The sequence below is a fragment of the Scardinius erythrophthalmus genome, assembly GCF_964197995.2.
Source record: "Scardinius erythrophthalmus genome assembly, chromosome: 17".
NCBI classification, from domain to species: Eukaryota; Metazoa; Chordata; class Actinopteri; order Cypriniformes; family Leuciscidae; genus Scardinius; species Scardinius erythrophthalmus.
This window is the reverse complement of record NC_138237.1, coordinates 5,390,877-5,655,926: the sequence shown is the minus strand read 5'-3', so window position 1 is coordinate 5,655,926 and position 265,050 is coordinate 5,390,877. Positions and strand designations below refer to the sequence as shown.

At 39.1% G+C, this 265,050-nt stretch overlaps 8 protein-coding genes and 1 long non-coding RNA gene across 25 annotated transcripts in view; 2 read left to right on the top strand and 7 right to left on the bottom strand.

The window, feature by feature from the left end:
- Positions 1-4,958: 4,958 nt before the first annotated feature.
- Positions 4,959-16,206, bottom strand: LOC308705203 (uncharacterized protein). Of its 2 annotated transcripts, XM_081390098.1 has the most exons (5): positions 16,073-16,206; positions 15,520-15,636; positions 12,191-12,307; positions 8,117-8,236; positions 5,679-7,071 (listed from the first exon to the last, which is right to left on the bottom strand). In XM_081390098.1, the coding sequence occupies exons 2-5, from the start codon at positions 15,575-15,577 to the stop codon at positions 6,350-6,352; spliced, it is 1,017 nt and encodes a 338-aa protein (XP_081246224.1). In that variant the 5' UTR covers positions 15,578-15,636; positions 16,073-16,206; the 3' UTR covers positions 5,679-6,349. The 2 variants fall into 2 exon arrangements, 1 of the variants encoding a protein (XP_081246224.1); XR_014031889.1 differs by lacking the exons at positions 15,520-15,636; positions 16,073-16,206 and adding an exon at positions 12,700-12,829 and having other exon boundaries at positions 4,959-7,071.
- Positions 16,207-23,104: 6,898 nt separating this feature from the next.
- On the bottom strand, positions 23,105-32,197 carry LOC308705762 (uncharacterized protein). Its single transcript, XM_081390948.1, has 3 exons — positions 31,960-32,197; positions 28,018-28,131; positions 23,105-24,686 (listed from the first exon to the last, which is right to left on the bottom strand). The coding sequence occupies exons 2-3, from the start codon at positions 28,073-28,075 to the stop codon at positions 23,839-23,841; spliced, it is 906 nt and encodes a 301-aa protein (XP_081247074.1). The 5' UTR covers positions 28,076-28,131; positions 31,960-32,197; the 3' UTR covers positions 23,105-23,838.
- A 2,332-nt stretch (positions 32,198-34,529) lies between these two features.
- On the bottom strand, positions 34,530-114,989 carry LOC308705758 (uncharacterized protein). 13 transcript variants are annotated; one of them, XM_081390933.1, is made up of 7 exons: positions 97,104-97,229; positions 94,151-94,264; positions 73,946-74,065; positions 63,434-63,550; positions 48,854-48,964; positions 36,090-36,209; positions 34,532-35,591 (listed from the first exon to the last, which is right to left on the bottom strand). In XM_081390933.1, exons 2-5 carry the CDS (start codon positions 94,206-94,208, stop codon positions 48,927-48,929), a joined length of 333 nt encoding a protein of 110 aa, XP_081247059.1. In that variant the 5' UTR covers positions 94,209-94,264; positions 97,104-97,229; the 3' UTR covers positions 34,532-35,591; positions 36,090-36,209; positions 48,854-48,926. The 13 variants fall into 13 exon arrangements, 12 of the variants coding, with proteins under 12 accessions (XP_081247059.1, XP_081247068.1, XP_081247061.1 ...); XM_081390943.1 differs by lacking the exons at positions 34,532-35,591; positions 36,090-36,209; positions 48,854-48,964; positions 97,104-97,229 and adding exons at positions 54,034-54,466; positions 96,623-96,717; positions 113,977-114,096; positions 114,869-114,975; XM_081390942.1 differs by lacking the exons at positions 34,532-35,591; positions 36,090-36,209; positions 48,854-48,964 and adding exons at positions 53,570-54,466; positions 96,623-96,717 and having other exon boundaries at positions 97,104-97,210.
- A 5,302-nt stretch (positions 114,990-120,291) lies between these two features.
- LOC308705761 (uncharacterized protein) lies at positions 120,292-122,278 on the bottom strand. Its single transcript, XM_081390947.1, has 2 exons — positions 122,152-122,278; positions 120,292-121,247 (listed from the first exon to the last, which is right to left on the bottom strand). Exons 1-2 carry the CDS (start codon positions 122,207-122,209, stop codon positions 120,298-120,300), a joined length of 1,008 nt encoding a protein of 335 aa, XP_081247073.1. The 5' UTR covers positions 122,210-122,278; the 3' UTR covers positions 120,292-120,297.
- A 1,597-nt stretch (positions 122,279-123,875) lies between these two features.
- On the bottom strand, positions 123,876-128,376 carry LOC308705763. The gene is made up of 4 exons (XR_014031956.1): positions 127,068-128,376; positions 126,751-126,919; positions 124,970-125,089; positions 123,876-124,788 (listed from the first exon to the last, which is right to left on the bottom strand). It is a non-coding gene; the product is annotated as an uncharacterized lncRNA (long non-coding RNA).
- A 3,374-nt stretch (positions 128,377-131,750) lies between these two features.
- Positions 131,751-158,734, top strand: LOC308705760 (uncharacterized protein). Of its 2 annotated transcripts, none has more exons than XM_081390945.1 (4): positions 131,751-131,928; positions 132,872-132,991; positions 154,994-155,113; positions 155,275-156,901. In XM_081390945.1, the coding sequence occupies exons 2-4, from the start codon at positions 132,934-132,936 to the stop codon at positions 156,144-156,146; spliced, it is 1,050 nt and encodes a 349-aa protein (XP_081247071.1). In that variant the 5' UTR covers positions 131,751-131,928; positions 132,872-132,933; the 3' UTR covers positions 156,147-156,901. The 2 variants fall into 2 exon arrangements, with proteins under 2 accessions (XP_081247071.1, XP_081247072.1); XM_081390946.1 differs by lacking the exon at positions 155,275-156,901 and adding an exon at positions 157,368-158,734 and having other exon boundaries at positions 131,844-131,928.
- A 36,159-nt stretch (positions 158,735-194,893) lies between these two features.
- Positions 194,894-212,316, top strand: LOC308705541 (uncharacterized protein). 2 transcript variants are annotated; one of them, XR_014031933.1, is made up of 5 exons: positions 194,898-194,993; positions 196,419-196,535; positions 202,242-202,935; positions 209,939-210,055; positions 211,150-212,316. XR_014031933.1 is itself a non-coding variant. In XM_081390586.1 (4 exons), the coding sequence occupies exons 2-4, from the start codon at positions 196,478-196,480 to the stop codon at positions 211,887-211,889; spliced, it is 915 nt and encodes a 304-aa protein (XP_081246712.1). In that variant the 5' UTR covers positions 194,894-194,993; positions 196,419-196,477; the 3' UTR covers positions 211,890-212,316. The 2 variants fall into 2 exon arrangements, 1 of the variants encoding a protein (XP_081246712.1); XM_081390586.1 differs by lacking the exon at positions 202,242-202,935 and having other exon boundaries at positions 194,894-194,993.
- Positions 212,317-249,958: 37,642 nt separating this feature from the next.
- On the bottom strand, positions 249,959-255,476 carry LOC308705544 (uncharacterized protein). Its single transcript, XM_081390589.1, has 4 exons — positions 255,358-255,476; positions 254,119-254,238; positions 251,712-251,831; positions 249,959-251,508 (listed from the first exon to the last, which is right to left on the bottom strand). The coding sequence occupies exons 2-4, from the start codon at positions 254,174-254,176 to the stop codon at positions 250,772-250,774; spliced, it is 915 nt and encodes a 304-aa protein (XP_081246715.1). The 5' UTR covers positions 254,177-254,238; positions 255,358-255,476; the 3' UTR covers positions 249,959-250,771.
- A 7,953-nt stretch (positions 255,477-263,429) lies between these two features.
- Positions 263,430-265,050, bottom strand: part of LOC308705220 (uncharacterized protein) — a 7,139-nt gene continuing 5,518 nt past the window's right edge. Inside the window, exons 2-3 of one of the 2 annotated variants that reach the window (XR_014031893.1) lie at positions 264,712-264,828; positions 263,430-264,504 (exon numbers count right to left, since the gene is read on the bottom strand). Coding sequence is in view for 1 of the 2 variants with exons in the window: in XM_081390114.1 (XP_081246240.1) it covers positions 263,648-264,504; positions 264,712-264,769 (915 nt within the window). In the remaining variant the exon portion in view is untranslated. Of the gene's footprint in view, positions 264,505-264,711; positions 264,829-265,050 lie in introns of those variants that run through there. The other variant, XM_081390114.1, reaches the window with a different exon arrangement.

Genomic DNA, 265,050 nt, shown 5'->3' with positions numbered 1-265,050 from the left:
TATATATATATATATATATATACACACACACAGGTTCATAGCAAACCATCCAAAATCAGAAACCAAATCATAGTCAATCAGGCATGGGTCAAGTTAACAAGAATTATCAAAAATCCCAAACACTCTCAATCTCAAATAGTCACTCACAATCTCTCTGGTACGACAAACTTAGACTAGACAAAACTACGACAATATGAAGCAATAGCAAAGAGGTTCACAATCTCACACGATGGCACAATAATGGCAAAGGTTGAGTGTTTGGGACGGCCCTTATATCTGGACCAGGTGTGGAGGTGAACAAATCACAGCCTCCAGCAAATCACAAGAAAACGCCTAAATAACTAAAAAGTTCAAAAGACAAAAAAAAAAAAAAAAAATCACTCAAAAAAGTGTCTGGTTCTCGGGAGGATATAACAATGCATCTAAAACGAAATATTAGTAGATTTGTGCTAAATTAAGAATGAAGTTTGTTTTTTATGTTTGTTTCTCCTGATTTTTGGGAATTTAATGTTGATTTTAGACTCGATGGAAGTGAATGACGACAAACAGCATCATTTCACAAATGAAGATGGAGAACTGATGTATAAAAATGAAGATAAACAACATCTGTTTCAAGAATCTCATCATTTAAAAAGTGAAGATGGAAATGCAGTCGTTTCAAAGACTGAAGAGAATTTCACACAAAAACAAGCTGAAAAATCTGGAGACAAAGAATTTTTCACCTGCACTGAGTGTGGACTGTTTTACGTGCACAAATCAGACCTTAATAAACACATGAGAATTCACACTGGGGAAAACCCATTCACATGCACTCAATGTGGAAAGAGTTTCACTCAGAAAAGGGCTCTCTATGATCATCTGCGCCGTCACTCTGGAGTGAGATCATTCAGCTGTGATCAGTGTGATAAAACATTTGTTGTGGAATCATATTTAAAATCACACCTTAAAGTTCACACTGCTGTGAAGCCTTACTTTTGTCCTTTCTGTGGAAAGAGTTTTGCACTCCTGAAGTATTTAAAGCAGCATGAGCGTATTCATACTGGTGTGAGACCTTATATGTGCTCCTACTGTGGGCAGAGCTATACTACAAACACAGAGTTAAAAAGACACCAGAGAGTTCATACTGGAGAGAAACCGTACAAGTGTTCACACTGTGGGAAGAGTTTCTCTCAGTCAGGAAGCCTGAAAGATCATGAGAGAGTTCATACTGGAGAGAAACCGTATCATTGCTCTTCATGTGGGAAGAGATTCACACAATTATCTACTCTACGGACTCATGAGAAAAATCATTGCCCAAAGTTGCTCATTGCCCAAAGCTAAGTATTTTCGGTTACACTTTATTTTAAGGTGTCATTGTTACAGTGTAATTATATATTTAAGTACTGAGTAATATTAATTAACTACATGTACTTACTATAGGGTTAGGGTAGGATTAGGGTTTGGTTGAGGGTTAGTTGCATGTAATTATGCATAATTTACTGTTATTACTACGGTAAGTACATGTAACATATGTAACAAGGACACTGTAAAATAAAGTGTTACCGTATTTTCCATTTGCTTTTCTGTTTTGTCTCAGGATGCCCATCCTGAAGTTACTAGAGTACGTCAGCTCCAGTTTGGATCCAGCCTCTATGAAGACTTCAGATGAAGAAAACTGAATCAACATGCACCAATGCTGCTGGATTTCACAGCAGCTTTTGATATTATAGACCATGACATTTTACTGTCTAAGCTTAAGTGCTATGGGTTTTCACATCAGTCTGTGTCCTTGATATGCAGCTATCTCTCTGGTAGAAGTCAGCAGGTATTTTTTAATGGGAGCTTTTCTGATTGTAAACAGTTGTCATGTGGTATTCCTCAGGGCAGCTGTTTGGGTCCATTGCTGTTTTCTGTGTTTGTTAATGATCTGTCACATGCTGTTTCAAGAGCAGATGTTGTACTTTATGCAGATGATGCTACAATGTTTTATGCATCACCTACAATAACTGACATAAGTTGCACCTTGCAGAATGAACTTAATGCCATTACAAATTGGGTGAAACTTAATAAATTAGCTCTCAATATATCTAAAACTAAATGTATAGTCTTTGGTACTAAACGTATGCTTGGCAAGCCTTGCAACTTAAATCTAATTATTGATACATCTGTGGTAGAGCAGGTGAGTCAGACTAAACTCTTGGGTGTGAAGCTGGATAGTCAGCTCTCTTGGGCTGATCAGATTGACCACATTGTGTCTAAAATGGCCAAAGGCATTGCTTTTTCCCGGAGATGTTCAGTATATTGTCCACCCTTAGTTATGAAAACAGTTGTCCAGTCTTTAGTTCTGTCACATCTGGGGTACTGCCCAGTAATTTGGTCCAGTGCTGCAAAGGGACATCTGAAAAAACTACAAATCGTTCAGAACAGAGCCGCAAGAGTAGCCCTTGGTTGCTCTTTTCGATCCAGTGTGGATAAAATGCATACCTGTTTGGGCTGGCTAAAGGTGGAGGATAAACTTAATATAAGTCTTCTCTGTTATATGCACAATGCTCTATTTAAAAACAATCCAAAATCTTTTGTAGACAAATTGGTTTTTAGTGGGTATTGTCACGGACATGTTACGCGTCAGGTGAGCTCAGGTGTGTTAGTGGTTCCATTTGCAAGGTCCAATTGTATGACAAGAACAGTTTTAGTTAGATCGTCATCTGCTTGGAATAAATTGGACTTAAGAACAAGGCATATATCCAACATATGTAATTTTAAGAAGACTCTAAAACAGATGACAATTAATAGTATTACACCAGTTAATTTGTGACTGTTATAGGTATTGACATTTTTGAATGCTGTATGTGCATGAATGTGTATATGTGGATAAATGTATATGTGTGATTATGTTATATGTATGTTATATTTGTGTATTTTAACTGTACACACGTTTCAGCACTTTTCTGGGCCCCAGGAAGACTAGCAACCACATTGTGGAAGCTAATGGGGATCCAAATAAATAAATAAATAAATAAATAAATGCTACAATTTTCTATATATCCGAATCATTTGTTTACAATATGTTCACATTACGTCAACGATCTCATTGTTTCTGCTTTAAATAAATACATTGTTAGCTAACTATGTGGTTTATACATGTACATTTCTGAAATGCATAATTTCAAATTAGTAGTGAAGTTTGAATCTGAAAACAGTTTGATCAAGCATCGCCCTTCTCTTTTCTCAACCGCTGTAACATGATTTATAATGATATGATTCAACTTTACTGAACTTCAAACACTTGTTTTGCATTAAAGTAAATCAGACATCGATTAAAAGTTAAAGCTGATAAAGTACAGATAAAGCGTTATCGGGATAATTTCGGTTTCGCGTATCTACCCCGAAGTGATAAAATTCTGAATCAAAATGTTAAGGCCAGACAAGTAAAAATATCTTTATTCAAGAACCGCTATAAAGCCAAAACAATCTGTGTTACCTTAAATTATCCATTTGTTACTGTAAAGCCGCTTTGAAACAATCTACATTGTTAAAAGTGCTATATAAATGAAGATGACTTGTCTTGACTAAAAGTGTGAATGACAATGAAAACAATGGAATAGTTTGCAAATCAGAGATATGAAGGTTTCCCTAAAACTCACATTCTTTTCAAGCAATCAGATCTCAAATCAGATATTTTCAGGCGTACTCTCTGCACTATTAATTGCAAGTAATCAGATAAGATTTGTGTGTCCAGAGTCCAGGCATGGCAGGAATGCAGTAACAGAGTTTACTCATTTAGCCCGGCTTCCAGAGAATATGTACTTTTTTTGTAATTAATTAATTTTTTCATACTCAAGTGCATTAACCAACTTTATTCTGCTGTTCTCTTGATAACTGTATGAAGGTCAATAATGCATTGCATGTATCCACTAACTAAACAACATCCTTTTTATAGCTTTTATTAGAGCACTGAAGTGATGAAGAATTTTTTACAGGAACAACTTCTCTCATATTGTAAATGCCTGATTAAATATTAATGGAAAAATGTGGTGCAGTTTTACTTTTAAAGGATGATTTATAGCACACATTTAAATGTAATTTTAATTTTAATGTAAATTATTACACATTTAAATCAATTTAATTCACATTAGTTTTGTTCCTTTTTATTTCTCACGTCTGCCCCCGAACCCCCCTAGCGAGATTTTTGGGACCTCTGTATTTATAAAACCCTGCGTACGGCCCTACACCCAAGACAGTGATGAAGAATAGTTGTCCAATTTTCATGTGTGGATGGACTAAGGAATAGTCACTCAAAATTCATAATTATTTTGTATTAATAAATGATTAAAAGCCAGAATTAATTGCAAAAACTGCACCTTTTCTCTGGCTAATTCCCACATTAATTTCATAATGATCCTTTCTCCGTGAAGTCAAGCAGCAAAAGTTAAGTGATAATGTGCAAATACTACTGGCCCATTTTGGGATGAACTAATATGCAAGACTAGTCTTACATGTCACTGTTTATAACACAGAGCGTGCATCCTGTGCAGGGACGCTTAAAAAAATATTGGGGACAAAAATTAAGAGTATACCCACTTCTCCAGGCACCACTACATCACTGCGTCTGAAAATATACAGTTCTTCAAATAGCAGAGTCAGACCTGCCAACGTGCATTTTGACATCAAAGTTGTCTCTACGCAAAAACCTGGTGACGCCTCTGTGCACGCGCAGTCCTCAAATCAAGCAACCGCAAAAGACATCGTCCATATCCTGGCTCACTTCCAACTCGCACGGATCTCTCGCGAATCGTCCTCACGGATTAGATCGCGGTTGGGTGGTTCGTGCACTGGCTCCTGCCACTTCTCTCTCTTCCAGCACGGGTGTGTTTCCTCCACGAGACTGCTCAGATTGTGCAGGACGCGTTGCTATTCACGCTCCGACATCCCACTTCTGCCGCCAATGTAACTCTAAAAAACGACAGACGAGCAAGGCTCCGTTTCTGAACTTTTAATCGGAACGCAAAAATAAATGCACCAGCCAAACGCACTCGCTCGTTTCTCTCTCTCCCACATTAACCCTATAACTGCCGGTGCAAATTAAAACAGCAATTTCACAACAATTATAAAGAGTCTGTGCGCTACAATATCATATAGCCTAATACACAAATGGGTAGATTTATGTGTGGGGTTGGGTTACATGTTCAAATGAGTAAAATAAATAAATAAATAAATATGTAAATGTAAAATTATGTAAATAAAATGATGCTGTGCTGATAAAATTGAGAACCACACTCCAACATATCATAAAGGCATAATTATAACCCAATATATAATTTCATCATGACAATAATATTCCCTTGTCCAGGTATATGATTTTATCATCTCATTCATCTATTTTGTAACTATTTCAACCAGATATTGTCATCAAACCCTTCCAATTACAAATGATGTTCTAACTAGTTTTAATTCACTACCTATTGCAATACAATATAGTCACACTAGCAACACTCTCTCGCATATTTTGCTATTATGTCTGAGCTTTTTCTACATTGTTGATATAAGTAGCAGTTGGTGGTAATACACAAGAAATGCCCAGTTTTACATCATCATGCTGGTAACGTTTCTTTAGACGTTCAGCAATCCTGCAGCGTGAACCACCGTAAGAAATCCACCCTTATAAAAAGATGGAGAATCAATAAAATGACAAGTGTTTACTTAATCATTGACCAATGATAAAAGTCAATATATTTACCACTAGATGCTGCTTTGCCACAAACACAGTGCATGTGCATTTCATTTTCATAACCAATTTCCATTGTTAAAGTCTGCTTATGAATTGAAATACAGATATGGTGCAGTTTTAGGTTTATTAGCCTTCTTGTAGCTCAAACAGTTGAATATGACACTATAGCAAAGCCAATGTCATGGGTTTGAATCCCAGCGAATGCATTAACTGATATCATGGTAACCTTTAATGCAATGCAAGTCTCTTTGGATAAAAGCACATGTTGAATACATAACTGCAAATATAAAGTATGATTTATTAATACACACTTGGTAAATGTTGCACGATGTTTAACCCCTTGATTGTGAGTACATTTACTCATTAAGTCACACAAGTTCTGTTCCTTTTTATTTCTCTTTGTCTCAATGTACAGAACATTTCTTAAAATGTAAGAAAGTCTTTTCGATATGTTCTCAATGCATCATTTCTATTTGCGCTCAAACCCAATTAATGAAAATAATTGAACACTCTGCATAAATCACAGTATTTTAAAGCAACACTAGATTCATGAACTATTACTGACCCTGCAAAAATTCATTACTGATTTTAGAAAATTACCCTCTTTGATTAATGAAACTAATTCTGAACATGTACTTTTGCTCATTTAGGCAACGTCAGGCAATGCTTTTTCTTATGATTCTGTAGATTAGATAATTGGGTGAAACTCTTCCCACATGAAGAGCACTGGTGCGGCTTCTCTCCAGTATGAATTCTCTCATGATCTTTCAGGTTTCCTGACAGCGTGAAACTCTTTCCACAGTGTGAGCACTTGTATGGTTTCTCTCCAGTATGAATTCTCTGGTGTGTTTTTAAGTGGCTGGATGTAGTGAAGCTCTTCCCACAGTCGAAGCACATATAAGGTTTCACACCAGTATGAAAACGTTCATGCTCTTTTAAATTTTCCAGTCGTGAAAAACTCTTTCCACAAAAAGAACAAAAGTGAGGCTTCACAGCAGCATGAACTTTAAGATGTCTTCTTAAGTTTTGTTCAAAAACAAATGTTTTATCACACTGATCACAGCCGAATGATCTCACTCCAGAGTGACAGCGCTGATGATCTTCAAGAGTACTTTTGCACCCGAAACTCTTTCCACACTGAGAGCATGTGAACGGTTTTTCTCCAGTGTGAATTCTCATGTGTTTCTTAAGGTTTGATGTATTTGTGAAACTCTTTCCACACTCAGAGCAGGTTAAAGATCCTTTGACTCCACTTTTTCCAGCACTTTTCTGCGTTAAATTCTTTTCAGTCTGTAAAATGACTGCGTTTCCATCTTCATTTGTGAAATGAGGTCTTCGAAACTCATGTTTCACATCCATAGGATCTAAAATGAATTCCCATAATTCAAATAAAGAAGGACAAATTAGAAACAAGAAATAAGTTAGAAAATAAAATATGATACCAAAATTTTAGGAGTCAGTACCGAAACCAGTAAATAAATTAAATTAGTTAATTATTTTCAAAGTCACCATTTTGGTGTTCGCATCAAATTAAATTGACAAAAGTAATTTTATATAAAAATGTTAAATGCAAGTAAAGTTATAATTAACCCATTTATATTTTGAATAAAATTAAAATGATAAATGGGTTAATTATAAAAACTAAAACTAAAGACACTCCCTTTTATAAACAGTGAAGTTGAAACTTCAGCTTAGCCGCAGCACAATCTCTCTGACTGAGTGAAAACAGCCATTATAGTCAGAACATCTGTCTATATCACACAATGAATCTCTTAATTTCATAGTGTTTATACTTTGTTGGTTATAACGAAAGGATTTTGCATGCAGAGCTCACGCTGCACAAACTCTGGCATATTGACCTCATTCACAGCAGCGCCATCTTTGATTTAATTATAACGGGAATGAAAGCGAGGTTGTGAGGGATAGACATTCATCTCTTCAGTGTGTTGTACTCTTATTTCATGTGTTTTTCGATTGTTCTGCTGACAAAACACTGCAAAAATATCTTTGACAATATGAGTTGTAGAAGAAATTGTAAGAAATTGCTTTATTCAGCTTCTTACAGCAGATGCCTTTGAAAACGTGGCAAGTCTTTCCTTAGCAGCCTTGCTTTCATACCCGTCACTGCACTGCTGTGAATGAGGACTACTGAGCGGATTCCTAATTTCTGACTAACTTAAACGCCTCTGATTGACCATTGCATTCACATGCTCAGCAAACTTGTCTGTGATTGGCTACAACACTCAACGCTGCAAAACAATTGTAAATAGAAACATTTTACGCTCTTCACAGACACTCACAGAAATACACACGGGTGTTACGTTTTTTAAATGTAAGTAAAATATATATGTCAGTTTTCATCTTAATGTTCCTCATCAGTCATTAAAGAGAATGAAGGAAAACACCAACCTATTTGTTCCTCTTTATCTTCATCTTTTATTCTGCAGGATTCTTCCTCAAACTCTATCTTTACAATAGTAAGTCCGAAGTTTCTCCTGGAGTAATTCCTCCTGCTTGCTTCTTCTTCTCCTGTGGGAAGATGGGAATATTTCTCAGCATTTAGCAGATGATCATCACACTTACAATCACTAAATTATATTCTCTGAATAATATTCATATATTCAAACAACTGTTTAGAAACAATTAGACTTCTCTAGTTGATTTTTATGTTGCCCTTGCATCAGATATGATTCACAAGTATTAAAAACTGTTTACCATGATTAATTTGTTCGTTAAATAAAATGAAAACACAAATCATAATCTTCACAAATTATAATGTGAAAAAAGTCAGTAACAAGTTTACATTACACAAGCGTAATAAACATCAGTCGGTTCATCTCGATTCATTTCTGAGTGATTCACTAAATGAACAGACTCGTTTATTCGTTTGGATTTATATTTCACCTTATAAATAATAAAATTAATATATCGGGGCCAAGCGCAAAGACGACAACAAACCATGCCAACATGTCTAGGCCAACTGCATCAATGAGCAATTACAGACATTTTAAGATGATTTTAGGAAAAATGGGTGAAAAAAAATCATATATACAGTCACTAATAATATGACTTAATGGTTTGTCACTTATGACCAATAGGTGGCGCAGTTACAAAATTGATGTGGTGTGGTCAGAGTGAGGCGACAATGAAACATACAATGTCAAGGCACTGCAGAGATAAAGCCTGAATAGTAGGGCTGCATGATATGAGGAAAAGCTGCGATGTGCGATAACATTGTATAATATTGCGATGACGATATGACTTGCGATAAATATTCAAATATGAATGTTAGCTACACTGTTCTCATGTCTGTAATCCATCAGTTATAAAGGCAGAAATGTCAACACGACCATGGAAAACTCAAAAGTCTAAAATCACAATGAACACTTAACAATTATCTCTTAACATTAAGGTGCAAAATTAAAGAATACGTAATAAATGCTTTATAAAGGGGTGGGCGATATGGCAAAAATATAATATTACGACTTCTTTCTATAAATTCTTTAAATCTATTTCTTTCTATTTTCTATAAATTATACATTGATACTTATTAAAGCTATTAATAAAGTTATTAGTCAAGAGCAGTGAGTGATTTTCTCTTTACATTTTGTTGTTTTATTAACATTAAAGGGATAGTTCTCCTAAAAATTCTAATTTTCATAATTTACTCTCTCACGTTGTTTTAAACTCGAATAAGTTTCTTTCTTCTGTTGAAAATAAAAGTTATTTGGAAGAATGACCAACAGTTGATGTACCCCAGTGACTTCCATAGTATATTTTTCTCCTATGGAAGTCAATGGGGACCAGCTACTGTTTGGATACCCACATTCTTCAAAATATTAATATTAGAAAATATTAGAAGGCAATTAATACAGGTTTGGAACAACATTAGAGTGCGTAAATAATGAGATAATTTTTATTTTTTGGGTGAACTATCCCTTTAGGGACAAGCAGCAGCGTGTTTACTATTACTACTGTCTCTTTAAGAGCTGCGCGCGACGCGTCTATTATACACGCATTTGTCAAGCAGATTTTCTCTCAATTTTCTCAAGTTTGCTTTCACTTTAGACATATCCGACTAGTTTATGTAAACCTTGTGTGTATATAACAGTATGAGCAAAATAAGACTCGAAAGATTACTTAGTATTCAGGCGCTGGTAGACAGGCTTTTAGTGCATGTGAGCTTCACATGTACGCGCTGAGAAACACGCTAGAACAGCGCATCAGCACGCGAATAACAGACAAACTGACGACGGTCTTGCATAATCTGCAGATGACATTGGTCTGACTACGGTCAGACTTCAAGTCAGGCGAGCTGACTTTTCCTGTTTTATCTAGTTACTAGAGAGTGAGTGCCTTTGTTCATGCAATCAAACCTGCTTGCTGGTTTCTTCCGACGAAAAAAAAAAAAAATTATCGAACGTTTTATCGAACGCATTTTTTATTGATATTGATTACGTGTCTATCGCGATACATATCGTTATCGTTTTATCGCCCAGCCCTAAGTCAAAATCATGTAATCTGACACCGTGACTATCATAACAGACACAAAAATCTTGTAATCTGAACCAGGCATTATTCATCGTGTCAGGCTGTCTGTTGCGATGTGTTCATCGTGCGAGTTCATATCGCGATGACGATGAAAATTCGATGTATCGTTCAGCCCTACTGGATATTTATTTTGGGATCATGCCTCAACTTTGCTGCTGCGGTAGCCTATACGAAAATGGTTTCATCTATCGACACAAAATCCATAACTTTTTGTCAGCATGGTCTGGAGATGATACGATTCGATTATGGTGAAAATCGAACAAAAGGTCTAGAAGTTCGAAAAAGTAGGTTTTAAAAGAAAATAAAGATGGCGGACAGGAAGTTTGGCTGACTTTGGCAATATTGGTATCTATGTTTTCAGCATAACCCAAGGAATCTATTAAGACCAGTGTCAAATTTATTCAAAAGTTATTAGCATTTTGGGAAATTTTGTTACAACTTTTTTACCACAAGGTGGCGCTTCCCCGAAACTATTTGAGTACCTTCAAGGCATGGTGCTGATGACTCATACAGAGTTTCGTAATGATACACTAATGCGTTCATAAAGTATAGCATCTTATATCACAATACTGTATTGAAGTCAATGGCAATTTCATATTTTGTTCTATTATAGTGCCAACAAGAGGCACAATCCCACTATTTTTTTGTGTCCTCAGAGTGAGCCTGTCAATCAATGTGTGTGTAAATTTGGTCATTTGGTGAAAATAACTAATTTTGTTTTGGAGTTATAGACATTTATATGTATAAAAAAAAATGACCCACACCTGACTTTGTTTGAATTTTCTTGCCACTTACTATTAATACTTTGACATTTGGGCATTAGCATATAGCCAACGACCTATGTTTCCAAACTTTCTACAGTAGTTTCGTCGCGATCAGTCTAACGGTTTCGACGATATTGATAAATGTTTATTAAGCGCTAAATCACAACCCTACACAAACCGTAAGGCGAAACCTAGCATGTTTGGTATTGTTGGACTTGGCAAGGATTCAGGAACCTAATAAGATGACTCCCATGAAAATAAGTCAACCACAACCAGTTAAGCATTTGAAAAAAATAAATTTACCACTAGGTGGCGCTGGTTCGAAACTTCTCAGGCTCCTTCAGAGCATCATACTGATGACCCATACCAAGTTTTGTAGCGATACGTTCATAAAATACAGCATTTTGGTACAAAATTAAAAATGGCCGACGCCTAAAATGGTCGATATGGAAAAATTGGATGTGAGTCGACTCGGCATGATTCCTTGAATCTATCTTTATATCCATTAGTTCGCTTTCGTGCATTTGTTATGCAGCAATGTTACATTTTTAAAGCTAGTGATGTGAGAAAGCAAACTGTATTGTTATGCAGCTGACAGAAACATATAAGCAAATCAGAAACGCATTTGATTTCAGTTCTTTTATTGTCACTGTAACATATTTTGTTATTTTGATCAAGTTACATTCATCAAGTGTTCTAAAATAGACATCCTTGCGATTGAGGTTCGGGTTGAATGACTAGTTCTTCCAATGTTTCATCATCAGACTTGCGCTCGGATTGATACGGTAAAATCAATGCCATTGTTACTGTCTTTACAGTGTGTACAATCACTGAGATTTAGGAAGCCTCCGGAGCTGAAGTTCAGTTATGGTAATGTGCGTTTCTTTTCCGATACGCGCTCTAAGAGGTAGACCAATCACAACAGACTGGGCCATCTGACCAATCAGAGCAGAGTAGATTGCGGAAAGGAGGGATTTAGAAAGACTTAATCATCGGACGAGTCGTTTGGGAATAATCGAAAAATGTGGTGATGATGTGCAATGCATATTATGTGAAAATAAAAGAGTTTTTTTTACCTTTGATGCATGTAAACATGTAAGAGACTCAATAAGCAGCCTTTAAAATAGCATAATAGGGGCACTTTAAAAGAATGAAGGAAAACACCAACCTATTTGTTCCTCTGTATCTTCATCTTTTATTCTGCAGGATTCTTCCTTAATCTCCATCTTTACAATAGTATGTCTGTAGTTTCTACTGGAGTAATTCCTCCTGCTTGCTTCTTCTCCTGTGGGAAGATGGGAATATTTCCCAGCATTTAGCAGATGATCATCACACTTACAATCACTAAATTAAATTCACTTAATAATATTCAGCTTAAAGTGTTTTGAATTTGATCAAACAACTGTTTAGAAACAATTCGACTTTTTTAGTTTATTTTTACGTTGCTCTTTTATCTAAAACTCCGTTTACCATGATTAATTTGTCCATTAAATAAAATGAAAACACAAATCATGATCTTTACAAATTGTAATGTGAAAAAAAAAAAAACAGTCAGTAACGAGTTTACGTTTCACGAGCGTAATGAACAACATCAGTCGCTTCATTTCTGAGTGATTCTCTAAATGAACTCGTTTGGATTATATTTCACCTTATAAATGGTAATATGAATGTACTCACAGTCTGAAAAACAGCAGATTTAGAGCAGAATGAACGGCTGTGTTCCACTTCTCATGTTTATATTCCCTTCCCTCGCTCACTTCTCTTCTTCTCCTAGACTCGGATGTGTGTCATTGCTTCGGTTGCTCAAGCGCCTCTAATGGCGGAAACCATATTAAAAAATCTAACATTCATAGATTAAGATATTTATCTTGGCTGATATTATACAAACACTTTATCTCACCACATGTTTGATTTTGAATAATACATGTAATAATACAACTTTAAAATATGATTTTTTGAAATATGATTTATTTGATACACAGCTGATATTATCATAATAGAGCATTTTTGGAAAGGCCTATTATTTAAACTTAAAATAGCCGCTAAGGAAATGTTTTTGATGCTGATGATTTGAAAACAAGCTTAAGTTTAGATGCTTCCCTATTATTGATATGCCTGGAGTTAAGAAATACAGGAAGAACTTTCAAATTCACTCATTGTTTACTTAATCTATTTAAACACTACTTCAATGATATTCAGTTATGTTGCATATTGGATTGTACATTTAAAAACAAAACAAAACAAAAAAACAGGAAAATAAAGGAAACCGTAGGAAAATAAATGTTCTTGTAATGCAATGAATTTAATGCAAATACTTTGAAAAGAGGTTTTATTTGCTAATAAAAATGAGTGTCATCATCAGTGGACGACTTATACATGGTATTAAATGTCTTTATTCTTGCTGTGGACAAACTCTGCAATGAAATCAACTGGATCATCAGTTATTGTAAACTTTAGTAAAGTGACAATTGAGTATTACCCCACAAGAAGAAATGGTGTCTGATGTTATAACTAAACCAGTGGCAAAACTAGAGAAATTCCAGAGTTTCATGTTTGGCATGTAAATGCAACACAAAAGAAACTAAGTCTGTGTTCATGCGTTCTGTTATTATAATGATATACTGTACCGTAAGAGAGCAAGAGACCAGTTAATGTCTGTAATAGGTGTGCGCTCAAACTGCTTACATGTGACCCGCTTTCCATAGATGGAAATATGCTAAATAAAAATGTTCCGGTCCAACAGAATAGAGTGATGTGTGTGTTTTTCCCTCCATAAAGTTTATTTAAATTGACCAGTTATCCTTCAAGAACAACACTATGGGATCGAACCATATAGGGCCTTTAAAATGAAGAAAAGAAAAGTTTATTAAGAATGAGTATATAGATACTTTTAGAGTTACAGGCACACAAACTTTAGAAAAATTGTATTTATGGCAGTCAGACATGAAAGTTAAAAACTAGATGTATTTCTAGTTTCATCATTATTTGTTCTTCAGAAAATGTGCGTCCATTGAACATGTGTACCAGTCACATTGAGATCACTATATCTCTGGAAAGTAATCCTATTGGGCCTTAAAAATTAAGAACCCGAAAGAAAAGTTAATCTATAATGATATTAAGATGTTTTTTAATATGAGTTACAGGCCATTTTGACACGAATGACCCAAATGTGTTTATGTCTGAGAACCTTTTCTAGATCTTTTGTACACATAGTTAACTGTAGACACTGAAATAACATATGCTGTGTGATACAGTACACATATTTTTAGAGTCCCTTTTTATCCTTTCCAGAAGTTGGCAAACGTAGATTAAGAGCCGATTCTTCATCCATGAAACCTTGAAAATGACTGAGAACAAAATCAAATGCCGCCATCTAGAGTCAAATCTGTGGAATTGTAAATGTTCACTTTATACAGAAACACTGATTTATCCTGATGATGAGACACAGAATCTGCTTCAAACGAAGAGGGAGAATAAAAGCAATAGAATAATTCACTTGTTGAAAATGTTCATTTAGAGACCTTCAGCTTAATGCTTTTTCTCATGAGTCTTTAGATTAGATAACTGGGTGAAACTTTTTCCACATGAAGAGCACTTGTACGGTTTCTCTCCAGTGTGAATTCTCTCATGAGCTTTCAGGGTTTCTGACAGAGCAAAACTCTTTCCACAGTGTGAACACTCATAAGGTTTCTCTCCAGTATGAATTCTCTCATGTGTTTTCAGGTTTCCTGACAAAGCAAAACCCTTTCCACATGAAGAGCACTTGTACGGTTTCTCTCCGGTGTGAATTCTCTGGTGTTTTTTCAAGTCACTCGATGTAGTGCAGGTCTGTCCACATTCAGAGCACACATAAGGTCTCACACCAGTATGAACACGCTCATGATCTTTTAAACTTTGCAGTAGTGAAAAACTCTTTTCACAAAAAGAACAAAAGTGAGGCTTCACAGCAGCATGAGTTTTAATGTGTGTTCTTAAGCCTGATCCAAAAACAAATGTTTTATCACACTGATCACAGCTGAATGATCTCACTCCAGAGTGAGAGCGCAGATGATCTTTCAGAACTCTTTTTGTACTGAAACTCTTTCCACACTGAGTGCATGTGAACGGTCTTTCTCCAGTGTGAACTCTCATGTGCTGATTTAGGTTTCCTTTGCGTATGAAACTCTTTCCACACTCAGAGCAAGTGAAAGATCCTTCAACTCCAGTTTTTCCAGCTGGTTTCTGTGTGGAATTCTTTTCAGTCTGTGAAATTATGTTTCCATCTTTATTTCTGAAATGCGGTTTGTCTTCATTCACTTCCATCAGGTCTAAAATCAACATTACATTTGAATTGCTCAATTGAAGACGGACAAATTAGAAACAAAATCAGGAAGGCCCACATGAGCAAAATCTAGTTTACAACTGAGTCTACTAGTATCTAGTTTTAGATGTTATTGTTATATGTCAATTTTTATCTTAATGTTCCCCATTAGCCATTAAAGAGAATGAAACACCAACCTATTTGTTCCTCTGTATCTTCATCTTTTATTCTGCACGATTCTTCATCTAAGTCCATCTTTACAATAGTATGTCAGTAGTTTCTCCTGGAGTAATTCCTCCTGCTTGCTTCTTCTCCTGTGGGAAGATGGGAATATTCCCAGCATTTAAACTCTCATGAACGGCTGTGGGAGCTTCACTGACTGAAGGAGTGAATTGTGGTCGTTGTTGCTCATTTAGCAGATGATCATCACACTTACAATCACTCTCAGTTATCCAGCTTTAAGTGTTTTGATCAAACAACTGTTTAGAAACAATTCCACTCCTCTGGCTGATTTTTATCATTACATTAAATATTTTTAATGCATGTAAAAAATTGTACATGCATTTTTTTTCACTAAATAAAATTAAAACACGAATAATAATCTTCACAAATTGCAATGTGAAAAAACAGTGACAGTTTCACCAGCATAATGAACAACATCAGTCGGTTCATTTCTGAGTGATTCACTAAATTAACTGATTCGTTTGTATTTAGATTTCTCTGAATAAATGATAAAATGAATGTACTCACAGTCTGAAAAACAAAAAGAGCAGTCAATGATGCTGTTTATGTCCCCTTCCCTCGTTCACTTCTCTCCTAGACTCAGATGTGCGTCATTGCTTCGGTTGCTCGAGCGTCTCTTCTTCTTCTTAGGCGGTTGGCACACAGCTCTTAGGTGCATTACTGCCTCCTTCTGAATAGGAGTGTGTGTCTGAATTCCACATCGCTAAATTCTATGGAATAATCCTGTTCCTTTCAAGTACTAAAAAATACATCTAAAACATTGTTCCCCAGAATTTCTTTGCAATATATCGGTAACATTCAATTTGATCTTTACTTTCGCTAACTGTTCTATAAGTGTTTGTTGTTCCTGATTGTATTTAGGACAATGTTCTATAGTTTCTTGATTACCACATTCACAGTTACCATCAGCATGTTTTCTCATTACTAATGTGCTGTTCAGTCCTGTATAACCATTTCTCATTCTTGAGACAATATCCTCCTCCTGCTTGCTTCTACTGTTCCTGCTCCATCCAACATTCTTTTGAATTTTATATAGATGTCTTCCTGTGCTTTAATTGTCCCATAAATACTTCCATATACCCCTAATTTTGGCTTTAATCATGCTTTTAATTTCTGCTTTGCTATGTTGTACTTGAATATTAATGTTGTCTCGCTTTGTTGCCTGTTTAGCATATTTATCTGCAACTTCATTCCCCATTACTCCTACATGGACTGGGACCCAACCCAAGACAATGTTGATTCCTGACTTTATAAATCTATTCACTAAATGCACTATATCATAAACAATATCTTGCCTGGATTCAGAGTGCAGATTCTTTATACTTAGTAAAGCTGAACTTGAATCAGACTGTATCACTACACCTTTCGATCCATACTCCTCCACCCTAATAAAGCCAACCATATAGCAATTAAAGGTGCTCTAAGCGATGTTGGGTGACGTCACTTCTTGTTGACGTTCGAAGTATTGTCAAACAAAACGGAGGCTAGCTCGACCCTCCCCCCTCCTCATCCGCGCACTAACCCCCCACATCATTCTTGTCCGTGATTGGCTGGAACACTGTTTGTTATGTTTCGTGGTCCAGGCTGGGCCAGTTTGTTTTTGTTGCCGTTTGTGGAGCCTGGGCTGTCTACAGAGACCGCGTCTTTTTACAGTGTGTTCAGGGGACAGGCAGCTAGCGGATAGTGAGGAGATGTTTGCTGTATGTGACAAAAAAAAATTGGCCTAAAAAACGCGTGACATCGCTTAGAGCACCTTTAAGTCAGCTGTATACACAGCAAGATCATCACTAATTCTATTAGCCTTAATCAGTTTTAATTCAGGGATTGCATATGCAACCCCACTCTTTTATTTATTTTTGATGCATCTGTACATACCTGAATATTATTTCCATATTTTCCTCCCACATACATTTCAAATGTACAGTTGCTCGAGAGCCTCTACTGGCAGAAACCATATTAAACGATCTAACCCTATAGATTAAGATATTTATCTGTTCTCTTGGCTGATATTAAACAAACACTATTCATCTCGCCACATGTGTTCGATTTGGGATAATATATGTAACAATAAAACATTAAAATATTATTCTAGAAATAACATTTATTGGTGACAGATGATTTACCATAAGAGCATTTTTGGTTATCACTATTTAAACTTAAAATGACCGCCAAGGAGAAAGGAAATGTTTCTGATACTGATGATTTGAAATCAAGCTTATAGGACTGTTGAGAACTAAACTGACCTGAGCCTGAAGTTTAGATGCTTCCCTATTATTGATATGCCTGGAGATAAGGAATACTAGAAGAAATTTCAAATTCACTCATTGTTTACTTGATCTATTTAAACACCAGTTCAATTAATTAACAGTATTCAGTTGTGCTGCATATTGGATTGCATATAAAAAAAACATTTATTTAAATCAATTTTGACCTCACTAATGCTGCTGAGTAGTTTCAGCGTGTGTAAAGGTTGTTTTATGTTCATTTTTCTACAGTTGTATTTTGTTGTATGGTTGGATTTCAGCTCTCAAAAGATCTGGTCCTGAATCAGCATGAAAAGAGATCTGGATTCATGATATCTGCCGCCATCTAGAGTCAAATCTGTGGAATTGTAAATGTTCACTTTATACAGAAACACTGATTTATCCTGATGATGAGACACAGAATCTGCTTCAAAAGAAGAGGGAGAATAAAAGCAATACAATAATTCACCTTTATTTGTGCTTGTTGAAAATGTTCATTTAGAGATCTTCAGCTTAATGCTTTTTCTCATGAGTCTTTAGATTAGATACTTAGTTGAAACTCTTTCCACATGAAGAGCACTTGTACGGTTTCTCTCCAGTGTGAACTCTCTGGTGTTTTTTCAAGTCACTCGATGTAGTGAAGGTCTTCCCACAGTGAGAGCAAACATAAGGTCTCACACCAGTATGAAGACGCTCATGATCTTTTAAACTTTGCAATAGTGGAAAAACTCTTTCTACAAAAAGAACAAACATGAGGCTTTACACCAGCATGAACTTTAAGGTGTCTGGTTAAGTGTGATGCCACAACATGTTTTATCACACTGATCACAGCTGAATGATCTCACTCCAGAGTGAGTGTGCAGATGTTCTCTGAGAATTTGTTTGGATGTGAAACTCTTTCCACACTGAGTGCATGTGAACGGTCTTTCTCCAGTGTGAATTCTCATGTGTCTATTAAGGCTTTTTTTCTGTCTGTAACTCTTTCCACACTCAGAGCAGGTGAAAGATGCTTCGACTCCAGTTTTTCCAGCTTGTTTCTGTGTGAAATTCTTTTCAGTCTGTGAAATTATGTTTCCATCTTCATTTGTGAAATGCTGTTTGTCTTCATTCACTTCATTCATCGGGTCTAAAATCAACATTAAAATGCCACGGTTCAATTGAAGTCGGGCAAATTAGAAACAAAATCAGGAAGCCCAAAATGAGCAAAATCCAGTTTACTACCGAGTCTACAAGTATCTAGTTTAGGATGTTATTGTTATATGTCGATTTTTTTATCTTAATGTTCCTCATCAGTCATTAAAGAGAATGAAGGAAAACACCAACCTATTTGTTCCTCTGTATCTTCATCTTTTATTCTGCAGGGTTCTTCCTTAATCTCCATCTTTACAATAGTATGTTCGTAGTTTCTCCTGGAGTAATTCCTCCTGCTTGCTTCTTCTTCTCCTGTGGGAAGATGGGAATATTCCCAGCATTTAAACTCTCATGAACGGCTGTGGGAGCTTCACTGACTGAAGGAGTGAATTGTGGTCGTTGTTGCTCATTTAGCAGATGATCATCACACTTACAATCACTCTCAGTTATTCAGCTTTAAGTGTTTTCCTCAAACAACTGTTTAGAAACAATTCAACTCCTCTGACTGATTTTTATGTTGCTCTTTTTGCATTTGTTAAATAAAATGAAAACACAATTCATAATCTTCACAATGATCAATCCTTCAATTCAGTTCAGAAAGAAGCTGAAAGAATATTTATGAGGGTTTATTGCTTTAATCAGACATCGATTAAACGTGTGAATGTGTGCAAATTAGAGACAACGGAATCGTTTGCAATTTAGAGATACAGACATATAACTTAAACTCCAGTTCTGTGTGTCAGATTGTTGCATAATTTACAGGAAAGCAGAATGTAAGGTCAAAACTGAATTTTGAATTCGAACATTTCTTTGTTGTTTTGTCTAAAATTAAAGTATAGAGTGGTGCAGGTATGGCGTCAAAGCCCCGCCCCCTGGTTGTCTCGAGATTTTTCACCAAGAACGCATGTCAATCTTCTATGTGCTTAGCTTAAGCAAGGGCAAGAAGCAAAGCAGTTTTGAAAGAGAGCTCCTTAACAGCGATAGATGCCAAGGGAGTCTGGCTTTCCTGTAGCTCAAACAGTAGAGCGTTGGCACTTGCGACGCCAAGCTCATGGGTTAGATTAGCAGGGAAAACAAGCACTAATAAGAATGTAATTGTGTACCTTGAAATGCAATGTAAGTCGCTTTGGATAAAAGCATCTGCCAAAATGCATAAAATATAGATCCACCTCTGCCCTCCCAATCCGATCTCACAGCAATTCATACGAATTCTCAAGGTGGCTAATTCGTACAAATTCATACAACCTCACTCGAATGAATTCGTAAGTTTTCTGCTAAATTGTACATATTTTACGAGTTGCCCAACTCGTATGAATTTGTACGAATTACCTACACCGGGTTACCTGGACCCAGGTGGCAAACTGATAAGGCCGACGCCATTAGTCCCAGAAGCCTCTGAAATTCCCTCAAGGGAACAGACCAGCCCAGTCTGAAGAGATGGGATGGTCTCTAAACACTCATCGCAACCCAGTCAAAACACACACCCAGATAGAACACTGATTCTCAAAGTGTGGTACGCAGAGGAATCACTGAATTAAATATAATTTAATGTCACTGGTGGATGATGAAATAATGAACAGTTCAACGAAACTGCTATTGTGGCTTCAATCTGGCAAGAGAAGTGCGTATCAGGGGTGTGTGTTTCCCGTTCAACGACGTAACTCAGCGCTTAACTACCATAGTACGATGCATCTTTGAAGAAATCAACTGGCTAGTCACGACTGTTTCCCAAAACATTATTGCCGCAAATTGGTCGTTCAACCACGTTGGTTAATGTAATGCACATGGCGGAGTAATAACTACTTTAATTCAATCTGATTGAGATTGAATTAATGCTGGATGTTTTGCTATAAATTACACACATGGCATCTGAGGACTATTTCTAATCTTTCTCAGTTATTTTGCTTTATTTCCCAACCCGTTCTTACCTAGTAAGCACATTCGCATTCTTCAAAAAAATTAATCTCTTGACAAACTAAAAGACGTAAATGACATTTGTATGTATTCCAAATAAAAGACACAGATTGTACTGAATGTCAGCTTGCTTATTTGTCTCAAGATAAGGTTTTATTGAGTCCACACGTCACGCAAACAAGAAACTCTGCTTCTAACCACAGGTCGAGAGCATAAATTTTCGTTATAACTATGGTTTTGGGAAACATCGACTCGTTGAACTTTGCTGATAACGACAGAATTTGAGACCATATTTGGCTACTAACGAGGCTTTGGGAAAGGCACAATGAACATTCGCAAACAGCAACATTTTGAGCTGAATAGTTAGGCCTACTACTCTACTGTATTTTAATATTGCCCATTATGGTGGTACTTGGGGAACCAAATATTTTCTGAGGTGGTACTTGGTGTAAAAAGTTTGAGAACCACTGTTATAGACAGACTCGGGGGAACATGTTTTTCTGCATACCCCAGTGTATTGGCTAATTTTAGCCCATCGTTCAGACAATTAAGGATGCGCATACCGTTTGCTCTGAGAGGAGAAAGCACCACATCTACACACTTTGAGAATGAGCGCTGGTCTTAAGGCCAGCCCGAACGGGGGCACTGAATACTGGTATGTTGTGCTCTTGAAAGCGAATCTCAGGAAGCGCCTGCACTCTCAGACAAAAATGGTACAAAAGCTGTTACTGGGATGGTATCCTTAAAAAAGGGTTCTAATATGTACCATTTAGGTACTAATATGTGCACTTTTGGCACCAATATGTACATTTTGAAAGGGTACAGCCCAAGTGACAACTTTTGAGAGTGAGCGGCGGGTCGCTAAATGAATATGGAAGTATGCAGCTTTCAGATCCACGGATGCAAACCAGTCCCCAGGACGGACTTGTGCCAGGATCTGCTTCAGGGTCGTCATCCTGAACACACTCTTGTGAAGCGCTCGGTTGATGGGTCTAGGATTGGACAGGGTGGCCCATCATTTTTGGGTACCACAAAATAGTGGCTGTAAAACCCGCTCTCCAGTTCGCTCAGAGGGACTCACTCGATCACTGCTTTCGCAAGCAGGCTGTGAACCCCGTCTCTAATATTCAGTGTAGTATTTGTACTCTGACACTGATGCAATCAAATTCCTAAAAAAAAAAAAAAAATAACACTTTGTTTTTTCAACATTTAAAACCAGCTTCAAAGCACAAAACCTTTTTTTAATTGTCAAATGCAGATTGAATTAAAATTGAATAAAGTAAATAATAATGGCCCCAGCACAGATCCTTGGGGGACTTCCTTAACAACCTTGATTAAATCTGACTGAACAATTTCCATCTGAACACATTCTTCCCTTTAAATAAGCAGTAAACCACAGAACTACATTATCAGATATTATTTAGTTTGATCGGTGGTCTCTATAAAGGCTGATCAGAAAAGCCGATCTGATGACGCAAAACTCGTGAGGCAATTTTTCTATGCGCAGCTAAAATTACTTTACTACATTTACTGGTCTGGCAGTTCTACAAGGTCCCCGAAAAGGACAATACATTTGCAATAAATCTTTGCAGAGACATCAACCCAACAGCAAGAAACTAGGGCTGTGATATTTTAGTGCATTTATTTCATCATGCATTTCTTTCATCAAACTTAACGTCCAAATCATGCAGATCAGTGATTGTCGAAAAGTACAGTCTATTGTTGATAAACTGCAGGACGTTCTCGATAAAGGCAGTACCTTTAAAATAACTCTTAAAAATAACTTTAAGAGTTATTAAAACTGCATTAAGCCGCGAAAGTGATAGTTAGCTTGGTGAGTAATCCCTTAAACACTCATGTCTTAAGTGAACATAAACGGTGAAATAAGTTGCATGTGTAAAAGTATATTGGAACACATCCCCTCAGCCCCTGAGTGGTAAAAGAGCTGCTACATGACTGAATTTAATAGGGGAAACTGAGAAAACACAAGCGACTATCAGTTTAAACTAAAAGTTGGACTCAGTAGTGTTCTTTACAACTTACCAAAGATCCAGTGATCCATGGATATTGACATGCAGCCAGGAATCGTGTTTCCTAACATTTATGTGTGGCTGATTTTGACGCCAGGGAAATACATAAAGATAATTTGCTTGTGAATGCTTTATATAATACAATAAAGGTAGGTCTAAATCCGGGTAATCACTTATATCAATGTTAAATATCGTCCAACCCTAAAACTTGTATAGTTTTTGCCTGTGTTTATTTAAAAACATACAATTATGCAGAATATAAGAGGGTAAATATTTAATTGATGAGTTTTCAATACAATATCGGGTATGATTTTATCCCAAAATTGAACAGACAATAACTGCAAATTCACTTGAACAAATCAAAATTCTCTACTAATTTTAGCAAATTATCCAGCTTTTGACATTTACATTTAATTATTTAGCAGACGCTTTTATCCAAATGAGGAAAACAATAGAAACAGTTAAACTAACAATAGAACAAAAATATGTAAATGATATGACCCTTACCACTTTAGTCTTTTGCTGTGTAAAAAAAATAAAATAAAAACTTTGATATAGAAGAGGAAAGAAAGTGTTAGTATTAATGAATCAAGTGTTGCCGAAAAAGATGTGGAAGGAGTTTCACCCAATTATCTAATCTACAGACCCAAAAGAAAAAACATTTTGATGAATCTGAATGTCAAATTATTTACTTGTAAGTGTATTATTTGTAAATGATGGATCTTAACATGAACTTTGATCATAAGACAACTTCGGGCAATGTTTTTTCTTATGAGTACGGCTTCTCTCCAGTATGAATTCTCTGGTGTGATTTCTGGTGTGACACTGGATGTAATAAACGTCTTCTCACAGTCAGAGCACACATAAGGTCTCACACCAGTATGAATACTCTCATGCACTTTTAAATGCTCCAGTTGTGAAAAACACTTTCCACAAAAAGAACGAACGTGAGGCTTTACGCAACAGTATGACTTTTAAGGTGTGCTTTTAAGCTTGATGCCAAAACAAAGGATTTCTCACACCGATCGCAGCTGAAAGATCTCACTCCAGAGTGAAAGTGCATGAGATCTTTGTGAGCACTTTTTCCACACTGAGTGCATGTGTACAGTTTTTCTTCAGCGTGAGATCTCACGTGCGCATTAAAGCCTACCTTCTGAGTGAAACTCTTTCCACACTCAGTGCATGTAAAAGGCTTCTCTCCAGTGTGAGATAACATGTGTCTCATCAGGTTTGGTTTGTGCCCGCAACTCTTTCCACAATGAGAGCATGTGAACGGTTTTTCTCCAGTGTGAATTCTAACGTGCGCATTTAACTCCTCTTTGCGAGTGAAACTCTTTCCACACTCAGTGCATGAATAAGGCTTTTCTCCAGTGTGAATTCTCAAGTGCACCTTCAGGTGTCCTTTCTGAGTGTAACTCTTTCCACACTGAATGCATACATAAGGCCTCTCTCCAGAGTGACATATCATGTGTGTCTTAAGGTGTGCTTCATGTATGAATCTCTTTCCACACTCAGTGCAGGGGAACGGTTTTTCTCCAGTGTGAATTATCATGTGGGTGGTAAGTTGTGATTTATATGTGAAAGTCTTTCCACAATCAGAGCAGGTTAAAGATCCTTTGACTCCAGATTTTTCAGCTTGATTTTCTGTGATATTCTCTTCAGTCTCTGTAACGACTGCATTTCCATCTTCATTTTTGAAATGATGAGGTGTTTGAAACTGAGGTTTGTCTTCATTTTTATCTGTCAGATCTCCATCTTCAGTTGTGAAATGATGGTGTTTGACTTCATTCACTTCCATCTGGTCTATAATTAACATTAAATTCACATTTAAAAAGGACAAACGAGAAACAAAGAAATAAAGTTCATTCTTAAGCCCTGTGCACACCGGGACAATTATTTTCGTGGACATTTAGCGCCTCGTGATTAAATAAAAGGTGCCAATGTGAGCATGCACACCGACGCGCAAAACGGCAGGCGTTAAAAGCGTAATAATTTTTTTTTTAAACGCCTCAGGTTGGTTATTTTGGTTTGACGTGGCGCGTAAAAAAACAACTGTCCGACCAATGAGATTAGCGCTTTTGTTCACGTGCCTAGAGCTACTGAAGTTAAAGTACTATAATAAATATTATGTCTATGGTACTTGCTCAAGCAAAAAAAAAAAAAAACGGACTTGCCGAGTCGATCACACATTGATAGAAGACAATGACAAAGAGGAAGTAAGTAGACGAAAAATAAGATGCAACGAGGCAGGATGAATGTAGAGCTGCTGGTTTCTTTGGTGTCTAAAAACAAAGAACTTTATGACAAATGTCAAAGCGACTACAAACATCTCGATAAGTGGGAGATGTTATGGAGAGGAATTACAGATCAAATAGGATTCTGGGAGTGAATTTGCACGTTCACTTGGCGCATCGCCAGAGCCGGCCCTCCGTATACGAGAACTAAGCGGCTGCTTAGGGCCCCGCCGCCACTAGGGGGCCTCCAAACTATGGTCCGACCATGACCGTGACCTGTAACTCGACGTACATTTGCATCACGCGTTAACGCAGCGGTAGAATTACACTCACGGGACACCGTACTTATTTGCAAGTTTACTATTTGCAAATTTAAGACTTCATATGCAAAAGCCTCTAAATGCCATCTGAAATTTTCTTCTAGAATGATCATTTTTATCAAGCTCGTATGTTTATGTTCAGTTATTTCACTTCAATGGCAATGAAAATGACCTATTAATTGTCATTAAAGTGAAATTACTGAACCTAAATATACAAGCTTGATAAAAATGATCATTTTAGAAGAAAATTTCAGATGGAACTTAGAGGCTTTTGCATCTGAAGTCTTCATTTGCTTTAAAGGGGTCATATAATGGTACATGCACTTTTACAAGTTGATTGCACTGAAATGTCTGTTGGCAGTGCCTGTACACAACCATCCTATCATGATAAAAATCCATCCAGTGGTTTTGTTTTAATCTCCTTATATGTTTGACCCTCTCTGAAATCAAGCCGTTCGATATTGTGACGTCATAATATCCAACGCCCCTCCCACGGTGCTGAGTGACAGCCGTGTTTCAACACAAGACCCGCCCTGAGCGAGCTGTGACAGCTGTCGTCATAGTAGTCCGCCATTGTTGATATGCTGGAGTAGAATGGCGTCTAAGCGATTGTGGTGTTCTGTTCTTAGATGTAATAAGGAACACAGCAGTCATTTGGATGTTCCTAAATCCGAGCCGTTGAAGATGCAGTGGCTGAGTTTTGTTTTTGAAGCGATATGCCCAAAGGATTGACGCGGGGATTCCCTCACGGGGATTCCCCACGATCGTCCATGCTTTCATGTTTGCGCGAATCATTTCACACCAGACAGCTTTACAAACGAGAAAAAACGGATCGGTACCAACGTGTTCCTGCTGAACCTCCAGAAGATGTGAGTGTAATGTTTTATTAACCTTTATATTAGTATTTATATTAATCTTTGCGAAATTTGCAAACCTTGCTGCATGCTTCACGATGAATGCATCTAAGGTTTACACTCAGGGTACATTATGGCATGTTTTCTATGTACGACGTTCTCAATATAATTCATAATCCCACGTTTATAATGAACAACACGTGGTTATTGTGAATAACAATATTAGAAACGGTGTATGCACAGAACAGAGGGGCGGGGTGAGCAAAGCTCATTATCATTTAAAGACACATGCACTGAAATGGCGTGCTGAAAACAGAGCTGTTTTTGACCAGGTAAAATTAGTGTTTTCTTACAACACTAATGAGAATTTTTAATTAAGGTATATTACAAACTTTTAATTTAGACCCTAAAGAATCATATTAGATTGTACAAAAATGGCATTATATGACCCCTTTAAAGCCTTGCCGGTTAAACATTTCATTTTTCATGCGTTTTTTTTCTGAGCCCGTACATCCGGAGCAGGCGCACACTGAAAACATGTCAAACAGCTCCCGATTACTGAACTTTAAATTACGTCTGATTGTGCTAATCCTGTCAAATACACATAAGGCTTACATAAACACAGTTGGTTATGTCTAAAGTGCAAGTAATCAGTTGCATCTGTCACTGTGTGTTAGACACGTGCAAGTCTTAAAGGGACAGCAGCCTATAGTAAACATGGACAGTTAAAGGGATAGTTCACCCAAAAATGAAAATTCAAAACATGGAGACTGAGTAAATAATGACAGAATTTTCATGGGTGAACTACCCCTTTAATGTTAATACATTTATTATTGCTATCTTGTTACAGGTTCATCTGATATGTCAATTTGATGTCTTATTTAAGTATTTAATTTAATATTGTCCGTTTTGTACAATTAAATGCATTTATTTTATATAAGAAGATACTGTTTATCTAATTAGGTTATTTAGTTGATTGTACTGCACATTTGCATGTTCATTTTTGTTTAACCAAACTAGTTTACAGTCAATGCATTGTTAAAAACCACATTAAAGGCATCGAGTCACATCTAGGACAACTCGAGGTATCGCACACCGGACGCGCACTTTCTCAGTTTATGGCCGGCAATATACGGCCGGACAGACGGCGCCGGTGTGTGTACACTCATAGAGAATAATGTGTTCGAATTTTAAAGACGTGACGCTGCGCTTTTCGTCCGGTGTGTGACCCACTTAGTATCCCACTTGATACTGTAAGACTTTGAATATTAAAGTGCAAATTTACACCAGGCCACTCTTGTGGGTTGGCTACTGTTACTATTTAAAACTGTAGAAAGGTAAAAACATGCCAGGCAGATATTGATGCAAGCAACACAGCTACAACTAATAACATTGATAATCGGTGTGTTTTGTAGTCTGTGAATAATCAAGCATTGACAATAGTCAATCATATTGGCGGCACCATGGACCTCACATAAAATTCTGCTTAAGGCCCCATGTAAAGGCTTGGGCCGGCCCTGCGCATCGCAAGGGAAAATCGCTTGGTATGAGCACAGAGACGCACCGAAAAATGTCTCCAAAAACGCTGGCGATAAGCGCGCGATAATTGTCCCGGTGTGCATGAGGCTTTAATGTAGCACAAATCTAGTTTACTACTGAGTCTACTAGCATCTAGTTTTAGATGTATAATCAGTAGTCTTCAAAAAGAATGAAGGAAAACACCAACCTATTTGTTCCTCTGTATCTTCATCTTTTATTCTGCAGGGTTCTTCCTTAATCTCCATCTTTACAATAGTATGTCAGTAGTTTCTCCTGGAGTAATTCCTCCTGCTTGCTTCTCCTGTGGGAAGATGGGAATATTCCCCAGCATTTAAACCTGCTGACCACAGCTCTGCAACCAGCACAAAATCCTGCCTGATCTACAAAAAGATTGACCTGCCTAACACAACCTTTTTTTATAAACATATGACCCATTAATACTAAAACGTACTAATCATATATTAGGATGCACCTAATCCAGGATTCGGATTCGGTCGAATATTGGGCTTTTTGACGGGATTCGGTTTCTGCCGAACCTTAGGATTTTTTTCCACCGAACCGAACCCTAGGCTTGCGCTACGCTGGACGATGTCACGCCGCCGTTGATTATGGGAAGGGGTTTACGTAGGTGGACCGTTTGAATGCAGGAGGCAGTGAGACAGTGAAAATGGAACTGGTGAGCAGAAAAAGTGTTGTTTGGCAGAACTTTCAGTCAAAAGAAGGCGATTCAAGTCGAGCCACTGTTAAAACATTTGCGTATGAAACATCCGAAAGAATGCGAGTTGTGAATGAAGGAATCTACAGACAGCAGCCAAAATGCAGCAACTTCAGGTACGACACAGGAAGGACAGTCACAGCAAAAAACTTGTGTTAACCAGACAACCCATTACCAGCTTTGCTACAATGGTATTTGTAAAAATATTTTTTCCCACTTGTCATCCTGGCATAATGTTGCCTATTCTTTCTTTTTTTACAGTTAAAATAAAATTAAATGAAAAATACACTCTGCTGTGGACGTTGTTTACCTCATTAATGTGTTAATGGACTGAGGATAGGAGTACTCACAACACTCAGTCAGAGCCATAGAGAGAAAGAGTTGCGACACTCCCATAGACCTCCGTTGTAAATAATGGCGGCGCTTTTAACCGCCCACTTCCGGGATTTGAAGAGCGGAATAGTTCCAAACACTGTCATTTGGGCGTTGGACACCATTCACTTACATTGCTGCGCGTCGAGTTTTTCCAGAGTTAAGTTGTTGAAATATTGACCTCTTTTGAATTGTCAACTGTCTGTTGTATCAGAGGCCCTTTGCGATGCTTATACTGGTCTTCATTTGTAAATGCACAGCTTAATTATTTATACTTTATGTTGGTTGTTTCAACCAATTTTCAAGCACTGCCTGCTAGTGCGACTTCATCAGCTGTGACAGTAAGAGTTCGGTAATGAATCGCTACCACCTTTATAGCAACTTATTTTATTTTAATTTTTTGGGATATACTAACTTTTCATTATGTTTTATTGTCTTGAGTGAAGCGGCTTGTGAGAACAATGCTGGACCTCTAGGATTGTTATGGCCATCACCAGTCCTGTCTGTTTCATGGATCACCTGCCCCTGGTTTTTGTTTTTCTTGTTCACACACACCCACACAAGCACACATTTTTGTTGTCTGTCATTGTTTAATAAAAAATATTTACGCGAACTCTGAACGGACCGCAACGGCAGACCTCTTTGCGTGATCACGAAGGTAGGCTAATGGCTGAATCAAAATTTATAAGCAAAATCACAGGAATCAATAGCCTAATACAGCCCAGTCGTGCTAAAATAAATATCATGAGACGTCCATCATCAGATGAATGATATGGAAAAGTTAAGTCAGAGCCGCTAAAGCCAGTGCTACTGCCCATGCGAACATGAACACTAAGCTTTTCCCTCCAAAAATATAGCCTAAAACTTATCTCCAAATGCAAAACTGATATTAATAAAAATGCAATAATGCAATAACAGCTGAAAAAGTACTTGGGTGTGTGTTTTATTTTATATTTACCGTTCAATAATGCAATCGCTGCTGTCTGTCCCATAGAAGAACATGACAGCCAGCGTATGTTTTAGGACTATTGGGGCTTACATGAACCACGTGACAGCCATAGCGGAGACATCAAAGAGTGTCGCAACTCTTTCTCTCTATGGCTCTCTGACAACACTTAAATATTGTTGTCACCCTAATGTTGGTTTGCTTGCTTCTATTGTTCTCCTCATTTGTAAGTCGCTTTAGATAAAAGCATCTGCTAAATGATTCAATGTAAATGTATGACTGAGCACCAGACTCTCACTCTCTCTCACTCAAACACACACACACACTCCAAACTACCTAAATTATGATTTAAGCGGGCACTTAAGTTTATAGTCTAATCATTAAATGAGTTCCAAATGACAATTATTTTCTAGCCCCACACTTTTCAGGGCTTCAAACCTCTAACAGTGGATGGGAAAGACGAAAAGAATAGGGTGATAATTTCTTTCCTCCTTATCATTTTCTTTTTGGTGTCTGGCATAAATTATTTTGCGTATTTACGTTTGAGGGTAACAGGAAGTTGAGGTAAACTGAAGAGCGCGGTCTTCCAGCGTGTGCTGATTGACAATGGCGTCCTCCTCAGAACGCATAAGTTATGAACGGCTTTTCATAAAGCCGTTTCATCGCAGGTGCAATTTTAATGCCATGCCTGCATATGGCATTAAAATGGCACCTGCGATGAACTGGTCAGTGGAAGAGTGCAGTTTGGAGGTCGGAAATGTTGCCGGTAAGACAGCGTAATGTCAGCTTCTCGTATGAATAGCGCTGTGTGGTGAATTTTTAGGCTAACATTGAAAAAGTGAACAGCGTGGTGCAAAACAGAGTTGCCATATAGGAGACTTTTACTCCAGAAAATGCCCTTAGTTCAACCGAAAAATTAAATGTTAAGCGTGAGCAAGTTTAAAGTGTGAGTGTTATAGCAGAGGTTGTAACAAGTGATGCAAGGATGGGAAGATCAGGAATGGCAGAAGGGGAAACATCGCATGACTTTAGAGGCTTTCACACCGGAGGAACCTTTTCATAGTTCCTAGAACTATTGGCGTAAGTTCCCGGTTGTTGGCGTGTTCGCACCGCAGGAACGATTTTAGTTCTAGGAACTAATTTACTTCACAGTAGGGTCTAAACCAGCTCTATAGGAACTATCCATGACATTAGTGATCGCTGACTGGCTGAATGCACTCGAGACACCAGATGATATAAACATAAATGATGGGAATTTGTAGACGGAAAAGCATCCCAAAAGCTGTATCGTTGAGCACAACCGTGTGCTGTGGGGTTCAAATGAGTTTCGTTACGCTTTTGGCACTTAAACATTATTGAACATTTATCAAACTCTTGATATCGTTTTATCGAGAAAAAATTATATTGCGATAATTATCGTTATATCGCCCATCCCTATATGGTATTTTTTATGGTATTTCTAATAGCCTACACATCATTTTTATCATAATTTATATATATATATATATATATATATATATATAATGCTTTCATTATAACATCTTTATTTTGAAAGTATTTAAAATACAGGCCAATAGTTAAACCTTTTATTTAAATTTACAACCATCTGCGGGCATTATCACCTCAAAGCAAGACAATTACTGAATTTAAAAACTTTAACGGTTCGTTATTAGTTTTAATGTTATGTAAGGGGAATGACCTTAAACACTAATCAAAGAAATATCATAACGTCTGTCCTCTTCTTTTAAAAGAACGTCAAAAGATGCGCTTGAACTGTTTCAATATTGAGTTCTGATTGGTCAATTCCTGTTACTTATTGGTCGTTAATTAGCCTACCATATGTATATAATTGTAATATTCCATTTGAATGACAGTTTTACATAATAGCTGGTTAATCTAATGGGGGACGATAAAAACGCAAATTATAATCTTCACAAATTGTATTGTGAAAAACCAGTCAGTAGCAGGTTCACGTTTCACGAGCGTAATGAACAACATCAGTCGGTTCATTTCTGAGTGATTCACTTAATGAACTGACTCGTTTAGTCGTTTGTATTTAGATTTCTCCTAATAAATGATAAAATGAATATACTCACAGTCTGAAAAACAGCAAGAGCAGTCAATTGCTGCGTTCCAGTCCACTTTTAGACACGCACTTGCGAACTTCACTAAACACTTCCCCTCGGGGGAATCCCCGCCGCCATTTTGAAGTGCGTTCCACTTCGGGAAGTGGACGAGGGAAGTTTATATCGACATACCCTCGTTCCCTCGATTTTGACCGAGGGAGCGAGTCTACTTCATATGTACACTTCAGGCATCTATATGTCCCACAATGCAGTTCGATTGTGACGTCACCACAAATCTCGTCTAATCACCACCACAACAAACAACTCTATGATATATTAATTATAGATTTTTTTCATTTAAAACAACCCACACACGCCTATATACATTTGGATGCTACATTAAACAAATTCTTAGAGGGAAAAAATGTAAATAATAAATCAACTCTTTAGCTGATTCCAAGTGATCAAGGGCTTAGGGCAGGGGTCGGCAAGTAACTTTGGCCGAGGGCCAATATTTTTTTTTGCCAGTAGGTGGCGGGCCAGCTACACAGAGTAGGCCTATGGATACAAATTAAATACTCTTATATAGGCCTATAATCGCAGAATATGATGGGTCCGTCACTGTCCGTGGATCATTCGTTCAATCGTTTTTTCAAATTAAAACCAAAAATAAAAAGATGAAAAACTACTTGTTTTTCCATTATTTATTTCCTGAACTAAAATGAAAAAACAAATAACGACGGGTTTTCTGATTGTACTCAGATCAAAAATAGAAAAAATTTATTACTGGATTAGACTAATTTTAATTTTTATTTTTTATTTTGAATTTAACACCTTAAGCATATATCAAGGAAATAATTTAAAACAGATCAAGTACTATTGTGGTAACAGATTACAGCCATTTTAATAAAGGTGTGAATCATGCCTCATTCGCTTACAGTCCGACTTTGGAACTTTATTCCTTTTTTATTATTATTATTTATTCGGGACACACACATACACACCTAAGGTTTAAGGAGGTCTGTCAATATAAATATTACGCTATTTTAACATTGTAGGCCTACTGTCAGCAGAGAAAAAAATGCCAAAGAAAAAAATTATGAAATATAAATAACATAAATTAAATAGGACAAAAGCAGCCTATCACTCAAATTTCTAAGCAACCTAAACGAAAATCATATTGCCCTACTGACAAATGAAGTAGGCTATTTTCTGCCGAACTATTTCAAACATCCTTGCAAAAAAAGAATGTTGTTGGCTGACAATGGTTTCAGTACCAAACAGCTCCTCAGAGCTAGGTGTAGCCTACAGGTGGTCCGAATTAAGTGCGGATACGCTGTCAAAAGGTGTTGGAATGGGCTATTGTCAGTCAGACCGCCCGCTCCGTCCAAAGTACACCAGAGTTCTGACCGCTACAGTCTTTTGACGCGCGAATGGACACAAAGTGGTCAAGCGTAACTAGACGTGGCAGGCGCGAATTTGACGCGCTATTCGCGTCCAGTTTGAACGTACAGTTATACTTTAAAATGTAATCCCGCGCCGCATGATTCCCTATGTGTGTTTCACACAGTATGCGGCGGTGAAATCGCCGCGCGACTACGGCTTTTCTCAAGTATTGGAAGAGTTTTGTGCAGCATTTAGGACTTCCATAATAATCCGGCGGGCCAGAAAATATTGCTGGCGGGCCAGTTTTGGCCCGCGGGCCGCCAGTTGCCGTTCCCTGGCTTAGGGCGTTCCAGTTCAGCCCATTGCAGTTTCCGCCAGTAGTGGGCACTCGTGCATCGTAAGCAATGACGTACATCCGAGTGAACGAGATGGAGGGAAGTTAGCAAGTGAAGGGCATGACAATTTTGGACTGGAACGCAGCAAATGATGCTGTTTATGTCCCCTTCCCTCGCCCACTTCTCTTCTTCTAGACTCGGATGTGTGTCATTGCTTCGGTTGCTCGAGTGCCTCTACTGGCGGAAACTAATCAATATTAAATGATCAAACCTATCTGTTATCTTGGCTTATATTAATCAAACACTGTTTATCCCGCCACATGTGTTTGATTTGGGATAATATATATAATAATAACAACACATAAAAATATTATTTTAGAAACATCATTTAAGAACAGTTGATTTACCATAAGAGCATTTTTGGTTATGACTATATTTAAACTTAAAATGACCGCCAATGAGTAAGAAAATTCTGATGCTGATGATTTTAAAACAAGCTTATAGGGCTGTGGAGAACCAGAACTAAACTGACCTGAGCCTGAAGTTTAGATGCTTCCCTATTGATATGCATATTGCGCATCTTATGATCTTACTCATGCTTTTCACTTTTCATATAATCAACATAGATGAAATTTAAAATATATATATATTTTATTTAAACCTCAATATGAAACTAAATTGTTTTCTTTAATGACTATTTAGGTTACAACACATAGGCCTATAGCCTACAGAGAAATTTAATGTCGGAGCGGGATTTGAGCGAACGCCGTCTTACGATTTCGAACAATCATCGAATATTATTTTCTCGATATGCCAGTCCTTAATATTTTAATACTGGCCCTTAAAATTTAAGAAATAATTTTTTTTGTATTTTTTTTTAAGGATATTGAAATGTTTTTAATATGATCTACAATTTTGACACAAATGATCCAAATGTGTTTGTCTGAGAACCTTTTATAGATATTTTAAACACATACTTAACTGACATATATGTTGTGTGTGTATGACTACAAATATTTTGAATGTCATGTTGAGTTGACAAACCGTTTCTTCGTCCATAGTCTTGAAATGACTGAGAATGACAAACAATGCTGCCAGCTAGAGTCAAATGTAAATGTTCACTTTATACAGAAACACTGATTTATCCTGATGATGAGACACAGAATCTGCTTCAAACGAAGAGGGAGAATAAAAGCAATACAATAATTCACCTTTATTTGTGCTTGTTGATAATGTTTATTTAGAGACCTTCAGCTTAATGCTTTTTCTCATGTCTCTGTAGACTAGATAATTGGGTGAAACTCTTTCCACATGAAGAGCACTTGTACGGTTTCTCTCCAGTGTGAACTCTCTGGTGTGTTTTTAAGTTGCCCGATGTAGTGAAGGTCTTCCCACAGTCAGAGCACACATAAGGTCTCACACCAGTATGAACACGCTCGTGATCTATTAAATTCTTCAGTCGTGAAAAACTCTTTTCACAAAAAGAACAAAAGTGAGGCTTCACAGCAGCATGAACTTTAAGGTGTTGTCGTAAGCCTGATTCAAAAGCAAATGTTTTCTCACACTGATCACAGCTGAATGGCTTCACTCCAGAGTGACGGAGCAGATGATCTCTAAGAGAATGTTTCTGACTGAAACTGTTTCCACACTGAGAGCATGTGAACGGTTTTTCTCCAGTGTGAATTCTCATGTGCACATTTAGTTGTCCTTTCTGAACGTAAGTCTTTCCACACTGAGTGCATGTATAAGGCCTTTCTCCAGTGTGAGATCTCATGTGTCTCTTAAGTTTTGCTTCATATTTGAAACTCTTTCCACACTCAGAGCAGGTGAAAGTTCCTTTTACTCCAGTTTTTCCAGCTCGTTTCTGTGTGAAATTCTCTTCAGTCTGTGAAACGACTGTGTTTCCATCTTCATTTTTGAAATGCTGTTTGTCTTCATTCACTTCCATCGGGTCCAAAATCAGCATTAAATTCCCACGGATCAATTAGAAACAAAATCAGGAAGCCAAAAATGAACAAAATCCAGTTTACTATCAAGTCTATCTAGTTTTAGATGTATTGTTATTCACATTTAGATATCAGTTTTCATCTTAAAGTGATAGTTCACCCAAAAATGAAAATTAGCCCATGATTTACTCACCCTGAGGTCATCCTAGGTGTATATGACTTTCTTCAGTTTCAGACGAATACAGTCAGTGTTCAAAACAGACTAAAAATATGGACTACAGAACAGAAACAATCATTCACTGCCATAATAAAGCTAGGAAAAGCCAGGACATTTTATAATATAACTCTGATTGTATTCGTCTGAAAGAAGAATGTCATATACACCTAGGATGGCTTCAGGGTGAGTAAATCATGGGCTAATTTTCATTTTTGGGCGAACTATCCCTTTAATGTTCCTCATCAGTCATTAAAGAGAATGAAGGAAAACACCAACCTATTTGTTCCTCTGTATCTTCATCTTTTATTCTGCAGGGTTCTTCCTTAATCTCCATCTTTACAATAGTATGTCCGTAGTTTCTCCTGGAGTAATTCCTCCTGCTTGCTTCTTCTTCTCCTGTGGGAAGATGGGAATATTCCCCAGCATTTAAACTCTCATGAACGGCTGTGGGAGCTTCACTGACTGAAGGAGTGAATTGTGGTCGTTGTTGCTCATTTAGCAGATGATCATCACACTTACAATCACTCGCAATTTTTTTTTTTTTTTTTTTTTTTTGCTCGAACAGTCTTTAGAAACAATTCCATGAATTGATTTTTTTGAGAAAGCAGAAGACAATATATGAAACAAACTAAATCACGTCTTTTAGTTTAAATGATTTTAATGATATAAAATATATAAAAATAAAACCAATTAAAAACTAATAATAACATAAATGTACACATATTTAAAGCCACCGGCATACATGCATATCAATGACAGAAATAAGCTCAATAGAACATCAGTCTTGACATTTAAGTGATTTGCACATTGTTTATAATATAACATATTTTAGTTTAATACAAAGTTTAATATAATAATATTAACTAAAGTTGATATGGTTACAAATTGGATGTATGTTATAATGATGATGTTAGGTTAAATGTTCCCAAAATATTATACCTGAGAGACAGAGATTTATGTTCAAACACTTTCTAGCAACATACTCTAAATGTTAAACAAATAGTGAATTAAAAGTGGTGTTATTATCAGAAATTAGCTCTATAGTCCCAGCACTGTTACACTATAAATAGGCCTACTTCAATTCAGTTCAGAGAAAAGCTGAAAGAATATTGATGAGGGTTTATTGCTGTAATCAACAAGACATCGATTGAACGTGAGATAATAAAAAAATATGTAATAAACACGCTTAGATATGGTGCCGTTTAATAACTGTTTCTTTGTGGCCACTGCAGCACTTCCGGGTTCTTCGTCAGAACACCGGCTCATTATTGGCCGACGCTAGTCACGTGAGCACCGCGACACATGCGTGTGCTGCGGCAAATACATAGCCGGCATTCAGACGTAAAACCTGGAAGCGCTGCAGTGCGTTTACTACGTCATCAGCGTAAAGGAGATGAAAAAGATATTCTCGTCACTTCGTAACATTAAGGTTGAACCACTGGAGTCGCATGGACTAGTTTAACGATGTCTTTACTACCTTTCTGGGCCTTGAAAGTGGTCGTTGTGTTGCTGTCTATAGAGCAGGGGTCGGCAAATAACTATGGCCGCGGGCCAATATTTTTTTTAGCCAGTAGGTGGCGGGCCAGCTACACGTAGCTACACAAATTAAACCGCTTAAAATACACTCTGTATTCACCTGCTTTATATTCCGACCTCACGGTCCGCAAAATTTAGATCTCACTTCCAGAATCTCACATTAAAATGTCTCTAACGGACAGAGAGAGAGATTAAGTAGCCTATAACAATTAGAAATGCTATACAAATATTGTGTTCGTGTCAATATAAATATTAGGGTATTTTAACATTGTAGCTTACTGTCAGCAGAGAAAAAATGTCACAGAAAAAAATAATGAAATTTAAATAACAAATAAATCACTCAAGCAACATAAATAAAAACCATATTGCCCAACTGACAAATGAAGAAGGCCATTTATATACTGACACAGCTCATTTTCATTTTATGAATGAATGGCTTGCTCTAACTGTTGCTGGTCTTCGTCAACAACAAGCGCTTTTGCACCTCCTGCTGGTGAGGTTGACTAACAGCAGATGGAGAGTATCTCGGTAATCTATTGCTTTTCCTGCAGTTCCGTTGAATTTACTGTCGAATTTGAACCACTGAATTTGTGGAAGCGAATTTTGCAAAGCGAAATAAAATGGACCGAAAATTGCCTGTTGAATATTATAGGTTGTATTTTTAAACAGTTTGAATATTTTGGAAGTGAACTATGAAAGGTGAATATGGATTATTGAATTTTTAATAATGAAAATGTGTTTGAAATGTTTTTAATTGAAATATTCACAGCTTAAATATTCAACCATGTTGAATTTCAGCCCATAAAAATGCAAGCCCTAAAAATACAATGCATTAAAATGCAAGCATGGTTAAATGCAATGCCAAGTAGTGCAATTCAACAGGCTTTTTGTTTCAAAAACATTTGACATTATTTTACTTCCATAGCAGTTCTATCGAACAGTATTTTTCAAATTTAACACTGTTAAGTACAATGTGTGGTGTGCAGCGGCGCGTGTTTGAACCCAAAATATAATATTCAGAAGTAAACAGTGTAGCTGACTGAGTGTTTTATGTCAGAATGTTTATTTTTAAACCACAACCAAGAAAACAATATTGTCAGATTTAGGCGCGCGGCCACGGCTTTTCTCAAGTAGCCTGTAAGGATGGACTTCTACTAAGACTGAATTCAAGAATTCTAACCTGCTATAAAACAATAAAACTCACTAATCTGAAGAAGGAGATCTATGGGACAGAGAGCACAACAAAACTTCTCCAATCTCGTCTCTTCCCCCCATGCTGAGTTCCTGACTCCTCACACTATCTGATCCCCTCCAGGTCTCATTCAGTCATGCAAAACACACACCTACTGTCTCCAGTTGTTTTATGAGAGGTCAAAGTAAATACTTTTGGTGCGAATGGTAAAGAAGGTTCATTCCCGCAGCAGCAGAACAGTCAGAAAAAGAAAACAATGCCTGTTCTTCTGTTGTGGGAGATGCCCCAATAAAGATCGTTGATAACATTTGTATTTATCCCCCAAACTCAGGCGTGACCACTTGGGCACGAGAAAGGGTCCAGCAAAAGCTGAATAAATATTTGGGTGCTAGATGTTTATTGTTCTTTTGTTCCACTGGGGTATTTAAAGGGGATTGGCAAACCACTCAAGGAAGCATCTGTAAACAGAACTTCCCACACTGTTGCTGTGTGTCTCTATTGCCAGGTATGCTGACTCTTTTAAACTATTTTTGATATTGCATTTTGAATTATGTTTGTACTTTATGCTGATCAGTTATGTATTGTGTATTCTGTTTAATCCTTTTTAATTGATGCTTAATCCTGCCTGGCAAAATAAATGTTACATCTTGATTTATTCTGAAGTATTCTGAAATCATTATTTTAATGTATTAAGGAGGCTGGTGCTACCGCAAATCTTAGTTAAGGTAGGTCAAACTAAAGGCGCATGTATACGGAGCAGTAGGCACGTAAACTGAAGACCTTTTGATTTCTGTCTATCACTGATTTAGCAAGTTGTATGGAAATGGCTAAAATAAACTACACTTTTTTGTACAAGTGAGCAGTAGGCAACTGACTTAAGAGGTATTAGCTAACCCTACATCCACTGACTAAAATCAGAATTAGCAAGTTTGTGTCCGTGAGAAACACGATCCGGCCGACGTGATCTCTATGCGGCATTGGGTCCATAATTAATTAATAACTGAAAGTATGGAAGGTCAAGAATAATAAAAGATCTAAATTAAATCACAATTCATATTTTGATCAGCTGTTAAGAGAGAAAATCAATAAATACGAAGAGTCACTTAAATTTGGAGTCAGATTAAATTATTCATGGAGTCAAAATTAAAATTGGAAATCAACTGTTTAATAAATTAAAGTAAATTTTCAGAAGCGCCCGAAAAGACATACACGCTGCATTGCCTTCGACCAAGACATCGGACACCGTCATTGGGCCGGTGATTGGAGCTTACAAGCCTATTGGAAGAGTTTTGTGCAGCAGCATAGTGTAAATATTTTTTATCAGGTAATATACATTATTTATCAGTGTGATATACCCGAATAATTGGTCTGTTTAAAATGATTGGTAGCCTATATCTGCTAGGTGTTAAATTAAAATTCAACATTAAAATTCATCTAAACCTGTTATTTATTTTTTCTATTTTTGATCTGAACGCACAATCAGAACATCGGAAAACGAGTCGTTATTCGTTTTTTCATTTTAGTTCAGGAAATAAATAATGAAAAAAAAAAAAAAAAAACGATTAAACGACTGATATGCGGGGCCTATTTGTAAACTGTTATTGTAAAATAAAAATAGGCTGATTTAAAAAAAAAAAAAAAAAAAAAAAAAAACAGACTTCCAAAATTATCCGGCGGGCCAAAAAATATTGCTGGCGGGCCAGTTTTGGCCCGCGGGCCGCCTATTGCCGACCCCTGCTATAGAGGGTCAGAAAGCTTATGATATCAAAATATCTTAATTTGTGTTACGAAGATGAACAAAGGTCTTACAGGTTTAGAACGGCATGAGGGTGAAGAAATTATGAACAACCTTGAGTTTGGTGAGTTTTCACTTAAACACTGTTGGTCATCTCTTAAGTGAACATAAACAGTTGGGAAATAAGTCGCATTTGTAACAGTATCTTGATTCCGTGCTTTCGGTCTTAGTGACATCAGCCTAATATTCCTACTGCCGTCTGTGTCATTAAAGGGATAGTTTACCCAAAAATTAAAATTCTGACATCATTTACTCACCCTAAAGTCGTTTCAAGCCTGTATGAATTGCTTTCTTCTGCTAAACACAGAAGATATTTTGAAGAATGTGGGTAACCAAACGGTTGATGGATCCCATTGAATTCTATGTATGGAAGAAAAGCTATTGAAATCAATGCACATCAACTGTTTGGTTATTGACATTCTTCAAAACATCTTTTGTGTTAAACAGAACAAACAAATTAAAGACTATGGGCCCTATTTTAACGATCTGAAACGCAAGTATCAAGCGCAAAACGCAAGTAACTTTGTGGGCGGGTCTTGGGCGCTGTTGCTATTATACCGGCGAGATAAATGACTCTTGCACCCGACGCAAATCTAAAATGGGTTGGTCTGAAGCAGCTTCATTATTCATAGGTGTGGTTTGGGCGTAACGTGAAATAAACCAATCAGAGAGTCATCTCACAATCCCTTTAAGAGCAGGCGCGCTTGTTCTAAAGCGGATTCCTATTATAACAGCGGATTTGCCAGGCGCGCGCCAGGAGCGGTTCACAGCCGAGGAGAGCAACGTTCTCATAAGGGACGTTGGGGATGGAGAAACACACCCAAATTAACTTCGGTTAAACAGGCGTATGATAATTTGGGAAAATGTGAAAGCTAGATGTATGCTTTTATAATAAACTGTCTATCTATCTATCTATCTATCTATCTATCTATCTATCGCAATAATGTATGATTTGCAAAAATGATAACTGCTGCGTCTGTGTGTAGATGAGAGAATCAAAGTGTATGCGCGTTGTGCACACGCTACATTGATTATGGCCAAGCATGCGCCCTTAAAATAATATAACATGCGCAACGCGCCACTGACTTTAAACTTTTTTTTCGGTTAGTGGCGCAATTGTTTTCTAAACCTGTAAAATAGCACCAGGGAACGTTTGCGCCGGAACACGCCTCCTCTTTGTGCTGAACCGCCCCGGGGAGCGCAAGTGTATTTCTTAGTTAACCGACGTGCGTCTGTGGAGGGAAAAGTCCGCTTTGCGCGGGTGCAAAATAGGAATGATACATGCGTCGGTGTACAAAGTCAATTGCGCTGGGTGCAAGATAGGGCCCAATAAATGATGACAGAATTTTCATTTTTGGGTTGAAGAAGGAGAGATTAAACATGTCAATGGAGGTGAAATAAAATCAGCTGCAGAGAAGCAATATGGTCTGGACCCAGCGATTTATTCACATCTAGATCTTTTTGTCACAAAATACTCAAACTGGTTGAGGATCCAAACGCAGTCGTTTATTACAGAAATTCTAAAACATAATCCATAAAACAGGCAACCGGTCAAAACACAGGACAGATAATACAAAGAGACAACAGCGCAGAAAAACAGTCAAACGAGGAAATCCGAGAAACCAGGCAGAAAAAGAAAACCAAAACACGCATAACCAGAGGGAGAGCTCTCAGAAATGCAGTGTGACACTAACAAGACTTTGCAAAGAGTCAGTGAAAACACAGGGCTTTACATAGAGGGTATGCCCAGGACTGAGTGGTAAAAGAGCTGCTAAGCTCTTAAAGCTGTGAAGCATTTGCTGTTTGTCTGCAATTTTATTACAATCATTTTCAATGCAAAAAAGTCTTTAATATCTTAACGCATCATGTCTATACATATAAAACAAGTTATTTGAAATATAGATTAAGATTTAATAGACTATTATTGCCACTTTTTACCCAAATCCCTCATATTCTAACTATTACTTTGACCATCCCCAAAGGTTTCCCTTGTCAAACAATCAAACTTCACTACTAATTTTAGCAAATTATCCAGCTTTTGATTAATCTAAATGTCAAATTATTTACTTGTAAGTGATGAATCTGAACATGAACATTTGCTAATTAAAAAATGTCGGGCAACGGTTTTTCTCATGTTTCTGTAGAGTAGATAATTGGGTGAAACTCTTCCCACATGAAGAGCACTGGTGCGGCTTCTCTCCAGTATGAATTCTCTGGTGTGTTTTTAAATTGTCAGATGTAGTGAAGGTCTTCCCACAGTCAGAGCAACAATGAGGTCTCACACCAGTATGAACACTCTCATGCCGTTTTAAATTCTGCAATCGTGAAAAACCCTTTCCACAAAAAGAACAAAAGTGAGTCTTCACAGCAGCATGAGTTTTAAGGTGTGTTTTTAAGCTTGATGCCAAAACAAATGTTTTATCACACTGATCACAGCTGAATGATCTCACTCCAGAGTGACGGCGCAGATGAGTGGTGAGAACGCTTTGGCATTTGAAACTATTTCCACACTGAGAGCATGTATAAGGCCTCTCTCCTGTGTGAATTCTCATGTGCACATTAAGGCTTCCTTTATGAGTGAAACTTTTTCGACACTGAGAGCATTTGAACAGTTTTTCTCCAGTGTGAGTCCTCATGTGCACATTAAGGCCTCCTTTATGACTGAAACTCTTTCCACACTGAGAGCAGGTGAATGGTTTTTCTCCAGTGTGTTCTCTCGTGTGTCTGTTAAGGGTTGATTTACGTGTGTAACTCTTTCCACACTGAGAGCAAATGAACAGATTTTCTCCAGTGTGAGATTTCATGTGTTCATTAAGGTCTGATTTGTTCACGTAAAACAGTCCACACTCAGAACAGGTGAAAAATTCTTTATCTCCAAAATTTTCAGCTTGTGTTTGTGTGAAATTCTCTTCATTCTGTGAAACGACTGCATTTCCATCTTCACTTTTGAAATGATGAAGTTTTTCAAACAGATGTTTTTCTTCATTTGTATACGTCAGTTCTCCATCTTCATTAGTGAAATGATGCCATTTGTCTTTATTCACTTCCATCGGGTCTAAAATCAACATATTAAATAATAAATTCCCCAAATTCAATCAAAGAAGGAAAATGAGAAACGAAGAAATCAAAAATAAATTTTTAATATAAGAGATACCTTTGTGAATTTAGTTTATGTCAGTTTATTTTACTTCATGCAATATGTGTAGAATTGCCATAAATGTGTAGTCCCATTCTATACAACATTTAATTTTAATATGAATGTTCTTATGGCAACATGTAATGAAAAAAAAGGGAGAAATAACTTAACAGTTTCATAAGAATATCTCATATTTCATAGGAATACTGATTTAAAATTTCTTTCCCTTTTCACTTGTTGTGTCTCCCCAAACTGCCTGATAAACATGCTGTATGTCCTGGTGTCTCTACAGAGGACATGTATGAAATCAGTGCCCTGTTTCATAATATTATGAATATATTCAGAATATTTCGTTCATATTCTGATTGGAAACCCCATAACATTGAGATGTTTATTTATGACAAACAATTGGAAAATGACTCAGGTATATATAAACGTACTTTGTTACTTACGTAACCTCGGTTCCCTTAGAGATAAGGGAACGATTACTGCGTTGCAAACGCTATGGGAAACTCCTTTCTCGAGAATTATTGAAGTCTTTATTTTAAAACACATTGCAACTGCACGAACCTAAGGCGAGTCGGCAGAGGCGAGCGGTCCAATCGGAGCGCCTGGCACCTTGCCAGCCTCGAGCGCGGCAAAATAGCCGTGGCTGAAGAGTATAAATTCAGAGAAAACTCGCCATATGACGGGTTTAATCAACTGAAGCGAAGCACCTGATATAAGTGAAATAGCACGGCAGGCAAGGCAGTACAGGTTACCAAGTACGTTCCCTCACGAGAACGTACACCTGCGAAGCCACAGAAGCGAAGCACCTGATATAAGTGAAATAGCACGGCAGGCAAGGCAGTACAGGTTACCAAGTACGTTCCCTCTCTCGAACTGCGTTGCAAACGCTATGCGAACCATTTTAATACGCCGTGCTATTTGCCAGTGACTACTCTGAAAGTGTCCGGGGAGACCCGAGACTAATAACAGAGTAGTCTAAATCATAATGGACCAGAATGTCGGGCCCTTAGAATGATATTCACCACATAAAAGTTTATGAAGGCCACCGCAGGAGGGGACCTGGTTCATACATAGGTCAGGGTTAGACTAGCCAGAGACTTAAATAGAGAGAACTTGTGCCTGCAAGGTGGGAACCTCTAGATTATAGAATCTTGCAAATGTGGACGGAGCGGACCAGCAGGCCGCTGCACAAATGTCTTTGATCGGGACTCCATTGGACCAAGCCCAGGAGGAAGCCATGCCTCTTGTGGAGTGAGCTCTAACACCTATGGAGCACGAGAGACCCAGAGAGGTGTAGGCTAGGAAGATGGCATCCACTATCCATCCTGACAGTGTTAATTTCGTGACCGGTAGCCCTTTGGTGCACCCCCTGAGACAGATAAAGAGCTGTTCAGACTGTCTGAAAGAGGCAGAACCCTCCAGATAGATTATCAGGGCTCTGACAGGGCAGAGCATGAGAGTATCGCTATCTTCTCCCGATATGGGAAGAGCTGATAGGGAAATAACCTGGACTCTGACGGAGTTGAGAGCACCTTTGGTACATATCCGTGTCTTGGTTTAGGGACAACTTTGGAGTCATTGGGCCCGAACTCAAGACAGGAAGCGCTCGTGGAGTGCGCTTACAAGTCCCCAACTCTTTTTACTGACGCTAGTGCTAACAGCAGAGCGGTTTTAAAAGAGAGGGATCATAGATCACCCGACTGAAGTGGCTCGAAGGGAGGTCCCTTAAGAGCTCGTAGAACCAGGGAAAGGTCCTAGGCCAGCACCGAAGGTGATCGAGGCGGGTTAAGTCTCCTGGCCCCTTTAAGGAAGTAAACGATGAGGTCACTTTTACCCAAGGAAGAGCCAGCCAACGGCAAGTGAAAAGCTGCAATAGCTGCCACATACACTGAGCGTGTATTGGGAGCGCCCCGCCTCCAACAGCTCTTGGAGAAATGTAAGCACCATTGGTACTTCACAACTATGTGGGTCGAGGTTCAGAGCTAGATACCAGCTGGAGAACACTGACCATTTGTGATGGTAGAGGCGCCTACTGGACGGAGCTCTAGCCTCCAATATGGTATTCAGGACACCTACTGGGAGGTCCTGGGGTACCACCGCCATGTTGCCCGTACGGACCAAGACGTGGTGTCTCGCCAGATATGGGAGAAAGGATTTCAGGGCTAGAAAAACTGCTCTCATTTCAAGGCAGTTGATGTGTAGGTGTTTCTCCGAGCTCGACCAGAGGCAGGCCTGCCCTCGTACAGGACTCCCCAACGGAGGTTGGAATCGTCTGTTGAGATAACACTGCTCTCTGAAACCAGACCCATGTTCACACCCTGCTGACACCAGCTGGTGTCCTTCCAGGGGGCCAGAGCTCTGGTACAGCGCTGGTTTACCCTGATATTTACGAGGCCCGGACGCCATGCATGGGCTGGAATTTGAGGCATTAGCCACAGCTGAAGGGGGAGCATATGCAGTAGGCCTAGCTAGAGTACAGACGATGCTGAAGCCATGAAACCCTTTGAAACGTTCTGAAGGGTAAACGGGAGCCCACTTTGAACGACGTGGCGAGCCGCTGAATTGACAAAGTCCAGCCCGGCGTGGACCATGCTTTCATGTGAACGGAGTCGAGAACTGTTCCCAGGAATGTGATACGTTGGCTGGGGAACAGCACACTCTTGGCAAAGTTTACCCTGAGCCAGAGGCTTGGCCAAGAGATGGCCAAGGAGCCAGGCTCTGTGAGTATGGGACTCCGCCTCGAGTCAGTATGAACCAGTCATTGAGGTAGTTCAGAATACGCATTGCCCACTGTCTCAGGGGGGAGAGAGCCGCATCCATGCACTTCGTTAATGTACGAGGCACTAGAGCCAGTCCAAATGGTAGGACTGTATATTGATATGTCTGCCCCTCGAAGGCGAATCTCAAGAATGGCCTGTAATGGGGGTTCACTTGGATGTGAAAGTAAGCATCTTTTAGATATACTGAGAAGAACCAGTCTCCTGGCCGGATCTGCGCCAGGATGTGTCTGGTCGTAAGCATCCTGAATGGCCGTACCATGAGGGCATGAGAAAGTAACTGCTGTAGAAGCCCAACTCCCTTTGTGATCTCAATAGCCCCTTTTGCCAGCAGATTCGATACTTCGGAACGGAGGACTTGAGCCATAGTGCTCCCTACCGAAGTGTAAGTTATAGCACGAAAGCACGGAGGTCTGCGGGCGAATTGAAGCGATTAACCATTCATTATATTCATCACCCAATCTGACACTTCGGGAATGGCCTGCCAAGCCAGAGCCCGATAAGCCAGTGGCTGGATCATATCTGAAGGCGAAGCGCCTCAGGGGCTCGACCTGACAGAGGTTTATGTGAGGAAATTTGCTCGATTTTGTGCTTTGTGTGGGTTGCTGTTAAAACAGCGTTTGGGTGCAGAGGTTCCTGACAAATGATGGGCCCATGTTCTGCATTTAACACTACTCCAACCACCTGAACTGAAGAGGGGGCTGTGAGAGACACTCGAGCGATCTTCGGGGGTGGTCTGGCCGCAGCGGGACATGAACCCCTCTTTCCCCCGGCTAGGACGGCTTCTTAGGCTCGTGGTCCAGTGTGAGCTTTGGACGAGGACCTTGGCGCTTGGGGAGCGGGTAACGCTTTGCTGGCTTGTAGCGTAGGCCGGTCTCAGCCGCTGGGCGGGGCTGGTAAACCTGCGGCGCTGGTTTCTCTGGCTGCGGCATACTCTTGGGGCGAACTAGAACACTTCGGTAGGAAGTGCTTCATTGCAGTGGAAGCTTTCTGAGTCTCGGTAAAGCGCTCTGCAAAGCCGCTGACGGAAGGGCCGAAGAGACCTGTCGTGGAGACCGGTGAGTCGCGGAAGGCGGTCCTGTCCGCATCCCTGATCTCAGTTAAATTCAGCCAATAGTGGCACTCCAGAACAACAAGGCTGGCCATGTTGCGGCCGATAGCCTGGTCAGTGGTCTTTCTGGCCCGCAGTGCAAGGTCAGTAGCGCTGCAAAGGTCCTTGAAGGCGTCTGGATCGGGTCCTGACTCGTCCATAGCGTGGAGGAGTTTGGCTTGGAACACCTGGAGGATCGCCATGGTGTGTACTGCAGAGGCGGCTTGACCAGCGGCGGCATAGGCGCGACCGGCCATAGTGGAAGTAGTTCTGCACGGCTTAGACAGTCGCTTTTGTTCTCCAACTGTCTGCAGTGGGAGGGCACAAATGAGCGGTGACCGCTTTCTCAAGTGGCGGGAGCTTCACATAGCCCTTCTCTTCAACGCCGTCAACAGATGAGAGCGTGGTAGAAGCATAAGACCGCATAAAATAAGAAGCATAAAATTTGATCATTCAGTCAATATCAGTCATTTTTAAAAAAACAAGGAGTTGAAGTTGTAATGGTAAAACCTCCAAACATTTGGTATTTCTGAAAAGCCCTGATTAGACTGTGACATGAATGATCTCAGAGAAATTCGCTAAAATATAATGTCCTCTACTAGTGTTGTCAAAAGACCCGGTACTTTGGTACCAAGTCAATATAAAAAAAATTTAAACGTCACGGTACCAAGTTTTCTCAAGTACCGGTGGTACCGAGGACCCATTCAAACCCGGTTCCTTGATGCGCATGCATGCACGCATGCAGTTGCGCGTCCTCTTTATTAAAGCGCTGAGACATGGCGACAGGTGTTGTGCCGATAAGAAAGGAGGAAAGAAACACATATGGAAATATTTTGAATTAGGCTAATGTCACGTTGCCATAAGTGGCCGTTCACACAGCGCGTTTTTTTGCGCGTGCAGATTAGTTATTCCTAATGCAAGCGCGCTCATAATAGAAGCGACGCGGCGCGCTCGTTTTTCCAGGCGCGCCTATGTTCATGGTTGCATAGCAAAGACAGACGCCACGGGAGAGCAAGCGCTTGTGAAAAGGAGAAACTTGTCGATCTCTGAATGCAACATTACATGAGGAGAGGAAAGATGGAAAGCTTTTAAAGATTAGTTCCATATAAATTAATAATAAATAATTTGTTGTTTTGTCGTTAGTGAAAATCAATATTGACCTTGTATTTGAAAAAGGATCCTCATATAAAAACAATACTAAAATTCAGAGTAAGTTCATTCGCATTCGGAGATCGACTATTTTTTAAACGGTGTGAACTGCACTCTCCATGATGACGAGGAAGTATCAGCAAAGAATTTATTGATTTCTACCCCTTTGGTACCGAAATTGGTACAGAGAACCGTGGATTTTCACTGGTATTGTTACCGAATACTGAAAATTTGGTACCGTGACAACACTATCCTCTACAGAGGATAAAGTCTATGCCTGGGTCTCAGGAGGAAATGTGAGCTTTCATCTTAATGTTCCTCATCAGTCATTAAAAAGAATGAAGGAAAACACCAACCTGTTTGTTCCTCTGTGTCTTCATCTTTTATTCTGCAGGGTTCTTCCTCAAACTCCATCTTTACAATAGTATGTCAGTAGTTTCTCCTGGAGTTCCTTCTGCTTGCTTCTCCTGTGGGAAGATGGGAATATTTCCCAGCATTTAAACTCTCATTGTTTAGAAACTGTTTGATTTTTGATTTTTTTTTTTACAACACACCGCAAAACAGCTATGCAGCATAATTCAAAACATAATAATAAATAATAAAATCTGAACATTGGCTCTCAGTCTTTATTCGGCTTTGTTCTCTTGGTTTCTAAATAGAATTCATAAAAATATTGAATACAGTATCATAGCTCTAATAGGGGCACACTGTAACACAGTGTTATAACATTTTCCAGCTGCACAACTGCGACTTAAACCCGGCGAGATCAGCATTAAAGAACCATCTAATTTATTAAATAACAGATTGGAGATTAAAATAATATCAGATTTGTCTAATTTTAAATAAACACAAAAGACAGAGATGAAAAATTAACTTGGAAGAAATGTACTTTTGATATGGTTAAATAAATGTTCAGTGATATGTTACAAAGATTTTTAGATTTGGGCGCATTTTCTTCTCTAAACAGTGGCAGTGTTGATATGGCAACTAAAAAACACAAAGTTTATTTGCTAGCATGTGTTTTACCCCGCGATAGTTCCCTCTATCCCCACCCCTACATTAAAAACTGTTTACCAGGTTTAACTTGTTCATTACATAAAATGAAAACACAACTCATAATCTTCACAAATTTTAATGTGAAATACAGTCAGTAACGAGTTTACGTTTCACGAGCGTATGAACAACATCAGTCGGTTCATTTCGATTAATTTCTGAGTGATTCACTAAATGAGCACTTGTTCAGTCGTTTAAATTTCGATTTCTCCTATTAAATAATAAAATGAATGTACTCACAGTCTGAAAAACAGCAGATTTAGAGCAGAATGAACGGCTGTGTTCCACTTCTCGTGTTTATGTTCCCTTCCCTCGCCCACTTCTCTTCTTCTCCTAGACTCAGATGTGTGTCATTGCTTCGGTTGCTCAAGCGCCTCTACTGGCGGAAACCATTTTAAACTATATAACCTTCATAGATCTGCTGAATTTCAAACAATGCTATAACTTCTTGCTTTCCCTGTATTCTGCTTCAGCTCTCCTTCCCTTGGTAAACTGTATGCATGTATGTATGTGTATGTATGTTAGAGTACTTAAGTGTTTAGTCTAGTTAATAAAGTCTTGTTCCTGTCACACGTAAAGCTGTCTGTGTCTCAAGCTCATACTGGAGTCTCTAATCATGCAGGTTTTTGGCTACAGGCTCTGAATGGTACTATACAGTAAGAAAGACATTTCCCACACTCCGGAAATGTACATTTTTGAATAAACAATTAACACTGTGTTCACGGCACAAACAGGTTAATTTATTGTAATATTAATTTTACTTTATTAAGATAATTCTACTAACTGATCCAAATATTCATAATCAATTAATCAATTATAACAAGTTATTATTGATTATTAATATTTCATAGAGCTAATTTGCTACACTAACATGAACAAACAACAAAGTTGAATTTTTTATTAACTAACCTTAACAAAGATTAATAAATAGTCCTTCAGCAATAAATGTATTGCTCATGGTTAGTTCAGGTTAATACATCAATTAATGTTAACAAATGAAACCTTACTGTAAAGTTTTACCATTATTTTATATATTGTATTTATGCTATTTTAAATAACCTACACATAATTCATCATAATTTTAATATATATATATATATATATATATATATATATATATATATATATATATATATATATATATATATATATATATATATATATATATATATATATACACACATTTATATATAACATCTTTATTTCAAAAGTATTAAAAATACAGGCCCAGGCCCTATGGTTACTTTTTATGTAAATTTACAACAATATGTGTGCATTATCACCTTTGTGATTGCATTCACTTTCAAAAACTCAAAGCAAGACAACGACCCCTTACTGAATCAACACACTTTAGCGGTTCGTTATTGGTTTTAATGTTATGTAAGAGGAATGTCCTTAAACACTAATCAAAGAAATATCACAACATCTGTCCTCTTCTTTTAAAAGAACGTCAAGTGATGCGCTTGAACCATTACAATATTGAGTTCTATTTATAGTTTGTTAATTATCATATGCATAGAATTTAAATTTTCCAATTGCATGATTAGTTTTACATAATAGCTGGTTAATCTAATGGGGGACGGTGGGGGGTTGTGGTTTAACAGAGGGAAACTTATTTGTCATTAGAACCCTGCTTATATTAGATATGATTTGCATGCATTAAAAATGTGTTTAACGTTTCATTTTCTCATCAAATAAAATGAAAACACAAATCACAATCTTCACAAGTTGTAAAGTGAAAAACCAGTCAGTAGTAAGTTCACGTTTCACAAGCGTAATGAACAACATCAGTCGATTAATTTCTGAGTGATTCACTTAATGAACTGACTTGTTTAGTCATTTGTATTTAGATTTCTCCTAATAAATGATAAAATGAATATACTCACAGTCTGAAAAACAGCAAGAGCAGTCAATGATGTTGTTTGTGTTCCCTTCCCTCGCGTAATTATTTATTTTTTTCCCAGGATGGTAGGGGAAGCCTTTTCCTCCTCTGATTGGCTAGAAGGGCTCTCCTCCGATTGGTTATTTGATTTGAATATGAAACCAACCCATCACACACACACAAACACACACTAACCCAACCCCTAAACCTACTATCACACACACACTAACCCGACCCCTAAACCTACCCATCACACACACACTCATTAACCCGACCCCTAAACCTACCCATCACACACACGCACACACACACACACACACACACACACACACACACACACACACTAACCCGACCCCTAAACCTACCCATCACACACACGCACACACACACACTAACCCGACCCCTAAACCTACCCATCACAGACACACACACACTAACCCGACCCCTAAACCTACCCATCACACACACACACACACACACACACACACACACACACACACACACACACACACACACACACACACACCAGAATAGACTAGCCGACAGCCTGCCATGAACGTGAGATGACGTTTCACGGCCAAATCAAATAACCAATCGGAGGAGAGCCCTTCTAGCCAATCAGAGGCGAAAAAGGCGGTACCATCCCCCACCATCCAGGGGAAAACAATATCGCTTCACTCACTCACTTCTCTTCTTCTCCTAGACTCGTATGTGTGTCATTCCTTCGGTTGCTCGAGCGCCTCTACTGGCGGAAACCATATTAAACCTTCATAGATTAAGTAAGATATATAGTTTAAGTTTAACGCTCACACTCCCTTGTTGTCTCAGGGGTGAGAGCTGCACCCATGCACTTCGTAAACGTACAGGGTGCTAGAGATAGGCCGAATGATAGGACCGTGTACTGATAAGCCTGCCCCTCGAAAGCGAATCTCAAGAATGGCCTGTGATGGGGCATTATCTGAATATGAAAATAAGCATCTTTCAGATCCACTGAGAAAAAACAATTCCCTGGGCGAATCTGCGCGAGGATTTGTTTGGTTGTCGGCATCCTGAACCGGTGCGTCATAAGCGCTTTGTTCAGGTGTCTGAGATCTAGGATGGGCCTAAAGGGGGGTAGCACACCGGACACACAGCGCAGCGCCGCACTGCACCCCGTCTTTAAAATTCAAACACATTATTCTCTATGAGAATGTGTGAGAAAGTGGCGCGTCAAGGTTTGGATGGATGTGTCGCTTTGGCTTTCCATCCCATAGCGATGGGCGGGCAAAGGTGTGCGGCCACCGCTTCTTCGAGGGGAGGAATCGCCTCTTATCCTTTCTCCACAGCACCGTTGGCAGTCGAGAGCGTTTAGGAGATGGAAGGCTTTAGACGAGTTGAATGTGGACTGCTTATAGGACTGTTGAGAACCAGAACTAAACTGACCTGAGCCTGAAGTTTAGATGCTTCCCTATTATTGGTATGCCTGCAGTTAAATTGTTGGGAATATCTTTTCATTCTTCAAAGTAGAGACCAGGAGATGTTGGGATATTGTTCAAGCATAAGTTATTCTTTATTGAGCGTTGCAGCAGTTCGTCCAACAATCTAATATAAAGTAACTTTACATGGTATCTTATAGGCATTTTAGGAGGAGGGACTTCTGGAGGTGGAGACAAACTCAAACAAAGCATACAAAAGGTAGGGAGGAGTTAATTCTATCAAGCGAAAACCGGTTTGGCAGGTTATCTGGCTGCTCAACAATTCGGCCCAATCAAGAGAAACAGGCCCAGCGTAACACTATCATTCAAAATGCATAGACGCTAATCCCATCAGTCTGAGTGAAACTGGGACTCCAAGAGCCATTAAAGACAATAAAGAGAAAACAGGAATTGCAAGTTGGCTGAGCAGAATCATTCGTGTGATATCATCATCTTAACCTTAAAAGCTAAATACAATATTATTCACCGTGATGTTATGTAAGGAAGCATATCTGAAATAGATATCTTATATCTTAAATTTGTCATTCCACAAGGAATACGAGAAGAATTTTCATTTTTGGGTTGAAGGAGAGATTAAACAGAGAAGAGAAGCAATATGGTCTGGACCCAGCGATTTATTCACATCTAGATCTTTTTGGTCACAAAATACTCTGAAACTGGTTGAGGATCCAACTGCAGTTGTTTATTACAGAAATTCTGAATCATAATCCATAAAACAGGCAACAGGTAAAAAAGACAGGACAGATAATACAAAGAGACAACAGAGCAGAAAAACAGTCAAACGAGGAAATCCAAAAAACCAGGCAGAAAATGAAAACCAAAACACGGATAACCAGAGGGAGAGCTCTCAGAAATGCAGTGTGACACTAACAAGACTTTGCAAAGAGTCAGTGAAAACACAGGGCTTACATAGAGGGTATGCCCAGGCCTGAGTGTCTAAGCTCTTAAAGCTGTTATTACATTTACATTTATTCATTTAGCAGACGCTTTTATCCAAAGCGACTTACAAATGAGAACAATAGAAGCAGTTAAACTAGCAGTAGGACAACAAAATGCAAGTGCTATGACCCTTCTCAGTTTAATTCAACGCAATTTTTTTTTTTTTTTTTTGTTATAGAACAGAATAGAGTAGTAGAGAGAAAGTGTTAGTATTACTGGATCAAGTGCTGTCGAAAAAGAAGTGTCTTCAGCCGTTTCTTAAAAGTGGCTATGGACTCAGCCGCTCTGGTTGAGTTCGGCAGGTCATTCCACCAGCAGGGAACAGTCATGGTAAAGGTCTGAGAAAGAGATTTTGTGCCTCTTTGAGATGGCACCACAAGACGCCGTTCACTTGCAGAGCGCAAGTTCCTGGAAGGCACATAAGTCTGAAGTAAAGAGTTAAAGTAAAAGGGAGCAGAACCAGTGGTTCTTCTGTAGGCAAACGTCAGTGACTTGAATTTGATGCAAGTGGCAACTGGCAACCAGTGCAATTTTGTGAGGAGAGGAGTGACGTGTGCTCTTTTCGGCTCGTTAAAGACCACTCTAGCTGCGGCGTTCTGGATCAGTTGCAGAGATTAAAGCTGTAATGCAAAAAAGTCTTTAATATCTTAACGCATCATGTCTATACATATAAAACAAGTTATTTGAAAAATAGATTATGATTTTATGGACTACTGTTGCCAGTTTTACCCAAATCCCTCATATATTCTAACTATTACTTTGACCTTCCCCAAAAGGTTCCACTTGTCAAACAATCAAACTTCACTACAAATTATCAAGCTTTTGATTAATCTAAATGTCAAATTATTTACTTGTAAGTAATGAATCTGAACATGAACATTTGCTAATTAGAAAATGTCGGGCAACGGTTTTTCTCATGTTTCTGTAGAGTGGATAATTGGGTGAAACTCTTCCCACATGAAGAGCACTGGTGCGGCTTCTCTCCAGTATGAATTCTCTGGTGTGTTTTTAAGCTGCCCGATGTAGTGAAGGTCTTCCCACAGTCAGAGCACACATGAGGTCTCACACCAGTATGAACACTCTTGTGCCATTTTAAATTCTGTAATCGTGAAAAACCCTTTCCACAAAAAGAACAAAAGTGAGTCTTCACACCAGCTTTAAGGTGTGTTTTAAGGTGTGTTTTTAAGCTTGATGCCAAAACAAATGTTTTATCACACTGATCACAGCTGAATGATCTCACTCCAGAGTGACGGCGCAGATGATTGGTGAGAACGCTTTGGGATGTGAAACTATTTCCACACTGAGAGCATGTATAAGGCCTCTCTCCAGTGTGTTCTCTCGTGTGTCCGTTAAGGGTTGATTTACGGGTGAAAGTCTTTCCACAATGAGAGCAGGTGAATGGTTTTTCTCCAGTGTGTTTTCCCATGTGTCTGTTAAGGTTTGATTTGCGACTGAAACTCTTTCCACACTGAGAGCAGGTGAATGGTTTTTCTCCAGTGTGTTTTCCCATGTGTCTGTTAAGGGTTGATTTACGTGTGAAACTCTTTCCACACTGAGAGCATTTGAACAGTTTTTCTCCAGTGTGAATCCTCAAGTGCACTTTAACGTCCCCTTTGCGGCTGAAACTCTTTCCACACTGAGAGCAGGTGAATGGTTTTTCTCCAGTGTGTTCTCTCGTGTGTCTGTTAAGGGTTGATTTACGTGTGTAACTCTTTCCACACTGAGAGCAAATGAACATATTTTCTCCAGTGTGAGATTTCATGTGTTTATTAAGGTCTGCTTTGTGAACGTAAAACAGTCCACACTCGGAACAGGTGGAAAATTCTCTGTCTCCAAAATGTTCAGCTTGTTTTTGTGTGAAATTCTCTTCCGTCTGTGAAACGACTGCATTTCCATCTTCACTTTTGAAATGATGAGGTATTTCAAACAGATGTTTGTCTTCATTTGTATACATCAGTTCTCCATCTTCATAAGTGAAATTATGCCATTTGTCTTTATTCACTTCCATCGGGTCTAAAATCAACATATTAAATAATAAATTCCCCAAATTCAATCAAAGAAGCAAAATGAGATACAAAGAAATCAAAAATTAATTTTTAATGTAGCACAAATCTAGTTTACTAGTATCTAGTTCTAGACGTATTGTTATATACTCCCTGAGACTCCTTTGTGAATTTAGTTTATGTAAGTTTATTTTACTTTATGCAATGTGTGTAGAATTGCCATAAATGTGTGGTCCCATTCTATACAACTTATTTAATTTGAACATGAATGTGTTCTTGTGGCAACATGTAATGAAAACTAGAAAAAAATTGGGAGTAATAACTTAAAAACAGTTTCATAAGAATATCTCATATTTCATAGAAATACTGATTTAAAAATTCTTTCCCTTTTCACTTGTTGTGTCTCCCCAAACTGCCTGATAAACATGCTGTATGTCCTGGTGTCTCTACAGAGGACATGTATGAAATCAGTGCCCTGTTTCATAATATTCTGAATATATTCAGAATATTTTGTTCACAGTCTGATTGGAAATCCCATAACGTTGAGATGTTTATTTATGAAAAATTGGAAAATTGCTTGGATATAAATAAACATACTTGGTTACTTGCGTAACCTCGGTTCCCTTAGAGATAAGGGAACGAGTACTGCGTTGCAAACGCTATGGGAAACTCCTTTCTTGAGAATTATTGAAGCCTTTATTTTAAAACGCATTGCAGCTGCACAGCTAGAGCATCATAGCTCGAGTGCCTCGAGCTGATTGGCTGTGCTGCAGCAATTGCATGAACCTATGGTGAGTCGGCAGAGGAGAGCGGTCCAATCGGAGCGCCTGGCACCTTGCCAGCCTAGAGCGCGGCAAAATAGAGCTGGCTGAAGAGTATAAATTCAGAGAAAACTCGCCACAGATTTAAATCGACTGAAGCGAAACACCTGATATAAGCGAAATAGTTCCCGGTTCCCTTATCTCTAAGGGAACCGAGGTTATGCAAGTAACCAAGTACGTTCCCTCACGAGAACAGTTCTCTCGAACTGCATTACAAACGCTATGGGAACCCATTTTAAAACGCCGTTCTATTCGCCAGTGACTACTCGGAAAGTGTCCGGGGAGACCCGAGACTAATAACAGAGTAGTCTAAATCATAATGGACCAGAATGCCAAGCTCTTAGAATGATATTTACCACATAAAAGGGTATGAAGGCCACCGCGGGAGGGGACCTGGTTCATACATAGGTCAGGGTTAGACTAGCCAGAGACTTAAATAGAGAGCACTTGTGCCTGCAAGGTGGGAACCTCTAGATTATAGAATCTTTCAAATGTGGATGGAGCGGACAAGCCGGCCGCCACACAAATGTCTTCGATCGAGACTCCATTGGACCAAGCCCAAAAGGAAGCCATGCCTCTTGTGGAGTGAGCTCTAACACCTATGGAGCACGAGAGACCCAGAGAGGTGTAGGCTAGGAAGATGGCATCCACTATCCATCTTCAAATCAAATCAAATCAAGTATATTTGTAAAGCGCTTTTCACAATACAGATTGTATTAAAGCAGCTTCACAGTATTAAAGGGGTCATATAATGCCATTTTTGTACAAGCTAATATGATTCTTTAGGGTCTAAATTAAAAGTTTGTAATATACTTTAATTAAAAATTCTCATTAGTATTGTAAGAAAACACTAATTTTACCTGGTCAAAAACAGCTCTGTTTTCAGCACGCCGTTTCAGTGCATGTGTCTTTAAATGATAATGAGCTTTGCTCACCCCGCCCCTCTGTTCTGTGCGTACACCGTTTCTAACACAATAACCACGCGTTGTTCATTATAAACGTGGGATTATGAATTATATTGAGAAGGTCGTACATAGAAAACATGCCGTAATGTACCCTGAGTGTAAACCTTAGATGCATGCATTGTGAAGCCTGCAGCAAGGTTTGCAAATTTCGCATAGATTATTATAAATACTAATATAAAGGTTAATAAAACATTACACTCACATTTTCTGGAGGTTCAGCAGGAACACGTTGGTACCGATCCGTTTTTTTCTCGTTTGTAAAGCTGTCTGGTGTGAAATGATTCGCGCAAACATGAAAGCATGGACGATCGTGGGGAATCCCCGTGAGGGAATCCCCGCGTCAATCCTTTGGGCATATCTTCAAAAACAAAACTCTTCAACGGCTCGGATTTAGGAACATCCAAATTACTGCTGTGTTCCTTATTTCATCTAAGAACAGAACACCACAATCGCTTAGACGCCATTCTGCTCCAGCATATCCACAATGGCGGACTACTATGACGGCTGTCACAGCTCACTCAGGGCGGGTCTTGTGTTGCAACACAGCTGTCAATCACAATAGCGGGAGGGGCGTACGATCTTATGACGTCACAATATCGAACGGCTTGATTTCAGAGAGGGTCAAACATATAAGGAGATTAAAACAAAACCACTGGATGGATTTTTATCATGATAGGATGGTTGTGTACAGGCACTGCCAACAGACATTTCAGTGCAATCAACTTGTAAAAGTGCATGTACCATTATATGACCCCTTTAAATCAAAATAACACAACATGGTTTGTTTCTAGTGGAAAAAAACGTCCACGTTAGGTAAGCCTGATCAATAGTATTATTGATTGATTAAATTAAATATCTCCAACTGAGCAAGCCAAAGGCAACAGTGGCAAGGAACCGAAAAACTCCATCAAGTGACCTAATGGTGTCCTAAAACTCCATCAGGTGACCTAATGGAGAAAAAAAAAAAAACTTGGGAGAACCCAGACTAAGTCGGGGGCCAGTTCTCCTCTGGCGTTTATGAACTAGAGTAATGAATAAATCGCCTTGTTTTTCGGAGATTCTAGCACGCAGTAGGGGGCGTGTCATTGTCGGTGTGTATTTCCATACTGAATTGCCGGCGTGGCTACTTATTATGCAGCGGCTCTATCTGATTTCAAAATTCAATGAAGATGGACGTCAATAACATTACGATGTCCAGCAATCGATTTAAATAGTAGCTTACATGGGGTTAAAATGGGGTTTAATTTGTCGTTTAATGAGATAGCCTAATACATGTTGTCAGTGACTGTGAACACATATCCGCCAATGTAGTCAACTTGCATATGAATGGTACAGTGGTAGAGCTTTCGCCAGCTGTGTCAGAGGTTGAGAGTTCGAATCCGCCCTTGAATAAGTTTTTTTTTTTCTCGTATAGTTTTTTTTCTCTCTTCAAAACGATTATGTTCATCAGTGGTTGTATATCAAGCAGGGACATGCAAACGTTTGAATTATTTTGTTATTTCAACAGAACAAATAGAGAGTATCCGCAACGGATTGAAGCGCGCGTCGAGTGAATACAATGCAGTGTGCTCGCGAGACACACGAGTAAACACTGTATCTGCGCCACTGATCGCAGCAGCAACGAGCACTTTGATCACTTGATAAAAAAAAAAACACATTTCAGCGCTAGTATCTTATTTAAAAAACGAACTAAATCAATGCTCTGCCAGTTAACTGGAGATGTTTTATTTAGAGAATTTGTAGAATTGGTACATTCAGGGGGGAGGGGGAGACGGGGGAGCTTTACAGGGGGTATGACTTATCTAAATGAGATGTAAATGAGCCCTATTGTCATTCCCAGAAGCGTGAGAACTTGCCAATCTTTAGAAGCAGATTTCTACCATTTCAGTTTTTTTGACTGCCTACCTTCAAATGGCCATAACTTCTCCAAATATTATCAGATTTCCATGTGTTATACATTGTTGGAAAGCTTGAATACTACACTTTCAGAATATGTGAATAACTCAAAACGCCCCAGAACCGACTTGTGTCCCTACTTTCCGTGACTGGTCACATTTTCTTGATCTAGTAAGAACTCTAGCGGCTGCATTTTGGACCAACTGTAGCTTGTTTATTGAGGATGCCAGCTAATAAAGCATTACAGTAATATAGTCTCGAGGTCATGAATGCATGAACTAGCTTTTCTGCATCAGAAACTGATAGCATGTTACGTAGCTTAGCAATGTTTCTAAGGTGGAAAAAGGCTGTTCTTGTAACATATGAAATATGATTTTCAAAAGACAGGTTACAGTCTAGTATAACACCCAGGTCTTTTACTGTAGAGGATAAAGTAACAGGACATCCTACTATGTTAAAGTTGTATTGTGAGAGGTTTTGTGGGCAGCTTTTTTAACCGATAAGCAGTACCTCTGTCTTGTCTGGATTTAATAAAAGAAAATTACGTGTCATCCAATCTTTTATATCTTTAACACACTCTGTCAATTTGGATAATTTAGCGTATTAAAACTAGTATTGAGATACAGCCTTGGTCAGAAGCTAAAAGTAAATTTGTGATTTTAACGAGCGCAGTTTCAGTGCTATGTTGCGGCCTGAATCCAGACTGAAACTTTTCATAGATGTCATTTTCTTGCAAGAAAGAGCCCAGTTGGGCGGACACAACTTTTTCTAATATATTAGACATAAATGGAAGATTTGAAATGGGTCTATAATTTGCTAGATTATGTGGGTCAAATTGTGGTTTCTTAATGAGTGGTTTTATAACTGCCAGTTTAAATGTTCTTGGAACATGACCTAAAGATAAAGATGAGTTAATAATATTGAGGAGAGGCTCTTCCACTATAGGTAACACTTCTTTCAGTAGTTTAGTTGAGTTGGTCCGGTGACGTTTTGCTTGACCCCAAAGGAGTAAATCTGTAAACGCAGCCCCTAACGCATCATTTGAATTATCTACGTGTATGTTAAAAACTCCAACAATTAATGCTTTATCGACGTTGACCAATAGATCTGAGAGAAAATCTGCAAACTCTTTTAGAAAATCAGCGTAAGGCCCAGGGGGTCTATATACGGTAGCCAAGGCTAGAGATAATAGGGATTTTTTTCTTACATCTGAGAGCGTAACATTTAGTACAAGTACTTCAAACAAATTAAACTTGTCACCTGTTTTCTGAGTAACATTAAGAATATCTCTGTAGATTGTTGCAACACCGCCGCCACGACCAATCAGACGGGGCTCGTGCTTATAACATTATCCTGGTGGAGTAGACTCATTTAGACCAAAATAATCATTTGGTTTAAGCCAGGTTTCAGTAAGGCAAAGTACATCGATGCTATTATCTGTGACTATTTCATTTACAATAACTGCCTTAGGTGTGAGTGATCTAATGTTTAGAAGACCTAGCTTTAGAATTTTTTTGGTTCACTAATAGCGAGATTTTCTGTTTTAATAACAATTCGATTTTTCCTAGATCCTGCAGTAGATTTATTATTTGATCTCACTAAACGAGGAATAGACAGTTTCTATGCAATGTTCTACACTAGTATTTATATCAATTAAATTGGTGCAGCAGAGACTGTGATTTGGACTTTTGGTTACTAGTCAAACGGTATTTAACATCTTGGAGATGTAATCCGACAGAAGATCCGCTCCGATTCTACTTGGGTGTAAGCCATCAGCGCGGAAGAGCCTAGGACGCTCCCAAAACAGATTCCAATTATTTACAAAGAGCAGTTTCTGCTCATTGCACCATGACATTAACCATTCATTTAGCGTGAATAATCAACTAAACTTTTCATGCCCTTATCGGTACGTGGGAACTAGCGGTCCAGACACAATAATCGTTGCTTCAGCGATGTGCTGCGTACCGTCTCGATCAGGCTCCTGAAGTCTTTCTTCAGAACCTCCGTCTGCCACAGCCTGATGTTGTTCACTCCCGCGTGCAGCACGACAGCTCTGACGTGCTCGTCACCATTCAAGATCTCGGGTACCCGCGCAGCGATATCAAAAACACGAGCACCAGGAAAGCAGTGACTGTGCACCTTACTTTTACCTAACGTAGCGTGGACGTGCTGGATCGCAAAGAGGGGAGAAGCGGTTCTGGGTGGGAATCTCAAAAACCGGGAGGGGCGGAAAGATTCTTGCTCTGCTCCTGGCTCGCGTCTTCCGCTGCGGAACCACCTAGGCTTCGAGGTGGTGTGTTGGAGCCGGAGTGAATGAAACCATGGCTGATCGTGACCTGGGCGCTCGGGACCAATGTTGAGAAACGCACGGAGTAGACGAGGTCGGGGTCAGCGGGTTACTAACGTTAATCACTGATTTGTGTGCATCGGCGTGTGATGTTTCAAGAGCTAAACGCCGGTCTATAAGCTGCCACATACACTTTCAGCATGGAGGGGAAGCGCCCCGCTTCCAACAGCTCTTGGAGAAATATAAGCACCATTGGTACTTCACAACTATGCGGGTCAAGGTTCCGAGCTTGACACCAGCTGGAGAACACTGACCATTTGTGGTGGTAGAGGCGCCTAGTAGTGGATGGAGCTCTAGCCTCCAATATGGTGTTCAGGACACCTTCTGGTACGTCCTGGGGTACCAGTTAAGGGGCCATGCATGAAGGGCCCACAAGTTCTCTTTGCCAGCGTGAGGAGGTCGCTCCTCAGCAGGATCGGCCACGGAGCTGTCGTGGCCAGCTGCACCAACTCAGGGAACCAAATCTGGGTTTGCCAGAAGGGGGGCTACAAGAAGGACTGCGCACTCTGTGTTCCTGATCCGTTCGATGATCTGAGGGAGCATCGAGACCGGAGGGAACACATAAAGGGGGAGGCTGGGCCACTCGTGGGCCAGCGCATCCCTTTTTTTTCGAAAAGAAGGTTGGGCAATGAGAGTTGTCTTCTGAGGCACATGACACACATGCATTATATAATTGCATTGCATATAATGTGTGCTGGTCAACTAGTCTAAAATTAAGAAACACCTAGAACACAGTTAAAAAAAATATATAAAGAAAAAAGCTAAAAACATAGGAACATTGTGTACAATTAAGATAGGCTAATTAATTTATTTTCCAATATTCAAATATGATACTAAATACCACAGGGAAAAGGGCTTCTATTGTGACTATATTATTGACTATTGTGACTATTGTGCTGTCTTTGTTGTTGTCTTTAAAACAGCGTTTGGGTACAAATGACAGGCCCATGTTCTGCATTTAACACTACTTTAACCGCCTGAACTTAAGAGGGGGCTGTGAGAGACACTCGAGCGATCGTCGGGAGAGGTCTGGCCGCAGCTGGGCATTAACCCCTCTTTCCCCCGGCTAGGACAGCTTCTTAGGCTCGTGGTCCAGTGTGAGCTTTGGACGAGGACCTTGGCGCTTGGGGAGCGGGTAGTGCAGCTGCAATGCGTTTTAAAATAAAGGATTCAATATTTCTCGAGAAAGGATTTTCCCATAGCATTTGCAACGTAGTACGAGAGAACCGTTCTCATAAGGGAACTCAGACACACAGAATATTATCACATTTCCATAAGAGTGCTAAATTTGATCATTCAGTCAATGTTAGTCATTTTTAAAGACCAAGGAGTTGAAGTTGTAATGGTAAAACCTCCAAACATTTGGTATCTCTGAAAAGCCCTGAATAGGCTATGCTCTTTACAGGACTGTGACATGAATGATTTCAGAGAAATTCGCTAAAATATAATGTCCTCTACAGAGGATAAAGTCTATGCCTGGGTCTCAGGAAGATTTGTGAGCTTTCATCTTAATGTTCTTCATCAGGCATTAAAGAGAATGAAGGAAAACACCAACCTATTTGTTCCTCTGTATCTTCATCTTTTATTCTGCAGGGTTCTTCCTTAATCTCCATCTTTACAATAGTATGTCCGTAGTTTCTCCTGGAGTAATTCCTCCTGCTTGCTTCTTCTCCTGTGGGAAGATGGGAATATTCCCCAGCATTTAAACTCTCATTGTTTAGAAACATTTTTTTTTATTTTACAACAAACACACCGCAAAACACAGATGCAGCATAGTTCAAACCATAATAATAAATAATAAAATCTGAACAATGGCTCTCAGTCTTTATTCGGCTTTGTTCTCTTGGTTTCTAAATCTAATGAATAAAAATATCCTTCTAATAGGGGCACACTGTAACACAGTGTTATAACATTTTCCAGCTGCACAACTGAGACTTAAACCCAGCGAGATCAGCATTAAACTAGATGTTGCGCATGGCGGTACAAAATATGACTGCCGCTCAGGCCTGCACTGGCTTTCCACATCTATCACCCAATCTTCACTCAACACCACCATATACAGGCCGATGGATGCACAATCATTAACCCTTTCACATGCACACCATGATAAAGTGATGAAATTTTTTTTTTTTTTGTGTGTTATCTTGCTCTAGTAGGCCGTGGCCTACTGGCTAGCACTTCAAATTTGTAACCAAAGGGTTGCCGGTTTGAACCCCGACCAGTAAAAAGCAACTGAAGTGCCCTTGAGCAAGGCACCTAACCCCTCACTGCCCCCCGAGCGCCGCTGTTGTTGCAGGCAGCTCACTGCGCCAAGATTAGTGTGTGCTTCACCTCACTGTGTGTTCACTGATTCACGGATTGGGATAAATGCAGAGACCAAATTTCCCTCACAGGATCAAAATAGTATATATACTTATACATACTAAGTATGAAAAATCTGTGATTTTTTTTTTCAAAGGACCCTCCCATTCAATTTCAACAAACCTCTACCAAATGGTTGAGGTGCCTGCTGATGGTAAAAGTCAGTTATCTGACTTTGGCATGGGTTTGTTGTGTTTTACTGAAATAAAAAACATTTTTTCCCCAAAAAAGTGGTTTTACCTGGTAGCCCTGGTCCCAGAGTTTTAAAAAAAACAATGTTAACAAAATTAAACTCATTCCCACTGTACCTAGTAGAACACTTAAGTAAATGTCCCATTAAAATTAATGGGATTTTATGGATTTAGGTGAAGAAAGTGTACACATAATACATTTTTGGTCTGTACCATGAAGAGAAAACGGATTCAACTATATATTTTCTGAAAGCGTAGACTCTCAGGATGTGATCTAACATGGCATGAAACAGGTCCCACCCACCTCATTAGTATACTGCCCAAGCATAACACATTGGGTATTGGTAAATCGGGTATATGGCTGATACCTAAAAAAAGTAGTAGTATGTGCATGTCTGTCTGTGTGTGTGTGTTTGTGTATGTGTGTGTCTGTGTGTGTGTGTGTCTGTGCGTGTATGTATGCGTGCGTAAATGTGTGTGTGCGTGTGTGTGTGCATGCTTGTGTTTGTTTGTATTCCTGCATGTGTGTGTGTGACAGTATCATCCTAAACCAGCAACCCTTCGCTCAACAGCACCATCTACAGGCCGATGAGTGTACAGTCACTATATGTGCACATAAATGAATTTATTTTATACCCCCCCATGGATGAAATTCTACAAAACTTAGCATACCCCCAGAGGATTTCAAGTTAATCATACACATGAAATATGGTGCAGTTCTGAACATCTCCACTGAAGATAGGGGCGATTAAAGCAGAATAATATTGCATTTTCATTTTTTATGGGAGGGGCGCAAATCACAAATGAGTGATTATGGGTTGATGTGAGCCCTTAAGACCAATATACCATAAAAATGTCTTCATCCTCGGTGCCACGGTTCAGGTAGTTTTTTAGGAAAAAATGCATTTTTCAATCCCTATATGACCGCTTTTGCTAGCTATGCTAGCGGCGGTCATAATAACTATCTAATTTGTTAAATAACAAATTCATTGGAGATTAAAATAATATCAGATTAATTAACATGCTATAAGTAACTAATTTTAAATAAACACAAAAGACAGATGAAAAATTTACTTGGAAAAAATGTACTTTTGCTATGGTTAAATAAATGTTCAGTGATAGATTTTTACATTTTGGCGCATTTTCTTCTCTAAACAGTGACAGTGTTGATATGGCAACTAGTTAATACACAAAGTTTATTTGCTAGCATGTGTTTACAACCCCGCGATAGTTCCCTACACCCCCACATTAAAAACTGTTTTACAAGGTTTAATTTGTTCATTACATAAAATGAAAACACAACTTATAATCTTCACAAATTATGTTCAAAACAGTCAGTAACGAGTTTACATTTCACGAGCGTATGAACAACATCAGTCGGTTCATTTCGATTAATTTCTGAGTGATTCACTAAATGAACAGACTAGTTTAGTCGTTTAAATTTCGATTTCTCCTATTAAATGAAAAAATGAATATACTCACAGTCTAAAAAACAGCAGATTTAGAGCAGAATGAACGGCTGTGTTCCACTTTAAATGTCTATGTTCCCTTCCCTCGCTCACTTCTCTTCTTCTCCTAGACTCGGATGTGTGTCATTGCTTCAGTTGCTCGAGCGCCTCTACTGGCGGAAACCATTTTAAACTATCTAACATTCATAGATTCGATACAAAACAACCCAGGGATTATACAAACACTATTTATCTCCTCAAATATGTTTGATTGGAATAAAGATTCAAACTTCAAATATCTGCCTAATTTGCTACACTAACATGAATGAACAAACAACAAACAGTTGTATTTTTTATTAACTAACCATAACAAAGACTGATAAATAGTCCTTCAGTAATAAATGTATTGCTCATGGTTAGTTCAGGTTAGGTAATACATAAATTAATGTTAATAAATGAAACCTTATTGTAAAGTTTTACCATTATTTTATATATTGTATTTATGCTATTTTAAATAACCTACACATAATTTTATCATAATTGTAAAAAAAAAAATTATATATATATATATATATATATATATATATATATATATATATATATATATATATATATATATATATATGATTTTATTATAACATCTTTATTTCGAAAGTATTTAAAATACAGGCCTAGGCCCTATGGTTACTTTTTATTTAAATTTACAACCATATGTGTGCATTATCACCTTTGTGATTGCATTCACTTTCAAAAACTCAAAGCAAGACAACGACTCCTTACTGAATCAACACACTTTAGCGGTTTGTTATTGGTTTAAATGTTATGTAAGGGGAATGTCCTTAAATACTAATCAAAGAAATATCATAACGTCTGTCCTCTTCTTTTAAAATACCGTCAAGTGATGCGCTTGAACCATTACAATATTGAGTTCTGATTGGTCAATTATAGTTCGTTAATTATCATATGTATATATTTGTAAATTTCCATTTGCATGATAGTTTTACATAATAGCTGGTTAATCTAATGGGGGGCGGTGGGGGGTTGTGGTTTAACAGAGGGGAGTTTATTTGTCATTAGAACCCTGCTTATATAAGATATGATTTGCATGCATTAAAAATGTGTAACGTTTCATTTTCTCATCAAATAAAATAAAAACACAAATCATAATCTTCACAAATTGTAATGTGAAAAAACAGTCAGTAGCGAGTTCACGTTTCACGAGCGTAATGAACAACATCAGTCGATTCATTTCTATAAAGAGTGATTCACTTAAAGGGATACTTCACCTCTGGAAAGATGAATGTGTATTTAAAGGGATACTTCACAGTTTTTTCGTATTAAACTGTTATTCCCTTAACTAAGACGAGTTGATACATTCCTCTCTCGTCTCAGTGCGTGCACTCAATCGCTCTGGTGCGCGGCAACACTTTTATAGCACTTAGCTTAGCCCAGTTCATTCATTAGGGACCAGACAGAGATGAAGTTAGAAGCGACCAAACACCTCCACGTTTTCCCTATTTAAATACAGTTACATGAGTAGTTACACGACCAAGTATGGTGACACAAAATAAAACGTGGCGCTTTTCTAAGCAGGTAAAAAGGATAACTATAATGTATGGCAGTTGGTACTAATGACAGAAGTGAGAGGGAGAGGATTTTTCTTTGACTTTTTACTGTGCAGAAAACAGTAAAAGGATTTTTTTTTTTTTCAGAGAAAAAATACATAAATCTCTCGTCTCAGGGGAATATGAGGGTGGAAAGCATCTCATTTATTCCACTTGACAATGCCTATGACGAGGCCATGCCTCTCGTGGAATGAGCCCTGACGCCTATGGGACAATAAAGGCCCTAAAGGTGCGTTCACACCAAACGCGAATAGAGCATCTGGTGCAAGTGATTTCAATGTTAAGTCAATGCAAATACGCGTTTACGGAGGTCCTGCGGTGCGAATGAGGAGTTTAGTGCGGCGGACGCATGCATTTTGTGCATTCGCGTCGTTTGATGCGAATTCGCGTCTGAGGCCCGAATTGAAAAATCTGAACTTTGGCATCAGTTCACGCCGCTGTCAAGTGGTGAAGTAAAAACAAAGTAAATCTTTTATCACATAAAAACTTGATTTCAATATATGAGACATTCATTTTGTATTGAATGCTATTTAATCCATATCAAAATCCAGATTATATGAATCATTATTATTCTAATGTAAGACAACCAATTTATTTTATTGAATAATAATATAGGTTCATGTCTTGACAGTGTTGTGTGAGAAAAAAAATCACAGGACAGGTTAATTACTTTTGGAGGCTGGCTCCATTTATCATCAATACAAAAATAAATTACGGATTATGTGGGTGAGGGCGAGGGTGATCCTCGCTCCATTGCGGGACAACAGGTCCTCAAATTGGGCGCGGGACAGGCGGAAGCAGCGCTGATAGCAGCCGTCATACAGGTGCAGCTCCTGGAGCAAATGGTGAAACTCGCCAAACTGGGTATATGCCTCCGGAGGGTCTCGGTGGACCCCAAGTACGGCGACAATGACCCCTATGCCGCTGTTCTCAGCATCGGCCATTTACAACACAAACAGACAACCGCCTAGCACTTGCCCTGCCCACAAGAAGCAAATTTCGCCTCAGACGTGCGTCAATTTCGCTTCAAACTTTTGACTTTTGCGCGCGTCAATTTTGCTCTGGACACACGAATGGATTCAAAATGTTCAAGCGTCCAACTAGATGCGGTAGATAAGAATTTGACGCGCTATTCGCCTTTGGTGTGAACGCGCAGTTAGACTCATAAACCAGCACAATAGTGTCCACTTGTCCAGTGTGATAATCTTTGCTTTGTGCCCTTTGGTGCGGCCGCCAAAACATACGAAGAGCTGTTCTGACTGCCTGAACGGGGCAGAACGCTCCAAATAGACTCTGAGAGCCCTGACAGGGCAGAGTAGATTCGCGTCTCTTTCGTCCTCTGGCGAGTGAAGGGCTGATAGCGAAATGACCTTGTTGTATCTCTCTATTAGTGTTCCTCGATCTTAGTGCTGCATTTAATACTATCGACCACAACATTCTTTTAAATAGACTAGAAAACTATGTTGGCATTAGTGGACTTGCATTAGCAAGGTTTAAATCATACTTATCTGACCATTATCAGTTTGTAGCAGTAAATGAAGAGATGTCTCATCAATCACAAGTTCAGTATGGTGTACCACAAGGCTCAGTACTAGGACTGTTACTGTTCACTCTGTACATGCTACCCTTAGGAGATATCATTAGGAAACATGGAATTAGCTTTTACTGTTATGCCGACGATACTCAGCTGTATATTTCTTCAAAACCTAACGAAACTTACCAATTCACAAAACTAACGGAATGCATAGCTGATATATAAAAAAAAAAAACAGAGATTCTAATTATTGGACAAAAAACGTCCTCACGTAATAATCTAGAATACTGTCTGACACTTGATGGCTGCTCTGTCGAGTCTTCGTCGTCGGTTATGAACCTGGGTGTGCTCTTTGATACCAACCTTTCATTTGAAAGTCACGTGTCTAGTATCTGTAAAACCGCATTTTTCCATCTTAAAAATATAGCTAAATTACGCCATATGCTCTCATTGACAAATGCGGAACAATTAGCTCATGCGTTCATGACCTCAAGGCTAGATTATTGTAATGCTCTACTGGGTGGTTGCCCTGCACGCTTAATAAACAAACTACAGCTGGTCCAAAACGCAGCAGCTCGAGTTCTTACCAGAACCAGGAAGTATGACCATATTAGCCCGGTTCTGTCCACACTGCACTGGCTCCCTATTAAACATCGTATACATTTTAAAATATTGCTGATTACTTACAAAGCACTAAATGGTTTAGCTCCGTAGTACTTGAGCGAGCTCTTAACGCATTATAGTCCGTCACGTCTATTGCGATCTCAAAATTCCGGCCAGTTGATAATACCTAGAATATAAAAAATCGACTGCTGGCGGTAGATCCTTCTCCTATTTAGCACCAAAACTCTGGAACAGTCTTCCTAACATTGTCCGGGAAGCAGACACACTCTGTCAGTTCAAAGCTAGACTAAAAACACATCTCTTTGACCTAGCTTTCACATAATACATTATAGACTTCTATAATTCAATGTTAGGCTGCATAGATTAGGTCAGCCGGAACCGGGAACACTTCCCATAAATCCTGATGTACTCGTTACATCATGAGAAGAGTGGCATCTACGCTAATTTTAGTGTCTGTGTTTATCCCGAGGTTTTCCCGCAGCCTGTTGGATCCAGGCCGTATCCAGATCTGATGAAGGACCTTCACCTGGACCGATGACAACGCAGTGCTGAAGTGCCAACTAGTCTCTCCCTATGGAGGATCCCTTTACCACTCCAGATAAAGCGTTGTCGGGAAATTCGTTTCGCGTACCTACCCTGAAGTGACAAAATAAAATTAAATTCTGTATCAAAATTTATAAGGAAAGACCAGTGCTTTGTTTATGCTTAGTTTGTAGGGAATTCTAAACCTGCGCAAATATATTCAAATGCACATAACTATAGAACCAATTCTTAAATGCGCACGTGAACGGCATCAGCGTTTATCACAGGTTTGCGTTTAAAGTCTGTGTTGAGAGAATGGTGTCGTCTTAAGCCGAATTCAGACTGCATTATTTTAGCCCTGATTTTGGCTCGCCGACAGGTTTCGAGAAATCGCAGACAAATGCCCGAAATCACAAGCAAATCGGTGCTCGTTCACGCGAGTGACAATCTCGCAGTGTGAATAAGCAAAGACGCGATCTGAGAGAATCACCGACGCCCGTGAGATATTTGGCATGCTAAATATCTGGACCTATCGGCGATTCAAAATCCTGCTGTGTGAAAGTGTTCTGACTGAAAACTACATCGGCGATGACCGACAGCCAATGAGAGAGCAAGATACAGAGCAGCGGGGAGTTCGGGGAGGAGTTATAGGCCACAATATCAGTATTTTAATAGATATATTTACAATTATATCAAACAGAAACAAAGCACAAACATTTGCTTGACCAGCAGCAACAGCAGCACATTGCAAAATTATTTATTTACCCACAACTCTCTTTGCAGAACACACAGTCCTTGCTCCCCTCGTCTTCCTAACCATTTCCTCCTGCATAAACTGTTTATTTTTCTCCTTTTTGCTGCAAATCAGTGCACAGACAATTTGGATTGCAATCTACTTGCAGGCTATCATTTTTAATAACAATTTCAGTCTTGTGAGAGCTCCGGTCTCACGCACGCGTGATCTTGCGTTATTTCCTTATCACTTCTCACGTGTGTTTGGTTGTGAAACGTAGTTTGCGGATCAGACAAAAGTTGTCTGCGATTCTTTCTTTTGTAAAGTCATGCAGTGTGAACCTCCTGCCGCTGATCCATCATGCAGTGTGAACACACCAGCAACTGAATGTTACCCTGGATAGTTATGCAGTGTGAAAAGAACAGTGACCCGACTACTTTGAAAATCGTGCAGTTTGAACTTGGCATTAGCGGCCCCTAATTTAATAACAAATGATCATTGCGACGGAAGCGAATCAATCAAAACTAACTTTAGCTGGAAAATAACTTTATTAAAGAACCGCTATAAAGCCAAAACAATCTCTGTTACCCTAAATTATACGTTAATCTCTGTAAAGCGGCTTTGAAACAAACTAGATTGTTAAAAGCGCTATATAAATGAAGATGACTTGACAGGCAATGTGTTATGGGACATATAGTTCATGATATGATCAAGGAAACAGGAGTACCCTTTGATGGCTATCGGCACTCCAGCTAACAGGAGTGACACTTTTAGAGACATCAGAACAGGACATGTTCAAAAGCGAACTCTCCAGTCCATAGACGGCGTTCTGCATCAAGAAATTACGAATTTAAGTTAGTAAATTATTTATTTTGAATGTAGACCCTAATGAAATAATATGACTGTTAAAGCTGTTAAGCATTTGCTGTTTGTCTGCAATTTCATTCAAATCTTTTTAAATGCAAAAAAAGTCTTTAATATCTTAACACATGTCTATACATATAAAACAAGTTATTTGAAATACAGATTATGATTTTATGGACTATTGATGCCAGTTTTACCCAAATCCCTCATATATTCTATTATTCTGACCTTCCCCAAAGGTTCCCGTTGTCAAATAATCAAACTTCACTACAAAATTTAGCAAATTATCCAGCTTTTGATTAATCTAAATGTCAAATTATTTACTTGTAAGTGATGGATCTGAACATGAACATTTGCTAATTAGAAAATGTTGGGCAATGTTTTTTCTTATGTTTCTGTAGACCAGATAATTGGGTGAAACTCTTCCCACATGAAGAGCACTGGTGCGGCTTCTCTCCAGTATGAATTCTCTGGTGTGTTTTTAAATTGTAGGTTGTAGTGAAGGTCTTCCCACAGTCAGAGCAACAATGAGGTCTCACACCAGTATGAACACTCTCATGCTGTTTTAAATTCTGCAATTGTGAAAAACCCTTTCAACAAAAAGTACAAAAGTGAGTCTTCACACCGGCATGAGTTTTAAGGTGTGTTTTTAAGCTTGATGCCAAAACAAATGTTTTATCACACTGATCACAGCTGAATGATCTCACTCCAGAGTGACGGCGCAGATGAGTGGTGAGAACGCTTAGGTATTTGAAACTATTTCCACACTGAGAGCATGTATAAGGCCTCTCTCCTGTGTGAGTCCTCATGTGCACTTTAAGGCTTCCTTTCTCACTGAAACTCTTTCCACACTGAGAGCAGGTGAATGGTTTTTCTCCAGTGTGTTCTCTCGTGTGTCTGTTAAGGTTTGATTTACGTGTGTAACTCTTTCCACACTGACAGCACATGAACAGATTTTCTCCAGTGTGAGATGTCATGTGTTTATTAAGGTCTGATTTGTGCACGTAAAACAGTCCACACTCAGAACAGGTGAAAAATTCTTTGTCTCCAGATTTTTCAACTTGTTTTTGTGTGAAATTCTCTTCCGTCTGTGAAACGACTGCATTTCCATCTTCATTTTTGAAATGATGAGGTTTTTCAAACAGATGTTTTTCTTCATTTGTATACGTCAGTTCTCCATCTTCATTAGTGAAATGATGCCATTTGTCTTTATTCACTTCCATCGGGTCTAAAATCAACATATTAAATAATAAATTCCCCAAATTCAATCAAAGAAGGAAAATAAGAAACAAAGAAATCAAAAATAGATTTTTAATGTAGCACAAATCTAGTTTACTACTGAATCTACTAGTATCTAGTTCTAGATGTATTGTTATATACTCCCGAGAACCAGAAATATAAGAGATTCCTTGGGAATTTAGTTTATGTAAGTTTATTTTACTTTATGCAATATGTGTAAAATTGCCATAAATGTGTAGTCCCATTCTATACAATAGAATATTTATTTTTTGAACTGTATATTTATATTTATTTGAACATGAATGTGTTCTTGTGGCAACAAGTAATGAAAAAAAAGATGGGAGTAATAACTTAAATACAGTTTCATAAGAATATCTCATACTTCATAGGAATACTGATTTAAAATTTCTTTCCCTTTTCACTTGTTGTGTCTCCCCAAACTGCCTGATAAACATGCTGTAAGTCCTGGTGTCTCTACAGAGGACATGTATGAAATCAGTGCCCTGTTTCATAATATTCTGAATATATTCTGAATATTTCGTTCATATTCTGATTGGACACCCCATATTGTTGATATTTTTATTTATGACAAACAATTGGAAAATTACTCGGGTATAAATAAACTCAGACACAAAAAATGATCATTTTCCATAAGAGTGCTAAATTTGATCATTCAGTCAATGTTAGTCATATTTAAAAAACAATAAGTTGAAGTTGTAATGGTAAAACCTCCAAACATTTGGTATCTCTGAAAAGCCCTGAATATGCTCTTTACAGGACTGTGACATGAATGATCTCAGAGAAATTCGCTAAATATAATGTCCTCTACAGAGGATAAAGTCTATGCCTGGGTCTCAGGAGGAAATGTGAGCTTTCATCTTAATGTTCCTCATCAGTCATTAAAGAGAATGAAGGAAAACACCAACCTGTTTGTTCCTCTGTATCTTCATCTTTTATTCTGCAGGGTTCTTCCTCAATCTCCATCTTTACAATAGTATGTCCGTAGTTTCTCCTGGAGTAATTCCTCCTGCTTGCTTTTTCTTCTCCTGTGGGAAGATGGGAATATTTTATGAAGGTATTTTTGGTGCAAATCAACTGAACGCCTGTTCAGAAAAGTTTTGCTCATCCGTAAATCAGTATGTGAATTTATCCAATGAGAGTTGCGCACTTGTAGAATATTTTCTCACAAAGGTCTTGTATATTTTTCTAGCACAAACACAAGTATATAACTACAACTGCTTGAATCTGCTGCGACAAATCTCAAATACTGTTTTTTTGCTTTCAAGTGACAAGTTTCGCGCACTCTCCCTTTTGCACCATTGATCTATGTGAAATGTGGTGCAAAAGTGAGTTGTGCATCTGTAGAGGCAGTAGGCGGAGCCTATATGAATATTCATGAGTTTCCCGGGCATGCACCCGGATATGATCATTTTAGTTCAAGCTCTTTGTTTCTCAGCAGGTTTAATGGATTATTTCAAAAAACATATATTGAAGAAACTGTATTATAATGGGAATTGTTCAGGTGAAGTGAGGGTTTTGTCCAACAGAGCTTTGGCGGTGGCTGATGTATCAAAGCTCTGCAGACAATTGTCAACATAGAAAGCTCTTAGCACTGAGTTCAACACTTCATGGTCACTCTCAGGGTGCTCCTTCACGTGACGTTGCAGGGCGTAAATGGCGCAGCAAGGACTGCAAGCTGTGCCAAAAGGTAACACATGCCACTCATAGGTTTTTGGGGGAGTTGTCTTATCCATAGCTCGCCAGAGAAACCTGAGTAATGGCCGGTCAGCAGGGAGTAGATGCACTTGGTGGAACATAGATTTTATATCACCACTGATGGCCACACTATGCTCACGGAAACAGAGGAGCACACCAAGAAGAGAGGGACCGAGAGTTGGACCAGGAAAAATACTACAATTCAGGCTGAGACTATGAAGCTGGAAAGAGCAGTTGAACACCAGTCGGTGTTTCCCACTGGCTCGTTTGATAACATGATGTGGGACTAGCCAAGATTCTGACCCTGGCTGGTCATCTTTGGGATCCACCTCCTTCACATACTCCATATCAACGAGCTTCTGAATCTCCTGGTGGTAAATCTCAATTAGATCTGGGTCCTTATTCAATCTGCACTCGGTTCCCCGGAGACATGGCAACAAAGTATGGGCTGAGGAGGATAACCTAGGACTGTTGGGTGCTCTGAGCAGTGGGGTAGCATACCGCAAGACCTCACCTACTTCTATGACGGCAGTCTTAGTCTCAAGCAGTTCCAGGCAATAATGGTCTTGTTTAGATCGGGTTACATCCTTCTCCTTATGGTGTGGGAAGGAATCCAGTCTCCACAGTCTCTCCACATTCTCCATCAACTCCGCAGTAGCCGGGCAGGATACACGATCACAAATAGTAAACAAAGCTTGTGCATCTGAAGGAGGAGATCGAGGTAAGGTATTGGATGGGCCTTGAACAGCCCATCCCAGGGCAGTATGAATGGCAATAGGTCCCCCATAAAGTCCAATGCGGACTGGCTCTTTGGGCACCAACAAGTGTAAATGATCTGAGCCTATTAGGATTTATGGCCGAGCATGGACAAAGTCCGGTAAGGGTAAGCCTCGCAAGTGGGAATATTCCCTCTGCAAGTCAGAGGCACAACAAGAATGCTCAGCCAAATTGAGGACTTGGGCAGTAAAGGCATTGGCTATATGAAACCTAATCTTAGATATAACAGGAGATATAACAGGAGATGGTCTCACCACTCATGGGAATTACTTTATGTCGCACAGTTCTGAGATTAAGGGTCTCTTTTGGCCCTGTAAGTTGTAGCTGGGACGCTGCTGAGGTCAGAATGATTGTTTTTTCTGAGCCATCATCAAGTATGGCATACATCGGCAGCCTCCTCCGGCCATTGATTAGTAAGACCGAACTACCTTCAACATCAGCCGAGGAGATCGGTTTTGCTGATCGATGTACAGTGTGTCGTCAATGCAGGGTGCACGGACGAGCACATTGAGAATGTCTGCCGTAGCCAATTTCTCTGGGCTTTGTGGGTGTGTAGCCAGTTGACGTGCAATGCTATGCAGAATGGTGAGATGCAGTTCGTTGCAAATGTTGCAAGGTTTTTTTAGGGTGCATTTATCCAGCTTATGGCAGCGGGCACATCTGTAACAACAATCATTCTTCTCTATCCAAGTTCTCAGTTCTGATGGGCTGAACTCCTTCACCTTTGGACAGGTTCCCAAGAAGTGGTTGTTTTTTTTACAGTATGGACAGAAAGGTTGGAACTTGGGTTTACCAAAGATGGTCATCCCTTTTCCACGGCCTCCTTGGACACTAGGCTGTCTTTCCACAGTGGCTGTGTTGCTTAGGTACATAGTGGTAGGAATCACCTTTCTCACTTGGCTCTTTTGAACTGGTTCTCTTCTCTCAATTGAGGCAGGGACAAAGACTTGTTGGACAAGACTCTTGGCCCTGGCTTTCACCTGGAGACAGTCAGAGAAGTCTTCCAAGGTATATGTTTGTTCTGCACCATCTCTAAGGATGCCACGATTCAAACAGTGCTCAATGAAACTGTCCCGATAATTAACGGGGAGCTTGCTTATCGACATGAGAACCACACCGCAATTCACTTTCACCTGCACCATCCACCGATCGCAGCATGCCAATCAATGACTGTACAGAAAGAGCAAATTCCTGGAATGCATTGCTATCTCCGAATCTGACAGGTGGTGAATGAAGGATGCTGGCTAGTTCACTTTGGGCCAACTGCCGTGGCTGGCCATACTTTGCCTTAAGGTGTAGGGAATTGAGGCATGCATATAAGACTTGGCTACTTTGTACGCAGTAGGCAGCTTCAAGTGGTCCATTAGAACCTGGAACTTATATTGTTCAGAGAGGTGAGCATGGATATCTAACAGGTTTTCCAACGCCATCTTAAGCAAAACAAAGTCACTTTCTCTTCCACTCTCAAAATAAGGCAGTCTTGGCTTGGGGATGCCAAAAGCAGTGGCTACTAACAGCTCCATGATACTGGCTCCCTCTGATGTCCTTTCACTAGACTTGTGTAATGAAAGCGGCACGGACGTATCAGGAACTGGATCTGAGGGTCTTTCACTGGAATGGGATCAGAGACAGATGTTGGATGACCAACACAAGCTTGTTGCTCTGAGTACAGATCGACAGGTTCACCTGAATCCAAAATTCTGGAGCTCATTGAAAAAGGAGCCAGCTCTTGAGGTGGCGGAGCAGGTGAATGTTCTGTGGTCACTTCTCCAGTGAATGAGGTTATTAGCCGAGCCTCTTCTAATTCTCTTTGAACTCTCGCAGTCGTCGCTGTAGAGTCAGAGATCGGGACATCCTCTTTCGCTCTGTTAAAGCTGCTTGTGCTTGCCTGTCCAGTTCTCGAGCCCAGCTATCCAGGGCTTGTTCCTCTTGGATTTGATTTTGGATCTCTTGCAGTTCTCCAAGTTTCCTCCTCTCCTCAATCATGGCGGCTTGTCGAGAGGTGAGCTCCACACCATGGCTCTTGCGCGAGCTCCGGGAACTTCCACTGCAAGAAAAGTAAAGTATACGAGGTGGCCTTCGACCTGGGTGATGACTCCTGATGACTCATGGTTGTGGAGCTAGTTGTGGAAGTGAATGTTCCTCAGCCGATTCAGGCTGGACATAATCGTGGGTGATTTCTTCATCCTCCACTTCTCCATTTCCAGCTTCGATTGGGTTAGGAGTAGGGATGCAACAATTATAGATTTTGTTGGTACGATTATAGTCTGAGGAATAATCACGGTTTCACGGTTATCACGATTATTTTGCATTCATTAATTTCACAACACTATTAGTTTATAAAATCACACGAAAACTCCTTATATTTTAAAGTGTTATTTATTGCTGCTCAGCAACCAAATAATACACCACAAAATAATAATACAAACAAACAAGTCCATTTCTCTCTTTGGAATTAAAGAAAAGTGAAAAAAAAAAAAGATTTTTGACTTAGGCTACTTTAACACTGAAAATAAATAACAATAAAAATAAAAATAGCCTTTTGAACTAGTTCATAGTTCTTTTTTTTCCATGCTTTTTTTTTTTTTATTTTTCAAAATGATTGCCACAGCCCATATTGAACCACAGACAATTATTTTATCAGTTTTAACACTGAAGCTATGCGTCAGATGTTTGTTTCCCATCCTCACCGACCTTGTCATAAAACTGGTTTAAATACGACGACTCCTTGCTGCTTTTTGTTTTGATTTAACGTAAGTGATGAGTCGTTCATGAACGATCCATTCATTGCGCCTGTCACGTGACAAATGAACGAAAGACTCTGAAGGTAAAGTAATTATTGATGTTTCCTGTAAACGATTTTTGACGGCATTATAATGATTTCTTAATTCAGAATATGATAAAGATTGCAGAGGTGGATATGTTCTGGGAATTTTGCAGTTAATAGTATAACATTTAAAGCCCCTTAAATGAACGAAATGACTCGAAAAAAGATTTGTTCATTTTGATGAACGAGATCGAACAAGAGAATCAGTAGTGGCTGGTGTTGCCAGATTGGGTGTTTTTTCCCGCTACATATTAAGGCCGGTTTATGGTGTGTTTTAGCTGTGTTTTCGCCTGGAAGGCTCTTTAGAAATCTGGCACTCTATTGAAGGAAGTTAAACTGAGAGCGCGGCGTTCACAGACCAGAATGGATGAGTTCACAGTAACGTTCATCAGGCAGTAATACAGTACGTTCAGTTCACGTTCGCCCAAAATATGAACTAGTTCCGTGCTCCGTGTCTCATAAGCTCTTATAATGTTTTCATTTTGCGCAAGATGCAACATTTCCGTTCCGTGAAACACAAACGCGGTGTTGTGGAGCCTTTACGATTAATTAACCGTGACGAATTAAAGCGCGGTTAATAGTGAAATCGGTTAATCGTTGCATCCCTAGTTAGGAGATGGTTTGGCTGCTCGACTGAGATAAGGTAGGCTCTCTGGCTTACTAGAGGCTTTCCTAGCAGGAACCGGGAAGCCATAGCGGTCAGGTTGATGCCTCTCTCGCCTGGATAAGATGCTACTGGGAGAGCCCTCTCCAACTCCAACTCTTCCTCATCTTTTCCATCCATACCAATGCCTGCCATGATATCCCTCACTCAGTCTCCGGCTCGAAGGACCACTGAAGAAACTGTTTTATAATGGGAATGGTTCAGGTGAAGTGAGGGTTTGGTGAGCAAACAGAGTCTCAGTCAGAAGACGTCAGATGATATGGAGTGATGATGGAAGCAAGGAGAAGGCAAGGTTTATTGCAACACCAGTAGTAGTTTATTTATTGTTACGGTTGTCTTTGGTTGAGATGCATGGTTTGTGTGCTGCAGAATTAAATATAAAAAGAGATAACAATCAATAACAATTAATTGACAGTTGTCAATCCACATCAATTAAACAATACAAATAAACAAAAGGGATATGAATTTACTAATCACAACTAAACAGGATGTTAAAACATGAATCAAACAAACAATCGTCCCACATTGTTCATGGCACATGTCTGGCAAACAAAGAAATCAACCAACAGTGCACATGTTAATAGTTGACAGTAAATCATAAAAGACATGTGCCATGTAAACAAATTAACTCACGTTATCTGACGAAGACGCACACAGTATACATCAGAGTGCCAGGAGAAAGTGCAAAGAGTGAGCCAAGAGGTGCAGAAGCAATTTATAGACAACAGGTGAGGCGGACGTGGTCATGTGGCAAGTGGGAAAGTATCTTGGAAAGAGTGAAATGGAGTAAAAAGGGAATGGAATGGCCGGAGTCTTTTCATATATAGTTTTAGCACAAACTTTAAATACAATTGTGTATTATTTCATAAAGGTTATAATGTTTTTAATAGTTTGCACGTTTTGTGCATTCATCAATGACTAAATGATTGCTGGCATTTACTTTGTGTAGGCCTATATAAAGCACAGCAAACTGCAACTCGTTCATTTCGTTGTGCTTTCCCTTTGTACATTGCAATGCTTTAAAACGGTCTTTTGTTATCATTTGTTGGATGTCACTGCAATAAAAAATATTATCATTTTTTATAAACAAAATATAAATTTACAAAAAAATATCACAAGGTTAAGGTTCCACTTTTACAGTAAAACCAAAAATTCCAGAACACCTAAATGATTACAGCTACACTTATTTCCAACAGAAGAGCAGATATTGAATATTCCTAATACATGAATCATTACCATATAATTTATTTATTGCTAAGCTCTTCTGATACCTTACCTTATATTAAGTTTTAAAACTGTGTCATCTCCGGCAATAATCTCTGAGAAATAACTCCACAACCATATTAGTGTCCGAGTAAACATTTTGGACCCTACACTGATGTTTCTCTTTGTCATGTTTTTTCTTTGACCTTATGTGTTGCACTGTGTGCCTGGATGATACACAATGATCATTAATACAAATACATGATCTATTTTGTTGCACAACAAACACTCATTCCACATTTTTTAAAAGTCATAAAGTTATAAACATATACTGTATGTTATTAAATGGGCTTCAATTAGAGGCTGATTTAGAATTCTGAATTTAACTCTTGAAAAATTAAACTAAATTAGATTTGCATGACAAAAGTTTGGAGTCACTATGATTTAAGAAATTATATACATTTATAGCAGGCAAGCAAGGATGCCTTAAATTAATCACAAATGACAGCAAAGACATTTATAATGTTACAAAAAAATATATATAATTTTAATTTCTATTGATATACAATCCTGAAAACATACATGCTCCATAATGATTTCCACACTTCATTAAGCAGCACAACCATTTTCAAATGTGATCATAATCAGAAATGTTTCTTGAGCAGCAAATCAGGATTAGAATTTCTGAAGGGTCATGTGACACTGAAATCTAGAGTAATGAGCTTTGGCATCACAATATTTTTATTTAAAAACAGTTGATAAAAATATTTCGCAATATTACTGTTTTTCAGATAAATATATCTTGGTACCTTACTTAGAGGTACCTTACCTTAGAACCTTACTAATATCAAACTTTTGAACATTAGTGTATATATTAGGCTATATCAAAACCAGCACAAGCACATCTAGCAATCAAAACATAAAAAATATATATATATTGTTACATTATTTTTCCAGTATGTACATTTGTAAATATATATATATTTTTAGAATAGCAAATTGGTTGCTTATTATATTCTGTAAAAGAATGTTGTGTTTTTTCTTCTCATTTACAGTAACCTAATTTATCCACTTTTGTCCATACAATTTTTGTTTAATCCAAATTTTACTCATGTATTAAAGCAACACATTCACAGCCCACAGATACATTTATGAGGTTTTATTTAATTTATTGCAATCAGCATATAATTAATAAAATACACTGTTTTAAAGCAATAAGCAATTTATACGACGAGTTGCAGTTTGCTGTGTTTTATATAGGCCTACAAGAAGTGAATGCCTGCAATCATTCAGTCATTGATGAATGCACAAAACGTGCAAATTAATAAACACATTATAAACTTTAAGAAATGATACACAATTGTAGTTTAAGTTCGCACTGAAACTATATTTACCTTTTTTTAAATAATCCATTAAACCTGCTGAGAAACGAAAAGCTTGATCATATCCGGGTGCATGCCCGGGAAACTCATGAATATTCATATAGGCTCCGCCTACTGCCTCTACAGATGCACAACTCACTTTTGCACCACATTTCACATAGATCAATGGTGCAAAAGGGAGAGTGCGCGAAACTTGTCACTTGAAAGCAAAACAACAGTATTTGAGATTTGTTGCAGCAGATTCAAGCAGTTGTAGTTATATACTTGTGTTTGTGCTAGAAAAATATACAAGACCTTTGTGAGAAAATATTCTACAAGTGCGCAACTCTTATTGGATAAATTCACATACTGATTTGCGGATGAGCAAAACTTCTCCGTGACTTCACATTTTTTGATGCGGGTGTGTACCCGTATACCCGTTGAGGGGCCATACATGGAGGGCCCACAAGTCAGGACGGGGGTGCCAGATCGTCCCGTTCGCCTGTGTGAGGAGATCTCTCAATCGGCCATGGGGCTGTTTCCAGGTAAGTCAACTCGGAGAACCATAGCTGGTTCTTCCAGAGAGGAGCTACCAAAAGCACTGTGACTGCACAGTGTTGAATTTGCATGATTTTCCAGCGTAGTATTTCCTTCATATTTAACTGAAATTTTTAACTGTAAAAAAAAAAAAAATCTTGCATCACAATAAGTGTATTGTGATTGTCAAAATATTTTAGGAACTAAACTAAATTGTATTAGGTTTAGTGACAACATGTTACTATGTTTATATGGTACAATTTCTGGTAAGCTACGTTTTTTTATTATAGCTTGAAACAAATTTCAGGATTTCAATTCAGTTCAATTCTTGTGATTTGATTTAATTGACTAATTTGAATACATATTAAGTACACAAGATAGGCATTAATTTTTCTCAAGAAAAAAATCTCACCTAATGCTGTAAACATACAGAGAGCCCTATCAGCTGAGTTGAGTTAAAAATAACTCAAATTAGGCATATAATGAGTTTTTTTAGGCATATAACTTTATTTAATGATAAGTAAAAATATTATATGTAATATAGTAGCCTACACATGTTTAGCAAAATACTCTCTATAGCTCTTTTTTTTCTAGCCAACTAAGTGCTATAGCCTATATTATGGTCATCAAATGGCTTTTCTGAGGTAAATGTTATGTGACAATTGTTCTCCAGCTGTTTTATTGACCCTTTCCGCGGTTGAAAAACACTGATTTATCGATATTATGTATGATGAATATACATTTCGGTAAGTTGTACTGTTTCTTTTAACATTGTTCATTCGTGTTTATTTACTATTAGCTAGAGATGATCGGTTCACGTGCCGCTAGGGATCTTTCACGTCACATTTACAAACGCCAAAACGGTGTTTATTGTTTGAATTTCGTAATAAAATTGACAGAATCTGAGAGCTGAGATTTTTTCTTTTTTTTATAAGTAACCTGCTCTGTCTAGTTTGTCAGCCTCCATGTCCTCTTTGCTTTGCGATTTTTCTGTGCGTGAGAAAATGGATGTGTGGCGTGAGAGCATGTGAAAAGTGTAAATTGCGTGTGGCAGCTCTGCAGTAACAGTAGAAGGAAACGATTTAATTTGAAACCAGGAAATTCTACTTTAGAAGTCCATTTTCACAAAAAAAAAACGGGACAATTCATGTCCCGGGAAAGAATATAAATTTTCCGGGACTGTCGCTCAAAAAAGAGAACAATCCCTGGAAAACCAGGACGGGTGGCAACGCTACGCGAAGCGGCCTGATTGGTTTGTGCGTCTGAGCCACCTCGCCATAGGTTCATGCAGTTGCCGCAGCAAAGCCAATGACCGCGCTAAGACGCTCTGCTATGTGTCTGCTGTGGAGCTGCACTGCGTTTTAAAAATTGGGCTTCAATATTCTCGAGAAAAGGAGTTTTCCCATAGCGTAAGCTGCTTACGAAATACAAGAGACCTCTTGAAAGGGAACAAACACTATTTACCTCGCCACATGCGTTTGATTTGGGATAATATATATTATAATAAAACATTAAAATATTATTTTAGAAATAACATTTATTGAGGACAGTTGATTTACCATAAGATAATTTTTGGTTATGACTATATTTAAAGCCGAACTCGGCAACTCTAGCGAACTCTAGTCACTTCTTCGCTGATTTTCCCTTTTGCTGTCGCATGTTTTCCCCACGAGCTCCCCCTACAGCTGTGGTGGGGCGTATTTATCACAACACAGTCGTAAAAAACTCACTTGCGGCGGCCTCCTCCCCCTCTCTACCGCTGCTCATGTGCGTTTGTTTTGATCGGAGCAAGCCAGCTGTATCGTGTAGAGCTCTGTCTACCGAGGTGGGTAATCTGGTAATACATCATACATGCGTGTGTGTTTATGTCGAATTGCCGTAAAGCAATTTGTGTTTCGCGCTCGTTCTCGCTTTCGCTTCTCACGAGACTTCCAATTTCTATCTTGCCGGGACGGTAGTGAACAAGTTGCAAGGTTGGTTTTCCGCCTGGGAACGCTGGGGGGAGCGGGGAAAGTCACCAATATCACCAGAACAGGTTGTTTAACCATCCAAATGATTTCTAGACAGTTTTATTAAGTTAAAAAAGCTACCAAGTTCTCCTTTAAAGGTGCTTTAAGTGATGCGACGCGTTTTTTAGGCCAAAACATTTTTTGTCACATACAGCAAACATCTCACTATCCGCTAGCTGCCTGTCCCCTGAACACACTGTAAAAAAACGCGGTCTCTCTAGACACCACAGGCTCCACAAACAGAAACAAAAACAAACTGGGCTCACCTGCACCACGAAACATAATAAACAGAGTTCCAGCCAATAACCGACAAGAAGTATTGGAGGGTGGGGTTTGGGGGGTTAGTGCGCTTACACATGAAGGGGGGTGTGGAGGAGAGAGAACAGAGAACAGAGAAGCATGAAGAGGGAAGTTTGAATTATGGCCGACACACGACCAAAGAGACGACGTTCCGATGAACAAATTGCAAAGAAGAGGGACGAGGATAAGGAACGCACAAAGTCCCGAATTTACATCGGAAAAACCTTTAAAAGGTGGCGAGAACTCTGCCGGCAGAAGGGCTTCCAATCCGACATTCAGTTGCTCTGTTTTTGCAGAACAGGTAAATCCATTTTTCTTTCTAAACTGACGTTCATGTTCGCCAAACCAACACAAGGATGCAATTAGCTAGAACTATGCCGTCAGCGTTAACTTTGGTGAATACAACATGTATGTTTCTAGCAGTGATCAATCTCTATTGTAAATGATCAAGCAAATTCACAATAGGGCGACAATTTGTGTGAATGATTGTTTTCATCCACTGTTTGTTATGAATTTGAATGTTCATTTATAGGCTATTGACAACTTTGACTAAATTTGTTTACGCCGCGGCCGTTGTTTATGCTCACTGGGAAACGCGAACGTTATCATGCTATTATTGCGTCCTTGTATGGGAGCTATAGTTATAACCTCCGGCGAGACGATTTTAAGATAATGTTTCTCTTTTTCTGCATTCTGTTCTGCAATATATAAAAGCATTTATCTAACTTGGTGACATTACACATTGAATGAAGTATCAGTAAAACTTAACTTTGTTTGTAGTGACTACTTTGACTTTTATTTATGCCAGAAGAGGAGGGAGGAGACGGGATGAGGAGGAGGGAGGGTCTAGCTAGCCTCCGTTTTGTTTGACGACAATTCCAATGTCAACAAGAAGTACGAAAATTCTGATGCTGATAATTTTAAAACAAGCTTAAAGGGCTGTTGAGAACCAGAAAAAACTGACCTGAGCCTGAAGTTTAGATGCTTCCCTATTATTGATATGCCTGGAGTTAAGGAATATGAGAAGAATTTTAGATCTTTTTGTCACAAAATACTCTGAAACTTGTTGAGGATCCAACTGCAGTCGTTTATTACAGAAATTCGGAATAATAATCCATAAAACAGGCAACAGGTAAAAAATACAGGACAGATAATACAAAGAGACAACAGAGCAGAAAAACAGTCAAACAAGGAAATCCGAGAAACCAGGCAGAAAATGAAAACCAAAACACGGATAACATGACTGAATTTAATAGAGGAAAACGCGAAAACACAAACGATTATCAGTTTTCAGTGATCTTTACAACTCATCAAAGATCCAGTGATCCATGGATATTGACACGCAGCCAGGAATTGTGTTTCCTAATCACTTATGTCAATGTTACGAGTTCACGCGCATAGGTTTAGTTACCAATGATCACGCGCGTGAACTCGGCAATCGACTACTTTGGACTTCAACCGAAAACAGGATGTAAACAGGTATTTGCGCTGGCTTAAATAACATCATTTTTATACATATCTTTCACATCTACTGCAGTCAGATTCACTCGTGTTCACTCAGAAGGAATCACTCACATTTTCTGTGCACTTGTAATGACACATCAAGGATGTTAAGAGGCTAAAAGCAGGTTTAGTACTTGCCCCATTGAAGTCAACAGGGTGCAAATTTTAAAAATAGAATAACTCGGTGTAGGCAACACCGATCTTTGTCGTTGTTCTCTGTATTGACGGCACTCCAAATGTACAAAAAAATTAGCTCAATGTTAAAATTGACCGGAGTTCTCCTTTAAGCATTTGCTGTTTGTCTGCAATTTCATTCAAATCTTTTTCAATGCAAAAAAGTCTTTAACGCATCATGTCTATACATATAAAACAAGTTATTTGAAACATATATTATGATTTAATGGACTATTGTTGCCAGTTTTCCCAAACCCCTCATATATTCTAACTATTTTGACCTTCCCCAAAGGTTCCCCTTGTCAAACAATCACAATCACTTGTCAACTTCACTACAAATTTTAACATGAACATGAACATTTGCTAATTAGAAAGTGTTAGGCAACGTTTTTTCTCATGTTTCTGTAGAGTAGATAATTGGGTGAAACTCTTCCCACATGAAGAGCACTGGTGCGGCTTCTCTCCAGTATGAATTCTCTGGTGTGTTTTTAAATTGTCGGTTGCAGTGAAGGTCTTCCCACAGTCAGAGCACACATGAGGTCTCACACCAGTATGAACACTCTCATGCTTTTTTAATTTCTGCAGTCGTGAAAAACCCTTTCCACAAAAAGAACAAAAGTGAGTCTTCACACCGGCATGAGTTTTAAGGTGCGTTTTTAAGCTTGATGCCCAAACAAATGTTTTATCACACTGATCACAGCTGAATGATCTCACTCCAGAGTGACGGCGCAGATGAGTGGTGAGAACGCTTTGGGATGTGAAACTATTTCCACACTGAGAGCATGTATAAGGCCTCTCTCCTGTGTGAATTCTCATGTGCACATTAAGGCTTCTTTTATGAGTGAAACTCTTTCCACACTGAGAGCAGGTGAATGGTTTTTCTCCAGTGTGTTCTCTCGTGTGTCTGTTAAGGGTTGATTTACGTGTGAAACTCTTTCCACACTGAGAGCATTTGAACAGTTTTTCTCCAGTGTGAATCCTCATGTGCACATTAACGTCCCCTTTGCGACTGAAACTCTTTCCACACTGAGAGCAGGTGAATGGTTTTTCTCCAGTGTGTTCTCTCGTGTGTCTGTTAAGGGTTGATTTACGTGTGTAACTCTTTCCACACTGAGAGCATTTGAACAGTTTTTCTCCAGTGTGAATCCTCATGTGCACATTAACGTCCCCTTTGCGACTGAAACTCTTTCCACACTGATAGCACATGAACAGATTTTCTCCAGTGTGAGATTTCATGTGTTTATTAAGGTCTGATTTGTGCACGTAAAACAGTCCACACTCAGAACAGGTGAAAAATTCTTTGTCTCCAGATTTTTCAGCTTGTTTTTGTGTGAAATTCTCTTCAGTCTGTGAAACGACTGCATTTCCATCTTCATTTTTGAAATGAGGTATTTCAAACAGATGTTTGACTTCATTTTTATATGTCAGTTCTCCATCTTCATTAGTGAAATGATGCCATTTGTCTTTATTCACTTCCATCGGGTCTAAAATCAATATATTAAATAATAAATTCCCCAAATTCAATCAAAGGAAAATGAGAAACAAAGAAATCAAAAATTAAGTTTTAATGTAGCACAAATCTAGTTCACTACTGAGTCTACTAGTATCTAGTTCTAGATGTATTTTTATGTACTCCAGAGAACCAGAAATATAAGAGATTCCTTTGTGAATTTAGTTTATGTGAGTTTATCTGATTTTATGCAATGTGTAGAATTGCCCTAAATGTGTAGTCCCATTCTATACAATTTGAATGTTCTTGTGGCAACATGTAATGAAAAAAAATGGGAGTAAAAACTTAAAAACAGTTTAATAAGAATCTCTCATACTTCATAGGAATACTGATTTAAAATTTCTTTTCACTTGTTGTGTCTCCCCAAAATGCCTGATAAACATGCTGTAAGTCCTGGTGTCTCTACAGAGGACATGTATGAAATCAGTGCCCTGTTTCATAATATTCTGAATATTTCGTTCATATTCTGATTGGAAACCCCATAAAGTTGAGATGTTTATTTATGACAAACAATTAGAAAATTACTCAGGTATAAATAAATGTACTTGGTTACTTGCGTAACCTCAGTTCCCTTAGAGATAAGGGAACGAGTACTGCGTTGCAAACGCTATGGGAAACTCCTTTCTCGAGAATTATTGAAGCCTTTATTTTAAAATGCGTTGCAGCTGCACAGCTAGAGCATCCTAGCTCGAATGCTAGCGAGCTGATTGGCTGTGCTGTAGCAACTGCACAAACCTATGGCGAGTCAGTAGAGGCAAGCGGACCAATCGGAGCGCCTGGCACCTTGCCAGCCTCGAGCGCAGCAAAATAGGCATGAAAATAAGCGTGGCTGAGGAGTATAAATTCAGAGAAAACTCGTCATATGACAGGTTTAAATCGACTGAAGCGAAGCACAGTACGCAGTACTCGTTCCCTTATAGGGAACCGAGGTTACGCAAGTAACCAATAGCGCTTTTCCACTTCATGGTACGGCTCGGCTCGGTACGGTTCGACTCAGTACGGCATGGTTCGGTTCGCTTTAGCTCGGTTGCTTTTCCACTGCAGTTAGTACCGCTTCAAAGTGGGTGGGACTGATCGTTATAGTTGCCGTCTCTACTGCCGTGGCATCATTGTAAACACAAATTTTTTGTTCCGTGTTGCCCTATCCAGCTTTCGCTGGATCGGATCCGGTCCTCGACAACCAATGAGAGGTCTCTTTTTTACTTATTTTTTCAATGGACAATAAAAACAGGTGCTACAGCGTTGGCTGTTGTCCACTGGCTATTTAAATATAGCGGGTTTTTCGTGTAGCAAATACAATGACGCTGGTAGTGACGATTCTGTCTGACCAATCAGTGATCTGCAGTGTTTTCACATCACATTTTAGTATCGGTACGGTACGCTTGGAACCTCAACAGAGGCGGTACCATTTAAAGCGAGCCGAAGCGAGCCGTACCGTACCGTACCATGCAGTGGAAATGCGGCATAAGTGACCCGTACCGAACCGAGCCGTACTGTACCGTGCAGTGGAAAAGCGACAAAGCGTGCCGTACCGAACCGAGCCGTACCATGCAGTGGAAAAGCGCCACAAGTATGTTCCCTCACGAGAACGATTCTCTCGTACTGCGTTGCAAACGCTATGCGAACCCATTTTAAAACGCAGTGCTATTTGACAGTGACTACTCTGAAGGTGTCCGGGGAGACCCGAGACTAATAACAGAGTAGTCTAAATCATAATGGACCAGAATGTCGGGCCCTTAGAATGATATTCACCACATAAAAGGGTATGAAGGCCACCGCGGGAGGGGACCTGGTTCATACATAGGTCTGGGTTAGACTACCCAGAGACTTAAATAGAGAGAACTCGTGTCTTCAAGGCGGGAACCTCTAGATTATAGAATCTTGCAAATGAGGGCGGAGCGAAATAGCCGGCAGCCACACAAATGTCTTCGATCAGGACTCCATTGGACCAAGCCCAGGAGGAAGCCATGCCTCTTGTGGAGTGAGCTCTAACACCTATGGAGCACGAGAGACCCAGAGAGATGTAGGCTAGGGAGATGGCATCCACTATCCATCTTGGCAGAGTTAGTTTCGTGACCGGTAGCCCTTTGGTGCACCCCCTGAGACAGATAAAGAGCTGTTCAGACTGTCTGAAAGAGGCAGAATGCTCCAGATAGATTCTCAGGGCTCTGACAGTGCAGAGAGTGAGAGCATTGCTATCTTCACCTGATATGGGAAGAGCTGATAGGGAAATAACCTGGGCTCTGAACGGAGTTGAGAGCACCTTTGGTGCATATCCGTGTCTTGGTTAAAGGACGACTTGAGTCATTGGGCACAAACTCAAGAAAGGAAGTGCTCGTGGAGAGTGCTTACAAGTCCCCAACTCTTTTAACTGACGCTAGTGCTAACAGCAGAGCGGTTTTAAGAGAGAGGGATCTTAGATCAGCCAACTGAAGTGGCTCGAAGGGAGGTCCCTTAAGAGCTCGTAGAACCAGGGAAAGGTCCCAGGCCGGCACCGAAGGTGGTCGAGGCAGGTTAAGTCTCCTGGCCCCTTTAAGGAAGCGAACGATGAGGTCACTTTTACCCAAGGAAGAGCCAGCGACCGACAAGTGAAAAGCTGCAATAGCTGCCACATACACTGAGCGTGGATTGGGAGCGCCCCGCACCCAACAGCTCTTGGAGAAATGCAAGCACCATTGGTACTTCACAACTATGCGGGTCGAAGTTCCGAGCTAGACACCAGCTGGAGAACACTGACCATTTGTGGTGGTAGAGGCGCCTAGTGGACGGAGCTCAAGCCTCCAATATGGTATTCAGGACACCTACTGAGAGGTCCTAGGGTACCCGTTGAGGGGCCTTGCATGAAGGGCCCACAAGTCGGGATGGGGGTGCCAGATCGTCCTGTTTACCTGCGTGAGGAGGTCGCTCCTCAGCGGGATCGGCCACAGAGCTGTCGTGGACAGCTGCATCAACTCTGGGAACCAAATCTGTGTTCACCAGAGGGGGTCTACAAAAAGGACTGCGCACTCTGTGTTCCTGATCTGTTCGATGACCTGAGGGAGCATCGAGACCTTAGGGAACGCATAAAGGGGAGGCTGGGCCACTCGTGAAAAGAAGGTAGGGCAATGAGAGTTGTCTTCTGAGGTGAAGAGGTCTACCTCTGCCTTGCCGAAGTCTTTCCATAACAAAAGAACCGTCTGGGGGTGGAGAGACCATTCCTCTGGGGGGGAGGTTGCCCCGAGATAATTTGTCTGCCCTCATGTTCATCGTGCCCGGCACGTGAGCTGCCCTGAGTGACTGCAAGTTGGTGTGAGCCCATAGCAGAAGCTGTTTGGCTATTGTGAACAGGTTGCGAGAACTGAGACCGTCCTGGCGATTTATGTAGGTTACCACCGCCATGATGTCCTTACGGACCAAGACGTGGTGTCCCGCCAGATATGGGAGAAAGGATTTCTGGGCTAGAAAAACTGCTCTCATTTCGAGGCAGTTGATGTGTAGGTGTTTCTCCAAGCTCGACCAGAGGCCAGAGGCAGGCCTGCCCTCGTACAGGGCTCCCCAACCGAGGTTGGAAGTGTCTGTTGAGATAACCCTGCTCTCTGAAACCAGACCCATGTTCACACTCTGCTGGTATCCTTCCAGGGGGCCAGAGCTCTGGTACAGCGCTGGTTTACCCTGATATTTACCCTTTGAAACGTTCTGAGGTGTACACGGGAGCCCACTTTGAACGACGCGGCAAGCCGCTGAATTGACAAGAGTCCGGCCCGGCGTGGGCCATGCTCTCTTGTGAACAGAGTCGAGAACTGTTCCCAGGAATGTGATCTGTTGGCTGGGGGACAGCACACTCTCGGCAAAGTTCACCCTGAGCCCAAAGCTTTTGAGATGGCCAAGGAGCCAGGCTCTTTGAGAATGGGACTCCGCCTCTGTCAGTATGAGGCAGTCGTCGAGGTAGTTCAGAACACGCTTTGCCTGCTGTTTTCAGGGGGGAGAGAGCCGCATTCACGCACTTTGTGAATTTACGAGGCACTAGAGCCAGGCCAAATGGTAGGACTGTATATTGATATGTCTGCCCCTCAAAGGCTAATCTCAAGAATGGCCTGTGATGGGGGTTCACTTGGATGTGAAAGTAAGCATCTTTTAGATCTACTGAGAAAAACCAGTCTCTTGGCCGGATCTGCACCAGGATGTGTCTGGTCGTAAGCATCCTGAATGGCCGTACCATTAGGGCACGAGAAAGTAACGCCTGTAGAAGCCCGACTTGCTTTGTGATGCGGGAACTCTCTCAATAGCCCCTTTTGCCAGCAGATTCCCAAACTTAGGAGCGGAGGACATGAGCCATAGTGCTCCCTACCGAAGTGTAAGTTATAGCGCGAAAGCGCGGAGGTCTGCGGGGGAATTGAAGCGAGTAACCGTTCATTATGATATTCATCACCCAATCTGACACTTCAGGACTGGCCTGCCAAGTCAGGGCCCGATAAGCCAGTGGCTGGATCATATCTAAAGGCGAAGTGCCCAGACTAGGGGGCTCGACCTGACAGTGGTTTGTGTGAGAAAATTTGCTCGATTTGTGTTTTGTGTGGGTTGCTGTTAAAACAGCGTTTGGGTGCAGGGGTGCCTGACATATGATGGGCCCATGTTCTGCATTTAACACTACTCCAACCACCTGAACTTAAAGGGGGCTGTGAGAGACACTGGAGCGATCTTCGGAGGGTGGTCCGGCCGCAGCGTGACATGAACCCCTCTTTCCCCCGGCTAGGACGGCTTCTTAGGCTCATGGTCCAGTGTGAGCTTTGGAAGAGGACCTTGACGCTTGGGGAGCGGGTAGTGCTTTGCTGGCTTGTAGCATGGGCCAGTTTCAGCCGCTGGCTGCGGCGTACTCTTGGGGGCGCCGTGAAGCCGAACTGGAGCGCTTTGGTAGGAAGTGCTTCATTGCACTAGAAGCCTTCTGAGCCTCGGTGAAGTGCTCTGCAAAGCCGCTGACGGAAGGGCCGAAGAGACCTGTCGTGGAGACCGGTGAGTCAAGGAAGGCGGTCCTGTCCACATCCCTGATTTCAGTTAAATTCAGCCATAAGTGGCGCTCCAGAACAACAAGGCTGGCCATGTTGCGGCCAATTTCCTGGTCAGTGGTTTTTGTGGCCTGCAGTGCAAGGTCAGTAGCGCTGCAAAGGTCCTTGAAGGCGTCTGGATCGGGAACCCACTCGTCCATAGCGTGGAGGAGTTTGGCTTGGAACACCTGGAGGATCGCCATGGTGTACTGCAGAGGCAGCTTGACCAGCAGCGGCATGGGCACGACCGGCCATAGTGGAAGTAGTTCTGCACGGCTTAAACAGGTGCGTCACTTTTGTTCTCCAACTGCCTGCAGTGGGAGGGCACAAATGAGCGGCGACCGCTTCCTTGTGTGGCGGGAGCTTCACATAGCCCTTCTCTTCAGCGCCGTCAACAGATGAGAGCATGGTAGAAGCATAAGAGCAGGCGCGGCATGCGGGGAGGGACCCAGTGTGCAGGCGCTCAAATCACCATGTGCGTGGATCCTCTGCTCGCGCCGCTTCTTCCTACGGGGCTCGATGGGCGCCAGCGACGGAAGATGGGCAGGTCCGCTCTCTGAAGTAGCGAGAGCGCGCCTGGAACAAAGCGCAGAGACGGGCATGCTGTCGCATGAAAGGCAGCCGCCTTTAGTGAGCACTGCCTTGACGTGCTCAGGACCGAGGCAGACAGCACACTGGGTGTGTCGGTCTGCCACATGAAGGGGAATCCTGCAGGATTCGCAGACCGGGAGCGGCATTTGAAACAAGGCGCTCTGCTCTTTTAGATAGAAAGCTTGTACAGGATATCTCGTCGGATGCCACAGGCAAACGATCAGCTTGGGCGAGGAAAGCCGGGCGCTGAAGCTGTTCCGCTGAAGGGCTGCTCGACGGCAAAAAGGCTCCTTATCCGGAGAGATCAGCGAAATGAGGTGAGAAACAGAGCTCGAGCTGAAGGAGATTAAATCTGTCATATGGCGAATTTTCTCTGAATTTATGCTCTTCAGCCACGCCTATTTTGGCACGCTCGAGGCTGGCAAGGTGCCAGGCGCTCCGATTGGACTGCTCACCTCTGGCGACTCCCCATAGGTTCGTGCAGTTGCTGCAGCACAGCCAATCAGCTCGATAGCACTCGAGCTATGATGCAATCTTGCTGTGCAGCTACAAAGCGTTTTAAAATAAAGGCTTCAATAATTCTTGAGAAAGGAGTTTCCCATAGTGTTTGCAACGTAGTACAAGAGAACCATTCTTGTAAGGGAACTCAGACACACAAAATATTATCTTATTTCCATAAGAGTGCTAAATTTGATCATTCAGTTAATATTAGTCATTTTTAAAAAACAAGGAGTTGAAGTTGTAATGGTAAAACCTCCAAACATTTGGTATCTCTGAAAAGCCCTGAATATGCTCTTTACAGGACTGTGACATGAATGATCTCAGAGAAATTCGCCTCTACAGAGGATAAAGTCTATGCCTGGGTCTCAGGAGGAAATGTGAGTTTTCATCTTAATGTTCCTCATCAGTCATTAAAGAGAATGAAGGAAAACACCAACCTATTTGTTCCTCTGTATCTTCATCTTTTATTCTGCAGGGTTCTTCCTTAATCTCCATCTTTACAATAGTATGTCAGTAGTTTCTCCTGGAGTAATTCCTCCTGCTTGCTTCTCCTGTGGGAAGATGGGAATATTTCCCAGCATTTAAACTCTAATTGGTTATAAACTGTTTGATTTATGTTTTTTTTTTTTTTTTACAACACACCACAAAACAGCTATGCAGCATAATTCAAAACATAACAATAAATAATAAAATCTGAACATTGGCTCTCAAGTCTTTATTCGGCTTTGTTCTCATGGTTTCTAAGTAGAATTCATAAAAATATTGAATACAGGCCGTGCAGAATTATTAGGCACGTTGATTTTCTGATAATATTTTATTCCCAGGAACTTTTTGCCAATTCCAAACCATATTAATCTTAATAACTACTATTCATTTTGTATTTAATCATTTATAAGTGATATATAATTGTTCATGAAGGCTGGAAATGAAAAAATGTCTTATTTTCAGGTGTGCAGAATTATTAGGCAAGTTTTCTATTATAGATAAAATAAGCCAAAAAAGAGATTTAACAAAGTTAAATCCCCATGAGAAGAATGCAATACTAATTCAATACTAGAGATTGCAGTTAAAGCATTACCATTGGACAGTGAAATGCTCATTGGGTCAGCAGGGTCAGACAAAAACAGGTGGAGAAGAAAAAACACATGTTACCTGCAAAAGAATGAAGAATTAAGTTGAAGAATTAAGTGTGAAACCATCGGGAACCCTTTAGTCTTCAGCGCCACCATTTTCCAGAACTGCAACCTACCTGGAGTCTCCAGAAGAGCAAGGTGTCAGGGTCTCAGAGACTTGGGTTAGACAAAGAATCCTAAAAAATGACTCCCTCTTAATAAGAGTCACAAGCTGAAGAGTAGTAAAATACATGAAGACTCTTTTTTTATAGGCTTTATAGACAGACAGATTGAGAGTGACTCTTGAAGGACCAGCACCACATCCTCTTCTACCACTGTTTGAAGAATTCATCTTCCAGAATACGTTTTATGAGTTTATTTTTAGTCCATCTCCTACCCTGAAGTCCATTTTGCAGAGATGGACTAAAAATTAACTCCCAAAACATATTAAAACGTATTCTGGAAGACGAATTCTTAAAACAGTGGTAGAAGAGGATGTGGTGCTGGTCCTTCAAGAGTCACTCTCAATCTGTCTGTCTATAAAGCCTATAAAAAAGTGTATTTTACTACTCTTCAGCTTGTGACTCTTATTAAGAGGGAGTCATTTTTTAGGATTCTTTGCCTAACCCAAGTCTCTGAGACCCTGACACCTTGCTCTTCTGGAGACTCCAGGTAGGTTGCAGTTCTGGAAAATGGTGGCGCTGAAGACTAATATAAAGGGTTCCTGATGGTTTCACACTTAATTCTTTTGCAGTTAACATGTGTTTTTTCTTCTCCACCTGTTTTTGTCTGACCCTGCTGACCCAATGAGCATTTCACTGTCCAATGGTCATGCCTTAACTGCAATCTCTAGTATTGCATTAGTATTGCATTCTTCTCATGGGGATTTAATAATTTTTGACTTTTCAGTCTTTGTCAAATCTCTTTTTTGGCTTATTTTATCTGTTAAAGAAAACTTGCCTAATAATTCTGCACACCTGAAAATAAGACATTTTTCATTTCCAGCCTTCATGAACAATTATATATCACTTATACATGATTAAATACAAAATTAATAGTAATTATTAAGATGAATATGGTTTGGAATTGGCAAAATGTTCCTGGAAATAAAATATGATCAGAAAATCAACGTGCCTAATAATTCTGCACACACTGTAGAGTATCATAACTCTAATAGGAGCACACTGTAACGTTAACGCAGTGTTATAACATTTTCCAGCTGCACAACTGAAACTTAAGTTAAACCCGGCGAGATCCGCATTCAAGAAATCTAATTTGTTAAATAACAGATTAGAGATTAAAATATTAACAGATTTGTCTAATTTTAAATAAACACAAAAGACAGAGATGAAAAATTAACTTGGAAGAAATTTACTTTTGCTATGGTTAAATAAATGTTCAGTGATATCTATGTAACAAAGATTTTTACATTTTGGCGCATTTTCTTCTCTACACAGTGACAGTGTTGATATGGCAACTAAAAAACAGTTTATTTGCTAGCATGTGTTTTACCCCGCGATAGTTCCCTACATCCCCACCCCTACATTAAAAACTGTTTAAAAATTTGTGTAAAAATTTTTTCACTACATAAAATGAAAACAACTCATAATCTTCACAAATTGTAATGTTAAAAACAGTCAGTAAGTTAACGAGTTTACGTTTCACGAGCGTATGAACAACATGTTGATGTTGAACATCAGTCGGTTCATTTCGATTCATTTCTGAGTGATTCACTAAATGAACATACTCGTTTAAATTTAGATTTCTCCATTTAAATGATCAAATGAATGTACTCACAGTCTGAAAAATAGCAGATTTGGAGCAGAATGACCCGCTGTGCCACTTCTCTTGTTTATGTTCCCTTCCCTCGCTCACTCATAGACAGTATATAACTAATTTTAAATAAACACAAAAGACAGAGATGAACAATTAACTTGGAAGAATTTTTTTCTCAGTGTTGACATGGCAGCTAGTAAATTATACACAAAGTTTCTTCATGCTAGCATGTGTTTTTACAACTAACGTTAGCCCTGCGATAGTTCCTTACATCCCCACCCCTACATTAAAAACTGTTTACCAGGTTTAATTTGTTCACTACATAAAATGAAAACACAACTCATAATCTTCACAAATTGTAATGTAAAAAACAGTCAGTAACGAATTTACGTTTCACGAGCGAATGAACAACATCAGTCGGTTCATTTCTGAGTGATTCACTAAATGAATAGACGTTTGGATTTAGATTTCTCCTAATAAATGATCAAATGAATGTACTCACAGTCTGATAAACAACAGATTTAGAGCAGAATGAACCGCTGTGTTTCACTTCTCATGTTTATGTTCCCTTCCCTCGCTCACTTCTCTTCTTCTCCTAGACTCGGATGTGTCATTGCTTCGGTTGCTCGAGTGCCTCTACTGGCGGAGACCATTTTAAACTATATATCCTTCATAGATTCGTTACATTACAAGACAACCATTATAAGATATTTTACCTTGTTTGCGATCATGTAAACACTATTTATCCCCAAATATGTTTGATTTGCGATAAAGATTCAAACTTCAAATATCTGCAAAGGAGTTTGCAATTACCTTTTGGACATTTAATGGCATATCCAAGATATACAATCTTACTACCTCGACGTGACAGACAGTCTCATATATTTTCATTCATCCATTCCTGACCAGTGGCGTAGGCAGAAATTGTATTTTGGACGGACCAGTGAAAAAGTGAGTGGGCCTATAGTTTTTCCTAGAAAAAAAATGACTTTAATAATTAAACCAGAGAGTAGAACAAAGAATAGACAAACTGCAAAAACAGTTACACCTTTATTTTGCAATATTCGGCAAAGGCAATAACAAAACACTGTCTAATCATCATGTTCAACCAACAGAGCTCAATAAAGGCTGGACAAACCAGCATAGACAATAACCTGTGCAAAGAAAGTTCACCCGAAAATAAAGTAGGCAAAAAGTAAAAGAATTTCAAGTAATGAAAACTATCAGCAGAGCACGGTTTGAAATAAATAACAACACTCCCTAATTTCTGTTAAATCAACCATTTACAATGCAATGAGCCTGGTGGAAATTAAGCTTTTGTGCCAAAAAAAAGCGACTAATTTAAACTAAACAATGTAGGCTAGCCTAAGGCATATAGAGCTATACACAACACACCATTAACTTAAGGCGAGACACTACAGGTGAAAGATAGGGTATTAAAATAATAGATATTACCAGAAAACTTCCTCAGTTGATTACTTACACAAGTATATATAAAAAATGTATTATAAGTTTTTGAAATTTTTATGTTTAATTATGCAAATTAAGCATTATCTCATTAAACATGCACGATTGTGCATAGGCCTGTATTTTAGATAGATAGATCTGAACATATGATAAAGCCAGGTGCAAAATTCTTTTTTCATTTTGTTTACACACAAGATGGAAAAAAAATTCAGGGGGATTTCAGGATATATGCTTTTAATACCTAGGAAAACAAAATATACTGTCTATAGCCTTAAAAAAATTGATTTTCGCCATATTGTTTTGATTAAAATGTCACATAAATCAGGTCAGGAATGATTTATTAACAAATCCCTCTGAAAATATCTTCAGAATACTGCTAAGTGTATAACTGGAAAGTTTGATGTACACAGGTGCTACATAGGCTGAGATGTTTCTACTGGAGAATGACAAAAAAAAAATCATTTTGAGAAAACGGCATTTAAAGATTTGTAATGTAAAAAAATCATACTTTTTTAGTAGAAACAACTATTTACAGACACAATATCTTATCAAATCATCAGCAATACAATAATACAAACCACCTAAAACACATAAAAACTTATAACACAGCATTTATGGCCTTCAACTGAACAGAACCCCAGTCCAAAACACACATCAAATGTCAGAGCACGTCACGTGATGAATCTGAACGAATCACGTTGTCAGAAATTGACATCAGCCAATGAGATTTCGCTTTTAGAGTTAAATGCCCCATTGTACTTACACGATTGGTTGCTGATTAAAGGAAATTACCATATTTGGATCCGACAGCATTGTACAGGAGAGAGCGAGCTTTCCAGCGGTAGCCTATATGTGATGACAGCGATCGTGGAGCAGCGTATTGATTTAGAACGCCAACTTTTGTTGAATTTAGGAGAAATCTACAGACACAAATAGACAAAATGTAGTAAAATAAAGACCTAAATGTGTATTTTGGACTTTTTTTTTTTCACCAAAAGTCTGAAATAAGGCATTGAAGACAAATAGCCCAAAATCTCAAAATAGGGCTTGGGCGTCGTGACGTCATACTTGGCGTGTCGGCCATGTTGATGGCCTCGCGAATGTAAACATACAGCAAGTCGAACGAGGAGAAGCAGAGTTGGGAGAAAGAAAAAAGATGTTAAAATCCCGTAAAGGATGTGGAGTTTACCGGGATACGTTAAATAGGGAAACCAGGGACCAGTATGTGGACAAATTTTCCTGTAAAATATCCCGTATTTTAATACGTTACTCTCATAACATTAATGTTAGCCCTTCCATCGGACCTGTCAGTCTCTGTACTCAGGGTTTTTCCTGCATAGACAATTATGAGGCGGCCGCCTCCGTCAAATTTCGTGCCGCCTCCGCCTCTCGACAAAACTCGGACAGACAGTCACGTGCTCATACACTTTTTCCACTGTGACGGTTCTGTTGCGGTTCCCGCTTGTGTCCATAGTGCTGCACGGATCATAATCCGCGGGCCAAGTAATAACAACATTCCATTCAATCAAAGGTGGAAGACAGATAAATCATTATAATGTGTTGAGTGTAATAAAGACACGGAACTCCCATCATGGTAACTTACCTAATGTACGGACGGTAACAGCGCTGTTGAGGTTCGCGCTGTTATTTATAACATATTAATTATAATATATTAGTTATATAGGCTACACACGACCAGAGTTCCGTTTTCCTGAATGCCATCACGATTGAAACCGAGATATTGATTTCATAACAGTTAAACAAATAGTTCAAATTAAAGAGCAACTTGCAGGTTAAATTTATAACTGAATTAATACTTGATATTGTCTGAAGAGGTTTTTTAAAAACACATATGTAGAAATTACTAATGAAATCTAATTGGTTGTAGAGATTTTGATGAAAATGTGCTAGGCTCTGGAATACGCCTTTCCCCCTATATCAACACGTCATATGACGTATGCCGAGGTAAATATGAGCTCGCGTTCAGCCAGCGCTCTCATTGTGGGTGTAGTAGTTAGAGCAGTAGTGAGCGACAGAGAAAGTTTTAGATCGAGTTTTAGAGAAGCCATAATGGTAAATGATTGTGTTTGTGCTGGTTGCACAAAATCCAGCCTGTCAGGACATCGTGTCCATCATTTTCCTTCTAGGAAAAACAAGGCTTTTCGTTCTTGGGTGCGTTTTGTTCAGGTGAAGAGAGCTGACTTCACTGCCGCGTCTGTCACCGCACACTCGGTCGTTTGTGGCGCACATTTCACTCCGGAGAATTATGCACACATCTTCGGGTTCTCCCGCCGGATGTAGGCGCGAGCACAACATCAACTGGCAAACGCAATGTAAGCGGAACGAAACTGAGCTACTCGTTATTGTGTTTGTGTGGACTGTTTATCAGTTTGGACCAGTGCAGCGCGAGCCTGATCAAGCAACACTGTAGCCTAACTGCGAGATCCAGTAAATAAAGCATTTGAATTCGCCACTGAAGTAATAACATCGCTGCGAGATCTAGTGAGAAATATTCACATTTCTCCGTTATTAACGGATCGAACAGCGCTGACGTGGAAATCAGGAATAAACATTGTGCAATGAATGAACGAACTATCCAGTGTCCACAGATCAGCAACATTCACCATGGCTTTACTGTAGTAACACTAACTGCAACCATGGAAGTTTGGCATTTTCCACTAAGGCCCAGTATGCATCCCTGCAACACTGACTTTCCTCAGCTGTAAACATTGCCTCGCATTTCCCACACAAGCACCTATGGAACAAAAAATGTTAGCAGGAATAAATATCTCTCTGTCTCTCGATGAGAAACCGCTAAGTTATATCACGTAACGTTAGTCTGGGCGGATATTAATGAGCATGACAAACGCCTGATCAAAGCTTAGTTTCTGTTATTGTAAGTTCCAATATGTTCTGTCTAACATTAATCCTGGCCTGTCCCTGCTCTCTTGGCAGCCTAGCAGGCTCATAATTGTATGGCTGTGGTCCGTCAACAATTTCCTCAGCGTCCGAAATGTCATTGCAATCCATTTTTCTCTGTTGTTTGAATCGACCGCTCTCCCTCGTGCTACGTCACGACTCCAAATAAAATTTTCTCACAAAAACGACTCCAGAAGCCACTGTAGCGTATTTATAAAATTTTTTTTAAGAAAATCTAGTTCCTACATTATTTTTCTATACATTGACTTGTTGGGTCTTCTAACCTGCAAGTTGCTCTTTAAGTTACTTACATTTTTAGACGCAATGACTGTTTTTGTTCTGTTTCAGCAGCGAAAATAGTTCCAAACAATAGAAACATAGAGCATCTCACAGCAACACGCATCTATGATTCATTACTGAATGATTCAGCGTTTTGAACTAATCACTCGAGTCAAAGATTCAATTACCCATTATTAAACCCAAGCGGGAAGGAAGTCGACCGGAAGTTGAAGTCGACCGGGTGCCGCCATCTTGTAGCAGAACTTCACTTGCGTTAGCAATCCCATTGACTTCCATTCATTTTGGCGTCACTTTGACAGTGAATAACTTTACATCTGAGGCGTTTGAAGACTCCATTTGTCCATTTTTTATTTCTAAAGAAACACGACAATGTATAAAATGCTCCATTACCTTGTAGCTTATGTTATGGCCCCGTAGAAGCAGTTTTTGTAAAAGTAGGCTAACGATTGCGTCATAACCACGCGACTCTCTGTCGCACACTAGAGAGATTACCGTATGGACGGGAGGAGAAGCTCGCGGGCAATCGGGGAGACGTGGAGGCAAAATGACAATATAATTAATCAGAATACTTAGCAAAAGTTTCTCCTGCTCCAAGCTCATGGACAGCTCCTAATCACACTCTCCGTCTCTGCAAGATTCGGAAGGGAATGATTCAGATTTCTCTTGGCACAGCTACTAGAAGACAGACGGGTTGCTCACGTGGTCCGTGTAACGCTTTGCTCGGTTTGAGTCTGCGCGTCAGGAAAGGAAGTGCTAAGAAATCGCTGAAAACGGGCTTCACTTGTCTCAATTGAGTTCCAATGGGGTCGCTGTGTCCATTTCTTTTACTGTCTATGATTAAACCGCCTCATTCTGAATAAATCAGCCGTTTGAACGAATCGTTTAAATGAATGACTCAATGACTCGCTCATTAAGACGGCCGCCTGCCGCCTCCTACTGGCGGTTTAGTTTCATAAAGTAGCATTCTTTTCAACATTCCTTAAAAAATATTTAAAACAATCTCATAATCTCATTTAATACAGTTATAATTTTTCAATGTAAATTATTTAATTTGATTGGTAACAGCCTAGTGTCTTATTATTTTAATTGAATGTATTGATAAAATGTAAGCATTTGAAATGAAATTTAGAGCATACATTAAATAAAATTAGGGGAAAATGCTCTTTATAAAAGGTACAAAAATTATTCCGATAAGAGTGTTTTCAAAAATGAAACATTGACAATTTAAGTTTAAAGGGAGTAAAGCCTCTGTTTAGGCTATAAAGGAAATGTAATTTTGCCAAAAGAACTTTTAATTTAAATAAATGTTAATTTTAAATCAGCCTACTTCAGTGTGATATGTTACCATATTATCATGCTTAATTGAATAATTGTAATGTGATGATCAGATGCAGATATCTAAATCAAAGAATATGGGTGGTTGGCAGGTGGATTATTATTCATTTTTAACAACAGATTCGAGTGACTCAAAGTGCACCAGATTAAGGAATTTATCTTTAAAATGTACAAAATTTTCTCCCGGGGGGGCATGCCCCCGGACCCCCCTAGTGTTACGATTTTACCGCCTCATTTTGAGCCAGGAAAAACCCTCGTACTGTTGTTACCCCCTTGCCCTTCCAGAAAAACAGATGTTTTCAAAGCATCGTTTTGCTTACTTGAAGGCAACCTTAGCGTGATATTGGCCTTTTTTTAGATAACAGCGTGGTTGTTGTGAGAGCACGATTTCACGCCAATCTGCAAGCAAAGTCACGTTAGACCTAGCTTCACAACTCGCATAGTTAATGCTGCAGTTTTGCAGAGTGATAGCAACAGAAAGATGAATGTTGAAATTGTAATTTTTCAGGATATTTTATAGGTAAATACTAAAACGGGAAGACAGCGGGAAAAGAGCTCAAATACGTGATAAACCCGGAAAAAACGGGAGGGTTGACAGCTACTAACTACACTTTTTTTTGCCGATTTTGTCCACATACTGGTCCCTTGCTTCCCTATATCCCCGTAAATTCCACATCCTTTTCGGGATTTTAACATCTTTTTTCTTTCTCCCAACTCTGCTTCTCCCCGTTGACTTGCTGTATGTTTACATTTGCGAGGCCATCAACATGGCCACCACGCCAAGTATGACGTCACGACGCCCAAGCCCTATTGACCAGTGAAAAAAAAAAAAACGATGTTTTTGCCTGCCGTGTCTCGCCTTAAATCACTTAACGGGCAAAAAATTGGGAAATTAGTTAAACAACAGGCCTACCTTTTGTTGTTTTCATTCTACAAAACAAGACGCAAGTGTCTGGGTTTAGTGTTGAAAACAGAAATGATCTCATCATAGTCCAAAGAGTCACAGAGGTCTTTTTCAAAGAACTTTTTGGCTAAAAAGCAGATAGCAAAGTTAAGCCTGGTTCACACGACAGGATAATTAGGCCGATTTTAGCCCCGATTCACCCCTTCCGACAATCTTAAGGATGCTCCGATTATCGTAAAATAATCTGATCAGATATTCCTGCATTGTGTGGTGTGTTAAGACTGCTCTCGTCTGCTCGGAAGGACTTCGGGACCGCTCCGATCTCAAATCGGGGATATCCAACATGTTGGATTGTTTTGGCCCGATTTCTCCTCGTGTGTGGTGTCCCCCGCGACAAACGAGCACGCAGCCTGTGGACTGTGGCCTGTAGAATTTTTCTTTCATCCATTGGCTGCTCTATACTATAGTATTTTATCACGCTATCATTCATTCAAGTGCTAAGAAACAATTCAAGCGTAATAAAACGCAAAAAATAACTTAAATCTGTACTGGCGGCGCGCTGACTGTAAATCTCCTCTCTGTGTGATACACACACACACACACAGAACTCATGCGCACAGAATGCCGCTTCAGACAGCGTGCTGCCGCATTGAGTTCTCTTTCACGCTTGAACGGACAAAAACAAACAAAAGTATGCCAAAATGTTCACTTTGTCGAGTATCCTCGTAAGCACAGTATTAAATTACGTTTGATCTCAAGGGATTTTGCGAGATTTACCGTCTGACCTGTGAATGCTCGGGAGTCAAATCGGTTTGTGTGTGATGTGTTGAATTTTGCAGTGTGGCTGCGCACCACACACTGTACGACCAAAACTGTTAGACCCGTGATTTTTTTTAATCGCCATGTGTGGGGTCTCTCAGGTTTGGAAAATCGGCCGACAATTTTAAAATCGTCCCGTGTGAACCAGGCTTTAGCTAGCTAAAGGCCACCAGAGCCCGCCGCCCAGAGAGTCTTCCTGTCGGAACCCCTAGCAACCAATTACGTTCCGGAGGGAGGCTTTCTACAACTTGCTTCAACAGTTCCATTTTATTCGGAAAACAAATTAAACACACACACCAGTCAACAATAAATCAGGTTTATATTAATATATTTTCTTAAATACATTTGAATAATAAAAATAAACTAAAAATGTATTTTGATCAAACTTGCCTGGGTGGGCCAGTGAGTATTGTGGGCGGGCCAGTGCCGCCCTGGTCCATATTACCATAGACAGTATAAGAAATGGACACAGCGACCCCATAGATTTTAACGGAGAAAAGAAGCAAATTAGAAGCACTCACTTCCTGATGGCTGAGCGTACTGCGCAGACTCAAACTGAGCTTGACGACGTAGATGTGACGTGAGCAACCTGTCTGTCAGTTGTAAGTCTTCTAGGAGCTGTGAAATCTGAATCATTCTCATGTGAAATTTCTCTTCACAGCTCCTAGAAGACTTACAATGGTCAGACTTACTAGGTATTAAAATGGTTGCTCACGTCACATCTACGTCTTCAAGCTCAGTTAGAGTCTGCGCAGTACGCTCAGCCATCAGGAAGTGAGTGCTTCTAATTTGAACAATCATTCAACAACAATCATTTGAAAAACAATCATTCAAGAGAAATCTGAATCATTCCCTTCCGAATCTTGCAGAGACGGAGAGCGTGAGTAGGAGCTGTCCATGAGCTTGGAGCAGGAGAAACTTTATGACTCTCTATGGCTTCTCCCTTGACTTTAAGCCTCCACGTCCCCCCGATTGACTACAAGCTTCTCCTCCTGTCTATACGGTAATTTCCAGAGAGTTGCGTGGTTATGACGTAATCATTAGCCTATTTTTACAAAAACTGCTTTTAGGGGCCATAACGTAAGACCACAAGGTAATGAAGCCTTTTATACATTGTCGTGTTTCTTTAGAAAAAAAAAAAGACAAATAGAGTCTTCAAACGCCTCAGATGTAAAGTTATTCGCTGTCAAAGTGACGCCAAAATGAATGGGAGTCAATGGAATGCTAACAGCAGGTGACGGCTTGTTAGCCAATGGCGGCCCCCGGGGATGGTACGCTTTTCGGATGCTGGATTGCCCCCCTGCCCATTACTGGCTACGTGCCTGTTCCTGACGCATCATGTTGTTGCTGCTGCATCATAAACATATATCACAACAAAGTGCATCTACACACGCCTTAATTAATTTAAGAGCAGATTACATGGCTGGTTCAAAAACATAGCCTACTGAAGACATTTAAAACATTTAAATGCATGACATTGAAATTCACACAAAGGTATTAGAGCGATAGCAGAGAGAAATAGGCCAGGGCACTCTTGAAAATGACGCGCCAGGGTAGGAAGTGGCCTGATTGGTTTGCACGTCTGAGCCACCTCGCCATAAGATAATGCAGTTGCCGCAGCACAGCCAATGACCGCGCTAGACGCTCTGCTATGTGTCTGCTGTGGAGCTGCACTGCGTTTTAAAAATTTGGCTTCAATTTTCTCGAGAAAAGGAGTTTTCCCATAGCGTAAGCTGCTTACGAAATACAAGAGACCTCTTGAAAGGGAACAAACACTATTTATCTCGCCACATGCGTTTGATTTGGGATAATATATATTATAATAAAACATTAAAATATTATTTTAGAAATAACATTTATTGAGGACAGTTGATTTACCATAAGATAATTTTTGGTTATGACTATATTTAAACTTAAAATAACTACCAATGAGTAAGAAAATTCTGATGCTGATCATTTTAAAACAAGCTTATAGGGCTGTTGAGAACCAGAACAAAACTGACCTGAGCCTGAAGTTTAGATGCTTCCCTATTATTGATATGCCTGGAGTTAAGGAATGCGAGAAGAATTTTCATTTTTGGGTTGAAGGAGAGATTAAACAGAAGAGAAGCAATATGGTCTGGACCCAGCGATTTATTCACATCTAGATCTTTTTGTCACAAAATACTCTGAAACTGGTTGAGGATCCAAACGCAGTCGTTTATTACAGAAATTCGGAATCATAATTCATAAAACAGGCAACAGGTAAAAAAGACAGGACAGATAATACAAAGAGACAACAGAGCAGAAAAACAGTCAAACGTGGAAATCCGAGAAACCAGGCAGGAAAAAGAAAACCAAAACACGCATAACCAGAGGGAGAGCTCTCAGAAATGCAGTGTGACACTAACAAGACTTTGCAAAGAGTCAGTGAAAACAAAGGGCTTACATAGAGGTTATGCACAGGACTGAGTGGCAAAAGAGCTGCTACATGACTGAATTTAATAGAGGAAAACGCAAAAACACAAGCGATTATCAGTTTAAACTAAAAGTTGGACTCGATAGTGTTCTTTACAACTCATCAGAGATCCAGTGAATGATCCATGGATATTGACATGCAGCCAGGAATCGCGTTTCCTAATCACTTATGTCAATGTTAAATATATTGTCCAGCCCTAAAACTTGTATAGTTTTTGCTAGTGTTTATTTAAAAACATACAATTATGCAGAATATAAGATGGTAAATATTTAATTGATGAGTTTTCAATACAATATATGTAAGGTATGATTTTAAATTGAAGACTTGTACAATTTATAACAATACAATATATAGGATATGATTTTATCACTCAGTGGGCTTAACAGCAGTCACTCCCGTCGACGGTGACGTCATGTGCATATCCTCTATCGGCAGAGCTTTACAGGATAACGATGCACAGTTGGAAGTAATCAAGCATAATGAGTGCTGGCAATGTGTTATGGGAAATGTAGTTCATGATTTGATCAAGGAAACAGGAGTGCCCTGTGATGGCTATCGGCACTCCAGCTAACAGGAGTGACACTTTTAGAGACATCAGAACAGGACATGATCAAAAGCGAACTCTCCAGTCCATAGACGGCGTTCTGCATCAAGAAATTACGAATTTAAATTAGTAAAATTATTTATTTTGAATGTAGACCCTAATGAAATAATATGACTATTAAAGCTGTTAAGCATTTGCTGTTTGTCTGCAATTCTATTCAAATTTCAAAGCAAAAAAGTCTTTAATATCTTAACACATCATGTCTATACATATAAAACAAGTTATTTGAAATATATATTATGATTTAATGGACTATTGTTGCCAGTTTTACCCAAACCCCTCATATATTCTAACTATTATTTTGACCTTCCCCAAAGGTTCCCCTTGTCAAACAATCAAACTTCACTACAAATTGTAGCAAATTATCCAGCTTTTGATTAATCTAAATGTCAAATTATTTACTTGTAAGTAGGGTTGCAAAGGGGTGGAAAATTTTCGGTAAATTTCTGGAAAGTTTCCGGTAAATTTCCATGGGAAGTTAAGCTGGGGAATTTTGGAAATATTCATTACCACGGCAACCGCTTGCGCGTCCACTCTGAAAGTAACTGTACACATAAGAGACGGATAAATACATTATTTAAGGTTATTTCTATTCGTTAGAATATTGATATATGAACTTGTTGTCAAGTAAGCCCCGTTGCGAGCATGTGCGTCTCTCTAAACTTTCAGTGTGCTGCACTGCTCTAGTTGACTTCTGCGCCTTCCCCCCCGAAAATATCACGTTAATTTTGAAAACGTAATTCCTTTTGTTGGATCCTCTTGGTCATTCTTCATGTTTCTTTGAGAAATATCATTGTCTCAGTCTCATGCACGCTGCACGTGAGTTAACCACACCTACTTATTTACATGTCGCGGTATATACGGAATAAAGAAATCTGTTACGGTTGACATTTTGTTCCGCGGTAATGATATATACCGTCATACCGCCCAGCCCTACTTATGTGGTAAATAAAGTTATGCTAGCTTATTTAGAATCTAACTTATCAGCTTGCTATCTACTAGATGAATACATTTTGTATGTGATATTTGCAATTTAAACATTTAATAAATATATCTCCCCATAATATCATCAAAACTTACTTCACTTTGTTTAGTCCACAGGCTCAAATGTGTGCCTTTAATAGTCTTGTGCTTTGAGCTTCTGTACATGTGATGGAGGCATGCACAGTGCCAGTAGGGGGTGTGGTCTCAATAGCCATGCAGTAAGCAGTGTGCTATGTGCATGTGATTGAGGAATGGCATGGATATTCAAGTGTATTTGAATGGCATCGGTTTGTTTTAGTCAAGATTATGCTAAAATATACTTTCCTCAACTATATCTAAGTTCCCTATGAAGAGCCAACCTTCAAATTTGAAAATTCCCAGTTTATTCCCGTTTATTCCCATAAATTCCTGTTAATTCCCTTAAATTCCCATTAATTCCCATGGAAAGTTTCCATCTTTGAAAATTCCCAGAATTGTGCAACCCTACTTGTAAGTGATGAGTCTGAACATGAACATTTGCTAATTAGAAAATGTCGGGCAACGGTTTTTCTCATGTTTCTGTAGAGTAGATAATTGGGTGAAACTCTTCCCACATGAAGAGCACTGGTGCGGCTTCTCTCCAGTATGAATTCTCTGGTGTGTTTTTAAATTGTTGGATGTAGTGAAGGTCTTCCCACAGTCAGAGCAACAATGAGGTCTCACACCAGTATGAACACTCTCATGCTGTTTTAAATTCTGCAATCGTGAAAAACCCTTTCCACAAAAAGAACAAAAGTGAGTCTTCACACCGGCATGAGTTTTAAGGTGTGTTTTTAAGCTTGATGCCAAAACAAATGTTTTATCACACTGATCACAGCTGAATGATCTCACTCCAGAGTGACGGCGCAGATGAGTGGTGAGAACGCTTTGGGATGTGAAACTATTTCCACACTGAGAGCATGTATAAGGCCTCTCTCCTGTGTGAATTCTCATGTGCACATTTAAGCCTCCTTTATGAGAGAAACTCTTTCCACACTGAGAGCATTTGAACAGTTTTTCTCCAGTGTGAATCCTCATGTGCACATTAACATCCTCTTTGCGACTGAAACTCTTTCCACACTGCGAGCAGGTGAATGGTTTTTCTCCAGTGTGTTCTCTCGTGTGTCTGTTAAGGGTTGATTTACGTGTGAAACTCTTTCCACACTGACAGCATATGAACAGATTTTCTCCAGTGTGAGATTTCATGTGTTTATTAAGATCTGATTTGTGCACGTAAAACAGTCCACACTCAGAACAGGTGAAAAATTCTTTGTCTCCAGATTTTTCAGCTTGTTTTTGTGTGAAATTCTCTTCAGTCTGTGAAACGACATCTTCATTTTTGAAATGATGAGGTTTTTCAAACAGATGTTTGTCTTCATTTTTATATGTCAGTTCTCCATCTTCATTGATGAAATGATGCCATTTGTCTTTATTCACTTCCATCGGGTCTAAAATCAACATATTAAATAATAAATTCCCCAAATTCAATCAGAGAATGAGAAACAAAGAAATCAAGAATTATTTTTTAATGTAGCACAAATCTAGTTTACTACTGAGTCTACAAGTATCTAGTTCTAGATGTATTGTTATATACTCCCGAGAACCAGAAATATAAGAGATTTCTTTGTCAATTTAGTTTGTCATTACATTGTTTGTGGCATGAGAAATCATTGGAGAATTTTTTTATTTTATTCATGTTTTATGCTATGTCTGTAGAGGACATGTTATTAAGAAAAAAAAAATGTCATGATAAGACATGTATAGGCGAAAACAATGTTTTATTTTTTTCATTTACCAATAAATGTTTAGTAGGGCTGAACTAGGGGTGTGACGGTTAATATATAACTGTGAGACCGACGGTTATAGTTGAACACCGTTATTAGATCTCTATAACCGCCAAAACCGTTATTAAAACCGTTATTAAAAAGAACTTATTAAAATATTTTTTACAAACATTTATCATAAAGAATGTTTAAACACTAATTAAAAACAATTGTTAACAGTCTGTATCATTAATGGTCTACGTCTTTTCCAACTTTATTTGATTCTTTGCCAAGTACCAACGCAAGTTTTGTTTTGTAAATCGTCAGACATGATTTTTACCACTTCATTAAGTTTTTCTTTGTAGAAAGCCTTCTTTAAAGCGAATTTCGTTTTGTACAAATTGTATATTAATTTTAATAAATATTTCATCAACCAATTGCATGTATTTAATAAATAAAAAGCAAACAATATAGTAGTAGACAATATAATAACCGTGACATTGAGGCGCCAGCGCTAGGGATAGGAACCGAGAACCGGTTCTTCTTCAGAACCGGTCCCCAGTGAATCGATTCCTTGGAACCGTTAGCATGCCTGCTTAACGATTCCGCTTATCGGTTCCGCTCGTTCAAATGTGACACGACGTCACACACGTGCTGCGTTGTTTTGGTTCAGAACATAGCAAACACTATGAGCAAACATGGCATCGAGGCAGAAGCGCTCTGACCGCGTCCTAACTACATGCGACGCGACACGCGATAAAAAGTATCATTTTCCATGTTAATCAAAGTTTAACCAGCCGCGACACGCGACGATTCTATTTGAAACGGATCCTATTTTAGGCTACTGCGACGTCGCGCTGGAACAACAATCTCAAAGTGTGGCAATGATAATATCAGGTACTATTTTTGTGCTTTATTTAATGTTAAAAGCGTGTATAATGTGACTGAATATCATTTAGTGCTCCCAGCTTTGTAGCTGTAAAAACAACAATGAATAAGTCACATCAGATCTTGAAATTAAACAAATGGAAACAAAAACGTTCAAAATGTGAAGAAAACCCGTGTATTATTTGACAAAGATTGTTTTAGTAACTCAACCTAATTCAAATGAGCACTGTTAATATTCCAAAAGGCACAAGCTCTTCGTTAACTGTTTTCAGTCTGTGTTTTTAGTTTTTATGGCACATAAATGGCAGTTTTATTTATTTTTTTGTCCGGATATGAAAATGATCAATTTCCTAATCCTAAGGCACTCTTCTTGATAATCTTTCAAGGCACACACTAGCGTGCCATGGCATACTGGTTGAGAAACACTGCCCTATGGCTATAGGTCCCTGGACTTTACTTTGAGAAGTAGCTCACCTACTTTTAGGTTTGTTCTGAGGTTGCTACACATAATTTGTGTATACTCTGTGCTGTGTCTTCTGATCAGATATTAAAGCGAGTTAATACAAACAAATTTGTACTTATTCCTTCACCCAATAAGAATCGATAAGAGAATCGATAAGTAATCGGATCGATAAGCAATATCGATAATGGAATCGGGATCGTTAAATTCTTATCAATTCCCATCCCTAGCCATCCCTAGCCAGCGCGCGTTCACTTGCATTGCATTGTTAAAAGCCTTTCTTTAAAGCGAATTTTGTTTTGTACAAATTGTATCTTAATTTTAATAAATGTTTAATCAACCAATTGCATGTATTTAATAAATAAAAAGCAAATGACAATATAATAACTGTGACATGAAGGCGCCGGTGCGCCGCGTTCACTTGCATTGCATTGTAAACTAGAGCGCATCTCATCGTAAATGAATGAAACTCAGCGTAGGCCTATGCCTCATACATTAGCATTAAATATCTTTGCTGCATCCTTTCTAGAACAGACAAGGGCTTTCTTGCGGCTCGCATCAGCAGAGCATTGCATCGTCCATAGACCGCAAAACAATCAGTGGATGGCGGGCGGGTGCGGCTTTGAAATTTGGTCAAAAAACGATGAGTTTTGTGATGCGGTTGCGGACGAAATAATACCCCATCCGCGTATCTTTATCGATAACAACATTGAACACTACACAAATATAATTTAATTTTATTTTTATTTAGGTGATCAAATAGCTAATCAGTGTCTGCTGGTTTATTAAAACTAAGTTGTCCTATAACAGACGAACGTCGCAATATGATCGCTATATGATGAAAAGCGATTTTTTTTCCTGCAAAAGCTGCGATCACAGTCTGGTCACGTGACACACGAGAGAAAACCAGTCTGCACTGCAGATGAAGCATTAACTTTGCACGCTACGCATATAGGCCTGGCATAGGCTACAGGAAATAACAGTTTATGTTTATTTTATGTGATATTGTGTTATAGATTCTCTCCAACGATTCTGTATCGATTAAGATAATTTCAGATTTATGTCTGAGCTTTTAAACACAGATAGCCTACGTGATGACGCTACGTGTGCTTTATAAACAACCATATTCTGCTTGCTTCTATTCCCTTTGTCTCACACACACGACACCACTCGAACCTCCTAAGAAATAATCTTTTATAAAGTTCGGAAAAGTTGAAGCGAATTACAATAACATTCACGGGCTTCATTGCACAAGATATTTATTAGATACGTGCGGTTTGCTTGATGTTACTTTTGTAGAGCGCCTGCCCATAAACTTACAAATGTTCTACGAAGGCATCATATGTCTTTTGGAATGCAGTTGGCAAATATATTAAAAATATGAAAATCACCGACAGAAGCTGCTTTCAATTTCAAATACTCACGCGCACATTGCGAAGAGCACACGAGCATGCGGCTGTGAGCGACTCCGTCTACGTGGTTAAATGTACTTGCATCTCAAAATGCTTTTATGACGCGAAATAAATGTAACAGTCAGTTATATCATAATCTTATAATTTCAAGAGATGAAAACGTTCAGACAGCCTACTCTTAATTACTGAAAGCACTCTTTGTTTATTGCTTGTAATGTTTTTTTCCCCCGCTTTGTTAATTGTTTTGAAGCTATATTAGTTAAAATTATTAGGCTAACATGTAATTGTATTAATTTAGTTTTTTAATGTGTAATTATTTTTAAAAGTAGGCCTACTTATAATTACATATGTAATTAAATATTTTAAATTTTATTAATAAGATTAATTAATTAAGAAAAAAAATAGATCGGCTCATGAGGTGCCTAAAGATTCCCATCCCTATGATTTATTGCTTGTTTTTGTTGAATAATAGAAAAGATAAAGAGCTTACAAAATAATCGTGTATTAAATCACAATATTGGTAAAACGAAAAAGCAATTAGATTATTTTCAAAAATCGTTCAGCCCTAATGTTTAGGTTTTAGGCCATTTTAACCAAACTTTGTATAAAGATTATTACTCCCCAAAATGCCTGATAAACATGCTGTAAGTCCTGGTGTCTCTACAGAGGACATGTATGAAATCAGTGCCCTGTTTCATAATATTCTGAGTATAATCAGAATATTTCGTTCATATTCTGATTGGAAACCCCATAACGTTGAGATGTTTATGACAAACAATTACTCATAAATAAACTCAGGCATGGAACATAATCATATTTCAATAAGAGTGCTAAATTTGATCATTCAGTCAATGTCAGTCATATTTAAAGTCCAAGTAAAGGGAGTTTTAATGGTGAATCCTACAAAACATTTGGTATAGCTGAAAAGCCCTGAATGTGGTCTTTACAGGACTGTGACATGAATTATGGGTCTAAGGAGGATTTGTCAGTTTTCATCTTAATGTTCCTCATCAGTCATTAAAGAGAATGAAGGAAAACACCAACCTATTTGTTCCTCTGTATCTTCATCTTTTATTCTGCAGGGTTCTTCCTCAAACTCCATCTTTACAATAGTATGTCAGTAGTTTCTCCTGGAGTAATTCCTCCTACTGGCTTCTTCTTCTCCTGTGGGAAGATGGGAATATTCCCCAGCATTTAAACTCTAATTGTTTAGAATTGTTTTTTTTTTTTTTTTTGTTGTTTTTTTTACAAACACACCACAAAACACAGCTATGCAGCATAATTCAAAACATAATAATTAATCTATTCTGAACATTGGCTCTCAGTCTTTATTCAACTTATTTCTCATGTTTTTTTTTTTTTATAGAATTCATAAAAATATTGATTAGAATATCATAGCTCTAATAGGGGCACATTGTAACGCAGTGTTATAACATTTCCCAGCCGCACAACTGAGATTTAAACCCGGCGAGTGTGTTCTGCTAGTTAGCGAAGCATTAAAGAACAATATAATCTGTTAAGATTGGAGATTAAAATAAAATTAGATTTATCTAATTTTAAATAAACACAAAAGACAGAGATGAAAAATTAACTTGGAAGAATTTTTTTCTCAGTGTTGACATGGCAGCTAGTAAATTATACACAAAGTTTCTTCATGCTAGCATGTGTTTTTACAACTAACGTTAGCCCTGCGATAGTTCCTTACATCCCCACCCCTACATTAAAAACTGTTTACCAGGTTTAATTTGTTCACTACATAAAATGAAAACACAACTCATAATCTTCACAAATTGTAATGTAAAAAACAGTCAGTAACGAATTTACGTTTCACGAGCGAATGAACAACATCAGTCGGTTCATTTCTGAGTGATTCACTAAATGAATAGACGTTTGGATTTAGATTTCTCCTAATAAATGATCAAATGAATGTACTCACAGTCTGATAAACAGCAGATTTAGAGCAGAATGAACCGCTGTGTTTCACTTCTCATGTTTATGTCCCCTTCCCTCGCTCACTTCTCTTCTTCTCCTAGACTCGGATGTGACTTCGGTTGCTCGAGTGCCTCTACTGGCGGAAACCATTTTAAACTATATAACCTTCATAGATTCGTTACATTACAAGACAACCAATATAAGATCTGTTATCTTGTTTGACATTATACAAACACTATTTATCTCCCCTGATATGTTTGATTTGGGAATGGGGCAAAGATTCAAACTTCAAATATCTGCTAAGGGGTTTGTAATTGCCTTTTAGACATTTAATGGCATATCCAAGATATCCAATCTTACTACCACGACGTGACAGACAGTCTCAATTATTTTCATTCATCCATTCCCAATCCTACGCATCATGTTGCTGCTGCAGCATAAACAAATATTAATTAATTCATTTAATTCATTTGGTTCAGAAACAGGCCCACTAAAGCCATTTCAAAAATTGAAATGCATAACATTGAAATTCACACAAAGGTATTAGAGCGATAGCAGAGTAAATACAACCATAATTCCAACATCAGCACCAGCCTTATAATAGGACAACTGCATGTGCGGCACATCCAACGATGAATAGCTTTGTTCACATCATAACCCAGCAAATTAGACAGACACCTAGACAGCTCTAATATGAACGAGAAAAAAATATATATCATTGATGCTTAGTAGAAGTAGCCATACCTACTTCTACTTCTTGAAGTTGTTCAGACAATACATAAGTTAAACTCTTTACACATTTTTTTGCATTACATTATTTTTAGTCTGTGAAATTCCACCTTCATTTGCGAAATGATGAGGTTTTTGAAACAGATGCTGCTTGTCTTCATTCACTTCCATTGAGTCTCAAATCATCAAATTCCCAGTTTAATTAAATGGCAAATTAGAAAACAAAATGAAAGAGCTTACCGTACAGTACTGTTATTTCTTTGGTATTTTAGTCTTTATCTTCTCAAAAGTTGTGTTTTTATCAGAAATGAGCTTTATATATCCAGCACTGTTAAACAGTTCAGAGAGAAGCTCAAAGAATATTGATGAGGTTGTAATTTCATTTCACATTTTCATTCGATTAACATGGATCTTATAACTTTCATTACAAAGGCTTATTTCTACTATAGTAGGCTTATTTAGTAAATGTAATCATTTAATTTGAATTTTAGACAAGCACAAACTGTGTGCGTAATGCAAATATAATTGCTCACATTCACAAAAGCAGGCGATTATGTTCGCCCATTTATGCAAATGTATCTATGTATTTATAAAGATGAAGATTGACATTTCGTTAATTAAAAAAATAAGCACACAATGTTGTAAAAAAATAAACAACTTATGTTCTGTTAGATGTTCTGTTTTGACTACTTTTTGAATTTTGTATAATAAGATCTCTATAGGTAATGAAGATATATTGACAAAAAAACTTATATAATATATATATATATATAAAAAAGGGCTTTGTTGATTCATTTTGCCTGGGGCCCAGGCCCACACTCAAGTGTTGGTCGCCTCTGGCTAGGCTACACCACGCCTATAGCCTACTGTTGGCGGTGGAAACGCAAGCTGGATCAGGGTTTATCGTACTGTACTGTACCGTAGGCAACCGTACCGCTCGGTGGAAACGATCCATAAATGAGCATAAACCTTATTTCATAAATAGATAGCAGCTGTAAAACAAGTAGGCTATGTCAATTTTATCTTCTCTCAGTGATGTGTTTGTCTGAGTCCATATTATGAGAGGAATCGCCTCTTTAAATATAATTAAAAAACAATTGGTGCCATTTTTTTCAAAGGAATAAGTCGTTACTACTACTGGTTCATTAGCAATGCTGAATACAATGTTAAACCCCTTGATTTATTGTAAATAAATCACAAGTTTTATTTCTCAAATTTTCACATACAGAGAGTGATTCAATCCAATAAAGTCTTCAATATGTTCTCAATGCATCACCTCTAAACAGCGAGATTAAAAACAAGTTGTTTGTGATATGTATGATAGGCTATTTGATAACTATTGTTTCCATTGTTTCACAAATACCTCATATGTTCAATGAAAATAATTCAACCACAAAGAAACAAAACATATCCCTTCATAAATTATAGTGTTTTATGGCAACAAACTAGTTTTCTGAACTATTATTCTTGTTACATCTGTAGTGTTGTGTGTAACGCGTTACAAAGCAGAACAATCAATTCTGTGAAGTACACTGCGCAAACCAAAAGTAATACCCACCGGATGAAGAAGGGTTGGCTCTCCACAGAACATAAAATATTCATTTAATTTCATTTTTCCCGTTCGCATTTACGAGGAAAAAACAATGTTACGGACGTGACAGTTCTCCGTTAGGGAAGTGACCGCTCTGAAAGCGGCACTAAAAGACTGCTTTAAAACTTTAACAGAGACCTCAAACAGGCATTTACATCAAACATCAAATATTAAGGATTGGCATATCAAGCAAAATAATATTCGATGATTGTTCGAAAGTTGTTCCTCTCCCCCTGTAAAATGGTGTTCGCTCAAATCCCGCTCCAACATTAAATTTCTCTGTACTGTAGGCTAATAGTTGTAGCCATTAATGAAAACAATTTAGTTTCATATAATGTTTAAATAATTTATTTTTTAATTTCATCTATGATGATTATATGAAAAGTGAAAAGCATTAATAAGATCATAAGATGCGCAATATATCGGGAGACAAATGGAGTGGGCAGACATGATTTTCACCACTTTATTAAATTTGTTTTTGTAGAAAGCCTTTTTTTAAGTAAATTTCGTTTTGTATTAATTGTATCTTAATTTTAATTAATGTTTCATAAACCAATTGCCTGGATTTAATAAATAAGAAGTAAATATACAGTGCTATGCATAAGTGAATACACCCATGCTAAAGTTGACTAAAAAGAGGAATAAAAAATCATATTTTGGAAATTGAACTTAATGCCTTAATTAAAAAAAAAATAGGAAAAATCCAACCTTTAAGGACACCAATTTTATTTGTGAATGAATAATGTATCGTAAATAAATAAATGTTCTTCCTTAAAATACATGGTGCATAAGTGAGTACACCCCTATGTTAAATTCCCATAGAGGCAGGCAGATTTTTATTTTTAAGTATTTAAAAAAAAAAAAATTAGGATACCATGCATCCTGATAAAGTTCCCTTGGCCTTTGGAATTAAAATAGCCCCACATCATCACATAGCCTTCACCATACCTAGAGATTGGCATGGTTTTATTTCAGTTAGCCTAAAAGCTAGTTTGATTTGCATTGAGAGATGATCTTATGGAAAGTACCCCATGCCAATCTCTAGGTATGGTGAAGGCTATGTGATGATGTGGGGCTATTTTAATTCCAAAGGCCAAGGGAACTTTATCAGGATGCATAGTATCCTAAAAAAAAAAATGTAAAAAAATACTTAAAAATAAAAATCTGCCTGCCTCTATGGGAATTTAACATAGGGGTGTACTCACTTATGCACCTTGTATTTTAAGGAAGAACATTTATTTATTTACGATACATTATTCATTCACAAAGAAAATTGGTGTCCTTAAAGGTTGGATTTTTCCTAATTTTTTAAATTAAGGCATTAAGTTCAATTTCCAAAATATGATTTTTTATTCCTCTTTTTAGTCAACTTTAGCATGGGTGTATTCACTTATGCATTGCACTGTATATAGCAGGCAATATAATCAGGAGGACTAATCAGCTGTGCGCTTGCAATAGTCACAAGCTTCACACGGTAGTCTACGTGACAGAGGCTGGTAGCAGAGCAATCAATTCTGTGAATTACTTTGCGCAAACCAAAAGTAATATTACCCACCGAATGAAGAAGGGTTGGCTCTCCACAGAACATAAAATATCATTTTTATTTTCTATTTTTCGTGTGCGCATAAAAGAGCAAAAAACAATGTTACGGATGTGACCGCTCTGAAAAAATACTGCTTTAAAACTTTCACAGAGACTGAATTTCATAGAAACAGGCATTTAAAACACCAAATATAAAGGATTGGCATATTACCTGGATTTAATAAATAAGAAGTAAATATAGCAGGCAATATAATCAGGACTTCTCAGGAGGCTCCGCGCCGGCGAGTGAATAGGAGCTCGTCTCATTTAAATGAACCGAAACTCAGCGCATAAACTGTAAAGCTTGAAATGTGTACTTTTAAACAAAACAATTCAAAACGAAAGAAAACAGACTACTCTTATGTAATCCGTATGAAATGTGCATTTCTCTCTGGCACTACTGTACTGAAGATCGCGAGTCAGCATCGTCAACTTCATCTTTGCAGCCAACACTGACACAGAAAACACTTGTTTATTAATAAACAATTGAAATGTCTCCTTGCTATATTTGACATATTCATAATCATTACTTTAGCCGTTTCTTTGTGACATTTTTCATGAACGCATTACGCCTGGTGGACTCATGGTACGGCAGCAAAGTTTCTTGATTATTACGCAGGAATGAGAGTATAGTTCCTAGCCATATCAGCCTAGAAAATCGCAACTTTTCATTTTCCGTGGGTCTTAATACACGATGTAACTACAGAAGAGTCAAGTTTTAAATAGGAAAAATATCGAAACTCTTTGGTAATTTTTTTGAGAGAGATGCTAATGGTCCTGTCCGATTCAATGATCTATGCTAAGCTAAGCTAAAAGTGGTACCGCCAGACCCGGAGTTCGGCTGAATGGATTTGAAAATGGTAAAACTCAACTTTTCAGTGATCACACACTGGTAACTTCTATAACAAAGTAAAATCTCCAGAGAAGTCATTCAACTCATTTGATATTTAGAAGGAAAAATATTTATTAATATCTTGATTATAATCACTCATTACATGCAGCAGTGGATTCCAATCCACCCCTTCACTGCACATTTGCAACACAACAGAGGATCAATACGGGTGTCGGAAGAACAAAACATGCAACACTTAGAACGCAATTCACAACCATTTTAACCGGTTCCCCTCATTAAAGGGATAGTTGACCCAAAAATGAAAATTCTGTCATCATTTACTCACCCTCAAGTTGTTTCAAACCTGTAAGAATTTCTTTTTTCTGCTGAACACAAAAGAAGATATTTTGAAAAATGTCTGTAACCAAACAGTTGATGGACCCCACTGACTTCCATAGTATTTTTTTTTTCCTTCTATGGAAGTGAGTGGGGTCCATCAACTGTTTGGTTACAGACATTTTTCAAAATATCTTCTTTTGTGTTCAGCAGAAAAAAGAAATTCTTACAGGTTTGAAACAACTTGAGGGTGAGTAAATGATGACAGAATTTTCATTTTTGGGTCAACTATCCCTTTAAACAATCAAACTTCAATACTAATTTTAGATTAAATTACTGTTTTAAAGGTTATTCCATCTTTTGCTTACACCTTCGGGCAATGCGTTTTCTTATGTTTCAGTAGAGTAGATAAATGACTGAAACTCTTCCCACATGAAGAGCACTGGTGCGGCTTCTCTCCAGTATGAACTCTCTGGTGTGTTTTTAAATTGTTGGTTGTAGTGAAGGTCTTCCCACAGTCAGAGCACACATGAGGTCTCACACCAGTATGAACACTCTCATGCTCTTTTAAATTTTGCAGTCGTGAAAAACCCTTTCCACAAAAAGAACAAAAGTGAGGCTTCACTCCAGCATGAGTTTTAAGGTGCATTTTTAAGCCTGATGCCAAAACAAATGTTTTATCACACTGATCACAGCTGAATGATCTCACTCCAGAGTGACGGTGCAGATGAGTGGTGAGAACGCTTTGGGATGTGAAACTATTTCCACACTGAGAGCATGTATAAGGCCTCTCTCCTGTGTGAATTCTCATGTGCACATTAAAGCCTCCTTTATGAATGAAACTCTTTCCACACTGAGAGCATTTGAACAGTTTTTCTCCAGTGTGAATCCTCTTGTGCACATTAACATCCTCTTTCCGACTGAAACTCTTTCCACACTGAGAGCAGGTGAATGGTTTTTCTCCAGTGTGTTCTCTCGTGTGTCTGTTAAGGTTTGATTTACATGTGAAACTCTTTCCACACTGAGAGCAAATGAACAGATTTTCTCCAGTGTGAGATTTCATGTGTTTATTCAGGTCTGATTTGTGCACGTAAAACAGTCCACACTCAGAACAGGTGAAAAATTCTTTGTCTCCAGATTTTTCAGCTTGTGTTTGTGTGAAATTCTCTTCCGTCTGTGAAACGACTGCATTTCCATCTTCATTTTTGAAATGATGAGGTTTTTCAAACAGATGTTTGTCTTCATTTGTGTACGTCAGTTCTCCATCTTCATTGGTGAAATTATGCCATTTGTCTTTATTCACTTCCATCGGGTCTAAAATCAACATATTAAATAATAAATTCCCCAAATTCAATCAAAGAAGGAAAATGAGTATACGAAGAAATCAAGAATTCATTTTTAATGTAGCACAAATCTACTACTGAGTGTACTAGTATCTAGTTCTAGATGTATTGTTATATACTCCCGAGAACCAGAAATATAAGAGATTTCTTTGTGAATTTAATTCGTCATTACATTGTTTGTGGCATGAGAAATCATTGGAGATTTTTTTTTTTATTGTTTTAATAAAAAAATAAATAAATAAATAAATAAATAAAAAATGGGAGTAATAACTTGAAAACAGTTTCATAATAATATCGCATGTCAAATGAATACTGGATGAATACTGAAAAAAATAAATATATTTCCCTTTTCACTTGTTGTGTCTCCTCAAAATGCCTGATAAACATGCTGTAAGTCCTGGTGTCTCTACAGAGGACATGTATGAAATCAGTGCCCTGTTTCATAATATTCTGAGTATAATCAGAATATTTCGTTCATATTCTGATTGGAAACCCCATAACATTGAGATGTTTATGACAAACAATTACTGATTATAAATAAAGGCATAGAACATAATCATATTTCAGTAAGAGTGGTAAATTTGATCATTCAGTCAATGTCAGTCATATTTAAAGTCCAAGTAGAGGGAGTTTTAATGGTGAATCCTACAAAACATGAAAAAATGGTAAAACCTCCAAACATTTGGTATCTCTGAAAAGCCCTGAATAGGCTATGCTCTTTACAGGACTGTGACATGAATGATCTCAGAGAAATTCGCTAAAATATAATGTCCTCTACAGAGGATAAAGTCTATGCCTGGGTCTCAGAAGGATATGTGAGTTTTCATCTTAATGTTCCTCATCAGTCATTAAAGAGAATGAAGGAAAACACCAACCTATTTGTTCCTCTGTATCTTCATCTTTTATTCTGCAGGGTTCTTCCTCAAACTCCATCTTTACAATAGTATGTCAGTAGTTTCTCCTGGAGTAATTCCTCCTACTGGCTTCTTCTTCTCCTGTGGGAAGATGGGAATATTCCCCAGCATTTAAACTCTCATTGTTTAGAAACATTTTTCTCATTGATTTATTTTTATTTTATTTTTTTACAACAAACACACTGCAAAACACAGCTATGCAGCATAGTTCAAAACATAATTAATCTATTCTGAACATTGGCTCTCAGTCTTTATTCACCTTTTTTTCTCATGTTTTTTTAAATAGAATTCATAAAAATATTGAATAGAGTATCATAGCTCTAATAGGGGCACATTGTAACGCAGTGTTATAACATTTCCCAGCCGCACAACTGAGACTTAGGCTAACGTTAAACCCGGCGAGTGTGTTCTGCTAGTTAGTGAAGCATTAAAGAATTATATAATATGTTAAATAACAGATTGGAGATTAAAATAATATCAAATTTGTCTAATTTTAAATAAACACAAAAGACAGAGATGAAAAATTAACTTGGAAGAAATTGTACATTTTAACGCATTTTTTCTCAGTGTTGACATGGCAACTAGTAAATTATACACAAACTTTCGTCCTGCTAGCATGTGTTTTACAACTAGCCCTGCGATAGTTCCTTACATCCCCACCCCTACACTAAAAACTCTTTACCAGGTTTCATTTGTTCATTACATAAAATTAAAACACAACTCAATCTTCACAAATTGTAATGTTAAAAACAGTCAGTAACGAGTTTACGTTTCACGAGCGTATGAACAACATCAGTCGGTTCATTTCGATTCATTTCTGAGTGATTCACTAAATGAACAGACTCGTTTGGTCGTTTGGATTTGGATGTCTCCTAATAAATGAATGTACTCAAAGTCTGAAAACAGCAGATTTAGAGCAGAATGAACGGCTGTGTTCCACTTCTCATGTTTATGTTCCCTTCCCTCGCTCACTTCTCTTCTTCTCCTAGACTCGGATGTGTGTCATTGCTTCGGTTGCTCAAGCGCCTCTACTGGCGGATGTAGTGAACAAACGGGTATAGAATGGACTTAAGAAGGTAAAAATGTTATATGGAAGAGTTATTAAAGGTATAGTGGAGGATCTTTCCGAATTTTAGATAAGACCCGCCCTCTCCACTTTTTGAAAAGTTTGATTGATTCACCAGAATGATTGACAATTAGGAGGACCAATAGTATAGGTGATCCACCCGGAAGTAAAAATACTCCGCTATACCTTTAAACTCTCAAAGGGGGATTACAAATGTAAGAATCTGTTTAAGATCTGCCGATTCTACATAAAATCACATTCAAATTTGAGATGAAGCACAATGTAATTAGTTAAACGATTTTCCGTGTAACAAGGAGTCAACAAATGAAGTTCACCGCAGTCGATCAGAAACATTCTCTTCTTCCATCACAGGCTAGATAAAAGGGTTTCATCATTTAATTCATTCATTAAGTATGTTCATTTTTTTGTATTATTTATTTTCTTTTTGATATTTGTTAATCAGCTAGGCTACATAAACACCAGTGATATCTACGTTTTTTTAATTTCCTATTTATTCAATTTAAATTTAATTTAAAGTAAATGGAAATATACACATTGAATTTGTAACACACACACATATCTCTCTCATATATATATATATATATATATATATATACATAGGCCTATATATAAACACACACACACACACACACACACACACACACATAAAAGATCCATTCAAGCACAGACCACAGAAATAAAATAATAAAAAAAACTCTGCTTGTATTACAAATTTATTTTGGGGGGAATTTTCAATTTCAGAAAACAGAATAGGGAAACAATTTTTTTTATGTATGCTTGTCTTGACTTGAAGATCACTAAAATAAAATGACATACTTGCCCAAATTGTGTAGAAACCCTGAGAAAATGAAACTATTTATCTGAAAGTTATGGATTAAAACATTTTCTTTGCTCACTTAGACACCCTCGGGAAACTCTTCCCACATGAAGAGCACTTTTACGGCTTCTCTCCAGTGTGAATTCTCTCATGATCTTTCAGGCTTCCTGACCAAGAAAAACTCTTCCCACATGTAGAGCACTTGTAAGGTTTCTCTCCAGTGTGAATTCTCTGGTGTGTTTTTAAGACAGTCGATGTAGTGAAGCTCTTTCCACAGTCAGAACACTGGTGCGGTTTCTAGTATGAACTCTCTCGTGAGCTTTCAGGTTTCCTAACTGAGAGAAACTCTTTCCACATGTAGAGCACTTGTGATCACACTGATCAACGCTGAATGATCTCAATCCAGAGTGACGGAGCAGATGATCATTGAGAGAGCTTTTCTGATTGAAACTCTTTCCACACAGAGTGCATGTGAACGGTTTTTCTCCAGTGTGAATTCTCATGTGTCTCTTAAGGCTTGATTTACTTGTGAAACTCTTTCCACACTCAGAGTAGGTTAAAGATCCTTCGACTCCAGCTCCTTTTTGTGTGAAACACTTTTCAGTCTGTTAAACGGCTGCATTTCCATCTTCAGTTGAGAAATGATGGTGTTTTTGAAACTGATGCTGTTTGTCTTCATTCCCCTCCTTTGGGTCTAAAATAAACAGATAAAGTTCTTAAAATTTAAATGAGGTAGGATAAATGAGAACATCAAGAAATATACCAGGCGAGTCACAATTATGCAAAAAAAAAAATTGTTTCTCTTTTTTTTTTTTTTCATTTTTCATCTTAATGTTCCTCATCAGTAATTAAAGAGAATGAAGGAAAACACCAACCTATTTGTTCCACTTTATCTTCATCTTTTATTCTGCAGGGTTCTTCCTTAATCTCCATCTTTACAATAGTATGTCCGTAGTTTCTCCTGGAGTAATTCCTCCTGCTTGCTTCTTCTTCTCCTGTGGGAAGATGGGAATATTCCCAGCATTTAAACTCTCATTGTTTTTTACAACAAACAAAAGAAGCAAAACACAGCTATGCAGCATAATTCAAAACATAATAATTAATTTATTCTGAACATTGGCTCTCAGTCTTTATTCAGCTTTGTTCTCATAGTTTCTTAATAGAATTCATAAAAAGATTGATTAGAATATCATAGCTCTAATAGGGGCACAATGTAACGCACAGTGTTCTAACATTTCCCAGCCGCACAACTGAGATTTAAACCCGGCGAGTGTGTTCTGCTAGTTAGCGAATCATTAAAGGAGTCATATAATGGTACATGCACTTTTACAAGTTGATTGTACTGAAATGTGTGTTGGCAGTGCCTGTACACAACCATCATAAAATGATAAAAATCCATCCAGTGTTTTTTTTAATCATATGTTTTCCCCTGTCTCAAATCAAGTCGTTTGATTTTGTGACGTCACAAAATCGACGCCCCTCCCACGATTGTTGATTGGTGTTTCAACACAGACCCGTCCTCGCTCGTGAGCGAGCTGTCAATCATAGTCCGCGCGTCATTGTTGATACGCTGGAGCAGAATGGCGTCTAAGCGAGTGTGGTGTTCTGTTCTTGGGTGTAATAAGGAACACAGCATCATTTTGATGTTCCTAAATCTGAACCGCTGAAGACGCAGTGGCTGAGTTTTGTTTTCGAAGGGAATATTCCCCACGATCAACGTCAATGCTTTCATGTTTGCGCGAATCATTTCACACACCAGACTGCTTTACAAACGAGGGTCAGTATAAAGCTGGATTTGCTAAGAAGCTGCTTCTGAAAAAAGGTTCGGTACCAACTATTCGTGTTCCTGCTGCACCTCCAGAAGAACTGAAGTGAGTGTCACATTTTATTAACCTTTATATTAATATTTATATTAATCTTTGCAAATCACTAGCACGCTTCACGATGAATGCGTCTAAGGTTTACACTCAGGGTACATTACGGCATGTTTTCTATGTATGACATTCTCAATATAATTCATAATCCCACTTTATAATGAACAACGCGTTATGGTTATTGTGTTACAAACAGTGTACGAGAGTTTTCTTACAATACTAATGAGAATTTTTAAGTATATGACAAACTTTTAATTTAGACCCTAAAAAATCATATTAGCTTATACAAAAATGGCATTATATGACCCCTTTAAAGAACTATCTAATCTGTTAAATAACAGATTGGAGATTAAAATAATATCAGATTTGTCTAATTTTAAATAAACACAAAAGACAAAGATGAAAAATTAACTTGGAAGAAATTTTACATTTTGGCGCATTTTTTCTCAGTGTTGACATGGCAACTAGTAAAGTATACACAAACTTTCGTCATGCTAGCATGTGTTTTACAACAAGCCCTGCGATAGTTCCTTACATCCCCACCCCTACATTAAAAACTATTTATCAGGTTTAATTTGTTCACTACATAAAATGAAAACACAACTCATAATCTTCACAAATTGTAATGTTAAAAACAGTCAGTAACGAATTTACGTTTCACGAGCGAATGAACAACATCAGTAGGTTTCGATTCATTTCTGAGTGATTCACTAAATGAACAGACTCGTTTAGTCGTTTGGATTTAGATTTCTCCTAATAAATGATAAAATGAATGTACTCACAGTTTGATAAACAACAGATTTAGAGCAGAATGAACGGCTATGTTCCACTTCTCGTGTTTATGATCCCTTCCCTCGCTCACTTCTCTTCTTCTCCTAGACTCAGATGCGTGTCATTGCTTCGGTTGCTCGAGTGCCTCTACTGGCGGAACTCCCTATTAAACTATATAACCTTAATAAATTCGATACAAGACAACAAATATAAGATCTGTTATCTTGTTTGACATTATACAAACACTATTTATCTCCCCTGATATGTTTGATTTGGGAATGGGATAAAGATTCAAACTTCAAATATCTGCTAAGGGGTTTGTAATTACCTTTTGGACATTTAATGGCATATCCAAGATATCCAATCTTACTACCACGAAGTGACGGACAGTCTCATATATTTTCATTCATCCATTCCTAATCCTACGCATCATGTTGCTGCTGCAGAATAAACAAATATTAATTAATTAATTTAATTAATTTGGTTCAGAAACAGGCCCACTAAAGCCATTTCAAAAATTGAAATGCATAACATTGAAATTCACACAAAGGTATTAGAGCGATAGCAGAGTAAATACAACCATAATTCCAACATCAGCACCAGCCTTATAATAGGACAACTGCATGTGCGGCACATCCAATGATGAATAGCTTTGTTCACATCATAACCCAGCAAATTAGACAGTTAGACACCTAGACAGCTCTAATATGAACGAGAAAAAAATATATATCATTGCAGCTTAGTAGAAGTAGTTGTTCAGACAATACATAATTTTGAAAATGTCATTTTCTTTATGAAACTCTTTACACATTTTTTTTTGTATTACATTATTTTCAGTCTGTGAAATTCCACCTTCATTTGTGAAATGATGAGGTTTTTGAAACGGATGCTGCTTGTCTTCATTCACTTCAATTGGGTCTCAAATCATTAAATTCCCAGTTTAATTAAATGGCAAATTAGAAAACAAAATGAAAGAGCCGACTGTACAGTACTACTGTTATTTCTTTGGTATTTTAGTCTTTATCTTCTCAAAAGTTGTTTTTATCAGAAAAAAAGCTTTATATTTCCAGCACTGTTAAACTATCAATCCTTCATTCAGTTCAGAGAGAGTATTGATGAGGTTGTAATTTCATTTCACATTTTCATTCGATTAAAATTTGTATTTTTAACATGGATCTTATAACTCTCATTACAAAGGCTTATTTCTATATCTGTCGTAGGCTTATTTTGTAAATGTAATCATTTAATTTAAATTTTAGACAAGCACAAACTGTGTGCGGAATGCAAATATAATTGGTCACATTCAGTAAATCAGGCGATTATGTTCGCCCATTTATGTAAATGTATCTTTATAGTGACAAAATAATGTATGTCCGTCACTATCAACCGGGCTGTCGACCACAGCGTGTTAGCCCGCCTAGCTCGGTCGGCTAGCACCACCACCAGCTGTGACAACACCACACTCAACTTTGCTCTGCTCAACATCCGCTCACTGACCGACAAGGGACTCATCCAGGACCTCATCTCTGATAGTATGCTAGACTTTCTTTGTTTAACTGAGACATGGCAACAGCCCAACAACTTTTCTCAGCTGAATGAATCCACTCCTAGTGGGTTTGTTTACATCTGTCAACCCCGTGGCTCCGGCCAGCCGGGGAGGAGGTCTTGCGATAATTTATCGCGAGAAGTGGAAAGTCTCGCTGGTGTCTGTGCCTGTTTTTAGCTCGTTCGAATCTGCTGTCTGCAAGTTGTCTGGTCCCACTCCAACCATTGCTACTGTCTACCCCCATCCCCCCATTAATATCCACATGGACAATATCAATCTGCCTCTTACTAAAGACTTCTCCTCCTGCTTAGAGAGCTTTGGATGCCTGCAATATATCACTTTTCCCACACACTCAAAAGGACATACCCTGGACTTTATTTGCTGCTCTGGTGTCACTCCTTCTGATTTTACAGCTGTTGAACTTCCCATAACTGACCATTTTCTCATCTCATTTACTGTGAAACTCACTCTCTCCATCTCTAAAGTACCACGTCTTATCTCATTCCGGAATATAAAGAATATCAATCCTGCCACTCTCACGTATCAAGTATCCACTCATTCTGTCAACCCCAGGACTTTCTCCCCCCTCACTTGTATACAACCGACTTTTGCAACTCCATTATGTCATTTTTCAATTAAAAAATCAAAAATATTCACCAGAACCTTGGATTTATCCCTCACCTCAGCAACTCCGCTGACTTTCACCCATCCACACATTCATTCTCTTCCTTCCACCTCCCAACTATCTCTGAAATCACAGAACTAATAAGGAAATCCAAGGCTTCCACTTGACCCATTTCCCACACAATTTGTTAAAGCCTGTCTTCCCTCCCTGGTTCCCCACATTTCTGCTATCATCCACTCCTCTCTCACTACTGGAACTGTCCCTACATCAGCCAAAACTGCTGCCATTACTCCATTTTTAAAAAAAACCTGGTGCCAACCCCTCCGACTTTAACAACTTCCGTCCTATATCAAATTTACCATTCATTTCCAAAATCCTTGAAAAAAACGTTGCCTCTCAACTCCATTTCCATCTATCCCATAATAACCTGAATGAGCAGTTCCAGTCCGGTTTCCGCCCACTTCACAGCCCGAAACAGCACTAATTAAAATCACCAATGATCTCCTTAGGCAGCTGATTCTGGACTCCTTACCATTCTCATCCTCCTCGACCTCAGTTCAGCTTTTGATACCATTTGTCACACCATCCTCCTCAACAGGTTATTTTCCATCGGCATCACCCACACTACGCTAGACTGGTTCACATCCTATCTCTCTGGCCGCACTCAGTTCGTTCAATTAAAGTCTTTTAAATCCAGTCCCTCCACCGTCACTTCAGGTGTTCCCCAGGGCTCTGTCCTGGGGCCCTTACTTTTCATCATTTATATCCTTCCCCTGGGCAATATTTTCCGCAAATTTAACATACAATTCCACTGTTATGCTGATGACACCCAGCTCTACCTTTCGACCAAACCCTCATCCACTCTCCCACCAACCTCTATTACTGACTGTATTTCTGAAATAAAAACCTGGTTTACACAAAACTTCCTCAAATTAAATAGTAATAAAACTGAGGTTCTCCTCATTGGCACTAAATCCACTTTATAGAAAAAAACAACAGTTTTTCTCACACTATTGATAGTTCCTCCGTTTCACCCTCCCCCCAGGTTAAGAGTCTGGGTGTCATCCTTGACAACACATTATCTTTTCAATCTCACATCAATAACATTACCCGGTCTGCCTACTTCCATCTACGAAACATGAATCGCCTCCGCCCCTCCCTTACCCCCCACACCGCAGCTGTCCTTGTCCACAGTCTCGTCACTTCCCGTTTGGACTACTGCAACTCTCTCCTTTTCGGCCTTCCTCACAAATCCCTTCATAAAGTTCAACTGGTCCAGAATGCAGCTTCCCGCATAATAACCTGAAGCCCCTCCATTCACCACATCACTCCTGTTCTCCAACAGCTTCACTGGCTCCCGGTCCAATTCCGTATTCAATTCAAAATCCCTCTGTTAACATCCAAAGCCATCCACAACCTATCACCCCCATATTTGTCTGATCTCCTCCAGGTTCCAACCCCCACCCGCTCTCTTAGATCCTCTTCCTCCATACACCTGTTCGTCCCCCTGCCCGTCTCACCACTAACTTTGGAACTCACTTCCACCGCAACTCAGAAACATCGATTCATTCTCTCACTTCAAATTGCAACTCAAAACACATCTGTTTAAAACTGCCTATCATATTTAATGTCACATGCTCTGCCTTTTTCAGTTGTTCTTCTATTCTTTACTTATTTATACTTTTACTGTTTTTAAATGTATTATGTATCTTTGTACGGTGTCCTTGAGTGCCGAGAAAGGCGCCTTTAAATAAAATGTATTATTATTCTTATTATTATTATCAGTTTAATGTAGTGCTTGTGTTTGTTAAGGTACATCACAAATAAAAATATTTAGCTTTTGGTTTTATTTTTCATCAAACAACATAAAAAAGACAGTAAACTATGGTTTATCAATTGTGAATGATAAGGAAGTCAGGTAGGCATGCATGCATCCTCACAGAAACTGATGTATGATCATAGGCGTCATTTGCGGGCGGGACATGTCCCCACCACTTTTTCTCAGGGTCGACATTGTCTTCACGCTTTTTCTCAGGGTCGATATTGTCCCCACACCACTTTTTGAAACAGTTCGAGGCACGGATGTAGCCTATAATACTAATAAATAAAACATCTGCAGTTAACTATCTAGTGCTAAAATGTGTTGTTTTTGAAATCAGAATGAAGTCTATAATGAATAAAGCGGGGCACAACCTAATGCTTTTTTACTTTCTCAGTTTGTGCAGACACTTGGGGTTCAGAGTATTTATTTTTTCCTGCATTCATTTCACCCGTCTAGTACAACTATGTGCTTTTGTTTCATTATACTCTTTTTCTTGATTTACCCCGAAAGAATGGAAGTGAAATGTGACATGTGAAACATGCCCCATAGGGGTACAATGTATGACAGCTTAAAATTGTATCTGATCTAATAAAAAAAATATACAAGACAAACTAAAATATTTCCTTAAAAAAAAAAGTTTTTCATATAAAACAATAAACAAATTTTTGAGTTTGACAAAATGAAAGCAAGGAAAATTAAAACAGTTATAAAAGAGATTAAAAGAGATACATATGATACAGGTAAATCTTTTGATCTCTTAATAACTCACATTTTTATTAATAAAACTTGTATCATCTATCTTTAAAATGAAATTAAGATTTATATTAAAATCCATAACAATATAGCCTAACAATCAACAAGTTGAAAGAGTCCAGAAGGTAAATACATTTGCAAACTTCTTAGCAGATATTTGAATCTCAATATAGATACTATTTTAATATAGTTTGAATCTTTATTCCAATCAAACATATTTGAGGAGATAAATAGTGTTTGTATAATCCCTGGGTTGTTTTGTATCGAATCTATGAAGGTTAGATAGTTTAAAATGGTCTCCGCCAGTAGAGGCGCTTGAGCAACCGAAGCAATGACACATCCGAGTCTAGGAGAAGAAGAGAAGTGAGCGAGGGAAGGGAACATAAACACGAGAAGTGGAACACATCCGATCATTCTGCTCTAAATCTGCTGTTTTTCAGACTGTGAGTACATTCATTTGATCATTTATTAGGAGAAATCTAAATCCAAACAACTAAACGAGTCTGTTCATTTAGTGAATCACTCAGAAATGAATCGACTGATGTTGTTAATTACGTTCGAGAAACGTAAACTCGTTACTGACTGTTTTTTCACATTACAATTTGTAAAGATTATGAATTGTTTTCATTTTATGTAATGAAACCTGGTAAACAGTTTTAGTGCATGTTAATCATTTCTAATGTAAGAGCAACATAAGAGTCATTCTAGAATTGGTGAACATTTCGAGTCTCTTAGATAACCCTTCTTTTATTAACATTTTTTCTTTTTGAATAATAACACAAATTATATTACAATATCACTAAAAATAATGCTTTATGTAAATTTAGGAAGAAAAATGAATGGAAAATATTATTGACTGTCTATGCCTCCTGATTCATACAATTATCATGAAACAGTTAAGTCTAATTTTCAAAAACAATTGTGTTTAATCTATTAAGTTATAATTGCATAGAATATATATTTTCTGTATTATTTATAATTTAATTAATAAAAAAATAGATTTTGTGTCTGTCCCTATACGTTCTGGTCAACTCTGTTACTCTGTTATAAAACAACAACATCTTACAAGTTTAAGATCAGAAAATATTGAATTTAAAGAGCAATCTATGAAAATAATCAAGTTAAACAGAAAAAAAAAATCCTATTTTTTTTGTTTTCTTTCTCTACTTGAAATGTACCCTCAATTCTGGAATAGAGGAGTTAAATTGTTTCTGAACAGCTATTTGATCAAAACACTTAAACCGTGAATAATTGCGAGTGATTGTAAGTGTGATGATCATCTTCTAAATGAGCAACAACGACCACAATTCACTCCTTAAGTCAGTGAAGCTCCCACAGCCGTTCATGAGAGTTTAAATGCTGGGGAATATTCCCATCTTCCCACAGGAGAAGAAGAAGCAAGCAGGAGGAATTACTCCAGGAGAAACTACTGACATACTATTGTAAAGATGGAGATTGAGGAAGAACCCTGCAGAATAAAAGATGAAGATACAGAGGAACAAATAGGTTGGTGTTTTCCTTCATTCTCTTTAATGACTGATGAGGAACATTAAGATGAAAACTCACTTTTCCTCCTGAGACCCAGGCATAGACTTTATCCTCTGTAGAGGACATTATATTTTAGCGAATTTCTCTGAGATCATTCATGTCACAGTCCTGTAAAGAGCATATTCAGGGCTTTTCAGAGATACCAAATGTTTGAAGGTTTCACAACTGAAACTCCCGCTATTTGTTGACAATGACTGAATGATAATTTTTTTGCACTTTTATGGAAATATGATAATATTTTGTATTTATCATTTAAACAGTATTTCTAATTGTTTGTCGTAAATAAACATATCAGAAAAAAACTTTATGGGGTTTCAAAACAGAAAATGACTTTCTTTTACAAAACAGGGCATCAATTTCATACATGTCCTCTGTAGAAGACATCAAAATTATCCTATGAATTATGAGATATTCTTATGAAAATGTTGTATTACACTTCTTTTTTCAACACATTAATATGCAAACAATTACATTGTATAGAATGGGACTACACATTTATGGCAATTTTAGAAACATTGCTTAAAGTAAAATAGTGTATCAAATCATTGTTGTCTTTCATAACATAGTTGAGAAACATCTTAATACAAAGTTTGGTTAAAAATAGCCTGAAACCTAAAAAATGTATTGGTAAATGAATAAAAAAAAAAAGAAACAATATTTTTGCATATACATGTATTATCACGCCATTTTATTTTTCTTAATATTATTAAGAAAAATAAATATTATTTTATCTTAATATTATATTGTTTTTCTTAATCTGAGTCCAGGGGTCCGTTCTTTGTACCTGTTAGCCAGCGTCTCCGCTTAAAAAAAAAAGAAAATCCCCAGAAATGGCATACCCAAACTAAAGCAGATACAGTTCATGAAGCCTTTGCACTAAAAGCATTATTACGGTCTCATCTGAAAGCAGACACTTGGCAGTTTATTATAAATGCATTTTTTGTTATTAAAATAAAATGTTATACATAGCTTCAAAGTTTTGTAAAGTTATTAGAAATTTATTTTTTATTAAATATCTTTGTGAAAATAAAATTGAAGTTGGCATCTAGAAATGCACTGCAGCTAAAGCCACATGCCTGACCATGTTATATTTCAAATCTGAAGATAAGTCTAAAACTCTGAGTTTTATGAAATGTTTTAAACACCATGTCATGTGATTATATTTTGAGAAGACTCTAAAATGCTAAATGGTGTTTATTGCCGTTTTCTAAGCATCCATTCAGTGTATTGTCTCTATTGTTTTGTGGTGCAAACGAGTCCCATTCAATTTCAGTCTTCACTGCACACATTCACAGCTCTCCCGGCTGGTTATGGCTCTAATTATTCTTTTCTTTTGTCTTCATTATAATTACTGATGACTTTCTAGTCACACTTTTTAATTCCCTAATTTCTTTGATCAAACTTCTCACTTCACCTTCTTTAAAACTATATCAAATCCCCTTCTTGAAAAAATAAACATTTCAGTGAGTTTAACTATTCAAAATTATTCATAAAAAAGGGACGGGTGCATTTTAGGGCTAGCTAGCATGTTATCTTAGCACACCATCAGTACACAACAATTTATGAGATTAAAACCCTGTTTTTGCTCGTAACTAACACATGTCGAGTGTTTTAAATAACCTTCTGTGATCTGATTTGGCTTCGGATAAATAAAAAAACAGACAAAATATATATTTTTTATAGTATTCTGCATAATGATGCTAAAGGCTATGTCAGTAAGCATTGCATTATTAATATAATCTATTACGAAAATACCCGACATGGCATGAAGAACACAGATAAACGATAAATTATCGCAATCGTTTATTGTCTTCAAAAGTCTCTATCTCCATGTTATAGTGATCCCTGGAAGCCTTTTTTATGTAAAGGAGTTCCTGCAATGTCACATGATATCAGTGTTAATTTTGACAGCACATTTTGATTTAGTTTTAGTCATAGTCTTTTGACTAAAATGCCATTTAGTTTTAGTCATATTTTAGTCATCTGAATTGTTTTAGTTTTAGTCTAGTTTTAGTCGACGAAATACAATAAGATTTTAGTCGACTAAATCTACAGTAGACTTAGTCGACTAAAATATAATGGGTTTCAATTTAAATGCATTTATTTAGAATTTCTCTAAAATTTCCAAACCCATATACTCCCGGAGAAAACATATATTAACCTGCTAATATGAATGATTTTAAAGTTTGAACGTGCAATACAAATACAGATTTAACTACTGTAACTTAAAAAAATATCTTAAATTGAAATAAAACCACTTTTCCTAAAGTAGAACAGTCTTTTTTTCAATGAATGATATATGAATTCTTTATAACTACTTGCATACATCCTTCTCTATTCTTTCAAGCAGACATATTTATTTGTATGAATTAAATATAATTAATCCTTATTAAAGCTATTAGCTTGATCAATATCAAGGACACAGACCGCATTAGGTTTATTACCCACTGTCACTTTAAGACATCGGTTCATGTCCAATGACATGCACATAGATACACTCACAACTGTTTAAGACATAACCAATATAATTTACGTGAATACTCTCCAAAACGGACATTTAGACATAATATTTGTGTATTTGTCCATTCAGACAGGAAAGAGAGCTCAATTCTGTACTCGCGCGCTGTATAGGTGTCTATGTGAATGGCTGCACGCTTCGGGTCGGGTGTGTGCGCACAGAAAACCGTACCGAATATAGCTCTTTTTTTGCGTCGTCACTCTTATTTAGATCTTCATGTCTGCTCTACTCATTCTTCCAAACGTTTACATGTTTTAACGTTTTATGAGACATGCAGCGCATGCCAACTCATGTGCCGCTGGGTAGATCACGTCACAGTACAATTGTGCGCATCTACCACAAATGCAGGACATCAGACTGGATCGCTTCCCAAATCGTCACTATCTAACATTTTCGTCTAGTTTTTATACGTTGACGAAAATGTCAATAGATTTTCGTCATAGTTTTTGTCATTCAAAACTAGTTTTTATTTAGTTATCGTCTCGTTTTCGTCTGTGAAAAAATGTCGTTGACAAAAATAATGCCGATATGCCTCTTTATCACGTGTGCCATTAGTGGCCTAAATGTGCATAGAGCGCCCTCAGGCTTCCCGTATGCATTGAAAACACAGTACATTAGAGTATACTATCCAGTGCTCATAATGATTACATAAGCGCATTTTGGGTAAAACTTTTATAAATATTTCTTGTGTAAATGTGAAATAAACATTATGAGAATCTATCAATATTTCTCCAAATGTGCATGCTTTTGAACTAAAAGCCCTGAGGGACGTTGTTTTGTCAAGCATTTTCATGATGACCGTACAGAGATTTTTATTCTGAATGGGAGCGACTGATGCTCATGTTTTAAACAGAAGGTATCGACTCCGTTTTTCGTATTTGTAACTCCTGACACATATTAAAGGGACACTTCACCCATTTGCATTAAGCTTTGCATTGTTAGAAACCCAGTCATACTATTAAATGGTCATGCAACATTTTTTCATTTTCCCCCGAGACGAGAGAAATCTGTATTTACCTCTTTACACTTCCTCCTACAATGACGCAAAAATCGTCATTTTGCGTCATTGTAGGAGGAAGTGTAAGAGGGGGGGATTTCTGTTAAGACTACAAGCACTAGATCCACCCTTTCAAACCCGCCCATAGGGGGTTGGACCTAATGCGCTAACAGACCTATCACAGATCAGTGCGAGTGCGTTTGATTTCAACGGCAGAAACCTGCAGAAAACAGGGACGAAGAAAGCTGAGTAGTAGGGGTTACCATACTCTATTTCCCGGACATGTCCGGCCGTCGAGATCGACAAAAATGTCCGGGATTCAGCTTTTGCTTTCTGCGGTCGCCATCCATTGTTTACATGCTCACCTTTTGTTTCAATCTAACTGAATTCACCCCGATTGGTGAATCTGAGTAATGTTTACATGAATGCTAAACAAGTGATCAGTTGATTTGCGTTTTAACATTGCTAAGAAAATACCCGCACCTCCGTGAGAGATAGCCCATGAGACCGGTGCATCTCACAGGCGCGCTCATCAGTAATCACAGTAATACAGGGAGCAGGACGAGGCTAGCGCCGCGGGAGAAAGACGCGAGGCCGGTGGCGTGATCGGTTGAAAGACGCGAGGCCGGTGGCGTGATCGGTTGATGTGTGTTTTACCATTGCTAAGAAAATACCTGCTCCTCCGTGTGAGATACGAGAACAGTGCCTCACAGGTGTCGGTCGTCAGTAATCACGCCACCGGCCTCGCGCCGTTCTCCCGCGCCCCTCAGCCTCGTCCTGCTCGCCACAGTAAACATGATGAATGGCGACTGTAGAACGCAAAAGCTGTATCCCGGACATTTTGGGCAAACTCGTCACGGAGACTCACTCGTAGCCTAGCCTTGCCTTGATGTTTTTGTTTTCAACTGCGCTGTATTACCGGTAGGCGTGGCTTGGGAGTGGCCTTGTAGGGCAGCGAAGCAAGTGCATTCTGGGAGTTGTTGTCTTTCATCCACATAAGCCAAAAATACATTTTCTGGCTTTTCTCAGTCTAGAAAGCTCCAAATTCAAAAATAATTTCACATTTCTTCTACATAAATGACCCACTTTCAATACACATTCATGTCTCCACGGGTGAAATGACCCTTTAACAAATTACGGTCACTATAAGATTTTCAGAGCAAGACAGGTGTCAAAATTTGAAGCTTGAATCTTAGATCTTTATAATGATGTATAGTTTATCAAGATAGTTACATTACATCTAACTGTAACTTTGAGCTCATTTAAACAAGAACGCTTCAGTGTGCCGGCGTCCCCGTGAAGGTTAACAGGTTAATACATCTGAGATGATTTGACAGACGCCAGATCTTCTAATAGTGATAACTGATCTGGCTAATTTGGTTCTTTAAACGAATTTGCGGATTTGATTAAAATATCTGGATTAAGTTGTCTGAGATTACTGCGTGTTCTTGTGTTCATTGGAAAGGCCAGATATAACAACGATAATCGAAACCGTGAACAGCAATCCAGTGATTGGCTGGCGGCAAGACAGCAACTTATTGACATATTAAAAAAGAACATCACGACATGATGAAAAACTTTAATTTCTGGACTAGGGGTGTGACGATAACCGCATCACCGCAATATCGCGTTGATGAGATGCCTACCGCGGTGTGAGGTCATCACCGCACGTTTTTTTTTTTTTTTTTTTTTTTTTGCTGAAAGTTACAGGAGTGCATATGGTGTGTGATATGAACTATAAACACATTAATATTTTGCTTATAATTTACTGTATTCTGCGAGTCCCATGTTCAAGGGTTTCTGGAGAAAAAAAAACGCTTCCTGTGCAAGGGAGGGAGTCGAGGGACTGTCCGTTAAACATAGCCTAAGGGGGATTTTTTTTGTGTGTGTCTGATTATTATTAATTAACTGCTAGGTTTTGTGATGTTTACAGATAATGTTCAATTAAATACAAACAAACACAGGAATAAAAGACAAGCATAACGTAAACAGTTGGAGTTAGATTTTAATTGCAAGTAGCGATCTCTCTTATCTGGTATAGGAAATAACAGTTGACGGCGCTAGCCGAATGATTCAAAAAATAGCCACGAATCTAGTGTCTAAGCCAAATACTGTGTCGCCTTTGAGGCAGGTGACAATTAAGGGGAAGCCGGTGAATTTGGACAAGGCGCACAAAAGTATCCGTCTCGTGAGGAAATACCACTAACCAATAACTAGACCACATCTTAGAAAAATGAACCGTCCTGTGGCGTTTGCAGGACTTAAGTGCAGCACACCTACCTTAGGTCGGCGACACACTGGCTGCGTGGCGTGTCCGTTTTTATTTCGGCTCCCATGTTAACAGGTTAGAGCTTGAGAGCGTGAGACGCGCTTCTCAGTTGCGGCTCGAGCCGCGCTGAAAACGCGTGCATGCCAGAAATAGAACCAACGCCTATTTTTCATGCGACACGCAAGCCTGTTGGAAGCGTTTCCTGGCAAAATATAATAGGAAAAGATGTTTGTATGTCATTTTTACATGAATAAATATTAATAAATTACATTTAGATGTTTGAAAGTTAAGGTTTTGACATATAATTTAAAAAAAATTATCGATTTTCAAATATTGCACCTGTCAATACAGAACGAAATATTCTGTAGCCTATTTTGCCGTCAATAGCCTACTGCCGAGTGCCGACGCTGTCTTTGCTGCTATATAATTATGTTTAACATTAAGTAGCCTAGGCCTTCCACAACTCTCTCCCCATATGTCGAATATATCACCAATGAGGCGTATGTCACCTAGCAGCAGCAGCGCTGTTTCTGGTGTGCAAAGACAGAGAAAAAGAGACGCAACTGACACGCAACAGAAACGCCACAATCACACCACACAGCCAGTGTGTCGCCGGCCTTAAGACTACCTAATTAATAGTTAATTATTAGGGCCCAAGCCCTGAAAGGGCGAAGGCCCTATTGTTTCCGTAAGGATTATTTTTTTTTTTTTTTTTTTTTTCTTCATTATTTTTTTTTTTGCCTTTTTGCCACTTTTGGGGCCCTTAACATGCTCAAAAACTCTTGAAATTTTGCACACACGTCAGAACCTGCGGCCATCAGGGCCGGGCTGAAGCTGGTACTGGGGCGTGGCAGGGGGGCTCGACAGCGCCCCCTGGAATGGGGTCCGAAAACTTGGTCCATAAATCAAACACGCTTGCATGTAATAATATGAAACTCAGTACACATATAGATCTCATCGGGCCGAACAACTTTCGTGCTCTAAGTTTTACAAAAGCCCAACAGGAAGTCGGTTATTATACGTTGTTTGGAAAACGCATACAATGGAATGTGAAATACTCCTCCTAGGGATTTCATCCGATCGCCACCAAACTCGGTGAGAATAAAGTCAAGACATTGAGGATGAATTCTTGCGAACGGATTTTTGATATCTCGAACGGTTTGGCCGTGGCGAGGAAACGAATTTATGGCGAATAATGGGACACAGGAAGTGTGTTATAACTTCTGCATACATTAACTGATCTTGATGAAACTTCAGCAGTGTGTTCGTTGTAAGAGGCCGATCACATGGATGTGACTATTGTGAGTCAAAGTTATAGCGCCACCAACTGGCAGCAGGAAGTGTGTCACTTTCAAAATGCTTTGAAGTCACCCTCTTAATTTTACCCGATTTGCTTCAAACTTTATGTGTATAATGTAAACACAGGGCAGATGTAGACCTGTGAAAGGATTATTGATATCTTAGATACTGTTGCCGTGGCAACGCATCAAGTTTTAATATTCTTTTCGGATGCGTTTGAGACTCTTAACATGCTTGAAATTGGATGAAACTCGACAGACACATAACACGTATTAGCCAGTAGACATGTGAAAAGTTTCAGAAACGGGCGTGGCAGGGGGGCTCAAGAGCGCCCTCTTGAACAGGGTCTGAAAACTTGGTCCATATATCAAACACGCTTGCATGAAGTAATATGAAACTCGGTACACATATAGATTTCGTCGGGCCGAACAACTTTCCTTCTGACAAGTTTCACGCCAGCCCAACAGGAAGTCAGCTATTATGGGTTGTTTGGAAAACGCTTGCTGTGGAATGTGATGTACTCCTCCTAGAGAATTCATTCAATCACCTCCAAACTCAGTCAGCATGAAGTAAAGACATTGAGGATGCTAAATTGCGGACGGATTTTTGATATCTTGAACGGTTTGGCCGTGGTGAGGAAACGAATTTATGGCGAGAAAAGAGAGACACGAAGTGTTATAACTTCTGCATACATCAACTGATCTTGATGAAACTTCAGCAGTGTGTTCGTGGTAAGAGGCCGATCAGATGGATGTGACTATTGTGAGTCAAAGTTATAGCGCCACCAACTGGCAGCAGGAAGTGTGTCACTTTCAACATGCTTTTGACAAAAGTGGGGGGGTTAGTTTTAAATACAGTAAAAAAAAAAAAAATTTATATTGTTCTCATCAAGCCGGACAACTTTCTAATTTACATTCATTAGCTCAGAGCAAAAGGAAGTCAGATATTTTGGTCTGAATGTGGATTTTTTTGCAAAATCAGCCTATGAATTTTTAGCCACTCCTCTTAAACTATTTATTTTATTCCCACCAAACTTTTTCAACATGATGAAAATACATTAAATATGCTAAATTGTGAACGGATTATAAATATCTCAAACGGTTTTGCTATGGCGAGGGATTAAAGTAATGTCCAAAAAGGAAAAACTAAAAGCCTCAAATTTTCTAAAAATGTAATTATATACCATTTATTTCTATATAAAAGTATACAAACATCACAACTAAACATTTTATTCTTTTTTTTTTCAATTTAAGAATGAATTTTAAGTTTAAAAACTGCCAGAATGGTTGTTTAGTCTAAACAATACATAAATAAAGTCAAACATAGTGCTATACTGCCCTCTTGTGTTCAAAATCAGGTAGGCCTATTATATCTATATATAAATATACTAGGTATGTGACGGTGAGAATATTTTACCACCGGTTAACTGACGTGTGACACCGCTGGGGGCTTTTTAATCGCTAACTTAAAAACTAAAGTAAAATATGTTCTTCCGCACTGACATTTATATTGGTTGAGCGAGCGTTTCAAATGAATTCCTATGGAAGTAGGAATTAACTGAAAAACGTTCACTCTGTTCTGCTCGTTCCTCGCCGTGGACGTGCACCGTTATGAATGCCCGTGCAGCCATGAGCATTTTAGTTTCATTTTAAAATTAGCGCCTTTCGGGGGGTGGATTGCTTGAAATTATTTTACAAAAGCACAATTTTGTGTTTTATTGCAACTGTACACAAATATAAGTTAACACTTTGCAGTTTGAATGTCGTCCTGTATAATGATGGAGTATGTTTTTATGTGTCTACTGTTCAATCGCGCCCACGCCACACACACACACACACACACACACGGTTTACTATCTTTGTGGGTACTCTCCATGGACTTAATGGTTTTTATACTGTACAAACTGTATATTCTATCTCCTCACACTAACCCTACCCCTAAACCTACCTATCCCATAAAACTTTCTGCATTTTTACATTTCCAAAAAAACTCATTCTGTATGATTTATAATCTTGTTTACCCATGGGGACCTCTATTTAGGTCCCCACTGTGACACGAGTCCCCATGAGTCTGTGTGCATTCAGGTTAAAGTCCCCACCGGGATAGAAAAACATGAACACACACACACACACACACACACACACACACACACACACACACACACACACACACACACACACACACTCCAGCATTACAATCTTGACATCGCAGCCTGTTCATTATAGCCTTAATAAAATATAATAATAAAATAGTCAACCTAACATATAAAAATTGTTCTGCTCGTTCCTCGCCGTGGACGTGCACCGTTATGAATGCCCGTGCAGCCATGAGCATTTTAGTTTCATTTTAAAATTAGCGCCTTTCGGGGGGTGGATTGCTTGAAATTATTTTACAAAAGCACAATTTTGTGTTTTATTGCAACTGTACACAAATATAAGTTAACACTTTGCAGTCTGAATGTCGTCCTGTATAATGATGGAGTATGTTTTTATGTGTCTACTGTTCAATCGCGCCCACGCCACACACACACACACACACACACACGGTTTACTATCTTTGTGGGTACTCTCCATGGACTTAATGGTTTTTATACTGTACAAACTGTATATTCTATCTCCTCACACTAACCCTACCCCTAAACCTACCTATCCCATAAAACTTTCTGCATTTTTACATTTCCAAAAAAACTCATTCTGTATGATTTATAATCTTGTTTACCCATGGGGACCTCTATTTAGGTCCCCACTGTGACACGAGTCCCCATGAGTCTGTGTGCATTCAGGTTAAAGTCCCCACCGGGATAGAAAAACATGAACACACACACACACACACACACACACACACACACACACACACACACACACACACACACACACACACACACACACACTCCAGCATTACAATCTTGACATCGCAGCCTGTTCATTATAGCCTTAATAAAATATAATAATAAAATAGTCAACCTAACATATAAAAATTACACTGCTCTAAATAGTCAGTAGTACAATTCGTACATTCACAGTAAGCACCCCTCGCTCCACTGTGATGTTTCCAAGCAAATTTTTGCGCATGTGAAGAGGATGATTTTTTCCATCAATATTGGAACACGAGTGAAGAACAAAGCCTATAATAAAGAATAGTTTAGCATCCAAATACATCGCAAATGTTGAAACATTTTGATTCTGATGAGAGGGTTACGTGAGCCCAACACTGCTTACTTTCATTTTTACTTTTACATTAAATTTAAAGGATTTGTTGTGGAATATTTTGAGTGTATCATAAAATCTGAATTAAAAAAATAATAATAATAATAAAAAAATAAAAAAATGAATGAATGAATGAATAAATAAATAAATATATATATGTATGTGTATATATATATATATATATATATATATATATATATATATATATATATATATATATAGCTGCGAGCAGCGATAAAGGGCCAAAGCCGGCGGCACCGCCACCCTAAAGGCACCGGGGTTGCGGTGCCACCGGCTTGGGCCCGTAATCGCTGCTCGCAGCTATATTTAATATTTACAATTTAATATAAATGTTAATTTGTTTATTTTTTTAATAAAGAATACTGCTTTATGACTATTCATTTCCATTGTCATTTACAAGCTACATCGGTTAACCGCCAAACCGCGATATTTGTTGCTTCTTCACCGCGGTAAGAAAAAATCCCATACCGTCACAGCCCTATTCTGGACCTTAATAAGAAAACAGCCAAGCCACATACTGACATAAAAGTTGTAACATATACATGAAATGCTTACAGGCTTTACATTATTATTTAAATGTTGCAATTAGCAATTAATTACATTGTTCCTGTGAAGCAGATGTGTTACATGACAGCAGTAATGAGTTTTTTAAGGGTGGTGTTTAAAAGATATTGTTGGTCATTCAGTGTTTCTGTAAAAAGAACAAAAAGATAATAGTAATAATTGTTAAAAGACAATAATGCTACTGCTAATTCTACTACTAATATTAACAATATGCAATGCACTAAGAATTGATGAGCTTCTGAATTCATGAATATTAATCATGTTGTCAGTGTTCGCTCGAACTGATTTGCTGATATTAAAACAGTGATGAGCGCCAGCCAATGGGATTGCCGTTTGCGCATTATAGTTATTATATTATTATAATTATTAGTTGCAACCAATACCGGAGAAACCGGCATATCTTCTGTTTGATCTTAAAAGCTGAATAACTCCAAATGAACTCCGTTATTTTGCCGTTTCACAACCAAACACGCGCAAAAAAGTGATAAGGAAATAACGCAAGATTATTGATTAATTGTTGTTAAAATGATAGCCCACCAGAAACTTGCGATCCAAATTGTTGTGCGTTAAAAAGGAGAAAAAGAAAAAAGATTATGGAGGATGAAATGATTGGGGAGACGTGGAGAGCAAGGATTGTGTGTTCTTCAAAGAGAGTTGGGGATAAATAAATAATTTTGCAATGTTCTGCTGCTGCGGCTGGTTAAGCAAATGTTTGTGGTTTGTTTCTGTTTGGTATAATTGTAAATATGTCTATTAAAATAATAATAATAATAATAATACATTTTATTTATTTGGCGCCTTTGTGGACACTCAAGGTCGCCTAAAATACTGATATTCTGGTCTATAACTCCTCCCCAGACTTCCCGCCTCCCTGTATCTTGCTCTCTCATTGGCTGCAGGTCATCACCGATGTAATTTACAGTCAGAACACATTTCACATATTAGGATTTTGAATTTAAGACGGGTCCAGATATTTAGCATGCCAAATATCTCACAGGGTTCTGCGACTCATCTGCGATTCTCTCAGATCGCATCTTTGATAATTCACACTGTGTGATTGTCACTCTTGTGAAAGTACCGATTTGGCTCTGATTTGGACCATTTGTCTGCGATTTTGCAAAACCTGTCGGTGAGTGAAGATGGGGGCTAAAATTGTGCAGTGTGAACTCGCATAACTCACTCTCTTGTTGCGTGTGTGTGAGAAACGGCGATCTCAGCAAAGCAACATTGAGCCGTGTGCCTTTACACTACAGTTTATGGTATGTCAAATACTGTTACTATGCGCATACGTTGAATTGAATTGAAATATGACGGATCGCTTGACGGGGAGTGAAACTCTCAAGCGCTCAGACAGTGTTCAGCAAGTGAATATATATATATATATATATATATGCTAAACTTATACTTAGCTCCAAACACACACACACACACACACCCACACACACCGGCGAGTATCTAAGAATTTATTAGACAGTGGCTGGTGATAGTCTAGATTTAGTCGCCCAGAGTGAAGATTTAGTTGCATATGCAAGTGATTTGCTCGCATTGTGGGTTTATCATGGGGAGGGTCACCAATGAAATCCAGCTAATTGAGTAATCCACGTACAAAGAATGGGCCCCTGGTGTCCACTACAGAGGACATAGCATAAAATATGAATAAAAATATTTTTTCTCAAAAAAAACTAAATTCTCACACAAAGTTCTGGTCCTCAGGAAGATATGACAATACATCAAAAAGTAGATACTAGAAGACTCAGTAGTAAACTAGATTTGTGCTAAATTAAGAATGAAATTTATTTATGTTTCTCTTCTGACCTTTTTTAATTTAATTTTGGGAATTTAATGTTGATTTTAGACCCAATAGAAGTGAATGAAGACAAACAGCATCGGTTTCAAAAATCTCATCATTTCAAAAGTGAAGATGGAAATGCGGTCGTTTCAAAGACTGAAGAGAATTTCGCACAAAAACAAGCTGGAAAATCTGGAGTCAAAGGATCTTTCACCTGCTCTGAGTGTGGAAAGAGTTACATGCATAAACCAGACCTTAAGAGGCACATGAGAATTCACACTGGAGAAAATCGGTTTGCATGCACTCAGTGTGGAAAAAGTTTTATACATAAAAGAAACTTAAATGACCACATGAGAATTCACACCGGAGAAAAACCTTTCACCTGCAATCAGTGTGGAAAGAGTTTCACTTACAAAAGAAATCTCAAAGATCATCTGCACACTCACTCCGGAGTGAGATCATTCAGCTGTGATCAGTGTGATAAAACATTTGTTGTGGCATCAGGCTTAAAAACACACCTTAAAGTTCATGCTGGTGCGAAGCCTCATGTTTGCTCTTTTTGTGGAAATAGTTTTTCGCTACTGAAAAATTTACAAGTTCACCAGCGTATTCATACTGGTGTGAGACCTCATGTCTGCTTTGACTGTGGGAAGAGCTATAGTACATCAAGCAACTTAAAAACACACCAGAGAATTCATACTGGAGAGAAACCGTACAAGTGCTCACACTGTGGAAAGAGTTTCTCTCAGTCGGGAGTCATGAAAGCTCATGAGAGAGTTCATACTGGAGAGAAGCCGCACCAGTGCTCTACATGTGGGAAGAGTTTCACCTTCTCTTCTAATCTGCTGAAACATAAGAAAAAGCTTTGTTGTCTAAGTGAGCGAAAACACTTGTGAAACAATGGCGGCATCAGTCCATTAAAACTCTGAATGTTCCATGAGCTGTTAAATCATTGCTGTGTTTACACTTGGCATTAACATGCGATCACTGTGTGCCAATTAGTGTGCATTCCCGCAAAAAAAAAGGGTGCATTATACAAATCTCACAAAATGAGGAGGATCAAGAAACTATAAGTACTAATAATGTGGATAGATTCCATAATGGAAACGGTACAGAGAAACGTATCCGAGAACGTTGCCAGCAGTGGTGGGATAAATGCGTGTTCTTTACAGAAAATTAATGGTTCTGCAACTTTAGGGTGCGAAAGCAAACATTTCAGTTTATTTGTGATGTACTTCGCACTCGACTGTATCGCAAAACCACACAGCTACGTGCAGCAATTCCTGGAGAGAGGAGGGGGAATAATAGCCGCTTTCCTACCAAGAAGTTACAGGAACTTAGTTCTAGGAACTGTCCACTTCTAAACAGTTCTATGAACTACTCTCCCCCAAACTCGGTTTTGCTGTTTGCGTTTGCACTGGCCAAGTGGCCATAGGAACTGGTAGGAGGGGTAAGGGAGTGACGCAAGCACAGCGACTTTAATTTTGACGGCGCAACGGACCTTTATTTTGACGGCGCTGAGAACGTCAGAGCAAACAATGCTCGCATTCTCTGTGTTCATTAGTTAGCGATCTGTCTAACAGTACTGTTTAATATGTTATTAGATAGAACTGTTATAGAAAGTAGACAGTATATGAAAAAAAGGTTATTAGCCTATGCCGTGTGGTTGATGTCCAGTGTTGCTAGCTGGGCAGATACACATAATCATGTTTGGCTTGGTCCCCTCAAAGTTGCGTTGGATTTTCTCTTCAGCATAAATGTTTAGAGACCATCTATTACTGTTTTCCATGTTTGTATAGTTTATGGAGTAAATATATAGGCTATAATCTATGTGTTTACATATAGGTGTTTTAAAAATGGCGGGTGTTGGCGTTCTGCGTGCATTCGGTCAATCAGCGTACACTAACGTCACGGGTAGTTCCTATAGTGCTGGTTTAGACCCTACTCTGGAGTAGGACCTAAATTAGTTCCTCCAAATGGAGTTCCTAGAACTAAAATCGTTCCTAGTTCCTGCGTTGCGAACACGCCGACATCCGGGTACTTTAGCCAATAGTTCTAGGAACTGTGAAAAGGTTCCTCCGGTCGGAAAGCGGCTATTGACAGTGGGCGGGGTTTTGTGTGACGTCCACCTGTGAATGCAGACACGATGGCTGGAGACATTACACTGAGATCCGATCACAATGCATCCTCGACTACCTCCGTGGACACGCTGATCAGAAGCGCGTTTACGCTTATCTTTTCAATGTGTATGTAGACAACATCCGGATACAGGTCGCATGTTAATGCCAAGTGTAGCAGATGTTAAGAAACTCACTCTTGAAGTGTGGATGGAAAATATATTGAAATCAGTGAAGTTTGGTCATGGGTAGTTTATGGTCGAATGGGGTTTATATTGCCAGTAATGTTGTATGTAATGTACTTATTTCTATGAGAAATAAAAAGGAACAAAACTAATGTGACTTAATGAATAAATTAACTTTTGTTTATATGTAACCAAAAGGGTTTTGACATTGTATACTACACTGTTAAATAACTCTGTTGCAGACTTTTGGTCAATGTTGATTAGGTTAAAAATAAATTCTTGCAAAAGAAAAAATTCCTTATTAATAACAAAACAGGCAAGTTTAGGGATTTGTAAAAACCAAATCAGTACCCTCATAAACAGACAGTCTAGACAGGCCTATTCCAACAAGCTCTCTCACCCTGAACACAAATTTGCTTTCTTTCGTAATATGGGCTCATATGCTTTTCTGTACATAGTATGCTTTAATAGTAAGGTGTTTACTGAGTTTGGTCTTTTAATATCACTGTCTTAGTACTTAAGCCACATGCCACGTTAAGCATTAACAGTTTTCTATGGGAGTAAAAATGCTTAACATGTAATCTTAAACGCTGGACTAATTATATTCTGGACTAATCTGCTTTTCTGTTCATAGTATGCTTTATTAGTATGGTGTTTACTGAGTTAGCCTAGGTATTTAATATCACAGATTGGAGTAAAAACATAATTCACGCAAATGAGAACTCAAGACACGCACATACATTTGAACATCTGACCTCTCTTATTATATTTCTTAATATGCCATATTTGGTAGGGGTTGATCTTTGAGTGCTATGATAAGATGGACTGGACATTGTGGATAATTCTGCTTTATCGTTTGTATAAATATGACCTTTCTTCCCCAATAAACTTGAAAATGTTTTGGTACTACACTATCTCTGCGTCTGCTTGATCATTCTCCTGAGATCTCGCATTGCTGCTGCCACACATCACATGTGTCTATTTCCAACTGATGACTGATAGCTTTGAGGCTGCAGATAGTCTACCTAAAATTAATCTAACAGATCTGGGGGCTCGTCCGGGATATTCCCAAAAAACATGGGACTGAAAATCATCCTCCATCACATGTAAGTTGCTTTTAAAGTTTTCCTGTGATGATAGGATTGATTGTATTAGGTAGACGACTATGTAAGCCTTTGGGGGTTTGGATATCCCGTCCAACTGATGATTTGGAGTCAGCTTTCGCAATCCGTAGGGCTACAGTGACCGAAAGTAATGCATTCTTTTTTTTAAACCAGATAAGTTGGCGTCCAGAGAGGAAAGATGATACCTGGTTGAAAACAACTCGTTCAAGTGTTTTTGTTATGAATGGTGGGTTATAACTGTCTACAAGTGACTTGTTTAATGTGGGTTTTTAAGAAGTGGGGATACCTGAGCCTGTTTGAATGCGGTAGGGAAAACGCCAGAGCTGAGGGATGAGGTGATGATAGTGCTGGTATAAGTGTAGGAGAGATGGCTTGTAGAAAGTGTGAGGGGATGGGATCTAGAGGGCAGGTGGTAGGATGACTGGAGAGAAGTTTAGACACTCTTGCCTCAGTGAGAGTAGAGAAGAGGGAAAGAGGATGTCATGCTGTGGATGTGGTTGATTGAGTTCCTGAGTGTGTGGAGCTGAGAACTGACTACTGATGGTTGTAGTTTTGTCAGTGAAGAAATTGGCAAAATCATCAGAAGTTTAAGAGGTGGTAGTGGAGGGGGACACAGGAGCAAGTTGAATGTTTTGAAAAGTGTTCATGTGTTGTGGAAATGTGGAAGTATGATGATTCAACAGTTAAAGGGGACATATCATGCTAAATCCACTTTTTTAGCCCTTAAATGCATTTTGTTGTATATTTGGAGTGTTTAGAAGTACAGAAAATATGAAATTATTCTCTTCAGGTGCTTCGTTGATATCTTTATATTCTGTTTTGGTCATATTTTTCAACCTGTTCTGATTTTTCTGTTATCTATGACGTTTTGTGAACTAATACGTCACAGTATTTGCAGCGGAACTGCCAAATAAGGACATTGACTCCCGGCCCAACACTTCGAGCAATCCGCCATTTCTATTTCTCACTGCAATTTTGTAGTCCAAGCTAAAGGATGCAGAAGTTACGAGAGGGTAAGTTAAAATGTTTGGTTGTTGGATGTAGTAACCCACACACTTCATTACACCGTCTAATGTAGATGAACTGCCGCGCTTGTGTCAGGACGCATGTTTAACTGAAAGAACGAGCAGAGAGAGAGACCTGGTCGCGCGCGCGCTCACTCTCTCTCTCTTCAGAGCCAGGCGAAAATGTAAACAAGACATCACCGTCTCCAAAATAAGTTAGACGCTGTCTTGCTCTCTCTCCCTCGCACATATTAATCAAAATAAATCGACACGGTGGTAAAAGGTCGGAAGACCAAAGTTTCATGTGTAAATACAGTACACACCATTGAGATACATCCATATGAAGACGTTGTTCTGCAGATTCGTCGTCTTCATTTTCATCTCGCTCCGGCTCCGACTCTGGCTCGAACATGTAAGGCTGGATGGACAAGTCTTCCGTTGTTGACATTTTGTTAATAACGTGTGAATAAAAAGTTTCTGTGCCGCTAGATAATCGTATCTCTGCTATCAAACTACAAAAATGGCTGAACGGGGTGGAGTTGAACCTCTGCAACCTGTAGAGGGGCGGGGTATGAAGTGTCTCAGTTGTATTTAAAGAGACCGCACCAAAACGGGTTGATTGAGACGCACCTCAGAAAAGGGGTAGAAAAGGGGCCTGTGGAGCTATAATAATGAGGAATTCAGACCCAAGCATTGCAGTTCCGCTTTATATAGACTACAAATGTATGATTTATATGTAAAAAGGAACAATTTAAAAGCATGATATGTCTCCTTTAAAGGATAAGAGCAGAGATTGCTACGTACTAAGTAAGATTAGGGGTGTGACGGTTAGTTTATAACCGTGAGACCGACGGTTATAGTTGAACACCGTCATTAGAACTCTATAACCGCCAAAACCGTGTTATTAAAATATTTTTTACAAACATTTTTTTATCATAGAGAATGTTTAAATACTAATTAAAAACAATTGTTAACAGTCTGTGTTATTAGTGATTTACGTCGTTTCCAACTGTATTTGATTCTTTGCCGAGTACCCCCTACCGCCAATCATTTGAGATAGAAATAAAAGCTACGACTATGATATAGTGATGTGCCATCATTATGAGATTTATTAAACAAAGGAAAAACATTTGCAATAATAAACATTAGCAATAAACATTTGCAATAATAACAAATGTATCATTACCGTGATCGTGCAGTTTAGCCCTTGACTGGCCCCAAACATGTTTGATAAACGAAACATATAGCCTACAGTGTGTGTATATATGATGTGTATTACATTTTAGCTCAAAAAACAATTGTAATAAAAGATTGGATCATAAGATGCGCAATATTTCGGGACACATGGTTTTTACCACTTAATGAAGTTTTGTAAATCATCAGACATGATTTTTACCACTTCATCAAGTTTTGCTTTGTAGAAAGCCTTTCTTTAAAACGAATTTCGTTTTGTACAAATTGTATCTTAATTTTAATAAATGTTTCATCAACCAATTTCATGTAGCCTATTTAATAAATAAAAAGAAAACATAGTAGACAATATAATAACCGCGACATGCAGGCGCGCCGCGTTCACTTGCATTGCATTTCATTGTGAACTAGAGCGCATCTCATCGTAAATTAATGAAACTCAGCGTAGGCCTATGCCTCATACATTAGCATTAAATATCTTTGCTGCATCCTTTCTAGAACAGACAGGGGCTTTCTTGCGGCTCGCATCAGCAGAGCATTGCATCGTCCATAGACCGCAAAACAATCAGCGGATGGCGGGCGGGTGCGGCTTTGAAAAAAAAAAAAAACATTGGTGCGGATGTTGAGATATTAATTTTATTTGTTTAATAGGCGACCAAGTAGCTAATCAGTGTCTGCTCGTTTATTCAAACTAAGTTGTCCTATAACAGACGACCTTCGCAACGCCCCCCCGGCCGACGGTTATGTTATGAACCGTCACATTTGACTCACGTCATAACCGTCATCACCAATTCTGAAACCGGCACACCCCTAAGTAAGATGGGTCTTTTTATTTGTGCCATTTCTCTTTGCTGCCCTGAGTTTGGTCCGGTGTTCATGAAGAACATCAGATAAATAGGGATTAGAGGGAGTAGCGTGTGCTGGCCTAGAAGAGAGGGGACAGATATACTGTCCTCTGTTCGTTGCTGTATTTACATCCAGAGATGTGCATTGTGAGGGTGAGGGAAGAGACAATGACACAGCAGAGTAAAGATGGTAGGGAGAAACTGAGCGCATGTTTCGTCTGAATGTAACTGGTGGAGGGGTTGGTGGTGCACAAGTGGTAAGTTGCAGATTTTAGGTAAAGAAGAAATGATCCGAAATGTTGTCTGTGATGCAGTTGCATACATAGGTCAAGTTGGTTGCCTGATTTGTGAGTGCCTATGGTGAGGAGCCGTTTGAGATGAAATGAGGCAAGGAGAGATAAGAAGACTGTAGCATAAGGCTTCTCTAGATGAGAAGCTAGTTAAAATCACCAAAAACTAGTGGACTGCCATCCTCAAAGAATGAAGACAGCAGCACATCCAGCTCCTCTACAAAGGTACCCAGTTGACCTGGGGGCGATAAATTACTACAATATGGATTGGAATTGCTTAGAGAAGAGTGAGTTGAGTATTTCCAATAGTTAGAAATGAGAAGGCCTGTGCCCCCACCCCTCCCAGGCTGGCAAGGGATGTGAGGGAAAGAGAAGTTGTTAGAAAGAAAAGCGGGGGTTGCTGAGTCCTATGGAGGAATCCAGGTCTCAGTCAAGCCCAATATATTGATAGTAGATTGAGTTGCAAAGGCTGGAATAAAGTGAGCTTTTTTGACTGCTGACTGACAGTTCCAGAGACCCACAGAAAAAGAGAGAGGTGCATTAGAAGAGAAGAAAATGGGACACAGATTAGCAGTATTGTGCTGCCTATTGCATTAGATGGTTGAGCGGTGTTGAGAGACAACAGGAATGTACTGAAAGCACATGTTGTGTATGGGAAAAAGTTGGTGAGAAGGGGAAAAGAAAAATACTTAAGTGCCTTACTGGTGTCCTTGCTCGGTGGATCGCAGGTCTTTACCAAAGTTGGAATTGAAAGTTTTCACTCTTAACATTAATATTCCAACTATTTTAATTGAATCGCACTATAATAAACCATATACACTATATTGCCAAAAGTTTTGGGACGTCTGCCTTTACATGCACATGAACTTATGGAGTTGGCCCGCCCTTTGCAGTTTCAACTCATCTGGGAAGGCTTTCCACAAGGTTTACGAGTGTGTGAATTTTTGACCATTCTTCTAGAAGTGCATTTGTGAAGTCAGGCACTCAAGTTGAAAGAGAAGGCCTGGCTCGCAGTCTCGCTCTACTTCATGGACTCTCCAGGTCAGGACTCTGTGCAGGCCAGTCAAGTTCCTCCACACAAAACTTGCTCATCCATGTCTTTATGGACCTTGCTTTGTGCACTAGTCCACAATCATGTTGGAACAGGAAAGGACCATTCCCAAACTGTTCCCACAAAGTTGGGAGCATGAAATTGTCCAAAATGTATTGGTATGCTGAAGCATTAAGAGTTCCTTTCACTGGAACTAAGGGACCAAGCCCAACCCCTGAAAAACAACGCCACACCATAATCCCCCCTCCACCAAACTTTACACTTGGCACACTGCAGTCAGGCAAGTACCGTTCTCCTGGCAACCACCAAACCCAGACTCGTCCATTGGATTGCCAGACAGAGAAGTGTGATTCATTAGTCCAGTGGCGGTGTGCTTTATAACACTGCATCCCGCGCTTTGCATTGCACTTGATGTAAGGCTTGGATGCAGCTTCTCGGCCATGGAAACCCATTCCATGAAGCTCTCTAGACACTGTTCTTGAGCTAATCTGAAGGCCAAGTGAAGTTTGAAGGTCTGTAGCTATTGACTGCAGAAAGTTGGTGACTTTTCTGCACCTCAGCTTGCGCTGACTCCGCTCCGTGATTTTACGTGGCCTACCACTTTGTTGCTGAGTTGCTGTTGTTCCCAATTGCTTCCACTTTGTAATAAAACCACTAAACTATAGTTGACTGTAGAATAATTAGTAGTGATGAAATATCACGAATGGACTTATGGCACAGATGGCAACCTATCACGGTACCACACTTGAATTCACTGAGCTCCTGAGAGCAACCCATTCTTTCACAAATGTTTTTAGAAGCGTCTGCATGCCTAGGTGCTTGATTTTTTTACAACTGTGGCCATGGAAGGGATTGGAAGAACTGTATTCAATGAACTGGATGGGTGCCCCAATACTTGGCAATATAGTGTATCATGTAAGAGCAACACAAAAATCCGCTAAATGAGAAAAACTGACTATTTGATCAAGACACTCAAAGATGGATAATTAGGGGTTGATTGTGTTTGAATATTTCCTGTTGTGCTTCATTCTTAGTCCCTTAATTGACAGTTGAATGGATAATTTCCATTCCAATAATTAAGTTTGAGCTCAATTTTTATGATTTCAAGGGTCCTTAATGTTATGAGGGATGGTACAGGGATTCATCCAATAAGAAATATACATTACATCATATAGAAATGTGATACAGAGAATAACAAGTCCATATATGGCAAATTTCTGGAACAAAAAGCAATATTATTTCCGTCTTTGCCTTGCACTCCTGCAAGTGCACACAGCAGCCTTCTCTCTTAGACAAAGAAGAATAATGAAATACAGCAAGAGAGAGAGAGAGACGTCATTATGCAAACAATTCTAAGCTCACTGATTGTAAGTGTGATGATCACCTGCTAAATGAGCAACAACGACAACAATTCACTCCTTCAGTCAGTGAAGCTCCCACAGCCGTTCATGAGAGTTTAAATGCTGGGGAATATTCCCATCTTCCCACAGGAGAAGAAGAAGCAAGCAGGAGGAATTACTTCAGGAGAAACTACGGACTTACTATTGTAAAGATGGAGATTAAGGAAGAACCCTGCAGAATAAAAGATGAAGATACAGAGGAACAAATAGGTTGGTGTTTTCCTTCATTCTCTTTAATGACTGATGAGGAACATTAAGATGAAAACTGACATATAACAATACATCTGAAACTGTAGACTCAGTAGTAAACTAGATTTGTGCTAAATTAAGAGTGAACTTTATTTCTTTGTTTCTCAATATGTTGATTTTAGAACCTATGGAAGTGAATGAAGAAAAACACCATAATTTCTCAAATGAAGATGGAAAACTGACATATAAAAATGAAGACAAACATCTGTTTGAAAAACCACATCATTTCAAAAATGAAAATGAAAACACTGTCCTTTCAAAGACTGAAGAGAATTTAACACAAAAACAAGCTGAAAAATTTGGAGACAAAGGATATTTAACCTGTTCTGAGTGTGGAAAGCGTTTCATATATAAATCACATCTTGAAAGACACATGAAAATTCACACTGGAGAAAAACCATTCACATGCTCTCAGTGTGGAAAGAGTTTCATATATAAATCACATCTTGAAAGACACATGAAAATTCACACTGGAGAAAAAATGTTCACATGCTCTCAGTGTGGAAAGAGTTTCAGTCAGAATAGCTCTCTCAGAGATCATCTGCTCTCTCACACTGGAGTGAGATCATTCAGCTGTGATCAGTGTGATAAAACATATGTTTCTGAATCGAGCTTAAGAAGACACATTACAACTCATGCTGCTGTGAAGTCTCACTTTTGTTCTGTATGTGGAAACAGTTTTTCACGGATGCAACATTTAAAAGTGCATGAGCGTATTCATACTGGTGTGAGACCTTATGTGTGCCCTGACTGTGGACAGAGGTTTAATACATCCAGTGCCTTAAGTTCACACCAGAGAATTCATACTGGAGAGAAACCGTACAAGTGCTCAAACTGTGGAAAGAGTTTCTCTCAAATGAAATCCTTGAAAGTTCATGAGAGAGTTCATACTGGAGAGAAACCGTACAAGTGCTCTTCGTGTGGGAAGAGTTTCGTCCAAATATCTAACGTACAAACTCATAAGAAAATGCATTGCCCGAAGTTGCCTAAATGAGCAAATGCACATCTTCAGATCCATCATTCACAAATAATACACTTGCAAGTAATAATTTGACATTCAGATTCAGCAAAATATGGAATTTGTTTCAATAGAGTGATTTAATCTAAGAGGGTAATTTGCTAAAATTAGTTTGATCATTTGTGAAATTAATTTTTGTCATGGTCAGCAATAGTTCATGAAACTGGTGTTGCTGTAAAATGATGTGATTTATGAGGAGATGTTTTGATTCTTTAAGGAGTTCAATTACTTTAACTAATTGTGCTTGAGGACAAATATAAATGATGCATTGAGAACATATTGAAGACTTCCTTGCATTTAAATCTTTACATTTAAAGAAATGATCTGTAAATTGAGACAAAGAGAAATAAAAATGAACAGAACTTGTGACAATGAATAAATGTACTCACAATCAAGGGGTTAAACATCGTGCAACATTTACCAAGTGTGTAGTAATAAATCATACTTTATATTTGCAGTTATGTATTCAACATGTGCTTTTATCCAAAGAGACTTTCATTGCATTAAAGGTTCACATGATATCAGTTAATGCATTCGCTGGGATTCAAACCCATGACATTGGCTTTGCTATAGTGTCATATTCTACTGTTTGAGCTACAAGAAGGCTAATAAAACTAAAACTGCACCATATGTATTTCAATTCATATAAGCAAACATTAACAATGGAAATTATAAACCCTGAATGAAATGCACATGCTCTGTGCATCTAGTGGCAAATAAAGTGAACTTTTACTATGCATTGGTCTATAATTAAGTAAAAAGTTAATTGTTTTATTGCCTTGATTCTCCATCTTTTTTCTTTTTTCTTTTTGGTTCACGGCACGCTGCAAGATTGCCGAATGTCTAAAGAAACGTTATCAGCATGATGATGTAAAACTACATTTCTTGTCTATTACCACCAACTGCTACTTAAGGCCCATTCACACCAAGAACGATAACTAAAGTTATATTTGCATCCACACTAACGAATAATAATGGTCTGTTCATTCTAAGCTTGCGCGGTGCGGTTTCAAAGTGTGTAGCCTACAACATGAAAACAGACAAATAAAAATAACATCTAAAACTAGATCCTAGTAGACTCAATAGTGAACTGGATTTGTGCTAAATTTGAGATTTTGAACAATGTTTATTTATGTTTCTCATTTATCCTTTTATTAAATTATGGGAATTTAATTTTTTTTTTTTTTTTTTTTTTAGACCTGATGGAAGTGAATGACGACAAACTGCATCAGTTTCAAAAACTGCATTATTTCACAAATGAAGATGGAAATGCAGTCGTTTCAAAGACTGAAGAGAATTTCACACAGAAACAAGCTGGAAAATCTGGAGTTGAAGGATCTTTCACCTGCTCTGAGTGTGGAATGAGTTTCATATATAGATCATATCTGAACAGACACATGAGAATTCACACTGGAGAAAGGCCTTATACATGCTCTCAGTGTGAAAAGAGTTTCACTTATAAACATACTCTCAATGATCATCTGGTCTCTCACTCTGGAGTGAGATCATTCAGCTGTGATCAGTGTGAGAAAACATTTGTTTTGGCATCATGCTTACAAAAACACCTTAAAGTTCATGCTGGTGTGAAGCCTCACTTTTGTTCTGTATGTGGAAAGAGTTTTTCACAACTGGAACATGTAAAAGAGCATGAGACTATTCATACTGGTTTGAGACCTTATGTGTGCTTTGACTGTGGAAAGAGCTTTAGAATATCCAGCCACTTAATAAAACACCAGAGAGTTCACACTGGAGAGAAACCGTACAAGTGCTCACACTGTGGAAAGTGTTTCGCTCGGTCAGGAAACATGAAAGATCATGAGAGAGTTCATACTGGAGAGAAACCGCACCAGTGCTCTTCATGTGGGAAGAGTTTCAGCCACTTATCAAATCTACAGAAACATAAGAAAAAGCATTGCCCGAAGGTGTCTAAGTGATCAAAGTTTAGATCCATGAGTTGCAATTTATTTGATATTCAGACTAAGCAAAAGATGGAATTACCTTTAATACAGTAATTTAATCTAAAATTAGTAGGAAGGTTAAAATGGAAGATGAAAATGCAGTTGTTTCAAAGACTGAAGAGAATTTCCCACAGAAACAAGCTGGAAAATCTGGAGTCAAAGGATCTTTAACCTGCTCTGAGTGTGGAAAGTTTTTCACCCAATTATCTACTCTACTGAAACATAAGAAAAATCATTGCCGGAAGGCGTCTAAGTGAGCAAAAGTTCACTTCCATAACTTGTAAATAAGCAAAAGATGAAATTACATTTAATACAGTAATTACTATTGAAGTTTGATTGTTTGAGAAGGGGAACTGGTTAAAATGGTTGTGAATTGCATTCTCAGTGTTGCATGTTTTGTTCTTCCGACACCCGTATTGATCCTCTGTTGTGTTGCACATGCGCAGTAAACACTGAGTGTTACCCGTATACAAGATGAACTGAACAGTAAAGCAACATTGTCAAAATACTTGTGTCAGTGTCATCGCTCAAGCAGTGCATGGTCATCTCATACAGATGTACAAGAATAATAGTTCAGAAAACTAGTCTGTCACCATAAAACACTAATGCATGAAGGGATGTGTTTTGTTTCTTTGTGGTTTAATTATTTTCATTTGTGAAACAATGGCAACAATAGTCTATCAAGTATCATTCATATCACAAACAACTTGTTTTTAGTCTCACTTTTTAGAGGTGATGCATTGAGAACATATTGAAGACTTTATTTGATTGAATCACTCTGCATATTGTTACAATGTAAGAAATAAAAATGAACAGAACTTGTGATTTATTTAGGTATAATGAATAGATTTAATTTAGTTTTCATTAAATCAAGGGTTTAACATTGTATTCAGCATTGCTAAGGAACCAGTAGTAGTAAACACTTATTCTTGGAAAAAAAAATAAAATAAAAATGGCACCATTCCTATCATAATATGGACTCGACAAACACATCACTTTGAGAAAATGAAATTGATACTTGTTTTACAGCTGCTATCTATTTATGAAATAAGGTTTAAGGTAATTTTGGCTCTTACATTAGCTATACAATTTTGTCCAAAAAAGTAATGAAAATGAACAGATTTTGTGTACAAGTGAATCGAACTACGGCATAAAGTATATATATATATATATATATATATATATAATATAATATATACGGACATGGTCCTTTTTTGGCGCATTCCTTGGTTCCCTATACGAAGCCCGTCACTGGACTGGGTTCTATTAGGATTTTTAACTTTACTCTTATGAACCTCAGGCATCCTGCCCTGGTCAATAGTATGGGGTGAAGTTTTAAGCACACACAGCGTTTTGAAGGGGGTTCCCATAGCGTAAGCCTTAAGCAATACGAGAGACCTCTCGAAAAAGAATGTCTCGGTAACTAACGTAACCTCGGTTCCCTTCACGGTGCGTGTCCACTGGCACGGAGTGAGCGGAGCAGAGCGAGCGTTTTCAATTAATTCCTGAAGTTGAGCTTCACGCTCGCGCAGTGCATTTTGGGATTGACAGCAGACCGGAGAAAGCGTTGAGAGCGACCGAGAGCGTCAAAAGGTTGGGAAGTTCTCAAATATCAAGCGAAAAACGCTGTAAGCATTAAATTGCTGTGAGGTTTGGGATGTGAAGTCTGTTTTGAGAGTTAAAGAATATGCAGATTGTGGCGGTGTTATTGCTGGATTTAGTGCGTAAATCGTTTTGTTTACGAATTGGCTTTGCAGTTGTTATATATATGTTAAATATTTTATTTATATGTTCATTGTGATTATATTGGCTGGCTTTATAAAAGTTTATAAAATTGAAAGGATATCTTTGCTCGGTGCATTTGGAAACAAAGCTTGTCTATTTCTAAATGTAATCGCATCTCTGATGATTATACTGTGTGTGTGTTGAAAAAAAAGAAGTAGATTAAACACACTCCCAAAGTGGAGACGTTATATTGTTGCCAGCGACACTGAGCGGAGTTTTGCTGCTGTAGTGGACACGCACCATAAGTCGATTAAAAACCTGATTCATATGGCTGGTTCTGTGTTTATTTGGATGTAAGCCACGCTCATTCAGGGCACAAAGCGACCCGATTAGTTCACACGTCAGAGCCGCCTCGCATAGGTTTGTGCAGTTGCCGCAGTGCAGCCAATGACCATGCTAGTCGCTCATCTATGTGTCTGCTGTGCAGCTGCACTGCGTTTTAAAAAGTTTGCTTCAGTATTCTCGAGAAAAGGAGTTCCCTTATCGAGTCGGCTCCTTGACATTACGTATGGGGAAATCCATTTTCCTCGAAATGCTGAAGCCTGATTTGAATAACTCTTTTGCTTGCAAATAGCCAATGGCGCCCTCACCTGATTGGCTGACAGCTTCCAATATAGGTGACATCGGGCGCCAAAAACCTCAGAATCTCACCCGGTCATGGCACTCACCCGGTTGCACATGGTGCTCCCCTCACTCATGCACAAGGTACCCAGCTGCTGTCAACAGCGGAAGGGGCGGAGAAATTGGGTTACACGCGACCGCCTCCCGTCGAGGACGCTGTCGCGGCCCACCTGTGTCCTTCTCCCGGATGGAAAACCGCCTCATCGCCTTCCAGACCATGTAGAGCCACTGCCCACATCGCCGAGAAGGCATATATCTCAGCTGGACATGCAGCATCTGCCCTCCACACGATGGTAATCCTACAGGTCTTCCGAACTTGACTTTTGGGGTCCTTGGACGAGGAAGGCCCTGGCACAGAGTCCCTCAGGAAGCAGCACACGGCCGCGGATCTGGCTCTGGCCGCCTCTAAAAAGGTTGCGCAGGGTATCGGCTGTAATATGGGCGGTCTCATGGTTTTGCACCGTCACCTGTGCCTGACATTGACAGAGATGCGCGATGCTGAGAAGAAACAGCTCCTGCACGCACCGGTAAGCCCGTTGGGTCTTTTCGGCATTGCAGTCGAGGCTTTCTCTGAGAAGTACGCCGAGACTTTGAAACAGTCGAAGATGATGCCGCATCTCCTACCTAAACGGTCTCAAGCCCCCCCAGAGCGAGGTCTAGATCACCCTCGGCTCAGCTTTTCCTTCCTTAACGATTACCCACGACATAAGTGAAGCCTGTCCTCCGAGAGACACTTCGCAGAACGGAAGCCTGGGATGTGATTTTGTGTGTCCCCGTGCAAAAATCCACGGACGAGTCACCAGCCACTCATATAGCTGTCAATGGTTCGCCGGCGGCTGGCATGCGGCAATCACTACAAAGAGCCGTAGTTAGCTGTGGGACCTACATGTGTGGCAGATCAATGCGGAGTATCACAGCGAGTGCTCCTTCGACGAGGCGCATACGCTCTGAAATGGAAGGTGTATGCTAACTGGTGTATTGGCAGACGGGAAGACCCCAAAGGTTGTGATATTTCCATTATTCTGACCTTCCTGCTGGAACGACTGGACGCTGGCAGCTCTCAGATCTAGCAACCTTAAAGTGCTCTTGGTTAAGACGGCACTACTGCTCGCGCTAGCCTACGGGAAACGAGTGGGAGACTTGCATGCCCTGTCAGTGAACAGTGAATGTATGCAGTTTGGACCGGATGATTGCATGGTCAGACTCATACCCAGACGCGGCTACACACCGAAGGTGCTCTCAACAACGTTCAGAGCCCAGGTGATTACAATTCAAGCGTTTTGTCCCACTGAACTAAACACAAATTCAGTGTCACAGGAGCGCTTTGTGATCTGTGTGCGCGCTACGTGCTTATGTGAGCAGGACTAGCCAGTTTTGAGCTTCAGAGTAGCTTTTCGTCTGCTATGCGGGCGCCAAGAAAGGCAGCGCGCTGTATTGTGGAAGCTGTGCACAATACCACAATTGTGGAAGCTAGCTTATGCTTCCCGAGGAACAGATTGTCTGATAGGGGTGCACGCCCACTCCACTAGGAGTTTGGCGTCATCATGAGCTTGGGCAAAAGGCATGTCTATTCAGGACATTTGTCTCGCAGCGGGCTGGTCATCTCACAACACGTTTCCGAGATTTTATAACCTGGATATTCCCTCATTCGCACCACATATTCTGTCAGTGCAGGAGAGAGCTGAGCAGCCATTGGGTGACTAAGTCGCCTAAGGACACGCCCCGGTTGGCGCGTGTTTCTACCATGGTTTCAACCAGGTTGTATAGACAGCGACAAGTTACTGCAGTAATAGCTGCGGTTGATAATATTCACATTAACTGTTTTGTGGCCCCTTATATTATGCCTGCGTTCATAAGCCGGCAATGTTCTCAAAGCACCAACATGTTTGTTGCATTTTTCCCCCATATTACACCAGTTCAGTGTTGATTAACTGGGTTCGGGGAGATACTGATGACGTTGACGGCGAGTTAGCTCTATGCCAGAATACATTTGGGTATTTCAACCAGGTCCGGTACCCTGCCTAGAGCTAGCGCGCTATCAGTCTGAGTGCTTAGTGCTTGTGCTCTACAGGGGCTCGATCGAGCTGGGCCAACTTCCACACGGCGGGGGTTTTATATGTTCCCCATACGTAATGTTGAGGGACTGACTCGATAAGGGAACGTCTCTGGTTTCTCATGTAACCGTAGTTCCCTGAGAGGAGGGAACGAGACATTACGTAGACTGCCGTGTGAAAAGCCTTCAGCCTCAATAGCTCTCGTTCAGTCGAAAGATTCTGAGGTTTTTTGGCGCCTGATGTCACCTATATTGGAGGCTGTCAGCCAATCAGGTGAGGGTGCGGGCGCCATTGGCTATTTGCAAGCAAAAGAGTTATTCAAATCAGGCTTCAGCATTTCGAGGAAAATGGATTTCCCCATACGTAATGTCTCGTTCCCTCCTCTCAGGGAACTACGGTTACATGAGTAACCAGAGACGTTTTCCCATAGCGTAAGCTAGCCTTACGCAATACTCGTTCCCTCATCTCGGGGAACTGAGGTTACATTAGTAACCGAGACGTTAAACTGTTTCATTAATCAAGATGGATTCGGAAATTTTCATTACTTTTTGGACAAAACTGTTTGTTAAAAAATATAACAGCTAAGAAACCTAAATGACCTTAAACATTATTTCATAAATAGATAGCAGCTGTAAAACAATTTCAAATCAATTTCAGTTTGTCTGAGTCCATAATATACATAGAAATATACATAGAAAAACAATTGGTGCCATTTTTTTCAACAGAATAAGTGTTTACTACTACTGGTTGTTGGAAAGTGTGTGTTCTCCTCCTCTCTGCTGCCATCTTTACTCTTAACTAGGTTAGGATCCCTCTCCAGCGCTCTTAAATAATGTAGGAGCTGAGACCTAGTCTTAACACTTAAAAAACCTTTATGATTCACACTTATTCTTAAGTTTAGGAATAAGAGTAGAATTATGTCATTCTTAGAATTTTGACACACTAAAGACTAAAATTTTACTCTGAGTTGTTACTACTACTGGTTCATTAGCAATGCTGAATACAATGTTAAACCCCTTGATTTAATGAAAACTAAATTAAATTATTATACCTAAATAAATCACAAGTTCTGTTCATTTTTATTTCTTACATTTTAACAATGTGCCGAGAGTGATTCAATCAAATAAAGTATTCAATATGTTCTCAATGCATCACCTATAAACAGCGAGACTAAAAACAAGTTGTGTGTGATATGAATGATACTTGATAGACTATTGTTGCCATTGTTTCACAAATGAAAATAATTAAACCGCAAAGAAACAAAACATCCCTTCATGCATTAGTGTTTTATGGCGACACACTAGTTTTCTGAACTATTATTCTTGTACATCTGTATGAGATGACCATGCACTGCTTGAGCGATGACACTGACACAAGTATTTTCACATTGTTGCTTTACTGTTCAGTTCATCTTGTATACGGGTAACACTCAGTGTTTACTGCGCATGTGCAACACAACAGAGGATCAATACGGGTGTCGGAAGAACAAAACATGCAACACTGAGAATGCAGTTCACAACCATTTTAACCAGTTCCCCTTATCAAACAATCAAACTTCAATACTAATTACTGTATTAAAGGTTAATGTATCTTTTGCTTATTTACAAGTTATGGAAGTTAACTTTGCTCACTTAGAAACCTTCGGGCAATTCTTTTTCTTATGTTTCTGTAGAGTAGATAATTGGGTGAAACTCTTCCCACATGAAGAGCACTGGTGCGGTTTCTCTCCAGTATGAATACTCTCATGATCTTTCAGGGTTCCTGACTGAGCGAAACTCTTCCCACAGTGTGAGCACTTGTACGGTTTATCTCCAGTATGAACTCTCTGGTGTGATTTTAAGTTGCTGTTTATAGTTAAACTCTTTCCACAGTCAAAGCACACATAAGGTCTCACATCAGTATGAATGCGCTCATGCTCTCTTAAATATCCGAGTTGTGAAAAACTCTTTCCACATACAGAACAAATGTGAGGCTTCACACCAGTATGAACTCTAAGGTGTTTTCTTAAGCTTGATTCTAAAACAAATGTTTTATCACACTGATCACAACTGAATCTCAATGCAGTGTGAGAGCGCAGATGACCATTAAGAACACTTTTGTAACCGAAACTCTTTCCACACCGAGTGCATGTATAAGGCCTTTCTCCAGTGTGAATACTCATGTGTATCTTCAGGGTTGATTTAAATACAAACCTCTTTCCACACTCAGAACAGGTTAAAGATCCTTCAACTCCAGATTTTCCAGCTTGTTTCTGTGTGAGATTCTCTTCAGTCTTTGAAACGACTGCATTTCCATCTTCATTTGTGAAATAAGGAGGTTTCAGGTCTAAAATAAACAAATTAAATTCCCATAATTCAATAAAAGGATACATGAGAAAAAAAATCTAATTCTCATTTTAGCACAAATACAGTTTACTACTGAGTCTACTAGTATCTAGTTTTAGATGAATAGTCATATGTCAGTTTTCATCTTAATGTTCCTCATCAGTCATTAAAGAGATTGAAGGAAAACACCAACCTATTTGTTCCTCTGTATCTTCATCTTTTATTCTGCAGGGTTCTTCCTTAATCTCCATCTTTACAATAGTATGTCAGTAGTTTCTCCTGGAGTAATTCCTCCTGCTTGCTTCTTCTTCTCCTGTGGGAAGATGGGAATATTCCCCAGCATTTAAACTCTCATGAACGGCTGTGGGAGCTTCACTGACTGAAGGAGTGAATTGTGGTCGTTGTTGCTCATTTAGCAGATGATCATCACACTTACAATCACTCTCAATTATCCAGGTGCAAATAGTCGTTTAGAAACAATTACATGACTTTAAACTTTGAGCTTCATATCAAGTCCAAAGTGTAAATTCAGTAATCATGGAATTTGGCTGTTAAGTGGCGATGCACAATTATTGTCATTCATTGCATCTTGAATTGAGTGTAGAATTTATGTTACAAAGAAAACACAAACTTGTGCTAAGTGACTTAAGTAATTAACACCTTTCCTTGACCTTGAGTAGCCATGTAATCAATATAAGGTAAACCCACAGTCTTAAGTCTGAGTCTCTCTCGTCTTTTCTCTCTCTCTCTCTCTCTCTCTCTCTCTGTCTCTCTCTCATGATGCATAACACATCAAACAAAAATAGGGAAATGATGATAATATTACTAAATATTATTTATTTTACCAAACAAAACAGAGAATCAAGTAGGTAATTATGAGGAATTTATGTTTAGTTATGTTGATGTTATAAATTTTATGTATGTATTCATTAAAGTGTTAGCATTATTCATTATGAAATCATGAACACTTTACAATAAAGTTTCATTAGTTAAAGTTGTTAACATGAACTAATAATGAACTGCACTTCCACACCATTTATTAATCATAGTTAATATTAATTTCAGCATTTACTAAAACATTATTAAAATCAAAAGTTCTATTTGTTTACATTAGTTAATGCACTGACTGTGACATAACATGAACAAACTATTAAAAGTTGTATTATTATTAACTAAGATTAACAAATAGGCCTACAGTAGCCTAACAAATGTTTTGCTCATGATTAGTTAATGTTAGTTAATATAAATAATAAACAAATGAACCTTATTGTAAAGTGTACTATGAAATCAAAGATACAAATTCCTTACAATTTAGAGCTGGACATGGACTTAAAATTTCCTTTCACTAGATGCATTTCCCCAAGCTAATAACACTTGCTATGGCCTTGGATAAAAACGAATGGCATTGTCAGACTCAGAATGCGGCTGAAATTGACTTATACTTTTATGATTGTTAAGCATAACTCACATGCTGCCGCAACTTTTACAGTAGCATGGTAGGATAAATGTAACTTTTCTGTATAAGCGTATAGCCTACCTGCTGCCCGTGCAGTTTAAGACTCGCGGCGAACTGCTGTGTAGCCTACATAGCGCTGCAAGGAAACTCCGCCTACCACTTAAACTCCGCCAAATGCTTCCGCCAAAAAAAAAAAAAAAAAATTGTTAGTATTATTATTGTCTGTGGCAATGGTGTGTAAGTGTATTGTTATTTATAATAATATTTATTTTAATAATTATTATTATTTACATTTATCAGAGAGGGGCACAATACATTTTGAGACAAAAGGGGGCAGGGGCTTGAGCCCCAACCCAATCTGTAAAATGTATATTCTTTTAAGTACCTCATTTTGACTTTGTCTTTGTCCCTTGACCATGTTCCATGTGTTGTATTTTTCATTTCATATTTTTATTGTGGCTGAAGACTTTGCTTCATTTTTGTTTTTTTGGCAAAGTTGAAAAATAAAATAAAAAAGAAAGAAATAAACTGTTAAAACATTTTATTTGTTACTTTTAAATTTTCAAATCTCTCTATGTCTCACTTTTTTTTATATATATAATTCTTGTACCATCTAACTTGAAAATTAAGTCAAGATTTATATTAAAATAAACAACATCAGTAACACAGAGTCCAGAGGGTAAATACAATTCCAAAATCCTTAGCAGATATTTGAAGTTTGAATCTCAAAATGATAGTGAAAGTGAACAGCTGTGTCACCTATGAGATGTTATTTCTAAATCAATACTTAATTATTCCAAATCAAACAGGTTTGGGAGCTATATAAATAAATGTATAGCCTACATATCAACCAAGATAACAAGAGATTATCATGTTTGTTTTATATCTGGGACTGGGTTAAAGAGTTTAAAGGATTAGTTCACCTCAAAATGAAAATTTCCTGATAATTTACTCACCCCAATACGCCATGTCATCTTTCTAAGTTATTTGTCTGTGTACTCCGGTTCAAAAAGGTAGGGAAAATTCCATCTCATTTTCTCTTCCAACTTCAAAATTGTCATACATTTTTGTTTTAATTTATTATTATTATTATTATTATTGTTATTATATTTCTTGCCCTGTTTGGGGGGGATGGAGTTCTAAATATCATTTGTTAAACTATAACAAATACTTGTGTCTGACTTGTCTCAGTTGTTACATCTATCTTTGTGAAACCGGCCCCTGAAGTGTACATATGAAGTAGACTCGCTCCCTCGGTCAAAATCGAGGGAACGACGGTCTGTCCATATAAACTTCCCTCATCCACTTAACGAAGTGGAACGCACTTCAAAATGGCGGCAGGGATTCCCCCGAGGGGAAGCGCTTAGGGAAGTTCACAAGTGCGTGTCTAAAAGTGGACTGGAACGCAGCCTAGAAGTGGAACACAGCCGTTCATTCTGCTCTAAATCTGTTGTTTTTCAGACTGGGAGTAGGCTACATTCATTTTATCATGTAATAAGAGAAATCTACATGACTATTAAAGATTCGGTTCATTTTAGTGAATCTAACCAGCCGGAGTGTTTACCGAATTAATCCGAATCAGATCTTGAATCCAAAGTTGAGGCACTTTCATTATGTTTGACTAGAAGTAGGCTATATCCCTTATGAAAATTAACCAGGAGTTTACTACAAATAAAAAAAATAAAAAAAACAGTTAAACCCATTACCATAGTTTACCGTTGTATTTGCAGTTAAAACTGGTTATATAAATGGTAATCAATCTGCCAAAAGCCAATGGTTACTACACTTGTCAGGGTGTGTGCAGGCAGAAGAAGACAAGGAAGGCAGAAGGCTCCAATACATTCAATAAGCAATTCAATAAGTGTTGACAGAGACGTTTTGACGTTACATAGACGAGAACGGACCCAGACTGACTGAACAGAGGGAACTAAATACAGACACTAATGAACACAAACCAGGTGACACAGATGAAAATGATTGACAAGACACAGGTGAGGATAATGAACTAATGATGGTAGATATGGCAACGGACGAGTGGCGGGAAAACAAAAGACATGTGACTAACAAGGCTGAACAGAAACACAACAGTTACAACACTTTAACTATAGGCTATAAGTCATGGTTAATTTTCGGCAATGTTGTAAATATAACAAACAATAAGCGCATCACTGACTAGTTAACTGACAAAGTATAAAGATTTAGATTTGCGTTATGTAATTAATAAATTAAACTTGATGTAAGTGTGACCCCTAGGGGGCCTTTTTAAACCAGTCACAAGTTGATAACCAACAATCTGAATTTTAGATGTTTACAAGCAGGCTATCCCAATAAAGGGAAATAAAAGGAGAGAGGGGGACTGGAGTATTATAAAAATAGAAAACAGTTTATTTTTATTTTACTCAAGTTAGACACACACACACACATGAAAAACAGACATATAGGCCTCTGGGCAACAAATTCAGGGACGGGGACAAAAAGTGCAAAATCAAGGTGTTTGGATAAATAGCACTCAATAAAAATTCAGCAAGACTCAATAAACAAACACAGAATAAATAGGGCACATCACAAATCACATGCACACAAAAGAAAAAAAAAAAAAAGAAAAAAGTAATTTACACTCAGCAAACCAGTGACCACACAACAAAATTGTCAACAACAAAAATCAAGTCAGATCCATGCCAACCATGTTTTCACAAGGAAGCTAAAATACATTTAAGCATGAACTCACATCAACTCGTACAACCAACCAAGAGTCCAAGGAACCAAGAGTCTGTAGCAAAACACTAATGAGAGAGACCGCCAGCTTGCTGGATTTAAAGGTGCAGCGCCAAACGGCCACCACCTGATTCAATCAAGGTGCTACATAAGCACAAATTGTAGCATAACATTTTACATTATTTTTCTAATGCTGCGTTCACACCAAACGCGAAAATGCGTCAAAATTCGCGCCTGCCGCGTCTAGTTATACGCGTGACCACTTTGTGTGCATTCGCGCGTCAAGAGCGAAATTGACGCGCGTAAAATCAAAAGTTTGAAGCGAAATTTACGCGCGTCACGCGCGTCAAAGGCGAATCCCGGGGGCGAAAGTTTCAAAAGCTGTTGGCGGCCATCTTTTTCAGATGTTTATCGAGCATAGCATTAGCATTAATCGAGAGAATCACCGCTCGTATATGCTCTGGAGAGCAGAAACAGCTGCGTAGGGGACATCGTCGCTGTACTCGGGTCCACCAAAACCTCCGGAGGGTTTCAGGAGTTTCACAATTTGCTCCAGGAGGTAGGTTTGGTGGACCTAACGGTGAGGACGCTGACGAGGAAAGCGTAGGCCGTATAAAGCCTCGGCCTCGAGTGGTCTCTGCATGACGAGCCCGCGCTGTACAGCCCGGCGCGAGGTTTACCCTCTCCCGCACCTAATCTGTCATTTATTTTTGTTTTGATAATAAATGGAGCCAGCCTCCAGAAGTGAAACCTGTCCTGTGATTTTTTTGAAAAGTTTTTGTACACTTAATTGTGTTTGGTGTCTTTACATTAGATTAATAAAGTTTCATATAGGCTAATCTAGAATAGATATGGAATAAATAGCATTCAATACAAATGAGTAGGCTATCTCTCATATTGAAATCGAGTTTTTAAGTGAAAGATTTGCTTTGTTGTGCATTTTAGTCATATTACAAAATAATGTAATGAGGCCAAACATAAAATAACATTATAAACTGTCAGTTCACCACGTGACAGCAGCAAGCAGGCAGGCTCCTGATTGGTTAACGCGGCGCGAATTGACGCAGAAGTTCAGATTTTTCAACTCGGGCGGCAGACGCAAATTCGCGTCAAACGCGTGATGCACAAAAAGCACAATTCGCGCTTGACGCGCGAAACGCGCCAGACGCTCAATTCGCGTCATTCGCGCGAACTAGACGCGCGAATGAGGCGAATTCGCGTCTACCGCGCCGCGCTAAACGCCTCATTCGCGCCGCAAGACCTCCAGACGCGCGTAAACGCGTCTTACCATTGACTTACCATTGAAATCACTCGCGCCAGACGCATTTTCGCGTTTGGTGTGAACGCAGCATAACTGTGCTGCTAAAAAATGTATGCTACAATTTTTAGTGACACAAAAGTTTGCCTTTTAACAAATTTTTGATCTTATAATTGGTTCAAAATAGCAGCGTAATCCTTACAGTAAAACCTCAAATTATGGAATTGTTTCTAAACAGCTATTAGAGCAAAACACTTAAAGCTGGATAATTGAGAGTGATTGTAAGTGTGATGATCATCTGCTAAATGAGCAACAACGACCACAATTCACTCCTTCAGTCAGTGAAGCTCCCACAGCCGTTCATGAGAGTTTAAATGCTGGGGAATATTCCCATCTTCCCACAGGAGAAGAAGAAGCAAGCAGGAGGAATTACTCCAGGAGAAACTACGGACATACTATTGTAAAGATGGAGATTAAGGAAGAACCCTGCAGAATAAAAGATGAAGATACAGAGGAACAAATAGGTTGGTGTTTTCCTTCATTCTCTTCAATGACTGTGAGGAAGATTAAGATGAAAGATGAAAAACAACAATACATCGGAAACTAGTAACTAGTAGACTCAGTATATGTGTTTAATTAAGACTTTCAAGACCTTAAGTTTTATTTATTTCTGTTTCTCATTTGTCCCTTTTTAATGTTATTTAATTAACCTAGATCCAATGGAAGTGAATGAAGACAAACACCATCATTTGACAAATGAAGATGGAGAACTGACATATAAAAACGAAGACAAACATCAGTTACAAAAACCTCAGTGTTTCAAAAATGAAGATGGAAACACTGTCGTTTCACAGACTGAATCGAATTTCACACAAAAACAAGCTGGAAAAGGATCTTTCACCTGCCCTGAGTGTGGAAAGAGTTTCACACATAAATCATCCCTCAACAGGCACATGAGAATTCACACTGGAGAAAAACCGTTCACATGCTCTCAGTGTGGAAAGAGTTTCAGTCAGAAAAGAAATCTCAAAGAGCATCTGCGCCGTCACTCTGGAGTGAGATCATTCAGCTGTGATCAGTGTGAGAAAACATATGTTGTGGCATCACACTTAACCAGACACCTTAAAGTTCATGCAGGTGTGAAGCCTCACTTTTGCTCTTTTTGTGGAAAGAGTTTTTCTCTACTCCAAACTTTACAAGTGCACCAGCGTATTCATTCTGTTGTGAGACCTTATGTGTGCTTTGACTGTGAGAAGAGCTACACTACATTGGCCAACTTGAAAAAACACCAGAGAATTCACACTGAAGAAAAAACGTATCAGTGCTCTTCATTTGGAAAGAGTTTCACCCAAGTATCTACTGTACAGAAAAAGCATTGCCTGAAGTTGTCGAAATGAGCAAATGTTGTCTACAAGCACAAATAAAGGTGAATACAATCACCTTAATTATCACTCGTCCTTTGAAGCAGATTCTGTGTCTCAGCATCAGGATAAATCAGTGTTTCTATATAAAGTGAACATTTACAATTCCTCAGATTTGACTCTAGATGGCGGCATTTGTTGTCATTCTCAGTCATTTCAAGGTTTCATGGTTGAAGAATCAGCTCTAAATCTGCTGACAACATTGAAATCTAAACAGATCCACAGAAGCACAAAGTGAAGACAGACAAAAACCATTAAGGTGTAATGCACCTCACATAGTTTTCCACTTTATAAAAATTAAATACATAAACTTTTATACAATTACAAAAATAAACCGAAAAGTGTTCTACAGGTTCTTCACATACCAAAAGAACTTCCATTGTTTTAAATTATAGTCATATTTCACAATAATACTGTTTTTTTCTGCCCATATGCCCATTTTTTTTACGTTTGAGCCCCTGCCCCTGAGGAGCTCTCTGCACGTCCCTGACAACATGTATCAGTTCAGTGAACTGTTGAAATTACTGGAGTAACAAATACTCTGGGATATTGGTTTATTTCGAGTCGGAGAGACTGCCAGACATGTCTGAAAGTGAGTAACTTTAGAAAATTGTAGATCAGTGCTGACTCAAGACGCGAACTGTTTAGAACGATTCAGTCTGATTTGGTGAACTGGTTCGACCCGTTCGGTTTCAAAGTGTGTACAACATGTCATTGAACATGTTTTTGCTGTTCTTGTTGCATTTACACAATTTTAACCAGCAGATGTCCACAGCAGGCTATTTTTCAAGTGAATCTAGCTGCAGGGGTGGGCAGTTCATTTCCCCAAGAGGCCACATGAGAAACTTGGGCGGTTGTAGAGGGCCGGACCAATAGCCTACACTTAATTCAGTTCTGCCCCATATATTATTTCTATTTAAACAGGAAATTAATAAAATGAAAATGTGGAGCACACAATTATATCACTATTTAATGAACATTCACAAAAACAGTTTTGAAAATTTTCAATTTTCTTTTTTTGCAGTGTTTCAAAAACTAGCATCACAACTTTATACAAAAAAGCAAGTATTTCAAAGACCAGCATCCCATTAACTATATAAAAAAGCAATACATGCCTCCAGTGTTGGCATTTATATAGAAAAATCAGTTGACTTGACTTTTAAAGCAGCAGTCCATAACTTTTGGCACTCTAGCAGTTAATAAACAGATTTGCATGCGTCTGGCGGAAAAACATTGCAGCCGGAGCTACTTCTCTCATGTCTATGACGAGTCACGCAGGCACTGGGCTACTCTGCAGCGGTTAACCCGACCGGCCTAAAATAGTCTGAATATAAACACTGATTATAGGCGTACCATAGTGATCAGGATAAGACAAAAACATGCTTTGGAAAATGTATTTATTCAGCTGGGGAAGAAAAAAAAAGTAATTCCAATTATATAGTCTATATATCATTAAAGCCGCTATAGCGGTGGTGTGAAGTCTATCTATATCGTATAGTTATCGTTCTTGGTGTGAACGGGCCTTTTTAATATAAAATATGTGGCAGGGCGTATAGTGTGATTATATTGCATTGCAATAGGTACCGAATCAAAACTAGTTAGCACATCATTTGTAATTGAAAGGGTTTGATGACAATAACTCGTTATGGTTACAGTTGAAATAGTTACTTGAAACAATAAATTATCCAGCATGTATGAAAAATGTTATCTGAGGGATTGAAAGCGAGAGACTGAGCTAATCAGAGATTTACACTTCTCAACCCCAGAATAATTCAGTTTGTTTCTATATGAAGTAAATTGACTGTTCTCACAGATTTGAGATGGCAGCATTTGTTGTCATTGTCAGTCATATTAAGGTTTCATGGATGAAGAATCGTCTGTGAGTAACTTTAGCTGGACAATAACTTTATTCTAGAGCTGCTGTAAAGCCAAAACAATCTGTTACTTTAATTTCCTATCATTGTAAAGCCGCTTTGAAACAATCTGTATTGTAAAAAGTGCTAAATAAAGGTGACGACTTTAATTGAATTATTTTGTCAGATAAATACCTTCACAAAGACATCACTTTTGGCCACTACTGTATTACTTTCATTTCTGCAGTTAAGAGTATTGATTTGTAGAGTGGGAGGAGCTAAATCATTTCTTAAAGGTCAGTAACAAAAAGAATACCTTGATGATCAAGCTTTTATCATTTGATCAACTCATCATTTAACTCCAATATAGTATTTGTTTGTTGGAAAGTGTGTTCTCCTCCTCTCTGCTGCCATCTTTACTCTTAACTAGGTTAGGATCCCTCTCCAGCGCTCTTAAATAATTTAGAATTTACACTTAGAAACCTTTATGATTCACACTTATTCTTAAGTTTAGGAATAAGAGTAGAATTATGTCATTCTTAGAATTTTGACACACTAAAGAGTAAAGACTAATATTTTACTCTGAGCGGCTTTGTACATTCGGCCCCTGATATAGATTTCTCCCAAAAAAATAGTCTGATAAACACAGTGAATTAATTTAGTTAAACTGTTTCATGAATCACGATTCGATAGTACACAAAATCTGCTCAAAATAAGTTAATTTTCATTACTTTTGTGGACTAAATTGTTTGTCAAAATGTAACATATAACCATATAGCCAATGTAAGAGCCCAAATGACCTTATTTTATAAATAGATAGCAGCTGTAAAAGAAGTCTGTAAATTTGACCTGCTCTCAGTGATGCGTTTGTCGAGTCCATATTATGAGAGGAATAGCCTTTTAAACAATTGGTGCCATTTTTTTCACAAAAGAATAAGTGTTTACTACTGGTTCATTAGCAATGTTGAATACAATGTTAAACCCCTTGATTTAATTAAAACTAAATTAAATCTATTCATTAAACCTAAATAAATCAGAAGTTTTATTCAATTTTATTATTGTACAGAGAGTGATTCAATCCAACAAAGTTGTCAATATTTTCTCAATACATCACCTCTAAACAGCGAGACTAATATGAATATGCATGATATATATGAATGATATTTGATAGACTATTGTTGCCATTGTTTCACAAATGAAAATTAAACCACAAAGAAACAAAACACATCCCTTCATAAATTATAGTGTTTTATGGCGACACACTAGTTTTCTGAACTATTATTCTTGTACATCTGTATGAGATGACCATGCACTGCTTGAGCGATGACACTGACACAAGTATTTTCACATTGTTGCTTTACTGTTCAGTTCATCTTGTATACGGGTAACACTCAGTGTTTACTGCGCATGTGCAACACAACAGAGGATCAATACGGGTGTCGGAAGAACAAAACATGCAACACTGAGAATGCAGTTCACAACCATTTTAACCAGTTCCCCTTATCAAACAATCAAACTTCAATAGTAATTACTGTATTAAAGGTTAATGTATCTTTTGCTTATTTACAAGGGAGTGAACGTTGCTCACTTAGACACCTTTGGGCAATGATTTTTCTTATGTGTCTGCAGACTAGATGATTGGGTGAAACTCTTCCCACATGAAGAGCACTGGTGCGGCTTCTCTCCAGTATGAACTCTCTCATGATCTTTCAGGTGTCCTGACTGAGCGAAACTCTTTCCACAGTGTGAGCACTTGTACGGTTTCTCTCCAGTATGAACTCTCTGGTGTTTTATTAAGTGGCTGGGTGAAGTGCAGGTCTTTCCACAGTCAAAGCACACATAAGGTCTCACACCAGTATGAACTCGCTCATGCTCTTTTAAATGTTCCAGTTGTGAAAAACTCTTTCCACATACAGAACAAAAGTGAGGCTTCACACCAGTATGAGTTGTAAGGTGTCTTCTAAAGCTTGATTCAAAAACAAATGTTTTCTCACACTGATCACAGCTGAATGATCTCACTACAGAGTGACGGAGCAGATGTTTATTGAGAGAGCTTTTCTGACTTAAACTCTTTCCAGACTGAGAGCATGTGAACGGTTTTTCTCCAGTGTGAATCTTCATGTGTATCTTCAGGGTTGGTTTACGTCTGAAACTCTTTCCACACTCAGAACAGGTGAAAGATCCTTCAACTCCAGATTTTCCAGCTTGTTTCTGTGTGAAATTCTCTTCAGTCTTTGAAACGACTGCATTTCCATCTTCATTTGTGATATAATGCGGTTTTTGAAACTGATGCAGTTTGTCTTCATTCACTTCCATCAGGTCTAATATAAACAAATTAATTCCTCATAGTTTAATAAAAGGATACACGAGAAACAAAAGTAAACATTGTTCAAATTCTGAATTTTACACAAATCCAGTTGACTACTGAGTCTACTAGGATCTAGTTTTAGATGTTATTGTTAAATGTCAGTTTTCATCTTAATGTTCCTCATCAGTCATTAAAGAGAATGGAGGAAAACACCAACCTATTTGTTCCTCTGTATCTTCATCTTTTATTCTGCAGGGTTCTTCCTTAATCTCCATCTTTACAATAGTATGTCCGTAGTTTCTCCTGGAGTAATTCCTCCTGCTTGCTTCTTCTCCTGTGGGAAGATGGGAATATTCCCAGCATTTAAACTCTCATGAACGGCTGTGGGAGCTTCACTGACTGAAGGAGTGAATTGTGGTCGTTGTTGCTCATTTAGCAGATGATCATCACACTTACAATCATTCTCAATTATCAAGTCCAAAGTGTAAATTCAGTAATCATGGAATCTGGCTGTGAAGTGGTGATGGACAATTATTGTCATTCATTGCATCTTGAGTGTAGAATTTAGGTTACAAAGAAAAAACAAACTTGTTTAATTTTGCAGTGCTTATAGCTGTAAGACTGGAAGAACTGGAAGAGAGAGCTACTCTCTGATAGAACAAAGGAAATGGACACTTGAGATGAAACTCTCCCCTCTGAATCATCCTAATCTACATCCCCTCATCCCCCACTGCTATATTGGCGCTTTTCCACTGCATGGTACGGTACAGTACGGCTTGCTTCGGCTCGCTTTAAATGGTACCACCTCTGTTGAGGTTCCAAGCGTACCGTACCGATACTAAAATGTGACGTGAAAACACTGCAGATCACTGATTGGTCCGACAGAATCGTCACTACCAGCGTCATTGTATTTACGACACGAGACACTAAACCCGCTAGATTTAAATAGCCAGTAGACAACAGCCAATGCTGTAGTGTCACATGCCTGTCCTGTCTTGTGCTGCACATGGGTGTTTTGTTGTTTTGTGCCATGTGCTCTCCTGTCTATTGTCTAGCCCCTCCCATCTTATCTGATTATTGGTTAATTTGTCCCACCTGTCTTTCTCGTTACCCTCCTTTGTTTGTTCCCCTATTTAGCCTCCCTGTGTTTGTAGTCCTGTGCTTGTTTGTTGTCCAAGTTACCTGTTCCTGGTGTTTCCTTTCCGCTTGCTATCTGAGGTTTTGAGTTTTGTACCTTGTCTGCAAGGTACTAATAAATTTCCTCTGCATTTGAATCCTCGTCTCACGTTCAACTATCCCGTAACAGAACGAACCAGCCAAAATATGTGGATACAGCGGAGCGAGATTTTTTCTCTGGGAGAGGATAAAGGATCTTCAATTTCCTTGTTTGACTACTTCGCTAGGTGCGCTCAAAGGACTGAGGAGACCATGGCAGACGGCAGTCAGCTGAGAGGAGGTAAGCCCAGTACTGCGACTGGCAACTCTTCTAAAGCTCCTATTCACCCGCAACGCTTTGAGGGAACCCGCTTGGCCAGATTCTCTGGGACTCGGGGAGGTCGTAGAGGGGGACATGGTCGTCAGGAACCCCAACGTCATTCCAGGGTCCAATCGCTCTTCAGCCAGGTGCATGTGGTCCCGTCCAGCGCAGAGCCTTCACCGCTGGTCCCTGTTCCGGTGGTCCCGAAACGGAGGAGGAGAAGGAAGATTCCCTCCGTGACTGTCCCGGTGGTCCCTGTTCCGGTGGTCCCTGTTCCGGTGGTCCCTGTTCCGGTGGTCCCGAGTCCGGTGGTCCCGAGTACGGTGGTCCCGAGTCCGGTGGTCCCGAGTCCGGTGGCTCCTAACACGAAGACCATCCCGGAGGTGACTGCCGTCCCTGACGCACCGCCCAGGAGTCTTGCTCTGCCCGCGTCGCCCAAGCTGCTCGCACTGCCTGCGCCACCCCAGCGATTCATCACGTCTGCTGATCCAGAGACTGTTCACGTCATGTCTGCCGAGCCTGTGTCTTCGGACAAGATGGCCGCCACAGCAGTGGCGATTTCTTTAAGACTGCAAGGGAAGCTCGGCTTCCCCTATAATGTAAAAAAATGAATGGTTAAATATGTACTATATTGTATTAACATTTTATTGACTAAAATGCGTTAGAAAACGTTCATCTCAAAGACGAGTTCGTTCAGAATCAGTTACAGGTCGGCTGACTCGATTTCCTTCTCATACATTCCCGTAGCGTCACAGTGCATTTCCCTGTTGAAGCCCAGTGTCCGTTGACTTCAATGGGGCTGCTTCGAACTGTTTTTTTTTTTCAGCGCTTCGAAACTAGACGTTCATTGGATAAATGCTGCGATTTATGTCCCGCCCACGGACGCTCAGCGTCTCTGGGAGTGAATGGGGAGTGGGCTGTCCCGGACTCCGGGCTTCTGCGTGATGATTGGAGGGTCTGTCGAAAGGCTGCGTCTCCTTTTGATTGACAGCGATTTCATACAATGAAAAGTCGCTGATGTTGAAGCTGTTCGAGCTCTGTCCCATCGCGGATTTTTTAAAGACAAACTGCTGCAACCTATTTCTTGGTATTTGCTTGTCGAAATTGCTAGCCAATTTTTATAATGCATTTCACACAACTATACATTTATACCTTTATTATATTATTACTAATTATATTTTTTATATTATTATTATTAGTAATAATTCAAAATAATTATTAAAATAATTAAAAATATACATTATTAGTAGCATTATTATTATACTTTATTATATTATTATTATTTATACCTTTATTATATTATTACATACATTTTTCACAGAGCATTTTCTTGAAAAGGAACGTAGAATTTACGTATAAATAAATGAATTATTTTTATGATGGCCGAAAATGAGCTTCCCCTCTTTGAAAGACCAGCAGCCGCCACTGCGCTACAGAGACTGTTCACGTCATGTCTGCCGAGCCTGTGTTTTCAGACAAGATGGCCGCCACAGAGATTGTTCACGTCACGTCTGCCGAGCCTGTGTCTTCGGACAAGATGGCCGCCGCCGAGACAACACTTCAGGCTGACACATCCAAAGAAAGACCAACTTTCCAGGTGCACTCGATGTCTCAATTACAGATTCTTAAAAGATTAACGTTTAGCGCCAGGAGTTTCTGGAGAAACACCCCGCGCTGCTGTTTCGTCTAATCGGCTCTGACTCTCTCTTGTCTGCTCATTGCTGAAGCAGCGCCGGCACGACCTGTGGGCGGGCCTTATGAATGTGCTGCTACTGTTGGCTCACAGAGGTGTCAGTCACTGCAGCAAAATGTGTGATTGGGTAAATCTCTTTTCCATCTAGAACACTCTTTTTCTTTCCTTTTTGTAAAAACTTTTAACTCATTATTGGTAGTCACAAGCCAGTGTTACCCGGGTTACAAAAGTTTCCCAGTAATTTTCCCAAAGTTGCCGATTACTTTGTTCATATTTCATATGTTACAAGAACAGCATTTTTCCACCTTAGAAACATTGCTAAGCTACGTAACATGCTATCTGTTTCTGATGCAGAAAAGTTCTACCAGAAAGACTCGGAAGATAAAGTGATGTAACAAAGCATATATTTATTGGCAGCCCGGCAAGCATTGTAAAGTTCTTTGGCGTAGGCCCCGTCCATAGCTCGTAATCCGAGGGTAGCGGATCTGCATCTCCTGCCTGAAGACGAAGGCAGGGGCGCAGCCGACCCCTAGAAGGTATGGACAGAACCATCCTGGTGGTGGTGGGGAGGATGGAGGTTGATGTCGCGTCGGCATCTGCGAACTCAAACATGAGTAAGTACCATCTTTTATACAGAAAGTATAAAGACGTGATTGGATAGAGATGAAGGTAATAAGGGCCAATCTCATCAAAGCATATACGTGAAAATAATGTTTAAAACCCGCTCTTAAACAAGGGTTTCGTCTATCTCACTTTACCTCAGTATTTCACGTTAGTTCGCTGTTAGTTCGGTTAACGTTAAGTTACCGACGACTCCGCCCGCCTGATGAGCTAACTTGCGTTAAAGAGGCAGAGGAACACACAAACATTATATTTTATCGTTTTAACTAAAGAATATTTCGGCTAATATAGGTGAACTTAACTTACTCACCAGTTAGGCACCAAAACCATTCTGACGGACAGTCGGGGAAAAAAGCACTAAAACCATTCAGACGAAAACAAAACGATAAATCATGTTAGTTTGCTGTTAACATAAGTAAAAACATTTGAAAATGTTTGTTTTACATAAAATAGAAATAATATACTAACCTTTTTGGTGAGTTAATGATCTTTTGTCCGTGCATTAACTGCCACTTCACCCCTTAAAAAAAAAAAACACTTGAAAAGAAATCTCTCTTGCCATTGGTCAGTTATTCGTGGGCAAGTTCACTAGTGTAAATTGATTCACAGTATATATATATATATATATATATATATATATATATATATATATATATATATATATATATATATATATATATATATATATATATATATATATTCCTCATAATTTGATGGCTTAAGCAAACTTTTACTGGGTTATTTAAAACAAATCTGCACATCACTTTTGGCCACTACTGTATTACTTTCATTTCTGCAGTTAAGAGTATTGATTTGTAGAGTGGGAGGAGCTAAATCATTTCTTAAAGGTCAGTAACAAAAAGAATACATTGATGATCAAGCTTTTATCATTTGATCAACTCATTTAACTCCAATCTATTATTTGTTTGTTGGAAAGTGTGTTCTCCTCCTCTCTGCTGCCATCTTTACTCTTAACTAGGTTAGGATCCCTCTCCAGCGCTCTTAAATAATTTAGAATTTACACTTAGAAACCTTTATGATTCACACTTATTCTTAAGTTTAGGAATAAGAGTAGAATTATGTCATTCTTAGAATTTTGACACACTAAAGAGTAATATTTTACTCTGAGCGGATTTATACATTCACCCTGATATAGATAAAAAAAATTGTCTAATAAACAGTGAATTAATTTAATTAAACTGTTTCATGAATCAAGATTCGACTAGTACACAAAATCTGCTCAAAATAAGGTAATTTTCATTACTTTTGTGGACTAAATTGTTTGTCAAAATGTAACCATAGCTAATATAAGAACCTAAATGACCTTATTTCATAAATAGATAGCAGCTGTAAAACAAGTCTGTAAATTTGACCTGCTCTCAGTGATGCGTTTGTCGAGTCCATATTATGAGAGGAATAGCCTTTTAAACAATTGGTGCCATTTTTTTTCACAAAAAATAAGTGATTACTACTGGTTCATTAGCATAATGCTGAATACAATGTTAAACCCCTTGATTTAATTAAAACTAATCTTTTCATAAAACCTAAATAAATCACAAGTTTTATTATTGTGCAGAGAGGGATTCAATCCAATAAAGTCTTCAATATGTTCTCAATGCATCACCTCTAAACAGCGAGACTAATATGAATATGCGTGATATGATATATGAATGATATTTGATAGTCTTTTGTTGTCATTGTTTCACAACTTTTCTGAACTATTATTCTTGTACATCTGTATGAGATGACCATGCACTGCGTGATCGATGACACTGACACAAGTATTTTCACATTGTTGCTTTACTGTTCAGTTCATCTTGTATACGGGTAACACTCAGTGTTTACTGCGCATGTGCAACACAACAGAGGATCAATACGGGTGTCGGAAGAACAAAACATGCAACACTGAGAATGCAGTTCACAACCATTTTAACCAGTTCCCCTTATGAACTTTGCTCACTTAGACACCTTCGGGCAATGAGTTTTCTTATGTTTCTGTAGAGTAGATGATCGGGTGAAACTCTTCCCACATGAAGAGCACTGGTACGGCTTCTCTCCAGTGTGAATTCTCTGGTGTTTTATTAAGTGGCTGGATGAATTGAAGGTCTTTCCACAGTCAAAGCACACATAAGGTCTCACACCAGTATGAATACGCTCATGCTCTTTTAAATGTTCCAGTCGTGAAAAGCTCTTTCCACATACAGAACAAAAGTGAGGCTTCACACCGGTATGAACTTTAAGGTGTTGTCTTAAGTTTGATACAAAAACAAATGTTTTCTCACACTGATCACAGCTGAATGATCTCACTCCAGAGTGAAGGTGCAGATGATTATCGAGAGAGCTTTTCTGAATGTAACTCTTTCCACACTGAGAGCATGTGAACGGTTTTTCTCCAGTGTGAATTCTCATGTGTCTCTTAAGTTGTGATTTATATTTGAAACTCTTTCCACACTCAGAACAGGTGAAAGATCCTTCAACTCCAGATTTTCCAGCTTGGTTCTGTGTGAAATCCTCTTCAGTCTTTGAAACGACTGCATTTCCATCTTCATTTGTGAAATAATGAGGTTTTTGAAACTGATGCTGTTTGTCTTCATTCACTTCCATCGGGTCTAATATAAACAAATTAAAATCCCCATAATTTAATAAAAGGATACATGAGAAATAAAAGTAAACTTTGTTCAAATTCTCAATTTAGCACAAATCCAGTTTACTACGGAGTCTACTAGTATCTAGTTTTAGATGTTATTTGTATATGTCAGTTTTCATCTTAATGTTAGGAAAACACCAACCTATTTGTTCCTCTGTGTCTTCATCTTTTATTCTGCAGGGTTCTTCCTTAATCTCCATCTTTACTATAGTATGTCCGTAGTTTCTCCTGGAGTAATTCCTCCTGCTTGCTTCTTCTCCTGTGGGAAGATGGGAATATTCCCCAGCATTTAAACTCTCATGAACGGCTGTGGGAGCTTCACTGACTGAAGGAGTGAATTGTGGTCGTTGTTGCTCATTTAGCAGATGATCATCACACTTACAATCACTCTCAATTATCCAGGTGCAAATGGTAATTTAGAAACAATTCCATGATTACTGAATTCACACTTTGGACTTGATAATTGAGAGTGATTGTAAGTGTGATGATCATCTGCTAAATGAGCAACAACAACCACAATTACCATAATCTAATATGGGAAGAAAAGTGGCCATCCCCAGGTTCTCTAGCACGAATGGATAAGCATGATTTTGATCTTTAAAGATAGCCAAGCTTTATCTTAAGCTTAGAAACCAGATAGCTAACATGGGTTCTGAAACATAGTTTAGAATCAATGATTATTCTCAAATATTTATAACTGTTAACTAACTCAATTTCATTTCCTTCAGAAGTTGAGATGCTTGAAGAAGAAACTGGAAGTTGTCTTGAGTTTGTGAATACCATTATTTTTGACTTTTGTACATTTAAGACCAGCTTAAGCTGTTTTCAATAGTTCTGAACAGTATTAAATGCAGACTGCAAAAGTTGAAGGGCTTGTGCAGTAGATGATGCAGTACAGTAAATCACAGTGTCGTCAGCATAAAAGTGATACATAGCATTCAATAGATTTTCACAGAGTTTGTTTATATAAATTGAAAATAATATGGGCCCTAATACTGAGCCTCGAGGAACCCCCTTGGAATTAGGCAAAAATGAAGACACAGAACCAGCCATCCGAACACCTTGGGTTCTACCTGACCAATAATTTGCAAACCAATGTACCGAATGCTTAGACAAGCCAATGTTCACTAGACTATTCACAAGAATGCAGCGATCAACCGTATCAAAAGCCTTCGAAAGATCTATAAACAGCGCAGCACATATTTTCCTATTATCCAATGCCCCAGCAATATCATTTATCACTTTCAATGCTGCAGATATGGCGCGCTAGATATGTTATTTCCTAAACCCTGATTGAAAAGGTGATAAGATATCAATTATGTTTAAAAATTCCTTTAGCTGCTCACCAACCAGGCGCTCAAGGAGTTTAGCTAAAATGCACAGCTTAGAAATAGACCTATAGTTGTTTAAAATAGATGGATCGCCCCCTTTTAGTAATGGTGTAACATGGGCTGACTTCCATACTTTAGGGATGTCGTTTTCGACAATTGTTAAGTTAAAAATATATGATAAAGGCTCCGCAATGAAGTCAGCTGCTAACTTTAGAAAGAAGGGGTCTAAATTGCAGGAGACTTTTTTGTGTCTAATTCCTGAAGGGCTTTATGGACTTTGATAATTGATAAAGGAGAAATATAAAATAGTTTTTCTGAAGGTAAACATGGATCAGAGGGGTTCTCCTGTACGCAGGAACCATAAGAAGCAGGACATAAGGATTCATATAGGGATCCTGAAGAAATAAAGTGTTCATTAAAGCAAGCTAACATTGTTTGTTTATCAGTCACCTTGCCTGAATCAATCATAACATGACGAGGTAGTTCACTACAGCTAATATTTCCAAATGAGGCTTTAATAATTTTCCAGAACTTGCTTGGATTAAGTAAGACTATTTCTCAATTGCCGAAAATAAACCCAGTCTGTATCGCTCTTTGATTTCCTGGCCCTTGACCAGGCAGCATTCCTATCTTTGAGAAGGCATGAAATCTCAGGAGAAAACCAGGGATTATTTCAGCCATTGACTCTGAATTTACATACAGGGGCATGCGTATCTATGATCCTAAGAAATCCATCATAAAAATAGTTCCAGGCCAATTCTACTTTAACTATAGATTTTGTTCCAGTCAAAATGAAACAAATCATGTAGAAAGGCTTGTTCACAGAAATGCTTCATATCCCTTTTAAAAATAGTCCATGGCCTCTGTTTCGGGATTTTAGCATTCCTAACTGCCGCAATTGTACAATGATCACTCAGGTCATTTGCAAACACACCTATATCTGAGAATTTGCGTGGAGCATTAGCTAAAAACAAGTCAAGTAAAGAAGACTTTTCAAGGCACTTGAGGTTTGGGCGAGTTGGACTATCAATCAACTGAGTAAGATTAAAAGAGTCGCAGACAGATTTAAAACTATCTGAAATAGAGGTCAACCAATACAAGTTAACTAAATACAACCTAATACAACTACACTAAAATACACTAATACAACCCAGCTAAAAGTACCTCTCCAAATTCAAAACTCGATAGATGATGATTTAAAGAGCAAAAAGTCCTAGAAACCTATGACCGTCAATGTTTGCCCCAATGTATACTCCATCTTTAGGGCTAAAAGCTCTAGCTGCTTACTAATAGATACTGAATACACAATGTTACAAGGGAAATTATTTTTTATATAAATGGCAATGCCACCACCCTTCCTAAGGAGGTCACAACGATAGACATTGTATAGCCTTGATTGCTATGTCCCTATCTAAAATAGATTTACTAAGCCATGTTTCTGAGATTATAATAATGTCAGCATCTGTTGAGTGGGCCCAAGTTTTTATAAAATTGAGTTTGGGGAGAAGACTTCGGGCATTAATATGAATAAAACCTAGTCCGGCTCTAGTTTTGAACTCTTCCGGAGTATTTAAATTATTTGGCACTGGACCAGGGTTTGGATGAACACTACCAGAGAGTATAAGGAGAACAACTATACATTTTCTTTTTATATTTTAACTATAGGTAGTGCTATTTTTCTATGAAGACAGTAGTCTGGTTTTAAAGGAAGATAAAAAGAAAAACATTTAAACCATTCATGTAGACCAACTAACTTAACTAGATCAGATAAATATAAAATTCTAGTCTCCAATAATCTGTGGATTCCAGCTGAGTTTGATGTCCATAGAGCCAAAATCCCAGATGGTGCCCAGATATTTTTGGGAATGTGGGGAGAACTCATCATATTCATCATTTCTGTAAATCACCTCACTGGTAATAGTCAAAGATAAAATGAGGACTAATGATAAAAGCATCATGTTGAAAGCACTCTAACTTTTAACAACTTAATGAGATGTTAAAAATGGTGGAAAAAACAGGCGCCAATTGAGCTACACAATGGCTAAGCAAATCAGGACTGATCCCATCCGGCCCTGCTGCTTTCCTTGTCTTAAGCCTCTTAAATGTAGTTCTCACCTCAACCTCCTGGATGCAGAAGGGTGGTGTTGGAATGGGATCAGAGGGGAATGAGTGGTGAGGTAGGTTTTTCAAATCTTGCATAAAAGTTATTTAATATGTCTGGGAGACTTGGATCACTGTTAAGGGGGATATGGGGCGTTTTTTATAGTCTGTCATGTCCTTAAGATTTTTCCATATTGATCTTGAGATGCTTGATGAAAATTGTTGTTCCAGTTTTGTTCCATAACTGTGCTTTGCTCTCCTTATTGCTGTTATGTTGGTGCAAGGAGATGAACCCAAATGCAGACAGTATGCAAGTGAACTACGTTTATTACAGAAAAAACAGGGAAAACAAAACCCACGAGGGGGCAAAACAAGACAGGATAAACTATATTAGACTGACAACACTAGACTAAGACTCAGACAAATAAACTAGACAATAAACTAACAGCTAAGACAGGATCAAACTCTTCTCAAGACTTTCAACAGGTTACTCATGGTAGGTTTCACATTGAATGACAATGAACCGGCACAGGACAGCAAACAAGGGGATTAAATAGGGAGAAACTAATGAGGGAAACAGGTGACAAGGGTAAAGCAATGACTAAACGAGGGTAACAAGTGGGCGGGGTTATGTGACAAGACAACGCAAGCACACAGCCCAAACAAATTGCCATGTGCTTGCAAATAAAACATGGGTCTGTCATGATCCTGACTAAAGACTAGATGGTAGAATCATGACAGAACCCCCACCTTAAGGAGCGGCTACCAGACGCTCCCCAAGGTGACACTAAACAAGGGACATGACGGACTGAAACAAGGACACAAACCAACAAAACATAGCAAATAACAATAAAGGCAAACAAGAAAAGACAATAACTGGGTTAGGGTGAAACATCAAAAACAATCAACAAGGCAGGGGAGGTGGAGGAAACAGTTCATGGAGGATTGTCCAGGGTGAATAGGAGGACTGGTGGGCTTGGGTTTACGGGGAGAGGGCTTAGGACGAGGGATCTGGGTGGGTTTGGGTGGTGTAGAGTGGGAAGTGGGTTTGGGAGAAACAGTCCGAGGTTGAGCCATGACAGGGGTGACCGGGGAAACAGACAGAGGTCGGGTGACAGTGGAGACCGGTGCAGCGGGTCGAAGACAAGGGGTGTGGCAGCTGGCAAGGGAGCGGAGAAAGGCGTTGCGGCTGACTGTGAAGCTGGGACAGGATCCGTGTTTTCAAAAACCGACTTTGAACCTTCACTCTCCGAAGCAGACTCGGAACCAGCGATCTCCATTGCTGACTCGGAAACAAAGTTCTCTGCGGTAGTCATGGAGACAGCCTTCTCTGCAACAGACCTGGGTACAGCAGACTTGGGTACAGCGCTCTCTGCAGCTGGCCTGGGATCAGCACTCTCTGCAGCTGGCCTGGGATCAGCACTCTCTGCAGCTGGCCTGGGATCAGCACTCTCTGCAGCTGGCCTGGGATCAGCACTCTCTGCAGCTGGCCTGGGATCAGCACTCTCTGCAGCAGACTTGGACACAGGGTTAGGGGACAAGACAGGACTGACAGGGACATCAAGAATTCTGGCAAGACGGGATAAATATTCGGACAGGGTTCTGGCAGCGATGATGACTGGCATCTCCTGGCGAGCTGATACGGACTCTATCACAGCCTTTGCAGCGGAATCGGCCGCTGCTTTCTCTTCAGCAGACATGACTGAAGACTCAGAGACGACATTCACGGTACAAGTCTCTGGAATGAATCTTCCCAACACCGACTGGGAAACAGCGCATGCAGTAGCGGGCTCTGGGACAGCGCATGCAGTAGCGGGCTCTGGGACAGCGCATGCAGTAGCGGGCTCTGGGACAGCGCCTGGGACGGCGCTTGCAGTAGCGGGCTCTGGGACAGCACCCTTGACTTCAGCGGCGGGTTGGAGAGCCAACGCGGACTCAAGAGGAGGTAGAGACGGAGAACCAGAAGCTCCCCTCCTCCTCCTCCTGGGTCGCGGAGCGGAGACGGTAGCTGGACTGGTGACAGGAGAGGGAGGTGAAGCAGGAACCGTTACAGGAACTGGGGAGCTCAGCGCAGGCGAGGACTCCTCCGGGCAGGAAGACTCCGATGCTGACTCCCACGATGGGTGCCTTCCACGCTTACCATGAAGATTGATGGACGTGGAAGGTGTCTCAGGAGTCGCGGCGGGACTGGGTTGGTCCCCATGTGTAGCGACGGCTAGCAGACAACCCTCAGGGATCACAGGAAGTGAAGCGGGAGAAGAAGACCTTGTAGTACTCTGCAGCTCCCTCCGAGACAGACTCTCCACCATACTGTGGAACGGGCGGTTGACCAGTCCTTCTCGCTCAGAGAGAGGTGGAGGGACGTTGAGACCCGCGATGAGGTAGCGGTTAAGGAGGACATCAGGCAGGAAAAACCTCCTCTCGTTCGCGACCCGAGCATACTCCTTCAATGGTAACTCTCCCTGGGAGGGAATCGGGAGTTTGCCCCTCTTAGAGTCAGCGATGGTCCTGTGCCACCAATCCTTAAGATCATCTGGGTTATGCTTAACATAAGAGGACATAATGTCTGCTGGGTTCGGTTTTGGCCGGTTCATTCTGTTATGTTGGTGCAAGGAGATGAACCCAAATGCAGACAGTATGCAAGTGAACTACGTTTATTACAGAAAAACAGGGAAAACAAAACCCACGAGGGGGCAAAACAAGACAGGATAAACTATATTAGACTGACAACACTAGACTAAGACTCAGACAAAAAAACTAGACAATTAACTAACAGCTAAGACAGGATCAAACTCTTCACAAGACTTTCAACAGGTTACTCACGGTAGGTTTCACATTGAATGACAATGAACCAGCACAGGACAGCAAACACAAGGGGATTAAATAGGGAGAAACTAATGAGGGAAACAGGTGACAAGGGTAAAGCAATGATGACAAAACGAGGGTAACAAGTGGGCGGGGTTACGTGACGAGACAACGCAAGCACACAGCCCAAACAAATGGCCATGTGCTTGCACATAAAACATGGGTCTGTCATGATCCTGCCTCAAGACCAGGGAAATTTAAAGACTAGATGGCAGAATCATGACAATTGCAGCTCGTAGTTTAAATTTGGCAATTCTGTATTGACTCATGTCTCCACTTTTGTACGCACAGTTCTTTTCTTTGCATAAGAGATGTAAGTCTTTTGAGAACCATGGTTTTTTATTGCCATAGAATGTCACTGTTTTGGTGGGGATGCATATTTCCTCACAGTATCAGTGAGTACGTCGAGGGAGTCACAAGCTGCACTAAATATGTCCCAATCCGTGCATTCGAAACACTTTCGAAGCGTTTCAATGGCATCTATGGACCAGGACCTGACAGATTTGGATGTTTTCTTAATGGATTTAAAGGGACACCAGGCAATGTTTTCGTGTTAATTAATCATCTTCGTAAGTCGGTATATGGTTAAATGACTCATTACAGGGCGAATGAAGACTCTCTCGCCCGCCCCTACTGCCTGTAGGAAGAATATCCCGCTTGCAAGTTCGGTGTATCCTACCCACATCCTTCAGTCTCACAAAGTCTCAGACATCGTGAGAAGCAGGATCAGTTTACGGCAAGCATCCCCATCCCCATGTGTTTGCTAGCAAGCATGTGTATGCTTTTTTAGGTAGTCACAGTTCTTATACCTCTTTTCTTTTTTGTGTGGCCATGCGTCATAGTGTTTTGTTGGTAAAAAAACGTATATTCCAAGATTTTCTACGATCGTCGCAGTTCTCAGCGAGCTAAGTGGCTAGCGGAGATTTTGGCTTGATTTAGCTAGATGGATGCTGCCCTTCTATGTGGCTAATTTAGCCAAAGGTAAACCGTCATTCTACCAGATGAACTTATAAACCTTGCTAATATAACTTTAGACAAATATTAGCCTCCGATATATATTTTTTTTATGCTCATGCCCGCTCTCCCAAAAAAACAAAACACGAAAGCAGTAGTTTGCCTCGTTCATATCGTTTGTTCCCGGTAAAAATAATAGTATGCATGACAGCACAATAAAAAAAAAAACTCGGCATCATTTGGAAAGAAAATATTACTTTACTTACCTCGGTAGACATAACTGGTTTTGAAATAGCCGGTTCCTCTGATCAGCTGGGTTGCTCGTGGCGAGGGGGGAGGGACAACAGTTTGTTTTTACGACAGTGTGTTTGAACGCATTTACTACCAGACACTAGGGGGAGCTTCGTAGAGAAAAAACACTCAGGCTTGCCTGGTATCCCTTTAAGCTTTTGTCTGTACTTCGGAATGAGGAGCAACATAGCATGGTCAGACCTCCCCAGTGGAGTCCTCGGGAATGCCCGGTAAGCATCTGAAACAGAGATGTAGCAGTTATCCAGTGTTTTGCTTTCTCTGCTGTGGCAAATGACTTGTTGCTTGTAGTTTGGGAGTTCGGATGACAGCTTTGTGTGGTTAAAATCACCTAACACGATGACAGACGTATCAGGGTTGGAGTTTTCAACAGACGAGATGTTAGGATCCCTCTCCAGCACTCTTAGTCTTAACACTTAGAAACCTTTATGATTCACACTTATTCTTAAAGGGTTAGTTCACACAAAAATGAAAATTCTGTCAGTAATTACTCACTCTCATGTTGTTCCAACCCCATAAGACTTTCGTTCATCTTTGGAACACAAATTAAGATATTTTTGATGAAATCTGAGAGCTAGATCACTCCTCCTGCAGGCTTATGGACACCTTAACGAGAATACATTTTGTGCGCAAAAACAAACAAAAATAACGACTTTATTCCACTTTTCATTTCCTTCTCTCTGGACCTTGAGTTTTTTTTACATAGTGTTTAAGCGTAGCGTGTCTGTGTTTCACGTCACCACGTATCACACATGACCAGAGTCGCCCAATAGTGAGCCTACGTGGTGACATGCAACACAGACGCGCTACGCTTAAACACTATGTAAAAAGACTCGAGGCCCAGAGAGAAGGAAATGAAAAGTGGAATAAAGTCATTATTTTTGTTTGTTTTTGCACACAAAAAGTATTCTCGTTGCTTGATAAACTTAAGATTGAGCCACTGGAGTCACTTGGACTATATTAACAATGTCTTTAATACATTTTCTGGGCCAGCAAGTTATAGTGTCCATAAGCCTGCAGGAGGAGTGATCCAGCTCTCAGATTTCATCAAAAATATCTTAATTTGTGTTCCGAAGATGAACGAAGGTCTTAGGGGGTTGGAACAACATGAGGGCGAGTAATTACTGACAGAATTTTCATTTTTGGGTGAACTAACCCTTTTAGTTTAGGAATAAGATTAGAATTATATCATTCTTAGAATTTTGACACACTAAAGACTAAAATTTGTTGTTACTACTACTGGTTCATTAGCAATGCTGAATACAATGTTAAACCCCTTGATTTAATGAAAACTAAATTAAATCTATTCATTATACCTAAATAAATCACAAGTTCTGTTCATTTTTATTTCTTACATTTTAACAATATACAGAGTGATTCAATCAAATAAAGTCTTCAATATGTTCTCAATGCATCACCTCTAAACAGCGAGACTAAAAACAAGTTGTTTGTGATATGAATGATATTTGATAGACTATTGTTGCCATTGTTCCACGAATGAAAATAATTAAACAACAAAGAAACATAACACATCCCTTCATACCTAAAGGATTATTAGGGACACCATACTATTACTGTGTTTGACCCCCTTTCGCCTTCAGAACTGCCTTAATTCTACGTGGCATTGATTCAACAAGGTGCTGAAAGCATTCTTTAGAAATGTTGGCCCATATTGATAGGATAGAATCTTGCAGTTGATGGAGATTTGTGGGATGCACATCCAGGGCACGAAGCTCCCGTTCCACCACATCCCAAAGATGCTCTATTGGGTTGAGATCTGGTGACTGTGGGGTCCATTTTAGTACAGTGAACTCATTGTCATGTTCAAGAAACCAATTTGAAATGATTCGAGCTTTGTGACATGGTGCAATATCCTGCTGGAAGTAGCCATCAGAGGATGGGTACATGGTGGTCATAAAGGGATGGACATGGTCAGAAACAATGCTCAGGTAGGCCGTGGCATTTAAATGATGCCCACTTGGCACTAAGGGGCCTAAAGTGTGCCAAGAAAACATCCCCCACACCATTACACCACCACCACCAGCCTGCACAGTGGTAACAAGGCATGATGGATCCATGTTCTCATTCTGTTTACGCCAAATTCTGACTCTACCATCTGAATGTCTCAACAGAAATCGAGACTCATCAGACCAGGCAACATTTTTCCAGTCTTCAACTGACCATATTTTGGTGAGCTTGTGCAAATTGTAGCCTCTTTTTCCTATTTGTAGTGGAGATGAGTGGTACCCGGTGGGGTCTTCTGCTGTTGTAGCCCATCCGCCTCAAGGTTGTGCGTGTTGTGGCTTCACAAATGCTTTGCTGCATACCTCGGTTGTAACGAGTGGTTATTTCAGTCAAAGTTGCTCTTCTATCAGCTTGATCAGTCGGCCCATTCTCCTCTGACCTCTAGCATCAACAAGGCATTTTTGCCCACAGGACTGCCTTATACTGGATGTTTTTTCCCTTTTCACACCATTCTTTGTAAACCCTAGAAATGGTTGTGCATGAAAATCCCAGTAACTGAGCAGATTGTGAAATACTCAGACCGGCCCGTCTGGCACTAACCATGCCACGCTCAAAATTGCTTAAATCACCTTTCTTTCCCATTCTGACATTCAGTTTGGAGTTCAGGAGATTGTCTTGACCAGGACCACACCCCTAAATGCATTGAAGTAACTGCCATGTGATTGGTTGATTAGATAATTGCATTAATGAGAAATTGAACAGGTGTTCCTAATAATCCTTTAGGCGAGTGTATTAGTGTTTTATGGCAACACACTAGTTTTCTGAACTATTATTCTTGTACATCTGTATGATATGACCATGCACTGCTTGAGCGATGACACTGACACAAGTATTTTCACATTGTTGCTTTACTGTTCAGTTCATCTTGTATACGGGTAACACTCAGTGTTTACTGCGCATGTGCAACACAACAGAGGATCAATACGGGTGTCGGAAGAACAAAACATGCAACACTGAGAATGCAGTTCACAACCTTTTTAACCAGTTCCCCTTATCAAACTTCAATACTAATTACTGTATTAGATGTAATTCCATCTTTTGCTTATTTACAAATTATGGAAGTGAACTTTGTTCACTTAGACACCTTCGGGCAAAGATTTTTATTATGTTTCTGTAGACTAGATGATTGGGTGAAACTCTTCCCACATGAAGAGCACTGGTACGGTTTCTCTCCAATATGAATTCTCTCATGAACTTTCAGGTTTCCTGACCAAGCGAAACTCTTTCCACAGTGTGAACACTTGTACGGTTTCTCTCCAGTATGAACTCTCTGGTGTTTTATTAAGTTGCTGGATGAAGTGAAGGTCTTTCCACAGTCAAAGCACACATAAGGTCTCACACCAGTATGAATACGCTCATGCATTTTTAAATTTTCCAGTAGTGAAAAACTCTTTCCACATATGGAACAAAAGTGAGGCTTCACACCAGTATGAACTTTAATGTGTTGTCTTAAGCCTGATACAAAAACAAATGTTTTCTCACACTGATCACAGCTGAATGATCTTAATCCAGAGTGACGGCGCAGATGTTTATCGAGATAGTTTTTCTGACTGAAACTCTTTCCACACTGAGAGCATGTGAACGTTTTTTCTCCAGTGTGAATCATCATGTGTATCTTCAGGTTTGGTTTACGTCTGAAACTCTTTCCACACTCAGAGCAGGTGAAAGATCCTTCAACTCCAGATTTTCCAGCTTGTTTCTGTGTGAAATTCTCTTCAGTCTTTGAAACGACTGCATTTCCATCTTCAGTTATGAAATAATGAGGTTTTTGTAACTGATGTTGTTTGTCTTCATTCACTTCCATCAGGTCTAAAATAAACAAATTAAATCCCCATAATTTAATAAAAGGATACATGAGAAACAAAAGTAAACATTGTTCAAATTCTGAATTTTACACAAATCCAGTTTACTACTGAGTCTACTAGGATCTAGTTTTAGATGTAGTCATATGTCAGTTTTCATCTTAAAGTTCCTCATCAGTCATTAAAGAGAATAAAAAGAAAACACCAACCTATTTGTTCCTCTGTATCTTCATCTTTTATTCTGCAGGGTTCTTCCTTAATCTCCATCTTTACAATAGTATGTCCGTAGTTTCTCCTGGAGTAATTCCTCCTGCTTGCTTCTTCTTCTCCTGTGGGAAGATGGGAATATTCCCCAGCATTTAAACTCTCATGAACGGCTGTGGGAGCTTCACTGACTGAAGGAGTGAATTGTGGTCGTTGTTGCTCATTTAGAAGATGATCATCACACTTACAATCACTCTCAATTATCCAGGTGCAAATAGTCGTTTAGAAACAATTCCATGATTACTGAATTTACACATAATGTAAATGATGGATGCTATAGTTTCAGCTATAGTTTCAGCAACACGTGTAGTTTTAGTTTAACCCTCATCAATATTATTTCAGCTTCTCTCTGAACTGAATTGAAGGATTGATAGTGTAACAGTGCTGGAATAACTAAATTCTGATAATAACACAGCTTATGAGAAGATAATGACTAAAATACCATAAAGAAATAACAGTAGGGCCTACTGTTACAGTAGGCTTACAGTCGGCTCTTTCATTTGAATTTAATTACGGGCATTTAATGTTTTGAGACCCACTGGAAGTGAATGAAGACAAGCAGCACCTATTTCAAAAACCTCATCATTTCACAAATGATGTCTGAGTTTCACAGACTGAAAAGAATTCATGCAAACAAACAACAAATGTGTAAAGTGTTTCGTAACGGAAACATTAATGTGCACAGGAGAAATCACACAGAAAAAAATCTATTCTATTTAATTCCCGAGCTTAAATAATATTGCTTCTAACTAACTTATCAAGATCTGCTAGAATATCTTGACATCTTTTTGAATGGGCAACTTCCATGCACTGTATACCGCGACGCATTGGCTGTTATCCGCCAGTAGAGGGCACGAGCAACCGAAGCAATGACACACATCTGAGTCTAGGAGAAGAAGAGAAGTGAGCGAGGGAAGGGAACATAAACACGAAAAGTGGAACACAGCCGTTCATTCTGCTCTAAATCTGCTGTTTTCAGACTGTGAGTACATTTATTTAATGATTTATTAGGAGAAATCTAAATCCAAACGACCAAACGAGTCTGTTCATTTAGTGAATCACTCCGAAATGAATTTAAACAAACTGACTGATGTTGTTCACCCGTAAAGTCGTTACTGGCTGTTTTTTTCACAGTGCAATTCATTTTTATGTAATGAACAAATGAAAACTGGTATACAGAGTTTTTAATGCTCAGTCATAATGTAAGCAGGGCTCGATGTTTCCCCCTCGTTGAAAAAATGTCAAAAAGCGTCCTCTCTGTAAAACCACAAAATAACCATTACTATCAACATTAACTGTGGCGATGATGGGAAACCGCGGCTTTCTGAAGCGTTTGAGGCTTTCGTCAAATTGCGCCAAAGACGGTTCATTACGCGAAGCTTTTAACACGATTAGGACGTAGGACATTTTCATTTGTACAATGCAACTGATATATAGATTTAATATCTTAACATGTTCTTTTTCTCTATCTCTTTTTATCCGTACTCTATCTCTAGCCTATCTCTTTTTTAGTTCTCAGCTCTTTGTTAACTCTTTTCTCATTTGTATTCTGATGACATTGAACATATTGTAATACATTTTGTATATTGTAAACACAGTTGTAGCCTGTATCATAAACATGTACCAATATATCGGTTATCTGCTTTCAAATATAAAGAATTATCAATATCGGCCAAAATTTTCATATCGGTACATGCCTATTTTGAGGAGTTAATCACATTAATTGTGCATATATGAGGCATTTGTGTCAAGCTGTTTAGAGGTGATGCATTAATAACATGTTGAAAAGACATTTTCTTGCATGAAATCAATCAGACAAACTCTTTCCATTTTGAAACTATTAGAAATAATAATAATAAAAAAAAAAAAAACTAGTGGGATTTATTTAATGAATCAATTTAAATCCAGGTCCATACTTTTATTCATGTTTATCTTAGGCATGTATGAATTGAAAAGTGACCTTATTTAAAATAATTGTTTTATTTTGTGTATTGGATTATAGATTATAATTGTGTATTGGATTATAGCTAAAGAAAAACTCCACAAAAGTGTTTTCACAACTTTCAAAAAGAGTAAATAAAAATCAACAGAGATTGATAACGACAGTAATCAGTAGTGGAGTAAAAGTTATGTTTTTTATTTTGAAGTGAAAAGATAAAATCAGAGCTTTGGGGTAAGATGAGCCACCCAGATTTGGTACAGTAGGTGCCAAGTGGCGTGTTGTTACTAGTGTTATTGTTTTTAAATTTAATAATTATCGTAATATAGTTAATTATTTTCATTTATGGGTGAACTAACCCTTTAAGGGGGGCATCTCCCCCATGTTACCCTACTATTAGGGTAAAGCTTTTGAACCTGAATAATATAATAATAATAATACTAATAATATATTTCCATCTTCCCACAGGAGAAGCAAGCAGGAGGAATTACTCCAGGAGAAACTACGGACATACTATTGAAAAAAAGATGGAGATTGAGGAAGAACCCTGCAGAATAAAAGATGAAGATACAGAGCAACAAACAGGTTGGTATAGGTAGAACAATAATCTAAAACTAGATCCTAAACTCAGCAAAAAAAAAAAAAGAAACGTCCTCCCACTTTCAACTGCTTTTTTTTTTAGGCAAATTTCTGATTATGTGAAAATATTTTTATGAACATGGAAAGATTCAACAACTGAGACATAAACGGAACAAATTTTACAGACATTTGATGAACAGACATGGAATAATGAGTCCCTGAACAGAGCGGGGCTCAATGTCAAAAGTAGCAGTCATTATATGGTGTTTCCAGCTGTTTAAATGCTATAATGCATCTCATCTTAATGGACTGAGAATACACTTAATGGACTGAGAATACACTTAATGGACTAAGAAAGATTTGCCAGATCTTGCTGTGAGATGTTACTTCACTCTTCCACCAAGGCACTTGCAAGTTCTTAAACAGATCTGAGGGTTCATAATGTAGTTGCATGTAGCATGGCATTAGAAAGGATGATCAGCTGATCTTCCAGGTCTCCCTGTAGCGCTGTCTTTGGTGTCCTTCATTACAGACACGGCTGTTTATTGCTCTGTTCACATCTACAGTCCTCATGCCTCCTGAAGCAGGACTATGGCATGTTCACACATGTGATCAGAGACCCTGAGGATCTTTCTACTGGTGTTTTTCAGAGTCAGTGGAAAGGTCTCTTTAGGGCTGGGTACCGAGTTCGATACTTTATAGGTACCGACCGAATTGCCTCGATACTATCGAGTATCGAAAAATGACTTGTTTTTCGGTACCAGATTTCGATACCTAAGGGGTTAACTCGTCAACGTCAGTGCTCAAACAAATACATATGAAATGCACAACGACACGCCTAAAGTCGCTCACGCACATACACGCAAACTCTACACACACGAGACGCGCAGAACTCTCCGCGCACATACTCATATGAGACGTGCCCACGCACACAAACTGTCCACGCACATTCTCATATGAGATGTGCACGCGCACACAAACTGTCCACGCACATTCTCGTATGAGACGCGAGCACACACACACACACACAAACTTGCGTACATACTCAATGAGACGCGAGCATAGTACACATACTCACAATACCCTAAAGATGTGGAAAAGTCGATCAAAAGTGTGGCTACATTTCTCCAGGCTCGATGCCAACAGCGCGCGATGCAGTATTTGCAGTAAAATAATTGCTACAAAGACCGGTACCGCGACAGATAAGATGAAGCCCTTGACAGTGCACGGAGTAAACATAAGAGCAGAAAGTTGCTCCGTCTTTGACTGGTAAATGAAGAGATACATTGTTGATCACTCTGACAGTGTTTATATTGCAATAATGACCTACTGAATGTACACTGCCATTCAAAAATGTGTTGGTTGGTCAGAATTTTTTTTCAGTAAATTAAAGTGATCAAAAATGACCTTAAAACATGTGTAATGTTACAAAAGATTTCTGTTTCAAATAAATGCTGTTCTTTTGAAATTTTTAGTCATCAAAGAATCATGAAAAAATGTATCATAGTTTCCAAAAACTGTTTTCATATTTCTGAAGGATCATGTGACACTGAAGTAATGATTTTGAAAATTCAGCTTTGACATCACAGGAATAAATTACATTTTGAAATATATTCAAATAAGATTTTAAATTGTAATACTATTCCACAATATTACAAGTTTTACTGTAGTTTTGATCAAACAAATTCAACTTTGGTGAGCATGAGCTCTTTATAAAAAAAATATGTTGTTCCTTATGTACATGTATAAGGAATATTTTGTTCCTTTGTGCTTTTTTTGTGCCTTTGTGCACTGGCTTAGGAGCACGAGTCAAACTGAAAAAATAAAACCAAAGTTTTTTCTGAGGTAATATGTTATGTAATCTTGTTAAAATGGATTTCATAAAATTGGTATCGAAAAAAGTATCGTTCAGGAACCGGTATCGAAATCAAGGTATCGGTATCGGTATTGGTATCGAAATTTTTTGAACGATACCCAGCCCTAGGTCTCTTTAATGTTTAGGCCTGGTTTCATAGACAGCGCTTAGATCAGGCCAAGATTAGGCCTTAGTTCAATTAAGACATTAAAGTAACTTTCATAAATGTTCCTTAAAGACATTACTGTGTGGTTCTTGAGACAATTTTAAGATATGTCAGAGCAAGTTGCTCTCAGTTAAAATGGCTCAAACAAGTATTTTAGTCTGAGACTAGCTTAAACCTTATCTAAACCTTGTGTGAAACCTGGGGTTTGTGTCTTAAAGGGTTATTTCACTGCTGGAAAGATTGTGTATTTAAATTGGGTCATTTATGTAGTTGAAATGTGAAATTATTCTAGAAGTTGGTGCCTTCTAGACTTGAGAAAAGCCAGAAAATGTATTTTTGGCTCATGTGGATGAAAGACATCAGAATGCACTTGCTTCGCTGCCCTATGAGGCCACTCCCAAGCCACGCCTACCGGTTACAAAGGGCAGTATCGGAAGACAATAGGCTTGTTTGACTTGAACCGGCGCTGCACAGACCGATCGTTTATGACATCAAAGTACTGCGAGAGCAAATCAAAAGCATAAGGAGCCGTCTGCTCACAATTCACTCTCGCGGTATTTTGATGTCATTCACCGATCGGTCTGTGCAGCGCCGGTTCAAGTCGAACAAGCCTATTATGCAACTAGGTTACTAGTTTAGCCTGACGTCGTCATACTCAGAGATTCTAGTCAGAATGTGAGTCTGATACTGCTCCACTGGGCTGTGATGATGAGGCGTGTTTCAACCGAACCAGGAAAGAAAATGCCTCTGCACTCAAATGGATAGACCTACAACCAATCAGAGCAACGGAGTAAGTGACGTATGCTCTTCATTCATGTTTCAGATCGACAAATGCCTTGATCGCGGTTCTCTGTTCCTCTTTTAAAATTAATGCGCTGTCGATATCTTCTATAACAGACGGAATCAACACATCTCAATTCTCCAGCGGCAGCCATCTTTGTTGTAAACGAATTCAACCCAAGCGCTCGTTGGTGACGTGGATGATTACGTTACTGTTGATCATCTGTCCATCATCGATTAAAGCCCACCCTGACAATTTGATTGGTCTGAACAGCTCTGGTTCGAGCATAGTTGCTCCACAACGGATCAAGTCCAGACCAAACTTCCCGACCTCAAAGGTTTTTTTCCAGACACACAATACAGAAATCTCTCGTCTCAGGAGGACATGAGGGAGGGAAGCACAGTCAATCAAAAATACTACCGGGTTTCTACTGATACAAAGCTTAAAGGAACCGCATGTAAGATTGTGGCCAAAACTGGTACTGCAATCACTTTCGAATTACTGTAGAGCGGTGTATCCCTTCCCCCCTGACTCGAGGTTGCCAGTTAGGCTGCAGGATCCAGCAGGAACGTAAGCTGCTACAAGGAGCTTCCAATGGCAAGTGACGAGTCTTACACAGTAAGTTTTTTTTCTGTTAATTATGTTTATGCTTCATGAGAAATGTTTTGCGTATTTCGGATTCATAACGAGGTCTTTTAGGTTTCGTAACGTTAGACATTTTTTATCCGACACGTTTGTAGTTGCAGCTGTGGTAACTAGAGCAGAGCTGGCAACCCGGATGCCGAAACACTACTGACTTCGTGATTGGTAGATACAGTGAGGAAAATAAGTATTTGAACACCCTGCTATTTTGCAAGTTCTCCCACTTGGAAATCATGGAGGGGTCTGAAATTGTCATCGTAGGTGCATGTCCACTGTGAGAGACATAATCTAAAAAAAAAAATCCAGAAATCACAATGTATGATTTTTTTTAACTATTTATTTGTATGATACAGCTGCAAATAAGTATTTGAACACCTGAGAAAATCAATGTTAATATTTGGTACAGTAGCCTTTGTTTGCAATTACAGAACATTTCAAACATTTCCTGTAGTTTTTCACCAGGTTTGCACACACTGCAGGAGGGATTTTGGCCCACTCCTCCACACAGATCTTCTCTAGATCAGTTCAGGTTTCTGAATCTTTTGGATGTCCCTCCAAAGATTCTCTATTGGGTTTAGGTCTGGAGACTGGCTAGGCCACGCCAGAACCTTGATATGATTCTTACAGAGCCACTCCTTGGTTATCCTGGCTGTGTGCTTTGGGTCATTGTCATGTTGGAAGACCCAGCCTCGACCCATCTTCAATGCTCTAACTGAGGGAAGGAGGCTGTTCCCCAAAATCTCGCAATACATGGCCCCGGTCATCCTCTCCTTAATACAGTGCAGTCGCCCTGTCCCATGTGCAGAACAACACCCCCAAAGCATGATGCTACCACCCCCATGCTTCACAGTAGGGATGGTGTTCTTGGGATGGTACTCATCATTCTTATTCCTCCAAACACGTTTAGTGGAATTATGACCAAAAAGTTCTACTTTGGTCTCATCTGACCACATGACTTTCTCCCATGACTCCTCTGGATCATCCAAATGGTCATTGGCAAACTTAAGACGGGCCTTGACATGTGCTGGTTTAAGCAGGGGAACCTTCCGTGCCATGCATGATTTTAAACCATGACGTCTTGGTGTATTACCAACAGTAACTTTGGAAACGGTGGTCCCAGCTCTTTGACCAGCTCCTCCAATGTAGTTCTGGGCTGATTTCTCACCTTTCTTAGGATCATTGAGACCCCACGAGGTGAGATCTTGCATGGAGCCCCAGTCCGAGGGAGATTGACAGTCATGTTTAGCTCCTTCCATTTTCTAATGATTGCTCCAACAGTGGACCTTTTTTCACCAAGCTGCTTGGCAATTTCCCCGTAGCCCTTTCCAGCCTTGTGGAGGTGTACAATTTTGTCTCTAGTGTCTTTGGACAGCTCTTTGGTCTTGGCCATGTTAGTAGTTGGATTCTTACTGATTGTATGGGGTGGACAGGTGTCTTTATGCAGCTAACGACCTCAAACAGGTGCATCTAATTTAGGATAATAAATGGAGTGGAGGTGGACATTTTAAAGGCAGACTAACAGGTCTTTGAGGGTCAGAATTCTAGCTGATAGACAGGTGTTCAAATACTTATTTGCAGCTGTATCATACAAATAAATAGTTAAAAAAATCATATATTGTGATTTCTGGATTTTTTATTTTTTTTTTGATTATGTCTCACAGTGGACATGCACCTACGATGAAAATTTCAGACCCCTCCATGATTTCCAAGTGGGAGAACTTGCAAAATAGCAGGGTGTTCAAATACTTATTTTCCTCACTGTAGGTGGAGGGTGGGGCTTCAGGCCAAAACACATCATGAAAACATCATCATCAGTTGAGGGCTGCAACTTCACTTTTAAATGACAATATCCTGGCCGGACTACTGTTGTCAGTGATATAAGTATTTGAAATGAACATGATTTCTTAATGTCTAGTGACATATCAGGGCCATTTTATGATTAATTGAAATACATTTCTTACATACGGTTCCTTTAATGCTAATCGGTGAAGTATCCCTTTAAGGACTGTTCCACGGGTGCATGTGCAATAATTGTTCATGGTTTATGGAACAAGCATGAAAGCATTGTTTTAACTGATCAATAAAGATCTGTAAAGCTTATTTGGATTTTACAAAATTATCTTTGAAATATAGTATCCTGAAAAAGGGTACAATAATAAATTATTATTAGAATTTTTTGCTGAGTTTATTAGACTGAACCATATTTATTTTTGTTTCTCATTTGTCCTTCTTTTATTGAATTATGGGAATTTAATATGTCGATTTTAGACCCAGTGGAAGTGAATGAAGACAAACAGCAAAAACCTCATCGTTTAACAAATGAAGATGGGAACAGAAAGAATTTTACACAAAAACGAGCTCGAAAATCTGGAGTCAAAAGTTCTTTCACCTGCTCTGAGTGTGGAAAGAGTTGCAGATACAAATCAGAGCTTAAGACACACATGAGAATTCACACTGGAGAGAAGCCTCATACATGCACTCAGTGTGGAAAGAGTTTTGTTGAGAAAGGAGACCTAAATATGCACATGAGAATTCACACTGGAGAAAAACCGTTCACATGCTCTCAGTGTGGAAAGAGTTTCAGTCAGAAAAGAAATCTCAAAGATCATCTGCGCCGTCACTCTGGAGTGAGATCATTCAGCTGTGATCAGTGTGAGAAAACATTTGTTGTGGAATCAAACTTAAGACAACACCTTACAATTCATGCAGCTGTGAAGCCTCACGTCTGTTCTTTATGTGGAAAGAGTTTTTCACAACTTAAGTCTTTAAAAGAGCATGAGAGTGTTCATACTGGTGTGAGAGCTTATGTGTGCTCTGACTGTTGGAAGACCTTCACGTCATCCAGCGACTTAAAAAGACACCAGAGAGTTCACACTGGAGAGAAACCATTCAAGTGCTCTTCATGTGGGAAGAGTTTCACCCAATCATCTACTCTACAGAAACATAAGAAGTGTTGCCCGAAGTAAGCAAAGTTCAGATCCATAATTAACTATAAGGTAAATGATATTCTGATAAATCAAAACTGCAACAAAGCAACATTATCTGAAAGAGAAATTTGTTTTGGTGTATAACAAATATGTTATGGTGTTGGAAATTGGAGGGAGGTCAAAGTGCTCCAATTTTAGATGGAAATGCTTATTTTATGTTAGGGGGCAAATATAGTGAAACTAAATATTTCCAATATTCTGTACAATTTCATTTTGTTAGTCTGGCTGTTTAGAAGTGATGTACTATTATAAATGTAATTAATTCAATATATATATATATATATATATATATATATATATATATATATATATATATATATATATATATATATATATATACATTGAATGTAGAATATATTACAAGAATAAAAGAAAAGAATGTGTACTTTTTGAGTGGCATGCTAATTTTTTTCATGGAAAGTCATGAAGTGAAGGGGGGGGGGGGGTTACATCATATGTATTGTCATTTCCTTTTACGCATAGTTTGCAGTGTTGAGCACTATAATCAATCACACGTTTCTATTGAGTTTAGAAATGCAATGTCCAATCAGAAGCATTTTGATTCGTCACCGTGATTTACAATTTAAATTTCAAGAGCAAGGTTGAAAAAATGTTATTGGTAACAGTCTGTTGAATTGTGATTGATTAAAGTAACTGGTTAAATTTAGGTATTTGAACAATGCTGATACAGAGATTCAAGTAGATTTTAATTAGGTAATTGTAAACACCGTCCCCTAGAAAGACTTAGAAATAAAATGTGTGTATATGTAAAGGCCTATATGTATACTGTATGTGTATCATTGTCCCGCCAATGGCCATTGATTAATTTGCACCCGGCCTAAACTGAACTGTTGTGCGTCTCAGAGCAACACAGCAATGTTTCGTTCCTGAACGAATCCTCATTTTGAGTGAATCAATCGAATGAAACAATGAGCACGTCTACATGCACACCAGTAAGCTGATAACTCACAAATATCAGCTTATTGAAATAACCAGTTTCCCCCGTTTACATGCAAACAAGTAACCTGACAACGCAAGAAAAAAGCAGAGTGTTTACATGACTTAATTAAAAACAATCATTTGCATATCTGACTGTGAGTATTATAGAATATTTCATTTATGTCGGTTGTGATATTAAATAAAGCTTGCAACATGTCAGCGAGAAACTTACAGCTCATATATATATTATTCTCTCATGCAGTTATAGATGCAGCATTTTGACCGAACATCTACTGCACGAGATGAGAGGACATTTTTATCATTTTCTGGGTCATGAAAGAGTCTGCGTTTGTGATAGCCTATATTTCCTAATTCCTTTCCTGTGTAGCAAATTAGCTATTCCTTACTAAAAGAAAGTAAATTCAGGAATCATGGAATTGTTTCTAAACGACTATTTGCATCTGGATAATTGTGAGTGATTGTAAGTGTGATGATCATTTGCTAAATACGGTGGCTGAGAAGTGCAAAACAAAACACAATTCCGAAAACAAAAACAACAAATTTATAAACGCAATGGAAAAACAAATTAACAAGTTAGAAAACACAATAACAATTCCGAAAACAAAATAACAAATCAGAAAACACAACAAATCTGAAAACAAAATAACAAATCAGAAAACACGACAAATCTGAAAACTAATTAGCAAGTTTGTTATTTTGTTTTCAGATTTGTTGCGTTTTCTGATTTGTTATTGTGTTTTCTAACTTGTTAATTTGTTTTTAGTCTTTCCATTGTGTTTATAAATTTGTTTTAAATTTCATACTGACTGATCAGCTTTATTTGTAGGGCAACCTTATGATTTTTAAATGATTCGTTTTTGTCTTTTTGAATGAAAGTTCCTCTAAGTGCCACCCATAATTCAACGCAGTAAGATCGTCAGGAATAAGGTGGATACAATAAGAAATAAAGCAAATGATTCAGATTCAGTCAAACACATAAGTCAGCTCTCTAGTAGGCTACACCGTTAAAAGTTAAATAGCCTAAATATATAAAGTTATGAAACTTTCACTTTGCCCTCAGCCAAAACGATTTGCCTGGGAATAGGGCTGGGCGATATGGCCAAAAAAAAATATCACGATAATTTTTTTTATATCAGTCGATATCGATAATTATCACGATAAAAGTCAAATCTTTATTTCTTTAAAGTTTAAAGGCAGATTTTTGCTCCTAAGTGAAAGTTGTAGAAACCAGAGCGTTAATTGTGGTTTTAAACTACTCTTTATTGTCAGAACATATCATGACAAACACTTGCCAAACAGGTGAACATTTTACAATTCTGAGGTAGAACATTCAAACATTTGTCATTTTTCCTTAACAAAATTAAATATATTTATTGGACAATTTCTTAGTTTCTGCATGTGCACATTTTTTGGGGGGTAAAATGTAATAATCTGACTGTTTGAGTTTTATTAAACTTAACCATTGGTCATCCAGTATCATGCATTTAGATCATGACAACCACAGATGAAACCAGGCATAACCTGGAGCACCTCACTATCATGGCAAAATGTAAATTTATGGTTTCTATGGTATTTGTATGAAAGACAGTAGCCTAAATACATTATTAAATACTGTAATTATATTCCATTAGTCCTTTAATACATTGTCTACATTAATAATATAATACAATTCAATATGTACAGTCAGGTCCATAAATATTGGGACATTGACACAATTCTAATCTTTTTGGCTCTATACACCACCACAATGGATTTGAAATGAAACGAACAAGATGTGCTTTAACTGCAGACTTTCAGCTTTAATTTGAGGGTATTTACATCCAAATCAGGTGAACAGAGTAGGAATTACAACAGTTTGTATATGTGCCACCCACTTTTTAAGGGACCAAAAGTAATGGGACAGATTAACAATCATAAATCAAACTTTTACTTTTTAATACTTGGTTGCAAATCCTTTGCAGTCAATTACAGCCTGAAGTCTGGAAGGCATAGACATCACCAGTTGCTGGGTTTCATCCCTGGTGAAGCTCTGCCAGGCCTCTACTGCAACTGTCTTCAGTTCCTGCTTGTTCTTGGGGCATTTTCCCTTCAGTTTTGTCTTCAGCAAGTGAAATGCATGCTCAATCGGATTCAGGTCAGGTGATTGACTTGGCCATTGCATAACATTCCACTTCTTTACCTTAAAAAACTCTTTGGTTGCTTTTGCAGTATGCTTCGGGTCAATGTCCATCTGCACTGTGAAGCGCCGTCCAATGAGTTCTGAAGCATTTGGCTGAATATGAGCAGATAATATTGCCCGAAACACTTCAGAATTCATCCTGCTGCTTTTGTCAGCAGTCACATCATCAATAAATACAAGAGAACCAGTTCCATTGGCAGCCATACATGCCCACGCCATGACACTACCACCACCATGCTTCACTGATGAGGTGGTATGCTTTGGATCATGAGCAGTTCCTTTCCTTCTCCATACTCTTCTCTTCCCATCACTCTGGTACAAGTTGATCTTTGTCTCATCTGTCCAAAGGATGTTGTTCCAGAACTGTGAAGGCTTTTTTAGATGTTGTTTGGCAAACTCTTATCTGGCCTTCCTGTTTTTGAGGCTCACCAATGGTTCACATCTTGTGGTGAACCCTCTTTATTCACTCTGGTGAAGTCTTCTCTTGATTTTTGACTTTGACACACATACACCTACCTCCTGGAGAGTGTTCTTGATCTGGCCAAATGTTGTGAAGAAAAGCATGTTGTGACCAAATGCTTCAGAACTCATTGGACGGCGCTTCACAGTGCAGATGGACAATGACCCAAAGCATACTGTGAAAGCAACCAAAGAGTTTTTTAAGGTAAAGAAGTGGAATGTTATGCAATGGCCAAGTCAATCACCTGACCTGAATCCGATTGAGCATGCATTTCACTTGCTGAAGACAAAACTGAAGGGAAAATGCCCCAAGAACAAGCAGGAACTGAAGACAGTTGCAGTAGAGGCCTGGCAGAGCATCACCAGGGATGAAATCCAGCAACTGGTGATGTCTATGCGTTCCAGACTTCAGGCTGTAAATGACTGCAAAGGATTTGCAACCAAGTATTAAAAAGTAAAAGTTTGATTTATGATTGTTAATCTGTCCCATTACTTTTGGTCCCTTAAAAAGTGGGTGGCACATATACAAACTGTTGTAATTCCTACTCTGTTCACCTGATTTGGATGTAAATACCCTCAAATTAAAGCTGAAAGTTAAAGCACATCTTGTTCGTTTCATTTCAAATCCATTGTGGTGGTGTATAGAGCCAAAAAGATTAGAATTGTGTCAATGTCCCAATATTTATGGACCTGACTGTATATCCTACATTTCATGGTGCAGTTAATATTAAATCTAACAGTAAATCCGTGGTAAATGGTGGGAATTTGTAGACGGAAAAGCCTTCAGACTGTATCGTTGCGCACAGTTTGTCAGCGCTGTTTCATCTGCCTTTAAAGGGTTAGTTCACCCAAAAATGAAAATTCTGTCAGTAATTACTCACCCTCATGTTGTTCCAACCATGTAAGTCTTTCGTTCATCTTCGGAACACAAATTAAGATATTTTTGATGAAATCTGACAGAATTCTGACTCTTCCATAGGCTTCCAGAGTGACCGAAACTCGCCGACCCAGAATAGTTATTAAAGAGATCGTTAATATAGTCCAAGTGACTCCAGTGGCTCAATCTTAAGTATATCAAGCGACGAGAATACTTTTTGTGCGCAAAAACAAACAAAAATACCGACTTTATTCCACTATTCAATTCCTTCTCTCTGGGCCTCGTAGTGTTTTTGCGTAGCGCGTCTGTGTTGCACGTCATCACGCATCACACACATGACCTGCTTCGGCCAATTGTGAGCCTACGTGGTGAAGTGTAACACAGACGCGCTACGCAAAAACACTACGAGGCCCAGAGAGAAGGAATTGAATAGTGGAATAAAGTCGGTATTTTTGTTTGTTTTTGCGCACAAAAAGTATTCTCGTCGCTTGATATACTTAAGATTGAGCCACTGGAGTCACTTGGACTATATTAACGATCTCTTTAATAACCATTCTGGGTCGGCGAGTTTCGGTCACTCTGGAAGCCTATGGAAGAGTCAGAATTCTGTCAGATTTCATCAAAAATATCTTAATTTGTGTTCCGAAGATGAACGAAAGACTTACATGGTTGGAACAACATGAGGGTGAGTAATTACTGACAGAATTTTCATTTTTGGGTGAACTAACCCTTTAAGCTGGTTTAAATCACTGAGACATTTGTGTTCTTCGCTGAATTCAAGCGCTTCTCACTGGATTTCGTGACCGAGAGCGATCAGAGTAAACGCATCTGCTCTAACTTTAGTGAGCTCGCGCTGCCGTTTGGACTTTGAGCCGAGCGGATAAATGGTCCCGGTAGCGCTCGGTTCAAAAGAGTTTCGTTCCGCTTTTGGCGCATAAACATTATCGAACATTTATCGACCTCTTGATATCGTTTTATCGAGAAAAATTATATCGCGATAATTATCGTTATCGTTTTATCGCCCAGCCCTACCTGGGAACAAATTATAGATTGAGACCAAAGATCGCCCATTAGATATACACAAGACGAATTATATCTCATGTTTTACCACTAGAGGCATCAGAGCCAGCGCAAGCGTCAGAAGCACTAGCCGAGGAAAGGCTGTTCTCGGCAGGTATTGCCTGGATCTCACAACTCCGAAAACGGCAGATACAATCTTAAAATAGGCGCTATCTTTATAAATAAACCACAGAGTTGAGCTTTAAACAACTACATTCTCACATGAAAACTCTGAAAACTACATTTCTTGACACAATAACAGTAGTATTTTTAAATTACGTTGGTTTTCTCCTCTGCTATTGATGCTTGCTAGTTGATGTGAGATGCATTCTGGGATACCTGGCTGTCTCAAGTCCGCACAAGTCACCTCTTGATGCATCCTCTGTAAAAGGGGCGGATCAAGAACACTTATTTATGTAAATAAAGTGTAACAGGTACTTTATAGACCTTCAATATGATAAGCTATTTGCACTAAATAGCCTAGCGTCTAGCACATCTAGAATAGCCTCTGCCAACTTTAAATCTAGAGAAAAGTTTCCATTGGCAAGAAAATGGAATTTACACAATGCATTACACTGGAGTTATAATGCTATGAGAGTAATGTTTTGAATTATTTGACAAATGAAATTATTTTTAAATGACATTATCCTTTAATAATGAAACTAAAACCGCCAGTAGGTGGCAGCAAGTCACAGGTTTAACGAATCATTCAAACGATTTGTTAAAACGGCTGATTCATTCAGGAACAGCGTGTTGTTCGGAGATGTACAACCATTTTGCTGTGGCTTAGTTTGGAACTATTTTCGTTGGTGAAATAGAGAAAACAAACTTACATTATTGACAAATTTTAATTCATAATATTAACTTCTTGATTATTGATCTGTATAAAATTAATATCACATGTGGAAAAAACAGCACTCTTGCTTGTGCTTAACATATATAAGACAAAAGCTCACGCAGGGGCATTGTCCCTATATCTGGAATTTTAGGGGCATTACTGGGTTCTAATAGTGTTTTTGTTTGTTTTTTGCCAAGTGAGTGAGAAACTCGATAATGTCAGCTCGCACATCATTAAAAAAACAATTATTATCGTATACAGCTCTAATATTTACACATGCACATGTGAATCGACTTTCTCCTGCGGTCTGCTGTACTTTCTGAATGTCTTGATTGACAGATGTCTTGTCCAATCAGCGGTCAGTATTTAAAAAAAATAAAAATTGGAATTGTTATTGTGTTTTCTAACTTGTTCATTTGTTTTTAGTTTTTCCATTGCGTTTATAAATTTGTTGTTTTGGTTTCGGAATTGTGTTATGTTTTGCACTTCTCGGCCACCATAGCTAAATGAGCAACAGTTTGACCACAATTCACTCCTTCAGTCAGTGAAGCTCCCACAGCCGTTCATGAGAGTTTAAATGCTGGGAATATTCCCATCTTCCCACAGGAGAAGAAGCAAGCAGGAGGAATTACTCCAGGAGAAACTACGGACATACTATTGTAAAGATGGAGATTAAGGAAGAACCCTGCAGAATAAAAGATGAAGATACAGAGGAACAAATAGGTTGGTGTTTTCCTTCATTCTCTTTAATGACATTGAAATTAAAGGGATACTTCACCTCTCGAAAGATTGTGTATTTAAATTGGGTCATTTATGTAGAAGAAATGTGAAATTATTTTTGAATTTGGAGCTTTGTAGATTGAGAAAAGCCAGAAAATGTATTTTTGGCTTATGTGGATGAAAGACAACAACTCCCAGAATGCACTTGCTTCGCTGCCCTAGGAGGCCACTCCCAAGCCACGCCTACCGGTAAGAGAGCGCAGGCTAGGCTACTAGTGAGTCTCCGTGACGACGAGTCTGCCCGGGATTTCGAGATCGCCCAAAATGTCCGGGATTCGGCTTTTGCGTTCTACAGTCGCCATTCATTATGTTTACTGTGGCGAGCAGGACGAGGCTGAGGGGCGCAGGAGAACAGCGCGAGGCCGGTGGTGTGATTACTGAGACGCGCCGGTCTCGTATCACGGAGGAGCGGGAAATTTCTTAGCAATGTTAAAACACACATCAACCATCACTTGTTTAGCGTTCATGTAAACACTACATTCAGATTCACCGATTGGAATGAATTCAGTTAGATTGAAACAAAAGGTGTGCATGTAAACAATGAATGGCGACTGCAGAAAGCAAAAGCAGAATCCCAGACATTTTGGACGATCTTGACGGCCGGACATGTCCGGGAAAAAGAGGATGGTAACCCCTACTACTCAGCTTTCTCCACAGAACAAGAGCCTGCTAGCTTAGCTTCCAAAGAAAGACGGCTGACACTGTGTACATTCTGTGAGTGAGATCCCACCCTCTATGGGCGGGCTGAAAACATGAGACAGCTCCTCCTACTGGCTGTAGTCTCTCGCTTCTGGCCAAAAAATCCTCCGATGACGCAAAATGACGATTCTTGTGTCATTGGAGGATTTTTTTCCAGACAAAGAATACATAAATCTCTCTTCTCAGGGGGATATGAGGGTGGAAAGCACGGTAATTCGAAATTACTACAGGTTTTCTACTAATACAAAGCTTAATGCTAAATCCTGAAGTATCCCTTTAAGATGAAAACTTTGATTTGGGGCTCCCTGAATTTCTTTTAATTTCTACTTTTTTTTTAGACCAGATGGAAGTGAATGAACACAAAAGACATCAGTTTCAAAAGAAGATGAAGAAGAAGAAAAATAAAGATAAAAACACATTCGTTTCACGGACTGAAAGGAATTTCACACAGAAGCGAGCTGGAAAAACTGGAGTTGAAGGATCTTTCACCTGCTCTGAGTGTGGAAAGAGTTACATGCATAAATCAAACCTGAACAGACACATGAGGATTCACACTGGAGAAATGCCTTATACATGCTCTCAGTGTGGAAAGAGTTTCAACCAGAAAAACTCTCTCGATGATCATCTGCGCCGTCACTCTGGAGTGAGATCATTCAGCTGTGATCAGTGTGAGAAAACATTTGCTTTTGAATCAGGCTTACGACAACACCTTAAAGTTCATTCTGCTGTGAAGCCTCACATTTGTTCTTTTTGTGGAAAGAGTTTTTCACATATGCAAAGTTTAAAAGTGCATGAGAGTATTCATACTGGTGTGAGACCTCATGTGTGCTTTGACTGTGGGAAGAGCTTTATTACATCCAGTGCCTTGAAAACACACCAGAGAGTTCATACTGGAGAGAAACCGTACAAGTGTTCACACTGTAGAAAGAGTTTTGCTCGGTCAGAAACCCTGAAAGATCATGAGATAGTTCATACTGGAGAGAAACCGCACCAGTGCTCTTCATGTGGGAAGAGTTTCAACCACTTATCAAATCTACAGAGACATAAGAGAAAGCATTGTCCGAAGGTGTCTAAGTGAGCAAAGTTCAGATCCATGACTTGTAAATAATTTGATATTTAGATTAAGCAAAAAATGAAATTACCTTTAATCCAGTAGTTTAATCTAAAATTAGTAGTGAAGTTTGATTGTTTGACAAGGGGGTACCTTTGGGGAAGGTCAAAATATTAGTTTAGAAAACTATGTTTTGCCATAAAACAATTTATGAAGGGATGTGTTTTGTTTATTTGTGGACAATGGAAAAATGTGAAAAAAAAATATATATATATATAATCTCTCCCTCTTCCTGGACAAATGAGAAACAAAAATAAATAAAGTTCATTCTTAATTAAACACATTTCTAGTTTACTACTGAGTCTAGTAACTATTAGTTTTCTATGTATTGTTATTTTTCAGTTTTCATCTTAATGTTCCTCATCAGTCATTAAAGAGAATGAAGGAAAACACCAACCTATTTGTTCCTCATATCTTCATCTTTTATTCTGCAGGGTTCTTCCTTAATCTCCATCTTTACAATAGTATGTCCGTAGTTTCTCCTGGAGTAATTCCTCCTGCTTGCTTCTTCTTCTCCTGTGGGAAGATGGGAATATTCCCCAGCATTTAAACTCTCATGAACGGCTGTGGGAGCTTCACTGACTGAAGGAGTGAATTGTGGTCGTTGTTGCTCATTTAGCAGATGATCATCACACTTACAATCACTCTCAGTTATTCAGCTTTAAGTGTTTTGCTCTAATTACAGAAGCACAAAGTGAAGACAGACATATCTTTAAGTTTTACCGTTCTTGATGCTTAAATAGGTAGCAGATTATTAAAGTCAAGCATTTTGTTTAATTAATAATGGCACATTACAGCATAAATGCTACATTCCAGTAGAGCCTCTGTTGCACTGCACAGACGACAAAACCCAAAGCTAAAATATTTCATATATATATTTAAATTATATATATATGTATATATATATATATATATATATACACACGTATATATATTTCTCATAACTTGATTGCTAAAGCAAAGTTGTATAGGGTTATTTAAAAAAAAAACCTCCACACATCACTTTTGGCCACTACTGTGTGTTTGGTATCAGTGTCACATTATTGCTGTGGACTGGTGAGCTCCAGCACTCTTAAATAATGTAGGAGCTGAGACCTAGTCTTAAAGCCTTGGTTATACTTTCGCCTGGCTCCGCAGCGCGAGTCTCCGCAGACTGCGCGCGCACCTCCGCAAACGGACGAGGCGTTTATACTTGACACGCTCGCCGTTGTACTATTCTGTGAAACGACAGGGGGCGACTCGAGTAATTGTCCTCTAAACCATCAGGAATCAGCAGTGAGAAGAAGAAAGCTATACACACGTGACAATGTTTATTTTAGTACACCACCACCAATACCACACTACAAAAAGAATCGTGTAAAACCCAGTAAACCCTGAGATACTAGTGACAATAAAACAAAATATATGGATATGAGAATGTGTATAAAACATAACTAACTTATATTAACGATCTCTTACATATTTTTTAATTTCACTAAACATTTCATTAAGTTTCGCGAACAATTATTATAATTAGAAGATATTTCTAGTGTTATAAAATATCGCATATTAATTTTCCAAGCAAAATGTATATTTTAGTCAGAATTATTGCGCTCCTATTTGGGCGCATGCGCGCAGCAGCGCTCATTCAATATGAAGATTAGCAGTAAAATGGATACATTTGCATGACTTTCGAACATTTACAGATGGAGAATATAACTGTAAAATGTCAGTTTTGAACTAAGGGGGAAAAAAACATGTCACAAACGCATAAAACAGCACAAAATATACGCTGTTTGATGGTGGATCGATTTGATCCACGATCGACCTCTAGGGCTGCTTAAGAAACGCGTGCACACGCAATTATCTAGACTAGATAAACCTGGATCAAATTAGTGAGATTGCGTGAGCTTCAATTACCTTTTATGAAACCACTTTAGCTCCAACTCATTTGTTAGGCTCATTCAAGTCCGGTTTTGGAGTTTAATCCCCGCTTTTCTAAGCGGCTTTTATGGAACAGCCCCCTGGTGTGAGTTGGCACCGCGTGGAGGACGGAATAAAACCTTGTCGCAGACGTAATGCACCGCACACGTGAGGGGTTAAGGTTTAAGCCTGTTTTATACTTCTGCGTCGAACTGCCGCCGTAGCTACGTCGTAGGCTTTGTGTAGCGCGCGTACCCTACGGCGTACCCTGACGTGCACCTCTCCAAAAATGTAACAACGCGTCAATTCTACGCGGACACAAGCGCGGTGATTGGTCTGCCAGAACCCCTCCCTCGGGGTTTCACATGCTCCCTAGGTGCGCGTCAACGCGGACAACGACACAGAAGTATAAATTAAAACCAACACGTTGCCTACGGCGTATAGGCTCCGGCGTAGGTCCGACGCAGAAGTATAATGAGGCCTTTATACTCGACGCGTCCGCACGAGCGCGAAGGTGCGCGCGGCAAAAATGACGTCATTGCGGTGTGGGCGGTCGTGCGCGTTGGGTTCGCAAGACCCAATTTCGCCTGGCGGTGTGCGCGACATTTTTTGTAACAACGCGCGCGGCGCCGCATCCGAAGATGAACGACTTCGAGCCGAATCTGGCCGAGCTCGAACTTCTCACCACACCAGCACCCAGTTTGCACGTCTAAATGAGTTGCTTACATATAAAAAATGAGCATACAATAGCATAAAAAGTATTTTTAAAGGATGTTGGATAAGTTGCAGTGAACTTCTAGCGAACAGAAGTACTTCAGTGAAGTAGCCTATAATTCAGGGAAGATTTTTTTTAAGAAACTAAATATATAAAGATACAAAATATAGTTTTGGGTATAGGACCTATGCTACTTAATAAAGATGATGTATACTTATTTAGAATGCTGAGAATTACAGCTTTTAATGCAATATTTTTTTGGAGAAAACAAGAATCCCCAGTTTTAAATGAGTAGATTTAGTTTCTAAAGTACATTATGGAGAGGATAACATTAAATTAAGAGCAAATGTATACATTTTGAAAAGATATGTGCAACTCTAAAATCAAAGAATATTCCATAAAATAAAGGAATATATATTAGCCTACATTAACTACATTTTTATATAACCCTCCCTCCCTTTTATTTCTAGTTATTTGTTATTTTATTTATTCACTTATTTAATATTGAATATTTGATATTTAAATACTATTACTTGAATAACTATTAGGAATTATGTGTCATTATAAGAGTTTGATATAAATATGTTAATGTTACATTTTTATTACTATTTATTGTTTTTTGTCTTTTCCCCTTAAATCATATGTAAAAGTGTCTATGTACTTTTTGGTTATTGTTCTAATCATGTGTGTTTTTAGGCTATGTGTTGGTGGGTATTATCACAAAAGAAAAAAAGTAGAATGAAAAATAAGGAATATTTATTGGGGGAAAATATGATGTCTTTAAATGAACTGTCAATTTGTATAATTGTGTTAAATGTGTTTGAATTGAAAGACATAATAAAGTACATTTTATATATATATATATATATATATATACTAAAATATTTGTTATTTGGACATTAGATGTGCCTTATTTAGAATTTTAAACCTGTGTGTATTTTTATGATAGCAATAACTGTAAAGGGGTAACTATTGTAATGGGGTAAATCAAAGGCTAATATACTGTCAATTACTAAGCCCAGATTCATCTTAATTTATACTCTGCTTTTGTAAGTATTTATTTTTAATTTTGTGATTTTAACTTCTGCTTTACAAAGCTTTTTTCAGATTGTGTTCTAATGTTCTTCTAATCATAAACATGTACTACAGCTGCCAAACAAAACCAGAGAGAAATGTATTCATAAATCTTTAAAACAATCTAATTAAATCTTGGGCACAAAACATTAAAGCCAGTAAAAAAACCTGTATGTAACAGAGGTATTTTTCTCTATGGGGACTTTTATTTTGACAGGTTTTTCTTTCTCCGGCGTGCTCGCGGGAGATGCAAACACGTCTGGGAAGAAGAAGAGAGCGCAATAGTTTACGAGAGAGACACGCCATGATTGCTGTACAAGAGGTCGATATTTTTCCGTTTAAGCTGTAATGTAAAACAGTGATGCAAGTTCGGATTAAGTTTCGTGAGTAATAGTGTACATCAACATTGTCATGTGAGACTGTAGACACAGTTGAAACAGAAGTTCGGTCGATTGCGTCATCGGACGGAGAACGGTGTTGGAGATTGGCTGAGAGCACGAGAGAGAGTTGCTAAAGCCGTGAGTTTAATCCAGAACATTTGTTTTTCCGTAACGTTAGTATGACTAAGAAATTTTGAGCGTCCTACTGTTTTTCTGGGTGATCTACAGACTGTTTTGGAACGAGAGACATTTATTTTTTTGTTGGTGAATCATTTCCAATCGTTTTTTTAGAGACTGACGATCGTCCATGATCAAAATTTGTTCTTGAGAGACATTTTTGTGTGTGATTCAGATCATTCGATCTATGCGTGTGAGCTGGCTGAGCTGCGCCATTTTGTTCCAGAAAGTTCCTGAGTTTTTCCTGGGCCGTGCTGAAACTTTCTTGTGTTTTTTATTTTTTTTATTTTTTTTTTATTTGCCCTGCCATCCTTACGACATCTCACTGTCCTGTCTCAGCTGTTCATTACATCGTTACAGCTGTTGTTCAAGTCATCGCAAGTCATCGCAAGTCATTGCAAGTCATCGCAAGTCATCACATCAAAGTTGTCGTTGCCACAGACTGGTACTACAGTTCGATACACACACACACACGAACATTTCACTGATATAGTGTGAACTGAACTGAGTGTTTGAACAAACTGAGGGTTTCAACTGTCAATTTGAACTGTGTTTGTGATAACTGAGTTGTTTGGAAACTGAATCATCAAATTGATTCATGGGAATCGTTTAAGTGATTTCAAGGTCACCTACATTCGAAATGAGTTGTTAGAAGTGAGTCATTTAAGTGAAGTCAGTGTTATCTATTCAATTGAAAGAGGTTCTTTGAAATGAATAATTTGTGTTGAACTATAAGGGTCATCAACATCCAGTGTTGTTTGTAGATGAGTTTGTGCCCTATTCTGACATTCATTTTGGGGAAACACTTTTGAGGTGTTAAAAGAGGCTTGTTTGGAAAGTGTTAACTATCTGAAGATCTTTCAAGAAAACAAAACAATCTCAAAACTGTTTAATTTAATTTAATTTTATTTTTTGTTACTTTTTGGTATTTTATGCTATTGAAACAGATCCTTCCAGCAGAAATATAATTTACAGAGAGAAGGAAAATAAATTGCTAATTGTTAAAACGTGAAACATTTGACAGTTATTTTTGAACTTACCTTGGGGTAGGGGCGTCTCACTTACACTATTAGGATTAGGTGGGTGGGGTTGTGAATTTCAATTTATTTTTCACTTACATACACTTCAGGAAGCCACCGTGTCGACATACTCACCTGAAGCCTACGCTAACTATTCCTGTAGTATAAAATAGTGTAAGAGAAAACATATACATTAACATATTGCATATTGAGGCTCAAAGCACTCGAGCGGGGACTAAGATCCTTTCGCTTTTAAGTCTTCCAAGGTAGTGTTTTAATTTTCCCCTACGAGGCGAGACTTACAGTCCCGTTACATTTGGCGTCACGAACAGGATAGAATTAGACTGTATTTACCTTTTTGTTTTGTGTCACACGTCCCAGGCCTACAAGCTGAAGAATGGCAGAGTTTGAGGAACTGAAGAGGGAGATGGCGGAGATGCAGAGGCGGTTTGCCGAACAGGCGGGAGCACTCGACCAGGCAAGAACTGAACAAAGAGAGGCCCTGTCACTAGCAAGAGCTGTCATCGAGCATCAGGCTACCGCTCAAGCACCCCCAGCTACCATTTACATTCCCAGGGACAGAAAACTGCCAGAGTTCAGTGGCCGTTCGACCAAAACTGGAGAGTTGAGCGTTGAAGAGTGGGTTGCATCAATGAAATCTGCCTTCCAAGTGATGAGAGTACCTGCAGAAGATCGTGTAGAGTTGGCGAAACAGCATCTCAAAGATGAGGCCAAAGCAACTGTGAGGTTCATGTTGGGTGATGGTGAAAAATCTACCGATGATATCTTTCAAGTCCTACTAGACACCTATGGAGACAAAGTACCAATTGGAACCAGACTGAAAGATTTCTACGAACGAAAGCAAATGCAAGGTGAGATGATACGCTCATACGCATATGACCTACAAGAAAGACTCAGCCGAGTTCAGCGCAGAGAGCCAAACAGAGTTCCAGAGGCCGAAAGTGTGTTAAAAGAACAACTTGTCTTGGGCCTCCGAGATGATTTTCTGAGGCGTGAAATGAAAAGGCGAGTTAAAGAGGATGCAAGTTTGACTTTTGTTCAGGTGATGCAAGCTGCAATCACTTGGGCTGAAGAAGAAGAAACTCAAACGCCAGACATTCCAAAACACAGCCCCCGTGTCAGAGTTGTAAGTGCTGATGCAGAGCAAGCTTCCTCTGCGTTAACACTGGAAAAACTGCACGAAGCTATACAGAAGATTGCCGCCCGTCAAGATGAACTTTACCAAGCAGTACACAGTAATAGCAGAGTACAACTTCAACAGAGTCGTCCAAAAAGACAACCCCTAAAGGACAGTGATGGCCGATACATCTGTTATTCATGTGGTGAACCTGGGCACACTAGCAGGTACTGTCCCAAAGGTACTGAAGCAACTACAGTAACTGATCAGTCCCGACGTTCTACAGTGATGCCTGGAACTAACACAAGAAACGTTCCATCCCCTTACAGCTCAAACCAGCCCTGGGCCATCTATGATAAGAAGTCATACAGCTGAATGGACTGACGACGTGACAGAGAAGTTGAAAAGTGGTGCATTTGGAGATTGTCTGACTGTCGAAGTTAGAATAGCTGGTGTTAAGACAAACTGCTTACTGGATACAGGCTCAGAAGTGTCCACTATTACAGAGTCACACTTTAGGAAGCACTTCGGAGAACAAGAGCTGAGACTGTCATCTGCTCACTGGGTACGACTCACTGCAGCTAATGGACTCGACATTCCGGTTCTAGGATGTCTGCAAGCTGATGTGGAGTGTATGGGGAAGGTTCTCCCAGGAAAATGCATCTTTGTGCTGACAGACACAAGCCCACAAGCAGAGGAGATAAAAGGACTTTCAGGAATAATCGGAATGAATATAATCAGTGAGTTCAAGTCAGTGTTCGTCACAGGCGAGAATGTGAAGTCAGTTAACAAATATGGACAACCTGCAGAAGCAAAGATACGAAGGATGTTAGCCAGCGTTGAGAAAACCGAAACTCTGAGTCCTGACGGCAAGATTGGGTTTGTCAAAGTCGGTGGAAAACAGGCCGTCACCATCCCTCCACTAAGTGAAAAGGTGTTCGAAGGTCGTTGCAGAGTGCCACCTAAAGTGAAGTGCCAAGTATTAATTGAGCCCACCACTGGTGTGAGTCTACCCAAGGGGCTGCTAGTGGCTAATGTGCTAACAAAAACTGAGGGTGGTAAAGTTTCTGTACGTGTCATGAATTCGAGCGAGCGGACAATCAGACTTAACCCAAGATGCAGAGTGGCAGTAGTTTCTAAACCACAGGAGGTGTTAACTGAGAATACACTGGAGTTTGAAGAGGAGGAAGGGACGCTTCATGTCAGACGAGTGGTGCATGTTCAAGCAGTCGAAATCTCTGACAACCCCCCAGTACCAGTCCAGGTGAATTACGAAAAGCTCACCCCTGCACAAAGAGAGGAACTTAACCAGTTGTTAGCAAAGTACAGAGACATATTCTCCAAAAGTGACAGTGACTTTGGGTACACACAGTCAGTAACGCATGACATTCATACCGGTGAAGCTCCACCAGTGAAACAGAGGCACCGTAGGGTACCGCCACATGTTTTCCAAGAATTCAAAAAACACGTGCAGGACCTAGTGTCACAAGGCATCCTTAAGGAGAGTGCGAGTCCCTGGGCATCCCCAGCAGTGATAGTTGTGAAGAAAGACGGCAGTGTGCGTTTCTGTTGTGATTACAGGAGGTTAAATCAAGTCACATGCAAAGACGCATATCCACTTCCCAGAGTGGAAGAATCTCTGGACGCACTGGGAAATGCTCAGCTGTTCTCCACCTTAGATCTTACAGCTGGCTATTTCCAGGTAGCTGTAAATGAGCGTGATCGTGAAAAGACAGCAGTCACTACCCCGTTTGGACTGTTTGAGTGGACGCGGATGCCATTCGGGCTGTGCAACGCGCCAGCCACCTTCCAGCGCCTTATGGGAGTAGTGCTCGGGGATTTGACCTTCGATGTCCTCTTGATATATCTTGATGATATTATCGTGTTTTCTAAAGACTTCAAGAGTCACTGTGAGAGACTAGAGCTGGTCTTTGATCGACTGAAGCGGCATGGCCTAAAGTTAAAACCAAGCAAATGCTTTCTCTTCAGATCTGAAGTAAAATTCTTGGGCCACGTGATTTCCTCTGAAGGAATCCAAGTCGACAGTGAAAAGGTTAGTGCCTTGGATGCTTGGCCCGTGCCTAAAAGTGTGAAAGAAGTGAGACAATTGATCGGATTCATGAGTTATTACCGGCGGTTTGTACCACAGTTTGCTCAAATAGCAAAACCATTGCATGCGTTGATGGGCAGCAAAGACAAAAGGAGAGCATCTGAACTGTTCATGTGGAGTAGCGAATGCCAGACTGCGTTTGACAAATTGAGACAATACCTGATGTCACCACCTGTCCTTGCTTACCCCGACTTTGGCCTTCCGTTTATCCTCACTACAGATGGAAGTCAACAGGGCCTTGGAGCTGTATTGAGCCAAAAACAAGGTGGAGCAGAGCGCGTCATTGCATTTGCTAGCAGAGGCCTGAGAGGATCAGAGCGGAATGACAAGTACTATAGTGCATTCAAACTGGAGCTGTTGGCCCTTAAGTGGGCTGCAACAGAAAAATTTAAAGAGTACCTGATGTTCTCCAAGTTCACTGTAATCACTGACCATAATCCACTGCGTTATCTGGAGACCGCAAATCTTGGTGCAGTTGAGCAACGCTGGGTGGCCCAGTTAGCGGAGCTTAATTTCGAGGTTCTCTATAAGCCTGGAAGACTGAACACCAATGCGGATGCTCTATCAAGAATGCCCTCCAGTGAAGTTCCAGAACAGGAAGACACAGAGAAGGATTTCATCAGACTGAACTCTGAGGAAGTGCGTGCATGCCTGTGGCCCGCGCAAGACTCCAAGCAGGGCGAGACTGATGTTCAAGTGGCCGTACAAGCGTCCATCAAGAAAGTGCTGAATGGTTACAGCTGGAATGAAATAAGGGAGCTGCAAAGAACTGATGCCTTGATGGGTCCCGTGTACAATGCACTTTTCAAAGAGAAAAAACCAAGCAGGACAGAACAACAGAGTATGCCACCAGAGTCGAAAAAGCTTTACAGACAGTTTGAACGTCTTCAACTGCATAATGGAGGGATGTTTAGATGCATTCTTGATCCAAGGGATGGAGAAAAAATTAAGCAGCTGGTTGTTCCGGTCCCATTACAGCGATCAGTTTATGACAGTCAACATGAGCATGGGGGTCATTTCGGAGAAAAGAGTACTCTGACACTGATGAGGCGGAGCTACTATTGGCCTAAAATGTCTACGGATGTTCAAGGATGGATAGCACAGTGTAAAAGATGTACCCTTGCAAAGGATGTCTTTCCAAGAATACGAGCTCCGATGACCTGTAGCAATGTCACTGCTCCTTTAGAAGTGCTGGCAATGGACTATACTCAGCTGGAAATGTCCTCAGGAGGGTATGAAAATGTACTGGTTCTCACTGATATGTTTACCCGGTTTACAGTTGCCGTCCCAACCAAGAACCAAACAGCGAGTACCACTGCAAAGGCCCTCATCAAACATTGGTTCGTCTGCTACGGGTGCCCAGCTCGTCTGCATTCAGATCAGGGAAGATGTTTCGAGGCGCAAGTGATCAAGGAACTCTGTAAAGCCTATTGTATTGGAAAAAGTCGTACAAGTCCCTACCATCCTCAAGGAAACTCTCAGTGCGAGCGGTTCAACCGCACAATGCATGATATGCTGAGAACGTTGACACCTGAGAAAAAGAAAGACTGGAAAACTCACCTACCTGAGCTAGTAATGGCATACAACAATCACGTCCACTCATCTACTGGCTATTCTCCCTTTTACTTGATGTTTGGGAGGGATGCGCGCCTTCCATTAGATGTGTTGGGTGGAAAGGATGTGGAGGAAAGTGATGCAGAAGACTTGGACGAATGGGTGAAGAGTCATCATGGTCGACTAAAGACTGCCGTAGAAGTCGCAAATATGGTCGCACAGGAAGCTTCCAAGAGACGGAAAAGAGTGTATGACCGCAAATCTTCTGGAGCGCTTGTAAGGCCTGGTGACCGTGTGTTGCTACGTAATCACAAACATAGGGGCAGAAATAAGATTCAAGACAAGTGGGAACATGCACCGTACATTGTAGTAAAGCAGAATCATTCAGACATACCTGTATTTACTATCAAACCTGAAAAGGGGGGTCCATCCAGAGTAGTACACAGAGATCAGCTCCGTCACTGCACCTTTCCTTTGTCACCTGTTATGCCACTTACAACCACATGTAGGCCCGTAAACCAGTCAGACTCCGAAACCGAATTCCCAGATCTTGTTTGTTTTCCAGCCACTGCACATAGACAGAGTAAAGATAAAGGGGTGGTACAGATGGAAACCAATGATGTAGAACAAAGAGGGAGTGTAACACAAGAACAGGGGAATGTAGTGGAAGATGTGGTCTCTGAAGTAGAGTTAGGAGTACAAGAAGTTTCTGATGATGCTGACATTTCATATGTTGAATGTGAAAATGTTCCAGAGCTCAGACGCTCTCAAAGGCAAACTCGTGGTAAATTACCTGTGAGGTATAGAGCTGATTATCTGATGAAATAAGGTAGAAAGAAGAAAAATTAACTGAGGTTGTGATGAGGAATATGGATTAACTTGTTTGAGATTGAAAAGAATGTATTTTGTACAATGTTGCACTTTTAAATTGTGTTCTGTTTATGTTCCAGGGGCAGGCTGTCTGGAGATGTCGATGGTATGGCAGGGTTTAGCAGGGGGGAATGTAACAGAGGTATTTTTCTCTATGGGGACTTTTATTTTGACAGGTTTTTCTTTCTCCGGCGTGCTCGCGGGAGATGCAAAGACGTCTGGGAAGAAGAAGAGAGCGCAATAGTTTACGAGAGAGACACGCCATGATTGCTGTACAAGAGGTCGATATTTTTCCGTTTAAGCTGTAATGTAAAACAGTGATGCAAGTTCGGATTAAGTTTCGTGAGTAATAGTGTACATCAACATTGTCATGTGAGACTGTAGACACAGTTGAAACAGAAGTTCGGTCGATTGCGTCATCGGACGGAGAACGGTGTTGGAGATTGGCTGAGAGCACGAGAGAGAGTTGCTAAAGCCGTGAGTTTAATCCAGAACATTTGTTTTTCCGTAACGTTAGTATGACTAAGAAATTTTGAGCGTCCTACTGTTTTTCTGGGTGATCTACAGACTGTTTTGGAACGAGAGACATTTATTTTTTTGTTGGTGAATCATTTCCAATCGTTTTTTTAGAGACTGACGATCGTCCATGATCAAAATTTGTTCTTGAGAGACATTTTTGTGTGTGATTCAGATCATTCGATCTATGCGTGTGAGCTGGCTGAGCTGCGCCATTTTGTTCCAGAAAGTTCCTGAGTTTTTCCTGGGCCGTGCTGAAACTTTCTTGTGTTTTTTATTTTTATTTTTTTATTTTTATTTGCCCTGCCATCCTTACGACATCTCACTGTCCTGTCTCAGCTGTTCATTACATCGTTACAGCTGTTGTTCAAGTCATCGCAAGTCATCGCAAGTCATCGCAAGTCATCGCAAGTCATCACATCAAAGTTGTCGTTGCCACAGACTGGTACTACAGTTCGATACACACACACACACGAACATTTCACTGATATAGTGTGAACTGAACTGAGTGTTTGAACAAACTGAGGGTTTCAACTGTCAATTTGAACTGTGTTTGTGATAACTGAGTTGTTTGGAAACTGAATCATCAAATTGATTCATGGGAATCGTTTAAGTGATTTCAAGGTCACCTACATTCGAAATGAGTTGTTAGAAGTGAGTCATTTAAGTGAAGTCAGTGTTATCTATTCAATTGAAAGAGGTTCTTTGAAATGAATAATTTGTGTTGAACTATAAGGGTCATCAACATCCAGTGTTGTTTGTAGATGAGTTTGTGCCCTATTCTGACATTCATTTTGGGGAAACACTTTTGAGGTGTTAAAAGAGGCTTGTTTGGAAAGTGTTAACTATCTGAAGATCTTTCAAGAAAACAAAACAATCTCAAAACTGTTTAATTTAATTTTATTTTATTTTTTGTTACTTTTTGGTATTTTATGCTATTGAAACAGATCCTTCCAGCAGAAATATAATTTACAGAGAGAAGGAAAATAAATTGCTAATTGTTAAAACGTGAAACATTTGACAGTTATTTTTGAACTTACCTTGGGGTAGGGGCGTCTCACTTACACTATTAGGATTAGGTGGGTGGGGTTGTGAATTTCAATTTATTTTTCACTTACATACACTTCAGGAAGCCACCGTGTCGACATACTCACCTGAAGCCTACGCTAACTATTCCTGTAGTATAAAATAGTGTAAGAGAAAACATATACATTAACATATTGCATATTGAGGCTCAAAGCACTCGAGCGGGGACTAAGATCCTTTCGCTTTTAAGTCTTCCAAGGTAGTGTTTTAATTTTCCCCTACGAGGCGAGACTTACAGTCCCGTTACATGTAGTATATATTTTTTGTATTTAGGCCTATCTATCTATCTATATATAGGTCTATATTGTCTAATTTATCATTGTAGCCTTATTTAAGTTGATTTTCTGTATACTGTGTATTTATTTTTGGACTAATAGTGGTTAATAAAGTCCAATAATGGTATGAGAGAGTGTCAGTGGTAATATCATTGTGTTCCTATTGGTCAGTGTTAGAGGATCTGTGTAACAACTGAGGCTTAGCCTGATAGTTAGCCTGCCCTGGACCAGGCTAGTTTCCCAGCATAAGTTGCCAGGGTAACTGAGTTTGAACTATTTTAAGTTTGCTTTATGAAACCGAATCTACCAAAAATAAGCCTGACTAACCGAAATAAGCCTGGCTTATACTCTAATCTTGGTTTATGGAACAGCCCCCAGGAGCATTTCAGAAGCGGAGCGACTGGATGCGCGAGACCACGTGATTTGCCTGTCCGACGTGCTTTTTCTTGATTTTTTGGGTTTCTACCTTACAGTCTATGGTTTCTACCAAGGATATTGGTGTGTAATACGTTTGGGAGTTTGCACAGGGTGTTTATTTTGAATTTGACAATGTTTTCTTTTACTTTTATTTTGTATTTCCGGTGCGACTTGGACGCGCGTCCGTCAAAAATAGACTAGGCGCCTATATTTAGCGAAGCGGCGCGGAGAGCCGCTTCTGGGAAGCTTCTGAAACGCGCCGCGTCGCGGCCGGTGTAAACACAAGCATTGACTAGAATGGGCGCGATCAGCTCCGGTAGCCGTGTCGCAGCCATAATGCGCCGCAGACGTGTGCGGTGTAAATGAGGGGTAAATGAAAACCAACGCGTTGCCTACAGCGTAGAGGCTCCGGTCTGAGTTCGACACAGAAGTATAATGGAGCCTTTAGAAACCTTTATGATTCACACTTATTCTTAAGTTTAGGAATAAGAGTAGAATTATGTCATTCTTAGAATTTTGACACTAAAGACTAATATTTTACTCTGAACGGCTTTATAGATTCGGCCTCTGATATAGATTTCTCCCAATAAAAATAGTCTGATAAACACAGTGAATTAATTCAGTTAACTTGTTAATTAAAATAAGTTAATTTTCATTACTTTTTTGGACAAAATTATGTAACATAACCATATAGCTAATGTAAGAGCCTAAAAGACCGTAAACCTTATTTCAGAAATAGATAGCAGCTGTAAAACAAGTATCAATTTTATCTTCTCTCAGTGATGTGTTTTTCAGAGTCCATAATGTGGGAGGAATCGCTTCTTTAAATATACATGGAAAAACAATCGATGAAACATTTTTTTTTTTCAAAAGAAATAGGCTAAAGAATAGGCAAGGCAAGTTTATATTGCACATTTCATACACTATGGCAATTGAAAGTGCTTTACATAGAAATGAATAAAAATAATAACAAAATAAAAGTAAGGGGAATTAAAACAGTTAATCAAAGTGCTTTACATAGAAAGGAATTAAAATGTCACACTATGGCATATTGTAAAATATCAAACTCAACAAGTGTTTACTACTGGTTCATTAGCAATGCTAAATACAATGTTAAACCCCTTGATTTATTGTAAGCTAAATTAAACTTATTCATTACCTAAATAAATCACAAGCTTTATTCTTTTTTTCTCAACTTTTCACAATGTTCAGAGAGTGATTCAATCCAACAAAGTTGTCAATATGTTCTCAATGCATCACCTCTAAACAGCGAGACTAATATGAATATGTGTGATATGATATATGAATGATATTTGATAAACTATTGTTTCAAAATGCCTCATATGTACAATAAAAATAATGACACTGACATAAGTATTTTCACATGTTGCTTTACTGTTCAGTTCATCTTATACAATGTGTTAAACAACCCAACCCTTATCAAACTTCAATACTAATTTTAGATTAAATTACTGTATTAAAGGTTATTGCTCACTTAGACACCTTCGGGCAATGATCTTTTTCATGTTTCTGCAGACTAGATGATCGAGTGAAACTCTTCCCACATGAAGAGCACTGGTGCGGCTTCTCTCCAGTATGAACTCTCTCATGAGCTTTCAGGTGTCCTGACTGAATGAAATTCTTTCCACAGTGTGAGCACTTGTACGGTTTCTCTCCAGTATGAACTCTCTGGTGTTTTAATAAGTTGCTGGATATATTAAAGCTCTTTCCACAGTCAGAGCACACATAAGGTCTCACACCAGTATGAATACGCTCATGCACTTTTAAAGATGCAAGATGTGAAAAACTCTTTCCACAAGAAGAACAAATGTGAGGCTTCACAACAGCATGAACTTTAAGGTGTTTTCTTAAGCTTGATTTAAAAACAAATGCTTTATCACACTGATCACAGCTGAATGATCTCACTCCAGAGTGACGGCGCAGATGATTATCGAGAGAGCTTTTGTGTCTGAAACTCTTTTCACACTGAGTGCATGTATAAGGTCTTTCTCCAGTGTGAATTCTCATGTGTCTCTTAAGGTCTGATTTATATACTAAACTCTTTCCACACTCAGAGCAGGTGAAAGATCCTTCAACTCCAGATTTTCCAGCTTGGTTCTGTGTGAAATTCTCTTCAGTCTTTGAAACGACTGCATTTCCATCTTCATTTGTGAAATAATGAGGTTTTTGAAACTGATGCTGTTTGTCTTCATTCACTTCCATCAGGTCTAAAAAAAAAAATCAATTCCCATAATTCAATAAAAGGATAAATGAGAAACAAAAATAAATAGCAAAATGTCAAATTCACACAAATCCAGTTTACTACTGAGCCTACTAGTATCTAGTTTTAGATGTTATTTTAATATGTCAGTTTTCATCTTATTGGGCCAGTTGTTCAAAGGTAAGCTGATCGGATTTTGGTTATCGGATTGGATCAAATCTTGAAAATGGGTTGTTCAAAAGGGAAAGAAGGAATCTGAAATCAGATTAGATCACAGAATCCAATCCTAGTTTTAATCTGGATCAAACCTTCAGTTTGTGTTGTTCAAAACTTGTCAGTAGGATTTGGATAACTTTGATCCAAAAAAACAGGATTATCCTGATCCCAAAAGACTCGACTCGACTCGGCTCTGTTTGGTTTTCCACTGTGTAAAAGTTGTACCTGTACCTGCTTCCAGGTACTTTTTTTCGTACCACCTCCGGCGAGGTTCTAAGCGGGCTGAGGCGAGCTGAGGCGATACTAAAATGTGACGTGAAAACACGGCAGACTGCTGATTGGTCAGAGAGAATCGTCACTATTCACTGCGTCATCATTGCACGCGCCAGACGCAGTATCCTGAATAAAAAACAGCAAAAACAAAAACAAAAACATCCAAAAACAGCATACACTCGATTTCCTCCATTGTCCTGTGTGTGTGTGGGTAGCGGGTGTGTCTCGCGTGTCTCGCGTAAAAGATTAAGTCACGGCAGTTTCCTGCGGCGTCGCTATGACGACCAGGTACTATTGTGGAGGTACTATCTGCAATGGAAAACGGAGCGAAAAGCGAGCCGAGCTGAGTCGAGGTGAGTCGAGTCGAGCTGGTACTGGTAATGGAAAAGCGCCATTAAAAAGAGATTTTGGCACCCTTAAATAATCCCCAAACAGCTGTAAAAATCAAACAAAAATATTATATTAAATTGTTAAAATATATTATATTAAATACTTTATAAAAATAAAGTGTTTTATCACTGTTTCTAAACTACATTGGCACAATCATAAGAGATGAACCAGTCAAAAGATCTTTGCAAGCGAACACAAAGTTTTTTTTGGTGAACGCTATATGAAACTTTTCTGAGAGAACGCAAACGCATTGAAATATTTTTTTTTTTCCTATCTCATATTTTTAACATGACCATGTCCCTTTGGGGCTTCCGTAGATCACCAGTAATCCAGATTTGGTAATCTGAAAAAGTTTACATCCAGATCAGGGTGATCCAATCCAATTTTGCTTTGAAAAACCGACACAAAAGTAAGATGGATCACCTGATCCTGGATAGCAAAACATGGGATTTCCAAATCCAGATAATTCTGATCCAGATTAAACTTTTTGAACAACTGGCCCAATGTTCCTCATCAGTCATTAAAGAGAATGAAGGAAAACACCAACCTATTTGTTCCTCTGTATCTTCATCTTTTATTCTGCAGGGTTCTTCCTTAATCTCCATCTTTACAATCGTATGTCCGTAGTTTCTCCTGGAGTAATTCCTCCTGCTTGCTTCTTCTTCTCCTGTGGGAAGATGGGAATATTCCCCAGCATTTAAACTCTCATGAACGGCTGTGGGAGCTTCACTGACTGAAGGAGTGAATTGTGGTCGTTGTTGCTCATTTAGCAGATGATCATCACACTTACAATCACTCTCATATATAGTGATATATATATATATATATATATATATAAAATATTTTTCATAACTTGATTGCAAAAGCAAAGTTGTATAGGGTCATTAAAAAAACTCAACACACTTTCAATTCTGCAGTTAAGAGAACTGATTTGTAGAGTGGGAGCTTTAACATTTCTTAAAGGGGTCATATAATGCCATTTTTGTACAAGTCTTTAGGGTCTAAATTAAAAGTTTGTATTATACTTAAATTAAAAATTCTCATTAGTATTGTAAAAAAACACTCATTTTACCTGGTCAAAAACAGCTCTGTTTACAGCACACTGTTTAAGTGCATGTGTCTATAAATGATAATGAGCTTTGCTCACCCCGCCCCTCATAACCGAAGCGTCACATATGGACGCTAAAGGGTGCTTTGAGCGTCAGATATTGAAGCATGGTTGAAAGTGACAAAAAGTGACGCCTTAGGTATGAGAATTGTTGGTACAAATCCAGCTTTACTGACCCTCAGTACAGGCACTACCAACACACATTTCAGTACAATCAACTTGCAAAAGTGCATGTACCATTATATGACCCCTTTAAAGATCAGTAACAAAAAGAATACATTGATTAATCTTTTATCGTTTGATCAACTCATCATTTAACTCCAATATAGTATTTGTTTGTTGGAAAGTGTGTGTTCTCCTCCTCTCTGCTGCCATCTTTACTCTTAACTAGGTTAGGATCCCTCTCCAGCGCTCTTAAATAATTTAGAAGCTGAGACCTAGTCTTAACACTTAGAAACTTTAATGATTCACACTTATTCTTAAGTTTAGGAATAAGAGTAGAATTATGTCATTCTTAGAATTTTGACACACTAAAGAGCAGGGCCGGAGTGGAGCCACTTTTCAGCCCGGGAGTTTCAGGCCCAAGACCGGCCCACTTTTTCCATGGTGGAATTCCAAATTAGCACTTTTTCTAAATTGAATAAATGAAGCAACAGTTCAGCTCATACTATTGTGTAGTTTGTATTAATACCATGGGTTAACAAATAATGTAGCCTAAAGGTTAAATAATAATTCACTTAGACTTTAAGGAGCAATTGCGACTTTATTTCACACAATTCTGACTTTATTTCGCAATTCTGACTTTATAACACACAATTGCGACTTTATATCACACAATTCTGACTCTATATTTTGCAGTTCTGACTTTATAAGAAATTGCGACTTTATTTCACGCAGTTCTGACTTTATATCTTGCAATTCTGACTTTATATTTTGCAATTCTGACTTTATAACACGCAATTGCGACTTTATATCACACAATTATGACTCTATATCTTGCAGTTCTGACTTTATAACACACATGCGACTTTATTTCACACAATTCTGACTTTATATCTCGCAATTCTGACTCTATATCTCGCAATTCTGACTTTATTTCACGCAATTCTGACTTTATATTTTGCAATTCTAAGAAATAATGACAGAATTGCGAGTTGTAAACTCGCAATTGTGAGATGAAAAGGTCGCAATTATCTTTTAAAATGTTTTATTCTGTGGCGGAAACACAGCTTCCATACCTCCTGGCCTCTTCCTCCCATCCATCCTCCCTGACGCGTTACGGTAGGGCCGGCCCAGCTATCGGTAAGCGCCGGGGGTGCCGCGGTAGCCTACCAGTACCTGAGAAAACGTTTTGGAAAAGACGGGCTATGGACCCAACCAACTCTATAGGAGGGGAGGGGAGAACTCCCTCACATGGTACAACCCATTAAGAGGCTGCGCGCTGCGGTGTCAGAATGCGGAACGTGTGTAGCCCAGAGCCATGGAGAGAAAGAGTTGCGACACTCTTTGATGTCGCCGCTATGGCTGTCACGTGGTTCATGTAAGCCCCAATAGTTCTAAAACATACGCTGGCTGTCATGTTCTTCTATGGGACAGACAGCAGCGATTGCATTATTGAACGATAAATATAAAATAAAACACACCCCAAGTTCTTTTTCAGCTGTTATTGCATTTTGTTAATGTCAGTTTTGCATTTGGAGATAAGTTTTAGGCTATATTTTTGGAGGGAAAAGCATAGTGTTCATGTTCGCATGGGTAGTAGCACTGGCTTTAGCGGCTCTAACTTAACTTTTCCATATCATTCATCTGATGATGGACGTCTCATGATATTTATTTTAGCACAACTGGGCTGTATTAGGCTATTGATTCCCGTGATTTTGCTTATAAGTTTTGATTCAGCCATTAGCCTACCTTCGTGATCACGCAAAGGACCACAACGTGAAACATTATCATGTTAAGACTAAGAATATTATTTTTAATATTAAGCCATACACATTATCAAAACTATAACAGATTAAAAACGAATTTAAGCATTGCTGTTACAAATGAAGGTTTTCAAATAAACTATTTTTATTAAACAATGACAGACAACAAAAATGTGTGCTTGTGTGAACAAGAAAAGCAAAAACCAGGGGCAGGTGATCCATGAAACAGACAGGACCGGTGATGGTCATAACAATCCTAGAGGTCCAGCATTGTTCTCACAAGCCGCTTCACTCAAGACAATAAAACATAATGAAAAGTTAGTATATCCCAAAAAATTAAATTAAATAAAAGTTGTTATAAAGGTGGCAGCGATTCATTATCGAACTCTTAACTGACGAAGTCGCGCTAGCTAACTAGCTATGTTAGCAGGCAGTGCTTGAAAATTGGTTGAAACAACTAACATAAAATATAAATAATTACGCTGTGCATGTACAAATGAAGACCAGTATAAGCATCGCAAAGGGCCTCTGATACAAAATAGACAGTTGACAATTCAAAAGAGGTCGATATTTCAACAACTTAACTCTGGAACAACTCGACGCGCAGCAATGTAAGTGAATGGGGTCCAACGCCAAAATGACAGTGTTTGGAACTATTCCGATCTTCAAATCCCGGAAGTGTGCGGTTAAAAGCGCCGCCATTATTTACAACGGAGGTCTATGGGAGTGTCGCAACTCTTTCTCTCTATGGCTCTGGTGTAGCCTAATGTAACTACTAACGTGACATTGAAATGTGGAAAAAAAACATTTTGTGAACATTTTCGGCCCAAAAGTGAAGCGGCCCACCGGGAATTCTCCCGATTCTCCCGATTACCCACTCCGGGCCTGCTAAAGAGTAAAGACTAATATTTTACTCTGAGCGGCTTTATAGATTCGGCCCCTGATATAGATTTCTCCCAATAAAAATAGTTTGATAAACACACTGAATTAATTCAGTTAACTTGTTAATTAAAATAAGTTAATTTTCATTACTTTTTTGGACAAAATTGTTTGTCAAAATATAACATATAACCATATAGCTAATGTAAAAGCCTAAAAGACCTTAAACCTTATTTCAGAAATAGCTAACAGTAGTATTATGAGAGGAATCACTTCTTTAAATATACATAGAAAAACTATTGATGAAACATTTTTTTTCAAAAGAATAGGCTAGGCAAGTTAATATAGCACATTTCATACACTATGGCAATTGAAAGTGCTTTGCGTAGAAAGGAATAACAAAATAAAAGCAAGGAAAATTAAAACAGTTAATCAAAGTGCTTTACATAGAAAGGAATTAAAATGTCACACTATGGCATATTGTAAAATATCAAACTCAACAAGTGTTTTCTACTGGTTCATTAGTAATGCTGAATACAATGTTAAACGCCTTGATTTATTGTAAGCTAAATTAAACTTGTTCATTACCTAAATAAATCACAAGTTTTATTATTTTTTTTCTCAACTTTTCACAATGTTCAGAGAGTGATTCAATCCAACAAAGTTGTCGTTATGTTCTCAGTGCATCACCTCTAAACAGCGAGACTAATATGAATATGTGTGATATGATATATTAATGATATTTGATAAACTATTGTTTCAAAATGCCTCATATGTACAATAAAAATAATTAAACCACAAAGAAACAAACACATCCCTTCATAAATTATAGTGTTTTATGGCGACACACTAGTTTTCTGAACTATTATTCTTGTACATCTGTATGAGATGACCATGCACTGCGTGATCGATGACACTGACACAAGTATTTTCACATTGTTGCTTTACTGTTCAGTTCATCTTGTATACGGGTAACACTCAGTGTTTACTGCGCATGTGCAACACAACAGAGGATCAATACGGGTGTCGGAAGAACAAAACATGCAACACTGAGAATGCAGTTCACAACCATTTTAACCAGTTCCCCTTATCAAACAATCAAACTTCAATACTAATTTTAGATTAAATTACTGTATTAAATGTAATTCCATCTTTTGCTTATTTACAGGTTATGGAAGTGAACTTTGCTCACTTAGACGCCTTCGGGCAATGCTTTTTCTTATGTATCTGCAGACTAGATGATTGGGTGAAACTCTTCCCACATGAAGAGCACTGGTGCGGCTTCTCTCCAGTGTGAATTCTCTCATGATCTTTCAGGGTTCCTGACCGAGCGAAACTCTTTCCACAGTGTGAACACTTGTACGGTTTCTCACCAGTGTGAATTCTCTGGTGTGATTTTAAGTTGCTGGATGAAGTGAAGGTCTTTCCACAGTCAAAGCACACATAAGGTTTCACACCATTATGAACTCGCTCATGCTCTTTTAAATGTTCCAGTTGTGAAAAGCTCTTTCCACATACAGAACAAAAGTGAGGCTTCACACCAGTATGAACTTTAATGTGTTGTCTTAAGTTTGATGCAAAAACAAATGCTTTATCACACTGATCACAGCTGAATGATTTCACTCCAGAGTGACGGCGCAGATGACTATTGAGAGCGTTTTTCTGAGTGAAACGCTTTCCACACTGAGAGCATTTATAAGGCCTTTCTCCAGTGTGAATCATCATGTGTATCTTCAGGGTTGATTTAAATACAAACCTCTTTCCACACTCAGAACAGGTTAAAGATCCTTTGACTCCAGATTTTCCAGCTTCTTTCTGTGTGAAATTCTCTTCAGTCTTTGAAACGACCGCATTTCCATCTTCATTTGTGAAATAAGGAGGTTTCGGGTCTAAAATAAACAAATTAAATTCCCATAATTCAATAAAATGATACATGAGAAACAAAAATAAATATAAAAATCTATTTTTTGCACAAATCCAGTCAACTATTGAGTCTACTAGTATCTATTTTTAGATGTTATTTTTATATGTCAGTTTTCATCTTAATGTTCCTCATCAGTGATTAAAGAGAATGAAGGTGTGATATCATCCATATAAATCCACCACCACATGTATTGAGTTGAAGTTAATCCTTTACTTTCTGTTTGCAGCAGGTACAGCAACAGGCATCAAACATTCTATGCCTCCCACATGGCACATCTTCTTCCACCAACATTTACCAAGATAAAACCCAACAACTCTAATATACAGATGACACCTAGTGGATACTCCAGGATACTAGAGAAAACACCAACCTATTTGTTCCTCTGTATCTTCATCTTTTATTCTGCAGGGTTCTTCCTTAATCTCCATCTTTACAATAGTATGTCAGTAGTTTCTCCTGGAGTAATTCCTCCTGCTTGCTTCTTCTTCTCCTGTGGGAAGATGGGAATATTCCCAGCATTTAAACTCTCATGAACGGCTGTGGGAGCTTCACTGACTGAAGGAGTGAATTGTGGTCGTTGTTGCTCATTTAGCAGATGATCATCACACTTACAATCACTCGCAATTATCCAGGTGCAAATAGTCATTTAGAAACAATTTCATGATTACTGAATTTACACTTTGGGCTTAATAATCAAGCCTCATTTTGACTTTGTCCTTCATGGTCCGTGTACTTTTGCGTTCATTCCTTTTTCCTTTTTTAACCCGTAATTGAAAAACGAAAAATGAATGGTTGTTATATTTTTAAAGCGCAAAGTTGATTATGTCGGGTAGGTCAGGGGCCTGTTTCAGAAAGGAGGTTAAGTGAAAACTCTGAGTATTCTGTTTCAGAATGGTGTAGCGGATCTGGTCTCACACCACAAGAAAACCCCCACGACACCACTGGCTTCGGTGGACCACGTCTGCAGTTTATTGACAAGAGGACAGACAATTAACACACACGCCTTCAGGTTCACTCTCTCTCTCAGCTGACTCTCTCCAGTCACAGGCTGTTCTGCGTTTTATACAATAAAGTCTTGTTTTACAATAATCAATTTCTCTGTGTCTTATTTATGGAAATTCACATTCACAAAAATCAAATTAAAGAAATAAAATTCCATTAAAAGTACATATTATTACATTAAGATTTTAGCCAAAATGTCTCAATTTGTTAGATCGTATAGTGGATTTTTTCTTTTATTGTTAAACATACCTGCAGTTTATTGACAAGAGGACAGACAATTAACACACACGCCTTCAGGTTCACTCTCTCTCTCAGCTGAAGGATGTATGAGAAAAGACACATTAAGTACTGTCCTCCATTACAGAAACTGCAATTCATCTAATACAGGCCACACATATGGCTATAAACATACATTCTAGCATCCAAACTAAAGTTACAGACATTCAATATACAAAACAACATTTCTACAGACTCAATCCACCAAAATTATATTTCAAGAAATGTATTTACAAGGAAAAACCCGCACTCTAGTTTGGCGCGCGGGCGGCAACATCAAACAAACACGTGCGTTCATGAAACTCAGAAAATGCATCAAACTGTACTCAGAAAAGTGAATATATCAACTTGTTTCGGTTTCATGACATTTCTATGATAAATATTGACTTCGAACATCACTTTATACAGTATATTTTACTCTTAAATGAAGAGCACTGCACAGACATACCTGACTCTCTCCAGTCACAGGCTGTTCTGAGAGAGCAGGCGCGACCGGTCCATTATCAATGACGTCACTCACAGAACAAACTCAAAATGTTAATTATAAATAAAAATACACATTTTCCTTGTTGCAGAGAAAAATAAAAATTGCATTAAGAATGTTTAAAGTATTTGTTTTGACTTCTATAACCGATTTAATTATTGAACAAATAAAAGTTTGCTGGAACAGTTACCATGAAAAACTCCATTCACTACACTCTCCCCTCCTAAATTTCAGCAAACTTTAAGGCTGTAGGTGAGACATTTTCCTTTAATGTAGAATTCCCAGACTTAAGTCATTCACGTGAATAGCAAAACATTTTGCTCGGGAGAAATATGCCCTTATACATATTACCATAAATTCCCACAAAAAGTACTTCTCAAATCCTATCAAAGCTCACTCAGTTCTTAATTCTGGTCAGTTCTTAAGTTCAGCTTAACATTTTACTTTAAGGATCAATTTAACTCTCTATCAAACTTGACACAATTTTGAGCAACTCTGCGAGAGGATCTTTTTGCCCCGATTCAGTCAAGATCATGCTCATACACTCGAGCAGGCGCCTGACAGGTTTCACTAGCCTTCCTGCCCTGGTTCTCACTGTTCCTTCACTTGGTTCTAAGGCAGTATCTGCTACAGTCACCGTTCTTAGGGACTTTCTCTGTCCATGTCCACTTTTGTAACTTGAGGCTTGGTGCTTAGAGCTTTTGAATGATCTGCTCATTGAACTGGCATTACTTGACATGACGATTGATTCACCTTGAACACTCTGATTGTCAACAGATTTTTGGAGCCTTTTTCCATCCCTACAGCATAAGTGATCTGGTTTACATCCATGTACACTATTGTCATCCTCAGACTGCTCACTGTCAGAGTCTGTATCTCTTGCTTCATGTTCATCGCTAGAACTTTCAGTATGTCCGCTTTCACTCCTTGTAGAAAGATCTTTCTCTCTTGTTTGACTTATGCAGACTGATTTTTCCAACTCTGTGACATGTTCTTTGGTCTCCTTTACAGCACATTTTCCAGTACTCTGAGGCGCTTTGAAAGCGGCACCTTGAAAAATCCATGCAGCTGTTCTACTGCTCCTTGATTCTCTTCCCATACTGAACAAAGATCTTTGATCTTCTGTTTGATCTTTTTCATCTCCTGACACTGTTGATAAGACTGTTGATTCAATGTCCGGCTCTTCCAATGGAAGGAAATTGACTGGAAGGAGGAAGTTACGATGGACAACTTTGCTTTTCTTTGTTGTGGGATTCTCAACTCTGTAGATGGGCATTGACGGATCTTTCCATATCACTACATGAACTGCTGAGTCCCACACATCCGCCAACTTTCCTTTTCCTCTTTCCTTTTTATTTACTAAGAGAACACGGTCTCCAACCTCCAGAGGAGCGCCCTTGGATCTTTTGTTATACCCTTGGGCCTGTTTTCTCTGTGCATCAGTAGTATTGCTTTTAGCAATGTGCACAGCTTCTCTAAGATCCTTCTGAAGAGATTTCACATACTCATCATAAGTCTGAACATCCTCATTTCTGAGGGCACTTCCAAACATGACGTCTACAGGTAACTTAGGAATCCTTCCAAACATTAAGTAGAAAGGCGCAAACCCTGTTGTTTCATGGGTAGTACAATTGTAGGAAAACGTGAGTGTCTGAATGATTTGCGGCCACTTTTCCTTTGCTCGAGGCGGCAAAGAGCGGATCATGCTCCCAAGGGTGCGATTAAACCTCTCTGTCTGGCCATTGCCCATAGGATGGTACGGTGTGGTATGGGACTTTTCAACACCAGACACCAGCAACAACTCCGCTATCAATTTGCTCTCGAAATTTGCACCTTTGTCAGAATGTATTCTCTGCGGAAAGCCATACACGCAGAAAAAGTTGTTCCACAATTTCTGAGCCACTACTTTGGCTGTTTGGTTGGGACAGGGGAACGCATGGGCTAGTTTTGTGAAATGGTCTGTTATGACCAGAACATCAATACTCTCTCCATGGGTTCCTTCTGCAGACCAGAAATCTATACATACGAGCTCAAGTGGTGCATTCGTTCTGATAGACTCTAGTGGAGCCCTGGCCTCAGGTTCCTGTGTCTTCCCAACTACACATCGTTTACAATGCGAGACATACTTCTTAACATCTGTGTCCATACCAGACCAGAAAAACCTCTGGCGTACAAGATGAAGGGTTCTGTTTTGTCCTTGATGGCCTGCATCGTCATGAGTTCCTCTGAGAGCAACAGTTCTCAGTGACAGGGGAAGCACAAGCTGATACCTGACTTTACCGACCCGATCTTTGGACCTGCGGTACAGAACTCCAACTTTTACTTCAAGCTTTTCCCAGTGTTTCAGAAGTCTCATTACTGGTGCAGTTTCATTGTCTCTCTCTCTACGTGATGGTCTCCTTTTCCTTTCAACAAAGAATGCAACACGGGACACAGTGGGATCTGCTTTCTGCTTCATCCGTATATCCTCCACAGAGAAGACTGGAAGAGTGCTGACACCTCCATGGACAAAAGTATTATTCTGGGCTAGATGAATACTCTGAACTGGACTACTGGCTTCCCAGTTGAGACAGGACTCAAAGACAGCTTTTACCCCTTCACTACTAACCACCTTCAGGTTTTCAACTTGAGAATCCATGCTGCTTTCACCCATTTGATGGTGCACATTCACTGATAACCGGAAAGTTTCCTGAATGGTTTCGGAAGTCACATGTTTAGATTTAGTCTCAAGTGCATCACAGACTTCTAATGTTTTGGCAAAAGGTCGGCGGCTCAAAAGATCAGCAGGGATGTTTTTGGTACCAGGTATGTATCTGAGATCAAAGTCAAAAGGGGCAAGCTTAGATACCCATCTCTGCTCGCAGGCATCTAGCTTTGGCTTTGACATTATATACGTGAGGGGGTTGTTATCAGTTAGCACTGTAAATTTAGTCCCCTTCAGCCAATGGGCGAATTTATCACAAACTGCCCACTTCAGTGCATAGAACTCTAACCTATGAGCAGGGTAATGGGACTGGGCTTTTGACAGGGTCTTACTTGCAAAAGCGACTGGTCTAGGTTTTGTCTCATCTTCTGGAATCTGACTCAAGACTGCACCAAAACCATCCAAAGATGCATCGGTAGACAAAAGAAAAGGTCTATGGAAGTCTGGGTGGGCAAGAACAACAGTGTGAGAAAGTGCATGTTTTATATTTTCTACAGCTGTGTCACACTCTGCAGTCCAGTCTTCAGGTCTTAAACGCCTAGGTTTGGAAACGAAGGGTTTCTTTTGTCCATGTCTTCTCCCGACTTTCTGTCCAGCAGTCAGTTTAAATAATGGTTTAGCTAAAGTCGAGAGACCTTCAATGAAATGGGAATAATAATTCGCCATCCCAAGAAAAGATTTAATTTTGGTTGGTGAAGGAGTCTTTCCGTCTACTTCCATCAAGTCTGTGGATTTAATGTCACTGATTGCAGACACTTTTGCAGGATCGGTTGCTATGCCACTCTCAGTCACAATATGACCCAAAAACTTGACTGTTTTTCTCAAGAAATAGCACTTCTTTTGCGCCAGTTTCAGGTTATGCTCTTTAAGTCGGGAAAACACCATCTCCAGGCGATCAAGAGCTTCCTTCTCAGTTTTGCCAAAGACGAGTAGATCATCTAAGTAGCAAAGAAGCGAAAGGAAGTTCTGGTCTCCAAAAATAGATGTCATCATGCGTGAGAACGTAGCTGGGCTGTTACATAAACCTTGAGCCATACGATTATATTCATAAAGCCCTACTGGAGTTGTGCATGCCGTATATTTCCGATCATCCTCATGAATTGGAATGTTATAGAAGCCCGATGTTAAATCCATGGTGCTAAAATAACTATTTCCTCCTAATGATGCGAGGGCATCAGCTTGATGGGGCAAAGGATACGCATCCTTTTCTGTCCTTTGGTTGAGCCATCTAAAGTCTGTACATATCCTTAGCTCTCCAGAAGGTTTCCAGACTAAGACTAAAGGTGATGCCCATTCACTGTTTGATTTTTCTGAATGATACCACGCTCCTCCATCTCATCCAATGTTTGTCTCAATTTCTGATAATGGGTGGGTGGAACCCTTCTGTAGGGCAGTCGGAAAGGCTTCTCATCTTTGAGTCGTATCCGATGAACAGTGTTCTTTACTTCACCGCAATCTAGCTTGTCACGAGAGAAGGTACTTTCATACTGTACTATGAGATCAGTCAGCTCTCCTTTCCAGTAATCACTTACTTCACAGGACTCAATGTCAATTTCTGTCAGGCCCAGATCTCTCAACTTGGCTCTATAGTCAGACTGCAGCTTGCTTTTCTCATTGAGCTCATTAACTTGGACAATATTCTGCTGAACCCCTTCCTGCAGGTATTCTGTACTTTTTTCTGTGAGATCTAGTTCCTCTAGTGCAAGGCATGGGTGCACGTTAGCTATTTTAGTATTGCGGCGCAAAACAATGGGGCGGTCAATCATATTGATCACTCTCATAGGAATCCACTTATCACCCCAGAGTGGGCAAACACTGCGAGCTACCATAACATTTCTTGGTGCAGAACGGGAAGTGGAGGGTTCGAGCATTACTGTACTTCCAACAGACAAGGGAACCTCTTCCTTTAACCTTCCCCAAACCAAATGTTCTTGCTGTGGCTCTAGTGTAAGACATTGTCGCAATACTACCGTGCCAACTCTCTGCGGTATCTTATCTCCATGCCAGCGGTCAACATTAGAAAGCACATTCAGCAGGGGTTCTTGAACATTATCTTGAACTGGTTGAGATAAGCTTTTCCAGTACCACTCAGTTTTCCTCATCTGCTGAGTCACATGCCTGATGACATTCGATCCAACTATCATTTCATCTTTTTGGCCTGGGACCACTAGAAAGTTGATTGTCATTTTACATTCAAGCATATCCACATTCAACTCATATGTGCACTTTGGTTTTGTTTCATTCCCTCCACAGCCAGTAAGTACTTTTTTTGTGGGTTTACTCGAATCTGTGCAGATCAAGTTCCAGTCTTTAAGCGTGCGTTCAGCTGTTTCACTCAATGTACAGGTAACAGATCCACTATCGACAAGAGCTAATAGTTTCACTTTCCCCTCAACTAATACTGGAGCATAGAACAGATCATCTTCATCATTAATTCTCTGGTAATTAGCTTTTGGAGCCTCACAGGTCGTCTTTTGCTGAACTGCAAGTCCTTCACTTACACTGTTTTGACTTAAGTGATCACTTGTAGTTACCTGAACAGTCAATGGGCTTTCTGGGGTCTTTACTTGTCTGATACCCACACTGCCCCCCCCACAATGCAGGTTTTCTAGTTTAAATGGTGCTCAGGTCTAGTGGCTACGCTGGCTGTGACTTGTTTTACTTGTCTTTTGTCAGGGCATTCAAAACCTCTGTGCCCTGTCTTGAAACACCTAAAACACAGCCCCTCCTTAAAACAGTGAGTCTTTGTCGTATGATCTTGAGCCCTACATATTTTGCAGGGGACTGCAGGGGATTCAGGCACGACCTTGCCCTGTTCAGTTTTCTGTTCTTGCTCCTTCTGTTTGACTAGGAACTGCTCTAGTAGAGAAACCACTCGCCCGAGGAGAGCAGAATCTGAACCGCTTGGCTGATTAACTGCAGTGGACTGCTGTTGGGTCATGCACCAGGCGTTAGATGAGGTTTCATCAACCCTTCTCTCTCTATCTACTCTTATAGACTGTTTGTCTCTGTGGTGGCTGTCAATTAATGCTTGAATGTCTTGTGCATTCCAACTTTCCAATGGTTTGCTCCGAAGGGCAGTGTACAGAGCAGGCTCAGGACAATGCCTCACAAACATCATTGCCACTTCGTGACTAGGGTCTTCAACTCTTTTTCCTTGTCGGTTTAGGCATTCATCAGCTAGGTCAACTGCCTTATTTAGTCTGATCCAGTAATCCAAGCCACTTTCTGACTGCTTTGGCAAGGTGTCATAAAAGTCTCTTAAAGGTGTTGTGGAGGAAATTGCATCTCCAAAATGTTGCCTTAGAATTGAAAAGATGACATGTGGATCTCTAGCCACATCAATCAGGGGATTGTTGCGAATACATGTCCTCACAACATCTTTAGCATGGCCCATTAGCTTGTCGAGAATCTCTTGGCCCTGTTCAGATGCACCGAAGCCCTTCTTGTTTAAGTAAGCTTGCATCAGTTCTTGCCATTCACTAATGGTGCATCGATCTGTCTTATCACCTCTAAAGGTAGGCGGTTCTTTGATATCTTGATGCCTAACTATTAGGTTCAAATTTGACAAATCAGGACTCTGAGGTGAAGGCTGTTGGGCATTAACATAATCTCTCTGGGGATTTTGCCCTGCAGATCTCAGGTTTGCAGAAATTTGGTTCCCTATTTCGCTACCCAGTTGCTTCATTAAATCTGCCATCGTTTGCCACTGATTCACTGGTTCGCCCACTGGGGGGCAGTATAGTCTTTCTCCATGAGGCACTGTTGTGTCACTACTCATGCCTAGCATAGTTGGGCTACTGGTTGAGGGACGTACTGGAGTGGCTAGATGTACTGGGCTGGCTGCCATATTTTGTTCTAGCATACTATTTAACTGAGCCCCTCTCCCCGTTCCAGTAGAGAACCTATGTGAACTTAAAACACTACTCCTAACATAAACAGGTGTCACGTTTGCAGGATTAACATCTGCATCTGCCATGTGTTCTTGTGCTTTGTTGTGTGTAAAACCGTAACTGTCCATGTTTAAGTCACACTGCTTATCTACCACAAAAGTTCTGTTGACTGGTGATGTCGATGACTTTTCCCGGCGATCTGCAATGGCTGATCCCTTGATCCGGGTCACGGCACCAATTTGTAGCGGATCTGGTCTCACACCACAAGAAAACCCCCACGACACCACTGGCTTCGGTGGACCACGTCTGCAGTTTATTGACAAGAGGACAGACAATTAACACACACGCCTTCAGGTTCACTCTCTCTCTCAGCATTACTCTCTCCAGTCACAGGCTGTTCTGCGTTTTATACAATAAAGTCTTGTTTTACAATAATCAATTTCTCTGTGTCTTATTTATGGAAATTCACATTCACAAAAATCAAATTAAAGAAATAAAATTCCATTAAAAGTACATATTATTACATTAAGATTTTAGCCAAAATGTCTCAATTTGTTAGATCGTATAGTGGATTTTTTCTTTTATTGTTAAACATACCTGCAGTTTATTGACAAGAGGACAGACAATTAACACACACGCCTTCAGGTTCACTCTCTCTCTCAGCTGAAGGATGTATGAGAAAAGACACATTAAGTACTGTCCTCCATTACAGAAACTGCAATTCATCTAATACAGGCCACACATATGGCTATAAACATACATTCTAGCATCCAAACTAAAGTTACAGACATTCAATATACAAAACAACATTTCTACAGACTCAATCCACCAAAATTATATTTCAAGAAATGTATTTACAAGGAAAAACCCGCACTCTAGTTTGGCGCGCGGGCGGCAACATCAAACAAACACGTGCGTTCATGAAACTCAGAAAATGCATCAAACTGTACTCAGAAAAGTGAATATATCAACTTGTTTCGGTTTCATGACATTTCTATGATAAATATTGACTTCGAACATCACTTTATACAGTATATTTTACTCTTAAATGAAGAGCACTGCACAGACATACCTGACTCTCTCCAGTCACAGGCTGTTCTGAGAGAGCAGGCGCGACCGGTCCATTATCAATGACGTCACTCACAGAACAAACTCAAAATGTTAATTATAAATAAAAATACACATTTTCCTTGTTGCAGAGAAAAATAAAAATTGCATTAAGAATGTTTAAAGTATTTGTTTTGACTTCTATAACCGATTTAATTATTGAACAAATAAAAGTTTGCTGGAACAGTTACCATGAAAAACTCCATTCACTACAATGGGAGGTATGTTAAACCTGAGAAAGCAGAGTAAGTCAAGCCCGTTTCTGAAAGAGAAGTAACTTATAATCAGAGTCAGTTACCATGGTGACTTACTGTGAACCTAACCTGGTCGGGAGCAGGTTTTCTTCGGTAAACCCAGAGTTTCTTTCGGTCTCCTCCCCTTTTGGTGGAAGTGGTGTTTAAACACCTCATTCATTCTTTCAGTACATTTTTATTAATAAAATTAATATTTTATTAATAAATAAAATATTGCTATTTTTACTGCTGTTTTTTTTTCTTTTTAATAAGATGAAGTCTATATAACTCCACAGGGGCGCCGCTAAGGGGGGGGGGGAAGTTAGGACGATTCTAAGGGCCCAGGCACTTTTGGGGGCCCCAGAGATCGATTTTATTAACAGAATGGGTGCGGTAGGGGGCCCAACCTCATATTCTTTCATAGGGCCCAAAATTGATAGCGGCGCCCCTGTAACTCCAACTAGCAACTGAAAATACAGTAGTAGATTAGAGTTACATAATGTAGTTCTAAACAAATTCTACAGAATTAAACTGTGGCATTTACTGGAAACCACTGAAATGTGTTCATCTGTGCAACAGAAGTTGATGGACCGTCCTCTTGCTTTTCTTCCACACTGTGGGGGCGGGGGCGGGGGGGGGGGGGGGAGATAAGAATACCTGTTTATACTTAGATTTAAACTTATATTCTATAGGCTACTCCACATAAAAATGTGAAAAAATCTGAATGTGTCGATTGTTTGATGTGTAGACACATAATATTAACATTACCTCTGTAGGCCTCTCTGTGGCAACAGAAACTCTTTATCCCCATGTGATGAGCATTTGGTTGAGGACACTTTATAACACTATTTAATTTCTGGTGTATTGAGTGGCGACTTACGACTGCCTGGGGTTCTGTTGGGACAGGAGGCTCCAAAAGACAGATATTACCATCAGAATCTGTTAGGACCAACAAAAAACCCAACCCAAAGTAAAATAAATGGAAATATCAAAAATAGCCTATATAAAAAATAACACATATGCAAACCTCTTACATTTTATGAGGCCCTTGGATCTTTGGGACTGGCTCTGAAGTCCCTCCAGGAATTCCCTCAGCCGTAAATGCTGCTGCACTGCTAAACACTGAATGCTTTAGTTATTTAATATGTCAAATGTTTGTAAAGTCTGGTAGCCTTCACCCATGATATGCTCAAGCCTTACTTGACTGAATTATGTTTTTATATTTAATTTTCAGATGCTGCCATGGTCTTTTAATGCCTGCAGGATTGCTCCACATGAAAATTAAAATTAGGTTGAATAACACTGTTCTTCCAGTTTCACCTCTGATATTATAACAGTTGGGTAAGTTACTTGTATTACTAACTACAAATGACATCTTCAACAGTGTAATTAGATTAATGTAATAATGACTATCTATAGAAAGCTTTGGTCTACTTATTACTAATTACTAAATCCCATATCAACCTTAAACACTTGAACACTACAAGGAGAGACAAGAAACAGCACTTTTAATGCTTTCAAATAAACAATATACAATTGCATGAATTATTCTTGAATTGACCAAAGTGTGTAGAGGGAGAAGGTTACATTAAAAATATAACTTTTAAAAATGTATGTTAAATAGCCTATACAGAATTGTTCTATAGTCTAATGCAATTACATCAGATTTAACTTTAAATTACAGAAGAATTACGAGTAATCCCTTTAATTAAATTACAGTATTTAGATTACTTGGTAATTAATTACACCCATCACTGTATAACAGTAATTAAAATGTAAACTTATAAACGAATGTTCGTACTCTCCATATGCTTGCATAGGCTCATCCAGTTCTGCTGGTGAGAAATATGAAGACCTCTTTTTGTCTGGCGCTGTTGCCATGGTGACTCATAATATCTGCGCTCCATTGATAATGGCTTTTTATAGTTGTGGTGCAGGCGCTTAACTCAGAATCAGTCAACTCAGAGCTGATTGAACTAACTCATTTCAGCTGTTCTGTAACCGAAAACTCAGAGTTTCCCATCTCAGGGTAAGTCAACTCAGAGTTCAAGTTTTAACTCAGAGTTGGTTGAACTCCTTATTGAAACAGGCCCCAGGTGTATAGAGATGAGGACTCAAATGCAGTGATGAGAAGTGAAAAGTTTATTAGTAAACTTTGTGAACAATATAAAGTTCAGTGACACAGTGAACAAATGTTAAGCCTCTCTGATTGGTGGTTCCTAAAAAGCACAGCCCGCACACATAAGGACGTGGAGAGAAGAGGAGACCACCGACAGACAGAAAGATCCCAGGAATGTCCAGCAATAGACGAGTACAGTCCTGCACCGACCCCCATGTCTAGGTTTCCTGAACACAGATCACAGGTAGCAAAAACAGAAAACACAAACAGACAAGGAACGCACACGCGACATGTAACAATCCACTGACAACACTGAACAATGACAGGTGAGGAAGAGCAGCTTGTGATTGTGCTAATTGCCAAGTCAATTCAGTCAATACAACGAAAAAGTGCTGCAGAAAGGTTCAGATGGGCGGAACCAAAGCCAAATGAAAAGATAAATCCCCAGCATTCATCACAATACATGTGCAAATAAAATCCAGAAATCAAATTTCACATTTTTGTAAAACGGAAAAAAAGTTGGATGTCAATTATTTGATTTTCAATTAAATAAGCATTGTATATAAGGAAAATAATGTGAATATTTCTTCACCAGTCTAAAAAAGAATAGAAGAAGAAAGCATGTTTTTAGAAAAGGAAAAAGGAATGGACGCAAAAGTACACGGACCCTACCTATATAAAGCTTGAAATGTCCACTTTTAAACGAACAAATTCGTATCAAAAGCAAATGTCGTCTGGTAATGTAATCCGTATGAAAGGTGCATTTCTCTCTAAAGGCGCATCCGCTTTACAGCGGAGATGGAGATATGTTTGCAGCCAACTGACACTTTTGAACTCGTTACCTGTATAAAAGACACCTGTCTACACACTCAATCAAACAGACTCCAACCTCTCCACAATGGCCAAGACCAGAGAGCTGTGTAAGGACATCAGGGATAAAATTGTAGACCTGCACAAGGCTGGGATGGGCTACAGGACAATAGGCAAGCAGCTTGGTGAGAAGGCAACAACTGTTGGTGCAATTATTAGAAAATGGAACTTCAAGATGACGGTCAATCTCCCTCGGTCTGGGGAACCATGCAAGATCTCACCTCGTGGGGCATCAATGATCATGAGGAAGGTGAGGGATCAGCCCAGAACTACACGGCAGGACCTGGTCAATGACCTGAAGAGAGCAGGGACCACATTCTCAAAGAAAACCATTAGTAACACACTACGCCCTCATGGATTAAAATCCTGCAGTGCATGCAAGGTCCCCCTGCTCAAGCCAGCGCATGTCCAGGCCTGTCTGAAGTTTGCCAATGACCATCTGGATGATCCAGAGGAGGAATGGAAGAAGGTCATGTGGTCTGAGACAAAAATAGAGCTTTTTGGTCTAAACTCCACTCGCCGTGTTTGGAGGAAGAAGAAGAATGAGTACAACCCCAAGAACACCATCCCAACCGTGAAGCATGGAGGTGGAAACATCATTCTTTGGGGATGCTTTTCTGCAAAGGGGACAGGACGACTGCACCGTATTGAGGAGAGGATGGATGGGTCCATGTATCGCGAGATCTTCGCCAACAACCTCCTTCCCTCAGTAAGAGCATTGAAGATGGGTCGTGGCTGGGTCTTCCAGCATGACAACGACCCGAAACACACAGCCAGGGCAACTAAGGAGTGTCTCCGTAAGAAGCATCTCAAGGTCCTGGAGTGGCCTAGCCAGTCTCCAGACCTCAACCCAATAGAAAATCTTTGGAGGGAGCGCAAACTTTGTGTTTCTCAGCGACAGCCCAGAAACCTGAAGGATCTGGAGAAGGTCTGTATGGAGGAGTGGGCCAAAATCCCTCCTGCAGTGTGTGCAAACCTGGTCAAGAACTACAGGAAACATATGACTTCTGTAATTGCAAACAAAGGTTTCTGTACCAACTATTAAGTTCTGCTTTTCTGATGTATCAAATACTTATGTCATGAAAAAAAATGCAAATTAATTATTTAAAAATCATACAATGTGATTTTCTGGATTTTTGTTTTAGATTCCGTCACTCACAGTTGAAGAGTACCTATGATACAAATGAGAGACTTCTAAATGCTTTGTAAGTTGGAAAACCTGCAAAATCGGCAGTGTATCAAATATTTGTTCTCCCCACTGTGTATAAACCCAAAGCTACAATTTTTCATATATAAATAAAAATATATATCATTACTTGATTTCTAAAGCAAAGTTGTATAGGGTCATTAAAAAAACAACAACAACAACAACAACAACAAAAATAACACCCTACACACATCACTTTTGGCCACTACTGTGTGTTTGGTAGCAGTGTCACATTATTGCTGTGGACTGATTAGCTCAAGTCATCACCGGTGCACTGATGCATTTTTACAGTCACCAAAAATGTTATTATTACTTTCAATCCTGCAGTTAAGAATATTGATTTGTAGGAGTGGGAGGAGCTAAACCCTTTCTTAAAGGTCAGTAACAAAAAGAATACATTGATTAATCTTTTATCATTTGATCAACTCATCATTTAACGCCAATATATTATTTGTTTGTTGGAAAGTGTGTGTTCTCCTCCTCTCTGCTGCCATTTTTACTCTTAACTAGGTCAGGATCCCTCTCCAGCGCTCTTTAAATAATTTAGTCTTAGTCTTAGACCTAGTCTTAAAGGGACATTGTGTAGGGATTTCTCCCATCTAGCGGTGAAATTGTATTTTGCATTCAAACAAATAATGCTCTCCAGCGCCTCGCTTTTTCAAATGCGTGTTGCATCTACGGTAGCCGTTATGTACCAAAAAGCTATGACAGGATGTCTTATAATAGCACTTCATCGAGTTTTCCTTCGGGTGAACTGGTTTGTTATTTCAAACAAACTGAAACTTGACACAACGAACAAACGAATGTTACGGTTTTGAACAAACAAAACTTACAACATTTTTAGGGCCTTCTCTACTTTACTCAATAGCTGCTATTCATCAAAGAGCCTGTTTAACTTTTAACTATAAATGTTCTACTGTCTATATAATAAAGTACACAAACAAACAATGAAAAAAAAGCTTGTAATTAAGACCGTAATATTGACTTACCTGTCGAGAAGAAAGCAGACAATTTCAGGGTCTCTTTTGAAAGCTTTCTCCTGCATTAGCTATCCCGACATTAACCCTTGTTTTTTGTAATCTCCGGTCACGTTTCCTTTTACGGTCTATGTTGGGACTTTTTCGACGACGAGGACTCCTTATCCTGTGACTCAGCATATGTATGGACTCCTCCATTATAAATAACCGTACAGGGCAGCCTTTTAAACTTGCCGGGGCAGTGACAAGCGTTTCTTCACTGCTCTGCTCCTCCGCTTCTGCTGGTTTCAGTCACGTGACGCTGGCTCTGAACGAAAACGCGCTGGCCTAGAACTTTTTGTCCCTCTCTGCTATTATAGTTTTTCAAGATGGCGGAACTACATGGAAGCCTCCGTGGACCTACCCGTCCCATGTATATAAAGATAATAAATTCTTCGTTTATGAGGATAATTCAGATAATTAGCAGAGGTATTTGTACACCATTGAGGACATATTTATGAATAAAAATATTGATTTTAGATAATAAAATACCTAAAAACCTACACATTGTCCCTTTAACACTTTAGAAACCTTTATGATTCACTCTTATTCTTAAGTTTAGGAATAAGAGTAGAATTCTGGTCTGAATTATGTCATTCTTAGAATTTTGACACACTAAAGACTAAATTTTTACTCTTTATAGATTTGACACCTGATATAGATTTGTCTCAATAAAAATAGTCTGATAAACACAGTGAATTAATTCAGTTAACTTGTTAATTAAAATAAGTTCATTTTCATTACTTTTTTGGACAAAATTATGTAACATATAACCATATAGCTAATGTAAGAGCCTAAAAGACCGTAAACCTTATTTCAGAAATAGATAGCTGCTGTAAAACAAGTATCAATTTTATCTTATCTCAGTGATGTGTTTGTCTGAGTCCATATTATGAGAGGAATCGCTTCTTTAAATATACATGGAAAAACAATTGATGAAACTTTTTTTTTTTTTTCAAAAGAAGCAGGCTAAAGAATAGGCTGGGCAAGTTTATCTATATAGCACATTTCATACACTATGGCAATTGAAAATGCTTTACGAAGAAATTAATTAAAATGTCACACTATGGCATATTGTAAAATATCAAACTCAACAAGTGTTTACTACTGGTTCATTAGTAATGCTGAATACAATGTTAAACGCCTTGATTTATTGTTAGCTAAATTAAACTTGTTCATTACCTAAATAAATCACAAGTTTTATTCATTTTTTTCTCAAATTTTCACAATGTTCAGAGAGTGATTCAATCCAACAAAGTTGTCGTTATGTTCTCAGTGCATCACCTCTAAACAGCGAGACTAATATGAATGTGTGATATGATATATGAATAATATTTGATAAACTATTGTTTCAAAATGCCTCATATGTACAATAAAAATAATTAAACCAGAAAGTAACAAAACACATCCCTTCATAAACTATAGTGTTTTATGGCGACACACTAGTTTTCTGAACTATTATTCTTGTACATCTGTATGAGATGACCATGCACTGCTTGAGCGATGACACTGACACAAGTATTTTCACATTGTTGCTTTACTGTTCAGTTCATCTTGTATACGGGTAACACTCAGTGTTTACTGTGCATGTGCAACACAACAGAGGATCAATACGGGTGTCGGAAGAACAAAACATGCAACACTTAGAATGCAGTTCACAACCATTTTAACCAGTTCCCCTTATCAAACAATCAAACTTCAATAGTAATTACTGTATTAAATGTAATTCCATCTTTTGCTTATTTACAAATTATGGAAGTGAACTTTGCTCACTTAGACGCCTTCGGGCAATGCTTTATCTTATGTCTCTGCAGACTAGATAATTGGGTGAAACTCTTCCCACATGAAGAGCACTGGTGCGGTTTCTCTCCAGTATGAACTCTCTCATGAGCTTTCAGGTGTCCTGACTGAGAGAAACTCTTTCCACAGTGTGAGCACTTGTACGGTTTCTCTCTAGTGTGAACTCTCTGGTGTTTTATTAAGTTGCTGGATATTCTAAAGCTCTTTCCACAGTCAGAGCACATATACGGTCTCACACCAGTATGAATACGCTCATGATCTTTTAAACTTTGCAGTTGTGAAAAACTCTTTCCACAAAAAGAACAAAAGTGAGGCTTCACACCAGCATGAACTTTAAGGTGTATTTTTAAGCTTGATTCAAAAACAAATGTTTTATCACACTTATCACAGCTGAACGATCTCACTCCAGTGTGAGTGCGCAGATGATCATTAAGAACACTCTTGTAACCAAAACTCTTTCCACACTGAGAGCATGTGAACGTTTTTTCTCCAGTGTGAATTCTCATGTGTCTGTTCAGATATGATTTATATATGAAACTCTTTCCACACTCAGAGCAGGTGAAAGATCCTTTGACTCCAGATTCTCCAGCTTGTTTCTGTGTGAAATTCTCTTCAGTCTTTGAAACGACTGCATTTCCATCTTCAGTTGTGAAATAATGAGGTTTTTGAAACTGATGCAGTTTGTCTTCATTCACTTCCATCAGGTCTAAAATAAAAAATAAAAATTTCCATAATTCAATAAAAGGATAAATGAGAAACAAAAATAAATCTTAAAAAAAATCTCAAATTTGCACAAATCCAGTTTACTACTGAGTCTACTAGTATCTAGTTTTAGATGTATAGTCATATGTCAGTTTTCATCTTAATGTTCCTCATCAGTCATTAAAGAGAATGAAGGAAAACACCAACCTATTTGTTCCTCTGTATCTTCATCTTTTATTCTGCAGGGTTCTTCCTTAATCTCCATCTTTACAATAGTATGTCCGTAGTTTCTCCTGGAGTAATTCCTCCTGCTTGCTTCTTCTTCTCCTGTGGGAAGATGGGAATATTCCCAGCATTTAAACTCTCATGAACGGCTGTGGGAGCTTCACTGACTGAAGGAGTGAATTGTGGTCGTTGTTGCTCATTTAGCAGATGATCATCACACTTACAATCACTCGCAATTATCCAGGTGCAAATAGTCATTTAGAAACAATTCCATGATTACTGAATTCACACTTTCACACCTCATTTTGACTTTGTCCATTAAAGGTCCCGTTCTTCATGATCCCATGTTTCAAACTTTAGTTAGTGTGTAATGTTGTTGTTAGAGTATAAATAATACCTGTAAAATTATAAAGCTCAAAGTTCAATGCCAAGCGAGATATTTTATTTAACAAAAGTCCCCTTTCAAAGCCTACATCGAACGGCCGGTTTGGACTACATCCCTCTACTTCCTGCTTTAATGATGTCACTAGAACAGTTTTTTGACTAACCTCCGCCCACATGAATACACAAAAAAAGGGGGCGTGGTCTTGTTGCGCTCCCACGGAGAAGAGGAAGAGTTGCGTTTGTAAAGTGTGTTTGTCGCCATGTCGTTGAGACGCTGTTATTTTCATCCCGGAGTCCAATCACCTTTGTTTGGCACTAAGCGCATGCATCTCCACGTTACGGTAAGAGGCGTGACCTTTCCGGGCAACGTGCGCTAAGTAGGGCTGGGTACCGAACGTCGATACTTTTATGGTATCGAAAAAAATATTTCGATCCTATGAGTATCGAAAAATTCTTTATTTTTCGGTGCCAAATTTCGGTTCCAAAAGCATCTGAGCGTGCAAGCGCAAGCTTATCTGTCCTCTCTGTATATTGACAAAGAGCGGAGCTCCGACCCACACACACACGGAGAGGTGCGGACGGATCAAACTGTTGCAGTTTTGTTGAAGTCACAGAGAGTCACGGTTGGTCTCAAGTGTGGTAACATTTTTTTTTAAACTTCACGCAGACAGCGTTTGCTGCGATATGAGCCGAAAGCGGTCACGGTGCTGTTGACGTTACACTTCCTCTTCGACTACTAGACAAGCAGCCACAATGGTGGTTTCTCTGCCCTGATGACTGACTGACTGACAGGCAGTCATTTTATTAATGTTTGGCGACGTCTACATTAATCCGGATACATTTGAAAATGGCGTTTTCGTTTATAAACGCTCTCCGTCCACACTAGCGTTTTCGGATGTTTCAGTGTGGATGAGAAACTTTTGAGAAACGTCAAATTCACCTTACAGCGCATGCGTAAAACCCCACAAAAGATCACTGATATGATTCAGATGGAAAAATAAATAATTAAGTTATCGCGCAATTCTTCTGACAGGATAATTTTATTTAGTAAAATATCTCACCATTCACTGATGCGGTCCAGGTCGCACGCAGTCACCACGTTGGTCTAAAACGCAACTGCTCTCATGTATTGCCGCAGGACAGCATGTGAGTAGCCTAAATTCTGTCATCTTTGCAGGACTCTGATATGAAGAGTGTGCAATGTAGAATATTTTAATAACGTATAGTTAGCAACAGTGTAAAGGTTAATAGCACAAAACAGGCACAACACTGGTATAATGGTAGGCCTACAATATGCGTCACATAATGGTTTTTAGTGTGGACGGAAGGCCAAAACGGAGAGAAAAATATACGATTTTTATATTTATAATAAATATATAATTATATATATATATATATATATATATATATATATATATATATATATATATATATATATATATATATATATAATAAAATATATAATTTTCAAACGAAAACGTAGGCTATTATGGCCTTACTGAGTGAGCAGTTTTACCAGAATTTTTTTTATTTTGATAACTGTTTTGATTCACAATTAAGGTGGAAAATAAAAGCTTTGTGTTTAATGTATTTTTGTTGATGTTGAAATTAATTTTAAAACATATTATGGCTATGGTATCGAAAAAAGTATCGTTAGGAATCGGTATCGAAACTGAGGTATCGAAATTGGCACCGGATCGAAAGATTCTGAACGATACCCAGCCCTAGCGCTAAGCTGCTGTCGAATCACAACACAGGACTCGCTCGCACAATCAGAACTCGTTACGTATTTCTGAAGGAGGGACTTCATAGAAAAAGGAAGTCATCAGCCCGTTTTTAGGACAGTGAAAACAGCGGCATACAGATAAGTAAATGGTGTGAAAAATAACTGTTTTTTTACACATGAAACATGAACACATGTTATATTGCACACTGTAAACACAATCAAAGCTTCAAAAACACAGGAAAAACGGGACCTTTAAAGAGAATGAAGGAAAACACCAACCTATTTGTTCCTCTGTATCTTCATCTTTTATTCTGCAGGGTTCTTCCTTAATCTCCATCTTTACAATAGTATGTCAGTAGTTTCTCCTGGAGTAATTCCTCCTGCTTGCTTCTTCTTCTCCTGTGGGAAGATGGGAATATTCCCAAGCATTTAAACTCTCATGAACGGCTGTGGGAGCTTCACTGACTGAAGGAGTGAATTGTGGTCGTTGTTGCTCATTTAGCAGATGATCATCACACTTACAATCACTCGCAATTATTCAGGTGCAAATAGTCATTTAGAAACAATTCCATGATTACTGAATTTACACTTTGGGCTTAATAATCAAGCCTCATTTTGACTTTGTCCTTCATGGTCCGTGTACTTTTGCGTCCATTCCTTTTTCCTTTTTTAACCCGTAATTGAAAAACGAAAAATTAACGGCCGTTATATTTTTTAAGTGCAAAGTTGAACAAAATTTGAATATGATCTGCAAAAATAAATAAATATTGACCTGTTTTTTTTTTTTTACAAACAGAAACTTTAAAATTATGTTCTATATATCTATACGTTGTACAACAATCATACTAAAGCATAACAACCATGTAACATTAAGCATCACATGCTGCATAATACTAAATGATCACATGTTCAGGCCTATTTATCTCACTTTAGTTCAAACTTCAAATCTCAGCTCAATATCTAGATTATCAATATCTACAGTAACCAGCATATAACATGTACAACCTTATACTTATTCAATAACAGCTGATAATAAATCAACAGAAATTACATCAAGCTACTCTTATCCCTGTATTAGAAAGACTGTAGGCAGTACAGGATCTACATAAGTTGAGTTGCAACACATAACTGTAGTTGCAATGCTAATACTCTGAGTACCCTTATCATAACTAAATGTTTTATCTACCCACAGCAGAATTTAAACATTAAAGTTTACCATTTCCACACACCACATTCAAATAAAATCATCATAGAAATCATACAGTATTGTTTTCCATCAATAGCAATGCTGTGTAATTCACTCAGCTACTCCTTAAAACAAAGCAAATGAACATAAAAACAGCTGTGTTCAGGTAACTTAAATATCAGCTTACTATTTCAGTTGCTAATTAAAATTAAAACTTTGTATCACTGTCAGCAATCAAATACAACAGCGCTAGGCAGTGAACACCCCCTTAACTCTTAATACACATAACGTTACAGTTAGCAATAGTAACATCATGCAGTTCACTAGCTTACCGAGACAAATAGAGGTGGAAAACGGGATTTTTCCAAACTCCCGGCTGCTCCTGTTCTGACTTCTGTGTTGGTTCTTTAGCTTTTTCTTCTTCCTTTCGTTTCATGGTCGTTCACTCCTTAGGAGTATTACCGCCACCTACTGTATACCTTGCACACATGAGTAATGGATCTGAATTGCAGGAGAGAGAGGGAGAAAAAAATAAAATAAAAAAACCTTTACCAAGCTTCAGCTGACGCTGCGTGTTCAGCTCCTCCAGCTTCCACACTGATCTCCTCAACCTCCAGGATGATCAAAGCTACTTAATTGCTCCTTCTCCTCAGGCTCTAGATCCTATGATCTAGTCCTGTAAGCTCTAAAAATGTTATCACATCCTTAAACCTCTGTCTATCACTCAAACCCTTTCCCAATAAGTCCATTATACTCACTTTACTCATTATACTATATTTCTAAAAAGATTGCTACGCTGTTCTTCATATTTACTACACTTAAAAAACACACGTTCTACTGTTTCAACAACACCACATTCATCACACACACCATTTCCATGTTTTCCCATTAATGCCAGTGCTGAGTTTAACCCTGTATGACCCATCCTTAGTCTAGAAATCATTACTTCTTCCTTTCTATGTCTTCCATAGCACAATTCTTTTTTCCCTATTGATTTTACAATACTATAAGACTACCTACCTGTACTCCCATCTTTGTTGCCATATTCTTATTATTTCTCTATTAATTATTGATCTAACTTCATTACTTCCTAAAGGTATCTTAATATCTATCAAGTCTTTCCTTAACGCTTTTTTTTGCTTTAATTTATCCGCTATTTTGTTTCCTACTATCCCAAATGTGCACTATGTGCAAATTACAGTCGGCATCCTATTTGGTTTAATCTCCTCTAACCACTGCAATCCTACTATTATAGCAGTTAGTTCTGTTGAATATACAGACATTTTATCACTCAGCCTTAAACTTATTTTCTTCTCAAATTTTGGAATATATGCTCCCATTTCCACTTTTTGTTCAACTGGGTCTTTAGATCCATCTAAATACAAGAATAAAAAATTTCTCTCATAAAACCATTAATTTCATAACTTTTAGAAAGACTTTCTTCTGCTTTCTCCCGATCCTCCAGCAGTCTCATTTCAACATTAGGTTCAGGAATATTCCACACCGATACCCCTTTTACTGGCATATTAGGACAAATAACTACGTTTTCCAGACCACATTCCTTAACCCATTGTTTATACTTCCATCCAAAACTATTCCCATTATTCTTTTTATATTCCCAACAGTCATTTAAAATTGCTCTAGTGCGATGACTCTTATTACAACCCTGCAAATTAACCCAGTACATCATTTTAAGCTTTTCTCTTCTGAAGTCTAGTGGCATCTCCCCCATTTCAACCCTAATGGCATCTAGAGGGGTTGATCTTATTGCTCCACAGCAAATTCCAAGTGCCCTAGCCTGTACGTTGTCCAACTTCTTTAGCTCTGATTTTGCTGCAGTACCATACACTGCACACCCATAATCTAAATTTGATCATATTAAGGCTTGATATACATGTAGTAGTGCGCTTTTCCTTGCTCCCCACTCATATTTGGCTATTGAAGTCACCTTTGCTCTTATTCTCAATTTTCTTAATATGTCTATTCCATGTTAATTTTCCATCAAATATTAGCAAGGTATTTAAATTCTGTCACTCTTTCTAATAAGTGATCATATAATTTCAAAGTCATTTGTTCCATTTTGCTTTTCTTTGTAAAAAACATATATTGGGTCTTTAATACTGAAAACTTCAGTCCCCATTCCACTGACCAAGGTTCTTTAGCTTGCTAATAGGCTCTATGCACGAACGCTGCTGACATATTTCCGGTAGGATCTCAGCCGGCGTCTTTACTTCCGCATAGCGCATTCTATAGGACAATTCACTTTAATAAAATTAATTTTCTCAGAAACGGAGACAACGATTTTAGAAACTGATTCGCTAGTCGGATTTTGCATGATATGAGAGAATACTCGCCCTCAAAGTTGTCGATGTAGCTCAAAATTTTTAATTTAAAGAACTTCTCTTTCTTACTCATATGTGTGACAGTTAACTGCCTCACAATATTGTTAACATCATTCACGTTAACCGTGGGAAGTTATTGTAAACAGAGAGTGTAATTTGCCATTATCTCCGCCTAATGCAAAAACGGCTTCTGACGCAGCACCGGATGTAACTGGGCGGGCTGAGACAAAACGCGGAAGCGATCGTGCATAGAGCCTATACACTCCACTTTTATCATAGACAGTAAAAGAAATGGACACAGCGACCCCATTGGAACTCAGTTGAGACAAGTGAAGCCCCGTTTTCAGTGATTTCTTAGCACTTCCTTTCCTGACGCGCAGACTCAAACCGAGCAAAGCGTTACACGGACCACGTGAGCAACCCGTCTGTCTTCTAGTAGCTGTGCCAAGAGAAATCTGAATCATTCCCTTCCGAATCTTGCAGAGACGGAGAGCGTGAGTATGAGCTGTCCATGAGCATGGAGCAGGATCAACTTTTGCTAGGTATTCCGATTAATTATATTGTCATTTTGCCTCCACGTCCCCCCGATTGCGCGCAAGCTTCTCCTCCTGTCCATACGGTAATCTCTCTAGTGTGCGACAGAGAGTCGCGTGGTTATGACGCAATCGTTAGCCTACTTTTACAAAAACTGCTTCTACGGGGCCATAACATAAGCTACAAGGTAATGGAGCATTTTATACATTGTCGTGTTTCTTTAGAAATAAAAAATGGACAAATGGAGTCTTCAAACGCCTCAGATGTAAAGTTATTCGCTGTCAAAGTGACGCCAAAATGAATGGAAGTCAATAGGATTGCTAACGCAAGTGAAGTTCCGCTCAAGATGGCGGCACCCGGCCGACTTCAACTTCCGGTCGACTTCCTTCCCGCTTGACTTTTATCACTCTTCTTCTTCTTCAATTTTATGGCGGGTAGCACCAACATTAAGGTACATTATCGCCACCTACTGTGTTGGAATGTGGACCAGAATTTACCCATTTCATAAAAATAATAATAATAATAAAATATTAATAAAAAAACTCTAAATTCTTTAATGAGCTCTGTTCTGTTTGTAATGGCATTTCACCCACTTCTACCTGAAGAGCAGATACAGGAGTCGTTTTAAAAGCACCACTACAAAGTCTCAAAGCTTGGGCCTGTATCACATCCAACTTCTTCAACAAAGTTTTTGCTGCCAAGTCATAAACAATACTTCCATAGTCTAACACTGATCTTATTACTGCTATATAAATACTTTTCATTGCAACTCTCGCTCCCCATTCTGATCCTCTTAGACATCTCATCACATTTTAAATCTTTTTACACTTAGTGTCAATCTTTTCAATATATTCATTCCATGTTAATTTTGCATCAGACCACACACCCAGAAACTTAAAAACTTCTTTAGCATTTAACTTGAGCATTAACTTGTAAATCTTTATTTCTATATCAATTCCTCTTTTCTGAGTGAACATTATTGTTTTTGTTTTATCTACTGAAAACCTGAATCCCCATGCATATGACCAATTTTCTACTTCTTCAGTTACCTCCTGTATTTTTCCTGTGATATGGTTAGATGCCACGCGGTGCCGAAGAGAGAGGGCGCTCCGAAGAGAGGCGCGCTTTCATATGTATAGAGTCTATTACTATACCCAGAAAAGAGATGTTCTGGCTGGGGGATAGTGTGCTCTTGGAAAAAGTGATCCTTAGACCCAGGCATTCTAGATGGCTGAAGATCCAAGATCTGTGTGTTATTAGCTGTGCCTCTGATTGTGCTATAACTAGCCAATCGTCGAGGTAGTTCAGTATTCGCACTCCCCGCTGTCTCAGGGGGGAGAGTGCTGCATCCATACATTTAGTGAATGTACGGGCCAACAATGCTGCCTGAACAATGCCTGTACCTCGAAAGCGAATCTCAGAAATTGTCTGTGATGAGGCCATATTTGGATATGAAATAAGCGGGGGCGCGCGCTGGTTAGAGGGAAAACTAATGCGGGAACAGTTTTTATGTGTAGATGTGCGTGCTGAACAGTGGGCACAGGATCTACATTTATTGCCTCTCCCTCGCTGAATGGAGGAGAGTGAGTGTCAAGTTGACAGTGTTTGTGTGTAGGGGTGGGTGTTGTGAAACAGGCAAGCTCTCTACTTTTATTAAACTTCCCGCGTAAGCAGGGGAGATATTGTGACTGCGGGAACAGTGCTTATGTGCCTCTCAGGGAACTGCCGGCGCCTAGCGAAGCAAGAGCGGTGACGAACTTCAGTCGCTGGCCGGGACTGAGTGGCCGACGGTGTTGCCTTCTTGGACAAGCGCTCTAGCACTTTTGAGCCTCAGTGCAGCGCTTGGCGAAACCTTTGACTGCCGGCCCGAATAATCCACCAGGCATCCTTTGCGAACGGCGCTTTTTCTTGCACGGCTCAAGCAAAGGTGGAGAGAGAGCGGGAAGGGCGGGGTCGTCCTCGGAGAAGACGGCAAGGCGAGCCCACAATGTGGGGAGATCCATCCGATCGCACTCAGGGCAGCCGCCCTTGGCGAGTGCAGCTTCCGCATTGTCCCAGCCCAGGCGCCAGTGAACACTTGCGATCAGGAAAGGATAATGGCTCAGCAGAACAGCGGTGAAGGCGGCGAAGGAAGCCGGTGTCCTCAGAACTGCAAAGCAGTGGCTTGTTCCGCTGGGTGTCTGTCGACGGCGGCGAAGGCTTCAATCCGGAGTTTCAGCGAAGTGGAGGTTCGCTGAAGGAGATAAATCTAGACCTGGACGGCACGGTGGGCTGAATTTATAGCCTCTGGCCACGCCCATTCTGGCGGGCTCTGACGCGTCTGAGCCGCCCCGTCATAGGATCGTGCAGTTGCCGCAGCACAGCCAATGACCGCGCTCGCCGCTCATCTGTGTAAAGCTGCACTGCGTTTGAAAAATTTGGCTTCATATTCTCGAGAAAAAGAGTTTTCCCATAGCGTAAGCTACTTACGCAATAGGAGAGACCTCTCGAAAGGGAACTCGACTCGCAAACAAACTCGATCTGTTTTGCAAAGGAAAACTTGACTCTCAAACAAACAGAAAGCAATTTGCAAGTACAAAGGTAAGATTGAGTGAAAATGCAGTGGAGTAAAAAATATGTATTGTGTTTTACAAATATAAATAAATGAGCCAAGATAATACTTCACATATAAATACAAACCATCCTACAAATTGCATGTAACCTTTGAACAAATACCAAATCTAGTGCATACAAATGCTTATCTGTCTGTTATGATTGTGTGACACTTGGCTTTTTATGAGATCTCTTGGCTCGATTTTCTCACAAATGTGTCCAGGCAGATTTTCTCACAAATGCAGTTGAGCAACTTGCTCTTCTAAAACAGTAGATGGCGCTAAACTAGAGGATTAATTTAGCGCTAGTCTCCTGGGAGAAGCACTGATTTGAAACTTTCCTTTGCCTACAGCTGAGGAAAATGACCGGTGAACGGGTGTGTTTCTGTCTTATTTGATCTATAATAAATGCCGGTACCCGTCAGCTGCCTCAGGAGTCCCACAAGCCAGCCAGGCTCGATAGGACTCCTCCTTCAGCTCACAGGCACCGGAGACCTTACGGCCACAGCTCCGAGTGGCTGCGTCGACAATGTAGGTGGAGAACATGGTCCACTCAATATCTCCAGACTCCCTCGGGATTCGGTCGAAGCTCCGCCGGAGGTGGAAGTTGAAGATCTCTCTGACAGGGGGCTCTGCTAAACGTTCCCAACAGACCCTCACAGTACGTTTGGGCCTGCTGAGTCTGTCCAGCCTCCTCCCCGGCCATCGGATCCAACTCACCCCCAGGTGGTGATCGGTTGACAGCTCAGCCCCTCTCTCCACCCGAGTGTCTAAGACATATGACCGAAGGCCAGTTGAAACGACCACAAAGTCGATCTTCGACCTCCGGCCTAGGGTGTCCTGGTGCCACGGGCACTGATGGACACCCATATGCTTGAACATGGTGTTCGTTATGGACAAGCTGTAACTAGCACAGAAGTCCAATAACAGAACACCGCTCGGGTTCAGATCAGGGGGGCCGTTCCTCCCAATCACACCCGTCCAGGTGTCACTGTCACTGCCCACGTGGGCATTTAAGTCCCCCAGTAGAACGACGGAGTCCCCAGTCAGAGCACTTTCCAGCACCCCTCCCAGGGACCCCAAGAAGGCCGGGTACTCTACACTGCTGTTTGGCCTGTAGGCGCACACGACAGTGAGAGATCTTTCCCCGACCCGAAGGCACAGGGAAGCGACCCTCTCATTCACCAGGGTGAACTCCAACACATCGCGGCTGAGCAGGGGGACTATGAGCAAACCCACACCGGCCCGCCGCCTCTCACCATGGGCAACTCCAGAGTGGTGAAGAGTCCATCCTCTCTCCAGGAGTGTGACTCCAGAGCCCAAGCCGTAAGTAGAGGTGATCCCACTATCTCTAGTCGGTACCTCTCAACCTCACGCACAATCTCAGGTTCCTTCCCCGCCAGCGAGGTGACATTCCACGTCCCTAGAGCTGGTTTCCGTGTCCAGGGGTTGGGTCGTCGAGGCCCCCGCCTTCGACTGCCGCCCGATTGTCTATGCACCGGCCCCTTGCGGTCCCTCCTACGGGTGGTGAGCCCACAGGAGGGCGGCCCCACGTCGCTCCTTCGGGCTGAGCCCAGCCAGACCCCATGGGGGGAGGCCCGGCCACCAGGCGCTCTCATCTGAGCCCCAACCCCGGGCCGGGCTCAAGGGTGGGGCTCCGGCTCCATCATACCGGGCGACGTCATGGTCCTTGATATTAAATCCATCATAAGGGGTTTTTTGAACCACTCTTAGTCTGACCCGTCACCTAGGACCTGTTTGCCTTGGGAGACCCTACCAGGGGGCATATTGCCCCGGACAACATAGCTCCTAGGGTCATTCGGGTACTCAAACCCCTCCACCACGGTAAGGTGGCAGTTCAAGGAGGGTGAAACTGCAAACTATCTTCAGTAAAACTTTTCTTCAGTTTATTATAATTCTGACTCCGGGTCTTCTTTCAAACATCTGCTCCTTGGGTCCTAAACTGTTACCCCTTAACATTACTCAAACTCCATCTTTACAACAGAATGTCAGTAGTTTCTCCTGGAGTAATTCCTCCTGTTTGCTTCTTCTCCTGTGGGAAGATGGGAATATTCCCCAGCATTTAAACTCTCATGAACGGCTGTGGGAGCTTCACTGACTGAAGGAGTGAATCGTTGTTGCTCATTTAGCAGATTTGTAGAGTGGGAGGAGCTTTAAAAATTCTTAAAGATCAGTAACAAAAAGAATACCTTGATGATCAACCTTTTATCGCTTGATCAACTCATCATTTAACTCCAATATAGTATTTGTTTGTTGGAAAGTGTGTGTTCTCCTCCTCTCTGTTGCCATCTTTACTCTTAACTAGGTTAGGATCCCTCTCCAGCGCTCTTAAATAATTTAGGAGCTGAGACCTAGTCTTAACACTTTAATGATTCACACTTATTCTTAAAGGTATAGCGGAGGATTTTACTTCCGGGTGGATAGCCTATACTATTGGTCCTCCTAATTGTCAATCAATCTGGTGAATCAATCAAACTTTTCAAAAAGTGGAGAGGGCGGGTCTTATCTAAAATTCGGAAAGATCCTCCGCTATACCTTTAAGTTTAGGAATAAGAGTAGAATTATGTCATTCTTAGAATTTTGACACACTAAAGACTAATATTTTACTCTTTATAGATTCGGCCCCCGATATAGATTTCTCCCAATAAAAATAGTCTGATAAACAGTAAATTAATTCAGTTAACTTGTTAATTAAAATAAGTTAATTTTCATGACTTTTTTTGGACAAAATTATGTAACATAACCATATAATGTAAGAGCCTAAAAGACCTTAAGCCTTATTTCAGAGATAGATAGCAGCTGTAAAACAAGTATCAATTTCATCTTCTCTCAGTGATGTGTTTGCTTGAGTCCATAATATGAGAGGAATCGCTTCTTTAAATGTACATAGAAAAAAAATTGATGAAACATTTTTTTCAAAAGAAATAGGCTAAAGAATAGGCTAGGCAAGTTTATTTTTATAACACATTTCATACACTATGGCAATTTAAAGTGCTTTACGTAGAAATGAATAAAAATAATAACAAAATAAAAGCAAGGGGAATTAAAACAGTTAATCAAAATGCTTTACATAGAAAGGAATTAAAATGTCACACTATGGCATATTGTACAATTTCAAACACAACAAATGTTTACTACTGGTTCATTAGTTTACAAGTTATGTAAGTTTGCTCACTTAGACACCTTCGGCAACGATTTTTCTTATGTCTCTGCAGACTAGATGATTGAGTGAAACTCTTCCCACACGAAGAGCACTGGTGCGGTTTCTCTCCAGTATGAATTCTCTCATGAGCTTTCAGGTGTCCTGACTGATTGAATTGCTTTCCACAGTGTGAACACTTGTACGGTTTCTCTCCAGTATGAATTCTCTGGTGTTTTATTAAGTTGCTGGATATATTAAAGCTCTTTCCACAGTCAGAGCACATATACGGTCTCACACCAGTATGAAGACGCTCATGATCTTTTAAACTTTGCAGTTGTGAAAAACTCTTTCCACAAAAAGAACAAAAGTGAGGCTTCACACCAGTATGAGTTGTAAGGTGTCTTCTAAAGCTTGATTCCACAACAAATGTTTTATCACACTGATCACAGCTGAATGATCTCACTACAGAGTGACGGAGCAGATGTTTATTGAGAGAGCTTTTGTAACCAAAACTCTTTCCACACTGAGAGCATGTGAACGTTTTTTCTCCAGTGTGAACTCTCATGTGTATATTTAGGTCTCCTTTGCGAATGAAACTCTTTCCACACTGAGTGCATGTATAAGGCCTTTCTCCAGTGTGAATCATCATGTGTCTGTTCAGATATGATTTATATACTAAACTCTTTCCACACTCAGAACAGGTGAAAGATCCTTTGACTCCAGATTTTCCAGCTTGTTTCTGTGTGAAATTCTCTTCAGTCTTTGAAACGACTGCATTTCCATCTTCATTTGTGAAATATTGAGGTTTTTGAAACTGATGCTGTTTGTCTTGATTCACTTCCATCAGGTCTAAAAAAAAAAAAAAAAAAAATCAATTCCCATAATTCAATACAAGGATAAATGAGAAACAAAAATAAAAAGCAAAATCTAAATTTCGCACAAATCCAGTTTACTACTGAGTCTACTAGTATCTAGTTTTATATGTTATTTTTATATGTCAGTTTTCATCTAAATGTTCCTCATCAGTCATTAAAGAGAATGAAGGAAAACACCAACCTATTTGTTCCTCTGTATCTTCATCTTTTATTCTGCAGGGTTCTTCCTTAATCTCCATCTTTACAATAGTATGTCAGTAGTTTCTCCTGGAGTAATTCCTCCTGCTTGCTTCTTCTCCTGTGGGAAGATGGGAATATTCCCAGCATTTAAACTCTCATGAACGGCTGTGGGAGCTTCACTGACTGAAGGAGTGAATTGTGGTCATTGTTGCTCATTTAGCAGATGATCATCACACTTACAATCACTCGCAATTATCCAGGTGCAAATAGTCATTTAGAAACAATTCCATGATTACAATTTACACTTTGGGCTTAATAATCAAGCCTCATTTTGACTTTG

Coding starts and splice junctions, on each gene's coding strand:
- LOC308705203 (XM_081390098.1), bottom strand. CDS start 15,577: ATGGACTTAGATGAAGAATCGTGCAGAATAAAAGATGAAGATACAGAG. Junction 12,308..15,519: donor AGATACAGAGGAACAAATAG/GTTGGTGTTTCA, acceptor ATCTTCCCACAG/GAGAAGAAGCAAGCAGGAGG. Junction 7,072..8,116: donor AGATAAAGAGGAACAAATAG/GTTGGTGTTTTC, acceptor AATTCATTTTAG/ATCCTATGGATGTGAAACAT.
- LOC308705762 (XM_081390948.1), bottom strand. CDS start 28,075: ATGGAGATTAAGGAAGAACCCTGCAGAATAAAAGATGAAGATACAGAG. Junction 24,687..28,017: donor AGATACAGAGGAACAAATAG/GTTGGTGTTTTC, acceptor TGTTAATTATAG/ACCAGATGGAAGTGAATGAA.
- LOC308705758 (XM_081390936.1), bottom strand. CDS start 94,208: ATGGAGATTAAGGAAGAACCCTGCAGAATAAAAGATGAAGATACAGAG. Junction 74,066..94,150: donor AGATACAGAGGAACAAATAG/GTTGGTGTTTTC, acceptor ATCTTCCCACAG/GAGAAGAAAAAGCAAGCAGG. Junction 63,551..73,945: donor AGATACAGAGGAACAAACAG/GTTGGTGTTTTC, acceptor ATCTTCCCACAG/GAGAAGAAGCAAGCAGGAGG.
- LOC308705761 (XM_081390947.1), bottom strand. CDS start 122,209: ATGGAGTTTGAGGAAGAACCCTGCAGAATAAAAGATGAAGATACAGAG. Junction 121,248..122,151: donor AGATACAGAGGAACAAATAG/GTTGGTGTTTTC, acceptor TGTTGATTTTAG/ACCCGATGGAAGTGAATAAA.
- LOC308705760 (XM_081390945.1), top strand. CDS start 132,934: ATGGAGATTGAGGAAGAACCCTGCAGAATAAAAGATGAAGATACAGAG. Junction 132,992..154,993: donor AGATACAGAGGAACAAATAG/GTTGGTGTTTTC, acceptor ATCTTCCCACAG/GAGAAGAAGAAGCAAGCAGG. Junction 155,114..155,274: donor AGATACAGAGGAACAAATAG/GTTGGTGTTTTC, acceptor TGTTGATTTTAG/AACCTATGGAAGTGAATGAA.
- LOC308705541 (XM_081390586.1), top strand. CDS start 196,478: ATGGAGATTGAGGAAGAACCCTGCAGAATAAAAGATGAAGATACAGAG. Junction 196,536..209,938: donor AGATACAGAGCAACAAACAG/GTTGGTATAGGT, acceptor ATCTTCCCACAG/GAGAAGAAGCAAGCAGGAGG. Junction 210,056..211,149: donor AGATACAGAGGAACAAATAG/GTTGGTGTTTTC, acceptor CTTTTTTTTTAG/ACCAGATGGAAGTGAATGAA.
- LOC308705544 (XM_081390589.1), bottom strand. CDS start 254,176: ATGGAGATTAAGGAAGAACCCTGCAGAATAAAAGATGAAGATACAGAG. Junction 251,832..254,118: donor AGATACAGAGGAACAAATAG/GTTGGTGTTTTC, acceptor ATCTTCCCACAG/GAGAAGAAGAAGCAAGCAGG. Junction 251,509..251,711: donor AGATACAGAGGAACAAATAG/GTTGGTGTTTTC, acceptor TTTTTATTTTAG/ACCTGATGGAAGTGAATGAA.